This window comes from Thamnophis elegans, chromosome 2, assembly GCF_009769535.1.
Source record: "Thamnophis elegans isolate rThaEle1 chromosome 2, rThaEle1.pri, whole genome shotgun sequence".
Taxonomy (NCBI): domain Eukaryota; kingdom Metazoa; phylum Chordata; class Lepidosauria; order Squamata; family Colubridae; genus Thamnophis; species Thamnophis elegans.
In genome coordinates, this window is record NC_045542.1 from 38,415,720 (window position 1) to 38,659,512 (window position 243,793).

The 243,793-nt window shown below is 40.0% G+C and overlaps 1 protein-coding gene across 1 annotated transcript; it reads right to left on the reverse strand.

The window, feature by feature from the left end:
- Nucleotides 1–32,355: 32,355 nt before the first annotated feature.
- PRKCA (protein kinase C alpha) lies at nt 32,356–243,490 on the reverse strand. Its single transcript, XM_032209981.1, has 17 exons — nt 243,077–243,490; nt 228,756–228,787; nt 131,727–131,809; nt 98,199–98,310; nt 94,489–94,617; nt 77,655–77,811; nt 77,428–77,562; nt 76,247–76,343; nt 54,077–54,220; nt 49,604–49,777; nt 47,934–48,025; nt 46,810–46,872; nt 45,635–45,773; nt 43,820–43,900; nt 42,349–42,456; nt 40,536–40,676; nt 32,356–37,188 (listed from the first exon to the last, which is right to left on the reverse strand). Exons 1-17 carry the CDS (start codon nt 243,247–243,249, stop codon nt 37,024–37,026), a joined length of 2,025 nt encoding a protein of 674 aa, XP_032065872.1. The 5' UTR covers nt 243,250–243,490; the 3' UTR covers nt 32,356–37,023.
- Between the last annotated feature and the right edge of the window lie 303 nt (nt 243,491–243,793).

Genomic DNA, 243,793 nt, shown 5'->3' on the forward strand with positions numbered 1-243,793 from the left:
TTCAGCTGAGTCTCAATAATGCATGCCAGCTTTGCCACTCATCTACCATAATCTCATGGATGGCTCCTATTTCATTTCAGATGAGGCTGGCATTGACAAACCTCAATCTGAAGTCAAGGTTAGCAACAGTGTAGCCTCTTGGACCAGGAATGAAACAAACAGGCCAGAAGAAGACAGCAGCACCAAATTACCAGAATTCCCCCCAGTGGTGGGTTGCAGGCAGTATGCCCTGCTACAGGCGTACCAGAGCCAGCCCGGAGTATCGGATACCGTTCTGGTACAATGCTCTGGTGGGCCCACCTGCCTGCCTGAGCTCCTTACCAGTGTTTAAAGGCTTCTGTGCTTCTGCACAGGCGCATGGCGCATACAGCGCCTGCATGACACTCCACGGAGCAGCTGGAGTGTCATGGAACGTTGCGGAGGCACGAAGATGCATGTGTGCTGCATGCGTCCATGAGGACACAGCCAGCCCCATTCCAACCATACTGGTTGGAACAGGATTTGCAACCCACCACTGGTTCCCCCCTCCCAGTAATGAGTATTCCCAAATTTCCCACCATATCATTGCCATCTTAGCTGATCCATGAGGACTATGCAGTCATCCAAAATACCTTATTTTAACTTTAGAAGATGAATTATATGGCTATCTTCACACGAGTCATAAATTTTTAAAATACACATGAGATGCAATCTATTGCAAAGTCTTAGGTGTTCCTTCCATAGCTAGCCATGAACCCAAGCTGTGAATGTTGTTAAATTATTATTCTTCCTGCTATTAAAGACATGTAGTTAATTCATTTTATTTTAACTTGAGCTGCAGGCCCATCCATAAACCTGCAGAAAATTATCTTCTGACTCCAATTTTGATTTAGTAAAGAGATTGGGAAATGATGTTGTCCTTATAGGTTTAATGTAGGACAGGTTGAGGGAAAGATTGGTGGATTCCTCTAGCTTAATTTCTCCTCCTGCCTAGCACTACCTCCCAATAGAAAACTTACCACCCATAACTTCTCTAAAGTGGGCTGGGCATCTGGTTAGGGGAGGAGGTAAGTTTTGACAGAGGACAAGGCCTTTGGGAAAGGGCTGCCCAAGAAAGATATTTTTCATTCACCTATGATCCCACCACCCATCCCAAATTCATGATTCATGAGATAATCCTCTCTCCATTTTGCTCTTTAGACCTGCTGGGTAAAGTGCCATCTCTCTCTCTCTGATTCTCCGGCAACTGGAAGCTGGTAAATAATAATAGATATTAATGTTTGATATTATCAAATGGCAGGTTCAGGAGTACACCCTGAAGTGGCAAAAAGAAATGAGATACAGTATCTCTCTTTCTCCTGTCCCATCACCCCTTGCCACCACTATTACTCATTTACTATTCAGGCTGGTCCAGATTGCATAACTGGGCAGCCCCTAGGGTGAAAAGGGCAAATCATGCCTATTTTGAAAGAATGGGAGTCTCCTTAAGAAAGACACTCCTGGAAAACATGGTCTGGAGCCAAAGCGCAGGGATAGACTATCAGTGAAGGAACCATGATGTGCCAGGCTGATTTCATTCAGTGACTACATCACCAGAGATCATCAATGAAGCATTCTAGATCAGCGGTCTCCAACCTTGGCAACTTTAAGACTTGTGGACTTAAACTCCCAGAATTCCACAGCCAGCAAAGTTCCACAACTCTTAAAGTTGCCAAGGTTGGAGACCCCTGTTCGAAATCATGCCCACATTGGGAGAAGAAGGACCCCTCCCTTGGAAACTGAAACAGTTTTAAGCTGCCTTGGCTGCGGGGTGGATCAACGTCATGATAACCTGGCAAGTAAAAATGGTTCATGCCATGATTAGGAGAACATGAGGAGGAGATATGAAATAATAAGGCCAATGCCAGTGATTGCCACTTATCATAAATAAGATGTATCCAGTAAGAGAAGGAATAGCAAAAAATATTTGCTATTATTGGCAAAAATAAAATCCAGATTTACTTTTTGGAAACGACTTCCTCATCAGTGCGGAAAAGGATTTATCATTTGCTAACTGATAAAGAGGGACGCGGTGGCTCAGTGGCTAAGATGCTGAGCTTGTTGATCAGAAAGGTCAGCAGTTTGGAGGTTTGAATCCCTAGTGCCATGTAATGGAGTGAGCTCCCGTTAATTGTCCCAGGTTCTGCCAACCTAGCACGTAAAAATGCAAGTAGAAAAATAGGAATCATCTTTGGTGGGAAGGTAACAGTGTTCTGTGCGCCTTCAGCATTTAGTCGTGCCGGGCACATGACCACAGATACATCCTCTTTGACTTTTAAACAGAGATGAGCATCGCCCCCTAGAGTTTGGAACGATTAGCACATATGTGCGAGTCTGATTTTAACTGATAAAAATAAGTTTCCATGTTATTTTATTTCACAGGATGATTGAGATCATAATTCTACTTGCTCTATTTGGCTTGGGGTTTATTCTCATGCCACAATTTATATATTTGTGTTCTCTCTCCCTCTCCCCCCTCCCCACCTCTGTCTGAAAAGATCTCTGCTCTCACCTCTGCTCCAAGGCATGGAACTTATCATCTAGAGTGGACACTCTTCTGAAGCTGTTCACTTTAATGTGTCAATTTAGGTTGCGTGGTTTCAAGGCAGAAAAACTGAGAGATAAAGCTGAATGTTTCTTTGATCTGGAAGATCCTCCAAATACATTGAACAAAAGGACTTCAAATGAGAATTAACATTTTTAATGGTTGCATAATACACTGAACATGTTAACCCAATGAGTTGAATTTGCATGGTAGGCTAAGCAGAAATTAAACAAGGTCAAACTAAGCAGCTTTAGCAAGTTGGCTAAATGTATTAATTTTACCTGCGCAGCCTCTAAATTTCTACTCATTTTAAACATTTTCTTGCGGCTTTTTCTTTCTCTCTCTCTCTCTCTTTCTCTCTTTGATGGGCTAGTACTTTTTATCAGTCTCTCCTAATCTGACCCCATTCATATATATGCCAATAGGCACAGGCCAAGTTTAGATTTATAGAATAGGTCTCTAAAGCAGTAAGTCTAGTTGACTTCAACTCACAGAATTCCCCAATCAGCAAAGCTGGAGACCCCTGATCTAAAAAAGTTGTCACTTTTTTTTTCTTTTTTAACCAGCTCATTTATTTAAGCAATGAGGTTTCTTTGACTTCATGTTTTCTCCAGGCACTTACACTTTAGCGTGCTATCTGTAGTTGCTGCCTTTCTTCTCCTATGGAGGTTTGATCTTTAATCATTACCAACATGAAATTCATCAGCTGAGTAAAAAGAAAAAGAGAAGAATTAGTACTTACTGTGTTGAATTGCGTAGGATGGCTGTTCACTTGGCTTCAAGAAATATTATCTTTCCATGGTGCATTCTGAGTGGACTCTTTTGCAATTATTCTAACAATGAAATGCTTCCCCCCCCAACTTTTTTTTTAAACTTCAGAAGGTGTTCCACAGAGGTGAAGAATTCAGCAGCCTTAGAAACAGCAGGCAGAATGTAGGCAAGAGTCTTTATTTATTAATTAGTGATGGAGAGACTGTGCAGGAGATAACTACAATTCAATAACTTTCAGTCAACAGAGCAGAAATTTCCCAGAGCAAAAACAAAGCAAGGCAACTCCATCACAAGTATACAAAACATGATCATAGTTGGATCCAACAGTTATGCTGGGTCTTTTGAATTAAACAAGGGATTAAAATGTCTTTGCTTCATTATGCATGATGTGCTTGTCAAAACCCACCAGCTATCTAGGGATCTGCCTAAAGAAATTAAAAACATAACTTACACAAGCACCATATTTTTATTCAATAGCCTTGAAGACTACTAGGGACAAAGCCAATGCTGTTGTCTGTTGGGTAAAACTGGTGGAACTAAATTCTGCATGTTCTGCAGAGAGGAGGATCTAGCCTACACAAATGTCACTGTACAAGTGTGGTATGTCAGCCATCGGCCTCTCCAGTAGCCGAATCAGATGAGGAAGCAGTGTGGGAGTCAGGGCCAGCATCAAAGCAACCTGAGAGCTCCGAGGGGGAAGAGGGAATGAAGCTGTCAGAAATAAAGACAGAGGCAGAGCCTGGGCCATCCATCAGCCCTCAGATGGAGAGTCAACAGCTGGGTCCAGTGCCTGACACGCAAATGTGCAGCAGGCAGAGGAAAGGAGAGCAGTGGAAATCTATGGGCCGATCCTTGGGACAGAAGAGCCACTGCTGCTAACGAAGCCCCACCCTAGCTCTGAGGATAAAAGGCAGGGGTGGATATGAATAGGTGTGACAAACAATTATTCATCTCCCTGATTGTAAGTCTGCTATGAGAGAGAGGGGGGAGTGGGAAGAGAGACTTTTTGCTCCTAATAAAGGAATCATTGATTTAACTAAGAGGGTTTGTTATGTTTGGGAGCTGGGTCAGAAGAAGAGGATAGCTTTATTCCAGATGTGTGTTGCTACCCAGCTCCCCATAACCTATCCAAGGCAATCATTGGAATTAGATCCATGTTTCCTGGCATACACTGGCATACAAAACACTGGCATACTTTTCTTATTGAATACTGAGTTATTTTGTATTTCTTAAAATTGTTCCCTTAAGGTTTCTCCCATATACTGTACACAAACTGAACCTCTGCAATGACAGAACATGAAGGAGAATATAGCAGATATAATGTATATTTCACCTGCCTCTTCCACTACTTCGTAAGATTTCAGGGCCAGGGGAAAGAATTGTAGGAATCATTTGGCTTATCCAATGACAGTTCAGTATTCTGATATAAAAATCATGTATTACACATACTTTGCTAGGACATGATAGAGTGGAAAGCCTGCTAAATATTATATATGGAAGTAGCTGAATACCCATGCTCTGCTATGAAACTACACGATCGGGTTTGATAAATCAACACTTATAGCTTGAAAATTAATAAGTAGTTACCATTGACCCGTCCTCTCCTCTCCTCTCCTCTTCCTTAGGCTTGCCCCACATAAACCTCCCTTATCCTATCCCCTTCTCTCCCTCAGCCTTGTCCCACAGAAAGCTCTCCTATCTTATCACCTTCTCTCCCTCAGGCTTGCCCCACAGAATCCTCCCCTGTCCTATTCCCTATTCTCCCTCAGGCTTGCCCCATAGAAGCTCCATCTATCCTATCCCCTTCTCTCCCTCAGGCTTGCCCCACAGAAGCCCCTTTTCCTCTCCTATCCCCTTCTCTTCCTCAGGCTTGCCCCACAGAAACCTCTCCTCTCTTATCCATTTCTTTCCCTCAGGTGAGAAGAACGTCTAACTCCTTAGCATCAGAGCATGTTAATAATAATATACAAAATACTAATGCTCTGATGGTCATTTTGAAAAATCCTTTGTTACTGAGTACCTAGAAGCCAAGAGGAACATACGTGCCAAATTTCAAGTTTGTAGGCTTTATGGTTCTGGAGATTTTGTGATTCCTGCGTGAGTGCTTTCACGTGTATATATATGTATATATGTGTATGTATATGTGTATGTATATGTGTTTGTGTGTGTTTGTGTGTGTGTGTGTGTGTGTATATATGTTGTATTTGTGCTGATAAATAAATAAAGCACAAATACAACAAATGTAACAAAAAGGCAACAGTAAAAATATTGGGTTTCTGCCTGGATGGTCTCTTGTGACGAGCCGAAGGACAGAGAATGGAAGTAGTGATTTTCCTCCCATATTTGGGCATACCGAGGGTTGTAAAATCTAATAGAAACAGCAAATTAGAGAAACTCACCATTTGTACTATATGTCACAAAATGGAATCCATCACATAAGTGCAAGCCAAGAGAAATATAGATAATTAAGCAATTCAATGACAGTTCAGAATTGTGATACAAATGTCATGTATTACAAGTCCTAGGAATCAATTCCAGGTTGTCCTTCTCAGGAGCTCCTCCTCATATTAGGGTCAAAAGAGGGTACATGCTGGTCAGGACTATCTCCTTTTTGATGGATCAATCATCTATGCTTGGGATGTGTGTGGCATTGGGTACTAAGTGTGAAATTTCCCAGTAGAGATCTGTGCATAATCAGGAATGTACGAGGCTTGAATTTCTGAACTGGGGCAATCCTGTTGGGGCACTCCAGTGTGAAATTTATTGTTAGAAATGATTTGCAGGATCCAGAACAACACAGGCATTTGGGGCGTGCTAACAAAATGTGATTTCAGTTTGCCTCTTGGATATAGAGTACAGAAAGAAAGAAAAATGAAGCCACCCACGCTGGCCAGTGTCCAACAGATAGTTGTGCATATATTATTGAGACTCAGTGCTGCAAAACCACTGCAAAACTACTCAACTCAGTGAGTCAAAAATACATCCGCATCGTCTGAAGATAAAACACCCCGGCTATTTTTAAACTATTGTTTGATGCAATTTTTTTTTAAAGTAACCACTACTGTTTTAATTGTTGGAATCTCTTGCTGCTTTATTTGTTTTGCGCAAGCCAATGTAGAAATGGAATACATCGTGTAAATAGGTCAAAGAAATACTACGTAAACATTTGGCATAGCATGGCATAGCATCCTGAGTTCTGAGCCCAAGCATCTCATGGTTGGCCTAATTAGAAGCAGCCTCAAAGGGAGACACAGTGCACACAAGGGAATCCCACCCAATAACGTTGCACCACATTCTGGAATCTCATTGTTTCCTTAGTGGTTCCCATTCACTTTCCTAACTGCTGAGTCTTGTTCTATTTCTATTGACTAAAGCTCACATCCTGCTGTACTGCATCTTCTGTAAAGACTCACAGAAACAATTTGTAACACCTCACCTAATAAAATATCCAGGAAATAATAGAATAGAATAAAATAGAATAGAATAGAATAGAATGGAATGGAGCGGAGGGGAAGGGAGGAGAAGAGAAGAGAAAGGAGAACGGAATGGAATGGAATTCTTTATTGGCCAAGTGTGATTGGACACATAAGGAATTTGTCTCTGGTGCATAAGCTCTCAGTATACATGCAAAATGACAAAGTAATAACAATCATAATAACAAAAGATAATAATCATAATAATGATACCAATTGAGAAGATAGTGGAACAGATGAGAAGATTAAAAGTAATATAGCCATACTACATGGGAGTGTACTTAGACATAAGACAGAACTGTTGGAATTAAGTGAAGGAAGAATGAAGGCATGAGGAAAAACAACTGTCTCTGGGCCTACTTGTTTTGGCATGCAATGCTGTGTAGCTGCATCCCGAGAGGAGGAATTGAAACAGTTTATGTTCAGGATGTGAGGAGTCTTTTTTACTGTATCTTTTTAAAAATACTATTTAGAGTATTTTTTTTATAAAAAAAATACTGTTCTTTTTTTCTGAGCAACTGCAGTACTGCTATCAGATTAGTATGAAGTAGTTTCGCTGAATGTGGCCAAATTCTGCTATGCTGTATGTAAAATTAGACATACTTTAACTGACCACTGCTAATCCACCATCAATTGCAATAAATTATTATGTCTTTAATTTTTACATTATTATTGCTGCTGCTATCGTTTTAATGCTTTTATTTGCTGGTCTGTGACCATATTAAAAATGGATTGATTGTTTTTTTTAATATTCTGGGATTATTAAGAGTTCAAGCTCATTAATTGGGATGGAGGAATTTTTGTCTGGGAGTGAAGGCCGAGCTTTCCTGCCTAACATTTTTTCCCCGCGCTTTGATGCTTCCACAATAATATCCTAAATCTCCTGGCCCATGACAGACTCTGCAATTGGCCAGGCACTCCTTAGCAAATGAACAAGAAAAAGGAGCATGTTTCATTCTTATAGTGTTACAATTCCTCCCCACCTCAAGTCCTGCGATAAAGTAATGCATGCGTAGGAGGGGAAGAAGCCAAGAGAAAGCAGGTCAAAGTATTCACTAGGAAAAGGTGTCATCAGTACAATATGCTGGGACAAGGTAGTGTTGGAAGAAATGTCCTTCTGGGTTCAGTTCCAAGTGGTGGGGGGAAGACTCAGGAAACATGGAGGTTGCTTGGAAAGATGCTTAATGGTGGACTGACCACATGACTTGAGGTCCTGGGAGAAAAGGTGATCACATGCTTCCAAAATGTTGGGTGAAGAAGAAGAGAGAGCAAGATACTGAAAGTTCCTGGCTTTATACCCTCTGTTAGGCCCCGCCTCTCTGTTTCCTGTTCCTGTGTAAGAAATTATTCCGATTGCTTGCCAGGCTCCCATGGGGCCATGCAGGGGCAACTCTCTAGGCTGTGTTTTGAGTCTTAAGTTTGGTGAGTTCCCAGATGCCATGTGATGATTTTCTGTAGAAAGCTAATCCTATCTTTGTTTTGCAGAGTAAACTAGCTCAGGGCCCCTAATTGCCCATTGAGGAGGGTGGGGCCTATTAAGAGTGAGTCTGTTTCCTGCCTAAAAACATGTTTCTCTATTTCGTATCCAGAAAATATAATATTCTGTCTTTTCAATATTTCCTAGGATATTTCATTCTTCTAGGAGAGGGGTGGGTGCTAACTTCCTACAGTAAGAAGTGGAGGACAAAAGTCAAAGTGCACAGGGAGATGGATGCTACTCTGTGAACTCTCCAACTCTGTGAAAAGAGGTGGATGAAACCCTAACCCAGAGATTTCCTGTGAGCTGGATGGAAAGTTACGTTTTGAATTTGGGGAGGGAGGTTAGGAAGGGCTGCCTTGCTTGTCTAGTTTCCTATGTTTCAGGCCAGGAATGCTTCCCTCTTTCTTGCATTGCAAGATGTGAATGCAAACCTGTTTGCTCCAAAGGGCTCCTGGAAGCTGATCCAAATATTGATTTCCGCTGCTCAACAGCAGTAATTCACAAGCCCTCCTTCACTTTGGGCTGCATCAGAAAACAGGCCAAGCCGTGCCACACTCGATGTAGAGCACAGGAAATGGTCACAGTTGTTGTCGTTCTTCATCAACAGGGCTGGTATGATCTGCCTCTGAAGGAGAGAACTAAAGCAAGCGGAAACAAGGCTCCTAATGAGTTGTGTAGTTGTGTAGGTCCTCGCCTCACTGCTCTTCTGCAGCTGCCTCAAGCCATCTCTGAGGACGGCGAAGTATTTGCCCCTCGGTCAAAATAAAGCTGTTAAACCTTCAGCTCAGTCTTAAGCAATAAAGTAGGGCTTTAATAATCCTCCAGAGCCAATTCAAATAAAAGAAATTTCAAAAACTGTAGACTGTAGCTTTCTCCACTGTGACTTTTGGGGCAGCCCCTTAAGGAAATGAAAATTCTAGTTTGAGCCTTTTCATCCTGGTCTGACCTGACCCTTAAAACAAGGATAGACAACTGTTTCATAACCAGGGAGTGTGCTCTGAAAACCATTTGCTGAGGCTTCAAGGGCTGCCCATCAGTAATGGGATAATTTACCAGGAAGAAAAGGCATCAGTCCATTTTAGGAAATGGTTAAGGGAGGGGACTTAACAGTCTTAATGCAGCAACAGGGTGCCTTCAACTCTCAGCAGAGTAAGGCAGCCATTTCCCCTCTTATTTTGCCAAGAAAAACCTCAGGGAAATTGTGCTTCTGAAAATCAGCTGTTTGCCAGCAAACATCCAAAGCAGAGTAGAGTTTCCAGCTAAAAAAAAAAAAAAGGATTGTGCCATCCAATACTTTTCTGGTGTTAATTTTGTCCCCTGCTCTATAGTACAGGGTCAGAAAATGAGAACCAAAGAAGAAAAACATGTCAGTGATATTATAGTATGTTGAGCCTTGTTTGAGATTGCTGGGTTTTATTCGTGTGAATAGAAAAATTATCAATTTCTATGACGAGTTTGAGACAATTTATTCATTAGATTTATATCCATTTGCAACCTTCTCAGCTGGCTTCCAATGAGCACAATCAATGGGGAAGCCAGGTTCACTTAACAATTGTGTGATTCTGCAGTGATTCACTAACAACTGGGGCAAAATCTTTGTAAAATTTTGCACAATTCACTTATCAATTCCCTAGCTTTAATAATGGAAGTTCTCATCCCTAGTGTAGTGGTAAATCAAAAACTACCTGTATAAAGCTTACAACACTATTATTATTATTATTTGGTGTCTTTTATGAACCCAGACTACATTGGGTTTATTTACTAAAATATGGCAATACGAGACCTTTTCATTCATAGTTTCCCCAGAGAACCTAAAAGCCATATTTAACTCTAAAGAAGGGACTCTGTAAAGAGTCTGAGCTGCAAAAAACACCTTTTCAGGCATGATGATTATTATTTCTGCTGGGTTTTTTTCTACAAAAATTGTGTTAAATCTGTTAAATTATAAATTGAAACGGCAGTCCTTAAGCAGTTCAGCAATTAGGGGTTGGATGCAGAGGTGAGTTGCTCCCGGTTCAGCTTGGATTGGGCAAACCAGTAATAGCAGCCGCAGGAGGCTCTGCTCACCCGCTCGGACACTTCTGCGCATGCGCAGAAGTGTTTCACATGTTTGCGAGTGCATCCTAACCAGTAGTAGAAAAATTAGCAACCCACCTCTGGTTGGATGAGAATCAAATCATAAGCATAAATAGGATTGAAATCAGGACTCATTGTATATTTTAAAGAGTATGCTTAAAAATATAAAATATGAATACAGAAAACCAGTGGTGGGTTGCAGGCGGTACGCCCCTGTATGGGCATACCAGAGCCTACCAGGAACACCGGATACCGTTCTGGTACAATGCTCTGGAGGGCCCACCTGCCTGCCCGAGCTCTTTAGCGGTCTTTTAAGTCTTCTGCGCTTCTGCGCACAGCGCATACAACATCTGCGTGATGCTCCGCTGAGCGCATCCATGTGGATGCCGCCCAGCCCGTTCCAATCACTGCAGAAAACCCATTGTTTCTGGGGTCATAGCAGTGGTGGGATTCAAATAATTTAACAACCGGTTCTCTGCCCTAATGACCAGCTGGGTAGGCATGGCTCAGTGTCATGTGACTGGGTGGGCATGGCCAGCTTAACATTATTCACGTTGATGGGCGCTTCGCCTTAGCTGTTACAATGTCATAAGGGTTAACCGGAGAGGCAGTTTCTGTAAGCAGGGCAATAAAGATTAGGCTAGAAACAACACCAGAATGTTTCCTTCCTGTCTTCCTTACCTGTAAAGTAGAAAAAAACAAGATGAGATTTCTTCCAACAACTGGTTCTCCGAACTGCTTAGAAAGTTAACAACCGGTTCTCCCGAATAGGTGCGAACTGGCTGAATCCCATTACTGGGTCATAGATATACTAGGGCTGAAATGCTTTCTCCCCAAAGGAGGGAACAGGAAGAATAAACAACCAGTACTTGTTTCCAACATAAAGTTATCATATACTGGGTCTTTTCTGGAGAAGGTTGGAATTTAGATCCTGAACACCCCATCGGTTCCAGAATTGAAAAAAGAGTTAAAACACTGGACTTGCTTCTTTTTAAGGAAGTGGAGCATAGCTGAAGCACCACATACATCTCTACAATCTTAACCACCTCCTCCTCCTCCTCCTCCTCCTCCAGAAATAAGAGCTGCTATTGCCTTTGGCAGCTCCCAGTAAAATAGGAGCAGCTCTCAGTTCCATCAACTGCCTAACATGGACTAGCAACTAGCTATTCTACCTGGGCTGCAAAAATCCACCTCACTAGATGGTAGCTAGCCTACTGTTCCTTAGTGCTGCCCATCTGAAATTTGCAGCTCTGTCATAATTACCCTGGTTCACTTTATTAAAAGGTGAGGAAGAAGGATGAAGTGGATTCAGCCATTTGGTCTGGCTGAGAGACAAGGGCACGGATGGATGGGAAAGGGCAAGCTATGAGGGCCTTTGAGTGCCCCATAAAAGCTGTTAATTTACTCCTGAAGTTGCTCTCATCCTCTATTTTAATGCCTGATCAAGACAAGCCTGTATTTCGCTTGCAATCAGGCAATTGTTTGTGTCTGAGTCATAAACTTAACAAAGGCCGACATGGGACGGGAAGTTTGTACTCCCATATATTTCACTCTTATAACAAAAGCAACAGAATTCTTAATTAAAGGTTCGTGCCTCATCCCTTTTAGAAATGGCCTAATTTTAGATAACTAGATCTCACTGGAATCAAGAGTAACTTTTATGTTGACAGAGGTAGACTATTCTTAAGGGAAGCTCACCTCTGCAACTTCACAGAAGCTGGGCCTGGGTTTGGAAGTAAACTTCCACCGCCCCGCTAGTCAAGCCTGCTGCAAAATCTTCCAGCCAGCAGGGGATGCTAAAGGAACACCCCATTGATCCAAGGTGACCCAGGATACACAGACAACTTTACACAGATGCACAAATCTAAATGAGTTTATGCAGCAGAAGCTACTGAGCTCAGTAGAAGTGAATTCCCCGCTTCCCATGTACTTTGGTTGTCTAGGCTTTTGGCTCGCATGGGCTACATTGAATGGAGAGAAATGTTCTTGGGCCACATATAAACTTTTATTTTTATTTATTTTATTAATTTATTTTGTCAAGCATATACACATACATACATACATACATACATACATACATACATACATGAAAATAGATAAAAGTATAAACATGATTTTGAATTCATAAAAAGGATATGAATAAAAAGGGACATTAGGACAGGGATGGCAGGCACGCTGGTGCGCTTATGCACGCCCCTTACAGACCTCTTAGGAATGGGGTGAGGTCAACAGTAGCCAGTCTTCACTTGAATTTTATCAAAATTCACATATTGACAATCAAGATATCTTTGTAAACATTGTTATTATGCTTCCTCCTATTCTAAGTCATTCTATTATTTTAGCATTGATAACATTCTCTAATAATTTTCAATTCCATGTTTTTCCCCATTATTAGTATCATCAATCTAATATACATGTATATACATTGTTATAATTATTAAACATCCATTAAGCCTAGCTATTATTACATCCTTTCAACATAAGCTGTTCCGACAGGTCTGGGGCTAAAGAGCTTTTGCCCCCCCTCCTCGAATGGTATGGTTGTTGTGTGTTTTAAATTGTGTATTGTTATGTTCGTCTTTTATTCCCTGTCTGTACCCCCTTCCCTGACTGAATTGTGAGCCGCCCTGAGTCCCCTTCAGGGAAAAGGGCGGCATATAAATGTAATAAATCCAATCCAATCCAATAAGTGATGACTATGGAAAGGACACAGAAAGATCTTGTAACCAATCGACAATGTGTAGTTGAAGAGGCTTTTATGTTATATGTGTTGTGTGTTTGTATGAAAATAAAAATATTAAAAAAACAGTAGCCCGTCTAAGGTTAAAGTGTTGGGGATTTGGGGAAAAAACCCTAGAGTCAGGTAGTGCATTCCAGGCATTGACGACTCTGTTGCTGAAATCATATTTTCTGCAAATGAGTTTGGGGCAGTTTACCTTAAATTTGTATCTGTTGTGTGCTTGTGTATTGTTGTGGTTGAAACTGAAGTAGTCATTGACAGGTAGGCCATTGTAGCGGATAATTTTATGTACTACACTTAGATCAGACTGAAGGCGGCGTAGTTCTAAGTTGTCTAAGCCCAAAATTTCAAGTTGGGTGGCATAAGGTATTTTATTGCAGGTAGAGGAATTGAGGACTCTTCTTGTGAAATATTTTTGGACTCTCTCAATTGTATTAAGGTCTGAAATAAGTGTGGGTTCTAGACAGATGAGCTTATTTGAGAACTGGTCTAGCAAATACACGCGTGCGTATGCATGCTTGTGCATGAGCCAGAGTACCAGAAACCTAAAGACCAGGTGGGCAGCACACACATGCCTGTTTTTTGGCTGTTTTTCTGGCCATTTTCCGGCGCTCCGGACCCGCAAAGACCAGCTGGCTGGCCCGCATGTGCACACCAGAAACCAGAAGAGCAGCTGGCGATGGCGCATGTTCCTGCAGGGAGGGCTCTGCATGCCACCTCTGGCTGAATTGCTTTTCTATCCTAAGAAAAAGGGCACATGTGCTGAAAGTTCGCCATCACGGCTGTAGTTACCGTCTTTCCCCAAAAGTAAGACAGAGTCTTATTTTCTTTTGACCCCAAAAATATGGCTTGGGCCTTATTATCAGGGGAGGGTTTATTGTTTTGGGGTTGCTGGGCGGCTGCTTGTGAACGTGGTCACCTCATGGCTGCTGTGTAGTGCTGCTGTGACAGAGCAACACAGCCGTTCAACCTTGAGGCTGCGCCTGGCTCTTCAGGAGCCAGCTCGCAAGAGCAGCTGCCCGGCAACCCCCCCTCTCCAGCTGGGCACAGTGCTGCTCACCGACCTAGCGGTATCCCGAAGGCGCCAAGCAACACAAGCCTTTGCCCCCCACCTCGTTCCTGCAGCTTGACGCCTTCGGGATACCTCTAGGTCGGTGAGCGGCACTCTGCCTGGCTGGAGTGGGTGGTGGTTGTCCAGGGGGCATATTTTCGGGGGATGTCTTCAATGTGGCCACCCAAAAATGTGGCATGGCCTTATTATCAGGGCATGTCGTATTTTTGGGGAAACACGGTAGTAGCACAATATTACCAGATAAAAAGCTATGCAAGATTACGTAAAACAACTCTTAAAGCCTTTTTGGCAATGTTGTTACAGGGAGCTCTGGGGCTTAGAGCTTTAGAAATGAATACTCCCAAGTCCTTGACAGAGTGAGGGTCTTCTACAAGATCATGTCCATCTAGCTTGTATTTTACGTTCTGATGGCTTTTTTGCCAATGTGTAAGACAGAGCATTTGTTGGTTGAGATTTGATTTAATAGTTAAATTAAATAGTTAAATAACAAACTTCATTTTAAAAGTATTTTTTATTATCTTGTGAGGCTGCATTACTAGCTGTACAGAGCCTCATGTGTCTCACAGATTATGGGTCGGCCTAGATCCACAGAAGTTTGTTTGGAGAATTCAGTCTCTCTCTGTCTCTCTCTCTCTCTCTCTCTCTCTCTGTCTCTCCCTCCCCCCCTCCCTCCACAGGGAAGAAAACTTTTCATAAAACTGGTACATTTTAAATCCCAAATGGGGGTTTCTGCAGAGGAAATAAAACCTTTCAAGAGGTGAGGCTTTATTTATCTATCACATTTATATGCTGCCTATCTCACTATCAAGCGACTCAATTAAAGCTTGAAATATTGAAACATTAAGCATTACAATTAAAATATTAATGGGAAAGTAGACAAAAGCAGGACGGAGATGGGATCTTGCCTAATCTACGAGCTACCTCCAGAATGGAGTGTCCCTAAACAACCTGGCCTTGATCCCAAATTGCTTGGGATAAGGCGAAGAATGTGGTCTCATTGCCAGTTTAATGTGGAGAACAGAAAGAGAAGCAAGAGGGGGGCATGAAAGCGAGGGAGACTTGCTGTGGCAGCTTTAGGAGAACAGCAGGAGAAGAAATCAGATCAACTGATAGATAGTAGGAGAAGTGGAATAAGAAGAAAGAGTTCTTCATAGGCGATGAACAAAAGTGTTTTGAGGGAGCAGCTGTTGGAAGAAAGAGGAAATAGGAAGGAGAGGAAAATGAGAGCCATACTATATTTCTTGTAAAATAAATGCACCTATTTTTAGAAAGCAATATTTCAAAACCAATTGGCTGAGTTTTTTTTTTATGGGCCAGATCTCAGATTCATCAATAGAAAACAGAAATACTGGATGGTCAGATGGGGAGTACCAGTCTTAAATAGGCAGGGAAGAGAAAAGGGGGAAATCCAGGGGTGGGCTTCAAAAATTTCAGCAATGGGTTCTCTGCTCAGTTGCTGGGTGGATGTGGACGTGGGAGGCGTGGCCTAGTTAGCCTCCTGCACCATGGAGACAGAGGGTGGAGTTTTCGCCTTCCTCAGACTCCAAAAGCTTTCCTCGAGCCTCTGGGAGGGCAAAAACTGCCTCCCCCAGGCTTTGGGAGTGTTCCACGAGGCCCATTCCCGCCCCCCCCCGAGCCTCCGCACGAACCCTGCACTTACATCACATCCAAAACGGGCCACGTGGAGACTCTTGGGAGCAGCATGGTGGGGTGGCAGCGGCGGGGCCTGCTGGGTGGGGCCAGCCAGGGGTGAGATTTGGAGATTCTCCGAACTGGCCATAACATTAGCTAAGAATTCTCCTGAATCTGGGCAAACCCGTGGTAGCCCATCCCTGGGGAAATCATACCTATTGCCATCCATTCTTTTTTTCTTTCAGCCATGGGATGAGGTTGGAATGGCAAAGATCTTGCACCAACACTTGTATAGTTGGCCGTGACTCCCAAATTCAAGCTTAAGCTCTTGGTGGATGACAGTCCCTGGCTGATTTTCTTAGGGCCTGGAAATTAACTGCCCTTGGGAACACTTGGATGGGAAATCTCCAGGAACGACAGGTGTTCCTCTAGACTAGAAAGCTGAGGAGCATTCCAGAAAACGGCAAAACTACAAGTAATCCTTGACTTACAACCATTCGTTTTACTGACCATCGGAAGTTACAACAGCACTGAAAAAGTGACTTATGGCTGTTTTTCACACTTACGACTATTGCAGCATTCCCACAGTTCATTTGATCAAAATTCAGACACTTGGCAACTGGCGTGTATTTATGATGGTTGCACTTTTCCGGGGTCATGTGATTACCTTTTTTAACCTTTTGACAAGCAAAGTCAATGGGGAAGCCAGATTCACTTAAGGACCATATTACTAATTTAACAATGGCAGGGATTCCCTTACAACTGTAGTAAGAAAGGTAACTGTAGTAATAAAATGGGACAAAACTCACTGAGCAACTGTCTTGCTTGGCAACAAAAATTTTGGGTTCAATTGTGGTTGTGAGTCAAGGACCGCCTTTATACAGGACTTGGTGAGTCTTGCAATAGATGGTGAGATTCCATAGGGAGTCATGGAGTTGCTCCAGGGAATTAGAGAGCTTTAGGAATTATGGGAACTCAACATATTGCCACATGTGGTGGACATGCCCAGAAGTAAAGAAATATTGGATAAGAAAGTGGCTAGAGGAAATAACCAAACAATAAATAGAGTTAAAACCGGAGCTATTTTTGTTAGGCATACTAACAGGAAATTATAATGAAAAACCCAATACATAATGCTACATATAATAACAGTGGCCAGAATTGTTTACGCTCAAAATTGGAAATATGAAAGTATACCTCTTGATGAAATAATAATGGTGATAAAGAAAGTGCTAGAATGTGCCCCGATAGATAGCCTGACAATGGAAATAAAAGATAGAGAAGAAACTGAATATTATTTGATTTGGAATATATGGTACAACTGGTTAGGGCTGTGATGATGAACCTATGGCACGCATGCCACAGGTGGCACACAGAGCCATATCTGCTGGCATGTGAGCTGTCAGCTCCGGCGCACATATGCGCAGAGGCTAGGTAATTTTCGGTCTTCCGGAGCACCGGGGGAGGCTGTTTTCGCCCTCCTCAGGCTTCAGGAAAGCCTCTGGAGCCTGGGGAGGGCAAAAACGGGCCCAACAGGCCAACTGGAAGTTCGGAAACCCCCTCCCCAGGCTCTGGAGACTATCCTAAAGCCTGGGGAGGGCAAAAATGGCCTCCACTGTTCCCCCAGAGGCCCTCTGGGAGCTGGAAACGGATTGTTTCCAAACTTCCAGTTGGCCCATTGGGCCCATTTTTCATCCACCCCAGGCTCCGGAGGCTTTATTGAACCCTGGGGAGGGTGAAAATTCTCCCCCCACGTGGGAGGTCACACGCCTATGCACAGGGGTTGTGCACACGTGTGTGGGGCGAGTTGCATTGCATTGTGGGTGTGGGGTATGCAAGTGAGCGCTATTGCATGTACACGCACAATTTTGGCACATGATTACAAAAAGGTTCACCATCACTGGTTACAGAATAGAAGCAAAGATTAAGGAATCATTAAAGAAAGATGAAAGAATATGTAATGTTAAAGTATGATAAGATGTAACAAAAATGTAATATATATATTTATATAACTATAACAACCGCACAGTGTGTAGATTAGTATATGTTGCAAACTTCTAGTTAGCAGTTGTAAAGGAATATGTATGTATATAAAAAGGGAAGAAAAATTAAAAATAACCTGTATGTACATATGAGGTCTACTGATACCGAAGTGTTGTAAAGATGAAAATTGTGATATAAAATGAAGAAAATTGCTTAATAATTTAAAAAAAAAAGAATTATGGAAATTTCATCAACTCTTTACTATGGGAAATAAATTATATCACTCTTCATAGAGGCTGAGGCAGAGGTGGGTTGCTCCCAGTTCAGCTTGGATTGGGCAAACTGGTAGTGGTGGCGGTGGGAGGCTCCACCCACCCGCCCGGACGCTTCTGTGCATGCGCAGAAGCGTTGTGCATACACACGCATGAGCAAACCAGTAGTAAAAAAAATGGAAACCCACCACTGGGCTGAGGTAGTGGGTAAATGCGATGATGATAGCAACAAAAATAAATAAAAGGTTAAAGAAAGGTTTGCAATATTACTTTCTTCACACTCAGCAAGTGACTGCTGACTATGAATTGATTCTCCTCATGTTGATAATTTGAGGTGATATAAAATTTCTGCCCTTGGTGCTGGGTTGATGATTACTTCTTTGTTATGTGCAAGTTGAAACTTCAACACACCAAACGAAGTCCAAGAAATATAACTTTATTTGGAGAATAATTGCTTACACTTCTGGTTCAAACAAAGTTGCTTTAGAACAGCTCCGATTGTCTAGCTTGGACTTGCCGTGTTCCTCCAGGAGGTCTTTTCTGCTGCCTGGTTCTTTGTAAGGGAGATGTCAGCACAGCTCCTCTGGCCTTCTGCATTTAACACATGGAGCAAGCAGGGAGTCCTCTTTTTCTTAGGGTAGAAAAGGAATTCAGCCATTTTTTTTACCTAACTCTCTTTTCCTTGGCAGGCCCCGGCCACAATTTTGCAGTGGATATTAAATTAAACTATATTACATAAAATCAGTTCAGTTACTGCAAGTCAGAAATAGAGAAGACTGTTTCTTTTCTCCTGAAAGGCATCCCTTTGAACAGAACTTCTCTCTTTACCACACAAACACACCCACAAATTCATCCTTCTCTTTCTGCATTTTCCTTCTCCACAGGCATCCCTTCCTTTCTCACCAACTCTCTCTCACTTGTGGTCATCTGCTCTTCTCTCGTGCGCACACACACACAGCTTCGTTTTAATCCCTAAATGCACAATTCCATTTTTTAGATCTTTTTTAAAATCTCACCTTTATTTATTTTTATAAACAACACAAGGCAATGAACATACCTAATACTCCTGTGCTAGCTCCACCTACTTTCCCCACAACAACAACCCTGTGAGGTATTTTCGACTAAGAGAAAATGACTGCCCCAAAGTCATGCAGCCAGGTTTTGTGTCTGTGTGTGGCTAAGGTAGGACTAGAACTCACAGTCTCCTGGTTTCTAGGATTGACCCCTAGACCAAACTCTCCTCTCCCCTCCCTTTTCCTCCCCTCTCCTGTCCCCCTCATCTCCCCTCTTCTGTCCTATCCTGTCCTCTTTCCTCTCCCCTCCCCCTCCCCTCCCCTCTCCCCTCCTTTCTCCCCTCCTCTCCTGTCTCTCCCCTCCCCCTGTCCCCTCCCCTCTCCACTCCTCTCCCTTCTCCTGTACCCACATCTCTTCCCTCTCCCCACTCCACTCCCCTATCCTCTCCCCTCTCCACTCCTCTCCCTTCTCCTGTCCCCTCATCTCTTCTCTCTCCTCTCCCCACTCCACTCCCCATCCTCTCCCTTCTCCACTCCTGTCCCTTCTCCCATCCCCTCCTGTCATCTCCCCTCTCCCCTCCCCTCTCTCCTCTCCACTCTTCTCCCTTCTCCCGTACACTCCTGTCTCTCCCCTCTCCCCTCCCCACTCCTCTCCCCTCCCCACTCCCCTATCCTCTCCCTTCTCCCATCCTGTCCTGTCTCTCCCCTCTCCAGTCTCTTTTCTTGTCACAGTCTCTCACAGACATATACACGGGTCTACCTCAGTTTTCTCACAGTCCTACTTTTGTGATGTTGATCTGCTCTGCCCATTCTTCTCTGCCAGCCCTTGCGGGGGTGGGGGAGAGTTCTCCAAAACTGAACAAGGTGGGCCAGCTTCAGCCCTATTAAGCTCACAGGCTGGCAGCCTTTCAGGCAGCCTCTTACTTGCTCATTAGAAGTTTAGCCCTGGGAGAGAACCACACCAACTCTACTGTGCCCCGATTAATTTATAATATCGAGGCCTTAGCATTTTCACAGCACAGAGTTATTTTTGCGGGTCGTGAGAAGCCAGGGAATTGGGCTGAGAACACCTCCAAGCAGTATGTTATTTGTATTTTTACCACTTCGTGGCACAGCTGCCAGAATGTGCATGTGTTAGCGCACAAAAGCTGCAAACTCTAGCGAAACATATGGCCTTCCCTAGAACAAGGTTGGCAACAAGGCGTTATTTCTAAGAGTTTTTTTTAAAAAAAGTGAGAAATGGTGACACGCTGAGTGTCCTATTAGAAAACTAACTTCCTCTTGTGCAGATTGGTAACTTAAATAAGCTGTTTTTCATCAAATCAGGCTTGGTTGCTTAAAGTCAATGCAATTTATGTCATTAATTTTGTTTGTGTTTAAGCATATCGCAGTGTGAGAGGGTTCTTTTTGAATGACATCTCTCGGAAAACACAACAGGGAGGCTTTTATGCTTTTTACTATGTACAGGGATAAGATTTAAAGCAAGTATTTTATGAGAGAAACATACAACACCATACTGGTGTTCAGCTGGTGTCAATCTATTCCCCCTCTAATTCTCTACCCCCACCCCATTTTGAGGCTTGATAAGGAGAATGAAAGAAAAAAGGAAGTGGCAGAAATTTTACTATGGGGTTAGCGCAACTTGACTTCGTCCTCAGCCAAACCCCTGCTATTGAAGGAAGAAGCTCTCACAGGATTTTTTGCCCAGTCCTTCCCCAGAGACCAGGGCTTCTCCACTGACAACTGGTCTCCTTCTTTCCCTCTGGGGTCTCGGGTGCTGCTGCTTGCAGCCAGCCACAGGCCCCATTCCTGTTTCTGGGTCTTGAATGAAGCTCTCCTTCCTCCTTCCACTTCCCTTCTTCTAGGGAAACTCATTTTTTAACTGCTCTGCACACTTAACTTCTCTCTCCAACCTTTCTCTCCACCCATTCTGTTCACTCCATTTTGTGCAAACTCCTCCTCCTCCTTTGTCCTCCTTGTGCTTCTCTTCCTCCTCCTGCTCTTCCTCCACTTTATCCTCCTTTTCTTGGTTCTTCTTCTGCCCTTCCTCCTCCTCCTTCTTTTCCTCCTCCTCCTTGTCCTCCACCTCTTTCTTCTCCTCCACTTTGTCCTCTTTGTCCTCCTTTTCTTTCTTCTTCTTCTTCTTCTCTCCTTCCTCCTCCTCCCCCTTCTTCTGCTTTTCCTCCTCCTCCTTGTCCTCCTCCTCTTCCCTGCAATTTTTAGGTTGACTTGCAGCATGTCCCCCAGCAACTGCATAGTTGATTGTCCCTCACTGCCCAGGGCTGTGTAGTCCTCACCCCCTATATACTAGATTGGACCAATGGGGTTGGTATCTTTACATTTCCCCACAAAAGCCCTGCCAGCAGCCAGATCAGTGCTCATGACAGTACAGGTGTCATTTAAGATCACAATTTAGTTTCTTTTTCCTTTTCCCTCACTATAAATGCCAGAAAAACGGCAGCTTATGCCAGGCCATTAAAACCCATATGCCATAAAGCATTTTGATCTTGAACCTCAGATGTCAGTATCTGAGCAGAAGATAATGCCACAAATGTTGCTGATTGAAATCCAAAGAGGAAAGGAAAGCATGACGCAGCAACAAAATGCCTTTAAAAAAACAAGCAATCAAATTCTGTAATTTCAAATGCTTCCTAAATTCATCTGATCTTGTAATTCTTTTAAAAAATCCTAAGTGTTCAATACTGACCAAGCCTAGCCAATATTTTTCCCAAAGGGAAAGATAATATGACATTATCTGACTAAACTAATCATAATTTTCTCTTCTGAAAAGAAGTAGCATTGGCATCGGTTTAGGTGTGGAATGCTCAATTCTTTGCATTCTTAGAAGCTGAATTACTATTAAAATACAGGAGAAAGAACAGTTTAGCCACAGTCAACTCCAATGTAAAAAAACAAAACCTCATTCTCAAACCTTGAGCAAAACTATACCGTAGCCATTGGTGCGGAGATCAGATGTTAAATTTAAGAGGTAATGGCTTCTAATGGACTTTTGATTATATAAGACTTTCTTTAAAAGTGCAGAAAGAGTGACTAAGGCAAAAGCTTTCAAAAAATGAAATGGGAAAGACAGTATCAAGGTGATATACTATATGAACATTATAAAATGGCATTTCTGGGGCTAGTGTCTAAGAGTCAGGATTCAAATCTCTACAGCTCTGAGGTTTATGGGTTTGGAACAATTTCCATTACAATCTGCATAACAGATTGTTGAGAGGTTTTCTCCCAATTCCAGCAATTATAATTGTGTAATACAGAGATGCATAATTTGTCTTCAACCAAGGCCCAGGCTTGATTTTCGATTGCTCTGCCAAGGACCATGTTTACAGTGGACTGGACCGAAGGCAAAATATTTCATGAGCTGGACTGTAAAATAGATACATTTAATTATTTTCTGCCATACATTATTACTGTTATCACTTAAAACGACGTTTGGAGCTGATCCATGGTCCAGTTGCAGTTCTACTGGTTTAGGTTGTGCAGATTCTGCTTTAAAATCTAGCTTCCAGATTTTGAAAGATGGTTTTGAATTCAGTTTTAGATTTCAATTATCTTCCACTTTTTAAAATTTTGCATCGCCACCAAGTACTTTGAATAGATAAATTGGAGACACTTCTCAATGCCAGCACTGTAACTGTACAGGTGACTAGTAGCCATTTCCATAGCAATCTCTAGTTGTAGGCTGACTCCCTTTCTCAAGAGACCTAGGCTTCCTGCCACTTTGGTTGGAAGAACACAAGGGCAAGTGTGAGAAACTGACAGCCTTGATTTGCCTATGTTCTCTATTTTGAAACAGAAACATTTGCTGGAATTTCTGTTATTACTTTAACCCTTTCCCTCAAACTTTTAAGAGAAACTCATTCCATAGGTCAGGATTCTCTAAAGGGATCAGTCTTCTTCTTCTTTTTCTTTTTCTTCTTCTTCTTTTTCTTGTTCTTCTGCCATATCTCTAATTGGATGTTGGCGATCTATTGGCGATCCTATTTTTATCATCAGCTGCATGAAAAAGTGCTGCTGAGTTTTGTCCAAACCAGTCCCTTAGATTTTGAAGCCATGATGTTCTTCTTCTGCCTGGACTGTGTTTGCCTTCAATGTTTCCTTGGAGGATTAAGTGAAGTATGACATATTTTTCAGGGTGTTGCATCACATGTCCAAAATACTGTAATATTTGCTTTTTTATGGTTTTGACAATTTCCCTTGGCTTTCCCAGGCGGCTTATCACCTCATTTCTGATTTTGTCAAGCCAATTTAAATGTAACAGCTGCCTATAAATCCACTTTTCAAATGCTTCTAGTCTCTTCAAGTGACTTTCTGTCAGAGACCAACTCTCTACTCCATAGAGCAGGATAGAAAAGTTGTAACATCTGACAAGAGTAATCTTAGGCTTATGTTGTGACTGCAGAAGACCTTTTTCATTTTGAAGATTGCTTTTTGAGCTTTCTCTATCCTTGTTTTATCCATTGTTGTTCTAAAATAGTATTCATTAAATTATTTTCATGATGTTTGAGGATTAATGAAAAATCTAAAACTTCATGAAGAGGTTGATGAGTTGAAGAGTTTCAGGACCTCTGCCATAGATTATTTTCCAATTCAGGCACCAAACAAGTCTGGCACCATTTCTTTTTTTCACTTGCCTTCTTCTCCAACTCAGTTACAGGCCACATTCTTACCACCTACATCAAAACCCAGATCCAAAGACCTTTACCCTTATTAGCTTCCACCCTCATCAGAATGGAAAGAACAATTTGCTAAAAGGAAAAGATTTTCTCTGCTCTTCACCTGAGATGAACTGAATATCATTCTTTGCCCCATAAAACGTGCTTCCTTTCTAATGGAACTTATCTGAAAGCCAGGCAACAATGAATGGGTAATGAAGGTTACTTTCGTTTTTCATGGATTGTGAGATGGTGGCATTTTTCAGGGAACAACTCATAGTTTGAGCCCCAACCCCTTTTCTTAAATTCAAGTGCATGCGTTCTGCTTCATAACTCATCCCAATATTTATCAGGCAGAATGTCTCAAATAAACAAGAATTGGTGTCAATAATGCATTCCCTTCTTATTTTATCAGGTCTTGTGCTTTTCATATCTTAGCAAGATTTTAGATAGCAATCCCCTTTATGCTTTGGCAGCAGTTTTCCATAGGTCTGTTAATAATCACACATCTCTACAAATGACTTTTCCCTAATGAAAGTAATTAAACAGCTGAACACTGAAAAGATCCAGAACAAGGATATAAAACAGTGTTCTCCAGTTTCTTAATAAGCTGAGCTTCAGAAGAGTTTTATAAGGATCTAATAATTTTAGATACTGTATATAGTTACAACCAGTAATTCAGATGGGGCAGGAGTATCTAGAAACTGGCTGATAGGAACTGAAATCTTTATCTCACCACTCATTCAATATTGTCAATATTATTACATCAATCAGCAACAATGTTCCATAATTTTGAGTCCCCCCCCCCATCAATCTGATGGGAGGCCAGAAAGATTATACCTCTTTGATCTATAAAAAACAGGATATTTATTCAGTTGCAGAACTAAAAAAAATGTAATGTTGATTATAGAATTCTTAGTATGATGGTTTACATACACACATGTATACAGGGACACGGTGGCTCAGTGGCTAAGAGGGTAAGTTTGTTGGTCAGAATGGTTGGTGGTTCAAATCCCTAGCGCCATGTAACGGAGTGAGCTCCCATTACTAGTCCCACCTTCTGCCAACCTAGCAGTTCGAAAGCATGTAAAAGTGCAAGTAGAAAAATGGGAACCATCTTTGGTGGGAAGGTAACAGCATTCAGTGCCCCTTCGGCATTTAGTCATGCCGGCCACATGACCATGGAGACGTGTTCGGACAGTCCTGGCTCTTCAGCTTTGAAACGGAAATGAGCACCACCCCCTAGAGTCGGGAACGATTAGTACATATGTGCAAGGGGAATCTTTACCTTTACCTATGAAGGTTTACACCATCACAGCGGAGTAAATTTTAGCTGTCAGCTTTCAGACAAAGCTTCTAAATGTAAAATGCAAACATTTATGACAATAATTTTACAGGTGTATAGCAAAGCATCAATCAAATTAATTTTGATTCCATGTAATAGTGCTTAGAACCTAGGCTATACTTCACATTCAGATGGCTCCTTCTGCATATTAACTATCACTTGCACGATGGCTAAGAAAATATCCAAAGGTAAGCAATTATGAATCTGGAATTACCCACTCAGAATGGCAACATGTAAAACATGAATGGTTGTAATTAGTTTCAATTTCATTGTGCTGTACTCTATTTTGATATGGTATTAGTCTGTGCATCTTCAGATGTCCCTGGAAATAATACCTGGTGATCCTAGATGGATTGCCATCATATAATAAAAACATATATTTCTGCAAAGAATAAGGGACATATCAGATGGGTATATATTTGCATTACACATATGGAATTTCCAAGCCCATTTTTAAATATGGCACAGGCAGATTATTGAATGTGAAGTTACCTCTAAGCAGAAATGAGTTTGTATTCCCACTAGAGTATATCCAGGTAAGGAATGGATTGTTCTCATATAATTAACAATTATGCAAAAAAGACTTATTTAGCATGTGAAGAAACATCTAGTTAAAATTGAAATATCCTCACTGATTAATCCAGCAACCTGCTAAAACCTTTGAAGTAAGAAAGACTTCTACAAAAATAATTGTCAGTATCTTTATTCATACTCAACTTGCTTTCAAACTATCATTACTATTTAACAAAAAAAAATCATGCAAACAAAGTTTAATTATTAAATTTAAGGAAAAAGTGCAACAATTTGTACATTAGTCTCGTCCATTTTTAAAAACATCTTCTCCCAGCAAATGAATGGCCTTCCATTTACTTTACAGTACCATGCGATTATTAAATAGTTAGAAAACATTTTTCTGTCTTCCAAATAGAAATATTGAGCCTTAAAATAGTATCCTATATAAAATGTAAAACTTGGTTTGAGTTTTGTCCAAAGAGAGAACGAGGACACAGCAAACATCATGTTCTCATTCTTTCATGCGAAAAATTCATAGCAGAGAAGCTATAAGATACCCCCTTCTATGTGGCACGTGGATCTCAGGCTTTACATTGACAAAAATTACATTACATTTTTTTATTAAATTGGATTGTGTACATCTTCTAAGCAATAAAAAGAAATAAAAGCTCTGAAGTTTTGTTGTTTGGGGCATTGATTACTGTAGAAACAAATCCTAGACTTAAATTCTGTATAATAATTAAGTATAAGCAACTGTCTATCTTAAATGAGATAATCATGAATTGGTTAAAGTTAACATTTTGATTCCAATCCACATGGGATCTGGAGCGGATGGAGGGGTGCGGGGGCATCTATAGATTTTCAGACCGAGTTAAAGGTGTCTGTACTTGCAAAAAGCTTTTTTGCTTTTTTTGTTCAATTATGTCTGATTCTCAGAGTGCCTGGGCCAATTCCTGTAGTTTTCTTGGCAAGGTTTTTCAAAAGTGATTTGCCAATTCCTCCTTCCTAGGGCTGAGAGAAAGTGATTGGTCCAAGCTGATTTGTGCATAAGGCAGGAATAGAACTCACAGTTTCCTGGTTTCTAGCTCCATGCCATAACCACTATACCAAACTGGCTCTCTGCAAAAGGCTTAATCACTCCCTAAGATGGAAAGATGGATTGCAGTGGAAAGCTGGAGGCACACACAGGGGAGAAGAGGTGTCTTGTTAAAAACGGGTGGATGTACGTATGTTATTTGCATACTTTACCCCAAAATCTCTTTCACAGAGATTGTCATGAGGTTTGCATAGGAGAAATTCCCTGTGATTTTTGTAAAAATTTGGACATCAAATCAAAATGGATTCAGGCTGTCTCTCAATACATAGTATGATATTCTTTACATTAGTTGTTGAGAATAATCAAATCAGTCTTTGACAATGATCAGAAGACACCCAATTACCTCTGAGCAAAACTGAGTTCTCCAGTTTTTTTTGTCACACTAATTTTTATGATGTCACACTAATTTTTCTGATGATGTAAATGTGCAGTTTGCTTATGGTTTGAAATAAAGTGATTTAATTTCTGTTGATGGGAATAGTTGCCTTCAAAAATCCTTCCAACTTCTGTGTTTCATGAAATCTTGCCTTAAAATATACGGTGTCCAATTTCTTGATCCGGTCAACATGCTAGAACACTCTGTTATGCTTTTGCCTATGCAAAGTTTGAACCCCTTTAATAGAAAAACTGCTTCATACTTTAGCAAACGCTGCATCTTGCAACATCTGCAGAGAACTTTGCTTGGCAAGAATTAAAATATTCCAGATCATATATGAGACACATATTGGGCTATGCATTTTTTTTTACCACTAGTACTATTAAAAGTTGTATAAAAAAGTACAAAGAGTACAGCATATTCAGCAAAATATGTAAATTGTTGTATTCTCTATTAAAAAATTTAATACTTGGTTTTTTTAACCTTAGAAGTGCAGCAAGAATAATAACCAAACAGACCTCACAGTAGACTGTGAGGATAATAATTATTATCCCCATTTTACAAATAAGGAAATTGAGGCAGAAAGTTTCATACCATGCCCAAGGCCACAAAGGGAATCATTTGAGAAAAAGGAGTCCATTATTCCTAGATCCCACACTTGTAACTTAGCTATGAAAATACCTATATTGTCTCCACTACAGGTAATCCTCGACTTACGACCATAATTGACTAAGCAATAGTTGCTAAGTGAATTTTGTCCCATTTTACGCCCTTCCTTGCCACAGTTGTTAAATGAATCACTGAAGTTGTTCAGTTACTAACAGCGTTGCTCAGTGAATATGGCTTCCCCATTGACTTTGCTTGTTAGGAGGTCACAAAAGGTGGTCACATGACCCCAGGATGCTGCAACCATCATAAATACATTTCAGTTGCCAAACATCCAATTTCTGATTACCTGACCAAGGGATGCAGCAATGGTCGTAAGTGTGGAACAGGATCAAAACTCACTTTTTTCAGTGGCACTGTAACTTCGAACGATCACTAAATGAACTGTTGTAAGTTGAGGACTACCTGTAAATATTTTCATATCCCAAGACACCTTTTAATGGCAGGCATTATAAAGTGGTATACATGCCAAGCTTCATTGAAACAACTATTTACTGATAAAGTGATAAAACAATGAGTGGCATTAAATCACTGTCAATTTTAAATATTTCAGATATTGTGATTTTGGATTTGCTTTTTACATTGCAAATAAACAATTGGGGGTGTTTTTAAGGGTGGTTTGAAAACAATTGCAATGGAATTTTTGCAATTTAAGACATTTTACAGATGCAATGACAGCTATCATAACTATTTAGTACTCAATATAATTTCATTCTTTCCCACCCTCACCCCCCCCCCCAATTTCTATATTGAAAATAAAATATTTTATCTCTAAAATGACGTATAAAGTTTGATTCGGGACTCTTAAATGGATATGAATACATTTGACTCATGCAATATAAGCTTAGACTCACAAGCAGCCCATGCCCAATATGTTCTGTTAAGCACTTGAGTTGTGCTCCTACATTCATTGGTCAGATCCCTCTGGAGTAAACAGGGGGCAGGAAAGAGGGGCAGAGGGAGGGCTGGGGTGATGCCATAATTATATCAATGTATTACTTTGGGCAACCTACAAAAGTGTATTCTTATAAGATGTTCCGTCGGTCTCATTTTGCATACAAGATTATTCTGACATCGAACCAATACTTTGATTTGTGAAAAGATACTTCCTAAATTGATGATACTGTATACAGTCTTAGCTCTTCAGTCAAATAAAGATTGCTTTAATTCCACATACTGTTAAGCCAAACAGGAAAACCTACCTGCTATGTTGATTGATCTATTTTAGTTTCTAGAAAGCCGACTGACAAAGCAGCAAAATGGAAGTTAAATACACACAGAACTTAAGCACTTGGGTGAGGAGAAGCACTACTCTTTAATTAGTTAATAACTAAAAACAAAGCAAAGGGATTAGAGTCCCTATAAATTGCTTTTGAGGGACTTAATTCAGGAGCTAAATTCTAGGAATTGTAAAGCCCTGCTCTAGCAAAGCCATCCTGAACCAGATACTGAGACAAAACCCAAATCTGAAGGGTTTAAAAAACAAATGGATAGGCCTAAATTAATTAGAGCAGGTCTAACTTAGAGAGCTAAGAAGGAGGAGACACTTGCCACGACTATTGCCTTGCAAGGACAAACTCTATGGCACCAATGATAAAGTGTCTTAATGCCAGCAATCCAGCATTCAGATTTTAAATCAAATATTCCTACAAATTTAGTAGGAGGATAGAGAAGCCCAAGCAACCAAACTGTTTTGTGGTGGGAGATGAAAGAGGTGTCTAGAGTTACTCAGGAGCTGAAGCAGGTGATTAGGGAGACATGGTTGTTTTTTCCTCCCTCAAAATATTAGAGCATATTATCAGCATCCACCATTTATGGAGATAGAGGACAAAAAGAAAAGTCATCCCACAACACAAATATAAGTATGGAATGTGGGAGAAGATGCAGCAACACCCAACACTGATTGTTTTGAAAAGGAGATTAGAAAAATTCATGGAGAGTGAGGCTCTTAATGATTACTAATCGCAACAGCCCAATTTGACTTCAATACCTCTTCATTTATTTTCTTATTTAATACTAATTGCTAAGGACCGATGCTCTTTTGTGGGGACAAAGTCTCATACCAGACAAATCTTTGAGCTTGAATGTGCTGGGCTCTTCTTCATGAATGAAAGCATCTTCACAGCAATAGGGAAACAACAAGAATGGGAATATATGGGATCTGTGCAATGTGCATTTGTGTAGGTGCTCCTGGTAATAGAGTTATTTGTTGGGTTAATTCATTTTCATTAGAAAAAACCTTAAGCAACATCTGCTCTGGGTTTACCATTCTGCTTAAGAAATTTTGTCACCTCCACATCCTGTGCCTTTTAAAAAATACAAGGCTTTAGAGAAATGTGGGACTGGCCAAAGACAAAAAATATTGCAGTTTTGTTCAGCAGACCTCGCCTAAAGCAAATGAATGTGCATATTTATCTACATAAATTTAACAAGGAATGCATTTGTATTATGTAACAAAGATAATTTCTCCTATCTTACTGAAAAATATAGAGGGGCCTTAAAATGTGCGTATGGATCTGTTGATTGTATTTTTTTAAAGGTGCATTATGGTTAAAACTGAAGTATTTGTTTAATGATCAAAGACTGATTGATCTTGTCAAGATCCTGTATCCATCCTTCATCTCTGATATGACAATGCAAGTCTTCCCCAGGTCCAGGAAATAGGGAAGGAAAATTTCTAATCTTTTCTCAAATTATACTTGATTCAAAAATGCATTAAATAAGCTTGATACACATTTGCCAGGATTTGGAAAAGGGAACACTTGTGTTTTAAGCCCAATCATCCTCTTGTTATAAACCTGGACTGTATGTGCTAACTGAATTATTAAATTATGATGGCAAATGGTCAATTTTTTCAAATGTTAGGACAATTCCTTAGGGACCAATTATGCAAAGGGAAAGGTCAGAATTGTCACAAAGATAAGCCAACTCAGCATATAGGTCAAGACTTTCCTGGATTATTTTTCTCAATGATGTAAGTTATGCTTTCCAAAACTTCAGGGTTTGAAACTGCTTGTTTCTTTTAAAAGAGATTAACATCTTTCCACTGTTATTTAAGTTTTTAATGCTGAAGTTAATCTGCCACCTCCTTTAATAGTGCTGCCATTTGGATCCTGAGAATACCTTCAAATGTGAATTGCAGCAAGCTGGTTTCTTGTGTGCCTAATTATGGTGCCCAAAATGTATTTCCAATATAGTCATTTTATTGGCAACAGGACAATCTCAGGGCATGGCACTTTGGTCTTGCTGAGAGGACCCAGAGGGCCACAACTGCTCCTAGCTAAATTTGGAAGCCCAAGAAGCTATTGAATTGAGCTACCACCCACTATTTCTCTACCTGTGTAGCAATAGCAATAGGAATAGCAGTTAGACTTATATACCACTTCATAGGGCTTTCAGCCCTCTCTAAGCGGTTTACAGAGTCAGCATATCGCCCCCACAGTCTGGGTCCTCATTTCACCTACCTCGGAAGGATGGAAGGCTGAGTCAACCTTGAGCCGGTGAGATTAGAACCGCTGAACTGCAGATAACAGTCAGCTGAAGTGGCCTGCAGTACTGGACCCTAACCACTGCGTCACCTCGGCTCTGTGTAAAAAGGATAATTATGCCGCTGCACTAATATTTGGAGGATTTCCCTTGCAAGCATCAGAATTTATGCTCATTCATCTTGTGCACCAAGCTCTTTAGGCATTTTATTTGAAAAGGCATTTTGGTCAATTTCTTATCTTAATAGACTGCTTGCAATTAATTTTCAAAACCTTGTTTGGCAAAGCTGAATGTGCAGGTAGTCCTCAACTTACGACCATAACTGGGATCAGAATTTCCATTGCTAAGCAAGGCAGTTGTTAAGTGAATCCTGCCTGACTTTATAATCTTTTTTTGGTTGCCATGGTTGTTAAGTGAATCACTGCAGTTAATGTGGCCATTAAGCAAATGTGGCTTTCCCCCAGATTGACTTTGCGTGTCTGGGAAGGTCACAAATGGCAATCACATGACCCAAGGATGCTGCAACCATTATAAATACATGGTGCTTGCCAAGTGCCTGAATTTTGATATGTTGGGATGCTGCAATAGTCATAAGCATGGGGACTTGTTATAAGTCACCTTTTTTTAGTGCTTTTGTAATTCTGAATGGTCGCTAAATGAATGTGTTTAAGTCAAGGATGACCTGTAATATTTCCCATTTTATAAGGAAGAGACAAGGGGGATTTCTCAATTCTTGGGGACTTACCCATGTAATGAACAAGCAGTTAGGCCTAAGCAGCATGCCTTCCTATACTGTAATTTTTTTTAATACTGCAGCAAGTCAGCAATTGATTGTACCAATATGGAGCACAAAAGTATCTTCATAGTTTAAAAAAAAAGTACAGAAGGCAGCCTGCCTAAGCGATCAAAACCCTCTGTTTTTTTGTCTATCACCATCTTGACTGTGATCCTTCGTCCCCCATAGATGACTCAATTGACTTCCCATCAGTTCAACGCAACATCTTAACTGAAGGATAAAATGCCAAAGGTTAGAATCAATGGCTATTAAGCACAAGGCAAGAACGATGGTCTCATAGGATAGGGATTATCTGGGTCACTGCTGTGTTGCATTTTTATACTCCGTGTGTGTGTGTGTGTGTGTGTGTGTGTGTGCACGCGTGTAGCTTTGTTGCATTTATTTGTTTGCTTCTTATCTTGGCTCTTGCCATCAGCTATGAATTGTCAACCGAGGTAATTAGAAAGAAGACAACTCCATTTGTAGAGCTATTTTCCCTACTTCAGTTCCCTCAAGATGTGATACGATAACGTCACAGTTAGACTGAGGGCAGAGGAGTGGGGAAGGCTGCTGAATCTGTTACAACACCAATGAACATAACACTGGACAGGGGACCAAAACATAATTGCATAGCATAAATTGTGTATATCATTATTACTGTCTATGGCAACTAATACACATTTAAGTCCCTATGATCACCTTAAGAAGAGATTGGACAAGTATTTGTCTGGAATGGTGTAAGATCTCCTGTTTGAACAGAGGGTTGGGGTAGAAGACTTCCAAGGTCCCTTCCAACTCTGTCATTCTGTTTATTTTGACATAAGTGCCTTCTTGAGCAACTTCTCACATTTGTTTATTTAATTTTAATAAATAAAATTTAATTTCTCATTATCTAATACTTGGATAAGAACATGCGGTGCGTTGTCTGGTCTATTTAGTCTACTATTGCCAGCTTTAGGAGCTAGTTATTTTCTAGGGTCGAAGAGTGACAATATTTCCCATCACTTGCAAAACAATTATCTAGGAATTGTTTCCATATTCTCTGGAAACGAGGCAGATGATACCACAGCGTTTCAACATGCAAATCAGGGCCCTCTTCAGCAATGGCCTTTCCTTTCTTTGCAGCCTTTTGAGGGCTTTGTAGTGGGGAAGTTATGCTATCCAAATTGATAGGAATTAGGGGAAAAAACAATATGCTGGGACAAAATTAAATTGGATTTAATTGAAATTATTATTTCCCATGTAATATATTCCAAATCTACATAATTTACATTTTTGCAACAAATTATTTGGTGGTTGCAAATCTATACTCCAGATTTTGAGAGTCTGCATCATATGTCACAGTATCTCATTTTGATAAAGATACTCAAATATCCCAGACTTAATAAATTAATCATCAGATTTTGCACAAGAGGAACTTGGCATTTTGTTTCTTTCACTGTGGAAATGTTATGCAGAATGTTGGCAATTATTAATAGCAGTGTTATTGCTTTACATACAAAGCAATCTACTTGGGTGGCATCTTGCTGGTTTGACAACCGGTTCGCTGAGCTCGCACTTTGTGCACCTGACATGCCTGACGCATGCTGCGCGCACATGCACAGTTCACAAAAGAACAGCTGAGCCGTAGCAATCCACTCTGCCGCGTTTTTTAGCTGGGCTAAAAAACAAGGAAATATAGATAAGTATAACCCAGGGGCGAGTGGGCAGGCCGGAGCGAACTAGTTCAATCTCAGCAGATCTTTGGAGCTACCAAAATTCCCAAACCGGGCCGAACCGGTAGAACTGCTACTGAAAGAGTTTGAAGCAAACTAGGATATTCTATAAACAAAATCCTTAGTTTCTTGAAGAAAGGTTTTCTACTTAGGGTGTTCATGGTAATTTTTCATTATGTTCCCCCAGATATTATTACCCTGACAGATGCATCTCTCCAGTAACTTAAAGTGTGTTTGAATGAAATAAAGCTTTAAATGCCCAGTTTATGGACTGGGCGTTGTTCTGTGCCCCAGAGGTTTTCCATTAGGCTCTGGCTCAGCCTAATTTAAAAAAAGCAAAATGTGGACAACTTTTTATAAAACTGGCAATGTCACGAAAAACAGGCAAAGAGAACTAGATGTCAATTAAGTTTTATCTAATATGTTCCATATTTTTATCTTTAATGACTACTTTCTTTATATTGGTTATTATAAGTATAAATATTTGTTATATTTAAATGTATTTATACTATTAAAGAACAACTAATTCTGCAGAGCTCTCACAGGCTGCTGCAACTTCCAATTTTACATCTACTTAACAACATGCATATCTCCTGCTTTAAGATATTTGTTGTTGCTGTGGTTTTCACCAAGGGCATGGCTGCTGCTTAGTAGATTCTCAGCTGAACAAGAGATGCGGTGCATTTTTGCAGGCCTATTTATCTCTTTGTGTCCATTTGGAACACTAAATATAGAAATTGGACTAAGAAGTGTGAAAATGACATGGATATTTTTTACAAGGCGCAGCACAAAGCTTACAAAAACTATTAACTATCCCATGCAAAAATCTCATTACATGTTTGGAGAGATGGCAGTGCACTTGTTATTGATTTATTAATTATTTATTGAATTTGTATATGGCTGCCTATCACAAAGAGTGATCATACCTAGGCGGTTTACAACATGGCATCTAAAACTAGCATCCTCAATTTTCCCAGGTAGCACACTTGTTTCACAGCTTATATGGGGTTTATTTGTGGTTTAGGTTTAGGGTCACTCCTACAGATACTTTTTGGCACACAGATATAGAGGAAAATACATGCTATCATGTATGAGGACCTGGCTTATTTTGTCATGATTGCACGCCTTCTGACAGCCTGTATTAAAAAAATAATAGCCTTTCTAATAAATTCTGAAAACATTGAAAACTTTTCTTCTGTGTGTGTTCTGTTCACTTGTAGCTTCTTGTGCATGTTTTTTATATCCTAAAGATTCGCAAAAGAAAGGCAAAAATAAAAATAAAATGACCCTTGCCTAGATCCTTGGAGAAAATGAATATGCACAGGAAAGAAAGAGTTTTCCGAAGAGGATTTTCACACATTCTAAGCAGGTATGAAAAAAAATAATCAAATACAATTGGAAACATTTTCTAATGAATTTTGTGGAATATTTTTCATTTTGGGAATGCATTTTTGTGTGGCAAAACTGATAAGCAGATGGGCCATCCAGGGACTTACATGCACATATTTTGGCAGTTAAATGTACAGAAATGAAGAGAAAAAAAACATAACTAGGAAAAGCCTATCACATTTGCATGCAAGAATTTCAGGTCCACTATTTAATGACCTTTAAAATGGGTTAAATTTAAGTGAAATACTGGGGGGAGGGGAGGAAATGAACTAATTTAAAAGCAAGGGAGTAAAATTCTATGAAATATCTGATTATAGCTCTAATATATTGTTTTCCTGCTTCAAAGTAATAGATATGTAGTAAGTGTCCAGCATCCTCTTGAAAGAAAGCCTCATACTTAAAAAAAAAAAAAAAGAAGAAGCACAGGTATCTGGTTGTTCTCCAAATTTCCTGCTCAAGTTCTTGAATAATCCTCATAACTGTTTTTTAAACATCTTGAGATCAAACAATTGATTTAGTTTTTCAGCAAGAAATGAGGGGAACCGGCCCAGCCTGCACCAGCAGCTCCTCATACTAGCCGGGAATGGGTAAACTTTGCACATGTGTGTGCATTGTGTTCACTGTACTCAAAATCTCCTTGCACTTTAAGATAATTTAGCAGTAGAACTACATAAAAATAAGCAGAGAAGAGCACAGATTTCCCTAAACTATCAACAAGGTGCAGAATTTTAAAAATCCTAAACAGAACAAAATTGTAAAATATTAAGTTGTTGCTAAAAAGTTCGTCCCAAAGAACCTTCCCTCATCTAGCACAGCTATGTCTTATTATAATATGTATTATATGTATCACAGGTGATACAATTACTCATAATATAGATTCACTTAATGTTGTTCATTAAACATGCAAAATTCATTGAATGATGCATATTCAAAAATGTATTCAACAGCTTCCAACAGCAGTTGAAGAAACCTTGTGTTGCGTTTTCACTCTGTGGTTCCAAGTATTCTAAACCAATCTGTTAAAAGCTGAAATTATTTTTAGAAACATTCCTTAACGATTTCAGGCTTGACTCTGAATTCTACATCTCTATTAATTTACTGTACACTTTTTATATTCCATTCATGCAATTAACTAAATAAATAAGTATAAATCGAAGAGTTAGGGATGTGTAGATTCAGAGCCCAGTTAAGAAATATTTAGGATAAAATATTAAAACTGGCTTTACAATAAACTTGAATAGTGATGTAAATTAAATAGCAAATTGGCACCCTGGATCATAATATAATCTCATGGAGATTGAAAATAATACATATATCAGTATTATGCAGTTTTACCTTGGAGCTAGTTCATCACGGTCTAGTTAGTATTCATCCTATGCACATAATTTTTATTTTATACTGAAAACTTTATATTGAAAACCTACACGAAACCTTTACCTTGATCAAGTAATTTTAAAAGCTTTTATGAGCCTTATTTGTTCATATCTTTGTTTTTATCATAGATCTGGCCAACTAGATGAATAAATAAAATTTTCTGGATTTCCCTTTATTACATTTCCCCCCAAGGCCCCTTATTCTTCAGTCAACTCAACATTTTCATCTCTTCTTTCCTTAACCCCACATAGTCTCAGATTCATTATTAACTGTTTAAGAAGTTTCAGAGGTACAGGAGATAGAGAAAAATAGTCAAAGTTATAAAAATGACAAAGGCTAGCAGTAATCTATAAGCATCAGTGATTCCTAGATAAATACACTGAGTAATTTTCTATGTCCACACATTCCTTGGCATCTTCCCTTCCTTGTTACCCCTACAATTCCCAGACCTGAATGGAATCAACAAGGCAAAGGTCTAAAAACTCCAGGGATAAGGGCAATTTCCCAATGGGGAGGAGGGCTTTCCTGAGTCTATTATTTTCATACTTCACACAGCAACATGGGATGTACAAACTGCGGGTTGACATAGGAGAACCCTTCAAAATCTGCTTGATCTATGTTAGAAATGACCAGCTGATCAGGTGGCGTTAATACTGGTTGTCCTCTGGTAAAGAATTTGTCGAAGTTTTCGGCACCCTTGCCACACTGCAATTAAAAAAAAAAATTACAAATTGGAAAGCAAGCTTAAGTAAAACAGAAGCTAGGTTGAGGTTAAAAACTCTTAACCTACTCTGAGGATCATAGAGGGGAAGCACATTTTCTGGTCTTAAATGAAAGGGCTATAATATTATTCTTGATACTAAAAGTCACTACTGTCTCAGGTATTACATTCAGGTGGATGAAAACTAAACCTGGTGACCGGGAATATGAAAAGTAAGAATTCTTCTGCAGACTGGTTCAACAATGGTGAATGTATTTAGAGCTCATATGCAATATTTTTATTTGCACATTACAGATCTTTATTCAAATGTACATTCTAGGACCTAGTTATGTATGCACAAAATATTTATATTGTAAGATTTCTGCATTCCAGTTATTTGGGAATACTATTACCAGTCAGAAACACTTCAGGCTGGTGAATCATGGGAAGTCTATACAAATTGGGGTGGTGGTATGTTAAACCAAGTGAGATGAAATGAAATGGGTGGTAGAAATGTCTCCATCCTGGTTGGTTAGGCTCTTCCCATAGGAAAATAATTTCAACAGAAATACTTCAAGATGTATTATATTTTAGATAAAATCAAATCTCATTGTATTAAAAACATGCAATGCCATAATTTTAAAATCCTTTAAAAATGAATTTCACAGACTTTTTGTTTCGAGTTACTGATCCTTGATGGTAGATTTATATACGGACTGTGTTCTCCTCCGGGTTGTTCTTGCTATAATAGTCTAACATTCAAACAGGAACCCTGGCATTCAGAGGACAATACTCCATTTTGGTGGGGAAATATACATGAAATGGTAACTGCTGTTGCTCACAGCTGTCTTGCAGGGAGTTTTGTTATGAACATGCTTATTTTTCTGCCAAATGCACTCTCTTAAATTCTGGTTGCAGCAATCAACTGCAAAATGGTTCGAATAATACATACTATGGATTTTTTGTTGTGTTTTCAAAGGGCAAACTACTTCATAGCAATCAAAAAAGGTTTTAACATAATGGGAATAATGGTTGAATTCCAGCCCACATACTAAAAATAAATGCTTTACAGATTACTTCTTTCACATCCCCAGTTTATTCTGTTCCATTTTTTAAAATGGTATTACATCTCCTCCCAACATTTTATAAAGCCCATCTTGGTACAAAATGTAATTCAAGATCAACTTTATTTGCCCACACTAAAGCAGAAAAAAAATAGCTTCAAGTACCTAGTGATTATATGAAAAATAATTTGATCAAACTCTTCAAAAATATAAGTACTACTTAATCTTAGAAATATATTGCTACTGGTGCTTAATGTCCATGTGGGATTTTTTTTAATGTCAAATCATATATATTTCAACAGAAAAAGTCTAACTACTTGGAAAGGAAAAATTGAATCCAAGAGCTACCATTTAAATGGACAGATTTTTGAGAAAGTGGAAAACATCACCCAAACTACACTTTCTGAACTATGCAATTTCCTATTACACTCCCAGCCATCTGTTAATCAAATAAGACAGGTCTTTTAGGATAACAACTTCAAGCCAATCTCACTTAGGAAATTAAAAAAGGATGACTGCATACAAATGGATTAGAAGGCACCCATTAATTCCACTAACTGATATGGAATACATCCCCACTCCATTTTTAAAAGAATAAGACTTTATTATTAATAATAAATAATAATAAAGACTTTATTAATAATCTTAGAAGGGCCAATGTATAGTTAAGTACTAATCCCATGGGATAGCATGGAATAGCAGTGTTCCAATATCTAAGGGGCTGCCACAAGGAAGTGGGGTGTCAACCTATTTTCCAAAGCACCCGAAGACAGAACAAGAAGCAATGGATGGAAACTAATCAAGGAGACAACCAACCTAGAACTAAGGAGAAATTTCCTGACAGTGGGTACAATTAATCAATGAAATGACTTGTCTCAGAAAATTGTGGATGCCCCAACACTGGAGGTTTTTAAGAAGACCATTCATCTGAAATGGTATAGTCTTCCTGCTTCAGCAGCGGTTTGGACTAGAAGACCTCTAAAGTCTCTTCCAACTCTTGTTATTCAGTCAGCACCACAGGCCAATCTCCAAACTCTGAAGATTTACAAAGCCCTTTTATTTTGATTAATATCAAAATAGAAAGTTGAAACTATCTAGCTTGTACACTGGAAAAAAAATTGCTGGATGAGATATATTGAAGTGCTATCCAATGGGACACATTTTTCACCAGAACACTTCAAGCTTGTACATACATATATAGAAGTTCCACTCAACCTATTCCTGCATAATTTCTGCCTAGGTCGTACTACAAGGATCTCTCACGGGATTTGAAAGGATTAATTTTGCTTCTTCTGCTTGAGCTTATTGCATAAACCTCTTCTGTAATTCAGAGCTGCTTTTGGGATCCTTCTCTAGGTTACAGGTGAGAGGACTGCAACATGAGAGAATACACCTTCCTTCTGATGGTGCTCAGGGTCTGAATCTCTCTCTTCAGACTGCTGACTCCTTTCAGCAGCTGCTGTTTCAATTCTCCTAAGCAGGGGTGGGCTTCACTACATTTAGCAACAGGTTCTCTATCCAGTTGCTGGGTAGGCGTGCCCATGGCCTGGTTGGCCTCCTGCACCACGATCGGGGGGGGGGGGGGTTGCCCTCCCTAGGCTCCAGAGGTTTTTCTCAAGCCCCCAGGAGGGTGAAAATGGCCTCCCCAGGCTCCAGAGGCTGGAAACAGGCCAATATGCCGGTACGCCAAACTGGGCATATCTGTAGCTAGAGGATTGCCCGAAACCATGCAAGCCCCATTTGCAGCCTTCTGGAACTTCTGGGAGGCCTATTTTTCACTCTCAGCAGGCTCCGGGGGATTTCCTCGACCTCTGGGAGGGCGAAAGAGGCCTCCCTCGGGCTCCGGAGGCTGGAAACGGGCCTGTTTGCAGCCTTCTGGAATTTCTGGCAAGTCCATTTTTTGCCCTCCCAGAGCCTCCGTGTGGGCCCTGTACTTACCTGACATCCCAAACAGGCCACATGGAGACTCCTGGGAGGGGAGGGGTGGGCAGGGCCACCTAGGGGTGGGATTTGCGGGTTCGCCGAACTGGGCAGATCCTTAGCTAGAGGATCGCCTGAACCCATGCAAACCCGCAGCAGTCCACCCCTGCTCTTAAGTATCTTCCAAGAGGTGTTTTTAAATTCTGTCTGAATTTTATTATACTTGTTTTGAGTGTATACAGTACTGGCATCTGCTTAAGAACTTTTTGACTTGAAAAGACAATAACTAAATAAAATAAAACTTGGGTTTTGTTATGAGACCACAGACACCAAATGCTGAAAGAAACATTGCTGTCTATGTCATTTACCACTTTCGGTTTGAATGGAGGCTGGATGTCTCTGTTCTCCAGTCTTTCCCAGTCAATTCTCCTAAAGAAGGCATGTTCCCTAATGTCTCTCTCTCCTTCAGGCCCACAGCCCAGACGTTTGGCAGGGTGCTTAGTCATTAACTGGAAATCAAACACATAAAGGATACAATGAGATTTTTCAGACTGAGAGGAGCAGCACACATTCCAGAGGTCTTCAAACTTGGCAACTTTAAGACTTGTGGACTTCAACTCCCAGAGTTCTCCAGCCAGCAGAGAATTCTGGGAGTTGAAGTCCACAAGTCTTAAAGTTGCCAAGTTTGGGGACTCCTGACACAGTCAATAAAGTTATCTTATTTTCCTTAACATCTGCTGCTGTAATCCAAATGTCTATAATTCATACTTACATTGTTACCTTCCAAATTGGGTGCTGTTTTGTCTAAATACAGATTAAAGGCAGATTTTATCATTTTGCTAGAAATTCAATTTTTTTTCATCAACCCAGAAGCACTAAAGAAATACTCACTACCATCACTTAAAAATCTTCACTTGATTAGACAATGGTTGCTAGAAAAAGTACTTACTAGGATGTATATTTATAGACCTTTTTCTTCCCACTGTTATATAAAAATAGATGTCCTTCTTAGATACAAAAACAAATTTTCTCTCATATATCAATCTAAAAGCATAAGCTTTAACTATTGTAGCAACAAGGAAAAGAGAAAGATAGCTATCTACAGAGCAAATCATGAAAAACATGCATGCTATTTAAAGTTTTAAAAATTTACTTTTGTAGTTGGGACTACATTATCACCAATAAGACTGTGTAAGATGAAAATCCCTTTTCACACATATGTAGTTTTTGTATTTAAAATGTTTTCTGAAGCACGGCCATTATCCATGTTTTCAAACAAAAGCAATATCTGTTTTTGTTAAGGAAATCATCTGGTGTGAACCACAAAAAGAGAAAAATAGACAAAAGGTCTATTTTCATTATCAGTAGTGTATAAGACGTTTGTCTCACCAGCACCTAGTGAGAACTGAAAATATTTATTTTTAATTTAAAAAAATGGTTCTTAGGGAGGAATACATTTTATTAGCTATTTTGAGTCTATAAAAGTGAACCCAAGTGACAAATATTTTTTTAAAAATCCAGATATGTTAGGCCAATTCTATTGCAACAGTGCTTAATGAAATATCAAAATTTACTTTACCCAGACAGTAACTGATAAATGTTAAAATATTGCAATCATAAATTTATATGACTCAAAATAAATACAATAACATCTCAAATCAGTGCACCTTACAAGCAGAAGAACTTGGATATTGATGCTCAAGTTGGCATTAAATTCCTAAAATGGTTGGCCAAGAATAAAAAGACATTCTGCTTAGAAAAAAAATACTTAATAATGGGTCTGGCACAGAGCCAGTGAAAGAACACAATTCGAGCTCCTAGATTCTATATACTAAAATATGGGTGATTTCACTGAATATTGTACTCAGAAATGAAATGGATATATGTCGCCTTAAATAGAGACAGACAACCATATTCCCCATCTCTGGATCAGTATTTAGAGCTTCTAATTGAGGGCAGCTGATATAACTAAAGGATATAAATAAATTAACAAGTTCATAACTAAAGTCATCTAAAGGACTAGGATTAATTGCAGAGGTAACAAATGCATTCGAGCATTTTACTGAATACCTTTTTAGCAACTTTATACATTGTATCTATTTTGCTTTATTACGACAATAACATGTTTTGATTTGATATGGTCATTTGACTGCAGTAATCAATAGAACAAACAAACCTTACCCCTTTGCAGATGGACACAGCTTCTTTGGACATTGCTTTGGGATAGGAAACATTATGTTCCATTATTGACTGGAAGAGTTCATCTTCATCCTCGCCATCAAATGGAGGCTGTTCAAAGAAAGCAAGGTTGACACGACATTAAAAAATGAATGTTTACCCTGAACATTTATTCAAAAGCAGATTGTTATTTCCTGCTGGCTCAGATTACCCTTTGATCAAGCTAACTGGAGAAGATAGGAGTTTGGGGGAAGGATGGATAACATTATGTTGAGTTGTAGGACTGAACCTTCCCTCCCTTTTTTGGGGGGTGGGGTGGGGGTGGGAATAGAAGAGACAATGTTTTATGCTACATCAAAAGCTTTAGTTGGCGGTCCCACCAAGTGTGCTGCTGGCCTCATATCTGATGCCCTGACTGTTGGAAAATGATGATCTCCCTGCTGCTTAGCATCTGCGGTCCCTAGATGAAGTTACCTGGAATTTTGGAATCCAATGTCACCACAATGCTGTGTTCCGACCCTCTCAATCTCAATCTAAAGAAGCTGCTCAAGTTTTTAAAAGGAGCTGTTGACTATACAGTAACTATATGAAGGGAAAGAAATTGAAACATTGTCTGTTTTGGGGTATAATTCAAAGAGCAGATTATGATCAAGCTCTAAAGGATTTCCAATTAATTGGAGTATTGTATTTTTGGGTATGATCCTAAGCTTATTTTAAGCTTCCTCAAAGTCTATTTCTTCTATGATCTTTGAAAAAAATAAAATTAATAGGGGGCCTTCTTTTCAGCTTCATCTATCATCCTCCACAAATGAAGCCTATCAGTTATTTTTCTATTAATAGACAGCTTGCAACAAATATGGCTTGTTTATTTTTAATTAATGTGAGATGTGCTAATGTGTGGGTTATGTGAGTAAATCATACTTCAGTACTTAACAGTATTTGAAAATATAATTTGTTGCCAGCATAGGGATTGGGAACAATATATGAATAAAATAATATGGTTGGATTTCTAGCTTTTGTCCCGCATGATCTGAAGAGTTGCAAGACAAAGAGTAGCTAAAAAAACGGAAAAAAAAACCCAGGAATTGGTCAACAAATTAAAGATTATTTATCTGGTTCATTTACAACAGGGATCTCCAAACTTGGCAACTTTAAGACTTGTGGAATTCCCAGAATTCCCCAGCCAGCAAAAATTCACAAGTCTTAAAATTGTCAAGTTTGAAGACGCCTGATCTTCAAGACTGATTTGTTCACATCATATTTTAAGACAAAATATTATTTAGATGATGCATGGACATAGCCATCGTATCACTGAAATCTTGCAGTTTTAATTTCCAGAGGATATTCAATTGGTCTGTTAACCTGAAATTTAGCTATTAACTGTTGTTTTTTACGGTGTCTTATTTTGTCTTTCATTCCTAACTCATTTAATTGTTTAAGGCGTACCTCATGAAATGTACCTAGCCTTTCTTACCTGACCAGCCAACATCTCATATAAAAGTACTCCATAGGCCCACCAGTCCACTGACTTTCCATATGGTTGATAGGCAATAATCTGTGAATTCCAATAAAAAGATTTAGTAATATATCTTGAAAATATCTGTTTTTGAAAAACAGAAATCTAAGTGTACCACTATACAACATCAGCTACACTAATAGTTCAGTGGATTAAAGTAAACCTATTTTTAATGGGTGATACCGAAATCATGGATATTTTTATACTATAAAGTACCGTGTCCGAAGTGGTGGTGTTTAAACTTAATTGTTTTAAGGGAAACAGGTTTCCAGAACTGGCCTAGCCAATTAAACTTGAAGAAACTAGATTTGTCCCAATAGCTCTGGATCTGTTTGGCATGACTCTATTTCTGCAGTTGACTATGTTATCTGAACAGCTGACCAGGACATACTGTAAATTACCTAACCCTTTCCTATACCATAGTAGAGACAATGTCCTAGAAAGTCTCAGCAAAAATGAGACCTCTCTAGAAAACCTGTCTCTATAACTATTTTACTTTATCTTCTATACATTGAAGAAGAGATAAACAGGCAAAAATGGATAAGCATATTGCTGCCCATGATAATATTATAAAGTCTGCTGGATTACCACTATGGATTTGATTTTTCATCTGCTCCAGAAAGAGGGGAAAATGGAAAATGAAATGAAAGCCCAAAATAATGGCCTTTCTGCCATCACTCAGGTGCAATGGGGAAATCATCCAATTGTGGGGTGGATCACTGGGTTAGCCATCCTGGATGAACCTGGGCACTGAAAGAGACAATTACTCAGTGGATTCTGAACTAATATATAGATCCAAGGGAGCATCTGATTCTGCCTAGAGCTTGCACAGCAACAAATCTTAGTGATGTCTCCCCCACCGTCACCAAACTGACCCTTAAGATATATCAGTACTAAATATATATTCAGCTCCCACTAAGGAAGCGGCAGCAATTTTTTTTTGTCAGCAGTACTGAACCATAGTTTAAATTGGGTGATCAGGCTTTATGGAAAGCTACAATGAAAATCACATTTTCTGGAATTATAACGATAGTTATCGTTTGTGCTACTGCACTCATATTAGTCAAATGCATCCTTTGATTAAAACTACATGGGTGCATTTAGAGAGTTCTGGATCTCATAGCAGTAAATTCAAGTTTGAAATCAAGTATTTTTTCAAACCCATTTCTCATTGATTAGTGATTCCTCTGACAAAGGAATTATTTTTATTCTGCCTTTAACAACCTTTGTTACAAACTTTGTTACCTGTGGTTAAACCTTAACATCATCTCTGTGAGGTGGGTTGGGCTGAGAGAACTAGAAGGCTAGAACTCCCGGTCTCCTGGGAGTAAATGTTTTCCTCCCCATGTGTCACAGGTCACACTGTCCAATCAAATCAGTTAGAGGACTCCTTGGTCACCTCTTTCCTCCTTCAACTGACACTGGGATGACCTTGGTTCCCATGGGAGAGCTCTTTGTTATGTGTCCAAGACATTTACTTTCCCCCTCCCCCCCAGCCCCAGAGTACGTGGCAACCATGAAGCAACAAAAGATGGCTTCAACTAGGTTCAATTCAGAGTTGACAGTGATAGTCATTTCATCCAGTTCCCCATCATTTTTCCTTACTAACTGGAGAGCAGCAGGAAACCTGAGTAAGTTTTTCAACATATATCACCTTTCTCATTTCCTTCATCAACAGTAAACAATCATGTTAGGAAATCTAGCACTGATTGATTGTTCAAAAGTACATTATCTTCTGGAAGAATTATGAGCATGGTACATAACAATAAATACCTCTGGTGCAATATAATCTGGAGTCCCACAGAAGGTCCTTGTTGACACTCCATCACTCATATTCTCCTTGCACATGCCAAAGTCTGCAATCTTAATATGTCCTTCAGAGTCTAACATTACATTATCTAATTTCAGATCTCTATGAAAAATCACAACAATTAAGAAAGTTAAATATCAGCTGTCAGAAATGCTGGTGGCTGTCTCATTGCAAGAAATAACTTAAAACTAGGATAGCACAAAGAACATGTTTTCTACCTAGGCAAACCTGTTCACCTACTGAGAAGGCTTACAGACAACTTATTTGTAGGTGCCAAGGGAAATGATTGAGGGGCACAATGGAGCATGTTGCCACTGGGTTGCTTATATAACTATACAGATCAAACGGTGTATCTTAAATACCCCTGTATTGTAGTACTGTATACAAATAGGGAGCAAACCCTATATTCACTCACAGTGATGATGTTACATAGTTGGGTAATGAAATGTCTTCACGAAAACAGCCAAGCTCAGAGAGCACCAAGGACTCCAGAGTTCAACCCTGAGCTACCAGTACATATATTCTTTACTATTGTATGTCTTAAACACGTACCTCTCTTTCTCTTCCTATTGAGATATATTGGGCAAGTCCTGTTCAGATCAACTTCATTCAGTGAAGTCAGATTTAGGATTAAATGGATAGGCTTTGGGGTCCAAATGTCTATAAAATTTGCTTCATGGTCAAGCATTCTAGTCCATGAAGATAAATCGTCTTCATTTTGCTACTGTTCATTTTATCTGCAAGGCTGCTGCTTTGGGGTATTTCACGTCTGCATTTCTTGTGATGATATTTTATTTAAATGTATAAAATACAACTCAAATCTGACGATTGCTTTATATCCCAATGGTTTTAGAAGAACTATTGAGAGCAATAGACTCATGCGGGTACATTTCTTTGTCTTATGATGCTTATAAAAAAAGCCTTTTATATGTTTTGCAAATCTTATGGCACTGAAGACTTATGTTAGTGCACCAAATTGAATAAGTAACTGTGAATAAAAATAAACATGTTTAATGTGTTCTGTTATTTGGGGAAATATGTGTTCCCAGTTCAGTGCTTTCTTCCCCCATTTGTGCCCACAAACATTTCTTTTTTACAACCTGTGACAAACTTGTGTTGTTAGAGCTGCTCTACTTACCGATAAACAATTCCTTTCTTATGGAGAAAAAAAAGACCCACTGAGATTTCTGCTGCATAGAATCTGAAAAGAGAAAAAAGACTCTTGCTAATCAAAAGAACTTCACCTGTATATGCAAGATTTGAATAATTTACAACCATCCATTCAGAAATGTTCCTTCAGGCCATTCATAGAGAAGGGTTGTATGGACTGGTCTTCTCCTCTCCCTCAGGTTCCCACTTATAGATTCTGACACACTGTAAAATTTGGAGGCTGACGGCTGCTGTAGGAGCCTTGCATTATTATAAAATCCGGATTGTCCCGGATTCTAGGTTGCAAACAGAACCTTTTCCAAGAGATCAGGCCCCTAATTTAAATGTTCACATTGCCGATATGTGAAGGAAAACTTGCATACCTCCAGAGTTATCTCACTGGGCAAAAGCAAGGAAGCTTACACAGGATTATGGGACAAGATCACTGGTGAAATTCATTTTTTTTACTACCGGTTCTGTGGGCGTGGCTTGGTGGGCATGGTGTGGCTTGGTGAGCATGGTTTAGTGGGTATGGCAGGGGAAGGATACTGCAAAATCTCCATTCCCACCCTACTCCAAAGGAAGGATATTGCAAAATCTCCATTTCTACCCCACTCTGGGGCTAGCCAGAGGTGGCATTTGCCGGTTCTAAAGAATACTTTATTTGACCGTATGTGATTAGACACAAGGAATTTGGACAAATGAGGATTCCTCCTCTATGACAAGGTATTATCAATCTCAGGCAAGAGCTGTGATATATTAGTTTGCTTTTAGACAATCTGAATAGTGCCAGCTTGTTTCTAAAATGCTTGTGATTCACACTACACCTTATTTCCTCTATGATTCACACATAATACAATAATATAAGAAATGCAGCTCCTTTCAAAAATTTTACTTGATTAATTGTATGAAATTAATAGAGACCGTGCTAATTAGGAATTTAATTATTCCCAGTAGTTTTAAGTCTATGCAATATTGATGAGTTTTTGAAGCTAGCTTTCATGTGAAGCAGTGTCAATTACACAAAAAAACTAGAAAATATGAGTAAGATACATCTTCCTAAAGCAGAATATTTTATGACAAATTCATAAAATCAACAGAAAATGGACTCACACTGCTTGGGGCTCCTTGAATTTTCCTACTTGCTGAATATGATACATCAGGTCACCACCATTCACATACTCCATGACAAAGTACAGGCGATCCTAGCAGACAATATGAAACCAAGAAATAGGTCAGGCAGTGGACCGGCCACTGAGGAATGGTCAATACAGAAAATTGGGGAAAGAGTCTTAAGTGCATCTGCACAATTAGGACACAGTCACACGAATTATCAGATATTAAAAGCAATTGTTTATTGGTCTAATTAGATCAACTTTAAAGTTATGTTCTGTATTCAGATGCATATTTGATCTTTCTTTTTATAGCAATAATTGTTATTATTAACTACATCAGTAAGATGAGATGGATTCCCCCAGCCTAGTTTTTAAAATATAAATAAGTCAAATGGCTTAATTCTGAATGTCCCACTTCTTTCTTTAGATACATTGTACTGGTTAACAATGGAAACAATTCACATTAGAAGAATCTTGCTTGCTAGGATGCGATTCCAGCATCTTCATTTAAAGAACCTATGACCAACTTAAATATCATGAATACAAGTCATATGCATTCTTTGTTGTTCCCTCTATTAAGCTGCTATTCTCTTTTCACTATTAAGAAATGCAAAAAGTAGGTTTCAAGAATGACTTTTATCAGGATGAGGGCAGGTGTTAAGCTGTGCAACTCCTCCTTCCCATTCTCCATCCCCCAAGACAGATTCTCTTACATTCCATTGTACACAGCAAAATTAAATAATATAATAAAATGTTAGGATATTGAATTTAGTAGCTGGAGCGGAAAAGTGTATAATAGGCCAGTACACACAGTTACAGTTGATTAGTTAGAGAGTGCTGATTCATGTATGAGGCAAAAATCTACGCCAGGGGTAGTGAAACTTTTTATACCTACCGCCCACTTTTGTATCTCTGTTAGTAGTAAAATGTTCTGACCGCCCACCGGTTCCACAGTAATGGTGATTGATAAAGTAGGGAAGTAACTTTACTTTATAAAATTTACAAAGCAGAGTTACAGCAAAAACCCCACCGCCCACCATTAAAGCTGGAACGCCCACTAGTGGGTGGTAGGGACCAGGTTGACTACCACTGATCTACGCTATGATTGGTTGTTGTAAGTATAAAGGGGGAGTTTTCCCTTTTCCCCTCCTTTTTCTTCTTCCTTGTGCTCTATATACTGTTTAATTTACCTCATGATGTTCCTGACTACCTTGTGTTGTTTCTTTCTGGATGATGACAAAGACTGCTATAAATTTGAATGTTAAATATATTTATATATCAAAGACTACAAGTTTGTGTTGGTGTCTCCAACTTCATCTGGACATCTGCTGCACAATTCCATGACAAATAAAATACAACAAATAAAATAAAATACAAGGAATGTCAACCTCGTCCATCCATCCATCCATCCATCCATCCATCCATCCATCCATCCATCCATCCACCCATCATCTATCTACTGGCAGATATTCAAAAGAAATGCTAACCAACTGATGGTTTTCCATTTCTTTCTGCTGATATATAAATTGATCAGCTGACAGAACTACTGTATTTTATCTATCACCCTAATACCCCACCCCATTTTTCACTGACACAGTTCAAAAGCTCTGTGACGTCAGTATAGCAAACACTGTGAGTGTTAGAAATCACAGCATAAGGAAGACGTACCACAGTCTGGAAGCAAGAGTGAAGCTGCGTTAAGAAAGGAGGTTTGTCCATCAAAGCTAGAACTCGCTTTTCAACCATGGTACACTCTACATCATCATCTTGAATCACCACGTCTTTTTTCAATATTTTGACAGCATACAATTCTTCTGTTCCCTTTCGTTCTGCGAGCATCACCTGAGCAAATATAAAGAGGTGGTGAATATTTTGCTGACTACAGACCACCAGTAATTTCTATTCAGTTGTGGATGGAAAAGTTTTTCTAGTAATTCAGTTCCCTACATACATTCATTAACCTGCAGTCTAAGAAATCTGTTTTGTTTTTTCAATGTGTTGTTTTTGTTATTAGTTGTGAAGTCGTGTCCGACCTATCGCGACCCAATGGACAATGTTCCTCCAGGCCTTCCTGTCCTCTACCATCCTCTGGAGTCCATTTAAGCTCATGCCTACTGCTTCAGTGACTCCATCCAGCCACCCCATTCTCTGTTGTCCCTTTCTTCTCTTGCCCTCAGTCGTTCCCAGCATTAGGTTCTCTCCAGTGAGTCCTTTCCTTGAACCAAAGTTCAAAGTCCTCAATTCTTTGGTGCTCAGCCTTTCTTATGGTCCAACTTTCACAGCCATACATTGCAACTGTAGAGAGCTGTATTCAGTATAGCTCTCCCATTTTTTACATAAAAACTACTATTCCAGACTAACTACTATTCCAGAAATTCATAAAAGGGTGAATAATGGCCTAAAGTTGATCTCTTTCTGCATGTGGATCCTAATCACCAACCTAGTTTTTAGATACATTTTTGGAAGATGAAATAGCGCAAGAAATTCTTAGTATGTTATTGGAGACGAAAGACAACACTGATGGAACACTGGTCTAAAAGCCTCTGATAAGGATTACACAGTGACAGTAAAAGCAGCAAAACGCAACTATTTCTCCACTCTTATTGTGTTGGTGGATTGCTGTCAGTGGTTCTCCTAGGAAAGCATTGGTTAGAATACCTTTGAAGGATTGCTATGAGGACTATTTGAGGCATCTGCAGAAAAAGTTTATTGGATTCATTCTGGGTTGGTTTATAGCTGTTCAGATTCAGCTAAGTGAGATATGGATCCATCAAGGTTTTTTGGAAAGGATCTGTGCCTGTTGGCCCTGAGAAAATTTAGGGCAGCACACCTGCATGTTAGAATCCTAACTCGTCAAAGCCTCCTAGGAAATGATCTGCACGTGGGTCCAACTAGTAGTGAGAGAGAGGTAGTTCTGCCTTCAGTTAAGGAGTCATTGCTAGACCATACCATGATGGGTATTTTTTAATCTATCTCCAACTTTCTCTTTCTGGAGAAGATGGTTGAGAAGGTGGTCACCCTGAAGCGTCAGAGAACTCTGGAGAAAGTGGATTGTATGGACCGCTTCAATCTAGTAGAACAGGTTGTAGCACTAAGGGGGCATTGATTGCACTTTTGGATGGGCTGCAACTGGTTCAGAATGGGTTGTGTGTATCCTTCCTTGATCTCTCAGTAATACCATTGATCATGGTATACTTTTAGACAAGCTCAAGGGGCTGGGGATGGATGATATGATATTACAATGGTTCTGCTCTTTCTTCCCAGGGTCAATTTAATATAGTGTTGATGGGAAAGGGAGTCCTGCCCCTAAGTCTCTACTGTGAGGGGATGTATCTCAGGGATTGGTTCTGCTCCAGGTCCTGTACATGAGGCTGCTGGATGAGATCACTTATCAATATGGCGATAGGTATAATCAATGTGTTGATCCTACTTAAAGATCTCAATGCTTGGCTGTTTAAGGTCTGGGTCCCATATCTTAAATAGTATCTTCTGGTGGGACCAAGGAGATGTGTCTTTTCTGACACTGCATCTGCCCTCCAAAAGAGCACTTTCCCTGAGATTTGAATAGCCTCAACCGTATCTGTCTTTTAACACCCAGCTTTCTCCCCTCAGGTCAGGATCAATGGTTGTTATTGTTTAGTTTTTATCTTCCTGCCCTGAAGTACACATGATTGGGGACTATATAAATTGATTAAATAAATGGATGAATAAAAGAGTCAATCATCTCTCTTGTATGTTTCTTGAGATAAAAATTACATATTATTAAATGGATTATAATTAAGACGCACAAAATAGCTCCTTTTGTGGAAAACAAGTTTCACAACTCATTTCTTTGCACCTCCATCAAAGCACAAAATATGACAACTCATTAACAGCTAGACTAGATTCTGCTAATTTACATATTCTAATTTAACAATTAAAACGTGAGGTTGCTTAAAGATACGACAAAAATATTCTTGGAAGGCTATTTGCCAGCTGCTTATACGGTAGATTCTTGAGGAAATACTGTACATACAATATATTCTCCAAATCAAATAATGTTTTCAAAGCAGTATTTACCTGACTCTAACTGCACAGAAGCATGATACTGAAGAGCAAGTTTTATTATGCTTACCCTAAATCAGTGTTGCTCAACCTTGTCAACTTGAAGTCCAGACATCTTCAAGTTGACAAGGTTGAGAAACACTGCCCTAAATCTTTATTATGTTTACGCCAAATTTTATATATGTCTCCTCAGAATTAAATCCCACTGAATTTAGTGAAACTAATTCCTCATGTAAGCAAATGTAGGATTGTAGGCACGTAGGCAAATATTGGATTGCAGCTTTGTTAGCAGAATAGCTAAAGGGATTATTAACAGATCAGCTGTGTCCCTAACATTTCTCCTTTTCAGATTTAAAATAAAAGCATAGAATCATTGGGTTGGAAGGTACTTCAGAGGTTTTCTAATGTAATTTTAGACCATTCAAGACAATAGCTGTCCAATCTATGTCTGAAAACCTTCAGTCCAGATTCACCCATGACTTCAGGAAGCAAGCGGTTCCGCTGCTTAATAACTCTTACTATGAGGATGTCCCTCCTCTTTGATGGCAATACAGGAAGCCCGTGGTTATTTTGCGGAGTTAGTGACATTTTCATTTCTTCTTCACATTAAGAAAAACCTAGAAGTTTAGACCTCATTCTGAGCTGGTCATCCCAAAGTCGTTTTTTTCAAAAAGGCAACTGGTTTCTTGGGTTTTTTTTTCTTTGAAAATGTTTTGCTTCTCATCTAAAGAGCTTCTTGGATGAGGAACTGAAGAAGCTTCTTGGATGAAAAGCGAAACGTTTTCAAAGAAACTCCAGTTGCCAGCATCTTTGGGACAACCATGACTTGAACGATTGAGAATCTTCTCCGTGGACATTCTGAGCTGGTCTGCTCCCCCCCCCCCACTCTTGCTTGCTAAATAAAGGAGACAGGGGAGGAATCTTCATATAGGTTCAAGGCTTTTCTTGTTGTGAAAGCCTCAAACTTTCAATTCCCATTCCAGAATCATGTGCCAGCCAGTCAAGGTCAGGTCTTGCAGTCTCCTGGTCAAACAAGGCCATGAAGTCATGGTGCCATGTTTTGATAAAAACCTTGGAGTTGTTGTTCTTGTTGCTTTGGGGTAGCACTGCTGTTGTTATCAAGGAGCTTCTGGAAGCTTGTGAGAGGTGTGGGTATTATCTTGCTCGGTATGTAGGCTTTTTATGTTATCTTTTTCAATCTTCAAAACCACTTTATTTACTGGGGGGCTTATTGTCTGGGATCCAAAAGAACCCATTCCCTTGTCCTGACACTTGGAAAAACATCCTGCTTTTAAATTGGGGTCCCCCTCTGTAAAGGTCCCACCCTCAGGTGTTTATTTTTTTACCACCCTCAGGTGTTTATTTTTTTACCATCCTCACATGCATGGTGAAGCTAAGCTGGGGAGAGACGTACCCGCAGAGAGGGGTCTGAGTGCCAACTGTGACATGCATGCCATAGGTTCACCATCACGGCTCCATAACATGGGTGTCAAACTCGCCGTGTCACGTTGCTGTCACGTGATGTTTGGTGACATTTTTTACCCTTCGTGGAACTGGGGCGGGCATGGCCTGCATGTGATGCATTCAGCCTGCAAGCCGCCAGTTTGACACCCTAGCTCTATAAGAAGCTAGCATCCCCCCCGCCCCTAGGAAATCTTGACACGCTGGAAGTCTGGGGAGATTCTTTACACCTGAAGAAGAACTCCTGCTTAAGATATTTCTGTCAAGCCTACATTCAAAACTTTTAAAGTGTGTCTTAAAGATATAAATATGTCACGGCATTTAAATTATAAATATGTTGTTAATCTTTAATTTCAAACCTGAAATTATAGACACAGGAATGGCATGAAAAAAACTTTTCATTATTCCTAACCTTTGATTGAGCTTATTCTGTATTACTCTGCACAAAGAGCATATGCACCATAACTTTGGGAGTGTTTCGAGGAATAGAATGTCTGGATTTGGGTGCCAGTTTAGTCCTCTCTTCCCTTTTCAAGACCCAGAAGCATTATGTCCTTTCTATATTTCATTCTTGTTATTTCTGTATATATTTTAGAAATGGTATTAGTAACCTTGCAAATTATCAATACTTCTTACCTTCCCAAAGCTCCCTTTTCCAAGCACCATTATAAAGTTGAAGTCTGTTAGTTTAACCTGATCAAGATTATTGGATGGTAAATTATAAGACCGGTCTTCAACTGGAGATATAACTTTGTTAGCTGATGGGCCAAGCCTGGCTTTCTAAACAAACAAAGAAAATGCTGTCAGACCTACAGTTTGGTTTTAGAAATGTTAAAAGATCAGGATAAGTTTGAAGGTTTTTACTTTCAGAAGATACTTCATAGTAGATAGAGAACAAACACAAATTCAACTGCCCATTCAAATATTTCAATTATGGATATAGTTAAAATGATATAAAGTAGTACAGAAGTAGAAGCAACACCTTTTTTTTGGGGGGGGGGGGGAAACGGCTTAACAAAGCAAAGTCCAAAGAATGTAAGACATTACTTTCATGCTAAAATTTCAAAATCAATTGCCTCCCCCCCCTTTTCAATCATGAACAGCGTTCAAAATAAAATACAGGGGTTACCCTGTGTATTGCCACCTGTTCAGATGTAAGAGTCCCATTCAGTTTAAAATACTTTATTCTCAGAGTAGGATGACAGCTTGAATGTAGTAACATACAAAACATTTTAATGATTTAGCTGAAATTCACACTTCTTACAAGCATCGTTTTTACCAGTTTGTGATGCTTTTCTAAAAAACTTTAACTGAATAGATAGCATATTGAATAAATGATTGCCAATTTTCAAGCATCATAATTTATATCTAATCAAATGCTGATTTCAGTGTAAGAACATTGCATTCAAAGCTTTTTGGTAAGGTTTTTATGGCTTGCAGAAGCATAAACTGGAATAACTAAAATAGCAAATCTTTATATAAAATGTTTTTCAGTTCATGTTGTGTCCATTTATGAATGTCTGCGAAGTTCACCTCTAAGAAAATTTCTATCTTAAAATTTAATTGCAAACGTCTTCTATTTTATTTCACTATTCTTATCTGCATGGGATTTTTAAAAAAATAACTGAAAAAAAAATCTATTTATAAAATGATTCATATATCTTTCTTTCTCTATCCCTCCCCTCCCTTCCCTTTCTCCCCTTCCTTTCCCGTCACACATAGGTGCACATGCTGTACAATCATTTCAGTGCTATGTTTGCCCCCATTATATTCTATACTGTGAGGGTATAGGGAGACTGCCAACAAAATGATACACATCTTAATCTAAGCCACATAATCAGCTATTGTTTGTTGTTAAAAAAATGAGCTCAGAACATCATAATCCAATGAATTATTGACATATTGAAGGCAAGTACAGGGATTTGAAATATTACTCAATACACAAAATATATTAACATGCTCTCATTTTTAGGAAAAAAATATTGTTAATTCTTGTATTGTAGTATGTAGTGGATATTTTCCCAGTCTTAAAAGATTTATAGTTTTAATTAAATTACTGTTCGAAAGTCACAAACTAATTTCCTGGAACAATTTTACACTATCTCCACAAAGCACCATGCAAAATATAATTGGTAATTATATTATGCTTATTTGTTGGGTGATTCCCTCCACCTGCCACGACCCCGACCGTTGGTTTCAAAAGCACTTATTTCAGACAATGGGCACCAATAAACTGCTCACTGTTCTACAATTATAGGAATCTAAAATAAGACATGTGTCCTTCAGTCGTGGTTTCTAACAAGGACAGATGGCTCACGTTCTCAGGAAGACATTTTCCCTTAACAGGGGGGGAAAGGAATGAGTTCTGAAAATTTTGACTGCATTTCAAAAGAATTAACATGCTGCATATTTAGTGAAGGCATGCATAAAGGTAGAAGAGAATCAGGAAGCGGAAAAAGAAGAATTTAAATAGGCAGCAAATAGTTAGGCAGCAACAGAATCCAATTCTGAGGAAAAATGACCATTCAGTTTAAACACTATTAATTGTGACCAAACAACATAGAAATAAAGTTTAATTTCTAATCTTTCTTGGCAAGTTGAAGAAGAAAGCAGACCAGTTAAGACCAATATAGTAATAGCTAAACATTCTAACATAGATCTTCATTAAAAAAAAGTATTTTAAAAGTATTTCTCTCATAGTATTAGTTGTGAAGAACCCAGGGACCTTTCAAACATGGAATTGTAATACTTTGTCACACTCTATTACAAGCCAAATTTCACCGTGCAGTGTGCAACACATGCTAGATAGTTCTTGAGCCCATGAAGGTCACTTGCATTTGTCTTAGTGAGGGGAGAAATTTTAGATATTAATGAGATAAGTGTGTGCATAATCTCAAATTTATATGGCTGTACAAGCTCTTAAAAAGTGACTTCGGGCAGTGTGCTTCAATTAATAAAATAGTAAGCATATAAAAACAATCCTTATTAAAAAATTTAAAATATATGTTTAATACAGTCAAAACGATGTTTAACAAAGGTGCCTCTGCTCTTTGGCTTCTTATATAGTTTTTTTCCCCCAAAAAAATAAGCAGATTCTGTATACACTTGTAGACCAACACATCGTATAAAATCCTTGTGCCAATTCTCACAGCCAAAGTGTGAGCTGAGTAGGACTTCTATTACCATTGCTATTTTCCTTCTAGTCTTCTGTAAAATATGGAAGGGGCTGAAGTTCATCTGTGCCCCTTTTCAGGCCACATGCTTTGTTGATGAATTTTCATCAGATGGTTTTGTTAGCATTGGTTTTCTACATTAGTACAAGCGTCAAGTATCAAACGCTCCTGGAGACAGCTACATGCATTTCTCCTGTAATATGATTAGGGCCCATTTTGCATGATTTACAATAGGAATTAATATTCTTAGTACATACAAACAAACAAAAGTCCACACACAAAATCTTTTACTGCAAACTCAAACCTAGTTTATTTGTTTTTTTTTAAATTAGTTCTAATGAGAGAAGGAAAAAAAAACCCAAGACATGCATGTAATCTTACTTTCTTTGGTTTGGACGCACCTTATCTTGGACCTTTCTTTTACCCTGTAACCACAGGCAAAACACACTTTATACATTTTTAAACTCTAAGATATAAACAAAATGGCTATGAGAAACACACTCAAACTCACTTCTACCTATATAGCAATAGCACTTAGACTTATATACCATTTCACAGTGCTTTATAGCCCTCTCTAAGCAATTTATAGAGTCAGTATTTTGCCTCAACAATCTGGATCCTCATTTGGAAGGATGGAAGGCTGAGTCAATCTTGAGCCTGGTGAGGATTGAACCCTTGGCCGTTGACAGAGTAACCACTGTGCCACCACGGCTCTATAACTAGAGAGCCCACTTCATCATGGCGGTTTCTCAACTTGGAAACCTTGTGTAAATCTCTTTCATGTATCCCTTAATTTAAAACTGATGGGAAATTATCATCTTAATGGTGCATGCATACTATGTATAACCACAAATTCTACTGCATCATAAATAGGTGAGATTAACAAATGAAATACACTAATTGTCAAAATCTAATGTCATCCTTGCCAAAGACCTGGGCGAAAAGCCAGCTCTTTAAGGCTCTTAAGTAAGGATGGGAGCCATTCAAATTTCAGGGGGAACTTCATTCCATAACATCCTTCCCAGCAATTTGCTTACCTAGCACTCTCTAGACTTGGACTGTATTATCATAATATCTCTCCTACTTAAGTGCATTTTCTTCCCATCAAAATCAGGTTATTCCTAGAAGTAAGTCCTTCACATGGCAATAAAAAGCATGTTTATTCTATCTCATGGATCCCCATATGTCAGATTATAACCGAATCCTAGTTCCTAATTATATAAACATTATCACTGAGGCCAAATGTCATCTGGCACGATGTAGTCTAACTTTTAGATCCAACACATACAATATGTTTAACTGGGTGGGGAAACAAGTTGTGCAAACTTCCCAGTCCAGCCAAAGGCTCATAATTTATGGCTGGACTATCAAGGGCTGTCCCAGACTTTGCATGGCATATTAAAGCTGCAAAGTGGGGCCGAGATGAAAAATAAAATGGTCCAATTCTGGGTGGAAATTTTGCTTCCTGAAATCTCTTAAAACATACCAACAATGGGGCAGAAACTATAGCTCCAAGCTACATTTAAAGAGTTTTCGAAAAGCTGAAAAAAAGGACGAGCTGCATACAGCCCCACTTCTTACATCTCTTAATTTTATCGGAAAGCAAACATTACCTTTTGCATTCAAGTAAATTACTAACCTGGAGAACCAATCAGCATTACTTAATAAATTATTGTTTATATTAATTTAGACAACCAGGCAGATACATAAGATAAATAGATAGATAGATAGATAGATAGATAGATAGATAGATAGATAGATAGATAGATAGATGGATGGATGGATGGATGGATGGATGGATGGATGGATGGATGGGTGTGTGTGTGTGTGTGAGTGAGTGAGAGAAAGAGAGTGAGAAAGAGAAAGAGAGACTATAGACATGCAACACATATACACCAACTTTTTTCTCAGTTCCAACAATGATTGCTATCTTGTCTTCTATAATTTGAGCTACAGTTTAATGGGATTTCCCAAGAGTGATAACCATAATCTGCCAATGGGACATCACATCAAAACAATTGTTATAAAGGAGGAGGAGGGTGGAAGAAGAGGAGAAGGACGTGGTACAAGAAAGCAAGAGGGACTATGAGACCTATATAAAAAATTAAGATTGTGAGTCATTACAACAAATTGCCAGTAGCAGTGAGACTACTATCTGATCTGAGAAAGCACCATAGGCTGGTTGTCATAGCAACTTGTTTTATATCTCTATGGAGCTCACTAGCTTGATTTCATTTGCCGGGTATGTAGAAAGCTAGAATCTGGTTAATGCTTTTTACACACAGAACAAATGAACCTGTATTTTCTAAGGAACACATTTACTGCACTGTTTTCATTCACTTCAGCGACATCTAGTGGCCAGAAGGATAAACAGCTTTTTTCTGCAGTTGATTTCAGAAAATTCTCTTAGGTGAGTCAAGCAAATTTAGCGACCTAAATCCATAGAAGCAACAGTTCTTTGTAAATTATTACTTTGTTCTTAAGAAAAAAATAGATATAATCATCATGGGAGCAAAGAAGTACAAAGCAATGCCTAATAGCACAAATTTCCTTGCATGAGCTGAAAAAAAAAAAGAGCCTGCTTTTAATTTTAGCAGAATCATCTACATTGCAGTTCCCAAGAGCAAAGACCTTTTAAAAGGCAAGTAATCAGATTTTTAATACTTTAAGCCAAATGAAATTATCAGTTCAAGTTCTTTTTTTTTTAAATAAATGTTTTTTAATTTTAATTTAAAACAGGTACAGCATCTTTCTTTACATCTGTAGAAAATGTGTCAATCAATTACAGATAAGTTTTGGTACATCTCCTCGACAGTCAACTAACATAACTCGTATTAACTCAAGCATTATTATATATCCATTTTCATTTAACTGTAATTATTATTTAAAAGTATTAATAAAAGTAATAATCTTGAACAGTACCTGCCCACACCAGTGGGAAAAGAAAAAATAAAAAAAAGGGGGCGAATAAAAATTAAAATTAAAATAAAAAATAAAAATAATACAGAAAAAGACAAAAACAACAAGAGACAAGGCAGGAAAACAAAACAAAACACAGGTGTCTATTATATATATAAAAAAGAAGTATATCAACTGGTTACAACATGCTTTGGTGCTTCTCTTCCATTAACTCATATTAATTCAAATATCTTAACTCGAATATTTACCATATCAACATCATTATACCTCCAGTTTTAATTACCTATGGTTATTTAAACATCCTTCATCCTTAGCTATGCCAAAGAATTAATCCATAACACATGCTGACAATTCATTTACTTATTTGTAAAATCCTCTATTATCATCAAATCCTCATGTCCTATTTTAGCTGGACATCCATAATATTTAATTATATCATATATCATAACATTTTCCCAGTATTGATTAACATTTGATTGTGTGTATTTTATTTAGTTTTTTTAATAGTGATAATTATTGTAGTTAATACTCTTTATGTATAATCTAAAAATGTTTTCTCATATCCAATTGTTAGTTATCATATCAACTCCACATTATATACATTACTATCAATATCAATTATTATTCAACTATATCTGTTACAAAAAAGAGCAATTAGGTTTAGCTAGTTTTCAATTGTATTCTTCAATCTATCAGCCAGTTCCAAATTATATATATTACTATCCATATCAGTCATTATTCAGCTATATCTATTACACATTAAGGTAATCAGATTTAGCTAATTTTAAATTGCGTTCTTCCATCTGTCAGCCAGTGTCTCTCCAATAGCAAAATCTTCTCAAACCAATTGCCACGCGTTGGATAAATTTACCAAATGTTTTCATAAGCAAATCCAGACAAAGATATCTTCGCACCTTTGAACTCTGAATATCAGTGATAAAATAATAATGTTGTCCCGGGCTTGTAAAATTTTCCAAATTAACTTTAATTCTCAAGGGTGGATTTTCCATTCCTCCTGCACTCTGTCTCTTTAAATGAGTCTTCTTTATAGCTCCCCCCCTCCTTTCTTCCTCTGGGATAGACCAGACACCATTTCTCACATTTTCCATTTGTATTTCAGGAACATTTAGACATTCAACGATCTCAGTTTTTACTTCATATTTTAAAATCAGATGATCCAATTTTCTTTCCAGCCTTTGATAAGAGTCAAAAAGCCCTCTACATGCGGAAAGAAGAATCTGAAATGAAATCTTAGAGGTATTTTGAGACGCCATGATGTGTCGCAGTTAAAAATTGCAAACTCTTTTTTTTCCACAGACTTCGAAGCACTTTTCTTAGTCTCTTGCAGGCTGTGAAATCTTATCTGATCGTAAACAGAGCCAAGTAATAAAGTAATAAAAATGTCGAATCGTGACGGGCTAATTAGTAGAAAATAAATTTTACGATCCACTTAGGGAGAGTCAGAGGGGGGAGGATGTCGAGGAGTTTCTTGAAGCATTTAAGAAGTAAAGTAGCCACCAGCCATAAATCCATTAAAGAAAAACCAATTCGCCGCTGAATTTTCCTATTCTTTGGTTTCAGTTATCTTAAGCTTTTAACGCGGACAGTCTCTCTTGGATAATAAAATCAGCTTACCAGATGACATCACTTCTACCATTCTTAGGGGCAACCTGCAGTTTCAGTTAGCACGCAGCTAATCCAGAAAGGAATTGGCACGAGGAGTTAGTACCCCCCCCCCAGAGACTTGCGGGTGTCTCTGAGGTCCAGGGTCTCTCCTCACCTTCACTGTCGTCTCCGGGACAGCTAGAGTTCAAAGAACCCGTCCAAAAATCCTTCGGTATAGAGGAATTTCAGGAGTAGCCTGAAACTCCATCTTCTCACTGCTAAGCCCTGCCTTCTCCCTATCAGTTCAAGTTCTGATGTTGATGTACAAGCTGACTGAACACAGCATCTTTAAGTCTTAATTCACTTTCTCTACAAATGACAAGAAAATTGAACTGGCATTGTGTAAACATTTAATATCAGTGTTTTTACTCATGATAAAAATTATATATGGTGGCACAACTGATAAATGTTTGGGAATATGTTTGTTAAGGATTTGCAGATTCAGTTGAGTACCCCAACAAAGGAATCGAATGAAAAGATTTGGGGTAAAGTGTGAAGAGTTAAGAATGAAGTATTTTATCAATAGTTAGAGAAAAAAGGATAATTGGAAATAAAAGAAGATGATTGAAAAAGTTTACGGTTTACGGTTTATTAGGATTTGTATGCCGCCCACTCTCGAGAGACTCAGGGCGGCTTACAGATAAAGCAGGAAGGAGGAACATATAATTTTTTTTTTTAAAACAGACATTAAAATTTCACAACATTCATATGGCTTAGAATGGGGCTGGATAAATCAACAGCCCCAGGCCTGCCGGAACAGCCAGGTCTTAATCACTTTGTGGAAGGCCGGAAGAGTAGTAAGGGTCTGGATCTCCACGGGAAGATCGCTCCATAGGGCTGGAGCAGCTACAGAGAAGGCCCTCCCCCGGGGAATCGCCAGCTGACATTGACCGGCAGATGGAATCCGGAGGAGGCCTAGTCTGTGTGATCTTATAGGTCTCTGGGAGGTAAATGACAGGAGGCGGTCTCTCAGGTAGCCAGGTCCTAAAGTAGAAAAGATTTTAAGATAGAGGTATAAACAAGATGTAACTTAGTATTATGATGAGGAAGATAATTATGCTTAATGTTATTATTGTATTTTTATTAGAAGATATGTTAAGAGGAAAATGAATAGGTTAATAATGTTTAATTGTTTAATATACTACAATTTTAAGTTTAGAGAATTAATATTAATATGAATGATGTTGTAAATGCTGAAAGCTATTGCACAGATGTTTGTATCCAGATGACACACTGTTTAAGGAAAGATGAAATGTTTATATTTGAAAAACAAAAACAAATGTGTGTGTGTGTGTTGCATTTGTGCTGATAAATAAATAAAGGGAGACTAGTATAGATCTATTTCAAGCTATTTAGCTCTCATTAGCTAGCCATACCCTTACTGGGATTCAAACCTGGGCTGTTTTTACATGTTAGGCAGTTGTATTAGCCTCTAAGTCACAAGCTCTCCTCTCTTATCAGCTGAGCCAAGGAAATAATTAAGTGTTATGTCAAAGCACCTGGTATGCCCAAATATGGGAGGGAGCAGTATATATATGATTGAAATATCCCACTTCATCTTTATTTTTGCTTCCTGTTATTCTCCTCCTAACTGTTTACCCCTGCCTGAAATTCTACATACTACCCATATCGAGTGTAGTTTGCTAAGTTGGCAAGATGTCTTCAGTCCTGATGAGTGTGTGAGACAAGCTAGAGGACAATTTTGGAACAGAACAGGTCTCTGAAATACGACTGCTTTGAGGAAGAAAAAAAAGGGGGTTGTAACAGGGATATCATGAGGTAATGGTTAAAGCAGTGGTTCCCAAACTTGGCAACTTTAAGACTTGTGGACTTCAACTCCCAGAGCTGGCTGGAGAATTCTGGGAGTTGAAGTCCACAAGTCTTAAAGTTGCCAAGTTTGGGAACCACTGGGTTAAAGGGTTAGATGACACTAACCAAGCAGGAATGTTATGAGCAAAATGAATAGGGTCTGGGTGAAATAACCAAGAGTGAAATAAAGAAAAAGTTCCTGTTGTTCTATATTTCCATAAGAATTCAAAAGCTCAAAGAAGACTTTGTATTTAACCTGTGTGGAGGTTAAATTGGAGGAGAGATACATGTTTAATTAATGAAATGTTCAATCAGAATAAATTACTGATTCCAGAATACTTCTTTGCTTTATGAAAGAATGGGAAGAGAAGATCATGGCTGGAGCATATATGGAGTTTATTTGCAAGATATAAATTTACACGCTACATATTGGTATATCATAATTACTTAAATGTTAAGGCCAGATGTTCTAGATAGATACTTACCATTAGCTAAAAGATGAATCTATTCATTTTATGAATAATTTGTTGTGATTAGATATTATGCATCATTTATTGATGTATTTCTTCTTAAAGGAATAGTTTACCAATGATATTTGCTGTGTTATAGTAATGTGCTACTGCCCTCATGTGGTTTAAAAAAAGGAAATTTACTATCAAGAGAACACAATAGCAATAGTCCTTGTCAGCTGAGAGTAACAGAAACACAGTGCGCATTCTCCTTTATAGTTGAAATTTATTCTCCAATTGTGGAAAAATTACGATTGTGCAAAAAATAAGGACCTCTGCACCTTGTAAAAATTCTACAGGCAATAAAAAGCAGCGGATTTCAATGATACCCATTATAAAAATTGCAAAGTTTACTCTGAATAAATCCACTGGCAATAAACAAAGCAATAGATTACTTTAATAATAGGTGTACTGCACTTTGCAGGAAAAAAGAATTAGGTACCTATTAAATTAAATGCTTTATTAATGTCAGAGAAAAAGAACATGCCCTAGCATGTCTCTGTTAAGAACTGTATGAAAAAGAAAACAACTCTCTTTAAAAAAAATAACAAAGAAATTAAGCTGCACAGGCTTTGAAATGGGATTACCCCTCACCCAAAGTAATATTTGATCCAGCTTTCCTAGAGCTTATGATCCAAGACTGCTTTGAGCAGGTTATGAAATAGCTTATTTTGGACTTACCTTTTAGCAGATCCACTGCTAGTAACAAATTTATAGCGCCAGAGATTTATTTGGCCAACAAGAACATTTCCAGTCCAGTTGAAAGTACTGCAAGTTATTTCTTTAAAATATTGCCAAGAAAACTGCAGGGAGCAGTCCAGGCATTCTCCACACACACACACTTTACAGGCTGAAATCAACATTCCTTTGTCGTATATTTACATAAATATATAAGAAGCATTTGTAGTGACATTTGGTTGGAGGCATAGTGAACAATTTATGCTGTATTTTGGCTGTGAATTTTACTTGGCGTGTATGCTGGATGGATAGCATGCTGTCGTGAAATATGCAACTAAAATTTTATATACCAATGACCAACATATTTGCTTTTGACAATGAATGGAGAAGATGATTTGAAGTTTTACACAAACGGCAAAACATAGCGCTAGCGGATGAAATTGAATGTTTAGCAGAAAGCTTAAAGATGTTAAAGAGGAGACTGGGGACAAAGAAATTTTATGATGGGAAAACACTAGGAGAAAGATTGTAGGTAGCCTGGGGCCTGATATGACTATGAAAAAGTTTACTGAAAGAAAGAATAACTGTGAATAAGAGCTTGCTTCTCCCCACGTTGTTATCTGGAAGGGAGTGCTGGATGTTTCTGGAGAAAACTAAAAATAATTTGAATAAAGTGGGAATGAGTTATTGAAAAAGAGTATGTGGTAGCACAGAATGGAATGGAATGGAATTTTATTATTTATATGCCGCCCTTCTCCGGGAGGACTCAGGGCGGCAAACAATTCAAAAGGGGAAAGGGGAACATAAAAACGAAATACAAATAGTAAAAACAAGCAACAGTCGCACAACCATACAAGTCGAGAGGGGAGGGAACTCATCACCCCCAGGCCTGCCGGCAAAGCCAGGTTTTGACGGCTTTTCGGAAGGCCTGGAGAGAGGTAAGGGTCCGAATCCCTGCGGGGAGTTCATTCCAGAGGGCCGGAGCTGCCACAGAGAAGGCCCTCCCCCGGGTAGTAGCCAGATAGCATTGGCTGGTAGATAGAACCCAGAGGAGGCCAACCCTGTGAGATCTGAGGGGTCTGTGGGAGGTAATTGGCAGCAGGCGGTCTCTCAAGTACCCAGATCCAATACCATGAAGGGCTTTATAAGTTACGACTAGCACCTTGAAGCGTATCCGGAGACTGATCGGTAACCAGTGCAGCTCGCAGAGGATAGGTGTAACGTGGGTGTACCGAGGTGCACCCACAATCGCTCGAGCGGCTGCGTTCTGGACGAGTTGAAGTCTCCAAATACTCTTCAAGGGCTGCCCCATGTAGAGCGCATTGCAGTAGTCCAGTCTTGAGGTCACGAGGGCATGAGTGACTGTTGCGAGCGCCTCCCGGTCCAGGTAGGGACGCAACTGGTGCACCAGGCGAACCTGGGCAAATGCCCCCCTGGTCACAGCCGACAAATGGTGTTCTAAAGTCAGCTGTGGATCCAGGAGGACCCCCAAGTTGCGAGCCCTGTCTGAGGGGCATAGATTTTCACCCCCCAGCCTGAGTGATGGAATATTGACCAAATTTTTGGGAAGGAAACACAACAGCCACTCGGTCTTGTCTGGATTGAGTACAAGCTTGTTAACCCCTATCCAGACCCTAACAGCCTCCAGGCACTGGCACATCATGTCAACCGCTTCACTGAGTTGGCACGGGGTGGACAGATACAGCTGTGTATCATCCGCATATTGATGGTGTTTTATCCCGTGCCGTCGAATGATCTCACCCAGTGGCTTCATGTAGATATTAAACAGCAGGGGGGACAGGACCGAACCCTGAGGAACCCCATATTTCAGGGGCCTAGGGGTCGACCTCTCCTCCCCAACTAACACCAATTGCGACCTGTACAAGAGGTAGGAGGAGAACCACCGAAAAACGGTGCCTCCCACCCCCACCTCTCGCAACCGTCGCAGAAGGATACCATGGTCGATGGTATCGAAGGCCGTTGTGAGGTCAAGGAGCACTAGGATGGAGGAATGACCTCCATCCCTGGCTCTCCAGAGATCATCGGTCAGTGCGACCAAAGCGGTTTCCGTGCTGTAGCCAGGCCTGAATCCAGACTGAAAGGAGTCTGGATAATCGGCTTCATCCAAGGACCGCCGGAGTTGCGAGGCCACCACTTTCTCAACAACCTTCCCAATGAAGGGGAGGTTGGAGACTGGACGGTAGTTGTTCAAACTGGCTGGGTCCAGTGATGGCTTCTTCAGAAGGGGTCTCACCACCGCTACCTTCAATGCCGGTGGGAAGAAACCCTCCCGAAGAGAGGCATTCACCACCGCTTGGATCCAGCCCCACGTCACCTCCTTGCTGTTCGCGACCAGCCAGGAGGGGCACGGGTCCAGTACACATGTGGAAGCACTCACCGCTCCCATGGCCTTGTCCACTTCATCAGGAGCAACAGGTTGAAAATCAGTCCAGAGGTGTCGTTCAAGACCTTCCCCCGGTACCTCGGCTGGCTCTGCGCAATTGGAGTCCAGGTCCATCCAAAGCCGAGCAACTTTGTCTGCGAGGAACTGGACATATTCCTCTGCTCTACCTTGTAAGGGGTCCCCCGCAACCCTCGTATTTAAGAGGGAGTGGGTCACCCTAAACAAGGTGGCAGGGCGGGACTCAGCGGACGCTATCAGAGAGGCAATGTGGTTGTTCTTGGCTGTCCGTAATGCCGATAGATATGCTCCGATGCAAGTTTTTAAGAGTGCTCGGTCTGACTCGGATTTACTGGCCCTCCAGCGGCGCTCTAGGCGTCTCTTTTGGCGCTTCATCTCCCGGAGGTCCTCGGTAAACCAAGGAGCCCTCCTGGATCCACTGCTGCGGATCGGCCGTAAAGGCGCAATTTGGTGGAGGGCCTCAGACGCTACCGAGTTCCAAGTAGCGACTAAGGTCTCCGCCGAACTGCGGGCGAGAGTATCAGGCATAACACCAAGCGCCATCTGGAAACCCTGGGGATCCATAAGACGTCTGGGGTGGAACCACCTAATCGGTTCCTCCTCCCTACAGCGGGGGATTGGTCTCTGAAAGTCGAGCCTCAATAGGAAGTGGTCCAAACATGACAGGGGCAAGGTCTCACTACCCCTCAGACCAAGATCACAACTCCACTGCTCCGAGAGAAATACGAGGTCAAGTGTGTGACCCGCTGAGTGAGTCGGACCCTGGATTACTTGGGTCAAGCCCATGGCTGTCATGGAAGCCATGAACTCCTGTGCTCCATCAGAGCGTTCGCCGAGCGAAGGCAAATTGAAGTCCCCCAGTACCATAAGTCTGGGAAACTCAACCGCCAGCTCGGCTATTGACTCGAGGAGCAAGGGGAGGGCTGTTGCCACGCTGTTGGGAGGCAGGTACGTTAACAACCAGCCCACTTGACCCGCAAGGTCCATCTTCACCAGCAAGGACTCACACCCGACAAGCTCCGGAGCAGGGATCCTACGAGGAGCTAAGGACTGTCGGATAACAATGGCCACTCCCCCGCCCCTTCCCTGAGGTCGCGGTTGATGAAGCACCTGAAAACCCTCTGGGCACATTTCTGTGAGGGGGACGCCTCCCTCCAGGCCCAGCCAGGTTTCAGTAATACATGCCAGGTCTGCCCCCTCGTCTGTAATTAGGTCCTGGATGAGGGGAGCCTTGTGAACCACAGACCTGGCATTTAGCATCAGCAACCTGAGGCCAGGGTCCTGACTGCTCACGCCATCTGGCTTTGGAGTGGAACTCACAGGGCCGGAAGGAGGGATACCTCTGATATACCTCTGATATAGGGAACCCTCCTTCCCTGGTAATGGCTAGCCCTGAAGTTCCCACCATATCTGCCCCTCCCCATTATGACTCCAATGTTCCGAGAGGGAGTCAAGAATTCATATGTGATGGAGGAATGTATAGTAAATAGAGAAGGGTGATGTGTACAAAAGATGGACTTTAGTAATTTAGTTTTATATATAGAGAGAAAATGAACAAGGATCAAATTAGACAAATACGTGAAGGAAAAGTGCACTGAGAGGAAGAGGAAGGCCAAGATAATAGTGTTTGGATGGAGTTCCTGAGATCCTCAAACAATCCAAAGTGAAAAACTTGAAGAATGAAGGCCTTCCCATTTTAATAACCTCCAGATGTCAGGACAAGATATTAATATCATCTTCAGCCTAGTTTGGGATAGCAATGTAAAGTTGGGTATCAATAGCATATTGATACTGATGTTACTTTATTTTAAACTAATGTATGTCCTCTCCCAACTTCATCTAAAAGTTAAGGAGAGGGGAGAATTATAGGCACCAAACTGGCCTTCCCTCGTCTCTAAATAACAATAAGGGGAAAAGGGAGGAAAGCTGCTTTATTTCCAATAAATTTAATGAACCTTACAGTGGACGGTCAGAACTACTCTTGGGACTGAGGAAGCTGGGCGGCTGGCTTTGCCTGATGCCGCGGCAGTCCCTCCGGATGGCTCTCCCCCCCGTTCGGCTTCGTTTTCGCCCTGTCTCTGCCCCCCCCCCTCCTCCGCTCTTGTCTGGTCAGGTGGCCCCACAGAAGCGATTCCGTCTTTGCCTGCCCCCACTGTTGTGAGGCTTCCCCCTGTGTTCTCTGTTTGGCACTGGACTATCTCTTATTGTGGCATTTCAACATCCGGCCTTTTTCTGCCACGGCCTCTGGATTCCTAGGCTTGTTGGCACATCTCCATCTGGCCTTGATTATTGTCACTATTATTACTTTCTGTGGCTACCCTTGCGGCATCGCCCTGGACAGTGCCTGCACAAGAAAACCCTTTACCATCTTGGACTGTTCCGGCCGGTTGAACCTTTTTAAATTTACAGAAGAAGAGGGGGGATATAAGACACTCCCCCATATATTTTATCTGAACTGTAACTGGTCTCCAGCCACTTCAACCACCTTGAACACTGAGAGCCAGTTATGTTATCTGATCTTGCATTTTTAATCAACTGCGCAATTTATCTTCTTTTCTTCCTTTTCTTTCATCTTTTTTTCTTCTCTTTGTATGGGATATGCATGGGATATGTATGAGATGAATGAATGTCCCACTTTTTACTATTATATTGTTGTAATTTTTGTGTTTTAACTGTTACGTGGGGATTGCTTGGGGGAGTGCATGGGTATGTATGATTCGGAGGACCTGCCGGGGGATGCGGGGGCCATGGGGGTGGTTGAGGGGACCAGAGACACGGGAGAGGGTCAGAGTATCACGGTCCTAACAGGGAGGGGCAGATATGGCGGGGACTTTAGGGCAGGCCATTACCGGGGAAGGAGGGTTCGCTACATTACAGAGATCCCTCCTTCCGGCCCTATGAGTCCCACTCCGAGACCAGATGGCGCAAGTAATCAGGACCCTGGACTCAGGCTGCTGTCACTAAATGCCAGGTCTGTGGTACATAAAGCTCCTCTCGTCCGGGACTTAATTTTAGACGAGAGGGCAGACCTGGCATGTATTACTGAAACCTGGCTGGGCCCAGAGGGAGGAGTCCCCCTCGTAGAGATGTGCCCAGAAGGATTTCAGGTGCTGCACCAGCCGAGAGCCCAGGGAAGGGGTGGGGGTCTGGCTATTGTTATCCGGGAGTCATTAGCTCCTCGTAGGGTCCCTGCTCCGGAGCTTGTCGGGTGTGAGTCTCTGCTGGTAAAGTTGGACCTCAAGGGTCAAGTGGGTCTGCTGTTAACGTACCTGCCTCCCAACAGCGTTGCAGCAGCCCTCCCCTCGCTCCTCGAGTCGGTAGCCGAGCTGGCAATTGAGTTCCCTAGGCTGATGGTCCTGGGGGACTTCAACTTGCCGTCGCTCGGTGAACACTCTGATGGGGCGCAGGAGTTCATGGCTTCCATGACGGCCATGGGCTTGACCCAAGTAATCCGGGGCCCAACCCATTCAGCGGGTCACATGCTCGACCTCGTATTTCTCTCGGAGCAGTGGATTTGTGATCTTGGTCTAAGGGGTAACGACATCATACCCCTGTCGTGGTCAGGCCACTGCCTACTGAGGCTTGACTTCCGGAGACCAAACCCCCACTGTAGGGAGGAGGAACCGACCAGGTGGTTCCGCCCCAGGCGACTTATGGAGCCGTTAAGGTTCCAGACGGAGCTTGGGGTCATTCCTGATACTTTCGCCCACAGTCCGGTAGAGACTCTGGTTGCTGCCTGGCACTCGGCAGCATCGGAGACCCTCGACCGGATTGCGCCACTACGGCCCCTCTGAGGCGGCAGATCCCGGAGACCTCCTTGGTTCACCGAGGAACTCCGGGAGATGAAGCGCCGGAGGAGACGCCTAGAGCACCTATGGAGGTCCGATAAGTCCGAATCGAACCGAGCAATGGTAACCATCAGCACCAAGGAATACACCAGGGCACTTAGGGCAGCGAAAAGATCTCATATAGCCACCTTGGTTGCGTCCGCTGAGTCCCGCCCAGCCGCCCTGTTTAGGATAACCCGCTCCCTACTAAATAGGAGGGAAACGGGGGAACCCTTACAGGGCAGAGCTGAGGATTATGCCCAATTCTTAGCGGACAAAATTGCTCGGTTTCGGTCGGACTTGGACTCCATCTTTGCAGTTCCAGCCGAGGCACAAGAGGATGAAGTAGACCACCTCTGGGTTGAGTTTCAGGATGTTGCCCCTGGGGATGTGGACAAGGCCATGAGGGCTGTAAGTGCCTCCACCTGTGTACTGGACCCGTGTCCCTCATGGCTGGTTGTTAACAGCAGTGAGGTGACACGAGGCTGGATCCAGGCGGTTGTTACCGCCTCTCTTCGGGAGGGGAACTTCCCCGCCGCGCTAAAAGCGGCGGTGGTGAGACCCCTCCTAAAGAAGCCATCCTTGGATCCAGCTGTCCTTAACAACTACCGTCCAGTCTCCAACCTTCCCTTTCTTGGGAAGGTTGTTGAGAAGGTGGTGGCCTTCCAGCTTCAGCGGTCCTTGGAGGAAGCAAGTTATCTCGACCCCTTCCAGTCAGGCTTCAGACCCGGTTACAGCACAGAAACCGCTTTGGTCGCATTGACCGATGATCTTTGGAGAGCCAGAGATGGAGGTCATCCCTCCATCCTGGTTCTCCTCGACCTCTCAGCGGCTTTCGATACCATCGACCATGGTATCCTTCTGCGACGACTGCGGGAGGTGGGAGTGGGAGGCACTGTGTTGCGGTGGTTCTCCTCCTACCTCTCGGACAGTTCGCAGTCAGTGTTAGTGGGGGGGCAGAGATCGAACCCTAGGCCCCTAACATATGGGGTGCCGCAGGGTTCGGTCTTATCCCCCCTACTATTCAACATCTACATGAAACCGCTGGGTGAGATCATTCGCAGGCACGGGATAAGATACCATCAATATGCGGACGATACCCAGTTGTATCTGTCCGCCCCGTGCCAACTCAATGAAGCGGTGGACGTGATGAACCGAGGTCTTGAGGCCGTTATGGACTGGATGAGGGCTAACAAGCTTGTACTCAACCCGGAAAAGACCGAGTGGCTGTTGTGCTTCCCTCCCAACAATTCGACCAGTACTCCATCGCTCAGGCTGGGGGGTCAAATTCTACACCCCTCAGAGAGGGTTCGCAACTTGGGAGTCCTCCTGGATCCACAGCTGTCCTTTGACCACCATCTGACGGCTGTGACCAGGGGGGCATTTGCCCAGGTTCGCCTGGTGCGCCAGTTGCGACCCTACCTAAATCGGGAGGCTCTCACAACAGTCACTCGGGCCCTTGTGACCTCTAGGCTGGAATACTGCAATGTGCTCTACATGGGGCTGCCCTTGAAGAGCATCCGGCGACTTCAGCTAGTCCAGAACGCGGCCGCGCGAGTGATCGTGGGTGCACCTCGGTTCACCCACATAACACCTATCCTCCGCGAGCTGCGCTGGCTACCTGTTGATCTCCGGGTGCGCTTCAAGGTGCTATTAGTCACCCATAAAGCCCTCCATGGTAGTGGGTCTGTGTACTTGAGAGACCGCCTTCTGCCAATTACCTCCCTGCGACCAATTAGATCTCATAGATTGGGCCTCCTCCGAGTTCCATCTGCCAGCCAGTGCCGGCTGGCAATTACAAGGAGGAGAGCCTTCTCAGTAGTAGCTCCGACCCTTTGGAACGATCTCCCCGTGGAGATTCGTACTCTCACCACCGTCCAGGCCTTCCGCATAGCCCTTAAGAACTGGCTAGCCCGTCAGGCCTGGGGACAGAGATAATTGCCCCTCCCGAATGATGAATGAATGTTGCTCATTATTTTATTCTATGTTTGTCTGCGTTACTGTTTGTATATCCCTCCCTTGATTTTATGTAAGCCGCCCTGAGTCCCCTCAGGGAAAAGGGCGGCCTATAAATGTTAATAAACCTCTAAACCTCTAAATAACAATAAGGGGAAAAGGGAGGAAAACTGCTTTATTTCCAATAAATGTAATGAACCTTACAGTATGTGCAAGAATAATTTGCAAATCTTTAAGTGAAAGACAGAAATAAAATGGTAAAAAGAGGAATTGCAGGATAATTGCAGTATAGCATTATACAATGAAACTGTCCTTAGAAACAATTATATGTTTTCCGTGCAATTGGATAGCATTATGCTATGTGCGTGCATGCGCACTCATTTGCATTTCTCACAATCACCGTAGCACACAGCTACCCAGCTGAGTGATCATCCTTACTTTCATTAGCCAACATTTTATGTCCTCTGGCACAGATGTTTGCTCATCCCTCTCATAACGCTTATTATGCCATGACATTAACCTGTTCTTAAAACTGCATTAATTTTATTCAAGACTGTAATTTAGGAACTGCTCAGTGCTTCTGTGAATGGCAAAGCAGAGATGTATTTTCCAACAAATTCCCGAAAGGAGCAGCCAATTAACACTCCTGTCTGAAGTTGAACTTGCAAGGTCCAATTGGGAGAAAATGTGTATGAACTGAGCAACATTTTTACCATTTTACAGAAATGTAATTTTTATAAGCAGGAAAAGTTCAAGCTTCATATTTGTGCTACTTGCTCACAGGTTCATCCCTGCTAGTTAGAAAATATTCGGGGGAACTATTATTTTATATCCAACATAGCAATATGTTCACACGGTTTGCTTTTCTTAAGGGCAAACAAATGACCAGACCAACTGCTTTGCTTAGCAATGGAAATTCTGATCCCAATTGTGATCCAATGTTGAGGACTACCTGTATGCCATGGTCTGTATACAATCTCTCTACCATGTTCATTAGATACACGAAAGTATTAGGCTGATATTTTCAGCTCAAGGAAAATGCACCCTAGCCTCTCTCAGAGAGGGGAGTAGGGGGCAGGAGGGCTTCACCCTCTGAATCCAGAAATAATATAATCAAAAGAGAAAAATGAGCCTTATGTATCAATTGGCTAAAAGAAGGAGAAAAACCTAAAAGAAAAAAAACAGCACTTGCAGCAAGCTTTGGTTTGGTGACCCCATGCCCAGAGGAGGGGCAGCAAACATACTATTCCAGTTGCTATTCCAGAGTAACTTAAAATTGCAGACTATTAATCAAATTCTCTTATCTTTATTAATTGCCAAGGGATGGTGAGCTTCCAGAAAGTTCACGATGCCATACAGTGTGGAGAAATAATATTTTTTGGAGAACAATATAGAGAACAATCTGTCTCTAGAGAAATCTGCTAGTGGTTCCATCTTCTTGCATTCCTTGATTTATTACTTAATACAAAACCAAGCTATTAAGTACCAGTTGAAAAAGCTGTCATGATTGTCCACTACAAGCCAAAGGGCAGCATAAAAATTAAGCATATACCAGTAAAATAAGTATGCAACATTTTCTAAATAAAAGTAGCTTTCTTTAACTGTAGGTCGTGTGAACGTAGAAGTGCTGCTTCTGTGTCTTGTTATTAACATTTACCTTTTCTGGAGTAAATGGAGATTCTCAGTCATCCAGGTCATGGTTGTCCCAAAGGTGCTTTTTCAAGAGGCAACTGGACTTCCTGGTTTTTCTTTGAAGACGTTTTGCTTCTCATGCAAGAAGCAAAGTGTCTTAAAAGAAAAACCAGAAAGTCCAGTTGCCTCTTGAAAAAGCACCTTTGGGACATTTATCTTTCCTGTTTTCTTTTTGCATTTATGGTAAGTTTAGGTGAATCACACTGCATCTATCTACATTTGAAATAGGCCTAAAAGGATCCCCCCCTCTCATATCCAGACAGGAATCATGTTTAAAAAGTATAGTTACACTTGTCCCCCTAAAATGACCAGCTTCAATTGCAAATTTCAATAATTATGTCAACCAGTGTTAAATTCCTCTAGGGTTGACAATATTCCCAAGTAATAGTGTGTTTAAACTTTAAAATAAGCAGACATTAAGCATATATTCATTCAATATTAGGAGTTCAGGAGACCCTATCGTGCAATTTGTATATTTTTTCCAACTTGGAATAGAGATTTTTTTTTTTGTAACTTAGGAAACATGGTTTTCAGCATTATTATTTAATAGCACACTTTATTTTTTAATTCAAACTGCTGGTCATAACTATGAGTTGCATTGATTTCTCTTCAAATATGGTGCTTGAGTTAGCTGACCTGTTAGGGTTATGTATTTTTCCCTGAAGAGATCTGCACTAAAAATTGTTACATATAAAGTCCTCTAAAACAAATTAATTGTATTTCAACAAGCAGCTAAGTGTTTGTTTTTTTTAAAAAAGGTTCAGCATGTTCAGGAACCCCCAAATTTACTTTTCTATGCAGTTTAGGTTTCTCTGTTGGCTTATGGTTTCTCATTTGAAACATTGGTGCTTTACCAGACATACCTGGTTTGAGATAGAAGCCAGAAACCAGAATGCAGGAAGAGAAGTCAGTGCTCTCCCAGGGCCTGTTGGTCAAAGGAGGATGCTACAGAGGGAAACTCTGGGCATCTCCTGTAACCTTTGGAGAACCCTCTGTGAAATGAGAAGGTAAAGGGGGTAGCCCTCAACTTGCAACCATTCATTTAATGGCTGTTCAAAGTTACAATGTCATTGAAAAAAGTACTTACAACATTGCAGCATCCCCATGATCAAAATTCAGGGGCTTGGCAACTGGCATGAGTTTATGATAGTTGCAGCATACCAGGGGTCATGTGATCACAATTTGCAGCCTTCCCAGCTGGCTTCAGACAAGCGAAGTTGGGGGGGGGGAGCAGGATCTGCTTATGGATCATGCGATTCAATTAACAACTGCAGTGATTAACAACCATGGCAGAGGGTCATAAAATCAAGTGCAACTCACTTAACAGCCACCATGATTAATCAGCAACAGAAATTCTGATCCCAATTGTGATCATAAGTAGAGGACTACCCCTATCAGCACAACTAGCTATGCTGATTGTAGGAGCAAACAGACAGAGTAGATTGGGGGCTGCAGAGAAAAAAGTTTTACACCTCTTTGCATGTAATGCTTCCATTCCAGGTACAAATGTGCAGTGAAATGACCCTACAACTCAGCAACTCTGAGGTGTGAAACACAAATACACAATACTAGAATGAAAATGCCACAAGTTTAAAATTGGTATAGTAAGTCAGATTAATTAAACATTAATAACAGCATTAATTTAAATCAGAAACAAGTGTAATGACTAGGTATTTACATGCATTGTACACATACCCCAAAGTAAACTAAAGTCAAAAGTGTCCAATTGATTGAAATTTAATGTTCATGATACACTTAACTGGGTTCCAGAGACTGCAGCTGAAAGCAAAATTTAGGCTCTCCTGGGCAAATGAATTAATAAATGAGCAGAACCTGATACATGTCACATCTTTTTGCAAATCTGCATGCATACTTTCTACTTAAGTGTAATTTATGCATGCAATAATAAAAAACCCACCAGTGAATATGGGAGTTATCAACATACTAAAAGTAATAGAATCATGGCAAATTGCTGGCTAGAAAAGAATAGTATTAGCCTAATGGGACCAGAGGTGTAGAAATGTTTGTTTTTTAGGTAGTATTTCTGCAGGAAAAACTTCCGAGATGCGAGAATGGACTTCTAAACAGACCCCTTTATATTTTTGAGCTCTAAACACTCCTATGACCTTATATTGACTGCAATAATATGTTCTCACCTCAAACTTCTGCCTCATTTCTGAATTTCCTTCTTCATCAGCTTCTGGTATTGGCACATTATAATACTCGCCTTCTTCCTGGTTAAGTAATTTATACCTGAACAATATGAGGGAAACAATTTGAGATTTATAAAAAAGATTGTTTTATGCTTTTTGTTCTTACTATTTGAATGCAGGTCATTTTTTTCCAGACGAAAAGACCAGAAATAGGAAGTTGTGTGCACCCTCCTAGTATTCTAAATTTAAAAGGGTTGTGAAAATATCTACCCCTCACATCCTGGATATAAATTGTTTCAATTTCTACCCTCAAAATGACGCTACAGGGCACTGCACACCAGAACAACTAGACACATTTCCCCCGAATGCCATCACTCTGCTAAACAACTAATCCCCACAACAATGTCAAATTATCTACTAAGACTGTATTTCTTTATTCTTATCATCCTTCCCAGTACCTATCTCTTTCCTAGTACCTATCTCTTTCCACTTATGACTATAAGCATGTTGCTTGTATCTTTAAGATTTAGATTGTTTTATTTGTTTCCTAGTATAATTTGATTGCTTATTAGTAATCTAGGACTATCACTTTGTATCTTATGATTATTGATGAATGTATTCTATTTTATTTTTCTTATGTACACTGAGAGCATATGCACCAAAGACAACTTCCTTGTGTGTCCAATCATACTTGGCCAATAAAGAATTCTGTTCTGTTCTGTTCCGTTCCGTTGTACTCTACTCTACTCTTTTCTATTTACTGAGGCCAAACAGACTCTCCTTCATAAATGATGGTAAATAATTTTAAAGGGTGCAGCATTTGCCTACAGTAAAAAATTAGCATGCAGGATGCTAAGTAGGCAGTTAATTTGAAGGGATTTTCATCCCTTCCGGAGAAACCAGGGAGAGGGGTTGCATTATTGCCTTGGATTCTTCTATCCTCTGGGGAACCAACTGAAAAAAAAATGCTGTTTCTACATCAAAGCAAGTTACTGACTGAAGTATGTTTTATTTGAAAACTCAGCAACTTTTTCTGCTTTCCAACTCCTATAACCTAATAATTACACATTCTGTAACTATCTAATTGACACAGTGAGAAAGCATTTCATCAACTGAATATAATATATGGTTCATACATTAATGATGGATCGGTGAAAGAGTCTGGGGTTACAAAGATGTCTTACCATCCACAAGCTGGCGACTTCTTCAATTCTGACACCCCAAAAGAGAGAGATCCCATGAAATCATTCCTAGTGGTTCGATCCCAGTCCCAGACTTCCACTGATAACCTTCTGTCTTTGTCTGTGGGCTTTAATTTACTATGAACAGAAAAGCAATTTAACATATTTAGGCATTCTACAGAAAAACGTCATTGAAATATGATTAAGCAAAGTATTTGCATGCCGCTTACAATGCGAAGGACTCGTTCCAGTGTGGATTGAGCGTCGAGCGGATAGTTTTCGTTTTCTGTTTACTTTCGTTCTTAGGATCTGGAATAAGTTTCAGTTTAACATAGGGGTCTGAGAGTCCATTGGGATCCATAGGGATTAGATTTCTTGCATCCCTCACTGCAAACATACAAAATAACTATTAATAAATTACAAAGATTATAAAAAATAAGCCAGCTGGGTGACCTTGGACCAGTCCCTCTCTCTCCGCTCAACCCACCTCATGTTGCAAGGATAATAGGAATAGGAGGGAGACGGGGAACCCCCTGCAGGGTAAGGCTGAGGAATATAGTCAGTTCTTGGCGGACAAAATTGCTCGGTTTCGATCGGAACTGGACTCCACCCCTGCAGATCCAGCCGGGACACAGGGGAATAACTTGGTAGACCATCTCTGGGTTGAGTTTCAGGATGTTGCCTCCGGGGATGTGGACAAGGCTATGCGAGCTGTGAGTTCCTCCACCTGCATACTGGACCCGTGTCCCTCTTGGCTGACTGCCAACAGCAGAGAGGTGACACGAGGCTGGATCCAGGCGGTTGTTACCGCCTCTCTTCGGGAGGGATACCTCCCCACCGCGCTTAAGGCGGCGGTGGTGAGGCCCCTCCTGAAGAAACCGTCCTTGGATCCAGCAGTTCTTAACAACTATCGTCCAGTCTCCAACCTCCCCTTTCTGGGGAAGGTTGTTGAGAAGGTGGTGGCCTTACAGCTTCAGCGTACCTTGGAGGAAGCTAACTACCTTGACCCCTTCCAGTCTGGCTTCAGGCCCGGTTACAGCACTGAAACCGCTTTGGTCGCATTGACCGATGATCTCTGGAGAGCCAGAGATGGAGGCTATGCGTCCATCCTGGTTCTCCTCGACCTCTCAGCGGCTTTCGATACCATCGACCATGGTATCCTTCTGCGACGACTGCGGGAGGTGGGGGTGGGCGGCACTGTTTTACAGTGGTTCTCCTCCTACCTCTCGGACAGGTCGCAGTCGGTGTTGGTGGGGAGGGAGAGATCGTCCCCGAGGCCCCTAACCTATGGGGTGCCGCAGGGTTCGGTTCTGTCCCCCCTGCTATTTAACATATACATGAAACCGCTGGGCGAGATCATTCGAAGGCACGGGATAAAATACCACCAGTATGCGGACGATACTCAGTTGTATCTGTCCGCCCCGTGCCAACTCAATGAAGCGGTGGACGTGATGAACCGGGGCCTTGAGGCTGTTAAAGACTGGATGAGAGCTAACAAACTGGTACTCAACCCGGAAAAGACCGAGTGGCTGTTGTGCTTTCCTCCCAAAAATTTGGCTAACGTTCCTCCAATCAGGCTGGGGGGGCAAAACTTATCCCCCTCAGATAGGGTCCGCAACTTGGGAGTCCTCCTGGATCCACAGCTGAGTTTTGACCACCACTTGTCGGCTGTGACCAGGGGGGCATTTGCCCAGGTTCGCCTGGTGCGCCAGTTGCGGCCCTACCTGAACCGGGAGGCTCTCACAACAGTCACTCGAGCCCTTGTGATCTCTAGGCTGGAATACTGCAATGTGCTCTACATGGGGCTGCCCTTGAAGAGCATCCGGCGACTTCAGCTAGTCCAGAACGCGGCCGCGCGAGTGATCATGGGCGCACCACGGTTCGCCCATATAACACCAATCCTCCGTGAGCTGCGCTGGCTACCTGTTGATCGTCGGGTGCACTTCAAGGTCTTACTTACCACCTATAAAGCGCTCCATGGTAGTGGATCTGACTATTTGAGAGACCGCCTCCTGCCAATCACCTCCCTGCGTCCCATCAGATCGCACAGAGTAGGCCTCCTCCGAATTCCATCCGCCAGTCAGTGCCGACTGGCGACTACGCGGAGGAGAGCCTTCTCGGTTGCTGCTCCGACATTATGGAACAACCTCCCCGTGGAGATCCGTACCCTCACCACAGTCCAGGCCTTCCGCACAGCCCTTAAGAACTGGCTATCCCGTCAGGCCTGGGGATAGGATTACTCTCACCCCGCCCGAATGTTGAGTGAATGTTGTGTTTTTATGATCAATTTTCTTTTAATCACGATTCCTTTCTTTTTAAGTCTTGTCTTGCACTCCCTTCCCTTCACTGTTGTAAGCCGCCCTGAGTCCCCTCAGGGAAAAGGGCGGCATATAAATTTCCACAAAAAAAAAAAAAAAAAAAAAAAAAAAAAAAAAAAAAGAGGGAGGGGTATTAGGTATGTTTGCAGCATCAGATTTTTTTGTAAAAAGAATAAGGGTGGGTTCTTCTACTGTAATACAATCAACACAACGTTGAGCCATATTTTCACATTAAATGTTAAAAACATCAGCAAGATGCTATTAGAGATATATCATTCATTTGAGAAAAAGTTTCTGTTCCCAAAACACCTTGTGGTCCAAATAACATAGCAGAAACCTTTTCAGAGAGCTATTGATGCTAGTAGTAACAAAGTCCAAAAGCTTTCATAGATATAAAATATGATGGCTCAGCTGTTAAACAGTGAACGTACCAAGATATCAGTTTTTGGCTTGCAACCTTTTGTATAGTGACAATTTCAAAGTCACTGAAAAAAGTGACTTATGACCATTTTCCACACTTATGACAGTTGGAGCATGCCCAGGGTCATGTGATCAAAATTTGGGTGGTTGGCAACCAGTACATATTTATGACAATTGCACTGTCCCAGGGTCATATGATCACCATTTGCAAGCTTCTCAACCGGCTTCTAACCAGCAAAGTCAATGGGGGAAGCCAGATTTGTTTAACAACCGTATGTTTCACTTAACTGCAGTGATTCACTTAACAACTATGGGAAAAGAATCATTAAATGAGTCAAAACTCACTTAACGAATGTCTCAGTTAGCAACAGAAATTTTGGGCTCAGTGATTGTCCTAAGGCGAGGATCAGTATAAATAGGGATTCTAATTTTGCCACTGAAGTAGCCCCCATTATGCCTGGCTTTTTATTCCTGAGTGGATCCATCTGTTTTCGGTACAGAACATTCAGCTTACATTTGCTCAAAAGAGAACACAATCCTACTGATGGCTTATCAGCATTCTAATTAAGCTGAAAAAAGTGGGCAATACACTAAACAAACAAACAAAAATCTCATTGAAATTTGACCATTTTGCCAGAACAAGCTGATGGCCTGATCTTGGGCTTCTGGGAAGGCAAAATATGAGGGTTATCTACCCATCCTTGCTGTAGAATTAGAATTGTCAAAATCCTTTAATCAAAGCAGACTTCCAAACTAGTCTGGGAAGCACAGGAACCAGGAGGTTCTCTGAATTCTGTCTTGATTTTAATAATCTTTTGGGTCCAACCAAAACAAAGAATAAACTGGCTTTTTTCAGGCACAGAGATTGGTTGGGGAAGTTTTATTTGCTGAAGATAGCACTCTATTTTTTTTCAAATTTAAAAGCAAGAGTAATATTTTTTTTTAAGCACTCTTCACACATGCAAGAGCTTCCTGTGGCAAAAGTGTGTTCGATCTAGTCAAGGCTTTTCTGGGAGAAGGTGAGGTGTCAGCTTTGCCATCTTTGGCTTTCATGCCTCGCTGGCATCCTGCCCAGGGGTGGGCTGCTGCGGGTTTGCAGGGGTTCGGGAGAACCTCTAGCTAAGATTCTGTGCAGTTTGGAGAACCCTCAAATCCCACTCCTGGCTGGCCCCACCCCTCCCAGAATCCCCACACTGCCCATTTTGGATGCAGGTAAGTGCAGGGCGTGCATGGAGGCTCAGAGAGGCTGAAAAATGGGCCTACTGGAAGTCTGGGAAAGCCGGAAATGGCTCCGTTTCCAGCCACTAGAGGGCCTCCAGAGCCTGGGGAGGCCATTTTTGCCCTCCCGAAGGCTCAAAGAAATGGCCATGCCCACCCAGCAACCGGGCAGAGAACCCCTTGCTAAATTTTTTGAAGCCCACCCCTCATTCTGCCATCACCTTCAGGGGGGAGGGGAAGAGTAAGTGGGAAATAAACATGTATGGGCCAGAGGTGGGAGGGAATGAGATGACAGCTTGACAGACACCAGGGATGCAAGAAACCAGCCTGTGTCAGTCTTCAAGGCGATGAAGTTTGAGAAATGGAATGTGGATTGTTCCCAACATCCCGAGAGGTTCTCAAAACATCCATATGACATGACATTGGCTGAAGACAGACTGGTCAAGGAGGGAGAGCTGGGATGAAGGGGAAAAGTTTGTAACCTTTTGCATGAGAACCTTAGTTCTAGCCTGATTTTACTGCAGCCAGCAACCTTTAATAAAAGAACCCATCACTTCAACCCAATGGAGTCGAGGGTCTTTCTTTCCTAAGGGATCTGACTGGGGCAGGTCTGTCAGTAGGAACATTTTACTTTCTCCTGCAGTCTCCACAATTTTGAGTTATTCCACGGATTGCTTAAAACCCGGGAGCAGAATGGGAAGCAGCATCAACCTTTCCTCTTCCAATAAAGTTATCCTCTCTCCCATCTTTCTATTAATTGATTTGAATATCTGAGGAACCATCATTCCCCAATGGGATTGCCCTGCCTCCCTCATGCTGGCAGAAGGGGCCCACTGTAGACCCCATCAGCCAAGGGATTTTGTCTGTTCAGGTCCAGAAGAGCCTTTTCTGACATGGCCTCTACCCTTTGGGCCATCTTGCTGCAGGAGATGAGATTCGCCTCCTTTCTTTTGGCCTTTGGGAAAAGCCTTAAAACCTGGCTGTGCCAATTGGCATGGGGCCCTGAAGGAGAAGCTGTTGGTTGGAGATGGTGCAGTAACAGAGAAGGTACCACCACTTCTCTGCCCCAACATGTGGTTTTTTAGTTTGTTTTACTTTTTTGTTAATTTCAATATGTTCTTACAATTGTTGTATCTGTATGTTTTATTACATTGCAAGCTGCTCAGAGTCGTCTCGATGGGTGGCATATGAATTGAATAAACAAATTAAAAAATCATTATTTATCCACAACATCAATAAAAAAAAGTAGGACAGAGAGATAAAATATATGATGCAGTAGGGTTTTGTTTTAGCTCATACCTCTTAACTTTCTTTAAGATCTAAAGGTTAAAAAAAAGAAGAACTTAGGCAAACTTGCTAGATAAACAAAGCCCAATATTCTGTAAACTTTAAATTTGGCCACCAATGCAGAAACAGCTTAGCTATAAATTGCAAGTCAGAACATTTTTCCAGACAGCTTCTGAGAACATGACCCATTTTCCTTTCTGAAAATAAAGGAATGACTGTGGTGGGAGTTGCAGCAACACAGTACTGCTTTTGTCTATCAGAAATAATAAACAACGAAGAGCAAAAGCCTCAGAATCTATGGCCATGTCACCAAAACACCCAGTGAAATGTGCATAATTGTTTAGTAAAAGGTCAGTGGAATCATTATAGTTTCTTTAATATTAAATCTGGCACAAGAAAAGCTCTACCTTGTAACATGTGGTGAAGAAAACGAGCATTTTAGGCACAATAGAATTAATTCTTTACAAAACTCAAATGCTTAAAAAAGTGAAAAAAATAAGTAGAAAATGGGTTTGAATGATAGGATAACTAGAATAACATTTAATTTTTCAGACGGGGATGAATAGTGTTAAATATGTATCCATATATCCATCCATATACTCCTATCTATCTATCTATCTATCTATCTATCTATCTATCTATCTATCTATCTATCTATCTACCTACCTACCTACCTACCTACCTACCTACCTACCCACCCACCCACCCACCCACCCACCCACTCATCCCCCTCCCGCCCTCCCTCCATCCACCCTCTTCCATATTTAATTGTTGAATTTGATGGCTGGAATATGATAGGAGTTATGGTTCAGTGACTTATGGGTTACCACAATTCATCGTCCTTCTATAAATAATTTTTATTTCACAACATGTGGAAGATCATTGCCTTCTCACTCTCAACCCCCCCCCCCCCAAATTACCTTATTTTAATAGAACTGTTAATTCAGATCAGGGCAGAATGCATGAATGTAGGATTGATGTCAACCAATGTAACTAGTTTCTTTTCCTGTCTCAATCTAATTATAAAAGAGTAGATTTATAATTTAACTGAACTGTATTATTCTCATTAAAATACTTTTGAATTTTACAAAAAAAAAGGATATTTCATGACTAGGGCATGGTTATAGTGCTGATCAAGAAAAAGTGTTAACTAAAAATGAAATATAGCACCAATACATCTTCTTACTGATAAATCATATACCCAGGAGCAACTATTTCAAATATAAGAAAGAGAACTGCATACTCAACACTTCAACAATTTTATCTGTTAGCCGCTTCAACATATCAGTATTGAGGGAATAAAAAAGATGGTACCTAATCTAATTTAGGATAAATTGAATAGCCAACTCTTCAAAGTCATTGATACATGCTTTGTAGCTCCAAATTATATTACGACTGTGTTTTGGATACATCAGGCAAGGTGCTTCTGGGTTGAAAAGATTAGTCGGTGACCTCACCTTTGTCCAGGGGATACCTGAGGGGGCTCCTTTCATGCCTCTGGTATTTTCCCACTGAAGTGGTACCTATTTATCTACTTGCATTTGCACACTTTCAAAGCTACTAGGTTGGCAGGATCTGGGACAAATTGATGGGAGTTCATTCCGTCGCACATCTTGTTCTTGGGTTTTGAACTGCAGAGCCATTGACCTCTCAATGGTCTTCTATCTCAGCATTCTAACCCTGAGCCATTTTTAAAGATTATAATAAAAACATTATGGCACTTTCGCCACTGTATTTATGCATATTCTAAAAATAATGAATAACTATTGAGTATTGTTTAGTATTGGAGCCTTTGTCAGTGCTTAGCTAAGCTTCATCAATGACTCCATTAATGGGGTTTGTGAAAGAAACAATGCCACAACTTAGTATTAAATGTGTCTAGCAGAACCTGCTGGTTGCCCAACAAAGTCCCCCCCCCCCCCCGCAATTTCTCTTGACTATTTCTTCATAAAATACATTATAATTCCTGGTTTGCATGACTTGATCCATTTGGACATTGACAACTGTGTTACTCTACTGCTTGTTCATGATTAAGCCCTAATACCATTTTCGCCTGGTGTATGAATGTGATCAGTATTACAAATTGTGGGCAAAATTATGTTCCACTGTAAAAGGAGGCGAACCCAAGGCTAAAGAAAGAGGAAATTAGAGGACAAAAATAATAGTGAAGATAAGTGCTTAAACTCAGAGGGAAAAGCCATTAATTTTTAGATTAAGACAGTAGCATTTGTTTAAGCACAGATCCTACTTAAAGAAGTTTTGGCATCAATTAAAAGTAGATTTTTAAAATGTCAACATGGTGACACCAACCACAGATTTGATAGAGTGAGGGATGGTGACAGGTTCAGAAGCCAATCTGTTGTACATGTCAAAACTCACTGGGGAGAGGTGGGGGAGAGAAATCAGAAAGGTTCTATAAGGTTGTAAATACTTATGGCAGTTATCTTCACAGTTGAAACACAAACAGATCAATATTAAAAGGAGGACCATTACTATTTGTGGGTGGAGTTAATAAAGCATGACAGGTCCACATGCAATATTGACTGGGGAAGGATCCAGGAAAATAGATAGAGGGAAGATGCTAAAACCTGCACAGGGAAGGACTGAAGAAGACATAGCGCAGGGGTGTCAAACTCGATTTTATTGGGTTGTGTTTGACCTTGGGGGGCTGGCACATACTCACAACTAGCGAACTAATGTGCTGAAGCTGACCAGGCTGTTTACTGAGGATGCTAGCCAGATGAATACCGATGGATGCTGGTAGGCAGAGGCAGATTTTTTTTCTTATTTTCCTTCTCAAAAACTAAGGTACGTCTTATACTCCAGAGCGTCTTATACTCCGAAAAAGACAGTATCTCTGATGTTGATTCCTGACCAGCATTGTTGGCAAAGTTGTTACCTACAAGCTGTATATTTTACAAATGGAAATTCTAGCTTAAAATTAATAGACATTGCATCTATGAGCTTATGTTGTACAAACTTATTGTTTATGAAAGACCCAGAAAACTGTATCCTTGTTGTAGTAACAAGGATGAAGCCAGGGTACACTGTATGATCTAAGAATCCACACTGATAAGGCAGCATCCGTGGAGCTGCAAATAAGAAGTATTTCTATTTTATAACTCATGGCACTCAATATCAAGAAAGAGAGAAAAAGAGAAAGAAGGAGGAAAGGAAAGGAAGGAAGAAAAAAGAAAGAAAAAGAGAGAGAGAGAAAAGAAAGAAAGAAAGAAAGAAAGAAGGAAAGAAAGAAAGAAAGAAGGAAGGAAGGAAAGAAAGAAAGAAAGAAAGAAAGAAAGAAAGAAAATAAGTTCAGGACACATTGTAGAAACCTTCAGGCTAAAACACAGGCTGCTGAAGGAAAAAAACTCTTTGCTTTTCTTGCTTTTGTTTTATAAGATCTGTTCTATTTGTACTTTTGTCTACATAATTAGCACTCTGATATCGTCTTTCTATTTAGCTGATCAAGGTTTATTATTTCTCCTTTTTGGTGATAGTGATTGGAAAGAATACCAATTAGAAAGGACTTCCATTTCTGTAGTCTGCCTCTTTGATAGCAACCTGTCTTGAATGAGACAGGTCAAGAGAGGTTGGAAGTGGCAGATTTTTCCTTTCAAGATCAAAGGTTGGACATTAACAATCACGCATCAAGTAAAACATAAATTTTGAAAGCAAAGCCGTAATCAGTACCTTCTTTTGGAAGCAGTGTGAGTCAACTGCAAATTAGTTTGGGAAATCTGCTGGCTGATAATTTCCACCTGTTTTGTTCCAAATATATTGTAATGCTACATGCCTCAGATCCTGGAATAGGATAGCCAAGAAATCAAGTCCTCAACCAAGTGTAAATACTAAGTTTATTACATGGACATGCAAGCTGATATCCTTCAGAAGTTTGGGGTCAAAACTCCCACCATCTTTTGCCATTGGCTGGGCCAGCTGTGACAGATGAAAAGTGGTCCTATGCCCCGGAGAACACTGTGCCTATTGTGGTTTCGTTGTTTTGCAAAGCCCAAGGCCCCCTCCACTCCTTTCCATGTGCTGTTCTGAGCTTCTTTTGTTTGCATATCATATGGGAAATATCTGCAGTAATCACACCTGCATTGAGGTGGACTGGGACCGACGCCAGTCTCTAGTGCAATTCATGTAACATGAAGCAGAAATCAGCCTCTCTAGTTGTTAAATCTGCACTGAGGAGAAGACACTTTTAAGAGAAAGTGTAATACTTCCCTCATATGGAAAACAAGAAACCCAAAACTATTGCACTGAGGTGTCTAAGGATGCAAGGTTAAGCATTGGATTTTCTCATTTCACTTGCCACACAGTTACCTGATCATCACCAAACTAAATTAGGAAGGCTATATTTCTCCTATAGCATTAAGTTTCATCATGCAGAATGCCTTTCTATACCTTGAGGCTCTGTAATACATTATTATTCTCAATTCACCGATGTTATTTTAATGTGTTTCTCAGGAGCAATAGCACTTCATTATAGTCACAGGTTTTGACTCCTGAGGCATAATTCTGTAATAACCACAGAGCATTAAGAAGTTTCTATTTCACCCATGCCCTATACTGCAAGGGAGAGAACAGTGATTCATTTCTCTGAAAATAAGTTTAATATCTAATGTAATGACATTGCTGTAAGTTTATTACACTATATTTGAAACAGAGAAAGAAAATGCTTTGGCGTAGTGATTAAGGCACAGGCTAAAAATCAGGAAACTGGGAGTTCTAGTTTTCCCTTAGGCATGAAAGCCAGCTGGGTGACTTTGGACCTGTCACTCTCCCTTAACCCAGTTCACTGTACAGGGTTGTTGTTGGGGGAGGGATAGGAGGAGGAAGGAGTATTAGGTATGTTTGCTACCCTAGGTTATTCATAAAAAACAATACAGGAGTAAAAAAAAATTTAAGAAATAGAAAAATATTTTTCAGTTCTACCTGTTCCAACCATAGAGATTTATTACTCTTTCAGAAATCAAATGCACATGAAAATGTGCAAATTCCCTCAATACACTTTGTAGAATGCACTATCAGTAAAATGTGGATAACTTTTCCCCACAGTGATTGCCTTCTTGTAGACCCTGCCTGAAGAAAGAATACATCAGCTAATGGTTTGTCTTGCTCCAAAGTTTAAATTCATAAATTCTTTCACAATTTCATAAGATGCCATTTTCTCGGGAAGCCTAAAGGTATAGAACAAAATTTTTATCATAACTCTCACCTTCTGAAAATGTCCATGTATTCTCTCCATTATTGGGGGTGGGGTGGGGAGCGAGAGCTTACATGAAGGAAAAAAACAGTGAAATAGGTGATATGTCTTAAAACATTAATCCAGTGGTGTGTGTGTGTGTGTATTTATGTGAAGATGGGAGAAACTAATATCCTGAAGAGAACCCTTCTTTCTAAAAGATATAACAAGTTGCAGTCCATCATTTGGAAAGCTTTCTGCTGTCCATCTCTGGCTTTGAAGACTTGTGTTTGCACCAGTGGTGGGTTGCAGGTGGTACACCCCGGTACAGGCGTATTGGAGCCGGCCCGGAGCACTGAATACCATTCCAGTACGGTGCTCCGGAGGGCCCACCTGCCTGCCCTCACTCCTTACCTGTCTTTAAAGACTTCGGCACTTCCGTGCACGGCACCTATAGTGCCTGCGCGACGCTCCGCTGAGTAGCTGGAGCATTGCGGAGGCGTTGCTAAACAGTAAGATGCATGTGCACATTCTGCGTGCATGTGCGCACGTGCTGTGCGCGTCCATGTGGATGACGCTGGGCCCATTCTAACCATACCAATTGGAACGGGATCTGGAACCCACCACTGGTTTGTACTATATGCTGAATGAAAAGGATGCATAAATGGACATACATGTATTTTTAATACACCTCAGCAACAGTCAAGTCCACCATCTGGAACCAATTACAAGCAGTTCTCATTTAACGACTGTTCAACTTTACAAGTAGAACACGTGGTACTTACAACTGTTCCTTGAAGTTCCAGATATCCTAATTATTATAATTAACCAAGGACTTCCTGTAAAGCACAGGCCAAAATGATTTGCCCTAAAGAGAATAAAACTGGCAAGGATGCATTGTCCAATATATGCCCATTATTAAAATAGGTTTTCTATTTTAATTCTATTTTTTTTAAATGATATTATTCCTTGCTTCGTAATTTGCAGTAATATTAGTCCTCTAAGCATGGATAGAAATTCGTGGCCATTTGAAAAAATCCCTTTCTCAAATTCAAATCCACTTAACATTTGAAGAGATAACAAAATTCTCTCCGTTTTTCCAGTGTATTTTATAGTTTTTTTTTTAAAAAATGGCTAAAGTATCACATTTTTAATAATTAAATACAAATATATTCCTCTGAAATTAATCATGAATTGTGATATCAGTTTGATGAATTTATATAATGAAATGTGAATTATTGTTTTAATAATAGGAGTTATTTTGGCCATAGACACACCAATTATAAGGGGAAAAATTGTATTGAATTTCCAATCTAATTTATAAATGCCAAACTTTGTTTTATGTACTAGGAGTAAATGTTAGAATTAAAAACAATGGCAATTTTACATGACACTCAACCTTGCTAGATTTGACAGAAACTTACTTAGCACAATCATCTACAAGTCATGTGTAGGAAGCACCAAAGCAAGATGTGAAGGTAATTGCTTCCCACCTTGTTGTTCCTCCAAGTAGTAGCATATAACTACCCTGATTAGTGCACACTGAGAAACTTATACAAATAAGAATTTGTCAAAAACATCCAAGCTAATAGCTATTGTTTTATAATATGCTGACAATGAATTCCATAGTTCAGTAGCATTGTGTGAAATACTTCCCTTCAAAAAGCAAAGCCATTACTAGAAGCCAATATGGGTTCATCAACAACAGATCATGCCAAACAAATCTTATTGCATTCTTTGATAAAGCGACTAAACTGGTGGACCAGTGAAATGTTGTGGATATTGTATACTTGGACTTCAGTAAAGCATAGAAAAATGTGGAATGACAGCAGTACCACAGATGGATTTATAACTGGTTCTCAAACTGTATTCAACTTGTAGCCTTTATTGTATAGTGAGCTTCAATAGGCAAGAACAAGACCAGCATAGCTACAACAGCATTTATTGACTCAAAACTGGAACTGAGGAACAGCAGGCAAATGCCTGTAATTTATACTCTGGGCCCACAGGGCCTTAACCAATCATAATGCTTGAAAAACCCGCCCAAATATGAATGCTCTTAAGTTTCCCTCCAAAACAGTTGGAGCTAACAGTAAAGGTCATCTAAGGTTAGTTTCACTTTATCAGGGCTTAACACAACAATATACATTCAATACATAACAGTCCTGGAAATACAGGACTACATCTACATGGAGAGAAGCATGCTGGAGTACCCCAAGTTTCTGTCTTAGCCCCAATATTCTTCAACATTTTCATAAACTATTTAGATGAGGATCTAGAAGGAGAACTCATCAAATTTTCAGATAATGCTAAACTGGCAGTTGGAAGGAATAGCCAACACTTTAGATCCAGAAGGATCTTGACAGACTTGAAAACTGGGTCCTATCCAACAAAATGCATTTCAGCGGTGAGAAAAGTAAAGTTTTATACTTAGGCAAGAAAAACCAAATGCACAAGTATAGAATAGAATAGTAGCTGGCTCAATAGCAGTCACTGTGATCTAGGGATTTAGGAGTCCTAGAGCAGTGTTTTTCAACCTTTTTTGTGCAAAGGCACACTTTTTTCATGAAAAAAATCACGAGGCACACCACCATTAGAAAATGTTAAAAAAATTTAACTCTGTGCCTATATTGACTATATATAAAGTAATTTTCCCACGGCACACCTTACACTATGTCATGGCACACTAGTGTGCCACGGCACAGTGGTTGAAAAACACTGTCCTAGAGGACAACCATTTAAGTATGAGCTAGCAATGTACTGCAGTTGCCCAAAAATCTGATGCAACCCTAAAGTGCACCAACAGAGGGCTAGTATCAAGATCATGTGAAGTGTTAGTACTGCTTTATGCTGTTTTGGTAAAACCACACTTGAAATGCTGTGTCAGTTCTGACCATAATACAAAAATATGTTGAGATTCTAGAACAGGGACCCCCAACTTGTGGGCCATGAGGGAAATGGTTGGTGAGTTCATGCCACATGCCTTCTCGCTTGTGCAAGCAGCGGGTGAATGCATGCGTGCACACTCCATTTGTATGAGCAGCAGGCAGACATGCATACTGCTCAAACAAATGGAGCTCCGTGCATGCCTGTGTGCTTTCTGGCAGCTCACGTGGAACCATCCCTTCTCCCCCACCCCAGCCAGTCCACAAAGCTGGAATTGTTGGGGAACTCTGCTCTCGAAAGATTGCAGAGAAGAGCAACAAAGATGATTAGAGAGCTGGAGGCTAAAACATACAATGAATGGTTGCAGGAACTGGATATGTCTACTCTAACAAAGAGAAGAACTATGTGTGTGTGTGACATGACAGCAATCTTCCAATATTTGAGGGATTGTCACACAGTAGAGGGAAGTCAGCCTATTCTCTAAAACACCTGAGGGCAGGACAAGGAGTAACGGGTGAAAACCTTTCAAGGAGAGATCCAGCCTAGAACTAAGGAGAATTTTCCTGACAGTGAGAACAATTAATCAATGGAACGGGTTTGCCCCCTGACATTGTGGGCGCTCCCATCACTGGAGGTTTTTAAGAAGAGATTGGACAATCATTTGTCTGAAACGGTATAGGGCCGTGATGGCAAACCTATGGCACGTGTGCCACAGATGGTACCGAGAGCCCTCTTTGTGGACATGCCAGCCGTCGTCCCAGCCTAGCTCCACCACGGAAGCATGCGCACCTCCCACCGGCCAGCTGGTTGTCTGGTTTCATGGGGGTGGGGCGCATGTGCGGGGGGGGGGGCTTGCATTGCATTTTGAGGGTTCGCGTCCATGCGCGCCCCATCCCACACTCCGTTTTGGGCCTGAAAGGCCTCCTGCACCAACCGGGAACCCAAAATGGGGGGCAGGGGGCATGCATGGGGTTGGTGCTCGCATTGCATTTTGGGGTTACACATGCATGCTTTGGGCACTCAGCACCAAAAGGGTTAGCCATCACTGGTATAGGATTTCCTGCTTGAGCAGGAGATTGGACCTGAAGGCCTCCAAGGTCCTTTCCAGCCCTATTATTCTGCTATTCTCATTTAGCTTTATTTATAGGGTCTTGGAGTCTACTATTTTATAAGTAGAAAATCTCCACCTGTGTAATTGCCCCAAATGACCAAACCAGCCATTTGAGAAAGAAAAAGCATTCTTTTCTGCAGACTATTGCTACAAGGATTGTGCATGATAGGCAAAAGCAAAGAAAACAAGGTCAGGCGTCCTTCAAGAAGAGCTGCTTTTCCAGACACCCCTGTCAGAGATGATTGTGAAGAATCAAGGAAGGAAAAAAGGGTGGACATAGTTTCATTAATAGGCAACTGCCCACCAACTAACCTCCCCCCCCAAAAAAACCCCCACCAAACAAACAAAAACAAAGCAGACCACCACATCCCTTTCTTCCAATTTGCTATAGGGCTATAAAAGCAGGCCGTGTGCTCTCTTTTAGCAGGGCAAATCAAAAGAGTTAATTAGGAGACAGAAGGAGGAGGAGGAGAAGCATACAATAGAGAAAAGATAAAATACTGTACTAGCAGCAGAGTGGAGGTGGATAGTAATACCCTCAGTGCTTCAAGGCTTATGTGACACTGTCAGTTTTGTATCTGCTTAACTGCCTTTTCTACCTTCAGGGCATCTGTCAAAGTAAGGCCTACTTTATTTATTTCGCACAATGCATTTTAAGAGCAATTGGAAGTCTGATTCAGACTCCTACAGAATTCTGCCCTGGGTAACACTAAATTAAGCCCTAAGATCAGCAAAAATTAGAGGTAACTCAATACCGCTTTCCGGAAGATGATTCAGAATACTGACACTCCTACATTTTGCCAGGCTAAGAATATCATGCTTCCTTCCACCTCAAGTTGTGAGGAGAGCTCCCCCATAATTTTCCTCTCCCTCAGCTATCCGGTGCTACGAGAATAGAGAAAATAGCATCCACCATTGGTGGTTCTCTTGAAATATCAGGCCAACTAGTTTTATTAAGGTAGATTTCCCTACCAGATTCTTTTGTGTCTTACATCAGTGTTTGAACTCCCTTTGCTGGCTGGGGAATTCTGGTAGCTGAAGTCCACACATCTTCAAGCTGACAAGTTTGAGAAACACTGCCTTATATTATCTGGGGTTCGGATTGCTGGGTGCACTATCGTGATATGGTGCGCATGATGGGACTCGGAGTCCTCCGTGCTACACACTTCTTCTGGCCCAGACAAGAGTTGGTACCAATGATTAGTAACAGAAGCTGTGTCTCTAATTTTAACAAATGATCAATATTGATTTCCAATTTCATTCTTGCAAAAATGTTTGCTGTGAGTATAATAACCTTGTCACAGAAAATGCTAGAAATATTACAGATAGCGGCCTACTAAATTCAGTGTCAATTATATTGCCAATAGTCTACGAATAAAAATAGACTTAAAATTACTTTGTCTTTCCTAATTTGAAAAAAGCGTCTGCGGAAAGCTTAGTTTTCATTTTCATGGACTGCTGCTTCGGAGAGGTCACTAAAGTTGAAAGGAAACCAATCTACCTTAAGCAGTAGGATTGAGCTGCCTGCATTTTGTCAGTTACATCGAAACATGATTCAACTATCTATTTTTAAAAAGTATTTAAAAATAACAAAGAAAACAAAAAATCTAGTTTTTTTGTTTCATTTTCTATTTTTGTAGTTTCAGATGAAGATAGAATCATAACATTCTTCGTTCAGTATAGTCACCCAAGCAAATGCATTCCTAACAGATGGAGGTCTACTTCCAGTCAATACATTCAGTGGTCCATCAACTTTTCGGGTAAATTAATTCCTCAGTCAAAACTCATGTTAGTGTTGGGAAGCTGTTTCCTAGCCTTCAATTTTAACACAACTTAAATACAGTGTTTATTTTCTATACCCTGAAAAAATAAATGAGAGATTTTGATGTTTCTGTCTGGGACAGCTGACACTTGAAGTATGTTATCACACACACACCAAAGCTAAAATACCTACTTCCTTCACATTTGCCCCTTAAGATTTAGGCTCTAGTTGCCTGATCATCCACAATGCCATTCTCTGAATATGTTGATTTATTTACTGCTTTAATTTATATGCCACCCATCTCACTGTCAAGTGACTTTGGGCAGCTTACAACAATATCAAAGTGTGATATAAAAGAATAAGAACATTAAAAGCATTAGGAATTAAAACAATACAATTGACCAAGAACTAGATAAAAAGGAATCAATGCGTAAATAGGGTGGAGGTGGGATCTTCTCCTAATCTACTAAGCACCTCCACAGGCATATGCCTATTTTGCAGATCCATCACATTGCTGACTTCTATTCAGTTTGTAATCAATTACTATTTCAAGGGATTTTTTCCTTAGCGGAATTAGGCCAAAAGGACATGCTGTTCCTTGCTGGAAGCCCCAAAGCAGAATATGGGCACACTGTGTCATTTTCCATCCTCACTTTCCAGCCATGGATGCTGGGTACGTTCTTATATGGATAGTAAGCCTATTACACCCTTCAGTTCAAAGGAATTCATAATCCTTTGTTCCAGCCAGAGGCTGAAATTTTACTGAATATAGTACATAAGCCATTTTTTATGCTTATTGCCTCAAAGCTATTCAATATAAATGAATAAAAGCATCCTTAAATAAGCCACATTACATCTAAGAAGCTTTCCTTACCTGTGACTTCCAGCTTGTCACCAGTCACTTCAACCTTCAAATAAATCCTCCCTCTTTTTTCCGTGTGATCCATTCCACAAAGACTTGGAACATTTATTACACATTGTATGTGAACATTCATATCACAGGCTGGAAATCAGAAAATAAATAATTTAATATCCTAAGGAGTGTAAAGGACAGACATAACTAATTGGCACTACCAGTTTCATATTGCCAGGGAAGTTGATCTTATCTCTCGGGTATTAGGGAAAGCTTGTCAATTTATAGTCCGCTCAAAAAAAAAAATTCTTTCCACATTCAGTACGTAAGGTAAGAAGTGTGTTTGCAGTATCTTCTCACGAATGAAAGCAAGTATTTTCTCTGTCAGAGGGCAAATCTTGAGGAAAATGATTTTGAGTTAAAAAAACAGCCATTTCTGCTGCAGCCTTGAAGACTGCTTTTACACAAATCATACAGAGACATATGACAAATTTGACCATAGTCAGTGATTCCCCAACATACCAAATAAGTGTTGAGACAAATTTTAATGATGCCAGTTTAGACATTAAAAACTATATGGGTGGCATTTAGTTGAAAATAAGAAGGAAAATGTAGGGAAACATAAGTTGGCTGAATACCTGGTAGGGCAGTGATGACTAACCTTTTTCTAAAGGTGTGACAATGCTGTGGGTGCGCACACTATCATGTATGTCTGTGTGTGACCCCTGCACCTGAGTATGCATGTGCAACCCTCACCACCACACATGTGTGTGAGTTTTAACCCTCCCCAGGCTCCGGAGGCTTTCCTGAAGACCGGGGAGGGCAAAAATGCCCCCCCCCCCACGCCTCTGGAAGACTGAATATCAGCTGACCGGCACGCACATGTGCACTGGAGATGAGGGCTGCTGTGCCGGCAAATATGGATCCGCCTGCCACCTGTGGCATGCATGCCATAGGTTTGCCATCACGGTGCTAGGGTTTTATAGAAAGCAAAATGAAAATAAAAACACATCCAGGAAGATAAGATCTCCTCTTTTTCGGGATTGAACTCTGGCCAATCATTAAATTCCAGGTATTTTAAAACACCATACAACTATCGATTACTATTTCAATGCTTTTGGTTTTGAGCATCCATTAAGGCGTACATAGTGGTTCCATAAAAATCTCATCAGGAAAGCTGCCTTATATTAGTAAAAGAATTATGTTTTAGCTATTCCCTAGGAAACACCATGTGAAAAATTCTTTCCGGGTTGATTTTTTAAAATCTGTTTGGAAAAATAAGTGACTACAACTATTTTTAATCAAAGTCTTGACAAGTGCTTTGTTTGACAATAAAACTGTTGAATCAAAATGTTGTAAGGATTGAGATACCTAATTTTTAGTTCTTCCATATTAGGGAAAAGTGTATCTTTATACCTTGACATTAGAATCTCTTCAGAAATTATAGACACAGTTTTAATTCTAGAGGTAAACCTCATGTTCAACTCATGTTGAAAGGCAGAAAAACTGAAAGAGTTCTTTGTCTTTCTTCCATAAGAAACAAAGTCTTAAGAATGCCTGATTTTCTCAAAGCCAACCATTAAGCCATGGGAATGTAGGGAGTCATTACAAATGAAACTCACTGTAGCACAGTGGTTAAAATGCTGGGCTTTTTTGTAGTTTCCTCTGCTGATGAATATATCCAGAAAGAATAGCACATTGTTGCTTTCTTCTTCTGTATTGAATTTTATTTTGGAAGCTGTTATTGATGGTTTCTTGTGTCTTCTCTCATTGTTCCTTATTTATTATAACAAAGGTTTCATTTACATATCCTATGTATGTATGTATGTATGTATGTATGTATGTATGTATGTATGTATGTATCTATGTATATTTGGCTGATTGTGTGGAAGTGCTGTGCTTTCTAGATGCTGTCGTCTCTTCTGTAAGTCTTAAGAGTGGTGATCCTATGGATGTTTTTCTGAATTGTTCATATATCTGTCAATTAAACAGTATGTAGGTAGTGAGGCAGAGGTTGATGGGGTCCATGATTCTGGGTATTTTAATCTTAGAGTATTTAGCTAGGTCAGGTGAGTTGTGTAGTACTGCTGCGTGGATTCTTTTGCTGGTTCTGGATCTATGTATGTGAAGAGTGCTGTGACACTGAATGAAACCATAATTTAATCTTTTATTTTTAGGTCTTTGATTTTCTGAAAGCACTATAGTGGAGAATTGATAATATATTTGCAATGTACAGTAGATTCTCTGGTGACGACCATAATTTGTTCCATAACTTTGGTCCCAACCTGATTTCATTGTGAACCAACCTAATATTGGAAATTTGGCGCTTACAAAAAATGGCGTGGAAGAGGAAATTTGCCTGAAAAAAAAATTGTGAATTTTTTGGTCAGAACCCAATTTGGTCGTGGTTAGAAGCGTTCATGACCAGAGGTTCTACTGTAGTGGGGAATTGATGGAATATTAACAATACCCAATCAAGGAGCCATCAGCGAGAAAATCACCCACACCAACACAAGTGAGGCAAGTTACTGTATACAAACGGAAAGTAAAGTCCATATTTACTTGCACTGATGTTGTTACCTAGCTGGGTAATTAAATATATGCAAGCTCAGAGAGCACCAAGGACTCCACAGGAGTAGGTTTCTAAGGAATCCCCAAAATAGCTTCCAAGCCATTTAATTAGTCATAGGTGACAGCTTGCTATTTTTATAGCTATTGAAGAGGAGTTCTATTCAAACCACATGAGGAGAAACAGCAGTTTGTGTACTTTCTGACAACAGCTGTTTTTATTCATCTCTTTGTTGCAGCTACCGTTGCAGTCCTAGTAGCAGGTTACCTTATACTTAGAATTTGACAAACTGCCTTAGGTTATGTTGTGAAATTGTTTGTGAGGCACTGTCCCCACTCCATTTTTTTCAACTTCTCTCCTTCTACCTGATGCAGCATAAAATAATTTTGACTTTTCTTGATAAAATTGTAATGGGAAGGGATATATGGTCTTTGCGTTTATCTAAGCAGTGATCAGTAAGCTCAGATACCCTGGTGTGGGAGTCTTAATTTTTATAGCATTGGATATTTATACTCATCTACATCCTTCTAGTTTTCCATACTTCAACTACCGTAATTCCCTGGGAAAGACACAGTAAAAGAACTCACTCGTGGGTCTATTGTATGAGACTTGGGTGCACTAGCTTCTGTTGCCAACTCCACTGGGTTGCTCCAATGTGTAAATCATATGGCAATAGCCAAAATTTCACACACTTTTTGGCAATGGCCCTAATGCTTTATTTATGGGGAAGTCAATTCCCCAGAAAAAAGTGGGTTCTTCTATTGGTGGCAATTTGCAAGGGTGAATCAACCAAAAAAACAAAAGGATAGTGAACAAGCATTATGAAGGCATTATTATGAGGCCACAAACTGCCATTAATTTTTTTTTAATGCTTGGGCTTTTATCATAATATTGCAGGTCAACTGCTGATTGAATATAATGCTTCTTTCTTCCAGTAAGTTTCCATTAATATATGGCTACAAAAAAATCAACATGATAAAAAGCTCTTCTCATTTATAGTCTTTTGCTAGATGTGTTGAAATATTCATTTCAAATGGACTACTACATTTGTAATTAACAGGAACTACAATAAATTTTACTGGAAAGTAGTTAGACACAACTCTAATGGCTTCATTGATTTTTTTAAAATAAAAATAAACTCTGCATGAAATAAATATCTTACTGTCACATTTCATCCCTTGGTGCAGAAGTCCATAAAGTAATGAACCACAATGGTCACAAAATGTTGGGCTCCCATATGTGTGGATTTTGAACTTATGCTTGCTTCTTGGATCCTAAAAAGAAGATAAGTGTCAGTGTCATGTTACCTGTCAATCAATGAAATTAAAGACATTAATGTTGTCAAATGCTAAATGAAAGTTTCTGAATTACAAATCCACGTACAACTCCTTGCAGAATACATATATCTCCATGGACAATAATCGTGCGTTCACACTATATACGTAATACAAAGATACTATTATCTATTCCTTTCTATTACTCTCCCCCCCCCCCTGTGTGTGTGTGTTTCCTGCAAAGATCACTTGAACTTCAGAAAATTATTTTTTGGAACGTTGTCATATTCTGGCTGAAATACAACCAAAGTTGTGGTTGCATACTTTGGTTTTTGACTGCTACTTAAAGAAACTTGAACTGGCTGAAATAGCATAGAAAACATATTCTACATTCTTATCAACAACTTAACTAAAAACTACCCCCAAGGAATTTTCGTTCCTTCAGGTGGGATTTTACAGAGAAGAGGTAGTAGGTGCTTGGTTTGGACTGCAGGTTTAATGGTTGACATTTCCAATAACACAAAGCTACACACAATGGGGAAAAAAATCTTTTTCTACTTTAAGACTACCTGAGAAGGACAAATACTGTGCCCTACTTTAAAGCAGCTTCCAATGTTCCTATAATAATGCCCCTTATTTGTTTTTATAGAATTTGGGAAAGAAATTATCCATTTTCTCTGGGTCAAGACAGAAAATTATTTACAAATATTTACATGGAAGTGTATTTTTTAGATACAAGTCTAAACTTGTATCAAGTCACAAACGTTAGAAAATCTTACCAGTTTATAAAATGCAGGAACAATAACACCAAGAAGAGTATGTTCCAATACAAATATATTATGTATGTCTGTAATTAATAGGATACAGTAACAAAAAGATAATCTTGTATCTGTACAAAAATAATTTTCTGCATCAAGTTTAGAACTTTTGCTAGGTACAAAGTTATCTTTTCACTCTATTGATGTATGCAAACATCTGTAGGTCAATGAGGTTCTAAGAATTATTTTTTTAATCTACAGGAGCAAAAGATCCAGAAGATCCAGTAGCAAGCTACAGTAGCAAAGATCCAGATCTGAAGTGGTTTAATGAATAAAGTACAATTTTTTAGTTCCTGCCAACAATTCAACAGAGAAATGCAAGTGTTCAATGTCATGTATGGATAGATTCTTGTATGCTTTATTCACACAAAATTATTTTATGAAAAAATTCAGAAAGATAAAAAATATCCACAATGGAGAAGAATATAAAATGCCCCTCTAGGGGGAGGCAGAATGACATATAAAAACATCTAATAAAAAATTAATGTTAGACCCGCTAGTTCAGTTGCACTTTAGAGGCAAAGCTTTCATTATTTTTTATTGTGTGACTTTACAAAATGTGATGCACATTTACCCAAAATTATACAAAGTGCTATTCAATAACAAGATATTAGTAATTCAATAATTTGTACAAAGCATTTTAAATGGAACTATCTGCTAGATTTAGTCCTGTCACAAACAACTGTTAAGATCAATAAAATCTATTTCAGACTATTTAGATTTCCCAACAAGATTTCAATGACTATGATGTATAGTTTCAAGCTGAGAGCTCATTGAAAACTCTCAGAAGTGACAAGTTTGGCACCATAACATTTTTAAAAGGTTACTGCTTGATTAACATTTGTGATCCTATCTGTCTGTCTGCTCCACCCAACCTCATCTCTCTCCCCCTCCCTCCCTCTCTCTCTCATATCTATCTTCTTTCAAGTTCTTTTGGAAGCAGGAATTGGGGGAAAAAAGAAGAATTGCACAAGCTAGAGAGCCACTGCCATACAATTATTTACATTTCTGACAAAAATGCCTTTATCAGCACTTTATCTATCTCTCCAATTCCAAAGTCAATTGCATTCTAAATGGGGGGGGGGATTAGCATTTTGTCTCAAAAGGTACAGGGGTTCCTTGTCTTTCCCCTTGTTTTGACAATAGGCAATTATTCTCCAACTCTACACAATCACTCACAATTTACTAACATTATTATCTTAGCCTTCTGAAAAATGATGTCTTAACTTCTGCAATTAATGGATTCTTCATACAGGAATCATTTGGCTTCTGCAATCTACAATCCACTTTGATCCTTGAAAATTGCCTAGCAGCATCTCTGTGGAGGGAGATGAGCTTCTGAATGCATGTACCAGATTTTATCTTAATGGCAATAAGCATCTGGTAAAGATAAAGGTCACCCCTCCCCCGTGCATGCATGCTAGTCAATTCCAGCTCTAGGGGCAGTGCTCATCTCCGTTTCTTAGCCAAAGAGCCAGCACTGTCTGAAGATGTCTCCATGGTCATGTAGTCAGGATGACTAAATGCCAAGGGTGCACGGAGAGCTATTACCTTCCCACCAAAGGTGGTCCCTATTTTTCTACTTGCATTTTTACGTGCTTTCGCACTTCTAGGTTGGCAGAAGCTGGGACAAGTAACGGGAGCTGACCTTGTTACGCGGCGCTATGGATTCGAACCGCTGAACTGCTGACCTTTCTGATTGACAAGCTCAGTGTCTTAGCCACTGAGTCCTCTAATCCTAGTATAGGACACCAATAAACTGAGGTCTCAGATCTATTAAAATTTATACTATAATTTGAAACATTCAAGATTACAGCACTCCGCAATTCCCACAATCCCCTAGCCCAAGGAGCCAACAAAATGCCCTTCAAAGCTTTGTTAACACAGACATCTTTCTGGTCCCATCAGCAAAACTTCTCAACAGAGAAGCCACTTAAAGCATCTGGTAGCAGAGTCCAAATCCCACTATTTAGCTGCCACATCAATGTATATTTGAATCTGAAGGTATAGAATAATACAGTGTTAGACATTCTAAGCAGACTCCCTTATCCTCAGTACATTTCCACAACTGGAAAACCTGTGCTTGCAAACCCCTCCAATGGTCAGGCCAGTAACTGACTGTCTTCTGCATTGTGGTTACTTTGAAGACAGAAGAATTACAAATAGCTGTTTAGAAATTAGGATTTTGAAACATTATTGGGAAACACAACAGATATATGTGGCAATGCATTTCTACCAGTAACTTTTTTTTTTTTTTTTACAAATTGTCTTCAGCATATGAATATGTTGGTAAGTCTGGTTAAGTAACATAAAGTAATGCTAAAAGCCTCTTCACTAATAGCACTGAGGTGTTGAAAAGTTTACTCGTTTCATTTTGATGCCTGGATTAAACTGCCTTCTAAAGAAAATAATTAATGTCTCCTACTACAGTTCCCTACGGCGTACATAAAAGAGCTAGTAAGCCTAAAGGTTTTTCACTACCCAAGTTCTTAATAAAAGGACTGCTGTGAGCCAAGGAACCCAGATCTGTGTTGCCTCAAGTTGTCAGTGTTGGTACTTCTACAGTGTTCCACAGATTTTATTTCAGAATTGTCTAAAAGATTTGTGGATTAGTTCTAAGGTGCCAAATAATGCTACTGGGAAAATGGCTATTTGTGTAATTAGGAAATTCTGCAAGAGCCACTTAAAAGATTGGAAAGAAAAAAGGTAACCTAGCCAATAATAATCTTGCCCTAACAAATTTCCAGGATAAATGCTGGAAAACTATAGAAAGTCTATCCTTAGAATAGATGAAGATGGGAATAATGTACATTATATTAATGTAACATGTATTTTGAAAACACACAATAGAAAACATTTAAAAAGACATTTGCCGATTACAAAACAACAGTAGCAATGAATACTGTATCAGAAATAAGTTTTCTATGCCGTAGATAACTATTCTTCAATAAGATTAACTACATTTGATAGTTGCAAGGTTCTGTTTTAGATTCTGTCTGCAGTGATCATTCATACGAAGGCAACATTGATGAAGAAAAATAACAAATCTTAAATACTATAGTTTATATGAAACATTAAAATCAGGCTGAATTACAAATACAAAACTCCAGACTTCAAATTGTATGCACACTTGAATATGATAGCTAAATAGACAGAGTATTTTGTCTCATCTCTGTACATAATGCACTGATACTGATCCAGAGGTGGCATTCAGCAAGTTCTGACAGGTTTTGGAGAACCAGTAGCAGAAATTTGAGTAGTTCGGAGAACTGGCAAATAGGCTGGCCCCACCCCCGCTGCATCCCAGCTGATCTTCTTTTGTTGCCTTGAACAGGAGAACGGAGCTGGAAAGCAGGTTAGTGGGGTGGGGAGGGAATGGGGATTTTGCAGTATCCCTCCCCTGCCACACCCATCAACCCACACCATGCCCACCAATCCATGACTGTATTGATCTGACCAGATAGTTTTTCTTAGCATTTCATGAGATGATGACATTAAAAATAACTTTTAAATTTCTACATTTTTTACACAATTAGCTGAATAGGAATTTAATGATCAAAAACATTAGGCCAATTCTCCCTTTAGCTGTGAAAACCAAAGGATATATGTTTGAATTCCCAATACGCTGTAATTTGAGAGAGAGAGAAAACAAATGCATTTTAATAAATTAGCATTTAGAATGATGACTATGAATAGGCATAACTCTGACAACACATATTTTGCTCCACAATGCTTTCAAATACAAGTAGATAACTGCAGAAATGAATCAGTATTATAAAAATGATGTAATCAAATACCTTTTTGTCTAGTCTAACATCTTAAATGATGACCCCATTTAATGATTAAATGCAGCTTTAGGTATAATTCCTATAATATACATACATACATACATACATACATACATACATACAATACAACACACACACACACACAGAGATACTAGAAAAAGAGTAACCTAGTAATCTCCACAAACAGTTCAGTCTGTCTGTCCAGATACTCACTGCTGATAGTAAGTTTCACTGCCTCTTCACACTCTCTATTATTAAGGTCCTTTACCTCTCACTCTTAAGTTTGATTTAATAGTCCTTGGTATAAAGCAGGGGTCCCCAACCCTGTGCTGCGACCTTGAGCCCTTCGGAACTGGGCCACGGAAGTGGTGAGCAAGCGCAAGCATGCAAACAGCTGACATGGAACCATTCCCTCTCCCCACCCACTCCGGCCGGTCCACAAAGCCAGAAAGGTTGGTGAACTCTGGTATAGAGAAGGGGTCTCCAAAACATGTAACTTTAAGACTCGTGGCTAGCTACAGAACTCTGGGAGTTGAAGTCCACAAGTGTTAAAGTTGCCAAGTTTGGAGACCCCTGGTTTAGAGAACAATCTTTATGTATCTTTATTGGAAATAGGTGATGATGCACAAGTTAGGCAAATAATGGATTTTTTTCTTTAAACTGGGAGACAGGGTTAAACTCCCAAAATGAGCAGGGACACCACAGCGAGATTGATGAAGGTGATTAAAAATTAAACTTGTTTAATAAAGTTCTCCTTTTTTGTCATGTTAAAAAAACTATAATTTAACACCACGTATTAAGAGTTCCATTCAAAGCTGTGGTATGTGGCCTCTGAGTCATAGGTTGTGGCGTGTGTGTGTGTGAGAGAGAGAGAGGGGGGGGGGGGGAGAGAGAGAGAGAGAGAGAGAGAGAGAGAGAGAGAGAGAGAACGAACGAACGAACACAAGGCAAGAGAAAAAAAGATGAAAAGGGTATTACGCTCTTATTCTAAGGACTTTGAAAAATATTTTTTCTACCATTATATGCTGACAATTACTACTGGGGTGCAGTGGAGTTTTGTGGAAGTAGGAAATATTGTAATTCAGTCCAATTGGATGCTGTTGCTACTATTCAGTCTGTAAACCAGGGCTTTTGCAATGTATCCAGAAGTTGGCAGTGTAAGATAAGCAACTTTAGAATGAAATTAATTAAAGGTAAAGGTTCCCCTCGCACATATGTGCTAGTTATTCCCGACTCTAGGGGAAGATGCTCATCACCGTTTCAAAGCCAAAGAGCTAGCGCTGTTCGAAGACATCTCCGTGGTCATGTGGCCAACATGACTAAACATTGAAGGAGCAGAAATTAATTACTGAAGGTCAATAAGCATTAGGAAGGCCACTGAAGACATAAAGAACTCATCTGAATCTCCATTTATATCCATGAACTTAACTCAATAGATCTCCATCATCCCCTCTACAGGCCCCATCATTCCATTTTGAATTCAAAACCTACTTTGCTGTACTGCTCTAGGAGCTAATTGCTCTTTGAGCAATTTTTGCTCTTCCTGAAAAAAAAATTAGTCCTACCATCTTTAAATACCCTTTTCCTTGCAGTTATTACATTTATACTTCCTTTACCTTCAAAACTCTATAGGCATATGGGCAACATTTCTTCCTTATACAGTAAATTTATTTTATTTCCTGTTCTGCTCCTATTTGACCCATTTCATTCAAACCATTCCTGCAATTCCTTTGTTGCCTCGTCTCCCCTGCACAGACACTCTGTGACCAGTTCCCTTGTCACCGCTCCAGATTAACTCCTCTGTTTATTAAACCTCTCCCCAAATCACCCTTCTTCCTATTCATACTAGTTCTTTAAATACCAGTCTTGTGTCAGGCCTGCAGCCGGTTCCTTTTGGGATCTTTGGCCTGCCACACTAATATTCTATTCTACTTTGCTGTTTCATTAGTGGGGAATTGGGAGGGGGAATCGTAAAGAGTAGAATGTGATGTTGTCAAAATAAAATTCCTTTCTAGAATCCAAGGTCATCCTTTGTCTCTGCATCTCTGCACCTGACCGGAACTGGATGGGTAGAATTGCCAATATGGCAGTGGAAGATTGGACCATGTGATGGACTTGTGGGTGTGTGGGCAAGATCATGAACTTTCAACTAGATAGGGAAACCCCAGGAAGCTCAGATTCGGGTTTCTCCAGATGTGCCAACATGACTCTCTTGATAAATTGGAACTTAGAGCAATACTTAACCTTGGACTCTGATTTAATTTTGGATGTTATTTGGAACGCTGACATCTTCTTTATACTGCTATGCCTTGGATTATCTTTTTAGTTATACATAGATTTTTAAAAAAAATCTCTTATTAGCCAACAGTGTCCTTTTTAATGGACATTCAATATACATCTCTGGATAAGATTCTCATCATATTTTTTTATCAAATCAGTCATTCTTCCCAGAAACATTGATCCTGAGATTAAGCCTAAGTGAGATCAGACTTAATCTTTTTTTGCTTTAAAAGCTGAGGTATTTGCATTGAAGTGTCTAAAATTCTATACTAAGAGCAGCTATTTGACCTTTTGCACATCTCATTTTGTTTCTGCCATCTGTGTGGTTAAGAAACAATCCAGAACATGAATCCCCACTACTTCATACAATGCTAAAATCTATCATTCATTTCCAAATGACTTTAAAGTGCTTAGTTAATTGCAAATCTTCACATTTAACTTTAACAATAAATTTATGAATAGACAGATTAGTATTAACCGATATGCAAACATATTACTATATGATTATGGTATTTTATTTAGAATGGAATGGAATAACAGAGTTGGAAGAGACCTTGGAGGTCTTTTAGCTTAATCTTCTGCTTAGATATTCAGACAAATGGTTATCCATTTAGTTTCAAAGAATGTTGAATGCAAAAACTTCCCTTAATACTGATTTGGAGAGCTGTGTAAATGTAATTACTAATACTGATTTTTTTTCCCTCTGAAAACTAGCCACTAAAAAAAGAGGTTTAGAAGTGCAATATCTGCTCTATCACACATTTTATACCTGCAAATAATTTTTAATCAACTACAAACTCAGTGAACAATGTTTTTTTGTTTTTTTTATAATGCAATTTTTTAATCCCACTTTTATTATTTTTGTAAATAAGGTGGCGAACATAATTAATTTTCTTTCCTCCTATTTTTTTCTGCAGCAACCCTGTGAGAAAGAGTGACTGGCCCAAAATCACCCAGTCAGCTTTCAGGCAGAACTAGAATTCATAGCCTCCTAGTTTTTGGCCTGGTGTTTTAACAACTAGACTAAAGTGGCGTTCTGTTTTTGAAAGTTCTTGAAAACTGACCATTTACACAAGCTCGGGTTTGTTATGAACAGTGAAATATATCAATACTTGAAAACTGACCATTTACACAAGCTCGGATTTGTTATCAATAAGAGTGAATCCTTTTCTTCCCTGAAGACTAATTCTTATGGAGTAGTTAACTGAAAAGAAACCAGCATCTTTGGGATAGATCAGTATTTATTACGATCCATATATCACCATGGGATTGTTTAATCAGTTTTTTTCCCTGCAGTATATCCTTACAGCCTCTGCTTTTAATAAATAACTCAGTTAACTATCAGATGAATAGAATAATGCTATCAGAATATTGCAATTCTGAATACAAAATAATGAATGCATAAAAAAATTAAAATTTTAGTAGATTTAGCCTAAAACACCTGCAGAGAATCATCACATTCAGAATCTTGCTCAGGATGTCCTTTTCCTCACAACGTTCAGGAAAAAACTTTTAGGTTTATGAGCTGTGCCCAGGAACCATCTACTATTGGCTTAAGTCTCTTATTCGGGTTATATAATGTCCAAATTATTTCCACGTTTTTAACATATTTTGTGTCTAAAATTTCAAGAGACGGGTTAAAAAGTTCACCTTGTTACATATTATGCAACACATTGCTAAATCTTATGCCAGACTTCATAAAATGAACAAATATAACCAATCTCGAAGAAACAAGTGGAGTGTACAGTATTTTCCCAATTTTTTTTTAGGGTAAGCAACATTATACAAAGTATTGAAGATTATTAAAATGCAAATAAAACAAATTAAGGGTAGGTGATAACAAAGGCGACCATAAATCATGGTCCTCATAAGGTTGGCCTCTGTTGGTCTGTCATAGTTTGTAAAAAATGAAGGGAGGAATCAGCAGTGGTCAGGCCTGTGATAATTATTATATCACCATCAGGCAGGTGCCTTCCAATCTGAAGGTTGTTGGAAAAATGGCCAGAAAAAAAAGATCTAGAATTGGAACAATGAAAAACAGAGACTGAAGGCTTGATTTTTACCTTCTGTAGAACATAGATCTTCTCTGGGTAATGACTTCATTCTTGTTTATGATAAAGCAACCAATCTACTATGTTTTTATATGTGTTGCAAATAAATTCGTGAATATAGAGGTAAATCTATTTGTCATGGATTACACTACTGAGGCTAAAACCAATTAAGTTGTATTTATTTTGTACAATGACAATAAAGGCTATATTATTAAACATCGACATTTAGTGTCTAGAGTCTAGCCTGAGAACTCGGATGAACAGAGGGATCCTACTTTTTAGTAATATATGGAAACATAGACTAGGTCATCCACCTTACACCTGTAGCATATTCTGCTTTGAATAAGGACAGCATCCATCAGATATAGAACATTTTGGCCAGGATACTACAAGCATAATCAAAGCTGGTAACTAAGACGTACATACCAACATACATTTAAGATACCACAATATAGCCTAGTTAATGGTTTGGGAAGTCAACAGAAAGCAATATTTTTAAAATGTGAATATTATAAACTACCTCTATATTTAAAAACAAGACTAGATTTTTAATGATTACATAAGATGAACAGATTCCTCCAATTTAGATCTACAAATTGGGTCTTGGAATACATTGAAAGCTTGCAGTGAAGCTGTCTCATAGCTTGCCTAGGATAACCTGTAACGAGTTATCTATTTTCTGATAGCCTAAAGGAATTGCTTTCATTAAATTTGTATTTTTTTCCCTATACACCTACTGTTGCTTAGTGGTGAAAATATAGTAAGTTCTTACAAAAGGAAAAGGAGGGCATTATATCACCAGGGGATAAGAGTTTGATTAATGTTGTTAACAGTGCAATTTCTAATATATCGAGGTTTATAAATATTTCACTAATTTCTTTGATTTTCATTGGATCCACGACAGATGAAAACTTTTCCGTTGAAGACCTGGGATTTATCTTTCAAAAAATCGAGACTTTATACTCATTCACTTGTTGTTTCTTCACTTGAGGCCTGTGAGAGCCTTCACTGCAACATAATGCAACCTTGCACAGTTTTGTTAAACACAAATTAAAGGGACATCTATGGAATCACTGCAGTGGTGGGTTCCGGATCACATCGCAACCAGTACGCTGTGATGGAGCTGAATGTCCACCTTGGGCACACGCGCTGCGCACGCATTGTGCAGATGACCACCCTGCGATGCCCCAGCTGCTCGGCGAGGTTGCGCAGGTGCTATATACTGACTCTGTGTGTGCAATTGGCCTATTCCCCTCAAAAAGAGGTAAGGAATGAGGGTGGGTGGATAGGCCCACCGAAACACCGTCCCTGTATGGTGGCCGCTGCTCCCAGCTGCACCGGTATGTCTGTACCGGGCCGTACCGCTCAGAACCCACCACTGGATCATCGCTTTCGGTACTTATAGTGGAGGCTGTCATGCAACATCTAGAAGCCATAGCACTTCTACAAATATAACAGAAAATATGGATCGGATATGTAGACGCCACGGTCACCATAATTTTTTAAAAAAAGACCAATTAGAGAATACCCATAGAACCATCAGCAACATTTTCAAGGGAATCCAGTTTACCAGAGAAGAAGAAAACAACAACTCTCTACCCTTCCTGGACATCCTGATTAGCAGAGACCACAACTGTAAACTAGAAACACAAGTCTGCAGAAAAACCACCCATAGTAACCCGGCGCTCTACTACCTCTCCACCAGCAATCAGCACCCAGATCAGCATCAATTAACCCCAAGGTTAACATCAGACCAACAATCAAGTAAACAACACGAGAAACTGCCAAAGAGCCATCAGTAAACAGCCCAACCAAAGAATCTTTAGGACTGCCCCCACCAACACAGACCAGCAAGAGACCAGAATATAAATTGACAGCAATCAGCATTCCTTACTAGCACTGATGAAATTACCTAGTTTGGGTAATGAAACATCTGCAAAAAAAAAACAAGCAAGTTCAGAGAGCACCAAGGACTCCTCACCTTGCACATTGGCTATCAGTTTCCAAGTCACGTTCAAGGTTCTGATTAAGACCTATGAAGCCCTAAATAACTTGGAACTTGAATCTGCATGATTGCCTTCATTGTTATGTACTTTTGTCAATCACGCATAAGGGGAGGTTGAGGTATGTATTCCAAGAGTTACTGCTGAAGGATCACAGCTGGGTCTTCTCTGTGATGGTGCCATGCTCAACACTCTCTTCTCTACATTTGCAGAGATTTTTACTGCAAGAACTTTTAAATGCTTACTTTTAATATAGCATTTATTACAATTATATTTCTGTTTTTCTGCAGCAAACATACCTTTTCTCTTCATATTTCCCCCATAACAACAATCCTGTGAGGTAGGTCATCGGCCCAAAATCACCCAGCTGGTTTTCACTAGTTCTAGGTGGAACTAGAATTCACAGTCTCCTGGTCTCTAACTTGATGCCATAATCATCAAACCAAACAGATTCTCTCTCTCTCTCTCTCTCTCTCTCTCTCTTGTTTCCTTATCTTTTTTATAACAGAAAACAGTTATAATTATTTTTTCTAACTTTAGAAGCCCTAACGTAAATATTGCTTTATTGTTTTGAGTCATTTTAAACATTAGCTCTGCAAATATTAGGGTGCATTAGACAACATTCTGTTGACCCTATTTTTAAATAAAAGGAAGAAATTTATTGCAGAGTTCTTTCTGCTTATTTTTTCTAATCTGTGGGAACATGTTCTGTTCTTATCGGAACATAATTTTCCAATACTATTTTAAAACAAAAGGAAGGAAGTGCTTACTAACAGGTTGATCTAGGAAACTTTCAGCCTGTTAACTGATAATTAGACTGACAAATATTCTTTAATCCTTTCCCTTTTCAGCTGCATCTACCACCACCACCTCCCCCCCCCCAAAAAAGCCCAGCTAAGTTACCCTCCCAGAATTAATTTTCTAGGAATCTATTCTACAAATGGATTCCCAAATGTTCAGATAGAAAGATAATTATTCATCTTTTACTTCTCTGAAAATCAATTTGACTGCTGAATTATTATGGGCCACACTAGACAAACAACAGAGATTCAAATTAAGGTTGATGGATTCTAATTGTGATGAGAAGGACATGAACCATCTTCTCCTCTTTCAGAGAGATGATACAGAAATATAGCCGGTTGTCTAATGAATGGCCATTACAAATTATGTCCGAGTTCAAATTAGGTCTCAGAGCCAATGATTTTAGAACACATTTTCTCAGCATGTGTTTAACACTGCTTTTCCCAAACTGTTGTTATTCAGTTATGTCTGGGCTACAATTCTGAGAACTAGTGACAACCTAGAACAGTGTTTTTCAACCACTGTGCCGCGGCACACTAGTGTGCCGTGACATAGTGTAAGGTGTGCCGTGGGATAATTACTTTATATATAGTCAATATAGGCACAGAGTTAAAAAATTTTAACATTTTCTAATGATGGTGTGCCTCGTGATTTTTTTTCATGAAAAAAGTGTGCCTTTGCACAAAAAAGGTTGAAAAACACTGTCCTAGAAAATTCTAGATTATACTAGTCTAGTTTTAAAAATACAGGATACAATATTACTAAAAAGTTTAGTTATCATGGTTTTGCACACATTTAATCCTATTTCAGGATGTTTCCATCCATCCATCCAACTAGCCAGCCAGCCAACACAATCTTTCCTGACTTGTGGATCCCAATCTATATAGCTCAAAATCCCCCAAGTTAGGAAAGTCTGCCTTTCCATCACATTTCAGGTATTCTCAAACAAGATGCAAGATCAAAGAATTTAATGGCATTCAGATCCAATGGGATCCAGCCAGCGTTTTTATGTCAGAGGTTTTCCAGGCTGTTCTGTAAACTGAGGAAATAAAAAAACTAGATGTAAGGATTGGTGATAGGAGTTATTCCCAGATTGATATCATTTAGACTGGGGAAGCCTGGTTTACAGAGAACTCCCCTGTCTGGAGTGTCAGCCCAAGCAAGTTCCTTTAGCTCCCTGAAAATAAATTTCAGCCACATTATTTTAAAATGCCTTCTCGTTTTGCAACTATGCTAGCACATCTCAGTAACATTTCTCATCCGGTAGCCCTTGCTGTTTCAAGATGCTCTTTTGAATTTCCAATGTCAGTGAAAGGGCACATGAAGAGCTCTAAAGCAAGAGGCAGCTGATGAAAGCAGCCTACACAGAGTGCTCCAGATGGCCCATGACTTGCAATAAGTATATGGTCAAAACACAGAACTATTCAAAGAATGCTAAGAGTGCAGGTTTCTTTACAGGCATGGTAGAAATATACATCACTAGGCTCAGTGGTGGGTTCCTACCGGTTTGGAGCGGTTCGGCTGAACTGGTAGTAGTTTAGCCACGCCCCTGAACTGGTTCTCTGGGCAGCACTGTAGGCACCACCATCTTGTTTTTCACTTCTTACATGCACAGAACAATTTTTATTGCACTGTGTATGTGCGCGCAGTGCACACACGAGCAAACCAGCTGTAGTGCCTGCCGGAACCCACCCCTAACTAGGCTCTTATTACAGAAGATACCTGGTCTATTATTCATCTAGGCAATTCTTGATAAAGGCAGCAACTTGAAAAATGGAACCCTTGTTTTAAAGGGATACATATCTACCATGTTTCCCTGAAAATAAGACAGGGTCTTATTTTCTTTTGACCCCCCAAAATAAGCGCTTGGCCTTACCTTTGTGGAGGTCTTATTATTTTTGAGGTGCAGGAAGCAACGAGTGTGGTCACCTCATGGCTGCTGCTTGTGTTGCAATATTTTCGTGGGTAGCTGATTTTCGGTGGAGGGCTTATTTTAGTGCATGTGCTCAAAAGCCCAATTGGGCTTATTATCCGTGGAGGTCTTATTTTCAGGGAAACAGGGTAGCGCCACACATTCCTACACTGCTGATTTGCTTATTCAATGACTATCACAATTTCTTCCAGTGAAATGTTATAAATGTGGTGAACCAACAAAAACATGTAATTAAAACCATGACAATACATATTTTTGTCATAAAAATACAAAGAAATTTCCCCCATCCCAAAAATTGACCAGTTGTATGCTAAAGCTCTTAGCAAGCCCAGCAAATTGGGTTTGGAAAAACAAAGAGACATTATTTGAACATTTCTTGAGCCTTACTCAAAACAGGCATTGCCCTCAGTAGCATGAAATACTGGTTTGGTTCATGCATCATTCAAAGTCATAATGTAATTTGTTTAGCTTTGGCTTCCTGTATTGGGAGATACAGACTGCTTTCATTAGAGAGGAACAATGTTTTCCAGTAACCAAGATTTAGCCTTTGCATAGATGGAGTCTGTTTCAAAAAAAATATTATGGACTTTTCCAGGATGAAAGTTCACCTGACTTCATGCCATTTGCAGTTATATTTAAGTATTCAACTTAAATAAGTTGAGATACTATCACCACCCCAAGTGGATTTTTAAAATAATGTTGTTTCTATCATAGTAAAAAATGCAATTGGAAACACCAGGAGCCAAACTTTTGTAGGCATTTCATGGATAGGGGGGGCTTCAGATGCAAAACCCCTGGCTTATGGCTTGATGGGATGTGTGAATCTGTCCAATTGTGGCAGTGAGTTGTATGAATCAGTTACAACACATTCTTTAGTCCTACTAAGCTAAGCATAGTTCTTTGCATGAGAAGGCTAGCTCTTTACAACTGGTTTCTCCAATGTGGAGTCCACCAAATCTCAAGACTACCACTTCCAGAATGGACCACCTGCTGGGAGTAATAGGAAGGAAGTTTATGAAGGCTTTTCTTTTTTATCTCCTAAGTGAAGCCTATTTAAAAATAGTCAAACAATTTTTTCAGAGCATCTGTGATGTCTATGGGTTGGTTCTATACAAGGCACAAAGAAGGATCCTGATTTACATTCTATAACATGAATATATTGTTCCCTATTTCCTGGATTAAATCTAGAATAGGTCATAAAATACTGAAAACACAACAACCTTTTTGCTCAATATGTAAAAGAAAAGAAGGACATACTGTATTTTTCAGAGTATAAGACGCACCAAGGTTTTGAAGAGGCAATTTTTTAAAAAAGTAGGTAGATAGATAGAGGGATAGAGAGGGATACAGAGAGAAATACAGTAGGTAGGTAGGTACATAGATAGAGGGATAGAGAGAGAGAGAAATACAGTAGGTAGGTAGGGAGAGAGAGTAGGTAGGTAGGTAGAGGGAGGGAGGGAGGAAGGGAGAGAGAGAGAGAGAGAGAGAGAAATACAGTAGGTAGGGAGAGAGAGTAGGTAGGTAGAGGGATAAAGAGAGAGAGAAATACAGTAGGTAGGTAGGGAGAGAGAGAGAATAGGTAGGTAGGTAGTTGTTTCCAGGTGTATTTATCCATGTGCTGGAGAAGGAAATCACTGACAACCTGCAGCACCTAAGACTTGTTTCTGCTGGCACAGCACTTGATCAATCTAATTCTCATCAATCACTCTAACTAAAGAGCTTTCCGAAAGGGAAAAAAAGTTTTTGCACTCTGCAAACCTCCCCAAAACGGCCTGTTTTTTGTGAAAACGGGCCCGTTTTTTTCAAACAAAAGGCCTGAATACCCTTGAGGGGGCTTGCAGAGTGCTCCTGGGGGGTGGGGGTGAAAAAAAGAGCAAAGAAACGGCCCATTTTTCACGAAAACAGGCTGTTTTTTGGTCAAACAATTGCATGCATAGTCTTATGGAGGCTTATAGAGTGCTGCTGGGGCGGGGAGTGGGGTGGGCAAAAAACCGCCCATTTTTTGCTCATTTCTGCCCTCCCCAGCCCCAGGAGCTTTCTGAAAGCCTCCATAAGGCTAGACACGGCCATTTTGGTGAAGGGGCATGGCTTTGGGAGGAAAAAAATGCTGTATTCGATGTATAAGATGCACCCAGATTTTCAGCCTCTTTTTGAGGAAAAAAGGTGCTTCTTATACTCTGAAAAATACGGTATTTGTCTAGAACAGGGGCATCAAACTCAAGGCCCGGGGACCAGATCCGGCCTGCAGGGTGCTTAGATCGGGCCTTCAGGGCCACCCTGGAAATAGTGAAGGACGCCACTAAAGGTGCCCCTGACATGAGTGGCATTGAGCTGGCCACACCCACCATCCCCTGAGGTCAAACACAACCCTGATGTGGCCCTTGATGAAATAGAGTTTAACACCCCTGGTCTAGAAGATGTGAAGTACTGTACATATGCATAATGTTTAGAAAATAGGCATAAATTCTTATAATATGCTTCTCAAGTGCTGTACTTGGAATTTCATCATTTAAAAAACTGAAACTATTACCTGTACCTTATTAATACATATGATAAAACTATTTTAAAAACAAATAAATAAAAATTGAGAGTGAATGGCTGCATTCATAAAGCAAAACTTTTGTGTCATTAAGCACATAGTTGACATAATTTAATATAATATGTTAATTATTGAAAGCAAAGCTTCTCAGTGACACGATACAAGAACTGTCCAATTCTATCCTCTGAATAATTCTGTATCCTAGTTTCCGTTCTTTCAGATTGTTTAAATTGTATGTTATGATAATTTTCAGCCACAGATTTCTGCTTTCTGACAGATATTTTATTAAGGACAAAATAGTTTATTACTTGACATCAAAGGAGAAGTAATTTCTTTATACATTTCTTTTCATTACTATATTCTTACTTTTCTATTTTCATTTCAGGCACTTTCTAGTTTTTTCTTTTCTTTCCTTTATTTTTCTTAGTCTGTATTAGTTTTTACCTTTTTAATTGTAATTTTTAATAAAATTAAAATTAGAAGAAAGGAATTCTATATAAGGTAGGTGACATGGCCAAGTTAAATGGTTATTGCTGGCTAAGGTGAAGCTACTTAAAACAATTATTTGCTTTCTATAAAGAGGAGGGCTATCCTATACCTTTGTCATTTAAACCCTACTCTTTTTGTGGCTTAATAGACACCTTGGTTAAAGTTAGGCTGTACTTCATTATTGATATAAATGGCTTTCCTGCTCTGGGAAAGTCTAGCTTTCAATCTATCTCCCACAGGGTACAATTTAGTAAAGTACTTCTACTAATGGAAACAGTAGTATGTTAAAAGCTTTACACCATAGTGGAATAGTGAAATGATAATTAGATTAGAAATGTAAAAATTATTATTACTAGAAGCTCATTTTACTATGGCTTGTTAGCTGAATGGTTTAATACTACCAATTAAATTGATTATTTGTGAGAAAATATTGAGAAAATCAAGAAAGCAAGGCAACAGGAAAACAAATCTATGCAACATTCTTAATTCAACTCCTATAGTCCTGGCATTCCTACCTCCATCTGAGTAGTATAATCAGATCTGTCCCTGCTTATTTTCTAAATCAGATTAGTTAGGGTTGCATTATACTGCAGTGGTAATGTTCATTCTAATAATGTAAAACTATATATTTTATGTGGAACAAATGAGGCTTATTTGGAGACTAATCTATTTTTAAAGACCCAGAAAAAACAACATTCATATTTGTAACAGTGCTACTGCGAACCTCTGCACCCTCTTTTCTAGCTGAATATCATTGCATCGGAGGTGGTAGTGAGTTATACACATTTATTTTAAGCTGAAAAATAATAAATGAATAAGAAAGAAATTTTTCCTCTTTCAGTTAAGGCAAATAACCAGATAATTATTTTGTTAAAGGAAATTTCACAGGATCGTCTATCAGCAGAGATACCAGTGTCAGTACATAACAAAGCACTTCAGTTTTAGAAATCTTTATCTTTCAAAGGAATTTGTTTAAACAAAAGTGAAAAGCACCACATATTTTAAAAGTTCAGTGAACTATGCAATGAATTTTCTTAAATATCTACAACTCATTTTTTTTCTAATGTGGTTACATCTGTAATTATACAAAAGAAAAACTTTTCCAAAACTTTCTCTGCCAGAAGATGTTGAAGAATATTACAAGGAAGGGCTGCAATATTGTGCTGTATAGTGGCTGTTCTTTGCTTTGTTTTAGAATATTATATGAATTCAGCCAGCCATTGTGATTTATGATTTCTAAATCATGGTTTATGGTTTAATGTATTGTGCAAGTTTAGCCAAAGGTGGCTTACCTAAATAATAATGAAAGAAGCTCACAATGCATGAATCCAGCCCAATGATTCCCAAAAAACCCTACATTTGCTTGACTACAAAAGAATATGAGAAAATTTTAAAACAGTGGTCCCCAAACCCCAGGTCAAGAGCCACTACCAGTCCATGGCATGTTCGGAACTGGCCACGTGAGCAGCTGGTTCACATGGGTAGAGCACAACTTGCATGAACAGTGGGCCAGTTCCCCTCTCCTGCCTGCCAAGCCATAAAGATTGGGGGCCACTTTTTTAAAGGAACAAAGTAGAAAAATGCCTCTAGAATAAATGGGTGGCTCACAAAATGAATGAATGAATGAACGAATGAATAAACGAACCAATGGCAAAGTTTAGGAACTATATGGACATACAGTAGATTGAGAATTAACATCCTCAGAGAGGCAGTGTCATAATGTTGGATGGAGATCATGCTGAGAAAGACCAGCTTGACAGCAAAATGATGCTAATTTTCTCCATTTCCTGTTAGCAACTTCAACTGCACAATGTTAGTATATTTTTGTGAATGTTTTAATAAAAACCAGAAATCAAAGTAGCTAACAGCAGTGGGATAATAATTACATAGGAAAACACTTTCTCTAAATCTGTTTTCCTTCTCTGTATGTTTCCTCTTGACTACCTTAGAGCCAGTAACCTGTTTTGTTGAAAATGGAAGTGTAAGAAATGTGAAACAGAATGAAGTGGAAAACAGAAAATTGACATTTGAGACCATTAGTAAGTGGTTTATGTCACAGCCAGGTTAAACCATAGGTATTTAGAAATAGCTGAAGATTGATAAACCTGACCACAAATAACATGCTAACTATGCAATACCCAATGTAGGTATTATCTTGGGGGTTCAATATATGTGTGTGTGTGTGTGTGTGTGTGTGTGTATACATACATACACATACATACATACATAGATACATGTTGCTTAATTATTTTGATTAGGTATTATACAGGTAGTCCTTAACTTACTGCCTCAGTTCGTGCAGCAACTGTTTGAAATTACAACAGGGAATTACAGCCACTGTCAGAAGCCACAACTGTTGCAGCACCTCTGTGGTCATGTGATCAAAATTCAGGTTCTTGACAGCACATGCCTCCTTGCAACTGTGGGGATGAGCTACCAGCTTGCCTATCTCTTCCCTCCCCAGCTCATTTGCCCAACTGACCCAACAGCACGTGCAAAGTTGTTGAGGCCCTGAAGGCCTAAGCCTGCTTCCTGCCTACTTTTCCTTGCTGCTCCATGCCCGGAAGGCCTGCGCCCTGACAGGCTGGCCAAGCTAACGCAAGGTACAGCCAAGCTGCTAGTGAAAGTGATGTTTCTGAAGGGTTCAGCCTTGCTAGCCTTCAGGAACATTGTGTTGATTTCCTTTCTAGCTCCTCAGAAACACTGCAAACCTAGCATAAAAAACAGCCTGATAATATATAATAGCATCCTTACTTGAAAATCATTTCGGTTGCAATTCAAATGTATTCTCCTGTGGCAAGACTGGGTTATGCGCTTTAATTTAATTACAACGTAGTGACAAAGTTAGGAGAAAGCTGAAAATTTTGAAAGTTTTAAAAAGTCACCATTGAAATTCATTCTGTGAAGTTGCAAGGTTGATTGTGGCTCTTGTTTATTTATGCCTGCAATATTAATACAATTTGCTTATCAATTCTTAACTTCTACCCATATCCCTGATTATACTACCGGGTCTCCATATGGCAATTGAGAATTCTCAGAACATACAAAGATGGGATATAAGCTTGAGGAGGAGGAGAAGGAAGAGGAGGAGATTATCATTCCTAGAACTGGCTCAGAAAAAAATGTTTTGTGTAAATAGGAAGAAACAGGCCCTTCCACTTCGCTCTAAGCTCCACAAGCAAGTTAAATTCTTACCTTTCCTATCTAACTGCTCAATCTCCTTTCCACATTTCATATGTTTTCTAATAGGAGTATGCTTAATTTTGGATTCCATAAATATTAACACAGCCAACCATTCTCTATATTCTACTCCCTCTCTCTCTTTCTCTCTCTCACACACATTGTATTCTTATTCTTATATTTAGCAATTCCTCAAGGTAGCAGTGTGTGAGTGAATTAAAACCAGTCTTTGAAAATGGGGAAGGAATGGGCAAACTGAATGGGCAAAATGGGGGTGGGGGGGAGGTGAAAGTTTCAGAAAAGTTTTGAATTTTGTGAAAGAGGGTATAGTAAAGAAAAAGAACCCTATCTTGGATTGTTTTTTTGTATGTATGTTATGTATGTTATGTTATGTTATGTTATGTATGTATGTGTGTGATTGATTAGAGAGAAACTCTGATAGGCATTTGACATTTTCTTATTCTATCCTATAAAAATAAAGACTATTTTGGAATTTCTCCTTGACCTGGCCTAGCTTGAAGAGCTGGCACCATATTAGTCAGTGGTGGGATTCAAGTAATTTAAAAAAACGGTTCTCTGCCCTAATGATTTCTTTCAACAGCCAGTTCACCAAACTGCTCAGAAAGTTAACAACTGGTTCTCCCAAAGTGGTGCGAACTGGCTGAATCCCACCACTGATGTTAGTTTGGATTAAAGAGAAACCAATGGTTCTTATGGTGTTGCATGTGATCATGAATTCACCTTACAGTATAAAATGCCCATTGGGAAGAAGGTTAAGTCTCTGGTTGGTATGTCTTTACCCACCCAAAACAAAACAATGACTGTACATACATAAGCTCCCATCTCAAGGTAACACAGAATATATCTAGTGTGGTGTTCTTATACTACAATGAGATTATTCGCCTTTAAGTTGCCACAAGGTGAAATATTTCTATTTAAGTATGAATAATCAGAATTTCTTTGGAAACAACCCAGGGAGTGTATTTTAAGACATATACAAAGTTTATTAGAGTCCAGGAAATTATATTTAATATAAATAGTAAATAAGTAAAAAGTAAATAGATATTATCTTGACTTGCCTTTAACTTGAAGGATTATTTTTGGCAGTGATACAAGCTTCATTCTTAACTAAATCCCCAAATGACCCTGAAGTTTTTTCACAGCTGCCTCTCTTGTCTTTTTTTTCTAAATAATTGAAAGAATATTCTTTCTAAAGTGTAGTAATTGTATTTAAATATGGAGTTCCCAACCAGTAGCACTTTAAACTAACCCACAGAATACACAAAATTATTTTGGAATAGTCCTAATTATACCATTGGCACACAGATAAAACAATAAAGCCCATTGTAATCAGAACCAGTGAAAAACCAACAATATATCTCTTCCCCAATTTAAACAGCCCAAGATAACTTTTCGGAGAACAGATGGGTTTTATCAGTCTATCCTACTGCTGTTTAGTCCTTTCAAGGATTTCTATAAAACCTCCTTGCAGACAGACTCTGCCTTTTACTAAATCTCTTGAGCATGGAAAAGGATTAAGAGACAAGTCTCTCAATTACTTTTGGGTTTCTATGATTAATGTTCTAAGTTTGGGCTTCCAAGTTTTACTTTCATCACTATTTTATTTCAGTCTATCAAAATGAGCTACTGCCTTCAGCGAGAGGTAATAAGGGAAAGAGCTAGCTACAAGAAAGTGTTTAATTAAGATTAAAAAGGATTTTTTCTCAATAGGGATATATATATATATATATATTAGATTTTTTACAACCCCTGGTAAGCCCCAATTATGGGAGGAAGCTAACTGCTTCCATCATCTGTCCTTCGGCTCGTCACAAGAGTCCATCACGACAGAAACCACAAACAAAAGCACAAATAAAAAAACATATATATATGCATCAAAAAACATTACAGAAAGATTTATGGTCAACTGAAAGATTATTTTTTCTCTTCTGTTCAATCATGCCCAAATCTTAGAGACTGCTAAGTCCCTGCAGTTTTCTTGGCAAGGGTTTTCAGAAGTCATTTGCCATTACTTCCTTTCTAAGGCTGAGAGAAAGTGACTGGCCTACAGTCACCCAGTTGGCTTTATGTTCAAGGCAGAATTCACAGTCTCCTGGTTTCTAGACTAATGCCTTAACCACAACATCAAATTGGCTCTCTATCTGAAAGGCAAGGGTGTATAATTTATTAATATATTAAATAGTATTTGAAATTGCCATTTTATTTTATCTCCCATCTGTTTCTAGAAAGGCAAAGCCTTATCAATGTGGAAAGGAAGAGCAACTTTATCATTCCTCTCAAAATAAATCGCCTAAGAATAAGTACAACAAATTTTTTTCTGTCCCATAAATCTTACCTTCTCTCTCACTTATGTTTGCTCTTTCACTCTTATGTGGACTCCATGAATAAGGTTTCTCCTACGGTCACACAAATGACAACTTTCCTTTTAACTTCTGTATGCATAATAAGCATGCACTAAGGAAAATACCACCAAATTCACCCAGTGAAAGCTCTAACTTTTCTAGAAGCTTAATCTTTCTAAAGCTGGCTCACTTTAATCATCTTTATAGAGATACTGTGTCAATTCCAAATTCTGTATAATTTCCCCAGAGATAAAACCCTGTTCAGGCTTCTTTGAACCGCGGGAATCATCAGCTTTCGTTCTGTCTATTGAAAATTCAATTCATTTCTATTCTGTTGCCCTATGTTTGTTACCACCTTATTTAGGAAAACTGTCTGTGTTCAATTATCCTACAAGGACGGGACTATAAAAACATTTTATTGCTTCTAAAGCAAAGCCAAGGGTTTAAAAAGCCACTCAAAAATCTTCATTTGTGACTCTAATGAACAGGAGTTTTACCTCAGCCTTTCTGAAGCATGGACACATCTAAGATTTCTCAGTGTGTAATTATAGGGAGTTGCTTCAACTACTTACAATAACATAGATATTTTTTGCAATGAATTGTAAAAATCATTGATTTGTCTTGAGGTGACTATGTACATTTCATTGTTTTAATACAGGATATCATTTCCCTCAGCATAAAGAACACAAAGCTAGTTTTGCATTTAGAAATTATATTCTTGGATAGGGAATCAAATTGTGAATATTAATATTTCAATCTATCTGATGACCACAGTAGAAGAAGCAAGCTGAATGTCTAAATGTGTCAATTTAAAAACTGCAGATTAGGATTAATTTGCTACCACCCTCAAGTCTGAAAGCTGTTTTCTAACCATGTTTTAGTTATGCTATATATTTGCCTATATAGCTATAGATTAATATATTATACTTGTAATTATTAGAAGACCTTATGGTCATAATCATCTAAAATTCAACACAACTGAAGGACATCAACTTTTGTGATGGATGGAACGTAGCATATGGTACACACTTGCTCCCTCGGCAGATAAAATTTAGGAGTTGACTAAGACTATCCGTTATTTCTGCTACCTAGGGTGTACATCATGTGTGTACTTTTCTGTGCAAAAAGGAAATCATATAAAATAAAATATGCCAATGTGGTGTAGAGTTTGCTAATAGAAATGGTTAAGCAAAAAGACTGGAAGGTTTGTTTAGGAGAACAAGGGACTTTTAAGGGAAAGCTATGGGAAATATTAAGGATCAGAAAGATTTCAGGGAGCCTGCTGTATGCTGTTCAACAAACTGTGTAAGTGATCAGTTTCCTTGGTAACTACAGTAGATACAGTCAAAGATTCAGGGAAGATTTATGGCGAGCAAAAAAAAAGATGCAGCTTTCCCTACTTTCAGCATTAAAGGGTTTTCGGTGTTGTTGTTTTTTTAAAACTCACATGTGCAAACATTAAATTAAAAATGCCACCATCTTTTTCTAACCCATGCTGTCTGATAAAAGTTGAACTTGTTAATACAGAGTTGAAAAGTTATCCCATTTCATGGTTGGATTGTTTATTTATTTATTTCACTAAGTTTATATGTGGTGCTTCAGGGAGGCCTGACTTGGATGTTTATCTTGTGGTAGAAAAGCACTGGCTGCACGCTGGCATGTATCCATATTCTAGAAATAACGAATAGCAATTATTCTTAGGAAATCCTCAATGTACGACTGCAACTGAGCCCAAACTTTCCATTGCTAAACAAGACCGTTATTAAGTGAGTTTTGCCCCATTTTACAACCTTTCTTGCAACAATTGTTACGTGAATCACTGTGGTTGTTCAGTTAGGTTGTTAAGTGAATCTGGCTTCCCCATTTATTTTGCTTGCCAGAAGGTCGCAAAAGGGGATCACATGATCCCAGTTGCAACCAGAGGAAGGCTTAGCAAAGCAAACTTAGCCAAAGAGTCTTGAGTCACAGATCCTTTGTAATCTCCTTAGAGAGTATTCTTGTGAGGATATATTCCACCTGATTCCTCTGGCATTCCTGACATCAGTTGCTTATCCTTTCATCCCTTCATTTAACAAGCTCCATGCAGTTATATTTTGCCATGGTGTTTATTTATTTTGATTAATGTTGAAACTAAAGACCTTGGCACCTTTTCCTTCTTTATTGGATTTTGGGCAGATCAGAAGGAACAAATAACCAGTCCCCATCCTAGTTCTCACTCTCTCTTAAGTTTTTCAGCTGTAACTGTTTCCTCCATCTGCTTCCTCCCAGGTTAAAAACAAAATTTCTAGGAGAGATTTGTGACAAATTAATTTCTGACACCTCATTAAAACTTCTCAGGGAGCCTTCAATTTAATCATTATTAGTAAATTTGGTTTTGCTGTTCTAGTAAAAAAAAAGGGGTGGGTGGGTAGGATGTTGAGATCTCATCTGATATATATGTCCTCCATAATTCTCCTAAGATGACACTCTGGGAAGCAAACGTCTGCCATTCTCTTAAATATCCCCTCCTACATCAAATTTTGCTACTGAATTTCTGCAATGTGATCTTATCAATTCAATGCAAAAGTATAACGGCACAAATGAAGTTTGTGGCCTAAAGGATACATAGCCTGTTATGCAATATATTTCATATTCTCATTGTTCTCTCTCTCCCATATAGTAAAAACATTAAGGGGGAGAGAAATATACTTCTTGGATTGGTGAACACTGATAGTGCTGCAATTTCTAATGCACTTGGGTCTGCTATCATAATATGGATGCTCATTTTTACCCAAGAAGCAGAGCTGTTCAATTCAGTACTATTGCTCTTTTATTAATTCACTTAACCTATGAATTGATCACGAGATGCCCTCACCTATCTATTATCACACTGTGCAGGTCAAGCAGAAGCAACTGAGACTGATGAAAGGCCAACTATAACTTAAGAAGTTAATTATTATGAAACTTTTTAAAAAAAAATTATAAAGCACTGTTCCAAGAGTTTACCACTCAATCCCATTTAAATCTGGGATTATCCCAAATTACATCTGCTTAATGAAAAAAAAGGTTGAAATTAAATTATTATTTGAATTGCATACTTCTGACACAACAGCAAAAGAGTATAGCCACCTAATTTAGAAAAGGCTTCATTTAATCCTCCTATGTCTTCCGTTTATTATGAGTTTCTCGTTTCAACATGGTATATTTCAGTAGGCGTATTACACAATGAAATAAAACTAAGTGGGTAAAAAGATTGCTGTTGCAAAATCATTTAGAAATTATTTAACCTGAAAGCATATGTAGAATCTTGATTTAACAGAAAAAATCTAGGGCAGGAAATTCATTTGCTTGTGTCCTAACAATTTTCAGCAGCTTAAAACTCATCAGGTTTAATCAAGTGTATAGAAGTGCATGAGTCATACAAAAAGAATTGCCTACTTTGAAAAAATACATATAGATTTACTTCAGGTATTTCAGCCCAGGAGAATTATTTCAGTTACTTCACCACTTTCTGTAAGAGTGTGGGACAGCCACAACATACAAAGTGCAATCAAGAAGAAGTCTATAATCAGCTAACTGAACAGCTAATCATCATCCTCGCCCAACAGATGCTCATATTCTTTCAGAATTTTTACCCGTTTTTTTTTCTACCACTATTAGGTGTATTGCTTGAGAATAACAGTTCCAAAGCTCTGATGAGCAATTAATCTCTCCCATTTTTAGAGTAAAATGGCCCTAATGAATTTGATCAAAAACCTTGAAAAAGGCATTTGTGAGTCTTATTTGTAATTACTATTGCCTATATTTACCACACAATCACACTGCTCCTTAAATGTTTCTGCTTCTCACATATGGTATATAAGAAGACTAATTTTTTTCCATATTGAACAGAATAGAGAAGCATTCAAGATTTGGATAGGAAAGATGAGCAAGAACCTTGAAAAAATACAGGGACACACACACACACACACACACACACACACACACATTATATATAATCCAAATTGCCTGTGTGTGTGTTGTAAAGTTGTAAAGTGAATCATCACAGTTATTAAATGAATCATGTGGTGTTTAAACAAATCAGGCCACCCCCTTTGACTTTGATTATCAGAAGCCGGCTGGGAAAGTTACAAATGGTGATCACATGACCCCAGGACAGTGCAATACATGCCAGTTGCCAAGCACCTGAAAATTGATCACGTGACCATGGGGATGCAAAATGGCCGTGTGAAAACTGGCACTTTTTTCAGTGCCCATTGTAATTTTGGTCACTAAAAAAATGGTTGTTAAGTCAAGGACTACCTGTATCAAGGAGCAGCTTTTAAATGAGGCTTCTTCGTGCTGTAAGAATTTTCACATATAATTCTCACAAGTAACATCGCTATGACCTCCTTATGTTAAGGAAAGACTTAATATAACGAAAAATGCATTGAAAATCTTGTGAACACAGATAAAGTGGGTCACTGCACAGAATCCACACTGTTTGATTCAGCAAAGGTTTTGAATAATATTATATAGATTATTGGTGCTGAGGATGAGAGGTTCTTTGGGAAGGATGAGGGGTCAAATTGCCCTGGGAAATGTATAATTCCTTCAAATTCTAATTGCTTGTTGATTTGGGTAATCTACTAAAGATGGCATTGAAAATCTCAGAGGTGAGATATTTTTGGGTAAATATGATTGCCCAGTTTTGTTTGGGATGAGTTTTATTCACTAGAAACCACTTTCGAATTAGGAGACAGGTAGACATTTTGTTGCATAAAAATGAAGGAAATGCATTTTGCCAAATCTGCAGTCACTACTTTTCCTATTTCAGCAGTTAAGTATGAAATAATCCTTTGTGGTTTATTGGTTAAGAAGAATTGTTATCTAGTGTTTCAGTCAGTTTACCTACTTTGCTCTAATTTATATCCCAAATGGTGCTATCAAATAGCAGCAACTGTGAATCTTATGTGCAATTTCATATTCCTCAAAGGATTTGCATACATTTGAACAACAAGAAAAATCCTTATGTAAGCAAACCTAGTGATTCATATGTTTGAGTGCTGAAATTTTAAGGAAATACAGGCAATAGCAATAGCAATAGCAGTAGACTTATATACCGCTTCATAGGCCTTTCAGGCCTCTCTAAGCGGTTTACAGAGAGTCAGCATATTGCCCCCAACAATCTGGGTCCTCATTTTACCCACCTCGGAAGGATGGAAGGCTGAGTCAACCCTGAGCCGGTGAGATTTGAACCGCTGACCTGCTGATCTAGCAGTAGCCTGCAGTGCTGCATTTAACCACTGCGCCACCTTGGCAGTCCTTGCTTACCAACCACAACTGGGACCAGCAACCTGGTTAAGCAAAATGGTTGTTAAGTGAAAGCATAACTATGTTTATGATCTTACTTCAGCTTTCCTTTGCTTTACAAACCTAATAAATCGTAAATGTGAAGATTGATCAAAAACTTCCTTTTTCATCACTGTCATAATAAAATGGTCACTAAAAGAGGCAGTCATTGAATGAGGACTACCTGTAACTTTGTGTTTGAGGAACAGGGTTTTTTATATTGGAATTATCCTGAAATAACCTATCACAAATATAATTGTTTATTGTAATGAAAAGTATGCATTTGTAATTTTTAAAGCTATAAATTCAAATTGTCTAGGCCAGGAGAGGGAGGAACATTTTAGAGGTTGAAAAAAACGAGTGCTTTGAGAAATGCACTAAAGCCACAATATTCATAAAATAATCTTATTCCATTCTGATGCCCTCCAACTATTACAATCCTGAGTTTCACTTCAGGTTGTCTGGAGTACCACAGATTGAGGAAGATTTTATTAGCAAAGATGATATTCCATTTAGGCCATTTAACTTCAGGGAATAATGTTCTAAAACCTCAGGATATAGCTGCAAAGTATTGGAAAAGTAGTTCATCTGAAGATAATTTCAAGGTTTCTTGTCACGTGAAATAGATTTTAAATATTCAGCTCCACAGTGTAATTTAACAGTGTATGAAGATATATCAAAATGAACCATTCCTCCCCAATTTCCACAGCAACAAAATCTTCCTTAATATTATATACATCTTGCATAAAACACTAATTTTGAAAATATTAAGCAGGTAATTACAATGTCATGCTGAAGCTAATATATCATGAATTGGATCAAAACTGAAGTTCTAATAAGGCTCATTTTTAAATGAAATAGCTTTTTGAAATGAAACCATGTGATCTCAAGCAAACAAAGGTGTATTCTAAAATAATGCAATTAATTTTTGCCATCTGTTTATTTATTTTTATTGATTTAGTCAATTCCTCTAGCTGTTCCTTTCAGACAAGGACTCTGAGTAGCAAACAGTCATAAAACAGTTAAAAATCATTTACAATATAGTAACTACCGGTATTTAGCAAAAAATAAATAAATAAATTTAATTTTAATCCTGGTAGTCGTCCTCACTCTATGGAATATCACTCCTGTTGAGGTATGGTCAGCACCCACCCTGTTGCTTTTTCGGAAGGCCATAAAAGTATGGTTTTGTCAGCAGGCCTGAGAGATCGAATGGAGATCAAATTGATCAAGTGTTCAATTTGATTGTACTGTTCTTGCCATAGAGGGTGGGGTCCAGTGGTGGGATTCAAATTTTTTAACTACCGGTTCTGTTGCTGTGGCTCGGTGGGCATAGCCGGGAAAGAATACTGTAAAATCTCCAGTCCCACCCCACTCCAGGGGAAGGATACTGCAAAAACCCCATTTCCTCCTGATCAGCTGGGACTCGGGAGGCAGAGAATAGATAGGGGCAGGCCCAGTCAGAGATGGTATTTACCGGTTCTCTGAACTACTCAAAATTTCCGCTACCGGTTCTCCAGAACTGTTCAGAACCTACTGAATACCATCTTTGGTGGGATAGAGTGTTTAAAGGTGTTCAAGTTATGGATTTTTAAATGTTGTAAACTGCCTGAAGTCATCTAGGTGTGATGTGGGTGGCCATATACATTTGTTTAATGTATAAATAATATATAAATTTTAATTACCATATTTTTGGGAGTATAAGACACACCTTCCCCCACCCCCCAAAAAAGAGGGTGAAAATCTGGGTGCCTCTTATACAGTAAATACAGAATTTCTGGCCTCTTGAAACCCCGCCTTCTTCACAAAGATGGAAACACAGAGGGTTAGGGAGGCCTGCAAAGTGCTCCTGGGGGATGGGGAGGGCAAAAACGAGCTAAAAACAGGCTGTTTTTTTTCCACAAAAAATGAGGCATGCAGAGGGTTTGGGAGAGCTGCAGAGTGCAAAAACTTTTTTTAAAAAATTACCTCTTCAAAATTTTGGTGCGTCTTATACTCCGCTGTGTCTTATACTCCGGAAAATATAGTAGCCACATAGCTCATAGTTCAAGGCAGCTTTTTACATCAGGAGCAAAGGAAAGCTCAGCCAAGCTGGAGAATATACTTCTTATCAAAAGGGACAGTTTCTAAAAATTAAGATAGACTGCAAGCTGACAAATAAATAAACAATGCAATCCTGCAAAAATATTTGCAGAGACTCAAATTTCCTGCAAGAAGAGATGGTGTGCTGCAGGTTCCATCAGCTAAGGATCTATCTTTAGATGGGTTCCAAGAGCCATGGCCACTGACCCTAATGGAACATTCTTCTCCCTGAAATTAGATTATCTCTATCCCTTTGGATATTCCAGAAGTCTCTCAAGATCTGGTTATGTCACCAAGTCTGAGGTTCCCTGGATACCAGGAGATATGCCTAGATGCTCTATTGCTGAATTGGCTATTCTTATTCTCCTTTTGGTTAGAGTTTGTATATTTCGTCTTTGTGATATTTATCTTCTAATATCAATTCTTACATTTCATACTGATTATTTTATAGATGTGGATTGTGGTATGCTGCCCAGAGTCATTTTTTATGAGATGGCAGCTATGCAAATCTGAAGACGAACAAACAAAGTAGGGTAATAAGCAAACATACCAGTAGTCGCTCTAGAAATATGACAAATAACTAAATCAAATATTTTTTCAAGGATTAAGGATTCTTTTTGTTCAACAGGAATCTTGGAGTAGACTGAAAATATCAGTTTGAAATGTGTTTTAGTTATAAATACCATTTCCTAAGAGAACATTGTGCACGAATAGCTTGTCTTATAATGGGAAGCAAGCAGTTGACCCAATTTAGAGATGAAAACCTGCACCAATTAACTGCTGATTAATTGGTGGTATCCTATTAACTGTAGCATAGGCATATAAGCATAAGCAGGACAAGCCTTAGTGAGCCTTAGTAAAAAAAAACAGCTGGATGATTTTGCGCCACTCACTCTCTCTCAGCCCAACTCACTTCACTGTGTGGTTGTTGTGGAGAAAATATGAGGAAGGTATGCTGGATATGCTCATCACCTTATTTTTAAAAAATATTAAAGGTGGCAATAAAAAGAAATAAATAAGCAAAAACAAAATTCTATCCTCTTTTATGGCATTGCAACTTCTAACGAAGCTATTTTTTTTCTATGCTCTTCCAGTATGGCTCTGCAAATTAAAAAAAAAATCCTCTAAGATTATATTTCTGTATCTACTGGAAAGAGTTTTCTGTAAGAAAGTCACCATCCAGAGAACAATGTTCAACACTGAAAAACAAAATCTGTTTAATTTTTGATCAACTTATTGTGATATCATCAACATAAATACCATTGAATTCACTTGAGGTTTAAAAAAAATGATCCCGGGATTAACAGAAAATAAAGATTTATAATATTGTGTTGAAATCCTGAAAGCCTCTTCAGAGATAAGTGAAGATCCATAAATACACAATATTTCTGCCATGAACAGAAGTCTCCATGTGACACTAAGCTACTTTCTGACTTCTGAGTGTCCACAGCATTTAATGTTCTAGTAATAAAGTCTAGGTAAAAGGTAAAGGTTCCCTTTGCACATATGTGCTAATAGTTCTTGACTCTAGGGGGCGATGCTCATCTCCGTTTCAAAGCTGAAGAGCCAGCACTATCCAAAGATGTCTCCGTGGTCATGTGGCCAGCATGACTAGATGCCAAAGATGCATGGAATACTGTTAGCTTCCCACCAAAGGTGGTCCCTAGTTTTCTACTTGCATTTTTACATGCTTCCGAACTGCTAGGTTGGCAGAAGCTGAGACAAATAGCAGGAGCTCACTCCGTTATGCGGCGCTAGGGATTTGAACCACTGAACTGCTGACCTTTCTGATCGACAAGCTCAGCATCTTACTCACTGAGCCACCACATCCCTAATAAAGTCTAGAAAAGCCTAATTGTATGAATTCATTGTGGCTGATTCATCTTCATAGTGATAGACTTGAGCTGTAGCTACCTAAGTTTCTATTTTTTCTTTGAACACATCTGAAAAACTGAAACATTTTTGAAGTTCTACAAGAAATTGCATCTTCTCAGGTTTTGAACCTAGGCATGTTATGGCCTCTTTGGAACACTGGGAATGCATTCCTGCAAATAGAATTACTTATGATTCAATAATCTATCATTAATGGTTTGAACTGGGAAGAAAAGCAACAGAAATCAAATTTAGAGTAACCTAAAATTCATAAGACATACTCTTGTAGAATTCACCATACAGAGTGGCTAGAAAAGTGATTTTTTTAAAAAAGAAATGGAACATGTGCTTTGGCACTGGAGTTAATGGACTTCAATGTGCTATTTGGGTTGTTATCTGGGAATGGCTTACTGCTATTTCTTGTTTTAGGAAAGTCACTTATACATGCATTGAAATGAAAAGCCATTATTATATATGAAAGCAACTGCTCTGTATAAAAAATAGTATATATTTAATTTGTGGTATCCACTTCCAATTTGTACAATCCATTGATTCACTGATTATGCATCATTAGGTTGGTATCAAATGACCAGGTTCAAATTATTATTATTATTTATTTATTAATGTAGAGGATCACATAGCTGTATAAAGCATGCAACAAGAGCATCAAGTGGGAACTCTGGATTGATTGGTTCTATGATGTGCTTCTTGGTTATCCAAGGAGGAGGCAATCTATCAGGAGCCTTCTCTAAAACCAATATCACTTCTTTATGTTTTGTTTGTGTCCACACCAGTATAGGACCTCACTCTGCCTGAGTTTCTACCCTTACAATGCTACAATTGATTCCCTCAATGAAACAATGGATGGAAAAAGTGATGCAGTTGCCAGAGATAGCAAAATTAACTTTTTAATTAAAGAGAAGATATATCTAGCTTTATTTCTATTGAAAATTGCTTCTGGATTTTATGAAACAGGGGAAAAATGAAACTTGATTTCAGGTTTTGATGATTAGATTAGTTGGAAAAATGGTTAATATATATATACTCAATGTGTAAGCAAAAAGTTGAAGTTGTAACTGTGTTTTGCATTTTACTACAATCAAAAATCATTTTTTTCTTTCCCCTTTATCTTGCATTCCCTTCTCATTACTTTTCCCTCCCCTATTCCCTTATTACCAGTTTCTATTTGTATTTTATATTATCATAAGCTTCAAATAAAAAACAACAGCACTGTAATGGGAAATCATACTAAGAATTTTTTACAATTATGTTTGAAGAGGCTACAAAATAATGGAGTTTGGACACTTAATGTATTTCTAGGGATTCAACTTGTCTTTTTATTTTACTGCAAATTATAATTTGCCCAAAATAATGCATAACTTTATGTTTCATGCTAGGCCAAACCAAAGCATGCCGTAATACAGCTTAGTGTGATATGACTAACTAGTTCTTATACATTTAGTACAGAGCATATTGTCATAGAGTAACTTACTCCCTATACTTGACAAAATTGCCTCCATTTACTATATCAGGCATTCCAGAAACATAAATACATGATAAAGCTGCTACAGGTAATTAAATAGAAATAAAAGTTGCTATTAAAAGAAAACATGCTATTGCTGATGAGATCTACATCTGTTAGAAGCTCTTTCCAGGAAAATTCCAGGAAGTACCTTTGTGCATCCTTTTTTCTACATTCTGTATCCTTATTTTTGTTTGTCTGTTTGTTTCCATCATTACTTGCTAGTACCTGTCCCTAATTTGCAGAGTTATCCAGTGGCAAAGAAAACATATCTATAAGGCACAATGTAGAAAAGATCAAATTAAGATATTCTAATGTTCCAATGACTTTTCAAAACAATTAATGCAGCAAAATGAATGAAATAATAAAAATCCAATGTACTTACATCAGTGTCAGGTCCCTTGTCAGCTCCAGGACAAGAAAATGTAACGAATTCATGGCACCTCTTGTGAACCACAAAACAGCAAACTAAAAAGAGAAGAAATATTTTTTTTAATCATGTTAACAAATCTAGTCAGTTTATATGCATGGAAATTAGTGTGACACAATGATATGTCAACGAATACAATTTCGTTGTATTTGAGTACAATGACAATAAAACTGATACTTATATGTCCTGTGAAATTCTTTGACAAGCATTCAAATCATGGACCAATCTTCACCATCTACTTTTCTATTCATGTAACTGTTTACTATTCCTTTATCCCATATGGGAATAATGTAACAAATGCTCATGGATTCTGTAGTTCTTACTTAGCTTCTTCAGAGGGTCTAACAGAAAGGATTATGAAACTTGCTACTCAATTAATCAGCAATTTTACATGATCATGATATGATTAAGTGGAGTCCAAATGTGTCCTCATGCTCTTGGAACAGAGTTGGCAGAATGGAATTCGCCTCATGTGTAGCTTTCACCCCAAACTCATCTAATGTGGGTGGAAGTGTTGAGGAGAAGAAGCAGACATCTATCTAGGCCACATTGGAATTTACCTTTATTTTTTGCCTTTGGAATTTTAACTAGGCTACTGGCTGCTCCTCATTGAAGAACTAATCTAATAGCATACAGGTAAATCTTTGACATACAACCACAATTGAGCTTAACATTTCTCTTTCTAAGCAAGACACTTGTTGAGTGAATTTTACCCCATGTTATGACTTTTCTTGCCACCATTAAGGAAATCACTCCAACTGATAAGTTGGCAACCTGTATGTTAAGTGAATCTGGCTTCCCCATTGACTTTGCTTGTCAGGAAGTCACAAGAGCTGATCCCATGACCACCGGAACACTGCAACCATCATAAATATGAGTCAGTTGCCAAGCATTTGAATTTTGATCACATGGCCACAGGGATATTGCAATGGTCCCTAACTGTGAAAAACAGTCATAAGTCATTTTTTTCAGTGCCGCTGTAACTTTGAACCGTCACTAAACAGATTGATGTAAGTTGTAACTCTAAACAGTCACTAAACAAAATGATGTAAATCATTTCTATATTCAAGGTCGGTACACAATTTGTTAGGAATATAATTATAACGGTTCTAACGACGGTTAGTTCTCTCTCTGTTTGTTAGATGCTGATCTGATCTGAGTGCCGTGAGTTATCGTAAGTTTCACAACTGTTAGCAAACTTTGTGTACCGGACTAATTATATGATACTGGACTATATTAATTGGATTATCCCTTAACTGAAAGACGTTGATGACTGACTGTCTTATCCGTGTATGACTTGGACTGTTTGATGGACTCTGATACCTTTATTTCAACGAAAGTAAAAGTCTATTTAAACTGCAGTGTCTCTGTATGCTGGTTTGTGTGTTCTCCAACACAACTCTCACAATGCTTCGTTGAACGTACTCGCTCTCCCAACAGGGAGCTTACCTAACACAATTAAACATTACTATTGGAATTAGTAGTAGCAAAAAAATATAAGGAGTACCATTCTATGTGTAGCTGGATGCTAACTCAACATAAAATCTCTTGGGTGAGTACTTTACACATCCCTCTCCTAGTTGCCATTTATATATTTTTCCTTAGAAGCAATCTTGCATAAAATGAATATATACAATTTTATTTCAATATATGTTAAGCATGGGCTGAGGCATTTCATTTTGCTTGAAAAAGTGAGATAATGTTTACTGCAGGACAATGTTGTTGGTTGTAAGTAGAAAGCTAAGACGACAGAACAGATCAACACTTCATGAAGAACATGCTATCTGAATTGTTTTCTTTATTAATTTTGCTCATCTGGTAAATTATTTCCACTTTATTTATCCCACGAGAATGCTTACTTAATGTGTTTTACTCTCTCCACAATAAAGTCATTCCAGAAATAAACAATTGTAAATGAAAACAATATTCGCATTATTCTCTCCAGGTCACATTCTAGCCTTAAACTCTTGAGATTCCAGAATAACAAGAATCTTGTTTCTGTTCCTACTCATTGTGGAATGAAGTATTACTCAGTGAGGAGAAAAATGATTTCCCACCCACTCCAAGTCTAATGATTTTCTTGATTAATGCACTCAACTCTATATTTCCACTTTTGGTGACCCAAGTGATACTGTGGCCACCCTTTTGCGATACCTGGAGGCTGTGGGGGACAATAAATTTTGACTGAATCCTGGTAAGACCAAATAACTTTTGGTACACAAGGACTTTGCCATCTTTAACTCTGGATGAGATGGCACTGCCCCCAAAAGACCCAGATAGATAAATTGAGGGTTCTCCTGGATTCGCAACTCCTGTTCAAGGAACAGGTGGCAGTTGTAGCTAGGAGAGCCTTTGCGCAACTTCATGTTGAGCACCACTTGCGGCCTTTCCTGGACCCACCAGGACTTCCTGTGCTCAATCATTCAGTCCCTAGTCATCTCACAGCTGGACTACTGTAATGTGCTCTACACGGGGCTGTCCTTGAATAGCATTTGGAAGCTACAGCTGGTGCAGAGTGTGGCAGCATTGGTAGTTTTGGGCCCCCCAAGAATGGCCCCTGTAATACCACTGATCCGTGAGCTGCATTGATTACCAGTCTGCTTCCAGGTGCAATTCAAGGTGTTGGTGATCATCTTTGAAGCTTTTCATGGCATGGATCCAGGTTACTTGAGGGACCATCTCTGGTTACGGGGGGTTGGGCTGTACCACTTGTGGTGGCAAAAGAAGCATGCTGTGGGTCCCGTCAGTCTAATTATTCTGGTTGGCAGGATCCAGGAGGAGGTGGGTGCTTGGGTGGATGGATGGATTGATGGACAGACAGAGAGACAGATACTGTAGATGGATGGATGGATGGATGGATGGATGGATGGATGGATGGATGGATGGATGGATGGATGGATAGATAGTATAGATGATTGATAGATAGATAGATAGATAGATAGATAGATAGATAGATAGATAGATAGATAGATAGAGAATTTCAGCAACTATGCTCTCAGGTTTTCCATAGTTCCTTTGTTGGCAAGGTATTTTTACATTTCTTTTTAAGAGGCAAACAAAAAAAGATAATCAAGAGCTGAACCAAATTAAGTATGAAATTTATAATAAGGGTGGTTTCTTTTCAAAAAAAGAGATGTCTTAAGCAAAATATACATTATTAAAGAAAATGGTCACATCATTAATTCTGACTTGAAAATTGCAGGGAAACCTCTATTAACCATATGGACGTGTCCTTGTGGAGGCAGTTTCTTGTTGCTATAGTTTTGGTTGTTGTTATTCAGTGCCACCTGCAAGGGGGAAAGTAGTTTCCCATTCAGCCAAAAGTACTTGTATTTCCTAGAGGTCTCTCATCCTAACGCTGCTTAACCTTTTTCAAAATCATCCAATCTCAGCTACCTATTACTGAAAGAAGAGAACAGTGTTTCCTAAAATTAAGTCCAAGATCAGTAGAAATACCCAGTATGAAACTATTCTTCACTCCAAGTAAACAAACCCCAAAAAATCATTTTAGCATATCCCTCTAGGTAGAATAGCACAACATACAGCAAACTAAAAGTAATATTGTTGCCTATCATGAAATCAATCATATTGTCATATTCAGAACTTTCTTACATACAATTTGAAGGTCTTCTCCAACAGTCCCTTTTAGAGGAAAAAGAGGATGGAAGAAAAGACCTTTTGAACTGATTTGTAAAAAGCCATTCCCAGCCCAATATTGAACCTCTGCAAAGCAGTAGCATTTTATTCTGCAAATTCAAGATGTAAGAAGGACTGCTAAAGTATTAACTTGATTGATCAAAGTATAATGAATAATATTTTTACCCAATAATTTCTAAATTCAACGCACAACGAGCACCTGATTGATTTCAATCCTTGCTATTATTTCCAGTTGTCTTACTTTGAAAAGATCCATCAATTAAAATAAAGATCAGACCCCATGCACTATCAAAATACATTCTTACTTCTTTTCAGAAACGTATTACAAAAATATATATTGTTCACACAGAAAAGAAAAAAACTCATGCATCAAATTTAAAGATTCACTTTTATACTTATGAGATGGATGACAATCACAGTGAAAACATACTATTTATGTCATTAATGCAAAAACAAAATCTTGTATCACGGACATTTCAAGTAATTAAATCTATGTACAGTTTTAGCTGCCAATAAATATAATTGTGCATGCTTAATGAAAACTAAAAAGCTTAATCCAACAAGGAAGCAAACGTTTATTTAAGGTGGAAAGAGAACAGGTCTGGCTAGCAAATGACCTGCTTAAACCTCATGCATCATGTTTATGTAAGTTAATCTGATTTTTTTTTTAAAGAAGAGTTTCAGGTTTTTGTGGCAATAATCCTGTATTATACTAGAAAGAGTATGACTGAGGTAAGATCACAAATTGTTCTCCTTATTTGCATAACAGAGCTAGCCTCTTCATTATATTCATACAACTGCAGTAGTGCATGCCACTTATACCCCAAAGGTCTAAAACAGAAGGGCTGAACAAGATAGAATGTGAAACAAACATATCCATCCTTGAAGCCCAGATTGGCTGCTGGGAGGCACGTCTGCTTGTTCCTTGGGGCGATTCACCCAACTACAGTTCTCTCTCTGTGAATCACCCGCAATGGGGGGACAGAGATGGACGGGTTCAGTGGAGGAGCACCGTAAGAGGGCCAGCTAAGTCTGAATGCCAGCTGTGAACTGGCTGTGGCTGGAGGGCCGGGGTGAAGGGGGCACGTGGCAGAGCATGTGGCAGAGGTGATTTGCCACATTTTGTCTAGCAATGTCTGTAGCTCAAGAACTGAGGGAGGAATTTTAATATCCCCCCCCCCAAAAAAAGGTAGTCTTTGATTTATGATTGCAATGGAGCCCAGAATTTCTATCATATATCTTGATGTTTGTAAGATGAGGCACCCATACGATTGACCCAATTTTATGACATTTTTTGTAGCGGTTGTTAAGCAAATGCCACAGTCATTAAGTGAATCCATTGTCTGCAGTGGGCATTTTTTGCCAGAAACCAGAGTAAATGCCAGTTCTGGTAAAAAAGACAAAACATTCATGGCGAAATGACTATGAGATGCTGCCAATGGCTGTAAAAGCAGGCCAATTGCTAAGCACTCAAAATGCAATCACATGACTGCAGGGGAAAGTGTCAGACTTCAAAACCGGAACTTCATATCCATCCACATTTTTGTGAAGTGGGGTAGGCTTTTCCCTATGGTAGGCACTGCGTCACAGAAAGTATGCCTCCTGGTTCTCATATGATGACACTGGTCAATTGGGCAGCCTGATGCCAAGAGAGGTTTTTGCTGCTAAAATGGGCTTATAGTTCATTAGGCTGGCCAGCTTTTGAAAACAAAACAAAATAAGAAAGTAGGGGGAAGATGGCAGGGGAGTAAAAGTTAAAAAGTACATACATACCCCCCCCATTTCGTTGGCCAAGGAAGTCTTAATTCAAGATGAGAAAAGCAAACAATTTCTAGGCGTAGCAAAAACAGTTTAAGAATTGGATTTGGATTTGGATTTTATTCAATTTGTAGGCCGCCCTATTCCCCGAAGGGACTCAGGGTGGCTGAACAAAGCCAAGGGAGGGGAAATTACAAAAAGTGAGACAAAGACAAACAGACAATACAAACAGTTTAAAGGCATTGTATGCTTGCTAAACTGGGATTAAGTCCATTGAATTAATTAATGCTATGCTGAGTAAACAGGTTTAGACTTTGGGGACAGAATCTATGGGAAAAAATAAGTCCCCACTTCCAAAATAATGAAAGTTGCTATGCTGTCAAATTCCTTTCTCTTCTTAAGAAATCTCTACAGAGAAAAGGTTGCATTATGGACAGCATCCCCCACAGGTATGGATGGCCTCAGTTTTGGGCTTTCCTAAATCATTAAAAACCCAAATATTCCCTCAGGTACTTGGATGCCCGGCAGGTTAAACCAGCTCTCTTTGTGCTGTTCAAAACTGGATTACTTTAAGATTCAGATATATTGTATATGTGGTTAATCACATAGTCAGCCAGATGTTCAGACTGGATTGGGCATTTTTGTTCACCTATTAAGCCCTTCTCAAGAACCTGGGATAGGCAGGTGTGGATGTTTCATGGCGTTGGAGGTATTGCCACAGGATTTAAACCAGGGGTGTCAAACTCAATTTCATTGAGGGCCGCATAAGGGTTGTGTTTGACCTCAGGGGGATGAGGTGGGCATGGCCACTTCAACATCACTCATGTTGGGGGCACCTGTGGGTGCCCATGTGCTCTGCCAATGGAAACAGGCTCCCGAGCTCTATTTTTGGCTGCAATGATCTCCTGCAACCCTCTGCTAGTGAAAACGGAGCTCTGGAGGACTGCATGCAGCCCTCCCAATCTCCATTTTCACTGGCAGTGGCACCACAGGCCAGTACTTCATTGTTTCCAGGGCAGTCCCGCAGGCCAGAACTAAGCACCCAACAGGCCGGATCCAGCCCACAGGCCTTGAGTTTGACACCCCTGATGTAAACTGTTCTTGTCTTTTGCAATAGACTGATGGTGATCAATGTCAATGATGTTCAAGTGGACCGATGGTGATCAATGTCAATGATGTTCAAGTGGTGCTCCAATTATTTTGTGATTGTACCCAAGGTACCTATTACTATTGGTACTATATTTGCTTACTTTTTCCATAGTCGTTCTATTTCTATTTGCTGATCTTTGTATTTTGTTATCTTCTCCAGTTCCTTCTCTTATTATTATCACTACTATTTTACAGGTACATCTGGTGCATTTTGATTTTGGTTCAAATTTCTTGTGAGTTGTCCAGAGTAAGCTGTTGTGAGACAGATGACTACATACATAATTTAAATAAATAAAAAACCACACATAATTAAACCAGGACCATGGCATCAATTAGGAAAACTCAATATTCTGACCAGAGCTACTTTAGAGATTCACAATAATTTCTTACCGTAAAATCTAACTTAAACATATTTTCTTTAAGGGAAGAATTACCACAGGTGGAAGGAAGCAGTGTTGGGTTTATGGAAATAATCAACTGTTATGTGTTTTGAAATTACACATATTTCCCTCGAACTATTCATTACTTGAAATAGACAAGTTTTTAGATCAGATCCCTCTAATTCTAATTTGAAAACACAATCTGTTTAATATCAAAGCATTTTATTTAATCAACAGATTTAGTAAACACCAAGTATTTACTGTACCAGTTTCCAGACCTTGTGTTCTTTTTATGCACATCAGAAGCAATCCAACAACACACTGCTCTAACTGCATTCATTCATGTTCATAGGGACTTTATAACGTAAGTTGCTGACAAATAGGGGCCTAAGTTAGCCTTCCTAATGTATTTCCCTTACCCTCTTAAGCTGCTGTTGTCCTAATTACTAAGGCATGCACATTTTCACACTGGCCATCTTTGTCTGGGCTCAGAAACGAAATTGGGTTGAGCCAGACTGGTACTTGAATGGTAGAGTTGCAAAATATATCCAGGTTGTAAGCTCTGCTGGGAAGTCACAAAAAAGGCAATGGCAAACCAGGGCAACAACTTAAGACAGGGTTCATTAAGAACAAAGGTATTCAACTCACAACATTGTTTCAGTTCTTAATGATGCTAATGGAATCTATGCTGAGCTACTTGTTTGGACTGCAGCCTTAGACAGAATTCACAAATGTAAACCAAGCCATTTTCTAGAACTAGCAGTGAGCAGAGGGAAGGACTTGAAGGAGAAAAGAAATGGAGCAGGTAGCCTGCAAATTTCAATCTGAAATACCTTAACTGTCCACATACATTTTCTCTTCGTTGTACTCTCAACTAATATTATTTTCCCTGTTTATTTCATTATTTATGGTGCACTGAAGGCAAAAACCATATCAATCCCAGGAGGGTGGAATTATTTCACTTGCTGAAATAATTCTTGGGACTGTAATTAACCAACTAGAATTGTTGGCCTTGAATGAAAACATACAGTATTTAGTGTGCCCTGGTTGTTTCAAATGCTGAGCCCTGCTTTGCAAACAGCGAAGATAGATATCTCCATCTGGTATTCAACAAATGCTGAGAGACAGAGAAGTGTTATTCGCTGTCTCTTACATGAAAACTATTCCTTATCTATTTGGAGTTCACACCATTTTACTTGATATGGCTTGTGCATGACCCATAAAAGGAAGAGATGAGAATTCTTTCTGTCGTGACACATATGTGTACATTAGGAAAGGAATCAATAGATGGTTCAGAAGATGATTAAATAGATACCAAGCAAGAGCAAATAACAAGATGAGGAAGAGTGACAGAAAGAAAACTGTTTTGACATTAACTGTCTTATATTTCTAACAATATAAAATGTATATAAAATGCAAGAGAGCTTCAGAGAACAAAGAGAATAACTGCAATGCAGCCTAATTCCATTTCCATAAAAAGTACTTCACAGCCCACTCAGGGATGTAACTTAGTGTTGGATTGTCCCTAGACAGAGATCTTAAATTGGCTTTTAAGGTTAAGTAGTTTAACACCTGGGACTGATCCAGTGGTGGGTTCCTACCGGTTGAACCCAGTAGTGGTATGGCAGCCTGGGTCACTGGAACCGGCAGCAACCCAGGCCTGCCACCCCCCCGAACCGGTTCCCCGGTCGCTGCCATTGCTATCTTGTGTTTGAGACAATTTTAATTGAACTGCATACACACACGCATGAGTGAACCAGCAGCAACTGCCAGCAGTTTGGCAGTTCGATTCTGACTGCTCAAGGTTGACTCAGGCTTTCATCCTTCCAAGGTCGGTAAAATGAGGACCCAGATTGTTGGGGGCAATAGGCTGACTCTATAAACCACTTAGAGTGGGCTGTAAAGCGGTATATAAGTCTAAGTGCTGTTGCTATTATTATTCCTTTGGATTTTTATCCATCTTTTCTGACTCAGAATTTTTGAAGATTCAAAGGGTTCCCTGATTTATGGCAAGAAATAGAAATGAAATTCCATAGAAGACATCTTGGGCAATAAATGGTCTAATTGTCTTAATGCTAAAGGAAATACATTGAATAGGTTGATGTTCATACATGAAGGGCACTTCTCATTTGGCAGCAGCTTAAGGTAGCACTATTCAGAAAGAAAAGGGCAATAAAAAGTAATAAAAAATCCATTGTTTGACAAATGCTGGCATTTAAGGGCAAGAAAGTCTTCAGTTTGAAACTGATTAAGGTCTTGTCAGTTTCAGGCAACTGCTGGAGTCTAGGAGGGCTCTAATCAACTAATTAAGGTTATAAACCTGAGCTTGTAAACATGCAGTTGGCACATTTTAGGAATACCTGCACTGTGGTGAAAAGCAGCTGGGGAATAGATAATATGTTTAAAGACATCCTCTGCCCTTCCAGGGGGCAAAAAATGGGGGGAGGGAATGGGTCAAGCAAGGACACTATGACAGAAATTTGTCTGAATGACATGGCAGCAACCAATAATCTTCGCAGCTTCTTTCTGAGTCATGTGTTCACTTAGCAACCATTTCATTTAACTGCTGAGTCGTTAGAACCAATTGTGGCGACTAAATGAGGATTACTTGTGTGAAAATATAACCTGATTCCTTATTAGAACCAATTCTTCTCTATTATTTAATTTTAAAAAGGAAGGTGTATATGCATACCAGAATATCTATGGCTTCTCTTCTATTCCTAGGCAAATCCCTTGTAATACTATTATTAGTCTATGAAGAGTTTTGTTACCTTTATTCACAGATGTAATTATAGATAATAGAAGCCTTTTTCCAATCTCACTTTCAAAGACAATCTCAAAGGTGTTTTTTTCAAGAGGCAACTGGACTTTCTGGTTTTTCTTTGATGATGTTTCGCTTCTCCAGCTCCGACTGGATGGTGAGGAATGGAAGGATTGATACTCCTTGCAGACAGTTGGACATTTGCATTCTTTCAGCAGGAGAAAGAATGCAAATGACCAGCTGTCTGCAAGGAGTATCAATTCTTCCATTCTCCACCATCCAGTAAGAGCTGAAGAAGCTTCTTGGATGAGAAGTGAAACATCTTCAAAGAAGAACCAGAAAGTCCAGTTGCCTCTTTTAAAAAAGCACCTTTGGGACAACTATGGCCTGTATGTCTGAGAATATCCATGGACTTTCAAAGACAATATTGCAAATCTTTGATTTCTTTGTCTTTTTCCATCTTTGTTAAAAGAAAGTCGGAAACTAATCCTGACCACCAAAGTGCATTTTGAAAATTGGTCAAAAATTCCCAGCTCACGGAAAGAACCTGAAAGTGTCTGATGGGAGGTTTGCTCCCCCCAAACACAGGTGGAGTTGTGAATATCTGGCTACCTTGCAGAAGGAAATAGCCACCACAGGAACTCCGGTTCAACTGGATCTGAAGGTCAGAAGGTCAGGAAGCTCCACATTATTAGGAGGAATGCATCTCATTTACAGGCAGAATTGCTCGCACTCTTTCCCCCCAAGGCAGCTGTTACATTTCTGTCTGCTTAGTATATAAAAAAAGAAAAGCCAGAATAATAGTATTTTGCTAGGTTAGGGGGTCCATTTTGTTAGTCATTCTCCAAGATCATATGAGATGAGTACATTAATAACCCAGCATTTTATTGCAAGGTCTTTTACCTTAAAATAATACATTTCTATACATTTTCTGTGATTCATGCTTTAGCTCTGGCTGCTGTAGAATGTGGAAAGCTAAGGGAAAGACTAAAAAAGAAAGGCATACTTATAAAAGAATGGCAATTTTATTAGCACGGCTCTCCTGACTTCTTGATTTTCTTTACCTGGTGAAGGAAGGACATTGAAATCCCACCTCTTTAATGCGATGGTTGTAATACACATTTCTGCTTGACAAGTAAAGGTATTTATTTGTGTATTAAATTTTTGTGCTAGCATTCTTCCTGATAATGCGAGTCTGGGTGTATTAGAGATTATAAAAAGACAAATAGAAAAATATTAAAACTATGGAGATAATTAAAAAAAAAAACTATCCAAAAAGCCAAAACTAAATCTGAAGTTTTTTTAGCTACCACGCATATTATTCAGAAAGCTTCTGTCTCTCAAGGGAAGAGAGTCTCCTTCACAGACTTGATTAAGCACCATCAGCAGCAGCAGCTGGCACATCTGAAATGCCAAGCTACAGTCAAGAAGGTCACACAGGCTTAAATAATTCTCATGCTCAAAACATTGCATGGGAAGGTTGCAGAACTATTGCTGGAAGGCCAAAAGTAACACATACAGCTCTGTGTGTGCACAGCAAACATACAGACACAGATAAATTATGCCTCAGCTCCAATAAGCCACAAGGCACAGAGTTCTCTTTATTTAATGCAACAATATATAAAATACATTTAAAATGAATGGGACTTACAACTGGTCTCTTTTCCTCCATTCTGAACTTCATTCACCCAAACAGAAGAATTGTTTGATTAACCCCAAGTAGGAATATAGAATTGGGGCTGGTTTTATATTTTTACAGAGAAGCATAGAATATCAAGATGAAATAGAGGTGCACGTGACTATAAATATTTCTGCTGAGATTTGTCTGTCTTTAAAGCTGTGACCTGAGAATTGCTCTGGATTTTGATCCTTTATGTTTAGAGATTCTTTTCCTTCCTTCCTTCCTTCCTTCCTTCCTTCCTTCCTTCCATCCATCCATCATAATTTACCCTTTGTTTTTGCAGCATTTGCTGCAAACAGGGAAAAAGAGGTAGGCATACTTGTGTGATTTTATTTGTGAGAGTTGTCTGGGTAACTAAGTAAGAATGGTTGTAGGCGCAGGTGCCTATGAATGAGTTTTGTGATAAAGGTATTTTATTTTACAAGTAATCAATTACTTTTTTTCTGTCCCACTTTCCTTGTTTCATCTGTAGTCAGCTCCCCTAAGTTGACAAAGAAGATCAGCACTCCAGAATTTGTCTCACTTCACATTTTTGGGAGCGGGGGAACAATCTTCCATTTGGATAAATATAGTAAATAATGTAAGGGACTCTGATGGCACTTCCTACTCCTATTTTCATAAGGCTTCTTAGGTCATAAACTAAATTAACCTTCCAGTAAATAGTTTGCAAGAAAAGTTAGTTCATTGAGTAATTTTAGCCCCCCCCCATTCATTTTTAGACTCCTGGGTGTTAACTGATTGGGTTAACTACTTGAATTCCAGTACCCCTTAAGATGACTCAAGTAAGTGTATTGTGCAAACAGGCCAATCTCATTTGACTAAGTTTTCACACATGATAATAGATCCTTTCTATTTGGATATTAAGAACAATAGCAACCCTCTTCGGCTGATACTAAAGCTACTCCTCAAAACTTCTAAGAAACCATTCATTTATGAGTCTGTTTTAAGTAAACATCTTCCATAAAATAATTTTCCTGAGCCAACAAAAATACAAATATATATATAAGAATCCATCAAAGGAATGGCGCACTGAATCTACCGAGAGGCAATCATTTACATTTTCTCCTCTGAGAATTTCAGTGCCAAATGTATCATTTCTATAATGGATTATAGGTTTACTTTATAAAAAAAAATACTTTTTGGGTGCCAGGGACCAGAGGGGGCATGGTTTTGTGTGCTGCCTACATCCTGCATGTGTGTGGACTCATTTGGGTGGCCCAGTTTCTGGTGTGCCACGGACTGGGGGTTAGGAACCCCTGCTTTATAGGACAAAAGTGATAAAATATCCCTTAAATGATCATAATAAAATGAGCACTCTTTGTTTGGTTGTTTTTTCGCAGATGTTTCATTCCCCAAACTAGGTAACATTATCACAGCTGACGATTACCTGCCTACTTACTTTGGGTAATGAAGTATCTGCAAGAAAACAATCAAGAGAGCACCAACGACCCTCATGTCTACTCTGAGCTACAAATATAATCTCTTTTAGCAATACCAATAGCACTTTGACTTATATACTGCCCCATAATGTTTTACATCCCTCTCTAAGTGGCTTACAATGTCGGCATATTGCCCCCAACAATCTGAGTCTTCAGTTTATCGACCTTGGAAAGATGGAGGGCTGAATCAGCCTTGAGCCGGTGAAAATTGAATAGGCGGTGAGAATCAAACTGCCCAACAGCTGGCAATTGTTAGTCAGCAGAATTATCCTGCAATACTACATTCTAACTACTGCACCACCACGGCTCTTTATTGGTAAAACCAGCAATACTAAAATGAACAAAAGCAAAGCTCCATATTCCACCACCACCAGAGACTGAAAACTGGAGGTTACATCTATTTATTCACAAGGTGTGCAATACAGAACTGTTTCAAAAGCAAAGTAGTATCACAGATTTTTTTCTTTCTGCAGAATATTTACTTTTACAACTACAAGAGAAAGCTAAACAGCAAATAAAGTAGTAGACTCCAAGAAACAAATATATAACTAAATAGAAAAAAAAATCTGTTAAACTAAACCCTTAAGCAGCTGAGAAGAATGCTTAAACATTCTGCTTGCAGAGAAGGGCGTGTGTGCTCCTTGTGCTGGACAATTACTCTTAGAATTCTCAGTCAGTCTGATCAAAGGAAGGATGGCCATGGAATTGTGAGCAGTATAGTTCATATGCATCTGTAAAGCATCAGGTTTGGGAAGGCTGCACATCCATTTAATAATACCCATATTATTAGGCTTCACCAACCAGGAGGAACAGGGACATAACTGAGAGGTTGTTGCACTGGCAGCATCTAAGACCCATATTTGCTCTGGTGCCTTCAATTGTTATTTTTATTTAAAGTTATTTAAAGTTATTTTAAAGTTATTATAACTTTATTATAAAGTTATTATAGTAGTTATTTTTATTTAAAATCAAGTTGGGGCAAAGCCAACATCTAGGGGTACAGTGCACACTGTGGCACCTGCTTCTCAGTCCAACATCCTCAGTTTAATTAAAATGGTTGCTTTCATTAAATTACCGTAGTTCCCGTCTGAAATTCAAACTTTGTCATTTATTCAGTAAGTCTTTTATAACCATTCCTCCACAGGATATTTTTTTAAAGCAAAAAACAAAAGGGTTCCAGCCTTGAATAATTTGCCTCATCTTTAGCTTCTGAGTTTTTCCTTTCTCCAGGCAAACACCTCCAGTTTTCTAATTGAGAACACTTTTACTCCTACAGCAGTAGGCATGACGACATTTCAATAGGAAAATTTATTCTTAATTAGTAAATCAGTAAAAGCTAAAACTGGCAGGGGACAGTAATCTTTACCACTAGAATACACACACAAACTCATCTCCATTCAAGTTACCCAGTCTTATATCGTTTCTCCGTTCTTTCTGTCTGTTTAGCAATGATAATCCCATGGCTTGATTAACCATAATTTTATTTATTGTGATTGTAGCATATTGACATTTCACTTAAAAATAAATATAAAGGGAAGGTAATTATTTCAAATAACATCTTGGAAGGCTCCTCGCATAAATAAAAACATAAACTGGAATGCATCAGAAGTTCGATGTATGAGAGGGTTTCCAGTAAAAAAATGGCCTGTCTGTTATTCTGGGACATTAATGTTTTATGCTGTTGGAAAGAGTGGGAAGTCAATTCTTTTTTTCTCTTTTCCTTTTTGTTAAATCTTGCACCTCCTCTTTTTTTAAAAAAAAATCTTTATTTCCATCCTCTTTTATATTATAATAAGTCTCAATGAAACATTATGGGGAAAAAAAGATGTCCTGTGAGTGAAAGGCTGAAAATGGAGATATCATTCACACCCATACACCACACTAATCCCAGTCATGCCACATGGTGTTTCTTTCTTTAATGCTCCAATTGTAGAGAAAAGGGTGAGTTGGAATTTCTTTTTGGGAACCCACAGAGTTGCTATAAAATGGCTGTTGGTTGAGTAAATAAATCGTATAAATAAATAAATGTGCACTGTCAGCACACAGAAATAAATCAACTGGCTGAGGGAGAATGGACATACTCCTTCAACATGGAGAGTTCTGTCTTTATAGAAGCAGTGGTGGGATTCAAGTAATTTAACAACTGGTTCTCTGCCCTAATGATTTCTTCCAACAATCAGTTCACCAAACTGCTCAGAAAGTTAACAACCAGTTCTCCCGAAGTGGTGCGAACTGGCTGAGTCCCACCATTGTATAGAAGTACTGTTCACTTATCATATCAATAAAAAGAGACCACGTGTAAAGAAAAATACACTATTATTAAATATTAAAGTTAATATTTTCTAAAATTCTAATTATACAATTAATTAAATAATAACATTAATATTAAACTCTCATCGCCTTCATCTGAGGCAATTAGTCTCTCAAATACAAATGTAGATAGCTTGAGTAAAGACTATTTACTCAAGAATTCAAGTTTTATTTATACTAATTGCTGCTTCTCGGCTGATTTATTTTTCTGGTTTGGTTAGTTCTTGCAGTTATACTCAGGGGAAATTCATCACATGAAGCAAAGCCTCCTCCCTTGTCTGGACTTTCTCATTTTCTGATCGCCTTCATCCATCATTCATAGATGAATTACAGGTTTGGGCATTTTCAGAAAGAGAGAATTTCACACTTTCTACTTTCTTCATATCCTGGTTTACTTTATTTGTATTTAATTATCCCTCAACTGCATTTGCTTTTTCTCCCCCAAGACTAAGCTCCAAATGTTATGTTTCACCCGAATCTTTATAGGGGAGGTGTGTAGGTCCTGTTTTCGGAATCTCTTCCAATTCTATGATTTCCATTTTGAGGCGGGATGCCTAGAACTTACTTTCAGTTCAGGGCATGTGCATTTGCCCATAAATGCAATTACAATTGTTCTGTGCATGCACAGAACTGAAAAACAAGATGGCAGCGGTGCCCACACTGCCCAGAGAACTGGTTTGGGGGCGTGGCAGCCCTGGGTCGTTGCCAGTTCCAGCAACTCAGGCCGCCAAACCCCTACAGGTTTGGCCGAACTGGTAGGAACCCACCACTGCTAGAACTGGACAAAGTATTTCCAGTGTGTTCACTCCTCAATTTTGTACATTATAACCCTAAGAGTATATTTTTTATTCCTTATACGGTGTCCAACCTGAAATTTGCCTGCTATATTACTGAGAAAGTTTGCATGTTCCAAAATGCATGAAATATACTGTCTCTACCTAAAATGTTCCCTTTATATTTAATGTCCTGGTATGCTCATTTAACCCACACCATATCATATTTGAAAGGCAATATGTCAAACCATCAATACTTGAGAGCACTATGGTGGTCATACCCTCTGTTATTGAAGAGCAAATAAGAATTAAAATAAAACTGCCTATGTTTTAATCATTCACTGTTCTGTTTACAAGGCAGATTCTCTTTTTTCCTCGGCCATTATACTGGCTTCTCAGTCCAATTCTCAGTTCTACTCAGAAGAAGCAGAAGCCCAGTTCACATCTAATGAGAACTGATGATTTGGCAAATAAGCCCCAGCAAACGGATGTTTCCTTCTTCTTTTCTCCATTCTTCTTGCACATGGTAAGACAGAACAGAAACCTCTCCTGCTAAATAATCTGACATTTCAGTTCAGAAAACTGCACTCATCTTAATCAAGGATTAGTCTGCCTGGATGTGAAAGAAATGTAGTCCACCATCACTTAAGCCAGTGTTTCCCAACCTTGGCAACTTGAAGATGTCTGGACTTCAACTCCCAGAATTCCCCAGCCAGCGAATGCTGGCTGGGGAATTCTGGGAGTTGAAGTCCGGACATCTTCAAGTTGCTAAGGTTGAGAAACCCTGGCTTAAGCAGAGCAAATCTATTTTATGTGTGAGAAGAAGCCACGAACAAACAACAGTTCTTTAAGGTTGGATGTCATGGGGATTGGAGTTTGTTTTAAAGCAAAACCTTGCAAAATCATCTTCTGAGATGTGAAGAGGGAAAACAGGATAAAGTAATGCAACAGCTGAAGTGCCACTGCAGGTCATTCACAATGGAAACCATACAGTGCAACTCTGTAGTGAATCTAATAGAGCTCCATTTATTGCATGAAATAAAATAATAAAAAAGAGAATTCCTGATGTAGCCTTTGGAGTTGAACTGAAATTTAGAAATGCAGAGTAAACTGCAAGAAACTTATTGGAGAAAGATATTCAATTCAAAATTATGTACACATATATATGTTGGTCATGGATAGGCATTCCATCTTGTTGACATGGTTATATAAATTGATTAAATAAATTGACAGTATACAATTGTACTGAGACCAAGTAGAAAACCACAATTTTTTATCATAGGATGGGAGAAACTGCAAGGAAGTGTCAGTCATTCAATTTCCTTTGAAGCATAGGGAAAAATCTTTGAAAATAGCCAGTCTCCACCTGACTGGTCACTTCTGATTGGGTGATGCTAGTGCATAATGGAGACTCAACTAAAGCAGAGCATGGAAGCAAATGAAACCTTTTGAACAATGGTTTGTCTCTTGAGAGCAAGTAAAAAAAAAATGCAACCAGAGCTGCATCATTACTCAGCAGATCTCCTCATCTGGCACATGATAGGACACATGGGCTGAAGATATTGCAAGTGAATCACCATGTCATTTTCAAGATGGTACTATTAATATATAAGCTTGGAACACTTCCATCTAGGCCAGGGGTGTTAAATTCACACCATCACGGCGGTCTCATATGACGTATTGGGACTTTTTCTCCCTTTGTTAAACCGGACATGGACGTGGCCAGCACATGACGCATCCGCCCCGCGGGCAGGGAGTTTGACAGCCCTGATCTAGGCTGAGTTTGACTTATTGCTTGTGAGAAGATGTCCTCCTAATTCCAGAAAGGTCCCTGCTGATGTTCCTCAAGCTGGAAGTGTCGCAGGTATTCTCTGCAGTAGAACCATCTGGCACCACACCCTTCCCACAGAAACCAGGCTAGTAGCCATTGGGGAGCGCTTTTGGTGAAAATTCAAAAGAAATTTACCTAGGTCGTCCTTTGACAACTGCTCTGGTCTTTTAAAAATGTTTTAAAACCTTTGTTTTCATCAGGTTTTACTATTTCATTCTCTTTAGTCCACGTTTTGATTACTACAATTACTGCTTTGATTTTTTGCTAAATGAAAAGTATAATATAGAGGACTATTGTAATACTGTTTCCTTGTTCTTAAAAATTTGCACACTTCAGCTTAGAGTTATGTATCTTTCTATTATCCTACCTACTGTTAATATTTTACTACAACACTGTTCACTAGTGAGTAGGAAATACAGTTTGCTGAAACAGAAGCAGTATGAAAATGTGCATTACAAAATAGAGCTATAAATTATATTTAAATGTATGACTGGCTGGTTTAGAAGTGTATTCTGAGGCACAATGAAAAATAAAGAATCGTGTACACTAATGTTTCTTGCAGAGTTAGTTCATAATGGTGAAGAAAGTTACCGTATATATTTTGTCTTATGTAAGTTCTTTTGAGAGGCTCATTTAAGTAATCTCCCAAATACCAATATAGATATAGTAAATCTTTACCATAAATGACTAAAAACACTTACCATTTGATCAACCAAACATGCAAATAAAAATACTGGGTTTGGTGATGTTTAGTATTAAATTAAATGCATGCACTGCTGTAGAATTATGCAGCATAAATTAACAAGATGAAAACATTACTTATTTATTTATAACCTAACTTCAACAAATATTATTTTGGATACAGATATGCAAAACCAATGATGGAACAGGAAAATAAATATAGTTTCTGATATAATTCAATTAATATAAAAAAGTATCCTAATGCTATTTTTTGCCATAAAAAGGGAAAGAGAAGTAGCACATTAGCTGTATTACAATAAACTGCAATAATTATGATTAATAAAAGGATAGTCAGTAGAAAAGACTCTTCTTTTTTCTGATTGTGCAAGCGAAATCTTACAGAGAATCAATCATTTCAATATTAATTAACAACTATATCCTGATGCCATCTCTTATGAATAAAATGCCCAACACGACAAGGTACTTATCAGAGTCATTTAAGTTCAACATAGATGTCACATCTTGGCATGTATATCTTTTACTTGCAGGAAATCAATTGTTAGTAACAATTTACAAAGCCTTGAAGAAGAGATGCTATACCGAGGCCAAGCATTGTCAGTTTTCACACAACCCCAAATATTAGGGATGTGTTTCCACCAGAATTTTTGTTACCAGCAGATAAGCTGCATTTTATTTTATAATTCTTTTTCTCCTACAAAATAGGAGCAACAATATCAGCAATCATGGCTAATCAGAAAAGAAACCAGCCTGGTTTGGGGAGAGGATGATGTATGTGTAATTGCCCTGAAAGAAAGTACTGGAAAATATTTTGGTGAGGCACAATTAGCATGATGCTAAGATGTTATTAAGAAGCTCATGCACAATTTGCTTACTTAAAGAAATAATACTATTATCTTAATTCCAGAAACAAAAGTGAACACACTGTCTTTGCTAATTCATTTAATAATTTCTTTGGGTCTACAGCAACAAACTCTAGTGGACAGCATTCATTGCATTCAAGGTGGAAATATTTATTATTTTCCTCTTTAAAATTCCTTTTCATAAGAATGGAGGGAGGGGGGAATTGGGAAGGAAGATGCTGTGTCAGGGACTGGCATGGTTATATACCTGCCGAAACAGAGGTTCTCTGCTCCCATCCTTTTTGAAATATATGAAACTCAAAACAGGATGTTGCGTGATGTTCTCATTTGAAACAATTCTAAGCTAAGCATTTTTCACATATTTAATTTCTATCATTGCAAATGAAGTCCATTTAGTTTGAGTAATGTAAACTTAAAAGACATTCCCAGAACTTATCTATTAGCAAGTGCAGGCTAAAACCATAGATTCACAGCTATTCTGAGGATGTCTCTGTATTTGATTTAAACTTGCTCAGTATTATTTGAATAAACTTTCTTTCTATTTTCAGCACACAAATGATTTATTACATAGAAATCTGAGGCTTTGAATAAACAGTACTAATGGACAAGAATGTCATAATACTAACGCAGTGCTTTATTCCTTATCAACCCACTATGCTATGATAAATTGAATTAAACCAGTGTTTCCCAACCTTGGCAACTTGAAGATGTCCGGACTTCAACTCCCAGAATTCCCCAGCCAGCATTCGCATTCGCTGGCTGGGGAATTCTGGGAGTTGAAGTCCGGACATCTTCAAGTTGCCAAGGTTGGGAAACACTGAATTAAACTAATCCTCTACCTGAAATAATTTTATAAATGGAGTATGTCATCTATATTTATAATGATTCACCATAGCTCTTTTTTAGGTAAACAAGGCATCATTATAACATCCAATTCAAAATTATTTACACATTTGGACCAGGATGAAAGGAGGGAAAAACTAAAACAATGTTAATCCTACATCAGTTAATTTAAAGGCTTTTACACAGAAAACATCCTTCATATCTTGTTGACTAAAATATCCACTGTACACTCCCATAAGAAAGTCTGAAAGTAATGAGTCAGACATCAAAGAATGCATCCTATTTATGGTAAATTTCCATGTACTGCCATAGTTATCACTAGGCAATTAAAAAAAGGCTAGTTATTGTTTGCCCACTATGAATTATGTTAAAGCAATCAGCAAGCCTCTTCTTATAGCATTTCACCAGCCATCAAATCTAGTATGAATGAAACATTTAACCTCCTATGTTTTTCTCAGTGGCTCTTTAAGAGCACCATAATAGGGAGATTTACTAATTTATCTTTACATAAATACTGACATGTTATTTCTAGAATGCATTTTTTTAAAAAAAAATCTCATATAGACACATGTTTTCAATTTGGGAAATAATCATAATAAAGAACCAAGCTCTTGGAATTGAAGTCCATACTTTTTAAAGTTGCCAAGGTTGATAAACAGTGCTTTAATAGAACACTTCTATCAAATTGAAACATTTAAAGAAATAATAATATCAACATCTGCCAATCCCAAGTCCTTAGGAAGGTTTCCCTAGGTGGATAAAAATGCCAAATCCAGTCTTTGTAATGAACCATAATAATCAGCATTGACAAAATCACTATCAATCAACTGCAAAAGGCAGCTTTACTTGGAATAGCTTACATCCCATGATGATACTTTTAATACAATCAAACAACAACTGCCTATCCCAGGTCCTAATGGGTGGAGAAAAATGCCAAATCCAGTTTAAGCATCTTGCTGACTGTGTAACGAACCACAGCAATAATAATAACAATGACAAGTATGCTACATATATGCCTTTGTAAGTAAGCCTTTGAAGCCAGAGGACCCATTAAACTACTACCTATGGGTAGTTCAACTATGGGTAGTTTCAGGCTCCTTTCTCCTTCTGTTATCTCTGATTTTTTGGATATGAAAACCGACTTGACTGGCAGCCCAATTCAATTACTATCCTGCCAATCACACAGCACCCTCCATAAACTATTTGTAGGCATAGGGGTGACATGTAATAGATGCACATTTCTGATTTATGCCTCCATTGTCCATCTACTGCTGCCCTTAAGCTGCTTAAAGTAGGGGCCAATCATAAAGAAAAACCCCTAATTATAACCCCATATGATTATTATATGCATTTAATAGGAATTGCTTTCAGACTGTTTACATTCTTTGGCTGTGGAAACCTATTTTACATTTAAGAACTATATACAGTAGACATAGATACGACTTCTCTGCAGATATTTTCTAAATGAACAGTACTATCCCTCTTTATCAAAATCTAAATCATAGCATCTTTAATCTAAAACTAATGCTTTTTATTAGGTAGTTAAGCCTTTATTTCTACATCTCATTATGATGGCTGAAAAAAGTTTTATTTTTTTGGCTACTGAATGCATTTCTTTTCTTATAGGCTACCGTAAAAGTATCATCTGAGGAATCACCTCTACTCATAATAGGTATTTTTCCCCTCTCCTACAAACATATACCAAAATCAGAAGCTATCTCCCACTCATCTCAACCCACGCATATTCTTTCTTCCAAATACATACACTGCAGACTTTCATACACCTTCAGACTGTAATGCTTAAAGTTCCAGACATGTTTATAATTCCCAACATCGTCACTCATGAATCATTTACACTTCTATTTTGTCTGAAAAGGGGCTATGAAAGACAGCTAAGAGATTTTTAAAATCCATAATAGAAACGTAAATAAGAAGCAGAGTTGGATATTAAAATATGAAACAGCTATTTGTATCCTATATGTCACAGCAAAAATACCCCATAAATAATACTAATTAAACTTAGAATCAAATACAACTTACATTGGACCAGAAACACTAAACTCATGGGGGTTTGGTTTTTTTTTGCTTTTGCCTAGGACAGCGATGGCGAACTTTTTTTGACTCACGTGCAATAAGGGGGGAGCAAAGGGGGGAGCGTTTTTAGTCCTCGGGAGGCTTCAGGGAAGCCTCCTGAAGGTCCCGGAAGCCTCCAGAGGGCTTAAACCATCCCTACAAGAAATTGGAAGTCTGTTCCCGAACTTCCAGTTTGCCCATAGGGCCATTTTTTTTTGCACTCCAGAGGCTTCAGAGAAGCTCCTGAAGCCTTTGGAGGGCCTCCAGAGGCTTTATAGGAGCCTGGGGAGGGCGGAAAATGGCTTTAAAATGGCTTAATTCATCTGGCCAGCGCGTGCATGTGTGCTGGCCAGCTGACAGGGCAACGCCTCACGTGCCCTGACAAATGGCTCTGCGTGCCACCTGTGGCACACGTGCCATAGGTTTGCCATCCCGGGCCCAGGATCTCCACATCTGTACTGGACTGGAAGCAAATCCTCTTGCATTCTTTGCCAAAAACAGCCTTTGACAGTAATAGTCCTCCCCTGTAACTCTTCCATAATTAGGATATCCAAGATATATCTTTAAAGTATCCTAGTAATTAATAGGTATACAATATTGCATAGCTTGTAAGAAATTAATCTTTAAAATAATTATTTAAGCCATTTACAGCTTTATATCCTGCACATTTAGTTGGACCTTAAAACAAACTGAGTGAACAAATTAATTCAAAAATTGATATCTAAAAATTCCTTCCCTTATTTGACATTTTCCAGATAAGTTTGCTACCTGCAAATTGGGGAATTATAGCCCAACATAGGGCATCTGTAAAATAACAATTTGGGAAAGACTGCATTGAAAATTGTATTTCAGTTAATATCCTGGAATACAGACTGACAGATAGCATTTTTATTTCCAAATAATAGTAATGCATAAGATAGTAGTAATGCAATACAGGGATAAAATGCTATACAGGGATAAAAAAATAGATTACAGGTGATAACTAAGGTAAAGGTTTCCCTTGCACATATGTGCTAGTTGTTCCCGACTCTTGGGGGTGGTGCTCATCTCTGTTTCAAAGCCAAAGACCCAGTGCTGTCCGAAGATGTCTCCGTGGTCATGTTGTCAGCATGACTAGACGCCGAAGGCACACCAAACGCTGTTACCTTCACACCAAAGGTGATCCCTATTTTTCTAATTACATTTTTACATGCTTTCGAACTGCTCAGTTGGCAGAAGCTAGGACAAGTAATGAGAGCTCACTCTATTATGGGGCACTAGGGATTCAAACAGCCGAACTGCTGACCTTTCTGATCAACATGTTCAGCACCTTAGCCACTGAGCCACCGTGTCTCACTGACAGGTGATAACTAGTCCACGATAATAAACAGTACTTCTGGCTTTCTTTACCACTTAAGATTCCTGAAATAGGGGTTAGCCCAGGATGGCTTCCAAGATGGAATTCTACTATTCAGTCTGTACAGTGAAAAATAGATTTTATAGTATTGTACAGAAAGGACAGTTTAATCATATTTTTATCATGGGAAATTGTTTTCTACATCCAGAAAGAAGTTTAAGAATATACTTTGTTGGTAGCAATAAACTATCATGTATGTTCAGTTACTTCTCTAAGGAACACATTTTAATATACTTTGCCTTAAAGCAAAACTATTTTTTTCTGTTTTTCCTCCCTTGCCTGAAGCTTAGATGAAAAAAAAAAAAGAGAGAGAGATATGAATTTACAAAAACAGCCAAGGTTAAAATACGCCGAATTACTTGTACAATGCTGGAAACATTAAAAAACTACACAAACAATGGACTGCTTTTTATCACTTGCCACACTTGCCAAAACTATTAGAGAAAAGGAAATACAGAAAGATTACTTCTTTTAAATTACCGTGTTTCCCCCAAAATAAGACAGGGTCTTATTTTCTTTTGACCCCCGAAATAACACTTAGCTTTATTTTCGGGGAGGTCTTATAATTTTTGAGGTGCAGGAGGCAGCGAGCGTGGCTGCTGCTGCGCTGCAATATTTTCAGGGAGGGCTTATTTTCAGGGAGGGGTTATTTTCAGGAGAGGGGTTATTTTAGCACATGCGCTCAAAAGCCCGATTGGGGTTATTATCCAGGGAGGTCTTATTTTCAGGGAAACAGGGTATTTCTACAGTGTATTTAGATATTCAACAACTCTGCTTCAAAAACACATTCTAGATTAATTATTATACGCTTTTAAACACAGCAAAGCACATTGATTTCATTAAATCTTGGGATGGAAAGTCAAGAAAGCACAAAAATAAATATGATATTTGATTAATGGCAAAAGAGGTATACATTGGAAAAGACAAATGCCTACAGACATATATAGAATTCGGAAGATATGGCTCCACAGGTGGCTCGCCATCACGACTATATAGACTTTAATAGTGATTTCGGAGTTCAAAACCATTCAGATGTCTTTAACGCTTATAAATAAAGAAAAAAATGTAACTTCATCATGCTTTTAAACTACTTGCTATTTACCTGATCCTATTTCTATTTTTTTCCTTCCTTCCTCCTTCTTGTTTTTACAGGTAGTCCTCGACTTACAACAGTTCATTTAGTGACCATTCAAAAAATTACAACAGCACTGAAAAAGTGACTTATGACCATTTTTGACATTACAACTATTGCAGCATCTCCATGATCATGTGATCAAAATTCAGATGCTTGGCAACTGGTTCATATTTATGACTGTTGCTGTGTCCCAAGGTCATGTGATCAATTTTTACGAGCTTCTGACAAGGAAAGTCAATGGAGAAGCCAGATTTGCTTTATAACCATGTTACTAGCTTAACAAATGCAGTGATTCACTTAACAACTGTGGGCAAGAAAGGTTGTAAAATGGGGCAAAACTCACTTAACAAATGTCTCACTTAACAGAAAGTTTAGGCTCAATTGTGGTCATATAAGTCGAGAACTACCTCTATACATACATAAACACACACACACTTTTTAAAAAGTTCTATTAAAAGAAGGGGACATGGGAGAAGTAATCACTTTGGCCTAGTGGTTAAGGCATCAGGCTACAAAGCAGGAGGCTGCTAGTCCCGCCTTAGGCATGAAAGCCAGCTGGGTAACTTTGGGTCTGTCACTCTCTCACAGCCTAACACACCTCATAGGGTTGTTTTCGTACAGAAAATAGAAGGAGGAAGGAGTATTAAGTACATTTACCACATTGAGTGATTTATAAAATGAAACAATCAAGGTGGGATATAAATAAAATAACATTTAAAAAGGTAATCACCCTAGAGAAAGAAAATTCTGATCTGAATTATGGCCATTTGGAGGATAGGCAGGGCAAGCTCTGGTATACATATCTGATAGCGAAGGCATTTGGGAGAAGTAGATCCATATTGGGAAAAAGAATTAGTCTGGCATGAGAAATGGATGCAACCTCATTCTAAGAGATCCAAAATTAGGCAGAAAATACTGAGGTGTCCACTTTTTATCAAAGAAAATGAAAGATGAAAAAAATGTTCTAGGAAAATAATTATCTTGGTGCATTTATTTTATGTCCACTGCTTTGCAATTTCTGCCATTTACAAGGTCTATTTGTCATGTTACAGTAATCTGAGGAATCACTGCAGTTAATGTTCAAAACAAAGTGAATCACTCTGCAACATCCCTTTTATCTGGAATTATCTATTTTACTATGTGTTATACAGAAATCATGTCAAACATTTTTGTATATTCAATATTTCTTGTTCATTTTCTATTGGTGGCAGTGACAATGCAGAATTAAGACAAATAAAAATATAATGAATGTCTATCAAATTAGCATTTTATCAAAATGTAAAATGATAAGTGTTGAAAAACTAAAAAGATTTAAATTTTCCAAATTTTTCACACAAATGCTGCTGATACCTCATTGTACTGGGCTGAATATGTCAATTTTTCTTTAAATCCTGAAAGGACAACTTGGATTTTAAGGAGAGATCCCTAACAATTCCTGCATTATTATAAAACTGTGTTTTCTTTTGTTTCATTTTTAACATGTTCTTTCTGAATTTACTAACAGTATGCAAAATACACCTCAAAATGCTTGCTCTAATGGATTTGTACTACACAAAAGCAACACAGATTGAACCACTATGTCAAAAAAAAAATCACCCAAAGTAGTAATTAAAGGCCAGGAAAGCCAATGGATACTTTGCAGAAAATAAGGCTGCAATCTTTAAGTGTTCTTATACTGGAAGCATTAAAATGAAAAATTGGGAAGAAAGGTACTGTGCAATAGTTAAATTAACTTTAATTGCAAAGAAAAAAAGCTGATACATAGAAGTTTAGGAAATGGGTTGCTTACAGACATCAGTAGAAAGGTATAGTTACATTAACCATGATTGGCCCAGACCAGTGGTGAAATTCAATTTTTTTTTACTTCTGTGGGTTTGGCTTGGTGGGCATGGCAGGGGAAGGATACTGCAAAATCTACATTCCCACCCTACTCTGGGGTCAGCTAGAGGTAGTATTTGCTGGTTCTCTGGAAGAGAGAACCTGCCTCTGGAAAGGCAGGTAGACTATCCATTCTGGAAGATAGTGATTCCTATCTATCTGGATGGGCATCTGATTGGGAAAAGCTGAGCACTTCCATGTTTACAGTATGTTTCCAAATATCAAGTGCTAAGGACAAAAATTGGGAAGGCCACCAAATGCATCTTTCTGACCTTAACTTGCCCTGAAAAGAAATGTGGTGCTTGCTGTATTGCACTGAATATAGGATTGCTTGCTGCTAACCTAGGATGACCAGTAACTTGAAACTGCTGTACCTTTTGCTTGAAAATGATGGGAGTACCTTTAACTACAGCCAAGTGAGGATGTATGAAAAGAGTTAATGCAAAACAATGCATGCATTTTCCACAGGCAGCATAGCCCATAGCCAGGAATGAAAGGTCCAATTGTATGTGGTAAGTAGAAAGGCTCCCCATCTGTCAATGTCTTACTAATGATTCACTCAATAAGCAATGGTTCCTGTTCAGAACCACAGATGAAGCACTAGCTTAATGCATGCCATATACACTGAAAAAATGTAATGTCAGTTTAAGCATCCTTTTAAATAAGGATACAAAATTGCCTTACCTTCATAAATTCAAGTAGACAGTTCATCAAGTAATAATAATGCAGGTTTTAAACAGTCAATACAGTATTTAACTACTTCTATCTAAATTAAATATATAAACACATGGCTTGTTTTTCCTTTATATTTCCATTTTTTTTAAAAAAAGAAGACTTCTATCAGATAAATTAAAGCCAACAGTACCATCAGTGAGAGCATTTGTTTCAAATCTCATTTTGTGCATTGTAATCACTTCCCAATTCTAGGCTGGGCATCAATTGATTAATTTTTGATTGAATGGGCACATGGGTTCCTATGTCTTCAAATGCATGTTAATCTCAAGAAATCAGGAAGCCATCTAAAATTTTAAATGATTGCATGTTTTAAAATCATTAGCATAAATGTCATCAGTGAAATGAATCCAAATTTATATCTACTAGGACCTTTTTGCTTTTAATACCTGCTGGCAGAGTAATGTCCCTTTGATGCCATTTCCAAAAGCTGCTTAGTCTCTTAATCCTAAAGCTCATGAAAGGATGTGTTTCACATATCTCCTTGCTTTAAAAATGTTTCCCTGGTGCATGTTAAATGTTTAAAGCCTTAACTTCACTAAAATTAACACTGTCTTAACAGTAAGATCGAGTTTTACTATGAACCAGGCTTCCCTATTTTCATATGAAACCTAAACACTGGGAACTTATTTATTAGCAGTTCCTTTAATTTTCCAGGTGTGTTTGGGTCATTATCTCCTCAGCAGAAACTCTCCGGGAATTTCCAGGTGAGATTTTTACAATGCAATCATCCTGCATCAAACACAAGATTTTATGAAGGGGCGTCCAAAACGTACCACCCACTTTTCACTGCTAACAATTCTAGGCCGACCGATTAGATCGCACAGACTGGGCCTCCTCCGAATCCCATCCGCCAGTCAATGTCGACTGGCGACTACACGGAGGAGAGCCTTTTCTGTTGCAGCTCCGACCCTGTGGAACGATCTCCCCGTCGAGATCCGCACCCTCACCACCATCCAGACCTTTCGCGCAGCCCTCAAGACCTGGCTCTCCCATCAGGCCTGGGGATAGGTTCCCAATTTACCCGCCCGAGTGTTGACTGTTGAATGAAAGTTGTGTTTTATTATTTTTCTTTTGTTCACATTTTGTTTGTTTTTCATATTGCACCCCCTTCCCTGTGATTGTAAGCCGCCCTGAGTCCCCTCAGGGAAAAGGGCGGCCTATAAATCTTAATAAAAGTAACAAAAAAAGTAGGCTTGTCCTATTTCTTTCCTACAGAGAAAATATGCCAAGGGGACAAATAAAGTGACAGGTGCACAAGGCCCTTTGATAGAATAGGTGAGGAGCCAAGCAGCAGAGATCTTGTACTCTGACAGTTCAATGTAACCTGATTGGATCAAATATCCCCTCTTCTCATTCTCTGCTTGACTATCACATCGCTAACTTAGTGAAAATTGGTTTGTATCAGAAGTGCACTATTCATTCATTCCTTCATTCAAAATATTTGTATAGCTGCCAATCTTAAACACAACTCTGGGTTGCTCACAATAACAATTAAACCCAAAGCTATAAAATCATAAACCATTAAGCCACAACCACAGAACCATAAAATCAAAACCCAATGTGTTAATCATTCTCTTGGGATGCCCCAAACCTGCTCCAGATGCCTTCATTCTATCTTAGTGCCTAATAAAAAGCTTGTTTAGGTGGCCTTATCCAAAAAAAGCTAAAAGGATGGAGGGATTGCTGAATTATCAGGAGGGGCAGTCACAGGAAAGACGGTGAGAAGAAAAAAAATGAAATAATATAATCTGTAGCATTTGAGACTTCAGTGTTGCCTTAATGAATGACGTAGTTCTGTAGAATTAAATCAGGGACATATAGACAATTTGACAATTACACCGATACAATCTTTTTGGGAGGGATTTAACACTTATGCTTGCACCTCATGGCAAACTTTCCCAGCTTAAAACTCTCAATATTCCTCAATAGTATGGACTTTGGCCAACACACATGGAGAACATGATGTTGCTGCCTATGACTGAAAAAGATGACTAGATGAGCCCGAGGAAGGAGTCAAACACATGAATCAGTTTGGAGTCACTACACCCCCATAAGAGACCTGTCCACCCACCTTGAAGACTCTTACCTAGTGCCAATTTGCCTTGACCATTAGTAGTTCAGATGATTTCATACAGTAGCATGAAATAAACTTATCTTGGCTCCTGAGTTCTTTGACTTCAATAACTTTTCCAATGAGAACATACAAGTCTTATGTTATAACAGCCCTACCTCATGACCTGTCATGATCAAATGAAACTTCAGGTTTTTCTGTTCAGGGAAATGATCTAATTCTCTGATCTAATTCTCAGATCAGGGGCAGGGATTTCCTGTCCAAAGCAGTTTTCTGTACCTGCTTAGTATTCTCCTATATAGAATTGATTTATTTCTATAAATTTATTTATTGATTTATTCTATAAGATTGCAGCTGGAAAGGAATACAACCTATTTGGGTTTGCTATTAATGTCACTTTGAAGTTTAATTCTTTTTTTTCAAGATGCCTTGATCAAATGGTTAAAAGACATCCATCCCAGAAATGTACGTACATACATACATACAAACAATTTGGTTTAGTAGTTGAACCACTTAAGCATGTGGCTTAAAATTTAGTCTAAATAAACATGAGTACTAGCAACCATGTTGTTTGACCAAACTAGATGTCAGGGAGAAATAACATATCAACTCACAGCACATCCCCAATGTCAAATTGTGATATCTGAAACTGCAACAACAATGATAGCTAAATAAAAAAGAGAAGTAGTTCAGGATTATATTAGGACAACTTGCATTATGCAGAACAAGATTCCTCTACCCAAAAGGCATTAAGAGGTGCAAATTTGTCAAGGCAACAAAGTATGGCTTTCAAGACAAGCTAACAAATTCACACTGCCCTATGCCTTCAATTTTCACATTGCATATTGCAATGAATTCATGGTTTATTAAGGTCTAGGGCAAGGGCAGGATTTCCATCTGTATGAGGGAGGGGGTGTCTGTAGCAGCTGCATTTTTGTCCTAAAACTCAGTGCAGAATAAGGCCTAAAAATATACACTCCAACCTTTCCATGACCTTTCTAAATTTTTGGTGAGTCACTAACAGAGAGAAGTAATTAACTGCATTCTAAGAGCCTAATGTGATTAACCTTTATACTGCAGCATCAGTGGAGCTGCAGAGTCTTCAGCCCAGAAAATAACTCACCCTCTTGAAGATTGGGGGATCAGGCCTTGCTTCCATCACTTACACCAAATTTCCAAGACGCCCAGGCATGTGGAAAGCTACACTCCAGAAATGGATGGGTTTCCTATTCTGGGAAATGCTTTGGGAATATTAAGGAATGAAATGGCTGCATTAAGCATCTATAAGACTTAACACATGCCCCTTAATATCCTCCAAATCGTTTTTAAAAATACACACATACAAATCCTAACCCAAAGCAATAAAAAAAAAAACAGAGGTGATATGGAAGCCACAAAATGGACACTGCAGGATCATGTATCGTCCCTAAGCTTTGGGTTATATTTAATGTTCTGACTTACAGCAAAACACTTTAAAGGAAAGGTTTGACCATTCATTATCCCATGTTCTGTTTCCTAAACAGCCTGAGACCAGGAAGGGCATAAGGGTGTGAAAGACAGTCAAGGCAGCAATGAATGGTGTCAACTGAAATGTCAACAGATACAGCAAGATATAAAGGACCAAGATGCCTGAGAAGAGGAGCAGCTGGGTTGAGCTCTGTTTGCAATATGTTCCTAGCACAGCGTTGCACTGCAGTCTCTCAGCAGCTTCTAAGTTATGAAAAAGAGTGACACGGCAATATTCCAAGAGACCAAGAAAAAAAGTGGCTGTTGAAAAGCCAGCAATAAATTCTTTTTTAATCAAAGGTATGCTTCTACAAAGATGACACATAACACATACTGATATTTAGGTTTCACTCAAGCCATTCATGCACCGATGGGTGTGTCACATGACCTTGTTCCTCTCATCCAAAGAAAGCAAGCAGCATTGCTCTTCCAGCTCAGTCCCTTTCATACAAGTGTGTCTATGTCACAATGCTTGCACAAAAGGGGCCACATATCAGGACGCTGCTTTTAGCATGCTTCCTCACTTGCTGATGAATCTCCTACAGAGAAGCCAAGTACTACAAATGTTTAGTTAACAAAGATTTCATATTTATTTGGCATGGTTTATTCTCAGATATATGTGTGCCTCAATTTGGAACGTTCCTCTGAATGGATCATTCTGGTGACACTTTCATATACAATGAGCTTGGAGTAAGAGACAGAGCATGGCATGTTAATCCATTCCTTTTGTATAATCCTTCTCCCTTCTGGTCTGATAAATCCCTTTGAGCTAGAATTGCCAACTGAACATGGTTAAAACATACAGATTTCTACCCATTACCTACCCCTTCACTTACTCATTAAAGAAATGTTCTTAAGACCCAAAGCAGCACAGGTATCACAGAATCATCTTCACCCAGTTGGTGTCTTCCACCTATTAGACTTTAGCTTCCATAATTTGGGTAGCTATGCTATATTCAGAGAGTCAATTGGTCAACACAAGTAGGTCAGTGGTGGATTTCATTTTTTTTTACTACCGGTTCACACGCGCACGCAACGCTTCTGCACATAAGCAGAAGCATCCGGGAGGGTGGGCTGAACCTCCCGCTGCTGCCACTACCAGTTCGCTTGATCTGGGTCGAACCAGGAGAAACTCACCTCCGAAGTACCGTATTTTTCAGAGTATAATACACACCTTTTTCCCTCAAAAAAGAGGCTGAAAATCTGAGTGCGTCTCATACACTGAATACAGCATTTTATGCCTCCTGAACCCCGTCCCTTCACCAAAATGGCCGTGCACAGCCTTATGGAGGCTTTCAGAGAGCTCCTGGGGGCTGGGGAGGGCAGAAATGAGCAAACAATAGGCCAAATTTGCCCTCCGCTTCCTAAAGGTTACCCATGCCTTTTTTGACAAAAATGGGCCTGTTTTTGCAAAAATGGATCTTTTTTGCTCATTTTTGGGGGCCCCACCCTCCAGGAGCACTCTACAAGCCCCCTAAAGGTTATTCATGCCTTTTATTTGAAAATAAATGGGCCCGTTTTAACGAAAAAGGGCGTTGGTAATTACCTGATACGCCTCTTCTCATAGTGGGGGGAAGAGTATCCAGAATGGGTTGACCTTGTCCTCTCATGATTGGATGACTCAGATAAGCTCTTTGGGCAATGCCCCCTGGCCATCAGATATTCCCCATATTTGACGAAGAGCTCTATCCGACTCGTTGCACCATTCACTCCAGACTCTTAATTCAGTTCTTAGCTTTTATCGTCTTCAACATCAATATTTATATAACTTCATAAAACAATGAACATAACACTTAGTCATACAAACATAGTCAGGGAGGGACTGGATACTCCTCCCCACACTATGAGAAGAGGCATATCAGGTAAGTACCAACGCCCTTTCTCCATAGTGAGGGGGGAGGAGTATCCAGAATGGGACGTACCAAAGCCTGCATGTCCCTAGGGAGGGCAACCTCTGAGGCCCCATGTCCCCCCCTCATGCCAGTTGAGGCGTGGGCCCCGCCCTGTGAACCGCCTGCAACACCCTGCAGCCAAAGAGGCTTCTGCCGAGGCAAAAGGGTCCAGTTTATAGTTCCTAGCAAAGGGAGAGGGGAAAGCCCACGTGGCTGCCCTGCAGATTTCGGCCAGGGATGCCTGCGTGGTCCAGGCCGTGGATGTGGCTGCGTTCCGCATGGAGTGAGCTGTGATATGATTGGTGTCTGTAAGCCCTGCGATTGGTATGCAGTGGCAATGCAGGTTCGCAACCACCTGCCTATTGTGGTGGAAGTCACCTCGTTACCCAGGACCTGGTTGGAAACAAACAAACAAAGCTTTGGATTTCCTGTTTGGACTGGTTCTCCTGAGGTAAATCCTCAGAGCCCTCCATACGCCCAGAGTGTGCCACTTCTTCTCCAATGGGTGAGAAGGGTTTGGACAGGAGTTGGGCAAATCAGTTCCTGGGCTCGATGGAAGCAGGGGTCCACCTTGGGGATGAAGGACGGATCCAGTCGTAACCCCACCCTGTTTTGGTGGAAGATGCAGAGATCCTCCCTGGTGGACAGAGCTTGCAGTTCGGATATCTGCCTGGCGGAGGTGATGGCCACCAGAAAGGCCACCGTAAGAGTCAGGAACTTAAGGGAAACTGTTCGTAAAGGCTCAAATGGAGCGCCTGTTGGAGCGTCCCCTACCCTGTGTAAGTCCCAGGAAGGATACCTGAATAATGTGTGCGGTTTGGGGTTGGAACCCCACTTGAGGAATTGCCTGACCATAGGATGGTGAGTCAAGCTCTGGTTCCTGCCACGCAGGAGAACTGATGAGATGGCTGAAACCTGTCTCCTAATTGTGGTAGGAGCTAACCCTCTGTCCCGGCCTGCCTGGAGGAAGTCCAGAATCTGAGGCACTGAGGCCTGGATAGGATTGTACCCCAGGGAGTTACACCATGAGGCAAAGGCCTGCCACATGGAGCCATAGACACACTCTGTGGAGGGTGTGCGGGCAGTCTGGATAGTCTGCATCACCCTGGGGGGGAAGAGGTCTTTCCCCAGGATGCTCCGTTCAAGAGCTAAATGGTCAGCTGCAGCCATTGAGGAGCTGGGTGCTCCAGCGACCCCTGGTTAAGGGATATCCCCTCCTGGGGGATTCTCCAGGGCCTCTCCCCTGAAAGCGACTGGAGATCTGCAAACCATGACCTCTGGGGCCAGTGAGGCACCAACAGAACCCCTTCTGCCCCCTCCCGAAGGATTTTCCATATGAACCTGGGGATCAGGGGTAAGGGTGGAAAGGCATACCGACGACCCCTGGTCCAGGGGCTTCGCAGAGCGTCCACCCCTTCTGCCCCCTGTGTCTGGTACCTGGAGAAGAACCTTGGGAGCTGAGCGTTGAGGGGCATGGTGAAAAAGTTGACCTCTGGCCGTCCGAAGCACTCTGCCAGCTCCTTGAAGATTGCTGACTGCACCTTCCACTCCAAATTTTTCACCTCAGTCCGGCTGAGCCAGTCGGCTCTGATGTTCTCCACCCCTGCTATATGTTCTGCCCTCAGTGAATGCTGTCTAAGATCATAGGCTATCTGAGGTGCTTCTGCAATTTCTCATAGTCGGACATCCCATTCTGAGTTTGTGGTGGGTTCTGGCATGGGGACTGGCTGTCTGACCCTTTTTCCCTGGCCATAAGGGTGCTATGGTTCTATGGCTAGGATTAGCGCAGAGATATTCTGAATGTAAACACAGACGGAGTTCAATGGTCAGCCACTAGAGTGCATGTAAAGATGAAGTGAGGGAAGCTAAGGCTCACAATAAAGAAAGGCCTGCCGCAAAGGTAAAATAATAATAATAATAATGATAATAACAATAATAATAATCATAATAATATAATAAAATACAAAAGGGGGCATCTTCCCACATGTTAAAAACAAGAAAGATTAAGAAAATGATTGATCCCTTGCTGGGAGAAAGTAGGGCCAGAAGGTGACAAGCAGCAGGGGTAAAGCAGAACTATTTAACTCATGCTTGGCATCTGTCTTTACCCAAAGGGATAAAACAGTTCAACCTATCAAGAACAGCACCCCAAAAATCAGTTTAGGGACACAAGATGAGATAGGGAAGAAATGGTAAGTGAGCACCTGTCTACCTTAGCCAAAGTCCAATTCCCAGGACCGGATGGGTTACACCCCAGGGATCTGAAGGAACTGGCAGATGAGATCTCCAAACAACTGAACTATATCTTTCAGAGATCCTTGAGTCCCGGAGAACAACCATAGGATTGCTGATGTGGTTCCCCTCTTCAGAAAGGGAGAAAACAGATCAAGAGCCCAAAGCCAACATGGGTTTGTCAAAAACAGAACATGCCAGACTAGCCATATTGCCTTCTTAGATACAGTGACAACACTAGTGGACCATAACCTACTACTAGATAAAGTAGAAGAATGTGGGTTAGACATTGTCACACCAGATGGCTTTGTAGCTGGTTGACCAACCGCACACACCTGTACTCCTCGATGGAACTGCCTCTTCATGGAGGGAAGAATGCAGTGGAGTACCTCAAGGCTCTGTGTTGGGCCCAATGCTCTTCAACGTCTTCATCAGTGATTTGGATGAGGGTGTTAGGTATGTAAGCTAACAGCTGGGTTAACACTATATGTGTCATGATAGTAGTGCTGTTTCTTTAAGTACTGCTGTTATCTCAAACGGTCATAAGAAGGAGCCAGAATGACTGTTAGCTCTCTGTTTGTTAAATGCTGATTGGTGGGGGGACTCATCAGATTTGCAGATAACCCCAAGCTGGCAGGAATAGCCAACACTCCAGAATACAGGATAAAGATGCAGAAGGATCTTGATACACTTGAACATTGGGCACTGTCTAAGAAAATGAGATTCAATGAAGTAAGGTTCTACCTTTAAGCAACGAAAACGAAATGCACAGGTACAGAATACCTTGCTCCACAGTAGTAACTGTGAAGGGGATCTTGGAGTCCTAGTGGACAACCCTTTAAATATGAGCCAGCAGTGTGCAGCAGCTGCCAGAAAGACCATTACAGTTTTAGGCTGCATAAACAGAGGAATAGAATCAAGCTCCCGTGAAGTGTTAATCCCACTTTATAAAGCCTTGGTAAGGCCACACTTGGAATTCTGCATTCAGTTTGGTCACCATGATGTAGAAAGGATGTGGAGACTCTAGGAAGAGTGCAGAGAAGAGCAACAGAGGGGATCAGGGGACTGGAGGCTAAAGCCTATGAAGAATGGTTACAGGAACTGGGTAGGTCTAGTTTACTGAAAGGAAGGACTAATGTCCTAACGTGATAGCAGTGTTCCAATATCTCAGGGGTTGCCACAGAGAAGAGGCAGCCCAACTATCCTCCAAGGCACTTGAGTGCAGAACAAGAAGCAATGGGTGGAAACTAATCAAGGAGAGAAGCAACTTAGAACTGAGGAGAAATTTCCTAACAGACGTTGTAAATGCCCCAACACTGGGAGTCTTTAAGCTGTTGGATAGCCATTTGTCTGAAATGGTATAGGATTTCCTGCCTAGCCAGGGGGCTGGGCTAGAAGACCTGCAAGGTCCCCTCCCACTCTGCTATTGTATTGCATAGTATTGTATTGCATTGTATTTTGCTCTTTGCCTAGTCGCCCCCACCCTTGAAATGCCTTCAGGAGTAATCTCTAACCTGATTGGAGGCTCTTCTGTCCCTCCATTGAGAGCTGCAGCCTTTAGCAGCAGGGCTGATTACTCCTCCCCCCTCTGCTTGGGTTTTTTCCAGCTGCAGGGGGCTGCCATCTTGGGCCACATGGGGCCTCTCCTCCCCCTTCTTCACAAATGGCTCTGCGGGGCAAATACCATAGCCCCGCCCTCAAGAATTAGCAACAAAAAACACAGCTTGTGCTACTAAGAGCTGCCCGCCATTCACTGTGGCCTCCTACTGAGAGCCTTCTAGCACCCCCTTTTCTCCTACTTAAAGGAGAGTGTTCTTAAAGGAGAAGCCTCTAGAATTCTCCTGTTACTTGGCAGTCAGAAAAGGGACAGAAACAGGCTTGCATACATCGTGGGGCAAGGTTGCTGTAATACTGGAGGACAAGCCGAAGGGGATCCTCCCCTGAGGGAAGGAGTTCTCAGGTTGGGGGAGGGTCTTCCTGCTGCAGGCCTTATGGCAGCTGCCTCTGTGATTCATCTAGGAGGTAGGCTTGGAGGGGGGGATTGATCCACCACCTGCCTCTTTAACCTCCTTGATCAAGATAAGCCTCCTTTTGGCCCTTTGCTGCCTCCGCCGCCCTTGGCTAATGCCTCTGCGATGGTCTTTCACCTTTTTAAGGGCTCCTCAGAGCCTCTGGCGGTGGTTGTTGCTGGAGGGCTGAGAGATGGCCTCCTGCCGGCCTCCTCTGAGCTGCTGGGGGCCGCCATCTTGGACCATGTGGTTTCAAGATGGTCCCTGCCTCCAAATTCAAAAGGCTCCTCTTTGCTGGAGCACATGGAAATGGCTTGTGCCTTTGCAGGCTGCCATGCGGCTGCCGCTGGAGGCTCTCTCTCTCACCTCCCCCTCCCTCCCACAGCTCTTTCTGAGCCTCTCCGGCTCTTACCTTGTTCACTGGTGAAAAGCTGCCACCGCAGGCTTTCCAGGGCATTTTAACAACCCGCGGTTCGTGGCTCAACCCCTGAGGGGAGCGGAGGAGCACTCCTGCTCCTGAGATGCCTCTGCGGCAAGGGCTTGCCTCTAGGAAGCATGTGCTCTGTCCTCCTGCTTGCCCGGCAAAGGTCCTCACTGTCTCACTCGGTGGCCAGGGCAGCGTGCCGCCCCAGGAGGCTTGTGGCAGTCCAGTCCTTGCAGGAGGAGGCTGTGCGCAATGTAGGGAGGCAGGATTTGTGGGTCCAAGTTTATTTTCCTTAATCCTTTGTAAATTACTGGAGGTCCAGAGTGGTGCAACCTTTCTAATGAGTGGATGAGTCAAATATGGGAAATATCTGATGGCCAGGGGGGCGTTGCCCAAAGAGCTTATCTGACTCATCCAATCATGAGAGGACAAGGTCAACCTAGATACTCCTCCCCCCTCACTATGGAGAAAAGGGCAATTTTTGGGAGGTTTGCAGAGTGCAAAGACTTTTTTTAAAAAATTGCCTCTTCGAAACCTTGGTGCGTCTTATACTCCAGTGCATCTTATACTCTGAAAAATATGGAATGTGTCATCAAGCTGAGAAAGTTTTATTTTTTTTAAAAAAATAGAAATGTAAAAAAAAAGAAGACTTCTGAAGTACCTTTAATGTTCCCATAATCAGGGGAAAAATATGTTTTTTGATGTTCTAGTGCTATATGTACTGGGACTCAAATCATCATCTAAATACTTTTTCCATTAGTGAAAACATACTTCAGACTTCATCCCTGTAATCAGATGATCATTTCTATGGATACTTGCTTCTTAATTGCCAAGCAGGAGCTGAAATACAAAGGATTTAAACAGAAGTTCTATTTCTAATAGGAAGTGAAAATAGTTACAAGTACAGTATGGTTCATATTGATCTTGCCTAAGAGCTCTTTACCAGCAGCAAAGTAACAGTGTTTTATTACAAGCTGACATTTGGAAACTTGCATGAATTACATCAGTTTTCCATTTTTTAACTGAAGGATTAAACTGAAGATGAGTGAGGCAGACATACCTACTGAAGTACCCTGTTTCCCTGAAAATAAGACCTCCCCGGATAATAAGCCCAATTGGGCTTTTGAGCACATGGGCTAAAATAAGCCCTCCCCTGAAAATATTGCAACACAGCAGCAGCCAGGAGGTGACCTTGCTCGCTGCCTCTGCACCTCAAAAATAATGAGACCTCCCCGAAAATAAGGCCAAGTGCTTATTTCAGGGGTCAAAAGAAAATAAGATCCTGCTTATTTTGGGGAAAACACAGTACTATTCATAAAAGTGGAGTTACAGAGCTTCAAGCTTTTATAGTAAACATACATTTAGTTCCACTGCACATATTACTTAGAATCTCCTTTAATTGTAGCCTCGTAATCAGGAAAGGCATTAAAGCTCAGCTAAGCCAAAGCAGTAGCTAATACTATTAAGCAGGAAATCCAATTAAGATATTTTCAAGTCACCCTTATCATTAGAGATCAAAGTAAGATCTGGTGTCCAAATCTGAAAACAAAGAGCATTAATTGCTCAGAAATTCTCCTGAGATTGGTGCCCAAGCCTTAGATTCTGCTACAGATACTTCAATAGGAGTTTCAGGAAACCAAAATTACATTTAAATGCTCAAGAGGAAGCCTCATCCTAATATTCCAATCGTACATGACATGATTTTGTCATTCTTGACAAAACCCATTAAAAATAATATTACAAAGGTTTGTTGTTACATTTTTTTTTAAAAACTATCCCATTCAAAGTTCTGCTTAGGTAACTTTATGCAATTAAAAGGATCCTTCAGCAGTTGTTACTGTATATTCTCAATTTTAAAAAGCCAATGGAAAATTACGGTATTCTATACTCAAATACACATAAAGACACCCCCTAAAATTTTATTTTATTCAGTTTCCAAGATAGTGGCTAACTTTGGGCATGTAGAAACAAGTTACTTTCATTTTCAACTTATACTGTCATTATGCAGAAATAAATCAAAGTGTCCCTTCATTCTAAGCCCAATTATTTTTTGCACTTATACAAACAAACCAGATGGCAACATCTAGTATTTTGAAGGAACAGAGGAAGTATATATCTAATTAGGGGTGCTATATAAATGCTAGCAATAGAAATCTGTGTATTGAGAAGTACTTGTAGAAATAAAATAAGTTTCAAGATTATTTATCTGATTTAAGTGCCCTGAGACTGGCTTGGGTGGAGTCATGCACAGGACTGCACTATTAATCATCTTAAACACTTTCTCAGTATTGATACTTGAAATGAATGAAACCATGTTACTTAATCCTAGAATAGGACACCAATAAACTGAGGTCTCAGATCTATTCAAATGGATGCTATAATTTGAAAGTCAAGATTACAGCACTCTGCTATTTCCACAATCCCCTAGCTCAAGGAACCTATAAAATGCCCTTTGAAGCTTTGCTAACACAGACATCTTTTTGGTCCCATCAGCAATCATGATCAGCAAATCTTCTCAATAGAGAAGCTACAATGTCACAATAGAAAGAAAAACAGAAGGATTTTGGTGGGGAGGGGGAAGGGTTTTAAAGATTTGTAGGTTTGTCTTTAGGTAAAATTGTATAGATCTAGTCCGTTTCGCCAGATGGACAGAAAATGTGTTGAAAACACAAAACTTCACAAACTACAAACTGGTTAGCCCTATGCTGCTGCAGGACTAAACACCTGTCCCTTTTCAACTGCTCTGAACAAGGAAGGGCACCTAGAAAGCCATCTTCACCTGCAGACAGTCGTCAACTGCTGAGCTTGGTCTATTCAGAAATGTGTCTAATTTATTTCACACATCTCTACAAAACCTCTTTAGGTTGCCTTTGGAGATCATTATTAAGCTGTCAGAGGACAGGCCTTTTATCTTGATTACCGTATATACTCGAGTATAAGCCGAGTTTTTCAGCCCACTTTTTGGGCTGAAAAAAGCCGCCTCGGCTTATACTCGAGTCTACAACTGGATCCGGCAGTGCTGTTGCCTGTTGGAGGAGGAGGAGGCGAACCAGCCTGCCATCGCCAGCCACCGCTAGCCCTGCCGCTCTTCCCACCCCCTTCCAAGCCCCACAGACCAGCGGATGGAGCAGCGAAGCCCCGGGGCTTCGCTGCTGCTCCCCGCATTTTCTGCACGGGGATCCCTTGGAGAGGGGATTCCAGCCTGCCATCGCCAGCCACCGCCACTGTTCCCTCTAAGGTGCGCGCGTGCACGGCCGCGCACATGGAAAGAAATCCCCGCGCAGAAGTTTCTAACTGCCGCGCAGAGATTTCTACCAAAGCAAACGTGGGAAGTCCTTTGCAGGCGGCTGGAACTGGCCTCCCGCAAAGGACCTCCCCAGAGGAATCTCATGTCCTGCAGCCCAAACTTTCTCCTCCCAGCAACTTGGCCTGTTGGATACAGTTGTGGCGGGGGAAGAATGGGCTGGGTGGGCTGGCTGGCTGGGGAGGAGGGAGCCCTTTAAAGCCCTGCTGCCGCGTCTTCCCAGCAAGACTTCCTTTCGGCTCGCGGTTTCCCTTGCCTGCCTTAACCAAAGCTTGGCGCCCCGCCTCTGCTTTTGCTCTCCCTCCCTCAGCTGTGCAGCAGCAGCAGCTCTCAGCCTAGGGCGTCACGCAGGCTGTGGAAGGAGGGGGAGGAGGAGGGAACCAAAGAGAGGATTTTAGGGGCCTGCGCCCCACAGCCAGGACCGTCCTTGCGCCTCAAGCCGCGTTTCTTCGTGCAAAGCCCTTCGGGCGTCAGGCGGAGCTCTCGGGTTGCCCAAACCAGTTCCTCCCAGGTTCAAAACTACGGAGGGAGGAACTGGATTGGGCAACTCGCGCTCACACACACACACATACACACATACACACAGAGAGAGATTCGGCTGCGTCCGGCTCATTTGCAAAAAGCCCAGAAAAGGAAGTCGGTCGGGGGCAGAGGAGGGGGGGGGGGAGACCCGTCGGAGAAACCGACGGTCCCGAGGCCGGAGGAGGGGTGTTCTTCCCCAGACAGGGCTCCCCAGGAGAGGGCGAGGCACCCCTCCCCCATCTCCCTACTGTCAATGTCGCACAGGAGGGCTGTTTCTATCTCGGTGCTTTCATGGAGAGTCAGCGAGAGATCCAAGCCATCCAGCGAAGGCAGACTGCTGTTTAGTAAGAATGTTTTAAATATTGCATTTCAGCTTATTTGTCATGGATTGGTGATCAACCTACTTGCAAATACAAATTCTTTTTCATATGGCGTGCTGGTGCTCTGCAGATTTTATTTGATTTTAGAAAAAGAAAATAAAGGCTTCTTGGTCCACCTGGACCGGAAAGTCAAAATCCAGAAAATTAACCTTGTTTAGGAAAGTTTTGCACTGATGGAAAAATAGTGTTTTCCAGTGAAAGTTTTTTCCCTACTTTTCCTTGTTTGCTTTTTTGGCCTCTATTCCTTCTCTACTCTCCTCTTTTCTTTCTTCCTTTTTTCTTCCTTTTTTCTTTCCTTCCTTCCTTCCTTCCTTCTTTCTTCCTTTCCTCTTTCTCTCTCTTTCTTTTTTCTGCCTCTTTTTCTTATCCTCCCACCCTCCTCTCCCCTTTCTTTTTCTCTTTCTCCTCTTTCCTTTTTTGTCTCTCCCTCTGTCTCTGTTTCTCTCTCCCTCTCCCTTCTTTCCTTCCTCCCTCCCTCCCTTCCTCTCCCCTCTTTGTTTGCTTCTTTAAGTGCTCCAATTGCTAATCTACATCAGTTGGTAATTTATTCATAACTTGCTAAATCACTGCAGACTATTGGATAGTAAGGGGGAAAGTATAGTCCTCAACTTACAACAGTTCACTTAATGACTAAAGCTACATCAGCACTGAAAAAAGTGAATTACAGCTGTTCTTCACACATGATCATTGCAGCATCCCCATGGTCATAGGATCAAAATTTGGATCTTTGGCAACTGCCTCATATTTATGACGGTTGCAGTGTCCTGGGGTCACCTTTTGCAACCATCTGCCAAGGAAAGTCAGTAGGAAAGTCAGACTGACTTAACAACCAGGTTACTGATTCAACCGCAGTGATTCACTTAACTGTAGCAAGAAAGGTTGTAAAATGGGGCAAAACTCACTTAACAAATGTCTCATTTAGCAATAGAAACTTTGTGCTCAATTATGGTTGTAGATTGAGGATTACCTGTATAGGGAGATTTTTTTACTTAATGGATATTTACATGGTAGAATTGAGTTTCAAATAACACTAATTTCGTTGTCTTGGGTGACATCTATGAAAAAAATCCAGGTGCTCAGGTATGAAAATGTGCTGCTCAAACACTATACTTTTCCGCTCACACTGAAAAAAAATTAGAGGGAACATTGGCCACCGCTAGCCCTGCCGCTCTTCCCACCCCCTTCCAAGCCCACTGGGGCTTGGAAGGGGGTGGGAAGAGCGGCAGGGCTAGCGGTGGCTGGCGATGGCAGGCTGGAATCCCCTCTCCAAGGGATCCCCGTGCAGAAAATGCGGGGAGCAGTAGCGAAGCCCCGGGGCTTCGCTGCTCCATCCGCTGGACTGTGGGGCTTGGAAGGGGGTGGGAAGAGCGGCGGGGCTGGCAGTGGCCGGCGATGGCAGGCTGGTTCGCCTCCTCCTCCTCCAACAGCACTGCCGGATATCCGCCCAACGCTGCGGGGGCGCCAGCGGGAGCTTTGGCGGCTTCACCTCAGCCGCAGCGCTGGGCAGCAAATGTGCTGGTGCTGTTGGAGGAGGAGGAGGCGGCGGCAGCAATAGCACCTGAGGACAGGACAAGAAGCAATGGAAACTTGTCAGAAGGAGACTCAAGCTGGAAATAACGAGAAATCTGACAGTAAGAACAATTAAAATCCTAGGAAAATGTCCTTTCATGAAAAATTACTTTTTCAGTTAACTCTGCCTGACATTAGTTGGGTGAACAGAAATATTAGTTGGCCAATTCTAAAAGGGAGCACCAGAAAGAACTTAAAATATTTTTTAAGAGAGCTGGGTTTTTCATTTATATTATATGTATGAACAGAATTAACACAAATTGCAGATACCAATCAAACATAAAGAAAAAAAGGATGAAATAATGCTCATTTTAAAAAACTCAGTGAAAATAAAAACAATATACCAAGAAGGTGGCATACTGGTTGTGATTTGATCTCTTCGGGGGATCCCGGGGATCCCCTATACAAGTATTTTAATATTGCAGACTTGCAGTATTATAAGTCATACTGATATTATAGAACACTTTAATTAAGCGGGTCCCTTGAATAAACATAACTTTGAGTTTCAAATAACACTGATTTTTTATTTTTGAAATTTACCGTAGCTGCTGCATTTCCCACCCTAGGCTTATACTCGAGTCAATAACTTTTCCAGCTTTTGGAGGTAAAATTAGGTGCCTCGGCTTATATTCGGGTCGGCTTATACTCGAGTATATACGGTAATATTTTCTGACTGTATTACCAACTTTCAGTTATAGGTAGGACATGTGGCACATTTAAAGATTCATGGCCTATGCTTCATTTAGTGAACTCTTCTCCTGCACGGTATTATGTAATATGTAATAAATAAATAATATGTGATATTATCCTGCTGTTTCATTCTATTCTGCATCCTATTTTGCCCAGCAGAGTTCCATTTTGTACATAACATTTACTAATCCTTTTGGCCTCCTAGCATTTTTGTTCTTTTAAGTGCTTCAATAAATTTTCTTCAGTAACCTTATTGGCATACTGAAATTTGGAAGTCTAGGCCAATCAGAATTGCCTGTCCCAACTAAAGCTCAATTTTCTTCTACCACTAAAGCACGTTGCATTTGTTGCCCACGTTCCTCGGTCTCTCTGCCTACCTGGGAACAAAATTAATTATTTTCATTGGTTCCTGGGTTTTCCATGTTTACCTATAAACTGGGCACAGATGAAATTTTAAAAAAAAAATCCCTTCTCACCCCTATGGGTGGATGTGTCTTCCTCAATCTGGGTTCCTCTATCAGAATCCTGGGAGTTTGAGGGTTCTTATAGTCTCTTAGCTGTTCCTACTCTACACTCTTCTGGACAGAGAGTTCTGATTATATTTCTTGGATCTATTGGAACCACTCTCCAGTTTGGGTGTCACATCCCCAAATGGTTCTACCACCATTGGGACCACTTTGGCCTTTATTTTCAATATTTACCCCAGTTCTTCCTTCAGACCCTGATACTTCTTCAGCTTAGACTCCTTCCATAAGTTGCTATCATTTGGCACCACTACATCTGTTATGACCACTGTCTTCAGGTCCTTACATGTCTGCTTGATTGGAGATCTCTCTCTCTCTCTCTCTCTCTCTCTCTCTCTCTCTCTCTCTCTCCCTCCCTCCCTCCCCCTCCCTCCCTCCCTCCCTCTCCCCTCTCTTTCTCACGCACACGCACGCACACACACACACACAGAAGTTTACCATATCTGCTAAATTCTACAAGGTAAAAACATTTCTATCAAAATTAGTAATTTGCAATGAAATCTTTTTTATTTGCTCTGTTTCTGTATCACTGAAGCCACTGAAGTGTTCAGTACTATTTCATATTTATTTATTTATTTATTTATTTATTTATTATTTATTTAGTCAGTCATTCACTCACTCACTCACTCACTCATTCACTCACGTACGTACAAGATAACAGGAATAAGAATAAACATGAATAAGAACACAGGAAATGGGTACAAATAAATGGGGACGGTAGGACAGGGATGTTAGGCATGCTGATGTACATATGCACGCCCCCTTTACAAACCTCTTAGGAATGGGGTGAGGTCTTACATTATTCTTACATTGAAGATTTATGTTAAGAAGATCATTACAATGCTTTCTGATCCCCATAACTGGAAGGAGAAGGGGAGAAGGGGCCACACTTCCTAGGTTTATTTCACTCATCTTTAATTCAATGCCTCAATGCCTTGAGATTGCTTCAAACAAACAGGCTTCACCAATACTTCACCAGCTAACCAATCGGTTCCAAAGACTTGTGTGAGCTACATGCCTACTGATCTAGAAGATTACAAAAAATATGCAGTAATTCACACATGTATTAATGTAAAGTTATAATCTGGAAATTTCCAAAATGTAAAACATGTTTGGGTGACATAAATCAGTAATTTCAGAACTATTTAATATATCTTCTCCCATTTGAGGCTATGTCTAAATGTCCCTTCATGGTATTGGGCTCAATAATATTAAAATACAGATAAAACATAAGTAAGAAGGCAAGTGACTAAAAACTATATTCCTATATCAGAAAAAAGAGTTAATTTAAATTAAAACCTCCAGAGATACATGAAAGCGGAATGTCACTTTAAGAAATAGAAAATGTTTTTACTTTAAAAAAACAACAACCTCAAAGCATTGAATCAAAGCAGAGAGTGTAGGAAGGGGGGAATTCTTGCTAGAAACTGCCAAGAAAATCATGTGGTATCCCCAGCCTTCTGCTCAAATTCAGTGGAAATGTCTTATAATCTTATAAGATTGCTTTAAAAATAGCAGATTTAACTAGAAAATGAGATTGTCATATACTATTACCCTTATTTTTTACTTTTTATGGAATACTTCGATGCATCGGCTCTTGTGGAAGATTTTTACTGGTGTTTGATAATGTAATGACCCTATTCACTGTAATTGCTGGTATAGCCTATGGTGCCTAATGCACATAATAGAACACTTAAACATAAAAATAAAACATGGTAACTTTCCCCAAAATTCAACTACCTACAAATTTTAGGCTACGGTTCCAACTTACCTGGAGGGCATCAGATTGGAGAATGCTGTTCTGTTTGTTACTTCCTTTCCATTATCTGACACCATTCACATTACACACAAAAAGAAGTTGCAGTATCAACCTCGCTTGTCAAAACATACGATCTTTACGCATTCTAAATACTTAAATAAATATGGTTTGAAATTCATGCCAAGAAAAACCAAAAGAAATCATACTATCTGCTTTGTTCCTTCAAACATATCGGTTTTCTTTTAAGATCCTGCCTCATAATCCAAATTCAATAGGTTACACATTAACAGCAGACCATTTAGTGGTTTTCAGGTGTTTTGCACTGAAATTCCAGTAACCTCTTGCATTGGTGATGCTATCTGGACCCTGTAGGAGTTGAATTCCGAAGTAATCAGGTTGACTATCCTTGGTATATATTTAGGGCTATTTATTTATTACATTTCTCTAGGTTGCTAAAACTCAGAGAAGTTTAAAATTTTAAAAGAATGCATATTATAAAAAGAAAAACATGCTACTGTTAATCTTGTGTCTTGTGCCATTTGTGTACTGTTCTTTGCATTTAAATGTTTTTAACAATTGTAAACTGCCCAGAGCCAATCAGCTAAAATAACTAAGTGTGTACAATATAGAAGATTGGAATCTCAGCTATTGACAAAACCCTGATGCCATCCTTTTCAACTCTCGAAAAATATTATGAGTTCATAAAATACAAATCTGAAATCTGAAAAGTTACTTATGAGATAGGATTACATTCAAATCATCGTAGCCCATAATGTATTGATGGTGTTATATCTTGGAAAAAGAGATTTCTAAAAGTGTGTGTGTGTGTGTGTGTGTGTAGGTAGGTAGTTCTCGACTTACGACCACAATTGAGCCCAAAATTTATGTTGCTAAGCAAGATGTTTGTTAAGTGAGTTTTGCCCCATTTTATGACCTGTCTTGTCACAGTGTTAAGTTAGTAACCTGGTCGTTAAGTGAATCTAGCTTTCCCATTGACTTTGCTTGTAAGAAGGTTGCAAAAGGTGATCACATGAACACGGGACACTACAATTGTCATAAATACGAGTCAGGCCAAGTGTCTGAATTTTGATCACATAACCATGGGGATGCTACAATGGTCGTAAGGGTGAAAAAATGGTCATAAGTCACTTTTCTCAGTGCCCTCGTAACTTTCAATGGTCACTAAATGAACTGTTGTAAATAGAGGACTACCTATACTGCTTTTAGCTTTATAGCCCTAGAGATAAATACTTGTGTATAAATAAATAAATTAAAATTTATAGCTCTCATTGTAATGGAGTAGAAAGAAAGGCAATAAATAAGAGCAATATAATCAGGGCTATACAGTTTACAAATATAAAATTCATTCCAATAAAAAATTGAAGTGCCTAGAAAACATATTTCAGTCTGGTCTTCAAGATTTATTTATTTGTGAGGCCTACAGTCCATTTTTACTTCAAGAAATAAAGCAGTTTATTCAGCTTTTTTCATAACTTGGAGAAATCAACTGTTCTGACAGATGGTGAATGGCACAACTCAATTGATTCCCAGGGTCCTTAAAGTTTTTGAAGTCAGGAAGATAAAGCGGCTGATATAATTCTTCTACTAGAGACTGTTCATTCGAAATTATTGCAATAAAACCATGTGTAAATGTGTGCCTAATGCCAATATGCATTTAGAACAAAACTTTAAATATTGCTTATTTCCAATGAGACTCTCCTACTATTTGTGACATTGTTTTGCAGAATTAATGGAATAAGTTCAATGGGAGTTAGCTTTAGCCAATAATTTAAATTATTTTCTCCATTGAGCTGATCCCTCTAATTCACCAAGACTATCTTTACAAATAGAAGAGCCTCGTTGGAAAGGACTATTGACTTACCTGAAGGGTCATTTTCAGGACGCTGCGAAGGAGAGTCCAAGCAAGGGTTAAATACAGCCAAACTGCCCAGAGCTGAATTGAAACTTTAAGCCAGGCCTCTGGTGCTGATTATCCTCAGATTTTTCAATGAAGATATGGAACTGTTGCGCTCTGAGAAGTCCAACATAGGATCAACAAGAAACACAACCGGAACAAGTCCAACTGGAACATCCAAGGAAACAAACGCGATAACAGCGGAGCCAGACCCCAGGGCGGAGTGGACTCTCCTTCGCAGCACCCTGAAAACAACCTTTCAGGTAAGTCAATGGTCCTTTTCCAGGGCGCTGCTCAGGAGAGTCCAAGCAAGGGACATACCCAAGCTAAATGTCACTAGGGCGGGAAGCAGAAGCAGACAGGGTCTCTCCACTGGAATGAATACTCTGCAGGACACGCCTCCCAAAGGCCCATCCGCTGAAGCAAACTTGTCTAACTTATAATTCCACACAAATGGAGATAAGGAAGTCCATGTGGCCGCTCTGCAAATCTCCTCAATGGGAGCCTGCGTCGCCCAGGCCGCGGTGGTGGCAGCACTTCTGGTCGAATGCGCCGTGATGCGACTGGGTACCAGTCGAGACTGCAGAACATGGGCGAGAGCTATGCAGGCCCTAAGCTAACCGCCAATTGTAGACAAGGAGACCTTCTTGCCCTGAGATGACGGCTGGAAGGATACAAAAAATGACTCAGAGCGTCGAAAACTAGTGTATCTGCGTAGCATCCTGCGAACATCCAGCTTGTGCCAGCGCTCCTCGTGAGGATGCCTCGGATGCAGACAGAAGTCAGGGAGGATGACTTCCTGGGCCCAGTGGAACCAGGAATTAATCTTAGGCATGAAAGAAGGGTCCAGCCAAAGGATCACCCTGTCTTGGTGAAACAAGCACAAATCCTCACAGACAGACAAGGCAGCCAGCTCAGAGATACGTATAGTCGAGGTGATGGCAATGAGAAAAATGGTCTTAAAGGTCAGATGTTTCAAGCTAGCCAAACGGAGGGGCTCAAACGGCGGTTCGACCAGAGCCCGCAAGACCCCATTAACGTCCCATGTCGGGTATCTGTGAACCATCAGGGGAATCAGGTTAGTCAGCCCCCTGAGAAAACTGAGAATGGTGGGGTGACGGCTGAGAGAAAGGTGACCCTCAGGGGCCAGGATGGTGGAGAGCACGGCAATCTGACGACGAAGAGTGTTAGCCGCCAAACCCTTATCAAGGCCGTCTTGCAGAAAGTCCAGAATGACAGGAATCGAAGCTGAAGAAGCTGAAACACCTCTGGAAGAACACCAGGAAACAAAGGCCCTCCAGGTGGCATCGTAAATCCGAGTCATGGACGACGTGACGCTTCAATGGTGCTGATCACCTTGGTGGAAAGGTTGTCCATGCTTAAGAGATCCCTCTCAAGTGCCAAATGGCTAGTTGTAGCCACTGGGGCTCTGGATGAAGAAAGGCCCCCTGGCAGAGAGAGATCTCATGTGGAGGAATCCGCCATGGGTCTCGGACGGACAGACTCACCAAATCGGCAAGCCAGGTCCTCCTGGGCCAAAAAGGGGCTACCAGAAGGATCTCCGCTGCCTCCGCCAGGATCTTCCTGATGACTCTGGGAAGAAGAGGCAATGGGGGAAAGGCGTAGAGCAGTTCCTTCAGCCAAGGGCAGTGAAGAGCGTTTACCCCCTCGGCTCTCGGGTCATGGAATCTGGTGAAGAACCTGGGAAGATGAGAGTTGGCCGCAGTTATGAACAGGTCCACCTGGGGGCAACCGAACCTCTGAACTATGCTGTGGAACAGCTGTGGGTGCAGGCATCACTCAGAGTGATCGACAGTTGCCCTGCTTAGCCAATCCGCCTGGGTGTTCACCGTGCAGGAGATGTACTCCGCCTGTATGGACAGCAGATGAAGCTCTGCCCACTGACCTAGGTAGTCGGCATCTGACATCAAGGACCTGGACCATGTGCATCCTGGCGGTTGATGTGTGTCTTCATCGCGATGTTGTCCATCAGCACCCGCATGTGATGAGCCTGAATGCCTGTCTGAAATCGAAGCAGGGCCAACCGGACCGCCCTCAGCTCCAACCAGTTGATGCTGTGCGATGCCTCAGTCGAGGACCACCTGCCCTGAGCTATCTGGTTGTGGAAGTGGACCCCCCAACCATACAGACTGGCATCTGTCGTGATGGTGAGCCGGGTCAGCTCCTTGAACGGAGACCCCTTTTTCAGGGCAGGAGACAACCACCATCCAAGTGAGCGATGCATCTTCACGGAGACTGGAATGAGCCTCGGTGAGCGGCTCTCGTTGGCCCTTTGATAGGGCAGCAGGAGCCACTGGAGGGGATGAGAGTGAAGACATGCCCACAGAACAATGGATAGGCACGATATCATCTTGCCCAGGAGCTGTGACAGCAGCACAATCTTGGCACGAGGAGACCACCGTATCTGTATGGCCATCTCCCTGAGGCTCTCCGTCCTCTCTGGTGATAGGAAGACCTGGCAGGCAATGGTGTCGATGACGGCCCCTAGATACTGAAGCCTGGTGGAGGGGTGAAGATGGCTCTTTTCCAAGTTGATGGAAAAGCATTGACTCCGGAGAACCTGCATAGTGTACTGCAGATCCTAGACCGCCTGCTGGGGAGATGACGACTGGATGAGCACATCGTCTAAATAGCAGTGCAGCCTTACTGGTTGCAACCTGAGGAACACCGCCACTACTGTGAGGACCTTGGTGAACGTCCTGGGGGCCGACGACAGGCCGAATAGCATGACCCGGTACTGGTAGTGCTGACCGGCGTAAGTGAACCTCAGGTATCTGTGGTGGGCTTTGCGGATGGGTACGTGGAGGTAGGCCTCTTTTAGGTCTATGGAGGTTAAGATGTCTCCCGGCCTGATGCAGCCCAGGATCAACTGGAGGGACTGCATCTTGAACCTCCGATAGGTGACATGATAATTTAGCTGTTTTAAATCTAGGACCCCCCTCCACCCTCCGGAGTTTTTGGGGACCAGAAACAGGATGGGATAGAACCCTGTCCCCTCCTGACCAGGAGGTACCGGCTCTATGGCCCTGATCTCCCTGAGATGTCTTATTTCCTGTTCCATGAGGGATCTTTTGACAGGGCACGAGGGAACGGGACACCTGATGAAATGACGGGAAGGAAGAGAGAGGAATTCTAGGGTGAGACCCAGTCGGATCGTTTGTAATACCCACTGGTCCAACGTGACCTGCTCCCACTGGGCATGAAACAATTGGAGCCGCCCTCCTATGGGAGCTGATTCCCGACAGTCACTTATACTTTCTGAAAGGACGGGAGCCAGATCCCCCCCGAAAGGGGCGTCTGGAGTAATATGGTTGGCGACCCCTGTCCCAAAAGCACTGACGATCCTGGGACCTGTCCGCCTGCTGGTTGAATGGGCGATGCGACTGAGCAGAACTGGAAGAAGGTTCCGAGTTCCGAAAGGAGTGCCTCCTGTAGGAGTAAAAGCCCTTCTTATCGGATTTCTTAGAAACCGACGGCATCACCTACTTTTTGTCCTTATTTTCCACTAGGACTGGATCCAACACCTCCCCAAAGAGCTTGACCCCTTTGAAGGGAGCAGAAACTAATTTCCACTTGGAACGCATGTCCACGTTCCAATGCCTCAGCCATAAGAGACACCTGGTGGTAACATTCGAAGCCAGGGCCCAAGAAGCGAACTTAGCTGCACTGAGGGTGCCATCAGCAGTATACTCGGTGGCAGCCATAATTTTATTAATCTCCTGCCTTAACTTGGTATCCTTAAGTGGAACCCTCGCCATTAACCGCCTCAACCAGAGGAGAGCGGCCCTGGAAAGAAAGGAAGCAGCGTCTTGGAAAATAAACAATTTTTGCAGTTTTTCCTCAGAATTTATGGCCTACTTATATCTAAAGATGATTAGGAAAGTGATTAAAGAATTGATTTGCAATCTTGATCTACAAAGCTACTTGAATGCCACCCCTAATTTATTGATGTTAAGAGCAATTTTAAACTACTTATTTATTTGCTTTGCCCTACTAAACGGGGCAGAGGGGAGTTTTCACTTTGGACAGGTTTAATGCTATGTGGCTGGTACTTTTAGTGAGCAGATACTTGAAAACCACTTATAAGCACGAGGAAAAAGACTGAGTCAGTGGAACATGTTGCATTGCTCCTTTTAACAGAGAAATACAAGCAGTGCCTGACGCATGTAAATGATTTATTCCAGAAAACATTTTAATCCAATTTTTTGCTTAAACTGGACTTCAACCAACAGCCATAAATGAGCAATGAATGGCATTGTCCTCCTTTGTGCTTTTTTTATGGTGTTCATTTCCTGCTCTAGATAATGAAGAAAAATCTGTTCCTTGTGGAAGAGGTATTCACCATATTCTCTCAGCCAGCAACATTTGGATCCATATTTACTCCATCAAATTTATGTCAGAGGAACATCTGCACAGTTTAATTACATAATGCACTTTATTGATGAATTGATCAGATTTATATAGCTGCCCATCACCTGAGAAGTGAGCTATTTAATATTTCATTAAGAACGCACTAATAAAATTAGAGTGGAGAAGACATACTTATATAGTATCCCTTGAGTGTTCAAATATTTTGTAGAAACCAATTGGAAGCCTGTTCATCTATATAACTTATTTTAGCAATTGAAAGACTGCTATAATTGGCAGGGATACAATCAATGTAAATTTGGTAAGTCATAGTTTAGGCATTATGTTTAAATGTTTTATAGTTGGCTGTAGAGATATATGTGTATATAATGTATTTTAGGTTTATGTCATGCTCTTTCTTTCTTTCCTTCCTTCCATCCATCCATCCATCCATCCTTCCCTTTTCTTTGCTTCCCTTTCTTTCCTTTCTTGAAGAATAAAGTCACTTTAAACCATGAGATGGGTAGGAAATGGATGGATGGATATAGATAAGATGATTGATTGATAGATAATTGATGATGATGACGTCCCAAAATCACCTGAAGTTCCACAGCTAAAGGTGGATTTCCTGTTTTAGTCAAACAGATTAATCATTCTTCAATCCTAGCTATTGTGTCAATCTCACTCCTATGGGTGTGAGATTAAAACACTTAAACCAAGAATATTTTCCTTCTTCAAAAATATATCAATGTTTCTTGAAGACCTGACTTATTGATTTAAAACACAGGCAAGGGCTCTGAAAAACATGTTCTTTTGGATAATGCAGTACTAAATTGCTGGCTGTCAGGGCTATAAAGTTAGGCACCAACACCTTGAACTCAGTGTATGTATGTATGTATGTATGTATGTATGTATGTATGTATGTATGTATGTATGTATCATCTTTCTTTCTTCTTTCTTTCCTTCCTTCCTTCCTTCCTTCCTTCCTTCCTTCCTTCCTTCCTTCCTTCCTTCCTTCCTTCCTTCCTTCCTTTCTACAAAGCACCCCGGGTTGTCTTAAATGGTTAAATGCATGCAAATACACCTACAGTCATGTGTTAGTTTGTTTGTCTATTTCCCACCTTTATTTATATAAATAACTCAAGGCAGCAAAGATACTTAATACTCCTTCCTCCTCCTATTTTCCCCACAATAAAACCCACAAAATGGGTTGGGCTGAGAGAGAGCGACTGGCCTAAAGTCACCCAGCCAACTTTCATGCCTAAAGTAGAACTAGAACTCATCATCTCCCAGTTTCTAATCTGGTGCTTAACCACTAGACCAAACTAGCTTATTGGGAGGTTCAGCTTTATAATCATTTGCAGAATTCCAGAGCCCTGTCTTCCTTGTACACCTGGCAGTTGTTCAGAAATGCAAAGTTCAATATATGCACCTTTTAATTGATATTTGAAATGCCTGTTTGCTGCAGTATTCTTACCATTGAAATTCTCTTTGACTAAGGCAGATCTCTGGCCCATCTAGTATCTATTCTGATTGGATTTTTTTTCAAAGTTGTAAGCTACTAATTAAAAAATTCTTAACTGAAGATGGAACCCTACAAGCAAATCATTCACTTCATATTTGCAACATATATATACTATCCAAATTTTAGCAGGGGGGAAAAAAACCCTACTACATTTCTGGCCTGGTACAGATACAGGGCAAAATCGGTAAGGCTTTTTTCACTATCAGAATGTTCTCTGATAAAAAAAGTATTACCTTTGGTGCAATGAATAATCTCACTGCAAGAAGAAGATACAAATTGGAGTCAATGTCTATAAATAAGCTGTGACCTCTTTAGCCTCTATTCACTGGATAACAAGCTTAACACATTGAAGCCATGATTTTCTTGACCACATTGCCTGTTTTGGTTTGATTAATTTGGGACTTCAAAATATCTAAGGAAATTTGATTAAAGATAGAAAGAATTGCTAGAAATCATAGAACCAACCATATACTATCCTTAAGTGACTTCAGGTACTTTATCAGCAATTCTTGATAAATAAAAGAAGTGGAGCCATTGGCATCTTTCAGTTTAGAATATATATTAATATTTAAGTACTACAGAGGATAGAAACTGGAGTCTCTAAAACATATACAGTGGGGCAAAAAAATATTTAGTCAACCACCAATTGTGCACGTTCTCCCACTTAAAAAGATGATAGAGGCCTGTAATTGACATCATCGGTAGACCTCAACTATGAGAGACAAAATGGGAAAACAAATCCAGACAATCACATTATCTGATTTGGAAAGAATTTATTTGCAAATTATGGTGGAAAATAAGTATTTGGCCACCTACAAACAAGCAAGATTTCTGGCTCTCACAGACCTGTAACTTCTTCTTTAAGAGGCTCCTCTGCCCTCCACTCATTACCTGTACTAATGGCACCTGTTTGAACTTGTTAGCAGTGTAAAAGACACCTGTCCACAACCTCAAACAGTCACACTCCAAACTCCACTATGAAGACCCAAGAGCTGTCGAAGGACACCAGAAACAAAATTGTAGACCTGCACCAGGCTGGGAAGACTGAATCTGCAATAGGCAAGCAGCTTGGTGTGAAGAAATCAACTGTGGGAGCAATAATTAGAAAATGGAAGACATACAAGACCACTGATAAACTCCCTCGATCTGGGGCTCCACGCAAGATCTCATCCTGTGGGGTCAAAATGATCACAAAAACGGTGAGCAAAAATCCCAGAATCACACAGGGAGACCTAGTGAATGACCTGCAGAGAGCTGGGACTAACGTAACAAAGGCTACCATCAGTAACACCCTACGCCGCTAGCGACTCAGATCATGCAGTGCCAGACGTGTCCCCCTGCTTAAGCCAGTACATGTCCTGGCCCGTCTGAATTTTGCTAGAGAGCATTTGGATGATTCAGAAGAGGATTGGGAAAATGTCATATGGTCAGATGAAACCAAAGTAGAACTGTTTGGTAGAAACACAACTCGTTGTGTTTGGAGGAGAGAGAATGCTGAGTTGCATCCAAAGAACACCATATCTACTGTGAAGCACGGGGGTGGCAACATCATGCTTTGTGGCTGTTTCTCTGCAAAGGGACCAGGACGACTGATCCATGTACAGGAAAGAATGAATGGGGCCATGTATCATGAGATTTTGAGTGCAAACCTCCTTCCATCAGCAAGGGCATTGAAGATGAAACGTGGCTGGGTCTTTCAGCAGGACAATGATCCCAACACACTGCCCGAGCAATGAAAATCATTTCAAGGTCCTGGAGTGGCCTAGCCAGTCTCCAGATCTCAACCCCATAGAAAACCTTTGGAGGGAGTTGAAAGTCCATGTTGCCCAGCGACAGCCCCAAAACATCACTGCTCTAGAGGAGATCTGCATGGAGGAATGGGCCAACATACCAGCAACAGTGTGTGCCGACCTTGTGAAGATGTACAGAAAACGTTTGACCTCTGTCATTGCCAACAAAGGATATATAACAAAGTATTGAGATGAACTTTGATATTGACCAAATACTTATTTTCCACCATAATTTGCAAAAAAATTATTTCCACATCAGACAATGTGATTGTCTGGATTTGTTTTTTCATTTTGTCTCTCATAGTTGAGGTCTACCTATGATGTCAATTACAAGCTTCTCTTATCTTTTTAAGTGGGAGAACTTGCACAATTGGTGGCTGACTAAATACTTTTTTGCCCCACTGTACCCATGGTCACCTCAATCTATTTTCAGATTTAGCTCCAAAGAATAAGATACTTTTAGAAATGAAGTGCAAAATTTACCTTTAAGCAGATTTTTTCCCCAGACCAATATAGGAGGGCAAATCATGTTACTAAAAACACTATTAATTAGAAGCTTGCTACAAGTTCCAAATGGCAAATCTCTCCAGCAACCTTTAGTACTTCAAAGTATTATCATGCAAGTTTTATAGTCTCTGATAACTGCTATTTATATCTTAATAATATCTTTATGAAAATTTTAATATCAGTGGTATTTGTTACATACTTTTTAACTGCACACAGAAGAGGGGACTGATTTATTTTCTAAGGCACCAGAGGGCAGGACAAGAAGTAATGAATGAAAGCTTATTAAGGAGAGATCCAACCTAGGAGGACAAATTTTCTGACAGCGAGAACAATTAATTAATGGAATAGCTTGCCTCCCAGGGTTGTGGATGGTCCATCATTGGGGGTTTTCAAAAAGAGACTGGACAACTACTTGACTGGGATAAGCAGGAGGTTGAAGAAGAAGACCAACGAAGCCCTTTCCAGCTTTATGATTCTGTGTTCTGTGTTGATAGAATATGCCTGGAGTTTCTTCCTATTTATGTAGTGTAACCTTTGTGAAAATAAATACACCATTGGGCTTTTTTATGAGGGGGAAAATATTAAATCACATTATTCTGGCAAAAGCATTTCAAATAAGTTACTTTGTCTCACCAACATAGGTGTAGTATGTAGGATTCATCTATATTTACAAATGCAAAACCAATAGAATCATATTGTTCTTATTTTGCCCTTTATAATGCATAAATATAAGCAGCATTAGGCACACTGTTATAATGGAACTGGGATCAGTACAAACAAAAGACCTCTATGTCATATATTATGTGACACGTAAAATCACCTCATGTCATTCTTAGTTCAAGGGCTAACCTTGCTTTAGAGCAGTGGTCACCAACCGGTGGTCCACAAACCACTATTTGCATTTTTTATATTGCACTAAATACTATTTATCTTTTTTTTTAAAAATTCATATAAGTGGTCCATGAGATTTAAAATTATGAATTTAGTGGTCCCTGAGGTCCAAAAGGTTGGTGATCCCTGTTTTGGAGAACCAGCAACAAATGCATTGCTTCCAAAATATGAGAATGTTACTAGGAATGTAGCCCCATGTATTGTTCCAAGTGCTTAATCAAATATTTTTCCTGTGACTGCAAACCCAGTCGTATCAGAAACAATTGAGGCCTTCCCCTTGGAGACAGAAAGCATTATTACGTCACAGAGGAAAATCCTTTCATTCTATTTAGCTAGTTCTTAATACAGATATAGATAATACATTTACTCTGCACAGTATGTGAGCGGTTGCTTAAAGTTATCAGCTTTATGAACTTCAGCAATCTGTTTAGGCTTGAGCACCGATTAACCTAACAAATGGACTCGTTTCTGCCCATTTCTTGCAGTCGGTTCAGCCCTACACGGCTATTGCTTCTGCTACCTCCACTTTCAATCACCCAGGAAGGAAAAATTAATATTGATGTAGGTTTGTTGTAATTGCTATATTGGGTATGATTCCAAGTTTACATCTTTTTGATATTGATCGGGGCTTGAAAGGAACTCTGCTGCAAATCTAGGAATCTTATTTTTCTTTAGTTCTCTCGAGGCTACGTGTTGCATCTTCTTTCAGCTGTGGTGCAAATACAGTCGAATTTAAAGCAGAGGAGAACAGAGAAACTGACTACTCCCTATTCCATTTCAGAAATTTATGCAATAAATTTGGATATTGCATAACTGTCTACCCTTGTGTAATTCACTACATGTAGCCAAAATGTAGTAAAAATATTTGAATAAAATGTTTCCTTTGGAACTTAGGTGATGTTTTACAAAGAGCTGTTTTCTGAGAGACGCTGTCTTGGATTACAGAGAAAATAAAACATAATTCTGATAGGTCAACAGGGTAATGAGCTTCAGTGATAGTTAGATCCAAAACAATCACTAATTAGTTGGCAAAACAAAGTGAACAAGGGTGGGGGGGAATTAAGAACATGATGGACCCAAAGATCTGGCTAGGAAGGCAGATGACTGGAAGAAGAGAGAAGCGGATGGCTGAGGAAAACCAAGTACAGAACTGAGAAAGAAGCAAGAGTTCCAGCCTGAGAGGATGCATGACAGAGGGGGCTTGAAAACTAGGAGAATGAAGAGAAAAAGACACTATGCTTATAAACACTGATGTTAACAGGGCTTAACACTTGGGGATTTCAAGCAGAGCAATGAGCAGAGGAAGAGAAGATTTAATCACATAAAACACTGAACTTCAGAAAGGTTTTTTTTAATAGTAAGTGCTGAACAATGGAACAAAATGTTTGGGTAGATGGTGATCTGTCAGGGATATTGTACTAGTGAACTAACGTGTTTCTCTTAAAATAAGACAGGGTCTTATTTTCTTGTGACCCCCGAAATAAACGCTTGGCCTTATTTTTGGGGAGGTCTCATTATTTTTGAGGTGCAGGAGGCGGTGAGCATGGTCACCTCATGGCTGCTGCTGTGTTGCAATATTTTCAGGGAGGGCTTATTTTAGCGCATGCACTCAAAATCCTGATTGGGCTTATTATCCGGGGAGGTATTATTTTCAGGGAAATGATCTCCAAGGTATTATTTCCTATGGTGTTCTGTGATTCCACAATTCATTTCATTATATCACCGCTCTTGCAACTGGTATCAGACAAAGCATTGCTTAGACAGAAGAAAAGAAAAATGCAATCCAAACATCGCAGTGAAATCTAAGGAGACTCCGCCACTCCTTGCTGAAAAGCTGACCGATTCTCTGCCAAAAATGTAAGACATGACTGAGTTTGCTATGTTCCAAATACTTCACCTACAGCAGAGGTGTCAAACTCAATTTCCTTGAGGGCCACATGAGGGTTGTGTTTGACCCCAGAGGGCGGGTGTGTGGTGTGGCCAGGGGTGGGGGTGGCCATGGTGGCCATGACACTGGACTTGGGTTGTGGCACCTGTGGTAGTCAACTGCTAAGGCAGGATTTATTTGAGACTCTCCCTCCCTCTCATTATAATCTCCTTCCTTCCTTCCCTTCCTTCCCTTCCTTCTTTCCTTCCTTTTCTTCTTTTTCCTTCCCTCTTCATTATCCTTTCTTCTTCTGTCCCCTCTTTCCTTATTTATCCTTCCTTGCTCTCTTCCCATCTTTTTCTTTCCTGTTTCCTTTCTTCTTTCCTGTCACTTCTTGCATGCTCAAATGCAAAGGGGGAAACATTTCCCCTTTTGTTTTATTTTAGTTTGTTTACAGCCCTTTGCCAGCGAAAATGGAGCATGGGGGGGGCCTGTGTGTAGCCCCCCCATTTTTGGCCACGACTGCCTGCTGTAGGCCTCTGCCAGCAGAAACGGAGCTCAAGGGGGCACCTGAGCTCAGTTTTCACTGGCAGGGACACCATGGGCTGGTCCTTTGCTGTTTCCAGGCCAGCCTCACAGGCCTGATCTAAACACCCCATGGGCCGGATTTGGGCCATGGGTCTTTAGTTTCACACTCCTGACCTACAGTCTTCCTGATGTTATTTTTATACATTCAAGGCTTCTACCTCAAATGTGCTTATTTAACATATTGCTTTGCTTTCTACCTTAACTAGTTCAGTTAGAGTTACCCATGCATTATTGCTCTATAGCCGTGATGGCGAATCTCCGCGAAGTGGCATGCGAAGCCATGTCGCCTGGCACGTGCAGCTGTGTCCATTCCTCTTCGGGGTTTCTGGCATGCATGCACACACGACCATCTGCCGGCCTTTGTGCGTGCGGCAGTGCCGGAAACCGGAAGAGCTGGTCTTCAATTTTCCAGCATGAGCAAGGCATGCCAGCCATCTGATTGGTACATGTGCGTGCATGGTAGTAACTGGAAGACTTGCTGGCTGGCACGCATGCACACGCTGGAAACCAAAAGTTATTTTTCTGGCCACGTGCATTCTCCCTGGGAAGATCCTCTTTCTGGTTGCAGCCCAGAAGTGCTCCCTTTTTGGTACTCAGTGCTGAAAAAGGTTCACCATCACTGCTCTATAGAATGTTGAAATGGCAATCTTGCAAAACCTGCAAAAAGTAAGAATAAATAGAACTGTGACACTGGATGTTACCATTACATGGCACAGCTCTGACCACAGGAAAAAGAATGGAGGTAAATTAAAATGCCTAACTTTTTTAAAAGTATCCCTGCACAAATTGTTATGTGATATAATTGGGTCAAGGAATAGACCTTGACATTTAAAATACGGTAGCTGGGCTTTTCCGAGCACTTCACTCACATATTCATTTTAACATCCTTTTCTAGAGTAAACTGGGGTTTCTGAAGAAATTAATGTTTAACTAGAAGTTAACTATTGGCAAAGCACAGGATGGTGTAACTTTATGAAAGGGAAAGTCAGTCAATGCATACACATGGTTTGTGCTGGCCACATCCCCTTTGTTTCTGATCTTACTACATACAGCAGGGATTTTTTATTTGTGTTCAAATATTTGTCTTTTCCCCTCTGTATAAGAAGACTGAGTAGGACAGGGGTGGAAAAGTTGGATGAAAATGAACTCTTTTTATATATGCAGATCCTATGTTTAGGAATCACCCATCAGTTGCCTAATAACCTTTATTGGGGAAAAAAGGATCCATAGGAAATGATAGAATTGGGAGCTAAGAAACAGAAGATTTTGTCAGAATTCAGCCAAACAATCTTCCTAAGATGGTTAAGTGAGTTTTCTCCAATTTTACGGCCTTTCTAGCCACGGTTGTTAAGTGAATCACTGAAAGTAATAAGTTAGTAACATGGTTGTTTAGAGAATCTGATTTTCCCATTGACTTTGCTTGTCAGAAGGTCGCAAAAGGTGATCACATGACTCCTGGGACACTCAGTAGTGGGATTCAAGTAATTTAACAACCGGTTCTCTGCCCTAATGATTTCTTCCAACAACCAGTTCACCAAACTGCTCAGAAAGTTAACAACTGATTCTCATGAAGTGGTGCAAACTGGCTGAATCCCACAACTTCCCCAGGATACTGCAACCGTCATAAATATGGGCTAGTTGCTAAGCATCCAAATTTTGATTACCATGAGGAAGTTACAACAGTGGTAAGTGTGAAAAACATTTTGTTTTCCAATGCTGTTGTCATTTCAAACAGTCACTAAACAAAAGTTTGTAAGTCAATGACTACCTGTATTATGAAATTGCAATGGGTAAAATTAACAATGTACCTCCAAAATAGTTTAACAAAGTAATATTTATTTATTCTGCAAATTTATTAGGCCACCTATCTTAATCTAGAACTTTTGAGCAAAAAGGAACATATAAAAATAACAAAAACAACAACAATAATATAGCTGCCCTGTAAAAATGCTCAACTCCTGGGTTAACAAAAGATGAAACACAAGTTGGGCTCCACTAACATTCTGGTCCTAAAGAATGAGGGAAATAACATTTTTTTAAATGGCAACTTCTTTAATAAGAAAGGGACTGATTAAAAATAAAGTTACTTAAAAGAGCACCAATCTATGTTTTCCCATAGATTCCACATTTAACCGGGAACTAGGCTCTCTTATAAGAAAAAAAATGTTTTATATGAAAATTTCATAACTAGCAGGCAAGACCACCCTGGTATTGTGTCACAACCCCTGGTATGCCCAAATATGGGAGGGAGCATACTGCTTCCCTTTTCTGTCTATCGACTCACTCTGGGAGCCAAGGAAGGAGAGAGACAGAGACAGAGAGAGAAAGACAGACAAAGAGGGAGAAAGAGAGAGGGAGGAAGGGAGGGGAAGAGGAAGAGGGAGGGAGAGAGACAGAGAGAAAGAGAGAGAGACAGAGAAAGAGAGAGAGACAGAGAAAGAGGGAGGGAGGGGGAGAGGAAGAGGGAGAGAGAGAGAGAGAGACATAGAGAAAGAGAGAGACAGAAATAGAGAGAGGGAGGGAGAGAGGGGAAGGGAGGGAGGGGAAGAAGGGGGAGGGAGAGAAAGAGGGAGGGAGAGAGACAGAGGGTAAAACAAAAAAGCAATTACATAAATGAGAAAACATTATCTGAATATAAAGAGATGTAAAATGATTAAAATCCTATCAAACGTACAGACCTGGTGGCATCACTGATAATAGCAAGGTTTTGAAAATGTTAATATAGCACATGCCCCTCTTGAGAAGGGAGTTTATTAGGTTAATGTAATGACAGTGACACAGATGCCATTGTAGATCCTTTGAAAGGATGTTAAAAAATAATACTCACTTTAATGCCACCACAGAATGCTTCACTGGTGCATGGTATTCTTTATCAGACTAAGCAGTTTATCATAAGATTATAAGATTACTGAAATGCATCATGCAGACACAGAAAATACACAATGGATCTGAAAACAGCGGAGAGACAAGGTACAAAAAAGATATAAAATTTGAGGCTGGTCTTGTTCAAATGACTGCCTACGGTACCACACTAGCTCAGAAGTTTAGGATTCAGAGTCTCATCATCTTGAAAGTACCAGATTGTAAAAAACTAATTTAAATCGTAAAAGTCATCAGGTTGGCCAAACAAAGGACACTGAACTGAATTAAGAGAATGGGAATTCTCATGCCAACATGAATAAAGCTATTGTCTAGAAACTTGGTATAGCAGGGAAAACTAAAGTGACCATAAAGAAGAAAATACAAATATTGGCTAAAATACGGTGACAATTTTCATGAAATAGTAGTATTTAATACAGAGAACATTTCTTACTCTCTGCACTAGAAAAATTGCCCTATCTTTGTTAAAGATGACCTAGGAACTGTACTTAAAGGTAAAAGTAAAGGTTCTCCTCGCACATATGTGCTAGTCATTCCTTACTCTAGGGGGCGGTGCTCATCTCAGTTTCAAAGCCAAAGAGTCAGTATTGTCCGAAGACGTTACCGTGGCCATGTGGCCGGCATGACTAAATGCCAAAGGCGCATGGAATGCTGTCACCTTCCCACCAAAGATGGTTCCTATTTTTCTACTTGAATTTTTACATACTTTTGAACTGCTAGGTTGGCAGGAGCTGGGACAAGTAACGGGAGCTCACTCTGTTACATAGCGCTAGGGATTCAAACCGCCAAACTGCCGACCTTTCTGATCGACAAGCCACTGAGCCACCCTTTAGTTTAAGCCAAAAAGCCTAAAGGAAGCCCTCAAGCACTGTATGGGAACTGGGCTACAAATTCACCATTTCCAATTGCTCCCCATACCAGCTGCTCAATCCTTGCCTTGCAGATCTTCATCAGCAATAAATACCAGACTGGAATATATGACATGAGTATGGATCTCACAGCTTGCTTTCATATTTATACATGCTCCACAACTCTTTTGGCTACTACAGGTAAGGATCCTTTCATACTCTCATTAGCTTCAATGCTATAATGGAAAGACCTTAAATCATTTAATTAAGTATAAATAATATCCTATGGGGAAAAGAGAGCCTCCGTATTTCATAAATTTTATTATGGTATCTGCCTTATCATAATTCTTTGATGCGCTTGCCAGGGTAAATTATTTTTGATACCATCTTCTGTCATTCCTAGCTACTATTCAAACCACTAAAAGATGTTGGGGGGGGGGGGGGGGAGAAAGTTTTGAAATGCTTAAATATGCAGTAGGACACTTGCTAATAATTGAATAGGTTTTACCACACATTAGTTATTGCAATATATACTATTAAAAACACATGGAAGAAACCAAGAGAAGAAGAAACCAAAGTCTGATTAATATCAGCTGTTTATTAAAGGCATGTTTTACAGTTTTGCTTCCAGGAAATCAAACTACCCAAATGATCAGCAAATTTTCCCATGAAAAGAAGTAATTCTGCCAAACATGACATAAATTAGTCATCAGTTCACAGATCAACAGTCATTAGTTCATTATTTGTCAACTGTGTTAACGTTTACTTTTGCAACCCTATACTTCCTATTTCTTTCATTTAAAAAAATAAGTTGTTGTACTAATAAGCACACTATGTAATTCCACAGAACTTGGTGATATGTTTATATAGCAAAGAGGTTTACCCAGTTTTCAAATATCTAAATAAGAGGTTGCTATTGTTGTATCTGAAGCCTGCAACACAGGTGTTAGGAGTGCTAATGTCCTTGCACAGAACTCATTTGGCAGGCATTCATCAAATTACAGGTAATCCTTGACTTACAACAGTTCATTTAGTGACCATTCAAGTTACACCAGCAATGAAAAATATGACTAATGACCATTTTTCTTAGTTACGACATTTGAAGCATGCCCATGATCATGTGACCAAAATGTAGCTGCTTGGCAACAAGTTCATATTTGTCCCAAGGTATGATCACCTTTTACAAACTTTTGGCAAGCAAAGTCAATGGGGAAGCCAGATTCACTTAAAAACTGGATTACCAACTTATGAACTGCAGTGGTTCACTTAACAACTGTGGCAAGGAAGGTCATCAAATGAGGCAAAATTCACTTAACAAATGTTTGTTACAGACAAAACAACCATAAAAACCGTTTGTGAAACTTCTCTTAATATGTTCTTAAAATTCAAATTAATAGGTTCAAAATAATAGAGTGGAGTTGAGAATATCCCTGATGTAGTTAGATATAGTCAGTTACAATATCATGTATCAGTTGACCAAGGTTACTTGCGAGAAATTATTTTTAATAATGTATACAAATTAAAACTACATTGAAATGTGACATGTTAATTATCATAAATGAATCAGTGCTGGACATGGCAAGCATTCTATTAAGTAAAGTTAAAGAAATGTAAAAAAAATGTTTTTCCCAATTGTGAAGATTGAGGAAAACAAGTCTAGAGCCAATACAGTATTCTTCAAAAATATTCTGGTATTTCCTGGCTTCATTAGAGATTGTATAAGGGAGACAGATGTAACACAGCATGTTTGGAAAATGCTAGGTTGAAAAAGACGCAGAGCCAATCTTCCAAACTAAGAAACCCCTTTCTTTTACACACACCCAGTAACATTGCTTTTTGTCTTGGCAGAAACAGATAACATCATCATCATCCTATAGCAGTGATGGCAAACCTTTTCGGCACCAAATGATGAAAATGTTGCATGGAAATGTCATGCGTGCATGCTCATTGGGGCCATGCTCTGGAAAAGCCCAACTTCTGGGTTCTAGCATGCACGCACACCCAACAATCAGCTGGCCGGCTTGCATGCGCACACCGGTTTTTGGCACTGGCGTACAAGGAAAGGACAGCTGATCGTCACCTGTGCATGCACACCACAAACCCGGAAGACAAACAGGCAAGGCTGAACATGCTGGGCGACATGGCTTCGCCTACCACTTTGGGTACACACAACATAGATTCGCCATCATAGTCCTATAGCTTTCTATAGTTTAATTTGCTTTGGTAATTGGGAAAACTGGATAAATTTAAATATTTATGGCTGTTCTGAGAGAAAAAAAATCTAGCCTGAATTCTAGGTATGAGGTAAAATCTATTATGTACCTTATATAAATCACTATAATAATACAACCCAACATCCAGGATGAAAGGTACTTCCTTAGATCTTTCATCTATCAGTTGATCTGTGTTTCCAATTTTTTCATATCAGTATATTTTCCCCAACTTTTAAAGTCGATTTGGCATGGGAAAAAGGATAAAAAGTTTTTTTAACTTTCCATAAAGTTCTGACATGGTTGTTTCTAGTGATACTAGAGGTTTGGCAGATTTAAATCCTAATACTGCCCGTCTAACCAAAAATGCTAAATATATATATTCCAAAGTTGTCCATATCAGAAGATTGGCTTACAGTATTTAATATTTGACATTAGGAAAGCATTATGATATAGCTTTGGAATAGCCCTCATTGGAATAGCATTTTCTATAGAATCAAGGAATGCCATATAAATTTTCCACACAAAGAATTTACTGTTTGAAAATATTTTACAGATACATAAACTGAATATAAATTAACCTGGAAATAGTATTTATTTTGAGAGCATTCAGTTTAATGATTCCCATATCTCAATATCAGAAGTAAACTATATTTTAATTCATATTACATGTCACTAAATAAGTTATATTTTTCAACATATGCATACCTAAATGTTTAATAGATTTGGTGCAAATATGAAATTAACATTCTTGAAATGGATGGGTAACTCAATTTTTTTCACCAATTGGCATCAGTTCTGATTGGGACCAGTCTATACAGTAATCCTGTTAAAATCACATGTCCTTTGCATACACTTGGATGAGGTTTAGAAATAAGCAAAAGGACACCTGCAAATAAAACCAATTTGTCTTCAACTGAGTCACCATCACTATTATTGTTGTATTCTGCTTTTTCTTTTTTGTTATTAATTTAAAAACAATAAAAAAAATATGATCTATAACAGGGCAAATGCAAACTATTTTTATTAACTGGCATCTGCCCAACCATAGAAAATAAACAGATGTGGCTACATGCGGAACAATATTATAGCAGCAGCTGAAGACAGATAGTTAAGTCACACAAAAAAGCAAGAAAATTTAAAGTCTTTCTATGCTCCACAAAAAAGTGTATATAGAAATAACTGTTACTTTCCTTAACAAGCCTTTTTCCCCATATATAGAGTGGACTCTGAAAGTCATATTTAAAGTAGATAACATTTAAGTTTTCCTGAATATTACAAGTATTCTTCCTTTTTGGAGCACTTCCATTTCTATCGTTAAATTGACAATATGCAAACTAATAATGGAGAAAACTGCTTCATTAGGAGGGAACTGCATCATTAATGATATAATTTCTAAATTGGAAAATATAATTCTTCAGCTTTCAAAGAACTTTATTTCAGGCTTGCCTACAGGCTAAGCAATTCTGCACACAATGTGTTTATATTATTAAACTTAGTTCATTGCCTCAGGTAAGAACTGCACTCTTTTGAAATGCGACTGCTTTTAAAGAGTATGAGTAAGACAATAAAGTTTTGCACTACTGTATATAATTTGATAATCATATGTGAAGGGTATTCTCATTCTCTTTGGTGTAAGATGCTTTCATATAATAATATTTGTTTCACCCTAATTCCAGTGCACACACGACCAATTAGATCTACCATAATGTTACAAAAATTGTGTAATAGTTCTTTAGAACATTCTGGCTGGATTTTTTGGATGGATGTGAATGTGTACGCAAACAACATTGCATGTTAAATATGGTCCGTCTATTTGTGATAGACCCTACTGCACTCTGCATAATTCATGGCTCTAATCATCTAGCAAAGCTATTTGTTGGAACTGAGAACCAGATTACCAAATGTACAGCTGCTGATCTTAAGAGAAAACAAACAAAATAACCCAGCAAGAAAACAGTGGAAACCTTGAAGGCTGAGAATCTTTTGCCTGCTGGAAACTTTTCTCTATTGTTCTACACAGAAAGGCAAACAATATTAACATTGCTTTCTTGATTATCTGGATATCCCCAAGTGATGTCAATGATAGAGCGAGAAGGAAAGCAGCATATATCATTCTTAGGGTTATTCACTCAGCCATCTGTTTCCAATAAATAACCAATACATCCTCACATTCCTAGCTTGATACAGTGTACCTAATTTATTATGAATGAAAGCTAATTGGTTAATGCGGGATACCAGCCAACAGTTTTATATGGCTACTGCCTTCAATTAAGTATTTGTTTCAGTAATTAAGATTGCAGGATTCCTGTTGAGTGCGAAATGTAATCTCATGTATTTTACATAGAGTAGATATTCTGATCAATTTTTCATGCCTGTTGGTGTATTATGTAGATATAATATTTTATTAAATAGATATAAAATTATAAAATGACTTTAGCTTTTTGTTTCTTTCTTCTTGAATTATAGTTTGTTTTCTATTTTTTCTTTATCCAGATTTAAATGTAACTAGTAACTAGCAATTTATGATAGAAATATTTCATATGCAGTGAATCATTTCATTGGTTTAAGATCCTCTGATGTTTATCTAATAATTTCCTCTTTAAAGGTAAAGCTGTAGAGAGTATATATCTCACTTGACTCAAAGTACTGTAATATTCAATCACCCAAAAAGTCTTTCATTCTCAGAGGTTCATCTTAAATGGCTTTTGTTTTGAGATATGGTGGAAAATGTGCCAAACTCTATCTCATTCAACTTCTTACAAGATAATTTGAAAAATGGGGCATATCTCTGTAAATGTATATTCCACAGTTGATCCACAAAGATCAGTTCTTCACTAGATATTCTAGACATGCTGCAATTAGATATCATTAGAAAGCCAGTCTACTGCTAGTCAATAGGAGCCAAGCACCTCAATCCAGAAACCAAGAAACTCCCACCAAACATAAATAAGATACAGGTGAGTGTTTGATGGAGAAACTCAAAACTCATTATCTGATCAATGGCAAAATGTCTCCCTCCCTCTTTCTTTCCAGGTGGAAAGACAGCTGGTAAGAAGGACTTCAGCCATTTAATAGCTGAAACATCTTCCAACTCTCTTCCTAGCAGATTATGAATGATAGTGTGATGAAAAAAATATATCCAGTTAGATTGGAAGGAGGTGTTAAGAGTGGGCTGAGTTTAGAGTCCTTGCACTGCAGGAAGCAACACAGGCCTGACCTCCCCCCGAATTCTCAAAGTCTCATCTGACTGTTCCCAAGGGAATGCAATCAGTTTGGTGAGATACGGGTAACATAGATGGTCCCACAATGCTGCTCAGAAAACAGTACAGAACATACCATAACACGCAACGGGAGATGAATAAATGGGTAACGCCTGTTTAAAATTCTTTCACATTATTCTAAATGTTCAGATTACTTCCCCAAAATAGTTTTACCAGACAGCTTTTTAAGGCTAACTGCAGAAAACTCCAAACTGAAGTATAAAAATATCAGTTTCATTTTATCTGACAAACAAAACATCTGCTTGTGGGCTTGTTATACATATAAACTTAACAAAAAGGCTGTTTTTTAAAAACAGAATTTTACATGTGTAGTGATTATTTAACATTCCAACAAGAACTGGTTAAAGCTTTCTCACCAAATTAAATTATCCTATTTTGGGATAGCTGTGGGTAGTTGTGATTGTTTATAAGACGAATTCCATTTCCGGACATATTTATCGAGGCACGGATGCTCCTTGCTTTAATGTCTGCTCATAACTTTGATGTCTGGTTGATGTTTATCTTTCAGTCAGTATCACTGCTCTCTTTTTTCTGTGTATGAGGTTTTACTGGTGTTCCCAAAGTGGCATTCTACTGGCATCTTTTTAAAAAAAAGCGGCCTCCTGTGATTCTGAAGATAGTATGAAGACACAAGAACTTGTACCCAATGATACTCTGGTCCTACATGAATCTGATCGCTTTTAAAAGCTGTAAAAAAAATAAGTGGCTATAAACTGAACCCCAAATGGTCTGGGAGATCCATGCACATTTTTCTATTCTTTGCAAAGGAAACAAAATGCTAATATTGGAGGAAAACCACAACAGAAGCAGTAGTCCCCAATTACAGCTCCACAAGAGGTGAAATTCCCATGCACATAGGTCAAAATCCATCTCATAACAAGGTGAGTTGGATACACTGCAGAATGATTTTTGGTGGCTGGCAAGATTTAGGCAGTGAATAAAGCCTCTAAGAATTCTTCCAGCTTTTTTTTTTCTTTAAGGAGAGAAATGGGTGCTTTAAGTAATTACACGGCTTAATAAACCTATTTTACTTGTTTGATTTATATCCTTTCTTTTCTCCAGGAGCTGAAAAAGGTCTATTCTCTTAATTTATGCTGACAACAATAACTCATTGAGCTAGGCTGGACTGGGTGAGTGTGATTGGCTCTAGATCACTGGTACATTTTCATGGCTATGGGTGGACCTAAATATGGATCTATCCATTTCAGTTCAATGGCTTTGCACAACATCCCACTATATAATACAACAAATGCAAAAAATCCCCCTCCCATTTTTTTTTTGTGTTATTTGTTGAGGACCAAACTCTGAGAGTCTGTTGAGCGGTAATGTATGGATGTCTGGTTCTACTGATTATATGACACTGATCCTTACCATTGTTAAGCAAGTGTTAAAGAAACAGAGCTGGTTAATTTCCTGGTCATAATAAGCCTGGTTCTCTACAAATCTCACATTATATTTTAATCACAACACTCAATTCCTAATAGCAATGGGCATTTATGAACAGCAACACCTTTTAATTCAAGTTATGAATGCAATGCCTGTGGATTCAGGAACTAAAATTAAAGTTCACAATTCTATTTCTACAAGCATGTGGGTGAATTTTAGACAGGGAAATTTAGAAACGTTTAGAAACAATAATGAAACACTGCTATTTCACCCATGGAAATATTTGATGAAAAGTAGGATGTGCCCAAAGTTTTATTCAACATAAAGTATTAACATTTATTAGAACTTTTATAAAGTTTTCTTAAATTTTTGTCATCAAGATAAGATAAAGTTGGTTTCATAAAATACGTGTATGCCTTACAAGCTTTGTATAAACCATACCTCTAGCAGAAAAGTCTAAATCAGAAAGGAATTATTGAAAGTTAGCCAGTAAATTTATGTGCAATAGTGTCTTTCCATATTACAGATATGTATTGTTTACATATGCAGTGTTATTTCTTAAGAAGAGTTGCATTAAGAATCATGGTAAATGTTGGTTGAATACAAACAACCTAAAAGTGGCTAATATAGAACGAAGTAGGCTATCACAGTCTCTGCTATGCTTCCCTAATTGCCTCTTGTTTTTTCTCTTCCCTTTTCAGGATAAATACACAGTTTTATCACATGGGTATCTTGCCTTACCGTAAGCAAAACAGTGACATTACTGTAATCATATCTTCACCATGACCTGAAAAATATTTAAGGCTTGCTTCACCCAAAGTATTTAGTGGTTAAATTTGAATCTAGGCTTCCCCATCAAGATCTATTGTGCCACTGCACATAAAATACATGTTAGGTAATACACTTTGCTGAACTGTTTTGTGCCACTGAAGTTCTTCGGGGCCCATAGACTTACCAGGCAACAGAGATCCAACAAAGGAGCAGTAACCTTTTTAGGTGGCAGGCATCCAAATGCAATGCGGTGCAACATCATAGGTGCCAAAAATACTATTGGGGTTCTCCATTTGTAAGTCTAAGAACAGTTTGTGGTGTCATCTAGTGGTGCTATGGCTGCTAGATGGCCAGACCATTCAGTGGCCAAAGTGCTGATATAGTTATGGATTCACTATATCCACACATCCAGTCATTTGCATCATCATCACTGGACTGCAGAGCAAATGGAACAACATTTTAAATCACTGTAGATAAAGGAATATGGCAGCAAGCAAAGAACAGGGAGGGATCGCTCTTGTACAAGATGCCATCTGAGACATGACGTCATCATAGGCAGCAAAGAGCCTTTATATAAGGTACCATCACAGTGAGAGATATTCTAGGGCAGGGGTGTCAAACTCACGTCGTCACGTGATATATGAGGAGTTTCCCACTTTGCTAAACCAGGTGGGGGAGGAGCCAGTATGTGATGCATCCGACCCACGGGCCATGAGTTTGACACCCCTGTTCTAGGGTCATGGAAGGAATCTCTCCTGGAAACACTGGAGAAAATGAAGTAGTTTAAATTGAAGTGAAGTAGATAATACAATACAATACAATACAATAGCAGAGTTGGAAGGGACCTTGGAGGTCTTCTAGTCCAACACCCTGCCTAGGCAGGAAATGCTATGCCGTTTGAGACAAATGGCTATCCAACATCTTCTTAAAGACTTCCAGTGTTGGTGCATTCACAACTTCTGGAGGCAAGCTGTTCCACTGATTAATTGTTGTAACTGTCAGGAAATTTCTTCTCAATTCGAAGTTGCTTCTCTCCTTGATTAGTTTCCACCCATTGTTTCTTTGTTCTACCCTCAGGTGCCTTGGAAAATAGTTTGACTCCCTCTTCTTTGTGGCAACCCCTGGGATATTGGAACACTGCTATCATGTCTCCCCTAGTCCTTCTTTCTATTAAACTAGACATACCCAGTTCCTGCAACCGTTCTTCATATGTTTTAGTCTCCAGTCCCCTAATCATCTTTGTTGCTCTTCTCTGCACTCTTTCTAGAGCCTCCACATCTTTTCTACATCGTGGTGACCAAAACTGAATGCAGTATTCCAAGTGTGGACTTACCAAGGCCTTATAAAGTGGTATTAACAATTCACGTGATCTTGATTCTATCCCTCTGTTTATGCAGCCTAGAACTGTGTTGGCTTTTTTGGTAGCTGCTGCACACTGCTGGCTCATATTTAAATGGTTGTCCACTAGGACTCCAAGATCCCCTTCACAGTTACTACTGTGGAGCAAGGTACCACCTATACTGTACCTGTGCATTTTTGCATGGTACTACTCTTCACAGCAATTGACTAGAAGCTTCTGGTGCTTGAAACTAAAGACCATAACTGTGGTTACTAAGCTTATTAATGCTCGTAAGATTATGAACCGTTGAACTCTGGTGCTGGAGAAGACTCCTGTGAGTACCCTAGACTGCAAGGTAATCAAACTGGTCAGTCCTAGAGGAGATCACCCTGACTGCTCTTTAGAAGGCCAGATCCTGAAGATGAAACTCAAGTACTTTGGCCACCTAATGAGAAGGAAGGACTCACTGGAGAAGAGCCTAATGCTGGGAAAGATTGAGGGCAAAAGAAGAAGGAGAAGACAGAGAATGAGGTGGATGGATGGAGTCACTGAAGCAGTAGGCGTGAGTTTAAATGGACTCCAGAGGATGGTAGAGGACAGGAAGGCCTGGAGGAATGTTGTACATGGGGTCGCAATGGATCGGACATGATTTCACAACTAACAACAATAAAGATTATGAAGGTTTTCCAACAGAAAGTCCAGATCAATATCTGCCTACCCCTGGTCTAACAGTTTCTTAATTATGAAGGCGAAAGTCTTCAAAATTCTGATAAAATATGACTAGATCCTAATCTAACTGCAGTATGCATGATGTGTAATTTTAATAATTGTATTCTTATTTTAATTTTTATATATGTCCCTTTGTCTTGTCTGTAAGCCGCCCAGAGTCCCTAGGGAGTGGGCGGCATACAAATGTCAATAAACCTAAACCTAAACCTAATATTAAGGCCAAATTACATGTCTCTGGAAATCAAAAGCGATTTTGCTGTAATCATTTCTTATACTATCTATTTAAATTCTCCTGAATTCTTGAGCTATTAAATATGTGCAAGGTCTATTTCTTTTTTTAAAAAATCATAACTTCCTGTTCCTTCATGTCATTCACTGCAATGGATTTCAACATTTCATAGGTTTCAGCTAATATGTACAATGTCAGCTCAAAGGGAAGGGGCATGTGAGGTCTAATTCCATGAGTGTTCTTTTCTGTTTCCATTTTGGTACGTGTTCCTTCTATTTCTAATAAGTGAGGCAGCCTAGCAATCTGGGAAGGAAGGCAGAGGGACTAAATCTGAGCAGCTTCAAGCAGAACAGAAAGATGAGATCAGTACTCTTGTTTGACTGCAATCCCTTTAAATTGTAGTGGAAAGGAAATTGAGGATTGGCATATGTTTCCTCCAGGTGGCATATGATGGGGGACAGAAAGCTTCGATTCCTACAAACGCAGGTCCTCTCTAAGCCAATTGTGGAAAAACCCTTTAATGTAGCTCCAAGAGAAACAGATATTTTGAGATGTCAGATCTCAAGTAATAAATTCAACTTATTTAGCTCCTCCATGTTGTACAGGTAGTCCTCATCTTACAACCATTTGTTAAGTGACCATTCACAGTTACAACAGCACTGAAAAAAAGTGACTTAGGACCGTTTCTCACACTTACAATTATTGCAGCATCCCCATGGTTATGTGATCAAAATTTAAACACTGGCAACTGACTCATATTTATGACGGTTGCAGTGTCCCGGGGTCATGTGATCACCTTTTGCAACCTTATTACAAGCAAAGTTAATGAGGAGGCCAGATTCATTGAACAACTAGAGGAATTTACTTAACAATTATGGCAAGAAAGATCGTAAAATGGAGCAAACACTACTCAACTGTTTTGCTTAGCAACAGAAGTTTGGGCCTCAATTATGGTCATAAGATGAGGACTATCTAGAGAGACAATAAATTGAACTGCTACAATGGGGCTGATTTCTAAAGTTACCACTGTGTCCATCAAGTTCATGGCACATTGATTCATTTATTTAATCACATTTAGTAAGCCATCCAACTCCATAGGCAGTGCAGGACATTAGAAACAGCCAGAACCAAAAGAAGAAAAGAACGATGCATGTCCAGAGGGACAAACATTCCAACTAATATAAAATCCATGGCTTGGGGACAAAACCAATTTTCAAAGACATTTTAAATAGGATTGCAGAGAAGATATTGGGGGTGAAGGGGGATTGTTTTGGGAAAATGGGCATTGTCCATCCTGAAATAAAATAATTCCACAGACATATACCATATAATAAAGTAAGCTCAAACACCGTACTAACTTACAATAGGGTTGGGTTGGGTTGGGTTTCATGAAGCCAGTCAATGTTTATTCAATAAACCATAAGCTAGCACAATATGTGGCCTCTGCTTTTTGTGTTGTATGATGCCAGCTATGGTCTTTTCAGAGATCCCTAATTGTCCAGGAAGAAACACAGGAAGCTCATTTGGACACTTGAGAACATATCCCCATGTTCTTGCAATATAATCGCCATCTAAAAAGTGTGGTCAAGAGCAGTTACAAAATTCCAAGTAACCAGAAAGTAAACTATTTCTTCCTCAAGTCAGCCAGAAGTCAGCTTATCTCTTCTTTCTGTCTGTGTTGATGACGCACTTCCAAATAAAGCCATGAGTTATTGCTATTCACCATTTTATTTTCTAAGTACAATAAATAAATTGATGCTGGCACTTTGGTTGCAGAATGGCAGTATCCCATTTATTGCTGCTATTCAAACAAAAGAATATTGAGTTTAAGAGAGCAGGTAGACATCTGTGTGCAAAAGGAGGCACCTATGGTTACATTAGCTCAGAGAGGTCTTGTGATAATCATCCCAGATCTAAATTTCCTTCAAATATAATTTGGTTGGAGAAATTAATAACATTGCATTCCCTCTTGAACAAAGCAATAAAAGGTTTAACTGGGCACTATTGTTTCAAACATGATCTCTACAATTTGGATGTATCTCTACCACTGGACAATGTACCCCACGAGTAATGTATATATGCAGCAAAGGTATGCTCACCTCATAACAAACCAGAGACAATCTATGTATTCAGCTACAGTGGAGGACAAAGTCCAAGATAGCTAACTTCTTGTTTGTTCCTCTTTTCATGACTGTTTTTACACCTGCCTGTTCTTTCTGACCTGGCAAACGTGAAAGGTTACTACATCCCTTGGTATATGCAGCTCCACCTGTAGCAATGATTTAAACTATTTTTAAAGCGTCAAAGCAACATCTTCCTAACTGACTGTAAAATAATCCCTGTCAGTGTTATAAACATTCTTTTATCAACAAGCCAAATTGCACTAACATCCTTTAGTAACATAACACCACTGTTGGTTTATAAAAGAGAAGTACTCTATATAGTTGACTCTTACCCTTAAAACAATGGTTTTTTTTTTCCAAACTTCCTTGAATTTTACATCTCAGTTTGGGCATTGCTGCAAGCTGAATCACTTTAATTCTTTGATTCGTCATAAAAGGAGTGTGAATGTGCCACTACTGTGGACATCAGACTAGAAATTAAAGCCAAACACCTAGTAATGAAGAGAATACTATTTTGAAGTCACTCAGTGCAACCAACAAGCTAGACTCATAGACTCACCAAAGAGACCTATGTTTGTTCAAGGAATGTCCATTTGCATAACATTGTAGATATGAGTCTACAGTTCAAACATAATTAATTTTTATTAGTATATAGTCAATGGTTGCTGCTATTGCAAACCTATCCAAATAAAGCAGTTTCTACTACTTATTAACAGAGTTAGACAAAAATTCCCTAAACTATATTGGTCTATAAAACATTATTTAACATCCAGGCATGAAAATGTTCCAGCCCTTGTTTAATACAATGGAATAGGAAATCCAGTATGTGTACACACACATGTATCAGTAAAATTAATAAGGCTTCTCTAGGACTGCTTATTAGAGGACAGTTGATAAATATCCTAAAATTGGGAGAGATAAAAACTGTGTATTGGAAACTTCAGTAAAAAAAAATGACCATGCTGTTTAATATAATGCTATAGACCATGGGTGGGGACTATGGTCCTTTTATGACCTGTGGACTTCAACTCCCAGAATTCTTGAGCCAGCAGAGTAAAGTTCCTCACCTCTATTACAGACTATCGGCCCAGGATAAAGACCCTCAAACATGTGCAGGGAGTTGAACTAGAAGTCCTCAAATGCCCCTTCTAACCCTACTATTCTTTGTTCTATACATTTATAAAATGTATACAGCCACCCAATTCATGGGAACACAATGTACACCAGTACAGCGGAAGGAAAACCCAAATTATAATTAAAACCTCTGATATTTAGAACAAAGTTGACATACAAGCAGTATCTTGTCCGAGTCCATCAAATGCACATTCCATTTCCCAAGACAGGGATCCTCTCTCATCCTGATGTAACACTTGGGGGAGAAACTAAAGGCTAAATGTCTATGGAGATTCTCAGTCATCCAAGTCATGGTTGTCCCAAAGGTGGTTTTGCAAGAGGCAACTGGACTTTCTGGTTTTTCTCTGAAGATGCTTTGCTTCTCATCCAAGAAGTTTCTTCAGCTTCTTCTTTATTTCCTACAGGTGCTCTCGCTATCCCTCCCCCCTCTCTCTGTCCCCCTTCTCTCCCTCTCCTACACAGCAAGTCCTGTTGTGCTGCCTCCTCATGGCAGGGGTTGGGGTGTGCTCCTGGAAGGAATGAGCAAAGAATGTTGAAAGTTGTATGTCCAGAGTAAATTTTCTCACCAAGGTCACCTGGGACATGAAGACCACCCTAAACAAACAGACACTTATTATTGGCCAACAGTGTTATAGGAAAATGCTGGAGGCAGATAACTATTTTAGTAATCCTGAAAAACTGTCAATTCGTACTGTGCAGGAAAAGGCAATGGTAAACCACTCCTGTGTTTTTAACCAAGAAAACATGAATATAAAATATAAAATGATGGGATGATATTGTGGCAGATGTTGGGTCCCTCAGGTCAGATGGCGCTTAGCATGTTATTGAGGAAGAGCTTAGGATCTACCCTGTTTTCCCCAAAATAAGACCTCCCCGGATAATAAGCCCAATCAGGCTTTTGAGTGCATGCGCTAAAGTAAGCCCTCCCCAAAAAATACCCCCCCCAATACTGAAACACAGCAGCAGCCATGAGATGACCACGCTCACCGCCTCCTGCACCTCAAAAATAATAAGACCTCTCTGAAAATAAGGCCAAGTGCTTATTTCGGGGGTCAAAAGAAAATAAGACCATGTCTTATTTTCAGCAAAACACAGTATCAGAATGCAGATGGTGTTTACAAGTAGCTAGATTAAAACTTTCAGGATGTCTAGTTGCTAATGCTGCCATACAGGAAAAGAAAAGCTGAAAAGCTGAAAAGACGATAGGAACATGAAATAATCATCAACAACAGGAAAAGCTCAACAGAGATGAAATGAATCGACTGCAAACTGACATCTTCAGCATCAGCAAATTGGATCAGATTGAGGCTGTACAATTTCAGTCAGAAGATCACACTATTACTCAGGACATGAAAAGCAAAAAAGGGTCAGCATTGCTGTCGTAGTTAAGAAGGTTACGGCAAGGACAGTACTTGGCTACAATGCAATCAGCGATCAAATGATATCATTAAACTTTGTGGACAGCCCTTTAGTATGACGATCATTCACCTTTGGGCTCCAACCACTGATGCAGAAAAAGAGAAGATTGGTGAGGTTTATGATCGTGATTAGTTTGAAATCAATGGAACAATGCGAGCAAAAGGTACTGCTTGTGATTGGAGTCAGGGATGCCGAAGTTGGAAAAGTATAAGAGAACATTGTAGTTGGATTGTATGGCTTAGGAATCCAAAAAGAAGCAGGAGGCCAACTTATCCAATGGTTTCTTCATGGCTATCACCATCTTCAATCAACCGAAACAATCCCTCTATAGACGGACATCACCTGAAGGAACACAGGTAGGATTACAGCCACAATTGAGCCCAGAATGTATGTTGCTGAGTGAGAAAGTTGTTAAGTGAATTTTGCCCCATTTGACGACCTTCTTTGCCACAGTTGCTAAGTGAATGACTGCAGTTTTTAAGTTAGTGACATAATTGTTAAGTGAATTTGGCTTCACCGTTGACTTTGCTTGTCAAAAGGTCCCAAAAGGTGATCACATGATCCTAGGACACTGAAATCATCATAAATGGGAGTCAGTTACCAAGAGTCTGAATTTTGATCATGACCACGAGGATACTGCAATGGTCATAAGTATGAAAATCAGTAATAAGACACTTTTTTCAGTGTCATTGTAACGTAGAATGGTCACTAAATGAACTGCTGGAAGTTGAGGCCCACCTGTATGTAGAAATCAATTTGACTATATTTCTGGTAAAAGGAGGTGGAGAAACTCACAGGCACAATATGGTGAAGGAGACTGGCTCCAGGTTGGAAAGGAGTGACACAAGGCTGCATTCTCTCCTTTTGTTTTTATAACCTGTATGGGAACAATATCTTAAGGGAAGTTTGATTGGAAGAAGATGTGTGTGGTTTTAAAACTGGAGGAAGAAATACCAATAACATTCACTATGCTACTGATATTACTGTGATAACAAATAATGCAAAGCAACTATTCCTAGTAGTAAATGTTAAGGAGCATAGTAAAAATATGGGACTAAAATTAAATAAAAAGAAGACCAAACTAATTAACAATAGGTGGAACAACCAGCTTTAGAAGCAACACTGAAGATGCAGAAGTAATGGATAACACCTGCCTTTTAGGATCAATCATCAACACTAGTATTACTAGAGCCATGGTGGCACAGTGGTTAGAATGCAGTACTGCAAGCTACTTCTGCTGACTGCCGGCTGACTGCAATTTGGCAATTTGGCAGTTTAAATCTCACCAGGTTGACTCAAGGTTGACTCAGCCTTCCATCCTTTCGAGGTTAGTAAGATGAGGACCCAGATTGTTGGGGGCAATAGGCTGACTCTGTAAATTGCTTAGAGAGGGCTGTAAAGCATTGTGAAGTGGTATATAAGTCTAAATGCTATTGCTAGGAACAGACAATCAAGAAATAAGCTGCAGACCAGCCCTTGGTAGATCAGCCAAGAAGGCCTTGGGAAAGATATTGAAATGTGGTGCCTACAAAAATTCAAATCCTGCAAGACACGATATTCCCTGTGGCACTGAATGGAAGCAAAGTTTCAACCCTTTTGAACTTTGGAATTGGAGAAAACTCCTGAAAATATTGTGGACGGTGAAAAAACAAATGAATGAATCATCAAACAAATCAACCCAGAGTTCTCACTTGAGGAACAAACGATCGGGCTCAAATTAGTCTACTTCAGACCATTTTTGCTAAGATCTAGCTCTCTAGAGAAAACAGAGATAGGCAGTGTTGCAGATAACCGGCTATGTACCATGAAAAAAAAATCATTAGGTGATAATGAGCATTTCAAACTGAACCCAGAAGTCTAATGGAAACAAATACAGCTGGCAAAAATGGTATTTATTTTGAAAGTTTTCTCCCCTTCCTGAAAAACAGTAATATGACTTTTTAAATAAATTAAGATAACTATTGTCCACTGCTGGTGTTATACAGGCATACCAAAGTGTGCCCAATTACCACAGGCTCCTTTGCATTCTAGACCAATTACAGATTCTGGATGGTCTTCAAGGGCAGCTCCATGAAGAACATATTGCAACATCCAGGAGGAAGTGATTACGGCATACATAGGCATGGCCAGAAGTAGGCCCTCCCAATGTAGAAACTGCAAGTGGCACATAAGCTGTCCAGTTTATGGCTCTCCAGTTGCCACTTACTCCTCAAGCAAAAGCTATAAGTTCAGGGGAATTCCAAATTGCATACAAGTTACTAGTTGGGAAATGCAACCCCCACCATAAAGCCAAGGGTGGATAACTGCCAGTTCTGGGATCAGAGGGGCCACAAACCCGTAGACACCTGGTCTTGCTAAGGTTGAGCCTGTTCTTCCCTGTCCAGACCTCTTCAGCCTCCAGACACTAAGACAGACCTTTGACAGCATCAATTGCTCAGCTCAAAATGAGCCTCTATTCAGTTAGAAAAAGTCACTGATAAGCCTTTAAGGGAATGTCAATAAACCCTCTCTAAAGCAAACAAATGCACTCTTTCACTTTGTATTTGACATTTATTCCAGTTCTCCTGGCACTATTTAAAAAAAAAATAAACCTCCTTCTCAGCCGCTCAAATATATCCAAGAATATTTTTAATATATTGTAAGTCATAGCAATTCACATTATTGGAGTTGAACAGTGCTCCAGCCATTATTATATTAATACTCCTGGTTAGATTTGAGGCAGAGAAGCCAATACTATGCCTCTCAATTCTCCAATGAATTCCACTGTTCTCCTCCAAAATGAAGCCAAGAGAAATAAAAGTGTATATATAAAAATATACAGTAAAAGAAAGCAAAACACCATGCTTATTATTAATTTATTTTCATAGCACGAAGTATTCATGTTCTTTTCATGCAAAAGACTGAATACACATTTAATTTTATCTAATTCCCATAATTTCTTTGTCATGCTTCATATAATTTGTGCTTAAATATATGTCATTAATCACATAATCACTTTGTTCTCCTATTTGATCTGCAAAATAAGCTGTCAAGATGTGGGTTAAACTATGCTGTGCAAGGCTAAAAGGGTTGCTTAAGAAAATTTAGCTTCCAGAATATCAAAATTCCTAACAGCAAGCAGACATAAATGTCACTGTTTTACATGGGATAAAAGGCTGCTAGGATTTTACCAAGTTATATAGTGTAATGCAAAACATAAATGGAAAGAGAGAGAGGGAGGGAGGTGTCACGCCCCACTCCACTCCATAATTAGGAAAGAAAACCAAGAGACTCCATGGGTTGGAAATCCAATGTACTTTTACTAATTATAAATGGTAAGCGAGCAGTAGTGAAGCAAAATCTGAATAATATGGCGCGAAAGCAATTGATATATAGCAAAGCCCGTTCCCCCCCCTTAGGATCAAAGCTCCAGTCCAATCATAAGTCCTTCAAATGTCAGGTGTGAGATAACTTCAAAAAGACAGGCCAAGATGGAATGTGAAGGCCGTTGATGCAGGCGGGAAACACGTACGCATGCGTAAATCCCAACGACTGGTACATCCTAGAACATTCTTTCAGCAGTCCTCCAGCACATCAATTAAACCCTCCCACATACACGCCCCCCCCTTCCCGTTTCATGGCAGCTGAAGCAGCAGCAAAGCAGAAGCTGACATCCGGCCGTCCCCCGGAAAAAAGGCTGTCAGGCCTGGAAGAAAAAACAAACAAAACAGACAAACAACAAACAAGCAAGAGAGGGAAAGGAGAAAAGTCAAGGCTTGTCTGGATAAGCAGCATAAAATTTCTGGAGTAAGCGGGGGGCACGAACGTGGGACTTATCAACCCATTCCGTGTGGGAGGGGGGAAAATGTTTCCAAGCCACAAGGTATTGGATGCGATTACGGTGCCTGCGGGAATCCAGAATGTCCCGGACCTCAAAATGATGTTCACCATCAACAAGCAACGGAGCAGGCGGAGGGTCATCTGCGGGCCGTAGGTGAGACACCCGAACTGGCTTGATGAGGTTGATATGGAAAACCGGATGGATCCGGTTCAGATGTTTGGGCAATTGCAAACGAACAGAAACAGGATTGATAACTTTCACAATTGGGAAAGGGCCAACATACTTGGGACCCAATTTCTTAGACTTTTGTGTAGTATGCAAGAATTTAGTGGATAAATACACTAAATCTCCAACGTGGTACTCATAAGGCTGGGAGCGTTTCTTATCAGCCTGCTTCTTATGAGCCTTGTGGGCAGCGTCCAAGGTGGAAAGAGTGAGGGGCCAAAGGCGACTAAGACGTGCACTCCAGTCTGCAACGGAAGGAACTTGAGGCTGGGCCGTAGGCAGCTCAGGAATAGGAACAAAATCCTGGCCGTAAACGACCCGGAAAGGGGTGAAACCCGTGCTGGAGTGAACCGAATTGTTATAGGCCACTTCAGCGTGTGGTAACAAGTCCACCCAATCGTCCTGTTGATAATTGATGAAACAACGTAAATATTGTTCAAGGACGGAATTAGTACGTTCACAGCCGCCATTAGTCTGAGGATGGTAGGCGGAGCTAAGGCCCTGGGCGGAGCCAATACGTGTGAGGAACTCCTTCCAAAATTTAGATGTGAATTGGACCCCACGATCGGAGATGATACGGTCGGGAACCCCATGCAAGCGGTATATGTGGGAAAGGAATAGCTTAGCCAACGCCTTGGCGGAAGGAATCTTGTGGCAAGGCACGAAATGAACTTGCTTGGAGAACAAATCAGTAACCACCCAGATGACCGTGTGCCCTTGACTCTCGGGGAGCTCCACAATAAAGTCCATAGAAATCTCCTTCCACGGGGCAACCGGGCGGGCGACGGACTGCAGAAGCCCGTGTGGTTTCCCCGGCGGCTTTTTGGCGGTAGCGCAAACTGGGCAACTGGACACATAAAGTTCAATGTCCTTTTTTAAAGAGGGCCACCAGAATTGTCTCTTCACGAGGTGCAAAGTTTTTACGAACCCAAAATGACCTGCCATCCTGGAGTCATGAGCGCGACGGAGGACCACAAGCCGTAGGGAAGCGGGGATGTATAGTTTAGCACCAATCCACGGTAGATCGTCCCTCATGGTGCACTCGTCCCGATGGTTCAGGAACCAGTCGTCTTGAGGAAGAGCCGCTTTGAGGTCAGAAAGCAGATCGTGAGGCACGTCCTTTTGAGCCTTGGTCTGCTGACATGTGAGCACCGGAGCTGCCAAGAGCGGTTGGACGATACTCAGTTTGGAACAATTATACTGAGGCAACCGGGACAAAGCATCGGCCATGAAGTTCTTTCCGCCCGGGATATACTTTAGAGTGAAATTGAAACGGTTAAAATACTGGGCCCAACGCATCTGCTTTGGGGAGAGACGGCGAGGTGTGCGCAACGCTTCCAAATTCTTGTGGTCAGTCCACACCTCAAAAGGGTGTTTAGAGCCTTCAAGGAAATGGCGCCAAGTAGCGAGGGCCCAACGGACTGCAAAAGCCTCTTTCTCCCAGACTGCCCAGCGCCGTTCCGTGTCAGTGAGTTTACGTGAGGTGTACGCGCAAGGCTGTAAGTTACCTTGGTCATTGGCTTGTAGCAGGACTGCCCCAACGGCGACATCACTGGCATCAGCCTGGACAACGAACGGCTGGTTGAGATCAGGATGTTTAAGAACTGGTTCAGCGGCAAAAAGGCGTTTAAGCTTTTCGAATGCCGCCTGGCATTCCATGGTCCAGTCCAAAGGCTTATTGGGTTTAGGCTTCGGTTCGCCTTTAGTTTTGAGCAAATTAGTAATAGGGAGAGCAATGTCGGCAAAAGAGGGAATAAATTGACGGTAGAAATTAGCGAAACCCAAAAATTTTTGCAATTGTTTACGAGTTTTGGGAGCGTCCCATTCAGTAACCGCCTTTACTTTCTCAGGGTCCATTTCAACGCCATGAGGGGAGATACGGTAGCCCAGATAGTCAATAGTAGTTTGGTGAAACTCACACTTAGACAATTTGGCATACAGGTTGGCGGCACGGAGTTTTTTCAAAACAGTGCGCACCAAATTGACGTGGTGGTCGTGAGAGCGGGTATAAATGAGGATATCGTCCAGATATACGATAACGCCCTTATAGAGATGATCGTGCAGGATCTCATTAATAAATTGCATGAATACAGCAGGAGCCCCCTGTAGGCCAAAAGGCATAACCCGGAACTGGAAACAACCAAGAGGGCAGTTGAAAGCGGTCTTCCATTCGTCCCCTTCCTTAATGCGAACCCTATAGTAAGCTTCGCGCAGGTCCAATTTTGTGAAGATGCGGCCCTTCCCCAATTGCGCCAACAAGTCCTTCATCAAGGGTAGTGGGTAGAGGTTCTGAGTACAGATGGCGTTAAGGTTTCTAAAGTCACAACATAAACGAAGAGACCCATCTTTCTTCTCACGAAACAGCACAGGGGCCGCCACCTTGGGTCGGGCCGGTTCAATGAAGCCACGCTTCAAATTCTTGTCAATGAAAGAACGCATCTCCTCCATTTCCCTGGGTGACATGGAGTAAATGCGGGGTTTAGGGAGTTTGACCCCGGGCAAAATGTCAATGGAGCAATCAGTAGGTCTGTGGGGGGGCAGAATGTCCGAAGATTGCTCGCTGAAGACTTCCTTAAGATCCAAATATTCTTTCGGAATTTTCTCCTCTCCTGCAATCCTCTCCTGCCCCCTAGCGGCTACTTCAGGAACGTTAGTGACGCCAGGTTGGTTTGGAGAGCCCTCCCCCACTGGAGGCACTTTGGAGCGAATACGCAAGCGACCTGTCCGCCAATTTATGTGAGGGTTCCATTTTCGGAGCCACGGGATGCCCAAAATAAGTGGTCTGTCCATGCCAGGTGCGACCACAAAAGAGATTAATTCAGTGTGGGTACCCATTTTCATTTGTAAAGGCTCAGTAAAAAAATGGGCGGGCCCTCCCCCCGCAATCGATCCGTCTATCTGGCAAAAAACAATAGGGGTTTTCAAAGTGCGCAATTTGAGGCCTAATTTCTCAACCATGGCTGGGTTGATCATGGACCGGGAACAGCCGGAATCCAGTAATGCTAGGAGGGTGGCAGGTGTTCCCTCAGGAGGAACTTTTAATTCAATAGGGAGTAGAAGGGGCCCCTTGTTTGAACTCACCCAGTGAGGTGATGTGTCGTCATCAGAGTCATCAGAAGAAGAGGAGTTAGCATCCGCGTCATCCTTCAATGGCTGGGCAAGAGGAGGGGGGTTGGTTTCTCCAGCGAAAGCCGTTTCCTTCTTTTTCTTTTCAGAGCCTCTTTCAGGTTTCTCCTCACGTCCGGGAGGGGGTTGGGCAGAGAGGGGTAATTTCGCCCGACAGAGGGGGGCGGTATGCCCAAGCTTGCCACAGCGAAAACATGTTAAAGATCTGGAGGAGCCAGAAGGGGGCCCTCTCGCGTCTCCTCGGCGTTTGGAAAGCAATTGAGTAGTAGGAGGGGGGAGGGACTTGGCAGCCCTTTCTTTCCGCTTCCTTCTTTCTTCCGTGGCATAACGCAGACGAATTAAATCAAGCTCAGCATCAGCAGCATGCTCAAACCAAGTGATTAAACGTCTCGGCAGGTTACGATTGACACATTGTTGATAAATGTCAGCGTTCAAGCCTTCAGCAAATCTGTCCAGAAGCGCATCCTCCCCCCAGCCTCTCATGTACTGAGAAAGACACTGAAATTCCTGGATGTATTCGGCGACAGGTCTGTCGTCTTGGTCAAAGGTTAAAAATTTCAACTTGTTCCGCTTCTCAGTTAATGGGTCATCAAAACGTTGGCGGAAAGCATCCATGAAACGGTTGAAATTCCCCAAGAGGGGCGAGCCAGACATATGCAGAGCAGTCGACCACGTGGCCGCTTCACCGTCCAAAGACAAAAGAACCATTCTGACCCTTAAGGTGTCAGATTCAAAGTCCCGGCCATAAATTTCCATGTAGTTAAATACCTGCATAAGAAAGGAGGGGAGGCTAGCAGAAGCCCCATTAAAACGCACAGGCAAGGGAGGGATTTTTGCCATCCGATGTCTTCTGGGGGGAGGCTGGGGGGGAGGTCCTCTTTGATCAGCAAAACCTCTAGCCGCAGGGGGAGAGACGGGCCGAGGGGGGGGTGGGGGAGAATCCTGGCGTGGGTAACGTTGCCAATTTCTCCAGTCTCTTTCCTCCTCCCCCCGTCTCTCTTCCAAAAATGTTTGACCCCAATAATCAGGTAACTCACTCCGTTGGGGTTTTCTCATGGGCCCCTGGCGCTGATAGCCTCTCCATTCTCCTTCATCGCCCCCTCTTCTTTCCCCACAGTACCTTTGGCTCCAATAGTCAGGGAAATCACTCGCCTGAGGTTTTCTCACGGCCCCTGGCTCCAGCGAAGTTTGTTGAGGTGGTCTTTGGGTGAGTCCAGCATTCCAGCTTGTCTCTATTTCTCTTTGCCCCACTGAAGTTGACCAACGGGGTAGGGGGGAAAGTTCAGGCTGACTGGAAATTTGCAGTTGAAATAAATCTTCGTGCAAAGGTCGGTCAGACGGGCTGGGCTGGTGTAAAGAAAGGTCGGGAGGTCCCAGTTCACTGGAATCCGTCCCTCCAACGGCGCCTTCCCCCTCTCTGGTCGGAGAAGACATTATTTCCCTTCTCGGTAGACGTAAATCTCCTGGAAAGGGATATTTTCAGATTTTGCTTCTTGTCACGCCCCACTCCACTCCATAATTAGGAAAGAAAACCAAGAGACTCCATGGGTTGGAAATCCAATGTACTTTTACTAATTATAAATGGTAAGCGAGCAGTAGTGAAGCAAAATCTGAATAATATGGCGCGAAAGCAATTGATATATAGCAAAGCCCGTTCCCCCCCCTTAGGATCAAAGCTCCAGTCCAATCATAAGTCCTTCAAATGTCAGGTGTGAGATAACTTCAAAAAGACAGGCCAAGATGGAATGTGAAGGCCGTTGATGCAGGCGGGAAACACGTACGCATGCGTAAATCCCAACGACTGGTACATCCTAGAACATTCTTTCAGCAGTCCTCCAGCACATCAATTAAACCCTCCCACATACACGCCCCCCCCTTCCCGTTTCATGGCAGCTGAAGCAGCAGCAAAGCAGAAGCTGACAGGAGGAAGGGAGGGAAGAAGAGTCAAAACTGAAAACAAGTCACAAAAAAGTCTTATTATATGAGAATGAAAAAAATAGTTATGGCCAAGATCTAAAGGCCCAAACAGATCAGAGGATCTAAGTGGTAAATGGACTGGTTCTTCTAGATAGACTATATCTTCTATCAATAACAATCCTTTGGATTCCAGTCTATGAGAGTACATAAGATAAATCGATGTCTGTCTGTCTGTCTGTCTGTCTGTCTGTCTGTCTGTCTGTCTGTCTGTCTGTCAAGGTAAAGGTTCCCCTTGCACATATGTGCTAGTTGTTCCTGACGCTAGGAGGCAGGCTCATCTCAATTTTAAAGCCGAAGAGTCAATGCTGTCCGAAGGCATCTCCATGGTCAAGTGGCCGGCATGACTAAATGCTGAAGGCGCATGAAACATTTTCACCTTCCCACCAAAGGTGGTTCCTATTTTTCTACTTGTATTTTATGTACTTTTGAACTGCGAGGCAGAAGCTGGGATAAGTAACGGGAGGTCACTCATTTACAAGGCACTAGGGATTCGAACTGCCAACCTTTCTGATCGACAAGCTCAGTGTCTTAGCCACTGAGCCACCGCGTCCCTATATATCAATATATCGATGTATCAATAGATAGATCAATAGATCAATAGATTGATGGATAGATAGATATGTATATTTCTGCATATTTCTGCATGATCATTCCTATTATTTAAATCTTCACCAATGGAAAAAATTAAGTTTCTTTTAGAAAGATTACAACAACTGTATTTACTTACAGATTTTCAAACCCACTAGCATAGTTCCAGTGTGCTGAAATATGCCTTGCCCTTAAATCAGGCCTTTGCTGCACAGCAATAATGCAAGCAGGGATGGAAATGGGGAAGACAGTGACCAAATGAAACTGATGCTAGTGTTCAAATTTACAAATATAAAGAAAAGGCCAAGGACATGATGAACAGTTATTATATACTTGTATGAGTTTTTCCAAGCTGACAATATTTTGAATCTTTGGAATCATCCACTTACATGTCCAGAGTGATATTTAAATGCAGAACATGGTATGAAAACATCACTTCAAGAATCTTGCCCTTTTAGCTGCAGTGTTTCAGAGAAATTCATAACATTGCAACTCAATCGTTTCTATAGGCTGTCTGTTAATACAAATAAAATATGAAAGAAAGAAGAAGGAGGAGGAGGGGAAGAAGCATTTTGCAGCCCCAGTATGAGTACTTCAGCACACAGGGCCAACTTCGGTTTCCCTCTTATTTTATCTAGGGTAGCTATCAAATCCGCCATCCTGGGCCCAACATTTGGGAAGCCAGACTCTGCCTGTCACAAGCCAGGACAAAGGGTGAGTAATGGAGGAGTAACACCTCCTTAAAAAACCTTTATCCATCTGGTAGCACCTCGTAAGGGCTCCTTTCCAGGGTTACAGGAGAAGATGGTCAAAGGTTTTGAAGGCGGAAGAGGGCTTTCGCCCCATGGCAGATAAAGTGGCAGAACCATGACCTAGGAGAAGGGAGACTCAAGGATGCCAATGATGAGGGTAGCTATCCCATTCTGACACCATCCAGACATGCTAATATATGCTGCTCTTTCTTGCTCGTCCTTTGCGCAGCCTCAGCCCTTTTACCACCTCCATTTTCCAAATAGAAGTACAGATGGAAAACAACCCTGTCTTAATCAGCCAAATAACAGAGGTCTCACTGGACAAAAGATCCCAAAATAAGCAAGGAAATTATGTAACCACTGCAAAAGATTTGATTTAAACCTCTCCTGGGAAAGATGTAATTTTCATCACTTAAATCGCCATTAGGTAAATTTGATTTAACTACTCTTGGAGAAAATACACATGTCGTCCTTTCTCAGAATTATAATTCCTTTTTTAAAAAAAATTACTGATTATTTTAAAGATTAAATTTCATTTAAAACTTGGGAGCAATGATAGGACCATATTCTGTAATACCAAAGCAGAAATTAACTTCTCAAGTCATTATGAGGAAAATCATTGATAAACAGAGCATATTATTAGGATTGAAGATGCAAGAAATGTTTCAACAGCTGTGACGAAAAGAGTTGGCGAATGGATCAGTTCCTTGAAACTCTTCTCTGGGTCAAGGAGAGGGCTAAGATTATCCACAGCTTCAATAACTCTGAATTATTTAACACCTACTTCTAAATTTCTTGCAATGTTTACAGCATTTTTAGGGAGCATGAAAACTGTACTTAAATTCCATTTCTAAAAATATATTCAAACCATTTTTTTCTCTGTCCTGAGTAGCAAAGTACAGTAACAAAATTCTATTTTCTCTAGGAAAAATTGATCGATTACCTTTCTACCAGAGGTGGCATTCAGCAGGTTCTCACCAGTTCTGGAGAACTGGTAGCAGAAATTTTGAGTAGTTGGGAGAACGGGTAAATACTACCTCTGACTGGCCCTGCCCCCATCTATTCTCTGCCTCCCGAGTCCCAGCTGATCAAGAGGAAATGGGGATTTTGCAGTAACGTTCCCCTGGAGTGGAGAGGGAATGGAGATTTTGCAGTATCCTTCCCCTGCCACGCGGACCATGCAATGCCCACCAAGCCATGCCAGACCCACCAAGCCACGCCCACAGAATCGTAGTAAAAAAGTTTGATTCCCACCACTGCCTTCTACTCAAGGCATTTTGACCTTTACAAATTACAAAGGTGCTGCCATAGGAATCAGCAAGGTGCACAATGCCTTCCAAATGTAGTCCAAATGTATTGGACTACAATTCCCACAATGCACTGTCTGGGCTAGTAGTCCCAAACATTTTAGAAAATGCTAGCCTGTCCATTCTGGTCTTCAAGTACTGTGGGCATTCTTTTTTATAGCTCTTGCAATACATTTTACACAATTTCTCTTTCAGTCCTTATTCCTCTATCTGTAGGATAGCGAATGAAAACTTACCTCACTGTTGTAAAGGTTACAGAAATAATATAACTGAAATGGTTTGGACACTATAAGTGCTGGATAAATGTTTGATGTGCTTGGTTTTATAAGTCAACTATCTCTTGCTTGTTGCTATTTCAAGTAATATCACCTCACACTGACCTCATCTTACCATTTCATGCTGCCTTTGCTACAGCTGCAAGTTTATGTGTGTTTCCAAGAAGGAAACCTTCTGGACAGTTTGACAACAAGGAAAAAACTTGTCAGTAACTATTACATTATAACAGTGCTGTAATGAAAACCAGTAGTTTTTCAGCTACAAGCAAAGTAGAAGGATAGGATGGCTGGATTTTTCATGTACAATCTTCCACGCATTCAATTTAATTTCTCTGTTTATCAGGCCACATATCTCCCCAGCCTTCTCTCTCATTAACAGTTAGTGACACATAATCACTACTGAATTTCTTTTGACTTGTCCCCTTTAAATGGCTGATGTGATTTCAATAAATAGGATTTTCATTTGAAAATATTTACTTTTGCTTGGAAATCTCTTGGAGCTGCCTAAATATAGCAAGAAATGGCATGCTTTATGGGGAAATTACACTGAAAAGTCTGGATCCTTGTTGCTGTTAAACAAAGAAACAAATAAATAATAAATAAATAAATAAGTAAGTAAGTAAGTAAGTAAGTAAATAAATAAATAAATAAATAAATTCCCTACAAGGCTCAGTTAGAGCATAAAATCCCTTTCTGAAGATCCTCTAACAATACTGGTGAAACTCGAAAAATTAGAATATCGTGTAAAAGTTCATTTATTTCAGTAATGCAAATTAAAGGTTAAACTAATATAGGAGATAAGACTGATTACATGCAAAGCAAGATAGTTCAAGCCGTGATTTGTCATAATTGTGATGATTATGGCATACAGCTCATGAAAACCCCAAATCCACCATCTCAGAAAATTAGAATATTACATGCAATCAATAAAAGAAGGATTGTACATAGAACAATATCGGACCCCTGAAAAGTATAAGCATGCATATGTACTCAGTACTTGGTTTGGGCCCCTTTTGCAGCAATTACTGCCTCAATGCGACGTGGCATGGAAGCTATCAGCCTGTAGCACTGCTGATGTGTTATGGAAGACCAATACAATACAATAGCAGAGTTGGAAGAGACCTTGGAGGTCTTCTAGTCCAAACCCCTGCCTAGGCAGGAAACCCCCATACCATTTCAGACAAATGGCTATCCAACATCTTCTTAAAGACTTCCAGTGTTGGGGCATTCACAACTTCTGGAGGCAAGCTGTTCCACTGATTAATTGTTCTAACTGTCAGGAAATTTCTCCTCAGTTATCCCACAGTCATTGAACCAGGTTTTGGTGCTTTTGGCAGTGTGGGCAGTGGGAAAATGAAGTCAGCATCCCCATAAATCTCGTCTGTGGAAGGAAGCATGAAGTGCTCCAAAATCTCCTGGTAGACGGCTGCATTGAACCTGGTCTTAATGAAACACAGTGGTCCAAAGTCCTGTTACTCAGTGGTCCAAAATCCTCTTTTCTGATGACAGCAACTTTTGCATCTCATTTGGAAACCAAGGACCCAGAGTATGGAGGAAGAATGGAGAGGCCAATCAAGCACAGTAATCCCATGGTCATTGAACCAGTTTTTAGTGCTTTTGGCAAAAGTTGCTTTATGGGGATGCTGACTTCATTTTCCAGCTGCCCACACTGCCAAAAGCACCAAAACCTGGTTCAATGACCGTGGGATTACTGTGCTTGATTGGCCAGCAAACTCGTCTGACCTGAACCCCATAGAGAATCTATGGGGCATTGCCAAGAGAAAGATGAGAGACATGAGACCGAACAATGCAGAAGAGCTGAAGGCTGCTATTGAAGCATCCTGGTCTTCCATAACACCTCAGAAATGCCACAGGCTGACAGCTTCCATGCCACGCCACATTGAGGCAGTAATTGTATAGCAATAGCAATAGCAATAGCAGTAGACTTATATACCGCTTCATAGGCCCTTCAGGCCTCTCTAAGCGGTTTACAGAGAGTCAGCATATTGCCCCCAACAATCCGGGTCCTCATTTTACCCACCTCGGAAGGATGGAAGGCTGAGTCAACCCTGAGCCGGTGAGATTTGAACCGCTGACCTGCTGATCTAGCAGTAGCCTGCAGTGCTGCATTTAACCACTGCGCCACCTTGGCTCAAATTGCTGCAAAAAGGACTCAAACCAAGTACTGAGTACATATGCATGCTTATACTTTGCATGTAATGAGTCTGTCTCATATATTAGTTTCACCTTTTAAGTTGCATTACTGAAATAAATGAACTTTTGCACGATATTCTAATTTTTTGAGTTTCACCTGTGCAGGAGGAGTATTCATAAGACACTCTTCCCTACTTTGCAAAGGAAATATCTCATTAGCAGAGTTTTGCTTATAATTTAGATTCCAAGCCAAGACATCCATAACATTTCTTCTAACTAAATACACAAATCACCTATAATGACTCTATTCCCTTCCCTGGTGCACATTAGTTAAATATATATAATAAAGAATGCATGACATAAATCAGGGGTAAAATCCACTTACCTTTGCTACCGGTTCAGTAGCAATGTGAGCGCCCACACATTCGCCACCTCCACGCATGCGCAGGACCTTCTGCGCATGCGCAGTGTCAAAATGACATCTGGGCGGCTGTGCAGAGCCTGCTACCAAGTGCACCTGGCAAGCAAGTAAGCAAACAGATAGGTAAGCAAACAGCAAGAGGGGAGGAATCCACTGTGCCACATGATTTAGATTAGCTAGAAAGCAGGAGAGTCTGCTTTCTAGCTAATATAAATCGCGTGGCACAGCTGATCGTCGGAAATACCTGTTTCCTCTAACTGGTAGCATTTTTTTTACTACCAGTTCAGGTGAACAGTTGGCATCTTTGCTACCGGTTTGGGCGAACCGGTCCAAACCAGTACCATATCACCCCTGACATAAATCAAACCACCAACATTTTAAACTATATGTGCCCACCTTACCCAAATTTGCCAGTGGTATCAATAAAATAATTCATGCAAAAGTAGGTTGAAAATTAAGCATTAAAAAGTTGCACATAAGTGTAAAATTGACAGTTTGTTTGTATTTCACTTGTATATCACTGAAAGGGGCCAATCAATTGCCAAAGCAATTTATTCAATTGCCAGTTGTATAATTAAATTAAGAATTCCCTTAACTGGTTATCCAAGTTCAGAATGTAGCACTACAGCTTCTAGCATCATTTTTCTACTTAATGGCCCTACAGATATCTTGAATTCCAAAGCTTCCTAAGAGAATCAGGGGATTTAAAAACTAATCTATCAAAAAAAAAAATCAGATTGTCAAAAACTGTTCCAGAAAGAGGCTGTGTTGCTGGAAGGAAAAATGGAAAATCTTGAGACAAGGGACACTATAAGATTCAAAATTAGAGCATTTATTGTCAATTGCTTCACAAGAATATAGCCTCAAATTGAGCACAGCTGTTGGCCAAATTGGCCTTAGACTTCTGCAAATTCTCCAACACACCTGACTGTCTCAGAAAAAAGTCCCAGCCCTAATTCAAATAAGTTAATGCAGAACTATTAGGAGTAGGCAAAGGAGCAAGTATAAAGACAATAAATCACTATAGTAGCTTGGCTTTGATGCTGGATGTTTGCTTATATTTTGCCAATAGCTTCCTGAAGCACAGACTCCAATGGAGTTGTTTCCTGTGTTTGAGATCAGATGCCTCCAGAGTATAAAGGCCATGTTTACAGATTCAATATTTATAATCCAAATATTCAAAGTGGCTGAAGACCATGACAATGAAGTAATGAATAAACGTGCCCAACCAGGGGCGGGCTGCTAGGGGTTCATAGGGGTTCGGGAGAACCTCTACCTAAGATTCTGTGCAGTTGAGATAACCCCTAAATCCCACTCCTGGCTGGCCCCACCCCACCCATGAGTCCCCACACCAGAAGTGGGTTGTTCCCGGTTAAGCCCGGATCTGCTGAACTGGTAGTGGTGGCAGTGAGAGGCTTTGCCAACCCACCTGGATGACACTCACACACGCTCGCACAAGCAAACCAGTAGTGCCAGAATTTGAAACCCACCTATGCCCCACGTGGCCCGTTTTGGATGCAGGTAAGCGCAGGTAGCGCACAGAGGCTTGGGGAGGGTGAAAAATGGGCCTACCAGAAGTTCAGGAAGGCTGGAAATGGGCCTGTTTCCAGCCTCCAGAGGGCCTCCAGAGCCTGGGGAGGCCATTTTCACCCTCCTGGAGGCTCAAGGAAAGTCTCTGGAATCTGGGGAGGGCAAAAACACCCTGTCCCCCACCATGGCCATGCCCACCCAGCAACTGGGCAGAGAACCCCTTGCTAAAAATTTTGAAGCCCATCCCTGTGCCCAACTGCGTGCTTTCATTAGAAAGTTTGTGTGGAAGAATCTCCCTCTTGGAAATCATTTTACTTATTTGATTTATTAAATTTATATACCACGTTTCATTCAAAGTGCTCAAGAGGCATACTTGCATACACATACGCATACATATCATTTTTTTCTTACCACAATAACAACACTGAAGTGAGAAAGTGTAACTAGCTCAAAGACAACCAATGAGTCAATAGCTGGGCTACTGCAGAACATTAGCTCTCTAATGGATCATGAATATCTGTACTCAGAACAATAGCAGTAGCAATAGCAGTAGACTTATATACCGCTTCATAGGCCTTTCAGGCCTCTCTAAGCGGTTTACAGAGTCAGCATATTGCCCCCAACAACAATCTGGGTCCTCATTTTACCCACCTCGGAAGGATGGAAGGCTGAGTCAACCCTGAGCCGGTGAGATTTGAACCACTGAACTGCTGAACTAGCAGTCAGCTGAAGTGGCCTGCAGTACTGCACTCTACCCACTGCGCCACCTCAGCTCAAGGCGTAAAACCTAGAACTTGTATAGCACTTGAAATGAATTCATACCAATTCTGACAAACTGCTCCAAAGACATTTCTGTTGCTAAGCAAGACAGTTGTTAAATGAATTTTGCCCCATTTTACAATCTTTCTTTCCACAGTTGTTAAGTGAATCATTGTAGTTAAGTTAGCGATACAGCGTTAATAGGGAATCTGGCTTCTCTATTGACTTTGCTTGTCAGAAGGTCGCAAAAGGTCATCACATGACCTTGGGATACTGCAACCATCATAAATATGTGTCAGTTGCCATGCATCTGAATTCTGATCAACTGACCATGGGGATGCTACAATGGTTGTAAGTGTGAAAAATGGCCATAAGTCACTTTTTTCCAACTGTTGAAACTTCGAATGGTCACTAAATAAATTTTGATCACATGACCACATGCTGCAATGGTCATAAGTGTGGAAAACTTATACATGACTCATAAGTCACTTTTTCAGTGCCTCTATAACTTTGAACAGTCACTAAATGAATGTTTTAAGACGAGGACTACCCATATCTCCTTCTCAGAGATGGTAATATGACCAGGAGGTTATTTAAGGCTGCAAAGGAACTATTTGAACTAGGAATGTTCCAGTTCTCACAAAGTGGCACCACATTTCTCTAACATTTAATACAAGGAAAACCATCTCCTTTGTTAGGGTGACAAGATTCAACAATATATTGCTAGCTATCAGCTGTAAGAGGCCGTAATTTAATGCTCTTTTCCTTTTCAGTATCTCTTTAAAATCAGAGTTCAAATGTCCTGGCTCAAATTTCAAAACCGTTAAATATAGGTTTTGTGGCGTGACAGTTATGACTCCAACAAGGGTTCATGCCAAAAATGTTTATCTAGTCGATAATCAGATCAATCACAGGGCAAGGGTTTTTTAAAAAAATGACTTGTAGGTATCACGTAGCAATTTTCAGCTGTTACCATCAGCTGCTCTCTGACAGGGTGAAATTATCAGACTAAATGCTGCTTCATTCATCTAACTAATAACAAATGGTTTCCATGGTGAATCACTAACTTATACAATCAACATTCAATAACAATATTAAACCATAAACAGGAAGAATATTGCTTAGAGATATTAATAGTACATTAATGCTCCATAGCCATCTCAGGGAAAGGATACCCATGATAAAATTACAGGCATCAGGAAAGAGGCCAAGGCACATATTTCAAATTTCTAGATTTGATCCATAAAATCTCCAGGCAAGAGAAAATGAAGTAAGTCTTCTGTCCAAGTCCTTTGAGGGCTACTGAGGTCTGGCACAGATCAAACTGGGGTAGATGAATTTATAGTCTGATGTGTGGCAACACAGTTCATATATTCATATTCAAATCATATGCTTCACCTTTATTGAGTACGTTAAAGGACTTGTATTACTGTTAATAATGCAGTTTACAGAAACGGATTTCTCCTCCATCCCAAGATTTAAAAGACTTCGCTGCAAGCAACGAACACTGCTTTGAAATAGAGTTTATTTTCTCTTTCACTATGTCACAAAATAAACAAACTGTATAAATCAATGGCCAAAGGTCCCGATGAATATAAAACTGATGCCGATTAATAACAGAGGGAAAAGGTAGAAGGGAGTATTAAAGGAAACCCAACAGAGAGTGAAACCACTTTTCAAAACACCCACACAGAGACAGCCTCTCCCGACAAGAGAAATGTTCTCTACCAAAATAAACCACAAAGATTCTTTTCATGAAAAATTAAAGAGTTCTCTATATGCAGATTACATGACATTTAATTTTAGGAAACTGCTGAAATGAACCTCTTTTGTGCATGATTCACAGTTCATGAGATAAATGATTAAACAATACACATCCTTTTAGATAATTTAATATCCTCCTTTTAACATGCTTAATTCCTTCTTGAGATATGGTTCATATATTACCTAGATTTAATTATTAAAACAGAAATAGAAACCATTATAAAACCATTTGTATCTTACCTTGGCATTGAAACCCTTGTTTTCCAAACCCCCTGCAAGGAGAAGGAGAAAAAAAAGAAAAGACTTAGAAATATATTTTGATATTAAATTAATAACAATCTACAATATGTTTAAACTTATTGTCATAGCAAAATGAAGCTGTTAAGATCTCTTTTCAACTAAAAACAGGAATTTATTTTCAAATTCCTATATTCAGTTTTGAAGAAAATCTGTTAAGTATTGCGCAATGATATAATATATCAATGTAGTGTGGAAACATTGTGATGTGCTACAGTTAATATGAGAAATAATGCAAGCCGTCTTATATTTGATACTGTATGTAATAGTAGCTTAACATTTATTCTACTAACATTTACTAACATTATCACTACTAAAATTCTGCCACAGGAGAAAATATATTTAAAAATGGGCTACAAGTTATTCAAATGAAATCCATGTTTCCTTGGAAGGCACTTCTTGATTAAAAAAAAAACAAGTAATATTATTTTGACAATGTAATGATTCATATCACTCTGTTAGGATTCCTTTTGATGATATGATAATTAATGATTAAACTATCTTTGCAGCTTTTAAAGTCCAAAGTACAGCACTGTCATATTTGGCTATTGAATGATAATGTGTCTCATTCAGACTCTGATAAATCCTTCGGGATTGGGCGGCATATAAATATATTTAACAAAATAAATAAAATAAAATAAATAAAATAAATAACGTGGCATTCTCTAGATAAATTAGACTCCAATCCCTGTAGGATCTGATCCTTGTTCAGAATTAGAGAGGCTATAGGACCTCTAAAGTGACTTCTGATTTGTCCGTAGGTCCATTTTTCGCCCTCCGGGGCCTTCAGGAAAGATCCTGAGGCCTCCGGAGGACATCTGGGGAGGGCAGGGGGCTTTTCTCACCATCTCCAGGCTCCTAGAAAGCCTCTGGAGTCTGGGAAGGGCGAAAAAGCTGTGCCCAAAGCAGGAGGTGTGTCGCTGGTCACGCACATAGCATTATGGATGTGGCACGCCTGCGCACGACTCCCCTGTGCTCCCCGTTTTTGATACAGGAGCCAAATTTGGTTTGCCATCAGTGCTATAGATCAATATATATTGAAGACAGTGGACAGCTTTTCTATGGAAGCTGAATATGAGATCCCTAAGCCAAGATATTCAATTATTGGCAGTTTTCCTATAATCGTATCCATCTTCCCTCCTCAGGGAGACATTATTTTTCATACCAGACCTTCTATTCTTTATATTCAAAAATACAAAAAGCACTCTTGTAGACACTAACATATGATTAGCAGTTGCCTTTGTAAGAATTTGCCGTATCATGCATTATTAAGTGGTATGTGCCGTATCACTTATTACTAAAAGAATTATAATCTGAGGTACACACACATACAGAAGCCACCAGTCATTTATTGGGTCATCGTTTCAGAGATGTTTCCTTACTAAACAGAGCAGCAGAATGACTTCCTACCAGCTTCCTCACTGACTGTGTTTGTGGGAAGCTGGTAGGGAGCATCAGAAATGACTCCTCCTTGACTGACCCACGGAACTGCCTGCCATTTTGCTGGGAAGAAGGGGACAAAGAGAGTCATGGACCATAGGGAAAATTGTACCCCACTCCTCATCCTGATATGTCCTCAAGAGCACCCTCCCTCAGGGGGGAAGAGGATTCACTCACCCACTACCAGTGACCCACAGCTAGATCTATCTTGCCAGCAGGCATCCAAGTCCCTCCCTCATCCTTCCCTAGCTACCCACTGCCATTAAGAGATTTCAAATTTAAGTCTCAGTTTCAAAGCCACTCACCTGTCAGACCTAGCCTCCATTCGATTGGATGCAATGGTCAGAGGGAGGCAGGAAAGAGGGCAAAGGAATGGCCCTCCCATCTTCCCTTGAGCCACCCAACTGATAGATTTTCTGGGAAGTGTAATTGGAAGGTGTGGTGATGCTGAAGCCGCTACAACTTCCATGAATTTCATTCTCACAGGAATTATGGATCCCAGAATTCTACATTTCAGTTTAATTAAAAGTAACCATTGGGTTCAATAATTGCTGCTCTACACCTTCCAATTTATTATGGGCAAACGTATGTGCATGACATATGGTGACATTTGTCATGACACATGACATATACTTCCATAATTCTGTAAAACACCCAAAGTCATTGATGTATGAGCAATCTCATAAAATAACTAAAGCACATAAATGTTGTCCTTAACCTGTCTCAAAAATAATAATACTTGATAGCTCAATGATCATTATAAATATTTGAGGTGTATGCTTCATAATTACTTAAGAGTCACTCTATGCCCAAACCTACTTCTCTAGTAGAGAAACTCTTTATCTTCTGGAACCAAAGTGTATTAAACTTAGAACTTTTTATAACCACAGGCTATCAGATTCTGGGTTACTGCCTCTCATTGGACCACATAAAATATATGGATATACTATATATCCACATGATCAGAAATGATTGTTCAGTCTCTTCTTAAAAACATCCAGTGATGAAGCATCCACAATTTCTGAAGGCAAGCCATTCCACTGGTTAATTGTCCTCACTGTTAGGAAGTTTCTCCTTAATTCCAGATTGCTTCTCTCTCTCTGATTAGTTTCCAACTATTATTTGTGGTTATATATGGTGGCACACTGAAAAACTGCCCTATATCAATTCCGAGGTTCAATTCCTGGGCCTCTTTCTCCTGTCTTTTTAAGTCAACATTGGCTTTCATTTTTTTTAGTCTAAGAGTACTCTGGAGCCTATCCCTTGACTTCCACATTTCTATCTATGGCCTGAAAACCAGGTTTCCCTACAGAAACTTTCATGAAAATAAAGAGATGAGAAGTGACAGCCGCCTTCAACAGCTTCAGATGGAAAAGGGCAATATTGCCATTCACAGGCTGCTCTAAATGATTCCCCAACCTTCAAAAATGGAATTTCATATCTTATAAAAGATATAAGGATCTTGCATAGTGAAGGTTATTATTGTGTTTATGATACCAAATTATTGGATGTATATTAACATGTTCTGAACTATCTGTTTATCAAAATCTAGGACCATAGTCTCAAAATAGGCTTGCACTTTAATGAAAGAGGAGAAAAATTCTAACAACTGGTAATAATTTCATCCTTGACCGAGAGGAAATATATATAGCTGACAACTTCAATTGGCTTGAATAAGCAATGAAACTATAAACACCCAAATGATGAAATACTGTTGGAAAAATGGCTCTGTAAGGCTTAAACAAGTTCTTTAAGTACAGAAAAATGTCCTTGTGTACCAAGATCTGATTTGTTCAGACCATGATATTTTCAAGAACATAATATGGGTGTGCAAGTTAGACAGTAAAGGCTCAAGATGGGGGGGGGGGACCCACATGCCTTTGAGTAATAAACCTGGCAAGGGATACTGCAGATATTAGGGGTTGCCAGATAAACTAATCAGTCAATATTGAGGAAATCAAAGCTAAACTTTCCACAAAACCTCGAATGACAAGACCAGACGTCATGCTATGGACACTTCAGGCAAAGAGACAGATTATTAGAGAGAGAGAAAATCTAATGCTTAGTCGGGTAGAAAGAAAATACGAAAGACAGTCAGGGTGAAGGGTTGGTACAATAAAAGTGGCCCCTGGTGCCATCCTAGCAAGGATCAGCCATCTAGAACTGAGCACAGTTCAGGGCAACTATTCACTGGGTCACGATGAGTTGACATTGACTTGACAGCAACTAACAACATACGGGTCATGGGAGAGAGAAAAGGTCCCAGTGGAAGAGCAATCCTGTGTCCAAGTAAAACAGTTGCAATCCCACTGAGATATTTAACAGTTAAATCCAGCTGCAAGGAAGAATTTTTCAGAGACCACAGAATGGTAAACAATTATGTTTCCACAGTAAGGTAGAGATTTCATATGCACAAGAGGCTTCTGTCGGTGTTATTTCTGTGAGCAAACTGTAGGAGTTTAAATGTAGATTATCAGTGTCTATTAATGTTACCAGTAACTAGGACCACAAATTTTTGACTTTAATATTCTTTTGGGCCGCTCCCCCACCCCCCAAAAAATCCTTACTTCTGCAAATGTTAGCCAGTTCTGAAGGTGCAGACAATAATGCTACAAAAATATCTTTACTGGTGGTGTTAAAAACAGCTGTTAGTCCCTTACCACAGGGTCGTACTTAAGCTTTTAATAATAAAACATGATTTCTACCCACTGCCTCAATGCAGCAGACTTAAATTTAAAAAAATAATAATTTGTGCTTATTGATTACCATTTCTATAATGTGCCTATTTTGAATACAGATAATTCAAACAAATAAAAAATATTCATTGAATATATATTTAAAAATAAATTTAAAAATATTCAACATGTAAGAATTACCCAGAAAATTGCCAGCATAACCGATTAAAATCACAGATGCTCTTCTTTTATTCCAATAACAACATATTTGATAAATACAGTTAGTCCTCAATTTACAACCACAATTAAGCCCAAAATTTCTGTTGCTAAGCAAGATAGTTGTTAAATGAAATCTGCCCCGTTTTACGACCTTTCTTGCCACAGTTAAGTGAACCCCTGCAGTTGTTAGGTTAGTAACACGGTTGTTAAGTGAATATGGCTTCCCCATGGACTTTGTTTGTCAGGTCACAAAAAAGGATCACATGACCCTGGGACACTGCAACTGTCATAAATATGAACCAGTTGCCAAGCATCTGAATTTTGATCATGTGACCATGGGGATGCTGCAATGATTGTTAACTGTGAAAAACAGTTGTCATTTTTTTCAGTGCCATTGTAAGTTCAAATGGTCACTAAATGAATGGTTGTAAGTTGAGGACAACATGTACTACTGATTAACTGAAACATACTGTTTACATAATGATTGCTAAGATAAATCCATGATAAATTGTTGTAATTAAATGTCTTCTCAGATAAGATTTTCTAATTCAATGGGCAGATATTTTTCTCCTATAAACCATAAAGAAAGCTTTGATGAATATACTGTATACATATCTATATCCTTCACTGGTAGCACAGAAACACAAGTCAAAGAGAGGGAAATAAGGACTAAAGCAACCTGCTTCAAAACCATGAAACTCATCAATTTTGAGCTCAGCATATTTTCTGATTCTGTCTCTCTGTCTCCCCATTTAACCTATTTGATCTAAGAAGAGAGGCAGAGCTAATATAAGTACCACTTTGAGCTTGTGAAGTAAAGGTGGAGTACTAATTTAGCAATATATAAATCAAGTTGTACAAGAAGAATTTCCCCATAATGTAACATCAAAGTACTGTAGCTTTTAAAATGCATTAATTATCCGTCTGTACTTGACCATACAGTCAATGGATAATCTAACTTCTGCAGAACCCTTTCCTTTCTTTTCTGTTCCCAGTTCTCAAATAACTGGCCATTTTTCTCCTTTGTGACTTTTTTTTTTTAAATCAATGTGTATAAAATAGGGACACTTTTCCATTTTTCCTATTTTCTTTATCATTAGTTTCTTTCCACTACCCATACAGAGTATTTTCAACAAGTATACAGAGGAGAAAAAAGTACATAGCCAATAATAGAGCAGCCTCTTCTTTCTTTGAAATTGTTGTATTTAGTAGTGTCACTCTCAGTGGTTCTTGTAAGCTTTCCCCTAAGGAACAGATTCTACCTTAGTTCCGGATGTTCAGACACTCAGCCCAGGATATTTTGTATTCTGATTCTACTAGACAACACAGTTACAATTCTCTAGGATACAAAGTTGTAACTGTGTATCATTTATAATGCACTAGTTTTCCTTGAATGTACTGTTCATATGAGAAAATCCTATCTACTCCTGTTTTTATCATCTTGATAGATGATAGATAGATAGATAGATAGATAGATAGATAGATAGATAGATAGATAGATAGAGATAGAGATATTGATATAGATATAGAATAGATATACAGTGTGTGTGTGTGTGTAGATAGATAGATGATAGATAGATAGATAGATAGAGAGAGAGAGAGAGAGAGAGATTCCAATTTATTCAGATCGAAGTACCTGGCTTTGAAGGGAACAACAAACTAGACAATCAGATTTTAGTTTAATGTCTTAGCAAACCCTGCCTATATTTACTATTCAACATGTTATGTGAAATCAGAAAATTTGGGTAATTATATAAACCATAGTTAAACCAGGTTTTCTGAGGGACTGTCTCTTGCCAGTCACATTTACCTGACCCACCAGAGCAGAGAGGCAAGGAATGTTGGTGGTCCCATCCTCTAGGGAGATATACCTGGTGGGACCCAGAAAGAGGCCCTTCTCCGTGGTGGCTCCCTCTTTCTGGAACATCATTCCCCCAATATTAGAATTCCCACCCCATTCTAACACACTTCCAGAAGGCACTGAAGACCTGGTTCTGCCAAGAGGCCAAGGTAATGCAGAGTGGGATGGAGCTATTGGATGGCTCGTGTGATGTGTTGTCATTGGGGTGGGAGTTATTTTATTATCTATCATTCTGTCTTTTATTAGTTTTATTGTTGTTATATGATGTTTTTATATTCTTGTAAGCTGCCTTGATGTGTGAATATAAATCTCCTAAGTAAGTAAGTAAGTAAGTAAGTAAGTAAGTAAGTAAGTAAGTAAGTAAGTAAATAAATAAACCATGATTAAGCATGCAAAAACAGCTATTTTTTGGATGCTCACACAGAATACAACACGAACCACTTTGTTCTCTATTACTATTTCCTAAATTAAAAATGTCTCCAAAGAAACAATTCAAAGAGTACCACTATCTTCAATGCAAGGTGCCTTCAGTTAGTTTAAGCAAGACTACATCCTGGAAACTCTACTTTTCAATCATCTTGCAATGCTTGTGTATTGAACCCGCCCTTAGATAAACAAACCACCATATTGCAAGTACTGTAAAAGCAAGATGATTTGAATGTAAATTGTTAGTGACACCTGAATACTTAGTCATGTTTTGCTAGCAAGATGAACATAAAGGAGAAGTATGCTGGGCCACTTAACATGATTGAATCTGGACTAAATTTCACACCCTAAAAAACCATATAGAGTACTATACAAGGTGCATCACTGCTTTGGGTGGCTATTAGTTAAACTAATTTAGTCTGGATCAGGGTGGGTTGCTGCCAGCATTGTTGCTGGTTCACTGCGTGTGTGCGCACATTGAGTGTAAATTGTTCTGTGCATACGCAGAACATGAAAAAATGTTTAAAAATCAAGCTGGCAATGGCAGCAGCAACTGGGAAACCAGTTCGGGGGCATGGCCAGCCTGTTGTCCCTACGGGTTTGGTGACCCAGTCCCAATTTCCACTACTGGTTCACCCAAACTGGTGCGAACTGGTAGCAACCTACCTCAGGTCTGGATGCAATCCAGGTTAAGCAACTAAAATACAACAATCTATATGAACATGTTTAACCGCATAGTTTACCTAGTTTACATAATAAAAGTTTGGGATTTAACCAATAAATAATATTTTCTAACTTCCCAGTAGAATTTACTATCTAGTTTGAGATTTGCTATGTGTAGAATTTTGTCTCACTTGTACTCTAAGATCATAATAAACCTTAAGAATTCCTTCTCCCCCATACATATGTATAATACTGAATATGTATGTAAAATACTGAAAGTATTTTAAGTCCTCCTTCCATCAAAAGTGAGGGCAGTAACAAAACCCTCTACTGACTTCATTAATAAATATAAAAAAGGTCACACTGCTTGTTTGGCAATTGCCAAATCATTTGACTTCAAGAAAAACCCAGTTATATACATTTCACAATGAATTTGATGAAGGTCCTAAATATATCACACATTGATTTCCCCATAATAAGCAATGTACATGTGTATGTACATAGACATAACCCCCCAGGGAATTTCAGGAGTGAAAAGCCACCCTGTAGGAAAGCAATAGCAAAGTATTCTGAACTGTTGCCAAAAACCCCTACATGCATTCATGTACTTATCAGAAGTTGAGTTAATCTCAACTCAAGGAGGAGAGAGAGAAAACAACTAGACAGAGAGAAAATGCAGCAGGAACACACACAGACACACACACACACTTCACATTGAGGTTTGACATACAATGCATCAAGAAACAGCATGTGGGGGCCCAACATTTAAGGAGCCATTTCATCTGAATTAAGACTAGCTCACCAACTCATTTCAGCGGGACAGCCTACCTATATCCCACCTACCAAATAACTTCAGTTGGTGGGGGGAGTTCCAAGAGCGGAGCCTTCTCTATTGAGCTGTGGTGGTGCACTACTGCATTCTAACCACTGCTCACTCCAAGAATTTGATCCTGACCAACTCAAGGTTCACTCAGCCTTTCATCTTTCCGAGGTTGGTAAAATGAGGACCCAAATTGTTGGGGGCAATATGCTGACTCTGTGTAAACTGCTTAGAGTGGTTCCCCTTGCACATATGTGCTGGTCGTTCTCGACTCTAGGGGGCGGTGCTTATCTCAGTTTCAAAGCTGAAAAGCCAGCACTGTCAAAGACATTCTCCATGGTCATTTGGCTGGCTGACTAAACAACGAAGGTGTACAGAGAGCTGTTACCTTCCTACCAAAGGCAGGGGTTTTCTACTTGCATTTTTACATGTTTTCAAACTCCTAGGTTGGCAGGAGCTCACTCTGTTATGCAGCACTAGGGATTCGAACCGCTGAACTGCCGACCTTCTGACCAACAAGCTCAGCTTCTTAGCCACTGAGCCACCACATCCCTTTAGAGTAGGCTATGAAGTGGTATATAAGTCTAAGTGCTGTTGCTACTTTGGCCCCCACCCTTTGGAATATTCTCCCACTGGAGATGAAATCTATCCCCACACACCTGGTCTTTCAGAAGACCCTGAAAATTTTGCTCTGCCACCTGGCCTGGGGCCCTGACAGGGGCTTCTTACATTGGGGAGGACTGATGGAGAAGATCCCCAACATCATCTTGGTTTTTTAGCTTTACTATTTAACTCTTGTAATTTTAATTGCTTTATTTATTTTTTCTTATATTGTAAACTTGTCAGAGTTGCTCTATCAGTAAGATGGGTGGCATATACATTTAATAAATAAATAAAATAAAATCTTCACTATCCTAGGCCCCAGCACGCACACAGACACACACGATCAGAGGCATCTTCCCACGCTCTTCTTTTAACATGAAATATGCTATCTGTCAGCAATGCCCCTCTGGATTCTATGTAGGTCAAATGGACAAAAAAAAAGTTTGCAGAAAAAAATTAAGGGACACAACTTTGACATGAGGATTAAAACAAGGACAGCATAAAATCAGATCATTTTCATTTTCCAGGGCATGCCAGCGCAGGACACACAATGTATTTTTAACAGATGGTAATTGTGAATTGGTAAAATACTTGTAATCTTTCTGACATATAACCTGCATTTGCATAACTACTCTGTCTTCTCCTTTCTTCCCCCCAGCCTCACTCTAAATTAACTCCGACATCTGTCTAGACACTCTATGCTTCTTTTAAACTTATGAGTTTTCATAAAATATCTTAGTAAGAAAAGGTGCTATGAAACTCCTCTTGATTTCTTTCCACCCAGACTAACACAGGTCTTCTCCTACAATGGCTATTAAGACTATGGGAAACCTGTGGCATCTCTGCTCAGTATACATAGCCAAACAAATTAGGAAACCTCTATATATAGTCTGTTTAGTGTAACTATCTTAATAGGATTCCTGGCTTCCTGTTCTCAAAAGAAGCAAGACAGAACAGTTTTCAGATTCTGGCTTCTTTAAGAGCAACAAATCATGAATAGAAATCGGATTTATGTAAGTGCTCTCCTTAGCCTAAAAAGCCTAGCAAAAGTGATTGGTACCCCATGTGTCACCAGTTTTGTGCAAGGGTAATAAACCATAATTAAAATTAAGAAACCTTAATTCTGTTGTTAAATACAGAATGCTCAGTTATTAACTTATACTTACATCAAAAAGAAATTAACCCTTAGTTTCATTATTAGAATATGAAGACTTAACCCCCAATAACTATTAATTAGTTAAGAACTCTGTAAATGAACATGATGAAGAGTAAAAGCCAAATGACAGCTGATAAATTAGATGCAAACTATGTATGAACTAATAAATCTGCTATTTTTCTCTTTGTTTAAAAACAGAGTTGAAGGACTTGGAATTTAATTGAAACGGGGGCATTTTTCCACCATGTCATTTTTACTAGTTATCAACATATGGAGTGTGCAAATTGGTTTTCCAAGGAAATACAGATGCTGCATTTTTGCCCTTTCACTAAAAATACAAGCCTGCTGGTTTCAAGTAACTTCTGGGGTGGAAGTGAGAGGGATTTTAACATTACCCCAACATGTTTACTGTTCTGATCCAATTCACAAAACCCCACTGCTATGTTTAAGTAAAAAAAAAAAAGATTATCGGTAATGCTTTTAGACTGAGCCTTATTAGAACAAGAAAATGAGATAGTAAGTCATGTTGCATGCCCCTTAAATTCAGTAAAGTGATTATATACTTTGATTTTTCTACACTTAGGTTAAGATGTGAATCCATCAAGAAACATATATAATTCTTACAATGAAAACACAGTTTGAAACTATGGAGACTACTGGTCACAAGCTCTGGTTTATTACAAATCTCAAATGGCATTTTATTATAAATCTCATTGTCATTATTATAAATCTCCAACTGTCATGTAAAAATTATTTATTTCTATCCTGCCTTTATTATTTGTACAAATAACTCAAAGTGGTGAATATATCAAACACTCCTTCCTCCTCCTATTGTCCCCATAAAAACAACCCTATGAAACAGGTTGGGCTGAGGGAGAATGGCTGGCTCAAAATTACCAGGCTGGTTTTCATTCTAGGACAGGACTAGAACTCACAGTCTCCCAGTTTTTAGCCTGGTGCTTTAACCACCAGATCAAACTGTAATGGCTTATTCATGACTTTATGGTTTATTCCTGGATTTTTTGGGGGGAGAGGGAACCAATTCTGGGTTCTGACAAAAGACACTGAGGAAAAATTAAATAGAAACTAACTCAATGAGCTATGATTGCTTTGCTAATTTTGCTGATTGAACAGTCCATGGTTAAAAAACTCAAGACGTAATATTATGTGCAATTACACACTATGACTACCAAATATATCTAGGTGTAATCAATAAATGCATGAAATGAGACATAATGGGTAGAATCATACATGTTGTATTTAGTTAGTTTGAAGCTCAATATGTTTGTTTTTATTTATTTACATTCCATCCCTACATTCCAGGGGGATTCAAGGAAACATATGAGTGTGGATCTCCCCTAATGTTTTGGATATGACAACTATCCTAGGGTTAGGGTTAGTTATAGTGGTGCAATTGTGCTGATTGAACAACCGGTTCGGTGATTGTGTGCTTCATGCATGCATGCATGCTCTGCACACGCACAGGCCTGACATGCGCTCTGCATGCATGCAGAGTTTTAACTAAACTTACTTTCCACGTTACTTTTGGAGAGTAACACAGCTGAAGCGTGGCAATCTGCTCTGCCACACGAATCAGCTGAGAAGATATAAGTAAATAAAGTGCAGGGGCAGGCAGGCAGGCCCATCGGATCATCAGAGTGAACTGGTTCTCTCCCCAGCTGATCGTCAGAGTTACCAGTTCGCCGGAATCAGTCCAAAGCGGCTGAATCCCACACCTGGTTACTTGGACAGAGTCTGGTGGTCCAAGCATTACCTTGCAAGTTCTATGACAAAGACTTGAATGTGAACTGTATGTTATGCCAATACTGTAACTAGTGAGAACTGAAAGCTTTTCATTAAAGAGCAACGCAGATCAGAAAGAAGAAGAGGAAAGAAAGTCTCTAAAGGCCAATAATAAAACAGATGAATGGGCTAGCTAGACAATCAATACAGAATTCAAGTAGAGCATGAACGAGCTCTAGAATTTTGGAGGGGCGGGAGGGAAATAATCTCTTTTACAAAACAACAGCTGGAAGTCTCACTAGCCAGTACACAGTAGTTTGTAAGTTTTGTATAAATAAGTTCTCCTTTACACAAACAAGCAATCGCATTCATGTCTAGCCCATGGTTAGCTCATGATGCAGTGTTCTGCCCATCACACTATGTAAAGTAAACTGTGGATTAATCTGTAGGAAGCATTCCATGTGGATGTGGCCTGAAAGGCTATGCCAGACAGAAGTGTTTTCCCAAAACAGGGTGGCGGGCTCTAAGGAAGAAACTGCTAGGAAAAATACTTAAGGAGGTGGGGTGTTTTTTTTTTTTGCAAGGTTCTCATTTCCATGTTCACACTGTATTTCAGAAAGTAATGGTATCCTGAATTTGAATATCTGCTATTATTCATAGAAGACATATATAATGGTATTATTACCTCTATCTTTTTTTCAGCCTCGATTAACCTTTGGACATATTAGTATAATCCCTATGTTGGAAGAAAAAATTAATTGGTGTCAGTTTCTGATGTGATGTCAGGGACTCAATAAAATGTTCTTATCAATTTAGGAAGCTGCTGAACAGTTGTTACCAATCAGTATTCCATACCAGGAAGGGGCAGATAAAGGGAATAATGCTTATCAACCACTTATGAAATGAACTCAGTTCAATGGATGAACAAGATAATGGTGGGCAATGGAGGACAAAGTATTTTTTAAGAATAGAGAGCAGATGTCAGTTTCTTCATCTTAGTATGTCATCCAGTACATGAAGAGAAGCAAGATCAGGAACCTACAAGATGCAGAAATGTATCTTTTTTTATATCTGTCTTCTCCTGTCAAGGGATGCAGAGAGGTGTGTAGTTCAGCAATATATTAAGGGCTCCAGGTTTCCCATTTCTTCTAAAGAAAGGAGGTGTTACATAGAAGGGAGGAGCCCAATCATGTTTCTTAACCTTGGGAGTACAAGATGTGTGGACTTTAAATTGCCAAGATTGAGAAACACTGACTTAAAGGCTAATAAGTCAACGCAACATACACACATCTGCTTTGGAAGGCACATGCTAGGTCATGCACATTACCAGGCCAGCAAAGCAGCAAGTGGGACTGTAGACACAACAGCTTCTTCCCTGGGATATATTGTAGTTGGCATCCATCCATTCATTCATCCCTCTCTCATCTCTTATTATTTGTCTATCTGTTTATCTATCTGTTTGTCTGTCTCATCTCTATCATTTGTCCATCTATTTGTCTGTCTGTCTGTCTGTCTGTCTGTCTGTGTATGTATGTATGAATGTATGTATGTATGTATGTATGTATGTATGTATGTCTACCTAATCTCTATCATATATCTGTCTGTCTGTCTGTCTGTCTGTCTCTCCGTCTATCTTGGGGAAGCCCAAACTGGCAATTGGCAACAAATGTTAGGAAGGTGCTCTCTTTCAAGGGTTATTACACAAAGATCCCTTTCTTAGAAGGAGGAGAGAAAATGTTTCTTTACAGGAGAAAAAAAGAGTCAATTTGTGCTGATAAAGGTTATGCAAAGGATCGACCTGCATTTGTGTGTATCTGTAATGCCGAAGTGGTTCACAAATAAGCTTCATTTTATGATGTGGTCAGTGGGAGTGGCAGAGTTGACACAGAAGGAAGATTTCAATGCAGGAAGTGAGAACGGTGAAATATTGTTTAATTATCTCTCCAGAGCAACCAGGCAACAAGGATGCCTTTCTGGCAAGCTGGAAGAGCGCCCAAAAGCTTTCTCAATGGAAGTAAGAGATGAATATCTATCTCCACAGGTATGAAAGCAATGATGTGCTGGCAGATTCCCTCACGCAAAACACACACACACACCTACTCATAAAGTGCTTTCCCCGAACTGTTGTCCTCCAGACGCGGTGCGAGGCATCGCCCCCCATCGTTTCCAGAGGAGGAACCTATATTGGCGCCCAATACATCTTGGAAGGTACCAGATTGGGGAAAACTGCCAAAGTTGTGACAAGCTCAGAAAAGAAGAGAGCGGAGAGGAGCAGCCGCTCTCTCACTCACTGGCTGGCTCTCGGGGGTCGCCTCTCGGGGGACTTAACTCCCCGGGGGAAATCCTTTGCTCCCAGTTGGAAGGACCGACCGCGGGCTCTTCTCTTCCTGCACCCGGACAGCTGATCCCGGGGGAAATCTGCGGAGGAATTAAAGGGAGAAGAACGGGGGGCAGAGGCAGCTCGGGTGAGGAGGCGCGAAGAGTGGGGCTGCCTTTCGGGAGGTGGGGAAGGCTAGCGGGGGGGGGAGCCAGATGAAGCCGGAGGAAGGATGGACCGAGGAGAAGTGGCGCCGGCACCGCGGAGGGGAAGGGGCTTGCACCGGAGGTGGGGAGAGGAGGAGGCGGTCGGCGGAGATGGGAATCGGCGGCTCTCCTTACCAGATGAAGTCGGTGCAGTGGCTGCAGAAGGTGGGCTGCTTGAAGAACCGCGCGATGAATTTGTGGTCCCTCACTTCGTGCACGTTTTTCTGCCGGAGGGCTCCTTTCCGGGCGAACCGCCGAGCAGCGTCGGGACCCGAACCGGGTTCGGAGGGTGGGAAGACGTCGGCCATGGCAGGCGCGCGCGCGCCCCCTCCTCCTTCGCCGTCCCCGAGCGAGCCTCCCTTTTTTTCCTCGCTCCTTCCTGCTCTGCCTCCGACTTCGCCCTCTCAAGCCAGGAAGCCGCTTTCCAGCCACCGGCTCTGCTACCGGCTCTGCCCCCGTCCGGCAGCCACGTCCGACACTTCTGGCAGCTGTGTGGATGGGCGCTGCCTCCTGCCTGCCTTGGGCTCCTCCTGACGTCTGAGCCACGCGCGGCAGGGAGGCGGGAGGAGGATCCCACAGCCCCGGGCCAGACCCGACGGCTCCGCCCGCCCGTCCGCCCTCCTGCCCGCCCGCCCTCCTACTAGCGCGCTCCTGGGCCCCCTGCCGCGGGAAGGAGGAAGAGCGCGAGCCGGGGAAGCCCGTCTCTCAGGGCAACAGGCGGGCCGGCCGGCAGACCCACGCCCCCCCTCTGCGGGAGGGGGAGGTCCCCGAATAGGCGTCCGCGGTGCTCCCAGCCCCGCAGAAGGGCCGCGGGCATCACCTGTGGCATTCGATGCGCGGGAAAACCCGCCC

Bases quoted from the DNA above. Each gene is read 5' to 3' on its own strand.
- PRKCA (XM_032209981.1), bottom strand. From the start codon at position 243,249: ATGGCCGACGTCTTCCCACCCTCCGAACCCGGTTCGGGTCCCGACGCT. The intron at 40,677-42,348 runs GTAAGGTTTGTT...TTTGATTTCCAG, and splicing joins CTGTGTCCATCTGCAAAGGG to TTAATGACTAAGCACCCTGC. The intron at 37,189-40,535 runs GTAAATGACATA...TTTTAATTGCAG, and splicing joins CTCCATTCAAACCGAAAGTG to TGTGGCAAGGGTGCCGAAAA.